We start from the raw sequence: 281,383 nt of genomic DNA on the forward strand, positions 1-281,383 counted from the left end.
ATAAGAAATAGAGACTAGAGAGTTTTACAAACCAGAGTAGTGACACTAACCTTATTCTCCCCTCTCCATAGCCCACTTTTCCAGCCTCCATATCCTTTCCTAGACACAGCAATAATGACCCCTCAGAAGTGACATTTTACATATATTCAAAATACAGGTATTAGAAATCACTTGAGATTTTAAACAAGTAAATAAGATGGGGGAAAAAAAAATTTAAGCATGTTCTAGTTTCAGGATACATAACAGAAAAAACACCACTCTCACTAGGATAGTTTCTGTAGACAACAGATGGCCTTGCTACATTTAGAGTGCTTGGAAATTGTTTGTTCTGTTTTCTGTTTGTTACAAGGGAAAAACAAACAAACTGGAAATTGTTGCAAAAGACTGTACTCAAAAAGCTTCACGCCAATCCTACATAAACCAGCACGTCTGATATAGCTGAAGACAACTTCTATAGTTGTGAGAAGGTATAAATATTACAGGACATGTGCAAGTACACATGAGCTCTGCTTCCAAATTAGAAGCAACAAGAAAAGGTCTGATGTTATCACCCCTGTGTATTTCATGACGCCAATCAGTGACAGCCTGCAGGTGCTGAAGCCACAGATGTTTTGATAAGTCAAAAAAAATTGCAGCAGAGCAGCAAAATAAACTTTCTGGAGGCATGTGGTTATGCCTCTCCTTCGAAAAAGACAGTGAAAAAGCACAAAATAACTTGTCTGATTAACAACAGCTAGTTAAATACGTAGCTATGTGAACTGAAGCAAGAGCTCTTTAAGTGGGAATTTGGAGAGGTGCTATGGCCATTTGAGTAGTTAATATGCTCTTGTATCAGCTATGCTCACATCCTGCTTTAGGAAAAAAATTTTTTACATCATCACTGCCTCAGACTGTAAACACCTGATAGCCAGGTGATCGATGTTTAACATCACTTCTCATCCTAGTCAAATCCATATCTGGTAATTGCTGACACATTCATAGTAGCTCCTTGAAATTATCACTACAAGTATTTGGGAAAAAAAAAATAGGCATAAATGGCACTAAAACAAAGCATTTCAGCCACGCATCCTCCATCTGCTGCCTCCATTTATGGATAATAGTGCAATTTGCAGATAATAGTAACAAAACTTTTCTCTAGGGATTTATTTATATCCCTGTATTTCCTGGATTATGGCTTGAACTTTCTAGTGCAATAAGTGCCCCAGAGAAACACTAAGTGCAGCAATTAAGAGAGGAGCTCATTTTCCTGCCCAAGTAATCTCTGCCTCCTCTGCCATCAATAGAAGGAATGCCTTAACTGTTGCTTTCTGTACTGTGAACAGAACCTACCCTTCCCAAGTCACCACTGCTACTAACAGAACAGTAAAACTGCAGTTTTGTTTACTCAGAAATATTTCAGCTACTCACATATCTGCCTACAGACTAGGCAGACTACTGTGTTTTAGTAGGCTTGACAATTTCAAATTATGTCCTGAGTCCACTAAAAGAAACAAAGATCAGGTTAACGACACGCCTTTCCCAAAGCAGAAGTTTTGCCTTTCCCAAGCAAAACTGAGACAGTATTCTGCTGCTTTGTAATTTTTTCCCTATATTAATTGATACAGACAGAATACACACTTGGTGATGTGCTGTGCTTCTTGTAGATCACTAATCTTCCATGGTCATGTATCCTAGATTACAACTCTCTGCTGCCTAGGCTGAATATTGAGGTACTCAGAGCAGCAGGTGAAAGGAATAGAAACAACCAACCAGAACTGACACGAGAGCTTTTATCTCTTTTCATTCTTATTTTTCCCTGTGCTTTTAACATCCAGCAGGTCACAAAATGAATGACAGGAATTAACTTATTTGGTTGCCAGATTATGTCAGTGGCAGTTTTTAGCCACTCAAGTCAAGAGATCATGACATAAGCAAGTGATTCAGATTATGCAGTGCACACCTCTCTGCATTATCTGCTCTCAGATATAAGAAAGACTCAAAAAGACAGAAAACTCATCTAAGTGACTGCTAAATATCAAATGTAAACAAAGCCAATACATGGGAAATTTGTCTAACGAACCCAACCTAAAAGGAACAGGGATTCTGCAGGCAATCTGTTTGAAAACACCCAACATGTTTGCACTTGCCCATCAGTTTGTTCAGTTCCTGTAAAAAAAAAAGATACATTACCAACAGGACAGACAACACCCTGAAGTATTGAAATTCAAATATGCTACCATATTGTCTTCACAATCCTGAAGCTATGATATCAATTTGCTCATTGTTACAGTGAAATCCCATTGTTTCTTTGTTGCATACATTTTCTCATTAGATTAAAACGTGGTTGAGAGACAGAATCTGTGCAGAGTTTAGCACAATGAAATATTTATCTCCAAATGCAGATTCCAGGCTGTATTATGATATGAATAATAAATGTAACTTGAGTTATGACCTCCCAAAGACCTGTTTACAAGTCCATTTTTGTTTGTTTAGCAGTGTGTTTCATGATTACAGCCACTGTATTTTTTTACTTAACAATAAAGCTTGTATTTTAAAAAACTTCACCTGTCTATATGAGGTTTCTTTCACCCCTTGCAAAAGTACACCACTTTATTAACTAAACTACTTATTAAAATATATATATTAGGAAATACATATTAGGAAAACCTCTCTCGACTCCAAGTTGCCATTAGCAACTTAACCTAAAGAGTAAGTTACACCAGTGGGTGACAAGTCACTGACATCCATAAGTCCAACTTAAATAAAGAGCAAAAGAATTGGCTCGTCATACATGATAGCCAGACAGAGGAAAACAGCAAATGAAGAATCGCAGATTCTCATGACAAGAACCTGCAAAGACACTTTCTATGTTCCTCAGGCATAAACTCATGAAAACTTTTACAAGCATCTTAATAAAAGAGAAAACATTTACATTACAATCTGCCTAGCTAACCTTAATAGAGAGGGAGAAAAGGAGAAAACAAACAGCTAATTTTAATAGTGAGCAGAAAGAACAAACAACAAATATCATTTCTTTGCCTTGTCACTCCTAAGCTTTCCCTGATTCCTTTATGTAACTGAGGATAATTTCTACATATATTCAAAGTGCTACTTGACTAAGACCTTAGTCCAGATATGCTATCAGTTTTGGAACCCTCCTTCTCATGCCAAAGATGTCTTAAAGGCAAGAAGAACCAAATTAAGTAAGCAGAAATAAGACAGTAAGCCAAGAGCATTTGTATTTAGTCACCTTGGAGTTTCAAGTTCTTCTAAGTTAATGCCTCCATTTAAGTATATGTTACTTTCAGAACATTACCAAGTAGTGATGATACAAGGAAGAGACTTCCATATAAAAAGAAAAAAAACGTCTTGTGCTTTTTAAGGAAGACTTCCTAGGAAAACTGTGACTACAATACTAACTGGGAAAGCTGCAGTTAACTTCTTGGTAATATGGACTTCACATCTTCCACTGTGCATCTCTGTCTCTTATAGAGTGAAAGTGCCAAAATGGTCAGGAAAGAAAAAAAAAAAAGAGAGAGGAAAAAATGAGGAATGACATAGTATTTAAACTCACTGTTTGGGCTAAAAGTTTCCATAGGGCACACTTCCCAGTGGTGGAAAACTGAATACTGAAACTACCATTTCTTAGACTTTTGAATGATGAGTGTTTTCATTACAGATAAAATGCTGACAGCATGACAGTGCTCTGTGAAACAGTAAAAATACCTTCCCTACAGCTGGTAGTGTGCATACTTGCTTCTGGTCATCAGAAGATGCTATTGATGGACTTCCCAAATTAATGAATTCATTCCCTGCTTTAGCCAGCTACGTCACAGAACGCCTTCATAGCTGATGAAAGATCTTCCCCAAAACCAGCAGGGGAGAAAGGAATTTTACTCAGTATTTTTCTTGGAAGAACATTGCAGAACCTCAAACCTCTAACATTTAAATGTTTCTGATTTCCTGCCTTAAGGCAACTGTGACCCAATTTATTCTCACATTTAATTATTTGGGGGGGGGAAGAAGGTTGTTTTCCCTCCCTACTATTTTTCTACAGATACATCTGTATTAACTTTATTTCCTTTAAGACTTGGCTTTGTTAGGCTAAACAAACAAAATTATACCATTCCTCCTTTCTTAGGACAAAAAGACTTCATCCTAGACTGCTCGTCCTTGTAGTTTTTTCTGTCTTATATTCCTTATATTTCTTATATATTATATTTTTTAAACAAAAGCAATTGTATACAGAGATAATAGTATACATTATCTGTATCTTGTAGGACAAATACATGAATCCTAGTTTCAACCCACCCAACTCAAAGATATTTCTTTCCATGGCTGCTTCATGCAGTCAGCTCAGTCATTTTGCTACTAGTAATTGAGTCTCCCCCCTGTTACTGTCTTTGCGGACAGGTAATCTCCCAGTTTAAAGCAGACATTCTTGTTGTATCTGGTACAGATATCGTGTTCTATATCATTAAATTGACAGTTTTTACAGGTAAGGTAGAATAGCTCTTCTCATACATCTGTGAGTCCCTTTGGGGAGTGCAATCTTTTCTATCTTTGGGGCATCATTTTACCATTTAGTTATTAGCAAGAATATGAAATAAAATTTGTTAACATCTCAACTGAGGAGTCTTTGTTATTCTTCCTTCTCCAGAAGCATAACCTCCCAGTAATAATAATTATGGTCCTCTAGACCACTTCCCAAGTATGATTATAATTCCACATTAGTACCAATTTTAAAATTATCTAACAGGTCAGTTTATATTATGCTAACATGCCCTTTCTCAAGCCTCTTCCATGTCTGTAGCAATGGCATTCATACACTTCCCTTATTATACAGTAATATTGCTTTTCTTATAAGATAGTGCCAGAACCCAAACCACAAAAATGCCAGTTTTCTTCACATTAAGAGGACTGCTGAAAATGACCATAAGATGAGAATTCTCCATCTGTATTGAGGAGAAAGCAGTGTTTAGATCTGCTCTTCTCAGCCCTGCACATTTCTTTGAAGCTGTGACTGTTTCCTTCCTTTCTCCTTGGTAACCACACATCCTGCCCCAAAGAGACAACTGCAGGAAAACAGAAATTCTGACCCAGCAAATGCTGTCACTAAGCTCTTCTTGTAAATACAGTAATTGAGTAGAGAGTTTCTTATATCATACAAAGCTATACTATACATATAGATGTTTATGCACAGTAGACAGCGTTAAAAGGGGAAGCTTTTTGAAAAGTACTTCAACAAATTGAAACCATAAACACAATTCAAATTTGTAAACATGAACTGTCAGCACTTCAATGACAGTTTGGACCACCTCTCTTCTTAACAGAGCTGCAAACAGGATTGCACTGCTTGATTTTTCTATTTTCTTTCACTTTTATAAAAAATACTTCAAAGCATATAAAATTTCATGGTATATATTCAAACAACTTATTCACTAGTTCTTTAATTGATATTTTCAGGTTTATGATGGTCTGAACTGCACATATACCCTTAGCACAATAAAGCACTAAAATAATGCGTTTGTTGAGATAATGAAGCAGAAACAAACAAGACACTACTGCTGTAGATGATTTCACATTTAAAGCAGTTAATTAGATGTCTTTTGGCAAGTTATTTATACAGTTGTTTAAGCCAATGGAGAGCTCAAGGAATTGTTTCCTGTGGCTTCTCATAGAATTCTACATGTCATCATTTGAGTTCTATTGTCACTAGTTGTATCAGATAACTGGGGAAAAAAAATAAGGTCATTGTCACTGAAGTCAGAGAAGAAAAAGCAACACTAAGAGAGCAAACCTACCACAATGAAGAAGGCATATGCAGAAAGAAAGGAGGATCCATTCATTTTTCCCGTGGCAGTATCATTTTTCTATCTACTGGAATACACATGCAAAGCTCAATTATTCATGCAAACATTCACATTAAGGTCAATAGGAGTACAATGAGCAGGATGTGTAATAGAATTTCCTTGAAGCCAACAAGCAACTCTCCTGTGTTACATACTTTATACATGTTGAAAGCTCTTCTGCCTTTCATGTCTAACCTACAAAAAACTAAGGTAAGAGGAAGAGAGGAACAAAGGCATCGTGCAGGTAATGCCCATGTGAGAGGAATGCCTAAAAGACTTCAAGAACACAAATATTAGTTTCTCACTGCACAAATGTCTGCTTTTTGCTGGGCCAGGATCAAACTGATTTAATAAAGGTTACATATATGCTTCAGGTCAAGAGGTAAGCATCATATTCCATTATTCTAGAATCCAAACTACATCAGTATTCAGCCCCATACAAGCAATCCTGTTATCCCAAATCCAAGCAAAAATACACTATGAACATTTACTTCTGTAACAGTGGTTTTACTGCATTGAGGTAATGTGATAAAAAAGATTAATAAAGAGTTCTAGTACTATATGAAAAGACTTTTTTGTTATGTAAAAACCTAGAAAGAATAAGAGCAATCAGGTCAGATTCCTTGATGGTACCTGTTAGATATTATCCAAACATTTATGTGTAAAAACATTCGTTTTGTAGTAAATATTGCAGAACTGCCTCATTTAGTACAATTTCAAATGTACACGCTTGGAAAGAAAATCATAATATTCTTTATGTCAGAATAAAGCTATCTTATTTTTTTTTCTTAATCATGCCAAATACGTGCTAGAACAAGTTGAAATCAAATCTTCCTTCTTAAGCATCATTTCTGGCACATAAGCTTTCCCAGAACAGGCAATTGCATGTTCTGTTTACGAATCAGTGAAGCTGTGGTTGGACATGACAAGACAAAGATGAACTATTTGACTGAAGCAACTGAAGTGCAAAAGGAAATGAACTGTCACATCAATGGGGGCTATCTGGTAGAAATATCTTGTGATAAATTAGAACATCTTTAGCTTTCTGAAAGGTGAGTAACACTAAAGTGTTAAATAAGAATCACTTCTCACCAGTATTTGTATCTGCAATGTTTTTTTCAGGCATTTATTCCTGTTGTTGAAGACTCCATTTTCTTTCCTCACATCAGGGGAGATGACACAAGTTGCAAGCTGTTAAGAAACGCGATATCTGATGCAGTACCTGATGTTAGATAAATTCTGCTCTGTTTAGAGTTAAAATTGTTCACTTCAAAAGTAAAATCAGGTATAACAATGATATAACAAGAAGTCTAACAATGATGAGCTTTTTGTTTGTTTAATTTGCTTAATTTGAAATGCTGGAATTGGATTTGACTCCACGCTATCAAGTAGTGTGAATAATCACAGAATGGCTTGGCAGGAATCTCAGGGATCATGAAGTTACAACACCTCCCACCACAGGCAGCGCCACCAATCTCCCCATTTAATACTAGACCAGGCTGCCCAGGGCCCCATCCAATCTGGCCTTGAACACCTCCAGGGACAGGGCATCCACAACCTCTCTGGGCAACCTGTTCCAGCTCCTCACCACACTCATAGCGAAGAACTTCCTACTGACATCCAACCTAAATAAGAAATAATACATTCAAGAAATGTATGGAGCCTTTTGCTTTTGTTGGGACAATACCACCGATGCAAATCCAATGGAGTCCTTGCTGAACTCTGCTCTGAGAGCTGACAGGACCTTACAGCATTTAGTATCTCACAGAGCTAAGCTCTTCAAAAAGAGAAGTCATCTATGTGTACGTTTATGCAATCATATTCCATTTACAAATATCCATCACGTTTCTTACCAGAGGTAAGCACCCATGTCCAGTAGACTCTACCTACATGAGCAGTTTCCATGTTTGCTAAATGCATTTTTCTCAAATAATACACTATTAAGTCCTGCCAATCTTTTTTTTTTTTTCCCCTATATTCTAGAAGCATTTACAGTGAAGTAAAGAAAATTGTTATCAATTGTATAACTACAGCTCATCAGTGAATTACCTCAATCCCAAACAGCTTCTTAGTTGAAGTTTTGTCTCTCTAAAATAGCTGTCATATTTATTTCATATAGCAGGGCTTTTTATATAGTTAAGTAAATAAATAACCCAACTCTAGTAGTTTTGGTAAATTGTCCCCAATAACTGGTTGTCACGCATTGCTCCACTTCCACAATGCTTGTTCCCTGCATACTGACAAAGGAAAACTGTTGCTTTAGAAATCTCTTTCCACATGCCTTAGCCTTCAGTCACCAATAGATTCATTTCTTATTTTCCCAGTATAGACACTGACAGGTCACATGTACCAACACAGGAAGAGTTGTCATGGCAGATCAGACTCCTGGTCCATCAAGACTGACGTTGTCTTTACTGTATCTCAAAGGAAAGCGCAAGTCTGCCTAATGCAATAAGCAATTATTCCATGATACCCACAAGGTCAACATTTCTTTTGGACTTTGGCAATCAAATAATGCCCAGCAGTGAAAGATGCTATTATCTTTCAAATAGTTTCCTATGTTGTGTATAACAGACTCTCTTTCCTTATGACTGATACTCAACAGGATACTGTCACAGCTAAGAGATTCAAAATTTAATCTGGTAAAAAAAAAAAGAACTAGATGAAAATGCAAGATTAACAGTAAAAGTTTTCAAAATTAAGACTGAAACAGAGGAAAAGTTGGGTCCTATGGTATTAACTTCAAAACTAAATTTTCACACAAGCAGCCCAGTGATTTCAGATTCACGTATGAGTCATGAGAAAGACGAAGTAAGTTTTAGAATCGTATGCCAGAAGTCATTCAGAATTGCCATTGTAACTCAGATTTATTTGCAGTCCTGCAGTAAACTCTGAATGCTAGCCTTTAATGGCAATTACCATTCATAGATATATTGCTTTTATTTCCACTTCCTAGTGGTATTTTCATGTCAGTAATTGCTCCCCTGAGAAGGACTGTCCAAAAAAGTAGCAGTAACATATTACTGAAATGCATTAAAGCCTATAATCCCATTATTCTATGATTCCAACGTTTTTGGCTCTACTACTCAACAATCTGCTAAGCTTGGAAAAACTCTCTTTATGCAGTTTCCAGTTTACTTTGTAATTACTCTTCATAATTTCTAGTAGATTATGCCTAATGTCCCACAGAGATCAGCAAAACATGAACTCTGTAACTTTGACAAAAATAATTGAGATCTGAGTCAGATGACTGTGAGTTCAGATTTCATTTCTATTAATGGGTTGTCATATTTCCATTCTTCGGGAACCTTATTTTTATCCAGAATCTGACGTCTTTTCCTGTGAAAAGAATCAGCTGTTACCCCTAGCCACATTTGGATGTAATCAGTGGAAAGGAAGAGCAGCAGAATAAGAAAAAAAAAAAAAAAAAAAAGAATATCCAGAGAGAACTAGAAAAAAAGTCAGTCTTATAGTCTGATAATTTAAAAACAAGTGTGTTTTCAGGGGCAAATTAGCAGCCTATTGAAGGCTTTTAGCTTTGTAATTTATACTACAGCATGTTATTTCCCAAAACATTTGGAAGACAAAAATACAGCAGACTGTTTTGAGTTCTGTAAATGGGAACAAATGAAATCACATGAAGCTGAACTTTTTTTTTTTAAAAGAAAGAATTATGAAAATAGAGCTGTTAGATATACACGCTAAGCTCAATAAAATATAGGAATTCGTAGAATTCTTCAAAACTGATGAAAACAAAACATCACTATGTGGGAGAAGGCGATTCCACATTCATAACAGGACAGCCCTGATTGTTCTTCTCTATTTATGTTTTAAGTCTGTACACGTGAGTAATAGAATAGGAGAATAAAAAAAATCTGACATTTTGAATCTAAGTACATATAAATGAATACACCTGTGAGAAGGTACATAAATTAATTCACAAAACTTTCAGGAAAGCAAACATTTTTGACATGATGATCATTGGCTTCTCTGTGATATGTATGTGTCTCTAAAATAAAATTGCTGTCTGAAAGGAAAACATCCAGACGTCGGTACTTACAAGAGTGGATTGTTTGTCTACAGTTTGCTGTTAAATTAGTCTGTATTTCAGCAGCTGTTTTCATTCTTTGCCAGAGGAGGTTACGTGGGACATTTTCAGTGATACTAAAATCTAGCAATGTTGATACATACACAACAAAGAGTTGTGAGTACGGTGTCAGAAAGGACTGGTTTTAAGCATCTCTACAGCAAAACAGTGTTATAGAGAAGAATAGAGAAGAATTGAAGCCTACGGGCTAGATCTGTGGTTGCTCTCCACATTCTTTACAAAGAAAGATCAGTATAGGCCTGGCTTTATGCTTTCCACAGCCATCTGCAGCTACCCCTGTCTGAGCTGATGGAGAGGTTTGGTAGCCACCACACTATTGATGCCATCCTTGCTTTTCAGCTCCAGCTTCAGCAGGAAAGGGGAAGATCAAATTTACTGACATAAATGTTTTATCCATCTGATCTGACATACTAACTCAAACTGTGCTACATTTCAGTTGATGACTGGTAGTAAATCGGCAGCGTATGCAAAATCTTTCTTTCATGCTGGTATCTTATACCTCATTGATATATCTCCCTGTAATATTTATAAACAAATGATGTCTCTTCAAACTGCATCTCCTGATCAAATATTCACCTCTTGCCCTAAATTTTCACACAACTCTAAATTTTAATGACTTTTAAAGAACATCTTCAAACCACAAGCTTTTATATTATTTAGCCAGATATACTTAAACTACAGGAATGTTGTAAACCACTCTCCTAAACTACACAGGTAATCTAAACATATAAAACATGATAACAAGCAGTAGCTTAACAGTGATTCATAGACAGACACACTTCCCTGCTTGCTAAGATTGAAATGATTTTCACTTGACTATGAGTCTGCTAAGGGCCAGAGGGTCATAAACCAAAACTCCCCGTCATCTTTCCCCTGCTTTTCTGGGGAATTAAAAAACCCAATGATCTTTCTCTAGTAAGAAACAAAAGATATTTCAACACCCAATTTTTAAATATTATCTCAGCCATAAATCCAGCTGTTATTCAGTCCTGTTCTTTTGGATAAAGCTACCCAATCTTTCCTTATATCTCATGCTTGTTAGGTACCCCATGCCTATGAGAATTATGTTCTAGAATACCTAAGGAAACCAGTGAGTAGAGTCATTTGCAGCCAGGGACCTAACTGATCGGGAATACATTACAATTCCAGGCTCTTGGCCATGCTAGAAAACTCAAAAGCTTGATTTGCTCAATATTTGAATCTAACTCCAGGGATAGCCAAGTACATCTAAATGCTTCTCCTGCCCGTGGGAATTGGTACAGGTCAAAGACCAGAGTAACATGGGAACTAGAATCCTCTTGAATTTTGTTTGTCATTTTTGACTTTTGCGTAATAATGGTAAAGACTAAGAAAATGAAGAAAAAAAAGATACAAGCCTATTTCTGCATTTCCTGTTTCACATAGCACTTGAATTATACAAAAAAAAAAAACCGACATTTGCCCATTTTCTATATATTTTCTATATAGAAACAATGTCCATTAAACTGGACAAGCTGCAGTAAGTTCAATGCATCACCTTCCCAGCTTCTTTCCGATTGTAGATGTTTTCTTATCACGTTTATGAAGTCTTGAATTGTCTGGGATGTTATTACATTAAAAAGTTAAGCTACGCTGTAAATTCTTCCAATGAGGACTGGATTTATCAGCCACATACAGCACAGAATTTCTTCCAAAGGTAGCAAATTCCATCAACAAGAGAAGGCTGAAGACAGAATACAGAAGGAAATGTAGTTTTTGGAATAACTCAATGAAATTGGAAGATAAAGTCAAAGACTTTAAGAAGAGTTAGAAAATAGGAACTTTTTTTGATATTGAGTCTTCTTGTAAACTGAAGTCAGAACTAGTTACTTAAATAAGAATTTTCCCTGCTTGTATTTTAATATTCACACCAAAAGCCTTTTCTGTTGACACTACTTATTTGATAAGATATAAGCAATTAACTCTCTTTTGTGAGCCAAAAAGCAAATAAAACTGATTCAGTTTTGATTTTAAACAATTTCACAACACCTGTACATAGCTTTTTTTTTTTTATTGCAGTGCAAGAAACATTCCTGGATCAATGAGAGCATATCAGAGAAAGCAGTCTGCCTGGTGAATCTAAGATTCTTTACAGTCAGCATAGCCCATTTCCGTAAAGTACACTTACTATGTATTAAAAAAAAAAAAAAAAATCCTTTCTTAAAAGATCTTCAGCCTCAGTAAAGTAAAAATACATTAAAATAATTAAAGATGTGAAAGCAGAAGATGAGAGCTGTAAAGCAGTGGTTGGACAGAGTAGATGTGATATTGCTGCTAATAAATAGCAAAGACATTTTTAATGTAATACATTCTTGCAAGAGCCAATCTAAGAACTCCACTGTATTTTTTCAATTCTAAGCACATTAAGCAAATGTTGGTATTAGGCTAAACTTTACACAGTCAAGTATCACTATTAGAAATTCAAAAATACTGGTGCTTTTTCTCTCTTTGTAGTGGGAATCCCGTTCATAGGCTCTCAATTCCCAGAACTATTTAATAAGCAAATGAGGAGACACAAAGCTCACTGACATTCCAGTTGGATGACCATTTCTCCAAGACTACTGCAACGCTCAGAAGATTGCACCTATATTCTCTATTGCACAAACTTGGTGGAACTTTGGATTGCAAAACATCAGCATTCCAGAGAAATGCAAGCATCTAAAAGATTCTCACCAATATCAGATAAACATTTTCAAGCTGAGACATTAAATAACTGCTAAAGTTTACCACTCAGGGTAATCTACAAAACTGAGCTCCATAAATGCCTTCATTTACCACTGAACAACACAAGCATAACAGCATTGCCCGGATTTTAACCAACTTGAATTATTTTATTATTAATTCTGCAAAATAAAAATAAAAATAAATATAACATCACCCTGGAATTAATCAATTACAGGACTGTCAACCTTTTAGACTTTCGCATTAAAATGAATCATAAGTACAAGATCACTTAAGTAGAAGAAATTCTACAGGTAAACTCTCACGCGTGGCAGTTCTCCAGTCAAGAATCCTGACTTTACTGCCCATTTCATAATTAACAGACATGATCTACTCTAAACAATTGCACAGAGCTTAGAAATACTCCAGAATTTTGACCAAAGGCCACGTTACAGTGAATTGGGATCCTACAAAAAATTCTCTTTTGGAGGGCTGATAAGAGCATTGAAACCTGTTGATCCAAATCTCACAGTCTGCTTCTAATAATAACAGAAGTTGTATCCATTCCCATTTGAGTGTTGAAAGCAGTTTCTTTTTTATGAAGTTTTAGAATCAGTCCTTTTTAAAGCTTAATAGAGCAGACTCTATGTTAGCACCTACTATAAATCAAGTGCCACCCACACTCAAACTTTTAATTAACGAAACAGAGACAACAGTTCCTTTTTAAGATAGAATGTAAACTAAATCTATTTTTAACAACCAGATTTAACGTTCCTATACATGAAATGTCACCTGAATAATTGAGAGAGATACCAATTTCAGTAATTGCCTGCATGATGTGCTTTCTCCACTCTTGTGCAATAATGCATCTAGCATCAGAAAAGAGTGAACTTTTACTACTTCTGAATCTGAGCATACTTTAAATGAACAATTAATATTATAAAGAAAAATATCTCTTTAAAACAATTAATGTACAACAGCACTGTTCAAACTGTGAAATTGCCAAAAAGTCCTGGAAATGTATAGAAAATAAGGTGTTTACTGCACACCTTTTACAGTATTAAACCCAATGCAGAAATCCCAATTAGTACCCTCATAATGAAAACAGATTGAAAATTAATTTGGTTTCTAATATTTCCTTTGAGTATGAAATAAGAATAGAAATACAGATAAAATTTAACTAGTTTAAAACTGAAAAACAATCAACTTCTAGATTTCATTTTGGTAATGATCCGAAGATCATTTCTCTTCAGGTGAGGCAGTCAGACCACACAGCAAAGCAGCACTTCCCTGGCAGAGTGAGAAAATAAGACATAATAGCAGCTGCTCTGAGCCAAAGAAAGGTCTGTCTGCTCAGCATCTCAAAGAAAGAACACAAGGAGATCCTTCGATGAGCAGCATAAGAAACTGAATTATTCCTCCCCGGGAATATCCTCCTAGTTTACCAGCAGTCAGAGAGTTACAGGCTTCTTTGAAGTTGTTAGCAAATTAGCAGCAGTTAAAGGATCTCTTATCCTTGAAAAATTCAACCCTTTTTTGAAGTCATTTATATTTTTGGCATTCCAAAAATCCTGCAGACTCTACAGTGTAACTTATATTTTGCATGGACAATAATTTTATTTTGTTTGCTTGAAATCCACTGTTCAAAATTTATTGAATATCACAGATTCTTATGCAGTGAAAAATACTGAACAATCCTGTCTCATACACGTTTGTCTGATTTCTGATTTCATTGTATTGTTTAATTTAATATCTATCACCTCTCTCAGCTTCTCCTCTCCCCTAGTTTTTAGTCAGCTTAGTCTCTTCCCATATGATGCAATTCTAAGTCTCTGGATGCTCACAGCATTCTCTCCTGTGGCTTTCGTAAGGTACAGAAAGAAAACTGCTGGGGGAATCAAATCAGCATGCCATGGATCTGAATGAACATAGGAATGTTTCATGGGTTTCACAGATCTTCTCTTATCATTTCTAAATAATTCCCAACATTCTTTTTTATCACTTGAATTGAGTTGATATTTTGAAGAGACTATGAAAATAATCTCAATCTCATTCCTGATTAGTGACATCAAACATCTCTTTAGTTATATAGGTTGTCACTGTGTAATTTTTCATTTATCATTCAAAGCAGTGCCAACACTGAATTATATATCCTTCTCCATTTACTTGTCACATAGTATCATTGTACCCTTCTGAAACATTTTGCTATTGTCTTTAGGCTTTACTATCTTTAGCAATTTTATATCATTTTGGGTTGTCACCCCAATATTCCTTCCCTTTTCAGGTTATTTACAAATATGCTGAAAAGCAAGGGAACAAAACAAGGTCCTGAGAGATTCCAAAGATAAACTTCCTCCACTGGAAAAAAAAAATAATAAAAAAATAATAAAAAAATAAAATCCCACATTCATAAAAATAAAAACAGTGGAAAACAAAAGCAGAATTCTTGTAAGCCTCAAAAGTGATTTGAGATATTAAAATAGTGATTTGATTTCTTTAAGTCACTTGGATTTGGTTCAAGATTTTGTTAAAAAGTTAACTTATATCTGAACAAGGAGCATTATCCAGATCAGAGAAATAGTTATAGACTTATTCAAAAGGTCAACAAACCTGTGAGCTTATTGTTTATCTCCAGAGAGGACTAATTTTAATTTATTATATTTATACATATACACACAATGTTTCTATATTGCTAACCAATTCATCAAGTATAGAAGTCAGACTAAGCCATTCATTTCTAATTATCAGAGTTAAAATGGTCCTCTACGAAATTGGAACCTCTGATAATTAGAAAAAAGACTGAGTAGGCAACGTACCAGAGATCATTGCTCAGAAATTCCCTACCTCAATTCCTTTAAAACACCACCTAGCCCTGGCACTATTTACTTTATTAATTCAATCTAAAAATTACTTATTTTTCAGTTTGAGACAATAGTTCCACAATTATTATACTGGACCAGAAACCCCCGAAATGATGTCCTCAGAAGTGAATACCAATACAAATAACCCATCAAAATCTATTATGTGCTTACTGCCTTTGTTCTTCCTGGGTCTTACTCATTCTGCGCCTTCATCACATCACAAAATCTCTCTTGTAAATCTCCTTGAATGGTCAGTAACTTATTTCCTCAGTAACATCTTTAATTCCTCCAGGTCCAATGAAATTCTAAAATAAACCACTCAGTTTGCCTTCAAATGAGAACACAGATTATCACTTCTACCTTGAGAAGACATTCAAACCCGTGGGAGGTGGATGTAAAATACGAATGACCATTCTTACTAACTACCGTAAAGAGAACAAGGCACTGGGGAATCAGACCTATCAGATTTACACTGTACCTATGACATTTTCCCATTTGATGTCACTTTGCACTGAAATGCCAGCATAAGCTATGGAAAAAAAAAATTAATATCGAATAATTATCCTGCAGAAAGTGAGCTGTTTAATATACTAATTGCACACATAAATACCTACTGGAAATCGCTATTTTTGTAACTGAAAGCAATGGTTTAATTCCAGTGTGATAACTTAATTCAAAGTTATTAGAAATATTTGTTCAGATACAATTTATATTTATAATGTCTCTGGTAATGGGAAGATCTGTTGGAATATCAATTTTTTGGTGACAGAAAACTGTATAACTCAATTGTTATATCTATGAACAAGGCACAATTAAATCATCAAAGGCAAGAGTCAAATAATAATGAGTTTGATATTTCATGCTGAGCAGAGTTTATAACACCTTTTAAAATAGTCACGTCCAATATTAAAAAAGTATCCTAAGACACAGAGAAGATCCTGAGAAAATTGCACTCAGACCAAAAAAACCACCAGGATATATTCTTTGAATAAGACCACACATGTTTTCTGCTCATAGAGGTTGGGTTTTGCTCTCATTTTATGGTAAATTCCTTTGTATCAATTAAGCTGAGGGAGGCCTCAAACAGAAGAAACCTTTGAAAGCATATGTTGTGGCTTGTGGCTTACGAGGCGCTGTTGTGTTTGACCATAAAGAGACAAAGATACTTCTCAGGAAGGTCTCTCTTATTTTCTCTTTGTTTCAAGTAGTTTTTTCCTTCTTCCTTCTACTCTTACTCTTTTTCATGCCACTGAGGTCACTTTCAACACAAATAAAGAGTACCTGGCCTAGTAGCAGAGTCCCCTTGATGTCTGCAAAACTAACTACTAACCCTTTATTCAGGCTCTGGAAGGTTTATGAAAGAGGATAAGAAACCCTACAGAGAAGGTATGGAGACCTTCCAGAGGCCAGGCACCAGGAAGTCAAAGGAGATGCAGATCAGAACTAGATTCCCTCTAGTTCCCATTCCAAATACTTCATTGCTGCGTTCATCCCAGAAGCATAAAATGGTGTAACATTGCATCAATCTACCTGAGACAATTGGAAGCTTTCAACAAAAACAAAGGCAGGATCTTTGATGCCAATTATTTCTATATAGAAAGATTTTTACACTCATATTTTCTCTAATAACATACATTTCATTACAGATTTTGCTGTTAGAAAACGCAAACTAAATGCTAGGATAAAGTACACATACTGTAATTTTGTAATACACTGTTACAAGTTAAATTGAAACACAGTTTACGCATACTTCTTAAAGAAGACTTTATGTAATGTTACCTGTGAATAATCACAAACTCTTATAACATGTATTCTTTTCTTTTCTAGACACGTTTACCCATAGTAGAGTATTACATTATTCAAACAAGAAGGGCTGAAAAATAGGACAGGTAGGTGAGAGGTAACATGATGTAATTCTGGGCATGGCTGTACCTCCAACTTTCAGACACAAAATGAAGCAGAAAAACAGTGTCACTATTGCTATGTAGAATACCTGAACCAGAACATGTTTTCCTCACTAATATAACCGACCTCCAAGTAAAACAAAAGACCTCCATTAACAACAACAATGCCTTTCACAACACTTCGGTGCTCTCACACATCCAATAGACCTACCAGTACTTTCTTCAGTTGCCAAAGGTTGGCTCATAGGATGTGTTTGTCTGCATGTACTGCAGATAAACATTTGGTTACACCCAGGAACACACACAGCATCACACGGTGGAAGCACATTTCCTAGCAGTTTGCAGATCAGCTAGGTGCCCATCAGAGGCACCTGTACTGCATTCTACCAAATTCCTCTCTATACCCAAAGGTAACAGGATTAGCATGAAACATCCTGAAACTAAAGAGAACTTGTGACTCCACAAGGCAAACAGGCAAAATGAGATGCCAGCATCAGAGCCCTGATTGCATTAATTGCTCATAATGGTTCTAATCAGGCTCACCTGGTGATTTCACCACCCACAGTCTTTTATGCAGAGAATGAGTAAGCACATTGGTGAAGGCTTTGTTGCAAGTTTTACGCTGAGTATAAAATAGGCCTGGGGAAGCTAAACCTGAATAGCTATTGGCTTGTTTGTTACATGCTGAAGTGAGGAACAAATAAGTAAGTGTCAGCTTATTCTCAGATTCTTTTAATATTTTCTCAATATTCTTTTTTCCTCTTGCTTCTTGCATTCCAGGAACTTTTTTTTTTTTTTTTTTTTTTAAATCAGGGAAGGAACAGAGAGCCTGCTACCTTATCTTGCTCTCACTTGATTGAGGCAATTGTTTTGCTCACCTGTGCTAGATTTTTTTTATTCAGCTGTATTAGACATAATTACTGCAAAATGCACAGTGTAACTTCCTAATGCTGTGTAGAGGACCTGGTAGGTATGCTTTGACTATTAGGTAGTCAGATTTATTGTACTCTTGCCCTGGGGAGGAGCTCTGCTGTTGTTTTCTGCATATATTTCATAATAGACTATATCAAACTCAAAAATGAATACAAGGTTAGATTAGCTGTTTTATATATGAGCATCCTAAATTATAAGCCTAATATAAATGGAAAAGAACTGAAGTGCAGTAGACACCATTGTTTTACCTACTTAGTTTTCCTATTACCAGAGCATGTTCCACAAACATTGCAAATCATGGTGGCTCTTTCAAAAAATTACTCATTTTACACAGAAAGAGGCCCAAGGCTTTGATCACAGGAAGCCTTCTAAAATGTTCAAATCCCCAGCCTCTCATTAAGCAACAGAGAGAGCCTACAGCCATGAATACAGCATAATGCTGGGTGAAAAAGGAGACTGACCTGCATGGCCCCATTGCAGAATTTTCGTGGGTGCAAACAAGTATCCTTTAGCACATGCTGTGTGCATTACGAACTTTTGTCTTGGGGAGAATCCCAAAATGAATAGCATTAAACACTAGCAAAGATATACTAGATGACCTTTAATTTCCTTTCAATCCAAGCTCAAGATCTGGGGGAATTGTTGCCAAAACCATACCTGCTTACTAGATTTTATTCATTCATTTATTGGGGAGTGGGTGTAATCATTTTATGATAATTCTGAGCCAAAAACGTATGCTTGCAGCATAGAAGACCAAATCCATCCTGGGATACATTGCCCAAGAGGAGTGGCTGCAAGGCAAGGGAGGGCATTGTCCTCCTCTGCTTCAACCTTTTGAGGCCCCATCTGGAATGCTGCATCCAGGCCTGGGGCCCCTGGCACAAGAGAGATGTGGCGCTGCTGGAGTGGGTCCAGGGAAGGCCATGAGGACACACAGAGTGCTTCTATGAAGGCGGGCTGAGATTGCAGGGCTTCTTCAGCCTGGAGAAGGAAAAGCTCCAGGGAGATCTCACTGGGGCCATCCAGTACTAGAGGGAAGCTTAAAGCAGGAGAGAGAGCCAATTTACTCAGGTAGACGGCAATAGAACAAAGGGGAACGAACAGTTTTGAACTAGAATAGCAGAGATTTAGGTCAGGTGTTAGGAGGAAATTATTTACTCGGGGTGTGGTGAGGCCCTGGCATAGCTGTGTGTGCCCCATCCCTGGAGGGGCTCAAGGCCAGGTTGGGTGGGGCTTCAGCAGCCTGAGCCGGCGGCTGGCAACCAGCCCACGGCAGGAGAGGTTTGGAACCGGAACATCTCTGGGGAACCTTCCAACGCAAACCGTTCTAGGGTTCTATGGCACATGAAGAACGCTGTAAAGGACGTGGATATTGCAGTCTGTACCTATCCCTCCTTTTCCTTACCGGTGTTACGGTTAAACCGCAACCGAATTCGCCCTCAGCCGGACCGGTCGCTCAGCGGGAGGCGCTGCCGCCCGCCAGGTGTCGCCCTCCGCCCGCCGCTGCCCCGCGCCGCCTCCCGCCCCGGGAGCCCCGCAGCAGACATCCCGTCTCGCCGCTCGCGCAGCGTGGGCGTCCTCTGATAAAAATATATTGGCGTCCTCGGCCCCGACGGTTCCCTGAGCTCTGTTTCTGCTATCACTTAAAAGAGCTCTAAGGAAGGCGCTTTAAAGACGCGCGCTGCGATCCGCGCTACCGCGTAGTGCTTATAGAAAAACCCTAACTGAAGTGACGGACCCGCCTCGGGCCGCCCGCACCGTGAGGGCTGCCTGAGGGGCGACCGTTGCGACCGTTACGACCGTTAAAGGTTCTCAGGGCGCCGTGCGCGCGCTTTGCACGCGCTCCCTGCCTCTATCTCAGCCTCTCGCAAGCGCTTCCGGCCCGCTGGCCGCGCTCCTTCCCGCCCTTCTCTTCGCACGGTTCCCGCTTCGCTCGGGCTCGCGGCCGGCACTTTGCAGACGCTCCCTGCGCCCGCCCGCCCGCCTTCGGGTGGCCCGGCCCCCACGGCGCGGCGCTGCACAGCCCAGCCCAACCCAGCCCGCGCCGGCCTCCGCCGAGGGACCATGGGCGATGCGCTCCTCCCGGCGCTGGAGGCTGCGGCGCACGGGCGGCGTCGGAGGAGGTGAGGAGGAGCGGGAGGCGCTCGGATCGGGGGTGCGGGGCCGCCGTCCCCTCAGGCCGCGGCGGCGATGCGGCCGCTCCTTCGGCCTCTTCACCGCGGCCGCGCGGGGCGGCGGCCGCCTCGGCGCCGCATCGCTCCTCGCAGCCCTCGGGCGGCCCGGCCCGCCCGGGAGAGCGGCGCGAGGAGCGGCCGGAGCTCGGCCTTCGCGGCCCGGCCGCCCCCGTCACCTTGCGTAACGACCTTCCCGGGCACCGCCGCGGACGGGCGGCCGCGGGGCCGAAGTGCCGGCGAGGTGGCGGGCGGTCGTCGGAACGTCCGTACTGCTGGCGGGGTTCTGTAAGCCTTTAGGGAGAGAAAAAGGTTTCCTGAAAGCTGTCACCCGCCTGCCGGCTTCGCCGCGCTGTGGCTAGCAGCGTTTGGCCAAAGGTTGGCGGAGAGGCTGGGTGTAACGATGCTCCGCTTCCAGGTTCGCTCATCGGCGCTGTGCGCTGGGATCGCGGGGACGCGGCCCCGTGCGAAGGGCGCGGCGGGCCCGGGGCGCTCTGTGCGCTCGGCTGCGCGAACGGCAGCTTCGGGAGACCGCGCCGAGTCTGCCCCGAGTTCTGTCATCTCCCCGTGGCGAACTTTTCAGTACGTGCGGGGGGAGATAAATGTCCCCTTGTTTTCAGGAGCTAAGTCTCGAGTGAGTCTTTCCTAAATGCTAATGTAGGGAGTGTAGGTTCCATCTTTTACAGATGCGGTGTAACGCGGGTATCTCACCTTCTGAAGGCAGGTTTCTCTTTCTGGCAATGAGGTCAGGCAACTTCAGAGAATGCATTCTTGTTAGGTCTCTCTCCATACCCAAAGCAGGAATAGAATACTCTTCAAATGAAGGCTCGCTCTTGAGATTTCTGTTACTTGAATTTACAACCCTATGTGCCTGACAGGCTCTGTTGCTTCTCCCCATGAAATGCTATGATAGCCTTTTCAACAGTGTGACTCATATCCCTAAATGCAGGAGTGAATTTTGACTTAGTACAATGCAAGTGCTTTATCTCAGCAAACAGCCTTGTGTAGAAAATGCAGAGATGGTGGAGAGAGTGTCACTTACTGTATCTATTAATCTTTGTCCTCAGAAGGACAGCATTTGAGGTTGTTTGCCTGTTGGAATTCTGTCTTCACTCCCAATTCAAACAGATAATGTCGGTTCTTTCTAATTAGTGTTACCATTTCATGAAGGGCTGAAACCCATTTTTAAAAGGAGGAACTAGTTTGTTCTTGTTTATTATTGAAACTGTATTGCCTGTGGACATCGAGCCCATTTTAGTCTAAATGGGTGATGTACCTTTTTCTTTCTTCCTCTCTGTGTAATGACTGTGAGAAATTCTGCTTACTGCAAGACCCACAGTTCACACAGTTACTGGTGACTGCCAAACCTAAGGGGAGGAAAAAATCCTTCATGGGTTGTTGGTTTTTTTTTGGTGTTTTCATTATGTAAGATAACTTGCCATACTACCTCCTAGTCTGTACCTGTCTGAGAGAATATAAGGAGTAATTTAAAGTGAAGCAGTATGTTTAGTGAAAACTCTTTAGTGCTCTTTTTAAGGTTTACGGATTGTTTTCTCTTTCTGTTAGACAGAATGTGAATTTATTTTGTATGAGTGTGTAAGGATTAATTAATATATGCTTCCCTTTCCTGAGTGGTTAATCCATCTTGCTGACTAGGAAGAAGCCAGCTTGTACAGCCTGGACTGGAAAGATGCTGAAAGACAAAGTGGCTGAATAGTGAATATAAGAAGATCAGGTTGTTTAAAGTCCAGAAACTAAACTGCCTAAAACTTGGGAAGCAGCCAGCAACCTGGAGTGCAGATCATCAAAAATCCTTAATCTGCTTCATGAGGTAGAATCTGGCAAAACACTGAAGTGCTCTAGATTCCTAAAATGGTTTAGAATAAAGACAGCTGTTATCAGTCTTAAGTCATCTCCTTCCAACCAAAATCCTTTTCCTTGATTTAAACAACAAAAAAACAGCTAAAAGCTTTATACCTGGTATAAAGGTTTATATGTAGCTTTTATACTAAAAGCTTTATACCATCAACTTCTGTACTTGAGTCAATGTGTAGCATCTTAGTAGTCCTACTAATTTCAATCTTACTTATATCCTTGCAATTTTTTTTGTTGTTTCTGACATTGTATTCTACTGTCATCTAACAATTTTGCTGCCCTGTAAGATAACTTAATGTGCAGTTTTCCTCCTCGTGTTGGCTTTCACATTTTAATAAAACTTTAGGTGTTGTTGCTATTAAGTGCCCTGCACTGACAGGGTAACTTGATTATAACTGTGTGGTAGGTATTTTGGAGACTTTTGTAAGTGCAGTATTTGTATTTTGAGCAGGTGGAATTCTAAATAAGATTGCCTAGGTGTCCCATGAGAGAATGGGAGCATTAGTTCAATGTTATTGACAGGAGAGGTGAGTGGTAATGGAGATATAATGGCAAACACTGCTTTCATGATCTGATTTAGTGTGTGCTTAGTCTATTAAATAGATGGTGGGGAAAAAAAAAAAAATCAGGTTCTGATATGGCTTATTTATTCATAAGGTTCCTTTATGTCACATTATTCCCAAAGTGCCAGCAGAACTCACTTGTTTATCCTGATTTGGAACCACAGCAATACTGCTGCAGCCACTTGGCACTGAACATCAGGAGTAGCTGCTGAAGAAGGTGAGTGTGTTGCACAGTGCTAATTGGCTGGGGAATCTGATGAGGAGATACTTTCAGAAATTGAACAGTTTTCCTATTTTTATGTATTCAGTTTAAGGGACTGGAGTGGTATAATGCCGTCCTTTAACTTTCTCTACTTTTGTTCTTCCTTTGTCATTTTTCTTTCTTTTTTTTTTTTTTTTTTTTTTACAGTGACTGTAATCCATAGCCATGGAAAGAACGTAAACAGGTTTTTATGCAAACCAGCATTAGTTCAGTGAATGGATTTGGATATTGAGATAGGCATTCTAATTGGACAGAGTTTGGGTACTGTAATTATGGAGAACTGGTGACCCAAGTGCTGATAGAGCCCCTCAGATATGGGGCAAATTTTTATCAAGGTGGGAGCCTCCCTCTTCTGTTCCAGACATAGTAGTTCAGCTGTACCTTGAGATAAATTTTCAGGGTTTTGTTTTTGCCTTGCAAAAAGTTGTCTTGTTGGTTTTAATTAGGTGAAGCCTTGAAGCCCAAAGTCTGTATTTGTGTCGTCAAGCCAAGATATTGCTCCTTCCAGGAACTTCTGCTAAAATGGTGGCATTTGCCTATGTTTGTAGCAGCTTGTGTACTAGGGAGACACAAAGCAAAGAACAGAGAGAAGAAAATTAGTTTGAGGGACAGGAATTCTCTCGTTGAATGCTCTTAAGTAGCAAAGTCCTTTTCATGAGGAAGATTGTAAGTCAATGATGTGATTCATTTGATTTATTATTCATGGTTTGTATGAGCTAAGAATCCTGTGATCCTTGCCCTTCTTTGAGTCTCACAAGGTCCTGTTATTCCTATTAGCTAAGTGCATTTCTTCATACATCCCACGGGCATTCCAAAACGTTTAACCTTGACTATTAGTCCAACTAACTGCTATTTGCCTTACTGCTTTTTATTTCCTGATAAGAGACGATCATATTTGACAGTAATCAACCGCTTGGTTTGACCTCATCCTCCTGACAAAGGAGTTTTCATAGGTAAGAAATAGCAGGTGGATGGTTTTATGGTGACTTATTTTTCTTTAAATAAGAAGGGAGGAGTTCCGTACTGATAGAAAGAACTGATTTCACTTTTACCAGCTGTTGTTCTTGGATCGTGTTGTTTGCTGCTTTCTTTGTGTAAATTTTTTTTGCTGTATAATGTATTCCTTTTTGCTATGTTTCCTTAGAGTAGGTTTATAACTAAACCCTCATTCTTCAGCCTTTTTAGAAATGTAGGAAATGAAGCTTATTGCTGTTTCCTTTATATTACCTGTTAAGGCTGCTTTTCCTTTCTTCCCTATGAATCAGACCAATCACACAAGCACTGTGAGTGGTGCATTAGTGTTTTATGTAACGTGTTTCAAGGTCCTCTCGGAGCATTTTCAGATAGCTTCTAATCAAGTTGTCATTAAAGGTAAAAGCTGCAGTGAATTTTCATTTCTGCCATATTTTACAGCCTTGAGGTTTATTGACTGTGTGATGTCTTAAGAGACTGAACCTTGACACACCAGTGCACTGTGTGATAGTCCTTGTCTGCAATGTATGTGACTACAGTGGAGTAACACTCTTACAGAAGATCTTTGGCAGTGCAGAGCTATATGCATACATTTCACTGGGGCAGCAGTTCTGTTGGATTTAAAACGCCGTCTCTTATCTCTCTCCTCCTTATCCCCTCCCTGCTCTCTCCATGTTTGTTCCTTTGCTGCAGAGCGCTGTTCTTTTCTCTTTCCCTGCCCACAGGTATGTCTGATAGAGTGAAAATACAAATCTCTAGCAGTTGCTTTAGTGCAGTTTTTGAAAGTTGCCCTTGAACTCTATCTTGATGGGTCCTGTTTGAGTGCTGTGCATGCATAGATTTGATTTTTCATGCTGTAGACAAAGAAGAGTAAAATTACTGGATTTAAGATACCATTGAGAAAGTGTTGTGCTGTACCATTTTCCCTCTGTATCAGACCTACAATTCTTTCCTTTTTGTGAGAGAAAATAAAGGAATAAATTTGAGGAATGTTTCTAATCTGGTAATTACCCAGCTTTTACGTTGTGCGTTTTATACCAAAGCATTTTAACAGCATTCAATGTTGGAAGCTGAATGAAATTGTATGCGTAGCCTAACTAGAGTGAATGTCCCACACTGTTCCCAGTCCCCTGTTGTGAGAAGACTACATCTGTGTAAGAAAAATGCTTGTAGGACTAAAATGCCTTGAAAGTGGTACCCTAAGTAACAGGAGCTGTCAGGTAGTTTTCTTTTCCTGAAGTTGGTTTGAGTTGCTCATTTCTACCTAGATACTGTTAAAGCTTGCTGGTTTTAATAATTAAAATAGCAATAAATTTGGAAAATGTAAAAGCTGCTTCGAAGTATAAAGCAAACAGCAGCATCCACACCTTCACTTATTTAGACCGTCAGTTTTTTGTCTTATATTTGGTATGATTTGTACATGAAAATGGACACCACCACCTCTTTTCCTAAAAAGATCAGAGTATTATCTTTCTGTGTCTGCCGTGTTTGTCTTTCCTGATCTTGGAATTTGAGCCACCTGGCAAGGAACCTTCTCCCCGAGAAGGGAAAAAGAAACTAAGCAGGTATGTATATCATGCCTGGGAAAATTCTGAAATATTTTTACACTGACATTTTCATACCTCCTTTGCAAATACCTGTGATAAAGGAGCTTCACAGCACTGTTTTCTGTGCATATTAATACCTTGTATGGATACAGCTTTCCTATCTGCTTAGCACACTTTAGAAACTCCCAAGAAACAGCTCTGGAAGGTTCAGCATCTCTCCTTTTGGAACATTGTCAATTCTTACAGAAATGTATTTCACTAATGGTAGTCATACAGGGGATTCAGAAGTTGTTCTGGCAGGAGGAGGGGCTGCAAAACAAGGCAGCCATTCCTTAGGTAGCAATGAGATGTTTAGAAAACAAGTAGTTCAACAGTCTGAGTGAGGTACCAGTTCATTGCTCAGGCAGTAAGTGTGATAGAGGGATGATTTCAAGTACTGAAGGGAGCAGAAGAGTGCTTTCAGTCTCTGTGTGTTGATGGAACTTCAGGTGCAAAATATTTAAAATATGTATCTCTATTTGTGGGGATTCTAGAAAAAGTTCTAGCAAGTTCAGGAAAGAATCTGGAAAATATTCAGAGAACTGAAGCAAATGGCTTTGAGAGAGGTTTTTGAAGAACTCAATTGTTGTCTGAAAGTTTGGTGTTTGTAAGTTCAGAAATTGTGTGTGAACTTTAAACAGACATAAAGCAAAATTAGAGAGAAAACGATTTTCTTTCCTCTTGGGTTTAATTAAGAATTATCATTCCTGAACCTTGACGAGAATTTGTCAGTGAAATCAGTATTTGTGTTTCCTGGTCTGACCAAACAGGAAAAGGATGTGGAATGCTCTGTGTAGGCAAAAGATTTAAAAAAATAAAATAATAATAATAACAATTCTCAGTCTTTAGCATTCAGACTTCAGGATCAGTTGTACTGGATATTTGACCAGGCTATCAGAGCAATGTTGTTTCAATCACTTCTTCAGCACTATTGATTCTCTAACTAGGTAGTGAAATGTATCATTCTGTTTATTCTGTAGAACTATCCATGCTTTGCAACTACTTTTCTTTTCCTAGAATGGAAAGAAAGCATGCAAAGGGAGAATCCTGCAAATGCTTCCAGTGTATTTTTCTGCTTAACCTTACAGCTGTCTACCGTATATAAAATCAACCATTTCTGAATACTTTAGAAGCCTTTAATCAAGTTAAATGAAGGTTATTGTTATACTTGAAAGTAAGAGATTTTTGTTTCTACTGGCTATTTTGTTAGAGACTGAGTTTACTTATAAATCAGTTCTAGAAATAAACTTTGCTCTGATATTCTAACTTCTCTTGAAAGACAAATACAGTCTGTATGCCCCTAGTAAATGCTAATCTGTTCTTGCTGAAATACTTTCCAATTTTTGTCAGTGTTTTGAAAGTCAGGTTAAATAAATTGGATAGTAAAACAAGAATTTTGGAGCTCTCTTTAATGATCTAAGTTAAATAAGGAGCAAGGAAGAGTTTCAGTCTGGAAGATCATTAAGGTTTTGGCTGTTGCCAGCTAGCTGCTGAGATGAATTTCCGTGGCAATAGGACTTGCCTGCCATCGGTCCAGTATTTCATCTCACTAGCTGATCCATGCTGGCTACTGAACAGCCAGCAGCTCACAGCACTGTTGGTAGTGCACTTCTGCCCTGTACTGAAAGGAAGGGGCTTTTTTTCATGATGTAAGGAGACTTTCTGCACAGTGGGTACAGTTCTGTGCTGATATAAAAGGCATGCTGAAATTCACTTAAGCTCTACTTGAGTAGATGCAGTTTAAACCTCTGGCTTTACATGCTGAAACTAGCACAATGAGGCCCAAGTGTGCTCTTAAACTTCCCTCTGACAGCTGTAGTGACTGATAAAAAAGTATCAGCTTTCATTTCTGTTCAGCTTGTGTTAAAGTCCTTATACCTTTATTCATTTCCGGGGTAGTAGCTTTCATATGTCCTGATTACACATCTTGCACACTGTAATGTTACAGAAGAATGCTAATATTAAACTACTTAAGACGTGTTTAAGAGCACTTCCTTGCATACTGAAAAACTGGCAAGTAGTGAGCTAAATCAGAAAGAAGGTAGCCTTTTAAGAAAACTATACTTGAAAAAGCAATGTCGTACTTTGTACTTTCAATAGAAAATCTGTTCTACATTAATTTTATATTTCTTAGATCTGAAAAGGTGGGGTAGATGACCATCCAAATAATCTAATTTCTCATAAATTAGGTTTAAAAAAAAAAAAAAGTCTTTCTCTTTCACATTCATGTTTCAAGAACAAGTTTTTTGCATCTCATATATTTGGGCAACTGTCATTTACTCTCATTATTTTTGCACATAGGGCAGCAAAGCTAATAGAAGGGCTGGAAGACATGTCCTGTAAGGAGAGGCTGAAGATACTAGGTTTGTCTAGTTTGAAAAACAGAAGCTCAGGCACTGGAGCAGGCTTTCTACTCAGGTATTGATGCCCCATGCCTGTCAGTGGTCAAGAGGCATTGCCCTCAATGGCATGTTTTAACTTTTGATTAGCCCTGAAGTTGGACTCGATGGTCTTTTTGCATTGTGTCCAACTGAATTATTGCACCATTAGTTCTCTGTTCTGCTAGAACTGCTTTGGCCTCTCTTCAGACTGTTCTGATCTTATGAGTTGATATGGCAAACTTGAGTTGTCTGCTGAATATGTCATTTGCACAACTGATAATTAGGTATTAGATATGTTGTTCAGAATATTCTGTAATCCAGAGGTCTTCAAATGTCATTTTATAATTTCTTGTACCTTATGCTTAGCAAATATTTTGTGTGATGCTTTGATCAGAAAAAATTACGCTGGAGTTCACTGGAAGTTTTACGTGGGAATGTCATTACTTTTCCTGGTCTCCCCAAAGACTGTAGTTAGATATGACCTGTGCCACCATGCCTGTCTCTCTCCAGTACCTGTCAGAGCATTTCTGTGGCAGTGCAGTGAACTGCTGAGAAGCTGATGTGTTATTGAATGGCCTCTTTGTGTTTGGTTGTTCACGTCCCAAAATGAAAATGTTCCTTAGGTAGCTTCACCTTTTGCCAGTGTAAGTTGGGGAAGGAGCTTAGAAGGGAGTAAAGCTGCTTCTCAGTGACAGTGCTGGAGCGTCAGCCTCATTATAAGATTGTGTTCTTAGTACTTAAAACGGTGGGTTCATAGAGGGTTAATGCTCTGTCCAGTAGGCCAAGTGTTCCCAGTTTTATCTAACAGATTAATGGTTGTTCTCAAAACACAAAAACCCTTCCTTTTTCTAAGTACTATCAATATACATATTTGTGCTTATCCCAATTAGGAGAAAAATATCCTTCTCCCTACATGAATTTCTGATATACAACTCAGATTTCATGCTGTTGACTTTGGATGTGTGTTATGAAAAGAGCTTTTTAATGGAGATAAACTCTAGCTCTTTCACAAGCTGTAGAGTATTTTTAAATATGCCACTCACCTCATTAAATAACTAAAAATTGACATTTTATTAGCAAGGCTGCTGTTGCAATATCGTAGTTTGGCAGAAGTTACTCAAACCATAAATGCTCAGTATTTTTACCTTGCCTTTATTGTGGGGATGGGAATCAGCATAATTGCCTGATTTTGTAGTTGCTCAGGATAAAGATGTGTCACGTTGACAAAAATGGAGATGAAAACCCTTTCTATTGTTCATTTTGTACTGATCAGCTCTGTTGTCCTTGGACTTGACAAATGGAATGAGTCAAATTTGTCAAATGTTATTATTTGAAATATTAGAAAATGTTATTTGTCTCTTTTTCTTTTCCATTCGATTGTGTGTGGCTGAGTAACTGATGACAATTGTCTAGTTGTTGTGATCTTAAGATCTTAATTTCGTTACTTGATGTTTTTAAGGATGTTTTTTTACAAAGTATACCAATGTTTGAGATGTAAAACTGATTTAAAAAAAAACAAAAACAGAAGCAGTATTAGAAGTTCTCCAAAATACTTTATTAGATGTAGGGGTTTTGGTCATACCCTCCTTTTCATCTTGGCTCATATCTGTCTCCTTTCTTCCATTTTATCTAACATGAAGGATGTTTGTTGTTGTTTTTTTTGTCACTGCTCCTTAGTTATTGCTATTCCTTTTCTCTGTTCTATATCCTAGAAAGACTGAAGGGCAAATCCTGTTGTGCTGTCTTTATTTGGCCTTCAGAAGATATGCAGGCAATGTAAGCATTTCTGTTATAGCCTGGCTGCCTCACTACTGGAAGCAGCCTTCTGCTAGACTGAAGGTTTTAGTGAATAACATCTTATTCAACAGATGCATCAACATTGAGAAATAGCTGAATTCGAAGTCAGTTGTCTGAGACTTCAGTTTTCTAGGAAGTGTTTTGAGTATCTTTGCAGTACTCTGGAAGAGGCAAAAATCTCTTCTACAGTAGAGACTTCTGAGTTATTTTTGCCTTTCTTCCCCAAACATTTCCACTTTAAGGATGATTTGACTTCCCCGCTCCCCCCCCACTACTTTTAAGCTCTACTTTGTGTGTTTCTTCCCATCTCCCAAAATGTACTCCTGAAATTCTCTCATGTTTATATAACCTGTTTCCTTTTTAAGTGACATAGGAAATATTTACTGCACTCATTTACTTTTAGACTTGGACGAAGACAGATCTCCTCATCCTTACCCATCCAGTCAACAAATCTGGATGGATTTATTTTCTGTAAAATTAAGTAGAAGTTAACAAAATTTTCAAGGTGTGCACGTAGTTAGGCTGAATCTGGACAAACTGGAACTTTTCTATTAGTTTGCCTACCACCTAATTTTCAAATCAGCTGATTTCAAGCAAGAATTGCACATCTTTCAAGGCATGTGGATCATACATCTGTTTCTCCTGTTTCACGAAAGAGTTCTTTGTCAAGAACCTCTTCATGCAGTTTCTCTTCCTTGTCTTTTTTCTGATGTGGCCTTTTCAACTGACCTTAAGCAACTGTCGGAAATGATTGAGCCATTTTTACTGAAGACCTTACCCTGCCCATATTGCACAAGGTTTGATTCTACAGAAAATCTGGCTTTTTTGAGTGCCTCTTGGCAGTGATTCTCTTTATTTTGTTGTATACAGATTTTAGGCACCTAATATAGAATTGAGCATTGTAGCAGCTAGATGCTTACAGCCATGAAGCAGTGTTGATTTTTCTTCATTCGTTTTTTTTATTTCTTAATTAAGCAAAGGGAAAACCTTACAGTTCTTAAGAACCTTATAGGACGATAGCGAGAGGATGCGGTGGTGGTTATGTTGTTAAGATAGAGTACTTCCCACCATAAGATAGAACAGACTGTGAGTAGGGAGAGTAACAGTACAGTAAATGAGAGAAAGGTTTGGGTTTCAATGTGTAACAATTGGACAGATCAATATGATGGGAAAAGCACTGCAGCAGAGAAGGACCCACACGATGGAAAGGTGCTGTAAAGTAAGGGAAGAAGATTGCTCACTTATACCAGAAGATTGCAGGTTTGCAGGGAAAAAGCTTCATCAAGAAGGTGTCTCCAACAAGACATTCTTCCCCAGTAGCAGTCAGCCCTTAATGAGGTCTAAAAGAGGTACAGCTGGGCTTCACCCCTTCCAATCACACACATGAATTGCCTTCACCTGTGCTCCCAGGGCTGACCGGGTCCTTTCCACAGGTGCTCAATCAGTGCTTCAGGCCATGACTCAATAGTTCCCATACACAATGAAACCTTCCCTATGGGGAAAAAAAGCTTAGTTACTTGACTGCCTTAAAATCTAGGTGTTTTCTCAGGTTTGGGAAAGAAATGAAGGCCACTTAGAAGTCATACACCAAAATAACTCTTACACTTTTTAGTATAAAATAATTTGTGATTTAAATATCTATTGCAAAAACACAAAAGTGATTTCCAAAACACCCTTTAGACTTGAGCCTTAACTCATGTGTTGGTCTAAACTGTAGGGTACATCTTTTCTCAGAATTAAAACAGCAGCCTAAGTTGGAATAAAGCCTGGCAGCTCTTGAGTGATTCTAAAGCTTAAATGGGGAATATCGTATCCTCCTCAAACACATAGGGTAATGATATTGAATAAATACAGCCTTTCTTCTGTCAGGCTGATAGTTTGAACATTTCCTGTCTTTAAGACCGTACCTAATGAACATGAGTGACTGACTCATGGCAGATTCTGCTTTCCCCTTCTTTAATTAGAGGTGCTGTTATGATCTGCATGTACGTGGCTCAAATACAGGTTTACCTACTTTCTGCAGTGGAATACAGGTGTAAGTCAGTCGGCTAAGGTACGACACACTGGTAGCATAGTCTGTTTTGATATCAGTGGTTGTAGCTTACAAAGAAAATGAACTGCTCTGGATGTTGAAATGTGCTGAGATAATGCCTTTAATAGTTTTCTGCAAGTTCTGTCAAACCCTTGCATTTACAAAGATAAATCTGTGTAGCCTCGTGATACAGAGTTAAACAGAATGAGGCTTTTTGTACCCATTTAGCTCTTAAAGATGCATTTGCCAGCACATTTTCTTAGTGAGTAAGAAGGAACAAGTATTTTCATAATACTAGAAAATCTGTTATTCTATGTCTGCATTTTTCTCTTCACTAGTTCTGACTAACCAGTAAAAAAGTCTACTTGGCTGTGGTAGTGTCATTATAGTGGCATTTCTTTTCTCTTCTGCCAATGCTATGATACCATTTAAATTTAATTCAGAGCTGTAGATTGTCTTTTTGACAGCCTTGTATGTGCATTTACTTTACTGCTGGTTTGCATCTTTGATACCACGTGTCTTTAAGAGCCCTTTGTCTAATTAAATTTGAGGTACAGCATGTGATGTATGGCAAATAAATGTTGTCCCTGCTACTAGTGGAAGTTCCTCTTGAGGCAAGCCTTCTATCGCTGTATCTGTCCTGAAGTCTCCTAAATTTCCCTTGTGAGCTCAAAGAATTTTTTCCACTGTGACCATATTTGAGATGAACAGTATTGCCTGTTGAATTTCCTGTTTGCCTCTGGAAACCATTTAATTTAGGACTCTATATCGTGGTTTACTGTAGGACGTGTCATGTCACTACAGTAGGACAGATTGATATTTCCAAGAATTTAGGATGCAACTACAGTGGAAAGATACTCAAATTATATTCATCCCTGTGTAGTCCATGAAGTCTCTTAGTGGGTTTGCTACAAGATTTTCTGCTAGCAGAGGCTTGTTGGTTTTTTTTCCTTCCATCTGTGAATAGCGCCTGTTCATAATAACAGGAACCATAACTGGTTCCTGTTGCAGCAGCAAAAAGATTTGGTAATATTTAAATCTTTTGTGCCCTTGTAGAGAGTGCTTAGTAAAGTGGATCCACTCTTGCTAATTTTTGGAATTTCATTTGATAACAATGATTTAGGTTTTCTAAAAGTGTTTGCTAAGAACTGAATTGTTTTCTGAGCACTGGAGGGAGTAAAGCTCAATTTGTGTACTTGGGAACATGCCAAGGAGCCTGCGTGGTGGAGCTCCTGGTCTGGTGAGAACTGAAGAGCAGGGCAAGAGATATAAAATGTACAAGAATTATATAATCTGCAGGTAAGATTCAGCCAAGAGCAGAATTACCCTAGCAGATTTGTTTCAGGTGTTTTTAGAATGATTTAAAAAGGTGGAGTGGGCAGAATTACTTAAACTGAAAAATTCAGGATACTGCAGTGGGTTTGGGAAGAAAATAACCCTCTGATGTGGTCAGACTGGAAAACATGACTTTAAATCCAAGGCAAATAATATCATTTTGTAGTCGTATGAGACTGTTTAAAGTGGTCATCAGTGTTGGGGAAAATATGCTTTCTAGGCTTTTTTTTTTTTTTTTTTTTTTTTTAAACATAGCAAATGTTTTTTTTCTCCTTCCCTTCTCACACAAGGAAGTACACTTTCCCCTGGGGACAAAGATAGGATGAAGCTAAATATATTGCTTGTCTGCTTTATTCTCCATCGTGTTCCTTCAGTGGTTAGTGCTAGAGATCTACCTTGAGAGATTCTGCCTGACATACCATGACATTAATAGTAATATAGACATAGCAATTTAAAATTAATTCTTTATTACACTCCGGTTTTGATATACAAAGTGCTATAAAAAATTAAAAGGACTTTGTAAGCATTAACCTATGCACTTCAATTTTTATTATTTCTGCAGAGGAGAGAAAGCTGACTGGGTTTGAGGGCTACAATTTGTGGCTTTGCTGAGGTTTTTTGGTTGATGTGTTCTTTCTCAAGCACCAACTAGGAGAGTCTAAAGAAGAGACTGAGGAGAGAAGCATAGAATCATAGAATGGCCTGAGTTGAAAAGGACCACAGTGCTCATCCATTTCCAACCCCCTGCTATGTGCAGGGTCACCAACCAGCAGACCAGGCTGCCCAGAGCCACATCCAGCCTGGCCTTGAATGCATCCAGGGATGGGGCATCCACAGCCTCCTTGGGCAACCTGTTCCAGTGTGTCACCACCCTCTGTGTGAAAATCTTCCTCTTAATATCTAACCTAAACCTCCCTTGTCTCAGTTTAAAACCATTCCCCCTTGTCCTTTCACTATCCACCCTTGTAAACAGTTGTTAAAGAGAAAGCAATTGCATGTCTCTGTCAGAGAAGGAGCCCTGAGAGACAGCAGCTAGAGAGATTTTAGGTGGAAAGAGAGTGGCTTCTTCAGCAGTCTGATAGAACTATGAGGCAAAAGGACAGTGTACTTAGGTGTCCTTTAGACATCTACAAATGCAGACATCAAAAATTTTATTATTTCTTAGTCTTCTTATGCTGTGTTTTAGTTAACTGGAGAAATGGCCAAAATGTTTACTTTCCCATTCATATTGAAAACCAAGCAGTGGTGAGGAATAAGTACATACTGCTTCAAATAGTGTTCAGACTGTAGCTGTTCCTTTGATATTCCTAATTCTCAGATTGTTGTATGGCATAATCAGTTGCCAGCCATGGGAGTTTTGCCCAAAAAGACATCCTTGCAAGTTCTAATTATTGAGTAATTTACTTTGACTTTCCAATTTGCAACTAAATCCTTTTAATCCAGCTCCTAATTCATTCTATATTTATATTCTTCATAGGAGTTGACAGTAAAAATTTTCAGCGCATGCTGAGAAAAGCACGTTGGCCAACAAACAGGTAACCATTGTAATAACCTCAAATAAGCATCTCTCTCCAAGTTTTATGCAGAGCCTTTGGTCATGTATTTGACAGTGAGGTAATCATACCTCACTGTCTGTATGCAGACAACAGAATGATAGTAGGAAATATTCTTGCAGTCTTCAGAGAGGGGCCAGTTTATTCTCACTGAACTATTCCAATCAAAACAGGCAGATGAGTTTTGCAGTTTAAATAGCAAATTGCTTCTTATCCAACTTATTTTGACTGAACTGTCTAGACAGCGCTCGTTCAAGTTAATTCCATGGGCAGATGTGAGAAGGCAGTGACTTCTGCTTGGAGAGTAGTAGCATTTCTGCTGGCACAGATTGATCTGGCAGAGGTTGTGTCTGCCTGGCCCCAGCATGTCACGTTCAGAAATCTGAGCAGGGCATACTAAAGCACGTGTTCCTTGTGATTTTCATTCATCAGATTCTGTAATCATTTTCCTCTTTTCTCTCTCCTCTATTTCAGCTTCACCGTGATAGCTTTGGTTGCCAGAAAGTGGTTGGTGGTAGGCACATGAACATGTTTGCTTGTTTTCTAAACTATTCTCCCACATGATCAGGAAGAGCTTAAGAAGTTGCTCATACTGCATTGGGAAACACTATTATGATGTAAGAACAGAAAGTGTAAAGCACTGAATGAGTTGCAAGCAGAAATGCTTCCTTAACATTCACTGTGGTATAGAATACTGGGGAATGTGAGGAGAGGATAAACAAGAGGTAAAAGCACAGACTGGTTTAGGGTTAGGAAGGACAGTACAGACAGTGAGGCTTTGAAGCCACTGGTTTGTGTAATTCCTGCAAAGAGGAAGAAGGGCAAAGCTGAACAGCTCTTTAATACCAAAAGATACAGTTCCTCTTTTTTGTTTTCACTGGCTGTGATATGCACCTGACCCATCTGGTAGACAGCTTGGTTTGCAAAACAAGCAGAAAGCTAATATAATAAAAAGGCTTCTTTTGTTTTCACAATCTGTACAGCTCATCGAGGGATCTGTTGCTTTGGCACATCTAGCACAAAGCAGGGTGCGAGAGCAAGCGGCTTGGAGGAGACAAGGAGCGGGAGGTGAGAGCAGCATGGAGCTCAGCATGGAGCTGCCAGATCAGCTCTGCTGCCTCCTGCATCTGGAGGCTGTGGCGTGGGCTCGGGGCCTCTCCCGTCTGTACTCAGTGGTTATAGAGCCGTGCAGTGCCCTGCAGCTTCCTCTTACTGCTCTGATGGCAGCAGGCTTTGCTGTTGTGATCTGTGAATGTTACCTTTTCCTTCATTTCTTTGCCCTGTGCAAACTTTCCTTTGAAAACAGCAGATGTGGTAGTGTTGGTAAAACTTTATACCTTGTTATGTGTAAAGGCAATAACTGAGCAGCGAGAGGTTTCTGTGGCAGAAAAGGTTACTTTCTCAGTTGTTTCAGTCACGTTGCTGTAATCTCTATCCTGATGCTGCAGAATGTTTGTTTAAAAATACCCCAGAACTAAGGAATATCCAGCACTTTTGTTTTGAGGCTATTCTCAAGAAGAATACACTTCTACCCTAGAATGTAGTCCTGCCACACTACAGCATGTGTGAGTCCAGTGCCAAGGCTGCTGATGCTTCCTTTTGCTTGTGTCACATCTGGGCTCTTTGCATTTTGGCATGCCATCCAAAACCGATTTAGCCTTTACAAGGATTAACGGTGCTCTCAGACATTGTTACTCAAAAGACTGTGTCCGGTGTGTGGCGTGAAATTAATCACAAGGAAAGAAAATTAATGACCTGCTGTGGTGGCATCCATCAGGATATCTCTCAGCAGGTGTGAAATTAACTTGCCTTCATTGTGGATTAAATTTAACGGCATGACGTAAAACTACAGAAACAGTTTCCATTATTAGTAGGGAACAAGTAAGCCTTTTTTTTTTTCTTTCTTTTTTTTTTTAAAGATTCCAGATTAATGAACTGCTTACGTCATACAAAGGATGGTCCTGTGATCATTTAGCAGCATGAATTTAGATTATGTTCCCTAAGAAGATCAAGTATTACCGTATCAGTAAAAATTGTTAAAGTCAGGCCACAGAAATGCATTTTTAATTTCTATAATTACTGTGTGCCAGATGGTGGATGCATACTGGTTTCCAGAGTACTATTTCAGCTCAGATGTAAGCAGTCATCATCTTTATTTACAATTAATCAGATTTTAACCTAGGTAACTTGAAACTCTCTTGTGACTATGATGAGCTTTAAAGAAACATGTAGAAGAAACGTCACTGTTGTTTTAGTTACAAAAAAGCTTTTTTTTCCCCTCCCACACCCTGGATCTTAATTAAGAGGATAGCAAAACTACCTGCTGACTCTAATTTTCTGCCAGCTATATTGGAATAAATATCTAATATTAGATTATTTATTTGGTAAATCCTATTTAGTTTAAAAAAAAACAAAAAACAGAAAACAAAACTGTTCTTTTGAGAAGTGATCATCAATTCCTGTGCCCCTACAGAAGGTCCTGGCTCACAGAATATAGTCCTGCTGCTGAGGCTGAAGTTTTAATCCGTTGCTCTGAAAGAGCAGTACCACAAGGATATAAAATACATTACAGTTCATTAACTGTTTAAGGTGAATGAGGAAGATGAAGGAAATGTATTTTCCAATTTAAATATTAAGAGCTTGATATTCTGACAAATATTTCCATGTTCTTTCCCTTCTTATTCCCCTATCTGTACGTATGATTCCTCTGTAATTACCCTGTTGGTTTTTTTAAAAAGCTCCCTTTGACTTCTGAATTTTAAGTGGATGTTTGCTGGACTTGCCTTGAAGTTCCTCCTCTAAAAAGTTCAGTCACCTCAGCTCTTTTTAGATCTCTTGATGCTTTGCCCTTGATGGAAAAACAATCATATACAGGTTTTTTCACCCCTCAATTCAGTTTGGAATCCTTATTGTATTGGTGATTAGAAAGAAGGTGCTTATAAAGTCACTCAGCTGTGACTTGGACAGTGTTTTTCTTAGGAGTGGAGCTGTTACATGTCCATTAACATATCTTCAGGTTTAGAAATTCAGAGTATACTGATACATTTTTGATTATCTGGTCTTTATAAGTTGTGTTATCTGACTTTTATTAAGGAGTATCAGTGGTTTATAGAAACAATACATTTTTGGTTTAAATTTTGTCAATCAGAAAGCTGATAGAGTAGTGAAGGTCTAATTAAGTTCTATGGATTCTGTGTCAAAAGTAATTTCTGACGTTTGCAGCAAGGTTTGGATTCATAACACTTCTTCAATAGTTATATTTTCTTTGTTGGGGTTGTTTTAGGGCTGTCTCTCTCAGTTGTGTCACTGGCATTACTTTCTTCGAGGGTACAGTCATAAGAAACACCTCTAGGATCACAGGGTCTGCACTGTTCTGAAATTTGAAAGAGAAGCTCTGATTAAAAAAAAAAATCATCCCCTTATTTTCTAATATTGAGTTGACAAGGTGATATTTTAGAAGTTGCTTATAAAGGTAAAAAAGCATTAAAGAAGAATTAATAGTTCAAGTCAAACTTTTAACAGTTGATAAAGGTTAGATGATTACTAGAACGATGACATTTCATCTGCTGCTTTGGACTGTTTTCTTGCCTGCGTTAGGAAGCAAAACTCTCAATATATGCACTTAAAGAAACTTGCTTTTTAGTCCTGAATTTTAACATGATGCTCTTGCAAACTTGCTTATATTGAAGTCAATGCTGGAACACTGTATTCAATTGCCTGCCTGCAATTTTAGATTGCTGGGTTTATTTAATCACATTCCTGCCCTTCTCTTGTTAATGGCTTTTAAAGCTCCTGACCTTGTATGATTATTCTGTAGCCCCAGGGGAGATGGGGAGAGAAGAGTGGAAGAGAGAAGTTTAACTTTCTGTTGAACTTGTCTAAATTATGAAGAGAAGTGAAAGGTGAAGTGGGAGTTTTCTTCAGAAGTATGGTAGCATGATGGCTGCTTTGCTAACTGTCCTGGGAAACTTTTCAGTCAGACCATCTTGCCAGAAAGAAATCCTCATGTCTCTTTTCTGTGATACACGGTCTGAGTTGGGGCTGTTGCAGTTCTTTATTGTGCTCTGCCTGCAAGCTGAGGCCATATTGACTGCTTTTGCCATTTGCTTCATCTCTTCATGTCTATGATATCCTTTCATGAGGGAGCATAGGAATCTCTTATGGTGCCTTCACAGCAATGCTTGTTGGTTTTGGGTTTGGTTTTATTTTTTATTTTTTTTAATGCAACTCTACTAGATTTTGGTATGAAGAGAACTCAGATTTTTATGTGTTGTCTGCTACATGAATATGCAAAATTGTTCTGTCAGCATGCTCAGAGTTGAGCAGCGTGATGCTATCTGCCTGTGAGTAGGGGGCTCCTGAGAAAGTACTTCCATTTCTCTTGAGCTGGTTGCGCCTGGTGTTCACAGAATATATGTTCATCTTCTAGGTTGTGCTGATGATGCTCTTCAGTTTTTGGAGGACTGAGGACATGAGTGAGAGAAGCTCGTGTCTTCTAGCAAAGGTGGTTGCAGTAGCTAGCAGTTAAATCATTGGTCAGGTGGTTTTTGTGGACCTGTGTTGAGGAGTGAAGATTTTGTTTAGCTTTTCTCATTTTATTCTCCATATGTTCTCAAGCAGCAGTCAATAGGTGTCCCATCTCAAAGGAATTGCCAGTCCATCGACTTGTGATTGTTGTTGTAAGTCAGCCAGAGGGCATGGAAACTTCTTTCATAACAAGTCAAAAATTATGTTATTTAATAATAAATTGTGTATGGCAAAAAATGTGAGTGTTGTTTCATTAGCAATCGAGCTACTTATTTTGCCCTCTAGTTCATTATGTGTTAAGTAGGTTTATGCCACTGATTCATATTGCACATTATGGCTCATAAATGTCACTAAAATGACTCAAAGTAAGTGTTAAAGTGTCTTGCTGTCATTAGTTATCCAGTTGGTTTAGTCTTGGTGACAAGTTTGTAGATAATGTGTGAATTTTATAGTTGAAGATGTCAGGACTTGGAGAGCTTGCTGCTTTTCATTAAGGAAAGAGACAAGCCTATTTCTGAAAGCTGTAGTTGGAATTTCTTTCTGTTCATATCTACTGCCTACCTTTCCTAGTCAGCAGTGTGAGTTGATATCCTGTGCCAGGTTGAAAGGCAATAAACACAACTGTAAAAATAATGAAAATTATTTATTGTCAGTGATTCTGAGAACCCAGTATCAGTGCCATGATTTCAGTGAATCTGTGTTCTTTGAGGAAATGACAGTCAGTGAAGATCTGGAACATGACAGTGTGAGCTGACGTAGTCACTTCATTAATAGTGCAGCTGATAATTTCCAGATGCAAATCATAATACTCAAATACTTTATGTTTAGCTGAGATCCTGTAATCTGCATCTCAGAAGACTTTGACAATGCGGAAAGGAAACTAGATACAGTATAGAAAAAGTCCGCATAAGTCACTTGACCACTTGATAAGGTAATAAAAAATCTAGATACTTTAAAGTAGCAGGTTGTGATAATAATGTGTTTTGGTGACACTGGAAGATTTAGTACCTATGTTGTTGGTAAATTTCGATTAAGCTGAATAGAAGTCTTAAAGGCTGAAAGTTTTGATTTATTTTAGAAGATTCAGGAGGCAAATATCTTGAAATATACAGTAGCATTAGTTCTAGTCGTGACAGCCCTGCATCTGTTAGTGGCTTTTGTATGGCTTTAGATTTCAAAGATTAGGGGTTATTATGTGTTGTTTGTCACATTCAATGTGTAGTTAAGTAGGTATGGAACATACAGGAATGGCAGTTCAGTGGAAGAGTCAAATCTCATATTATGCCTTTGAAGCTCCAGAGCTCAGTTCAGCTGTGGGATGAGACTATACATATGCAGAATTAAAACGGGAACAGCTTCTCTGGTGTTAGTGGGATTGATGAGAGTAAGGTATGTCAGTCTGCTAGAGATTAGTGAAGCATGGAATTTTGTCAAGAAAGAAATAGTGTGAGAGGTACTGCCACCTGATCCCAGCTCTTTGTACTGAAACCCTAAAGCAGTTTGGTGGATATCTGTTGGCTGGTTGGCTGGCAGGGATGTTTACATACATTTGGAGATGTGTGTCTTAAGTGACTGAAGATAAAACTACTTCCTATGTTGTTGTGGTTTTGTTCTTGTGGGCTTTTTTAAGTGCAAAATTAGATTGAAATGTCACTTTTGATTAGTCTCTGTTTGAAGAAAGATCTGTTTTTAATAATTTATGTGGAGACTGTATGAAAGATTTAAACTGTGACAGCTCTGAAATAAGAAGATTGATGCTCCAGTGTGACTTGGATTTTGACCTAATTTCTTTTAGTTAGTGATTGGTATAGGACTTTGTGGGAACATGAGCTTGTGACTTGTGGAGATTACTGGCTGATATTTTTAGGCTATCAGCTAATCTTGTTTAGGATTAGAATTTTTATCTGAAAACTGACAAGTCCTTATATTCTTCTTGTTTTACTTTGTGGTGACAAATTGAAAGTATACAAAAAAAAGAAATTGCCTATTTCAGAGTGTCTTGTGCTGTGGTGCAGTCATCTAGTTAATGATTCTCTGTGTGCATGTGTTTGAAGAGTGATATTTTTCTTCCATGCCTGAACAGAAGGAAAATCTTCCACTTACGTTGTTAATTTTGCACATACTCAAGGGGAGGTATGGAAAAGCATTGCATGCACATTGCCCTTGAAGATGTCTTGAGCTTTTCCTCCTGGACTTTTCTCGTGTTGCTTTGTAGCTGTTCCCATAACAGCCATACTGTAGATAAACTGACATGCAAATTCCAAGTTCTATTTGCTGTATAAACAGTATCTTCCAGATGTTTTCTCCTTGTTAGCAGTTACTTTCATATATTTGTAACCTGTAGCAGAAGAAAACTTCTTTAATTCTCTTACTTAGTGTGAGATTGTCACCTGCTTTGTGTGTTTATGTGTGGTAGGTAAATGTGTGAAGCATTTTGTCACTGGTTTCTAAAGATTGAATCCAGAATGATCCCAGTCTTGTCTATGAGGCCACCTTTGTGAATTTTTAATTAAACTTTTTAAAAAGGTGAAGAAGCAGGAAAATGAAGGCTGTTGTATCTTGCATGTCTTGTAGCTCTTTTATTTCCATTTTGTTGTATGTCTCAGAGGGAAGGGAGGCCACAGTGAATGGAGAGATGAGAATTTGGACTGGAAGTATAATATATATGAATAATACTCTCCTGTACTAAAAATATTGATTCAATGTATTGGTATCCCAGTTAGAACTCAATGTGTTACTCATGGAGACTGAACCCAACGTGAAGATTTTATGGAATGCCATTGCTTCCAATTGAATGTATGGTCTACCATATGTAGAGTCTTGCATGCAAGTGCTGAAGTGAGAGTACCAGTTAAGTTGAGGTAGTATGACCTTTACATGAAGGATTACTAGGCTAGAACTAAGAATGTGAGCAGGACTTTCAGAATTGACTACAGCTAAGGTTCTACTGTGAGCTACTTTTGAGCCTGAATTTTATGGCAGAGGCTGTTGCTGACCATGTCCAGCTTTTAGGCTGACTTAAGTTGTTAAAAGATAATTAAACTATATTAAACACCTGTTTAATGTTATTTTTGTCATAATGTAATTTGAAATAGTTGGTTCAAATTAAACAGTGGGGTTTTGTTGCCAGTTTGGCTTGCTGATGTAGCCACGTTTCACCCTCTTTAGTGAAAGGGAAAATATTGATTCGTCTTGATTTAGTTAATTTCCAGCTACCACTATCTCCAATTTACTGGCTCTTAAGAGCCCTTGCAGTACATGCTTTGTACTAAGACTTCTTTTATTGTCATTATCAGAAGACTCCCATGATGGCTTGGTGAGGTCTTCATTTCATTGCTAATGGGGGATTGAAGTGAAAGGGAGGGGAGCTGTCGCACTCATATGGGCGATGTCACGCAGACATCCCTGCTTCTTAGCACACAGTTATAATCAAGCCCTTGTCTCCTGGCAGCAGAGAAGGCTGCAGTTCTGTGGGCAGTGTTATTGGTGAAAGAGAGCAGCTAACTCTCAAGAGATCTCCCACACAAGTCAAGACAATTTCTGCATTTCTGCAGCACAGTGTAGCTCTTATCTCCCCCTTCTGCTTTTGCCATCCATACTTTTCTGAGTTATTTATGGTGCTTTCAGGGAAGAAACTGATTCAGCTACCAGTCATCAAACAGATGTTTGGGTGTATGAAACACTTTCACTGAAGCTTTCTGTGCTTCCTACAGAACTGTCTTAACAATTATCTTTCCTTCGTTTTTGCTTCCTTATCTTCTTTTTCCTCTCCAGTTCTGAATTTCTGGATGTTACTTGTGGTTTTTATTTGCTTCCACAATATAAAATAGTAAATAGTATTAACTATTTGCAGAATTTGATTAAATTACGAAACTCCTCTAAGGCTGAATAAGCTGAAGTTGTAGAAATTCTGCAGGTTTAATTATCTGTATTCATCTTTTCTGAATGTTGCATAACTCAGAAAGAACTTCAGCTTTCTGCTCTTTAATAACCTGGTTACTTATGCTGGCAGTGTTCACACAGAAATAGAATAATTATCTAGATAGCCAAGTTGTCTGGATTTAGCTAAGGGAGAAGGTAGGTGACACTCTAAGGATACTTCTGGTTGCGTTCAGTGCATGTTCAACCCACCAGACCTGCTAGGTAAAGGCAAAGAGAGAAGGTATACAGTGTGGCATTGAGACGGGGTGTGTTCAAAGCTGTAAGGAGCTGCTGGAAGTGCCACTTACCCAGCCCATAGAGGTACAGACTTACAGGTAACAGTAGCAAAGGCAGTTACATTTTGAATGGGATCCAAGTTGTCTGTCCACAGAGTCCATCCATATAAAAAAGATTTTTCCTGAAGGGAATGAAATGACATAGCCATTAAAGAGCTGATCAGCAAGTTACTGCAATACTAAAACTGGAGATTTATGCCAGGAGTGGATCTGATTTGCTTAGAATTTTTATTGGCAACTGTTGTTGACACTTAAATATGCTAAGGTGAATTGAAAAGATGGGAGAGGAAAGTGTGGATGGAAATAATCAGGGCTTTCCTACTTCAAAAGGTATAATGAAGAGCATCTAGTGCACTAAGTGTGCTTTTTGTATGTTCAGTACTTACCACTATGTTTGTGAGTACAATTACGAATCTTGTTGTATACGTATGAATTGTTTGATGGCTTTACTCCTAAGATAATGAGACAAATCTCTTTTAAAGCCTACTGTAATCATTGCAGAAGTGGACAAAAACACGTGATCCAAATCTGAAATCAGAACACAGATCCTCATTATGTTTAATTTGATGTACTGCTTATGTGTTGTGTGGGATTTACGTAATGAATTTGAAGTTGTTTGGGGTGTCAGTAGACCAAGGCCATTAGGTACTTAAAAGGTGCAAGAGGAGAAATGCCAATTGCTGCTTTCAAGACCAGACACTGACTCGTACACTGCCAAAAAATGATCTTTCTGTTACATACATTACCACTTAGCAGGTGTTTGAAATGAAGTGCAATTTTTGTAGTAAGAAGCACTTTGTTCATCCAAGCGAATTAACAGTAAGGAAGTTGAAAAGATTTATTTGTATTATTATTTCCAATTTAATAAAAAAAAAAAATTAAAGACTTGTTTGGTCTTTAATTCTGACAAGCTTTGCAATGAAATGAACAAACATGCTTTGCAGTGATGTAACAAATAGTCATAAGCAGGCATCGCCGTAGGAATTAAAGATGATGTACATATCAAGTGTATGCTGAAAACAAAATGTAAGAAGAGAGCTACTGCTTTTGGGTCATACTTCAGATACTGCAAGAAAGTATACTGCTAATAATTTTGTATAAAGTGAGCCTGAACTGCATTCAGTGGTAGGTTTTTCTTCTCAAGTGTTAGCCATGCAATTACTCAGTGTATTATGTTTTTATTTTCCTAAATGGAACAGTCTGCTATTTTCATTACTTAACTAAAAAAGAAAAAGAAAATGTGTGAGAGGAGATGATTTTTATAGTCATCTTTATTTTCTCAGTACTATAGACAAATGCACTTTAAGTTGAGAAGCATCATTAAGCTGGATTTCTGAATGATGGAAATTAGTCCTTCCTAAATTGCTCAATGCTGTAATTTATTTATTTTTGTTAACGGTGTAATTCTTTTCCTTAGACCACCTTCTATGTTGGATTGAGTTTGTTACTTTATACCAGCTATATGCCTTCTTTTTCCTTCCTGTCCCTGAACACTTGACATTAATAATTCTCCCATATTCAAGATCATGTGAAGTATTGGAAAAAGAATAGATGCATTTTTGGTGCTCTTGAAGTCAAGTGTGTATATCCATAATTCTTTGTGAGTAATCCAACTATAAATCTATGTAACTTCAAATCAAGATTTTACACTTCTAGATAGCTTTCTTGTTCTGTTTTCTGTCCTCTAGTGGAAGGCAGAGAGGGAGTTGAGGGTGACACTCATGTAACTGGGTTATAGGAGAGTGTTCTACTAGTTCAGAAACCAGAAGAGTAAGATGGCCTCAGCATATTGGTTGTTGCTCAGAGGAAAACACCCATGAGCTCTGACTGCTTCTGCTAGGGCTGTGATGGCTGTATTCAGGGCTGGTGGCAGTAAGGGATAGGAGTACTTCAGTTACTTACCAGCAGCTTACTACTAACTGACGTTCTCGGATATACAGGCTGGAACTCATATCTGAATACTGAGGGTGCTGTACCCTGTTCAGGTAATTAGGAGCTGATCTCTGCACAGTTCTGCTGAGGCTCACTGTGACATGCATTGAGCTCTCAGAGGTAAGCCTGCCAGGGAACTTATCAGGAGAAGAAAACATTCTCCTGCTTCCACTTTTCACAAAAGCTGCTTCCGTTTACAAAGCATAACATGTGTTATATTCTCTTTTTAAAGTTTGTCCTTGAATCTTTTTCTTCCTACCTTCACTGCAACCTGTACAGTTCATCAGACCCCTTGAGGCTGTCGCTGTCATTGTGTGGCATCAGCTGTGCAATGCTAATGAGTTTCAGCAGAACAGAATAGCAGTCTATGCCTGGTGCAACTCCTGCAAGATCATTATCAATCTTGTGTTTTCAGGAAGCCACATTTCTTGATAACATTAACTTTGTAGAACAGCAACAAATTCCCCTGCAGGGGCAGTTTACTCACATTTTGGTAAAGAAATCCTGGCAATAGTGTATGTTACTGAATTCACTTAGAGTCTGCCAAACATGAGGAAGTTATAGCACTGTTACATCTTTGGGTTTGAGTGACTGACCCACACACACCTTAGCTGAGCTAACTGGTGGCAGAGATTTGCAGTGCCCTTGAAGTATTCTGACCAATCTGGCTGTGGTTTAAATGAACACTGTCCTACAAGTTTAGTCTGACTTAACCTATGAGCCACAACTTTAATTCCATCTGTTACTGTGAGAGTCTTGAAGATGATACCAAAGAAAAAAAGATTACTAAATAAACATACCTTTTCTGGGCATATCTAGTCCTTAGATTGATCAGATTTTCCTGAATATCAAAATTAAGGAGCCCCATCTCAAAAAATGTGGCATGGAAAATGACTTCCCTTGATATCTGTCATGTATGTATTTCCTTTGTTGTCAAATCATTTTCCATTCAGAATGTTATTTGGCATTAGAACTGTTGTTACATTTGTTTGCATTCGAATGTATATATTGACTATGCCAGGAATGTATTTAAGTTCATAACTTAAATATATAGCATATACTATAAAAAAAAAATCTGTATTCAGCTGGAAAACCAATACAATATAAAGAACGTAGCAGTAAACCATGATTTCTTGTTATGAGGACAATAAAGAATATGTAAGACTTAAAATGAGGATTTTCCTACATCTAGGTAGATAAGCAGTAGGTGAAAATGAGTTTTCATTATTGATTCTCAAACCCACAGAAAGGCTTTCTTTTCTTGTGTGTGCTTGAGCTACGCCTGTGATTTAGGTTGACTTTATCACTGTATAATGTACCAAATCATAAAGAAAGTCTCTGATGTTTGTTTTTTTTTTTAGTATTGAAAAGACAGAAAACTCATTCTGGAAAGAAGAAAAAACTGGTGCTGGAAAATTCAGACCTCACTCCTACTGTTCTATAAATTGCTGTTAGTATTCCTGTCTCTGTGTGAGCCCTAGGTCCAGGCTTGTGGTTTAAATTATAAACAGAGATGAGATACTTCTATACAAGAATAAGAGCGCACAGATGGAGATAATCAGAAGTGACTTCATGTGTCGGCATTTTTAGAGGTGCTAAAAGCCCACAGTGCCATGTTGATGAGAGAGCTACAGGTGCAAAGTATTCTCAGACGTATCCTGAGAGGCTGATTTCTAGAAGTTGTTCAGACACCTTCGGAGTCTCATTAGGTGCAGTGGGAATTGTGCTTTTGGATGTATTCAGAAATCTCATAGATGCCTCTTTGAGCATCTATTGAGATTTCTTTAACGCTCCTAATTTTTGCTTTGTTGACAGTTGCCATAATTAACAGGAGTTTTCATAGAAGTTGCCTTATTGTTCTTTGTTAATTATAAGAAATCCTGATGATATGGGCTAAAGAGTAGAAATGGTAAAAACTGTCATGGACAGTACTTTGCATTAAACAAAGAATTTCTGTGGGATTCTTTAACCTCTATGATAAACTAAAATTCAAGCAAAGGACTTTTCTCCCCTCCTATGTTCTACAGGCTCTGTTGTTTGTACCGTTTGATGTGTTCAGATAACTAGAATTTAATTTTCTAGCCATAATCACGTATACGTGACTTGCAGTTTGACTTTCTCAAGAGTGATTAATGAAATTGGGACTCTTCACAATTTTGTTGGGAATTTGATTTAGGTAGTCACACATTCTCCAATAGCACTTCAGCATGAATACAGCTACAAACAGCATTGTCACTAACAGATGGTAGGTGGTAGGATCAACCTGCTTATTGTTTAACCTAATCATTTCCACTCTTTTAGGTGACATTTCATTTCTTACTCATCACTCAAGCTGCCAGTTTTTAAGATTTGAAGTGTAACAGGGGGAGGTGACATACTGGTTAGTTAACTATTCCTACTTGTATCTCTCCCTTGTTTAAATATATGCAGTTTTGTATTGTGTCCCTTAATGTTGTATATTCACTCACAACCTCTGAAGTACTATGTCTTCAGTGATACTATTAGACATCTGAATTCTCCCTCCAGTTTTCACTGGAAACTTAAATCAGTTAAATGGACGATCTTGTTTCATTGGAATTTGTAACAAGCCATATCTCCCTATAAATATTATTATTCCTTTTGTTTGTCTTATTTTTTTTTTCCGTTGATATACATAGGATTACACAATCTGCTGAAACCTAGGTGTTGCTACTCTTCTATGTGGCCTCAATTAGCTTATTTGATTTGCTTTTCTTAAGAAAATGTCACAACAGGCATTTAGTTAACTTACCTTTCCAAACCTGATCTTCTGCAACTCTTTCACCATGTTAAAATGGAACAGTTCAGTGGAGGAGGGAAAATAAGAAATGTACTTTTATGTAAAATAAGTTGAATTCAGTGGATGACTTTTCATAGTTCTGGAACATTAAGCTTAAGAATGAATTATTGTCAAGATTCTCTTGCCATCTCCATCCCCCTTATTCCCCTTTTTATTTTTTAAAGGGGACAATTATCTGTTTTTGTTCTCTGCAAATGGGTTCCTTGGAGCTGGCTGTAGTGTGCAGAGTGTCTTGTTAGTGTTTTTGCTGACACTTCTCTAAGGCTTGCTGGTTTCCATTTTAAATCACTGATGTTTATTCTCTTGCAGTGTTTACAATGTCACTTCAGTTTGCTCATGAAATTTTTTAGGTGTTTGTCCTTCAGTCGCTGCTAATATTAGATCTTCATTATTCTTGGTTCCCACCTTTGTCCTTCAGACTCCTTTTTTCCCCTATTCCCAAAAAAGATTGAAATTTTAACTGAAGTGAGGAAAGGTATCTAAGAGCTGATCTTTTCATTACTATGTAGTCTTAAATGCTTCTGTGCTTTTGTAAAGCACATTTCACAAAAAGTCCTGTATGCTGTTTTTCTAAATGTCTGTGCACTTACAAGAAAATTACTTGTCTCATGTTGTGCATGTTTTTCATAAATACACATAATGGTTTTTCTCCACAAAACTTTTTTCTTAACTGCTGAAAATGGTTCTGTTTGATTGTTGATGGTTGTCATAGAGGTGGCCAGTCTTCAATGGAAAATTGTATGCTTTTTATGGAGTTTTATATCTAGTACATCATATTGCCCAAAAGCTAGATGATGAGATTTACCATTATAAGTTTCTTGGGTTTTGTTTCGTTTTAAGTATATGGTGCTATATGGGATTTTGTCTTTGTTTTGAAAGTATAGGAAAGTCATGTAGTAGTTCTCCCTGTCTCCTTCAAAGACTGGAAGGTCAGTTGAAGTGGAGGAAGATACTTACTACTAGGTTTCTTTCTTCATTGGCATGCAGGAAAATTGAGTTTTCATCCTGTTTGAATTGAAAAACTCGAGCAATCAGGCCATGATGTGATGAAAGCACAGTGAATTTAATACTATGCAACAAACTCTATGTTAGAGCCTAACAAGCCATTCGTTCTTAACTTCAGTGACCTCTGGATTGTAGTCATCAATGACGACAAGCTACTGCAGTCAGTGGAAGCTGCAAGCGTGCTGTGAGCATTAAGTTGATACACTGGAAAGCAACTCTGGTGTTTGGATGGAAGCTTTTCTCTTGGCCTGGCATGAAGCTTTGTGAGTAACAGACCTTACAAACTGAAGCCTTGCTCTTTCAGATGATCTCCAAAATGTTGTTCCATCTCTAAGCCAAGTATTTGGTGGACTGTTTTCTTCTTTTGGAGATTAAAGTTCCAATGCAAAGGGGAAGAAACAAAGGCTGAAGTATTTAAATCATACTCGATAAAGAAAATCTAAAAAATCTGATACACACCAAAATCATTCTGTTCTCTAACGATATGTGCTTCTTGGTATGTGGTTATATAAAAATGAAGAAAGGATGTTATGCAAATCAGTGTTTTTTAGTTTGACACTCACTACGCAGCCACCTGTTAAAACATAACGGTATGGATGAGTCCCAGTACGAGATATGAAAGCTTTGCAGCTTCTGATGTTTGCTAACCTTCAGAAAGCAGATTTTGTTATCAAAGTAGAATTCGAGAGCCTGAAAAAATAAGTGTGTATGAACTTTGAAAGTAGTACATAGGCTGGAAAATTGAGTTGTGCTTGAGCCAGATGGAGACCAGCCAGGTGACTCTTGTAGAAAATTTCACTTCCTTCGTACTTCTGATCTACAAATGTGGACTAAATGTGAGTTTACAAACATTATTTTCATCTGACTTTAGATTTAAAAGTATGAAAAAAGCTTATTGACATTCTTTGCAAGAACACTTGGCTAGTAGCCTACACTCAGTATCAATAAACATACTTCCTAATGCATTGTCAGACCAGTGAGAGGAGTTTGTTCTCAAAATACATGTGGAGTGACTACATGGAAGTTGCTGAAGTCTACTAAGGATATTTAATTGTACCTCATCTGTCATTTGTGGTTAGATATGTGGAAGTACAGTATTTCTTAGTATCTCTGTCTACATGAGTCAGTGCTCAAAACATTTTGAAGACAGTGGCTGTTTTGGAACATGTGAAAGTATTAAAGTTCTGCAAAATTTAAGTTTAAAGGAACTCTGAATTGGTGCTCGGTGATGTTTACCAACTTAAGTCGTTCATGAGATGGTAGATGTTGGTTCCTCCCTTAGCACAGACCCATAGTGTCTTGTGCAAAGCTAGCGTTGTGTCTTGTCTCTAATGACTATGGAGAGCTGTAGAACTGATCACACATGTGAATGTATGCACATGTAATGGGATACTTCTTTTTGTTGCGCTATGGGCAAGACCCTTATAGTGTACGTTGATACAAGTGTTTGGAGTGCTTAGAGATCTGACTGTAGAGATATATTTTTTTGAGGTTGATGTATCAGTAAGGGTAGCAATAATAGTGAGGAATAGTATCTGAGGGGGTTTCCACTTATCTTGGAGAATTTATTGAAGAAATATCATAAAACGGGAAGTCTAATCACTGGCTGCAGGTTTCTCATAAAGGAAAAACCCAACTTGTTCCTCACTCAGGGTGAAAGCTCTGCCGCTTCTAAGAATACCAGGAAATGCCAAAAACTCCTTGACAAACAGTTTTCCTCAATTGATGTTTACAGTCCAATTTGTATATGAGAATTTATTAGTTTATTAGGCCAAGTGTGGCTTGGCCATGAAAACTCACTTTTATCTGTTGACATATCAATCATAATGTTGATTTAATAGTATTTACTGTTCTTTATCTGGTGGTTTTTTTTCAGTCTTTCGTGACCTGGTGTGTTCAGCCATTCAGTTAGTTAAGCCCTTGTCTTTTCAGGATAATTTTCTAGCATCTTGTTGTCTGTCCAATGTGTGTTTTGTTAACTCTACCTTGGGATTGCATTGAATTTTTTTCTTTTTACCTCAAGTCTTCATTTGGTGCATTTGTTTTCTTTCTCACCTTTTAATTTCTTGATTAACTTAACGCTTCTGTCTTTCTGTTATAGTGATTTTTTTTCTCAGGTTTTCAAGTTTTTCCCCCTCTTTCTTACAGTTGTTTTCTCTACAACTTCCTTCCCATATCTGTTATTCTGTAAGTACATAAATTGCAATGTGGATGAATTACTGGTTGTTTTTTTTTTTTTTTTTTTTTTTCAAATTCTTACCCATAATTAGAAGATCTCAGCTTTATTTTTCCTATCGGATCATGTTATTTATCTTTAACCTGTTATACCTAAAATGTGAATACAAAATTGCTGCCTCTTTCATTTTTCTAGTTTAATTTCCCAATGAAGCAAGTCATCTAATTTTGTCCTTCACAAGTTCAGAATGCAGTGGTTAATGGATAGCATGTGATCTGAGCAGCTTTAGCATGTTACTGTGCTGCAGGAATTCCAGCAACCCTTTCTGATATAGTTACATTCATTCAAACTTAAGCTAAATTCTGGCATATTCTGACTTAGTAAATCTGCAGCTCTGTGCCATTCTATAACAAAAACACTTGTAAAGGAAATGTAGCTTTTCGTATACCTATTCGGTCATTAAAATTTCTGTTTTGTTTCTCGAGAGGGTAACTGCAGGCAATTGAATTATGTTTGTGTTTCTTTTTTTCTGGTCATTTCTGTGGTGAGTTTGGTAGGTCAGGATAGTATGGGGTGTTCCCAAACATTGCTTTGAATGTGAACTGCTCTTTGAAGTGAATTGTAACCTTGCTAGTAACACTTCAACTTGTATTGCAGGGTACCTTGGAGATCACAAACTGGATTCCCTTTCAATTAAAACATTCCAGGAATGCAGGAAATGTTCTCAGACTGTTGGCATTTAGTCAGTAAGGTGGACTAGATACAATGCACAGCACTGTCCCCTGCTATTAATATGCACACCCCGTACATCCCTGAGCTGAAATGCCTGTGGTGTGAACGTCAGGTCCTCAAAGCCTATCGTTTTGTTTTGCTGTTCTGTTGTGTTGCATGCTGACATAAACAGAGATTTTGAGACCTAAGGTGTGATTTTCTGTCTGGTAAAGGCAGGCTTCAGACTTCACTTCATGGTTCATTTAAGGATAACTTCAGCAAGGAAATAGCTTGTGTAAGTTCTAGCTGCATCCTTCAAGAAGGGAAAGCAAATCCATGACAACTCTGAAATTAAAGCATTTGATGTTGTAAATAATTAAATTTGCCAAGATATTAACATTTACTTTGGAGCTGCACTGCAGAAGGAGTAAAGGTTTGCTTTTAGCACTGAAAATGAAGCTACTTTTGCTAACAAACCTTGAATGAGAGTATTGCCTTAACAAAATGTACTTTGCAAAAGAATGCATTTCCACCAATTTAGTTGATTTACAAAAGGCATGGAGTCATTGAAGAAGGTGGATTAGAACCAACAGGCTTTTTTAAGCTTTCTTTGGTGCAGGTAGACTAGAGCTATCGAGAGGACCTTCGGAGTGAGAGAGGCTGAAGAAAAGGTGCATTGTTGTTAATGACAGGGTATAAGCAATGAGGAGAGCTTTTTGGGTTCTTCAGCTGTCCTTCAGTACTAGCAGGTTATTGAACTGTTATGTCACGTAGAATATCAGCTCAGGACTTTTTCATATTATTTCCTGGATTTGGGGGCAATGTGTGTGTGTCTTCTCTCTCCTCCTTGGAATTTGAGAGCAACAATATGGTATTACTGATTCACTTTCCTTATGCTGCTGCTTCTGGCTGTATTCTGCATTTCTAGCTTTTTTTCTTTTTTTTCTTCTTCATTTAGTTTTGCAAGGGGCCACAGCTGAAGTAGAGCTATTCCTCAGTTTGCCAGTACAAGCTGTTCTACAGCTGTCAAGGGATGTTGGAAAAAGAGAGGCTGTTTTCCACCTACTCAAAATAGTTTATAAGTTTTGTGCCCTACAGTATACTAAGTACAGCTCAGACTTCTGTAAAGGAAGCTTGTATACTTTATTAAATCCTGCAGAGAACTGAAAAGCTGACTGCCTTCTACCTGCATCCATCGTGGCTATAAAATATTCCATGTAGCAAGTGAGAATGGTGCCACGTTTAGTGTCGTGCTGCTGGCTTTCCTCTGAAAATACTTCTGTGGTTGTGGCCATATCATTCATAGCAGATTGTGAAAATTGTCTGCAGGGAGAAATCGTTCTGTTTTAAAGGATTGTATCATTACTATCCATAACTGGCTGGACAGCTGAGATCTGCATATGTAGTGAAGGTTTTGTCTAATTTCATTCAGCACTTACCCAGAGACCTGATTCCCCTCAGGTGTTTTCTCCTCCAAAAGCACAGGCTCAGCATTGATTTCAAGCAGTACTATTGCTCTAAAGATCTGTCTCATGCGACTGCAGGTTTCTAATTGGGCTTCTTGAATGTGTAGAGAACTACGTATACATCCCTCTAAGCATTTTGGTGGTGGGAATGCTGTTTTAGTGGCACGAGGTTGTTACAGTTTAACAAAAATACCAGCTCTGCAGCTCTGGTGCTGCTGCTGATTCAGTAAAACTGTAGTAACTCATCAGCTAGAATGGGTTTGATTGTCTTTAGATGTAATACACTTTTTTTTTGCATTGCTGTTGTTTCTTATTTCTCTTTATAAGTAATAGTAGCAACTTTCATTTCAGTGAAAGTGCTCATCTAATTGCATCAATGGTTGGTAAATACCAATGTTTGTAAACAAGATTTATTCAGGAGACACAAGATATGTGTTCAGATGTTTTGCTGTCTTTCTTTCAAATTAGATGTGAAACGAATTGCAATCTCACCCTTTCTGATAATAAAGAAAACATCTTAAATACAGAAACTAGAGCAATGGAATAAAATAGCACTGTTATTTTGAAATGGGTGACTGTTGAAATTTTAGTTCCAGTAAATACTCTGCTTTGGAGATGCAGCTTGTATTTTCAACCATTTGTCTAGCCACCTAAATTGGATTGTATTCCAGAAGCTTGCCAAGAACAAATTTGTAGGAAGAAATGTTATACTTTGACCCAGGTTCAACATGTTCTAAAGCAACTAGAAATAAATATTTCTTAAAACTTCATTTAATGTTCAGCTTAGATAGTTTGGGTTGTTTTCCTCCTATTATATGGTATACTCTTACTTAATAACATATACTTGCAAATTTATTCTTTTTATTGTTACTCAACTCTCCTGTCTTCTGTTGTTGTGACCTTTATGGAAAATTTGGATGTAGAAACCTGCAAATCTATTGAAACCCAATTTATTGAGAATTTCTTTTTTGTTTTAATTATCTGCCATTCCCAGCAAAGTCCAAGAAATTCAAGTAAGTTAATTTTGTTACACAGATGTACTTAAATACTTAAATGTCTTCTGTTCTTCACAAACTTTTCCTGTAAGATGTAATGAGTGTTTTGAACATGAACATGTTTGGATCTTTCCTTAAATCCTGTACTATATTTTCAGTTGTCTAAAGACTACATTACATTTAGTGTGTTGAAGATCATGTTGACAAGAGATGGTCGTTAGGCATCCACATGATGAGAGCTTTCTTGTTAAATACAAAGCACTTCTTGACTTTCCTCTGGACAGGGCTGCTGTTGAGAGCTGCTTGTTTTTCTCTTGGACAGACTGCAAGATGTGATGTAACAGGCTGAGTTGTGGTTAACAGCAGTGAGTGAGTCTGAAGTATCTGCTTCATGAAATGAGCTAACAGATTCAATTTTTATATAATAAACATTTCTTCTCAGAGTGCTAAGTGATTTGGTCGCTTGGATTGTAAGCTGAAGTCAATTCTATTTTTTCATTAAAAATATTTTCTGAATAAGTTCAAAGCAATTTTCCTTAACTCTCAGTAGTTACAGTAGTTGTAGTGTGTCCTAAGGAGATAGAATTCCCTGAAACCAAGTTGCACACGTAGGATTGCTATGTAACACTGAAAGGCTTTTTGTTCATAACTGGAAAAAAGTTCTAAAAAGTATGAAACTATGCTTCTTAGCAAGTGCCAGAGCTGTGCCTTTCAACGGTCAAACACCAAATGTAAAATTGAGAATGACTTAAGGTGGTGTCATATATTAGGCTTAGAGATGGATGTCACATTTGTGTAGATGTGAGGAGAGGAGGAGAAAAAGGTTATGTACTTGTGTCCACATCAAAAAACTTCTTATCCATGCTATCTACTTTTTAGTTTATCTAAATTAATGAAGTATGTTAAGATTTGTTTGTACAAGGGACTCTTGCAGGTGTGAAAATCACTTGTGTACTTCTTTTGCTGGGTTTGGGGATCTCTTCTAAGTCTTAGGATGGACTGGGGCTTTCAGTCTATTTTTTAACTTTCTTTCTTGCAAAATATAATGAAAAACAACTTTCCTAATCTCTTGATCACCATGATGACATGCTGAAACATCCTTTTTCAGTGCAAAAAAGCAGCTTGTGGAATCCTTTAATGCAATGAGAAGAAATGTTAGTAATTTACCTTACAATTTGCCCATAAATAGCTGTAAAAATTCCAGTTTCTTTCATTTATTCAAAGTCAGGAATATTTCTGTTGCTTTAAAGTTGGAGAGAGTCTTCCTATTCCTAATCCTAAAATTAGTCCAGTTTTTTAATCTCTAAGCACTGTTATTAAAAGATCAAGATAGTTTATGATTATGTCCTTAAATGCTTTGTCTGGAGTGATTTTAATCCATAAGGATTATTTGAATCATAAGAACTTCATAAGAATTTTTCCTTTTAGGTTTTCCTTTTAATCCATATGAGTTAAAAACAATGAGATCATACAAAATTTCTTGTCTTATTCTTTCTCCCTATAAAATCTTCAGTTGTGAGCTTCTTCGATATTAATGTTGGAGAACTCTTGAGCTCTAGGTCTGCTGCCTGAGCAGTATTTTTTCATTGTCTTGTTTGTCAGCTGTATTTTGATGTAGTTGTTTTCATTCTACCTCAGTCATCCACTCTCTCCGTGCTCCAGAATTGTCTGATTGATATCACAGAATCACAGAATGGCCAGGATTGGAAGGGACCTCAAGGATCATGAATCTCCAATCCCCCTGATACGCATCTTCACTTGAAACTTAGTGTACTCCCATCTATTAAAACCTTGTTATGAATTCTTTAAAGAAAGTCCAGTAAAATGTTTAATTAAAGCAGAACATGAAGGTTGGAGATGCAATTTTTTTCCAAATGTTTTATATTAAATCATTTAAGCTGTATAAAACACCTGTAGAGTTTGTGAGTTCCAAAAGGGTTTTGGGTAGAAAAATGGAGAATGGTATTTAGCAGTGAGAGCTCAGCGTGAAAAAGTAAGGAATAACATTTGTGGCACTGCTTGGTGGCTGTAGAGTGATCCTTTTGCTTTGAGGGGAAAAAGCAGACTTTTCTTGCATCCTGGGTGCAGTGTTGTGTATCCTTTCCTTGTCTCTTAGTTCTGGCTGACAAGGTGTTTGCAGGGAGGTTTGCCACTGTAATCACTTTGCGTAACTTAATTTTTTTTTCTCTTCCCTTCCTGAAATATCAGGGTAAGCAAACAAAAGGGGGAAAAAAATACAATTTAACTTCTGTAGGACTAAACTGTGGAAAATTATGTGCTTGGTAGAAAATTGGAAACATCTTGGAGTGCTCTGTAAAATCACAGACCCACATGGGGAAATGCTTGTTGAGCTGCCACCCAAACTGTTTCTATGTGGAGAAATTTATTTTTGAAAGTGAAGGCGAGCTGTTTGCTCGAGATGAAAATTTACTTTTTTTATGACATCTTATCAGAGGCTTCTTTTCTCTCCTTCCACTTTCATCCCACCGCCTCCTGCCAATTTCTACTACACGCACACACACAAAAGCAAACATGTCCCTGCAGCCTAAAAAAACAAACACAGTATTTATGCTTTTACTCTCCCTCAGTCCATCTGGTCTGCTTTCACTGTTGTGACCCAGTGTTGTTCTGGTTTTCTCACTTCATGGTATTGCATCCCAAGTTGCCACTTCAGAACAGTACGTGGTAGCATTTCAGCTGTAAGTGGGGGGGCTGAGAGAAAAGAAGCAGTGACATCTGTCAGCTAAAGGAAAAGAACTCGTTGGCAGAAACATTGCTGAAAATAAAGTTAAGCAGTAGAAGGAAGAACAGAACGAAAGCTCCGTAATTCAGACAAGGAAATGTTTTTCTGCATTATTTTATATAGTAAGGAACGTCCGTTTCAGAATGTACAGTTGCACAAATATTTATGCATGCTTTTGCTACTAGACAAGGCTGGTACGACTGCATGATTTTTTTTCAGCTGCTTCTCCTTCCTCAGTAGCTGGGCTTGGAAACTGTCTTTGAGGTGTGCATGGAATGTGTTACAGGACTGATCACAACTAAGTGTTGAGAGCTTATGTTGAGACTGATGAAAATCTTTTGAGATGGCTTAATATCTGTGGACCCTCATATACATACAGTTGAATTAACAACTGAAATAAATTCTGATTAGTTGTTGAAATCAGGGGACTAACTCTGATCTGACCACATATTTCCTCACTTCAGAGTAACCAGGTGTGGAAAGAGCTGGATTTACTGTCTGCCCCGTGCTTTTTGCATTTAAGATGATCAGTGACTAAAATGGCAGTGAAGCTGATTCTGAACCTTCAACACAGCAGTTAAGGGCATTAGGTTTTGATTAGATATGTGTGTGGTTTTATGCTATCAAAGGGTATTTCCTGAGTTTGTTTTGTTGACATGTCAGTACTGGAGTCCAAGTGTACGTGATATGATCAAATCAGAAGTTGTGTTCAAATGTAAGCATTCTTATCAGAAACCTGGCTCGTTTCTTGTTCTCTTATGATTTTTTTTCTGGTCTTTTTTGATCATAGCACATGACTGTTACATGCAGTAAGTAGTAATATATCGCATTATTAATGCTGTATCTTGAAAGAAGGAAAGGTGGATTCAGCTTCCAACACCAGTAAAGAAACTTGCCATCTTGCACTAAGTAAAGCAGAGGAAAGTGTGCAGACTTTGGTAACGGTTGTGCTGGCTGAGAACACAGACTGGCCAGCATGGCTGGAACATCTGCTGGAATGCTCCCTCAGGAACAGAAAGCCTCACTACCAGGAAATCCATTAATTTGCATTCAGTTGGGATATAGTGCACATCTGTTTAGGCAATGGAGCTGAAGGAGGAGATGAGTTAACATTAGCCTGGAAATTTAGTGTATGTGTATGTTGGAGCCTGTCTGTTTTAAACTATTAAAGCCTAGCAATCCCTGTTGCACTCAGTTCTCCTAGAAAGGAGGTTTTAGAGGGTTGCCTGTCTCTTAAGATGTATTACATCTGCTTCTGCACGAAGCATGACTCCTGGCATGTCATAGCAGAGGAGCGTGAGGATGTGGCAAGTGTTTTCACTCACCACTATTTTCTGGCTGTGGCTCTGGTGTGCTGGCAGAGCGCTGAATTGGTGCTTGGATTGCCATTAACTGCTAGATTAATGTATCTGCTGTAGGAGTGGAGGAAACTCACATCTTGATGTTTGTCCTCTGTTAGCCTGTTAGGAGTTGTTCTACAGTATCAGATGGTTGCAAGCAGAAGTGCAGCATGGCCTCTTCAGCAAACAGTCTGGAAAACAGATCAATGTTTGCATTAGGATCCTAATGTGTGGGTTTTCTAAGAGAACCTCTTGGAGTTGGCTGTGATGCAGTAGCGCAATTTGTCAGTTAGGCGTGGTGGTGTGATGTTGGGGCTGAGTGCGTGTTTATGCATGCATGTGGGTAAGAGGAGAATTAGAAGTAAGGAGAATTAAAGATTGCTGGTTAAGAAGACTGGGAAACTTGCTTTCTACAGATTTAAAAAGTTGAAGACAACTTCACCAGACTGATACTTGCTAACAATACATACGCTATTATTTATCTCTTACTCATTCCTCATCACTGTCACTGCAATTCACCGCACTTAATTTGTACCAATCTCTATGTAAGTAACTGATGAGCACGCAGCACTGCAGAGCTGATGCTGTGTGTTAAGCACTGCGAGCTGCATCCTGTGATGGCAAGACCTTTGTGTCTGTGGGTGCTTCCTAGCCCTGGGTCCTGTGATGCTGCCGAGGGGTGGCTCCAGGTGGCCATTTCAGCCTTGCAGTTGGTGGAAGGCCTGAGGTCTTTTCCTCGCAGCAGCAGTGTTGTTTTCACTGAGCCACTTGGTACAGAAATGCTTATATACTGTTTACTAGTCATGCAATATGACTGTGCTCATGTTTGAGCTCATAACAAATTAATAATAAATAATGTTTATCTGCTGCTACTTTTATACTGCTGCTTTGGCTACGAACAATTAAGGTTTTATAGCTGTGGAGATGTTGATGAACAGTGTGGAATTTCCCCTGGAATCTTAGCTGAGGATAGTGCAGTTCCAGGGCATTCCTTACATAGCTATAGATTGAACAGAGAGCTTTAATCTTTCTATAGGTACATACTGCAGAGACTTTACTACTAATCTTCTAGCTGTACTGTAGATGAACATCAAAATCTGTTCACATGAACATTAACAGTTTGTACTGTATTCTAAGCCTTCAAACAAACAAAACAAACTCACCTGTAACACTAAGGCTGAGAATGCTGAGAAATGTGTGGTTTGCGACTCTGATACACAGGGTCACTTTGGTATTAGTTTCCTGATATCCTAACCAGTATGAGGAGTTTTGGGTTATGATAATGTAGGAATGGTAATATTATCCTCTCTAACTGATGAATTGTCCAGCTGTTGAACAGTGGCTTATTAAATATAGACTAGGGAAAAAGAAAGTGCTTTAATGAAACCGAAATACTAAAAATACTAAGATTATTGAAACTTTTATACCTATGTAGAATGGGTATAATGTTAGCCCTTTATTCCAAAGAAACGTGCTAACTGTGACTGTTACAGGCAGTGGCAGTTCTATTTTGAGTTATGTTTATTGCAATAGGTGGAACTCATCTGTTTAAAAGAGAAAATAAAGTGTATCTGAAATAAGGAAAAAATGTGTACTGATTTGGTTATGATGAGATTTTGAATGGTTGGAGTTGAATTTAAAGAAGAACAAAACAAAACTCATCTTTTATTCAAGTGTGGGATTTTTATCTTGTATATCTTTCATTTTCACCTTGTTTTTCTCACTTGACTTTTAGTTTTGGTACATTAGGTGTTGTCAGAAAATCAGGATGAATCACCTTCCTACCATTTTCACAAAAAACTGAACAACTAGGACGTATCTAGAGAGGTGCTGGAATTGTTTCAAGAGTTATCTTAGAGTGAGACCACCTCTTTCCAAAGCTTTAAAAAGAAAAAAGAAAGAAGTCTGTTACACTTCAGAGGCACATACAGATACGTTTCCATAAGAGCTGATTTCTTTTTTCTTTTATGACTCAAAGTAGTGGGAGCCATTCTTCCCTTTGCTAGAGTATCTTGATTCTTTCTCATGGAAAAACTTCAATATTTCCTGACTACCTTCTTATTTTTTTGAATGTATTTAAGATTCTTTTCCTGTTGATGAACAAAATAGAAAAGTTAACAGCTTTATTTATGTAGAGAATGCTTATAAGGTTAGACGTGCACCAGATAAAAAATGATCCTTGCAGTTTTTGAATTGCTGTTTTTAGTATTAACTGTGTTTTCTCCTAAACTAATTACAAAAAACTTGTTAGCACATGTCTGCTGGTAGGTTTGCTTTCTTGTTCAGTGTCTTCATCCTCATGTAAAATTGATAATGGGGGATAAGAAATACTGGGTGTTTTAACTACAAGTCCTTCTGCTATGGAGTACACTGTCAGTTCTTTTGTGAAACCAAGTCACCGAGGGAATTATGTTGGATATTTCAGATTTCTTTTTGAAATTGCGATGTTGTTTTAATCATCCATCCTTTTTTTTTTCACATCAGATGTTGCAAACAAAATTGTACAGCATTCAGTTTTTAGTAAAATGATAATATTATACTTTGCAGTCAGCCCAAGAGTGTCCCTAGACAATAGTGAAGTGAGCTGCAACAAGTGAAGTTCGTGTTGTCTTGGGAAATTGACTTATGTTTATGGAAAGCAGTTTTAATCTTTTGTAATATTTTTCAGTGAAGTTTCAATTTTTCTTTGCCATTCTTCCTAAGCAACAGATGGCTGCAGATTGTTCTTTTAGCAGCATAAATGCATGCTACAGTTACTTTCTGTTCTGCTTTTAGTTTTCTGCCTAATGCAATTATTTTGGCAATCAGTAGTAATCAGTAATGCTACGTGCACCCACAAGTTGTGTTGGAAGTTGAGTAGTCCAAAGGCATTTCTGTCCTATTGCAGAACTGTTGGTCGAACTGAAAGGGGAAGATCTAAAGGGAATTTTACCAGAGTACTGCCAGCAGGCATCTGTGTAATTATCCTATTAAAACAAAGTAACATCTGCATTAGCTGTGCATGTGCAGAATGGGAGAGAACATCATATTTTCTAATCCTGTCTGGGAGCATTAGGAAGTTAAAAGGATCACATTTTACCAAATCTGTGTTTTATAACATGATAGGTTACACTTAATTACCTTTGAATTACCTTTCTTCTGTTGTAGGGTTTTATGCTAAAGACACTGCCTCCAGCCCTCATCGCAGAGCTTTTCTTGCCTTTGAATACTTTATGCCAGTTTTTATCTTCGAGTTTACAGTGAGAAGATGGTCCTACTATTTCTCTTGAAGGCAGCTAGCCAAGTCTTTTTCCATAGTGTGGGAAAAGCACTGAGAATATTAATTTTAGATACAAAAGATGTGTTGTAGCATTCAGAAGTAATACGTGTTTTGAATTTAGCCGTAAAGTGCAGACTCATTGGATTACGTTTTATGAATAAGGAGTAACGATGCATGGCAGAGGCCACACAAGAGCAAGAAGAGATTATTCCAGCCTTCTGACTACTTGCAGTGTAAGCCAGCAGAGCGTATTGGTTTAAATAATGTAGACTTTTTTTCTTTTTTTTTTTTTTTTCTCGCTCTTTACCCCTGAGGGAGTCTGATTTCCTGATCATCTATCTAGCCATATGCCATAGCTCTTGCCAGGATCTCCTAACAGTGTCATTGCCAGCTAAAATTACTTGTTTTCTGAGAACTGAATTACATTAAGAATCGTCTTAAATTGCTGCATTGGCAACATCACAAAGTTTTGTGTGCACACAGGAAAAATAAAAATACGTTGAAGCAACCTTGTCTTGAAATTTAGATTGGAAACAGTTTCAAGCATTGAACTTGATCCAGATATTGAGAGGTGTTCTACACCTGCTCAGGCACATCACTTTTTTCTTTGTTCTGTTTCCAGTGTTTTTCTTAGTTTGTTTGTGCTCTGAGTAACACAGCACAATATTGATGCATACAAATCAAACAGTTGGAAAAAAGCATATTGTCTACATCTTTTAGTACTAGTTATGGTAAAGACTTACTGTAGCTCATAAAAATTTCTAGTATTTTGTGCTAACTTTGCTACTTTTCTTTCCTCTTGCAACAGGATGGAGCTGAAATACAGATATATGTTGACTAAGGAGTCGGAATAAGACTGAGTCCTGCTCTGTGATCTGCATATACTTGGACCATGAACTTGCTCTTTGGCTTCGTGCTTTAGGAACCTTTTTACTAACTGTGAGAAGCTGTTGGGAATCATGGCATTCTCTCCATGGAAGCTGTCCTCTCAGAAACTTGGCTTTTTTCTGGTGACTTTTGGTTTTATTTGGGGAATGATGCTTCTGCATTTCACTATTCAGCAGCAAACACAACACGAAAGCAGTTCAGTCCTGCGTGAACAAATTTTGGATCTCAGCAAAAGATATATCAAAGCATTAGCTGAAGAAAATAAAAATGTGGTTGATGGACCTTATGTTGGAACAGTGACAGCATACGGTAAGTGTGTGTTCTAGATTACATGATAATCTGATCAAGGGCTTTTCTAAGATGTCCAAACATTGTACTTTGTAATGCTGCTCAATTGACAGTATTTCATACTGCAGGTTTTCTGCACAGATGGAGAAGAACATTTTTTGCTTGTAAGTTATGAAATGGGACAAAATTTAAATTTTCAGTCACTTGGAAATGAAATTATCTGCTTTTTTTTTTTTTTCCCTACATCTGTCTAGTAGCCATATATGTTATGCCTCAAGTTACGTGTTAGAACTTGATTTTAAAAAATGTGTGGTTTTGCTGTTAGGGAGAACCTTAGGAGACTTTTCAGTTGGCATGTCAGAGTTGCAAGAAATTCCTTGTACAAGAATATCTTGTTTTAGTGATGAAGTGGAGACCTGCTCTGTTTATCTTCTCTTTTCCATTGCACATTTATGTCCAGTCAATTTCCCTAACATTTAAGCTTATGTATGTGTCCTAAGGTTAAATTTAAGCTTAAATATATCATATTTACCTCAGAGTAAAGAATATTCTTTTCATGAATTTCGATGCTGTGTCTGATAGTTTGTAGGACTTCCTGTCATCCATTTCATACAAGATGGCACTTAAGTTTGTGTGTGTGTATGTATGAAGCAAAGCATATAAAAGCGAATGAAGCATTTTTAGAAAACAATAAGAAAACAAAAATGTAATCTAATATTACGTGAGGTGTAGTTTCTTTCTAATCTGATAGAATCACATCATACACCTTTTTAGCTATTTCTAAGCTCACTTTCTTTCCTACTTACCTGTGCACTTTTAGACTATTGGCTAATTAATAAAAAAATCAGTCATCTAGATTTGTTTTCTTTTAAAGTTGTCCTAATATTCTGCTATCAAAAATCAGGTTTTTTGTAGGATTTGAAAATAATGATGGTTAGGATGCAACAGACCATATTTGCACCATTTTCTGTCATTTTCTCTTTATACTCATTTCTCTTTGGTGAAATGAAAATATTATATTATTAATATATTAATGAAAATATTGTACTGGACGTCTTCTCATTTCTGCTACCACTTCTTCCCCTGAAAAGAACAAAAGAATGTTGGAGTTTATGAAAAGGTCCTTGCCTGCAAGGCTGAGAGTATCTTCTGTAACATAGCTAACAATTACATTGCTTTGTTGATTAAATTTAACAGGGAGTCCCTGTTCTTCAGTTCTTCAATAACTTCTACTGATGTGTGTTTGCACTTTAAACTATATTGGTATCATAATTTTACAGAGCAGTGCAAGCTAAATAGAGTGGCTCTAGATAAATATTTGGACTGAAGTCTTCCCAGCAAGTAGAGGTTCTTTAAGGCTTTCACAAACTCACAAAATGTTTGAGATTAGCAGGGATCTCTGGGCCCATCTTCTCCAACCTCTGCCCCAGCATCTGGAGGGGATATCCAGGACTGCATCCAGGTAGCTTTTGAAGATCTCCAAGGAGGAGACTGCATAACCTAGTGCAGTCAGTGCTTTGTTATCCACACAGCACAGAAATGCTTTCTGATGCCTAGATGAAACCTTTTGTGTTCCAGTTTGTGCACACTGCCTCTTATCCTGGCCCTGGACACCTCTGAAAATAGATTTCTCTGTCCTCTTTGCAACCTCGCTCAGTTATTTGTACACTGTGATAAAGTCTCCCTGATCCTCTGCTTCTTCAGGGTGAACAGTCCTCCCGGTTCTCTCAGAGATGCTCCTGTCCAGTGATCACTTGCTGGTGCTCTGCTGAACTTTCACCAGGAGTTCCAGGTCTCTGCTGTACTGAGGAGCACTCTGTATGTGGCTTCACCAATGCTGAGTAGAAGGAAATGTGCACCTCTCTTGACCAGCTGGTGAATTGTTTGCATAGGCTTTAAAAACCCTCTATCTGCTATTTAACAATTATCAGTGTCCCATTATCTTGTAAGAGTGGTTGATGAAGAAAAAAATTAAAAACAAAAAACTTCATCTTTCTCCTGTAGTTGAAGGGTAACTGCATTAATCTGTGCCCTGGCGAGGCCTGAGTGTACAGAATATCCTTAATCTGAATTCTCCCTACAATTTTTGGCCTATGACTTTTGTTTCCTGTTCTAAAGCCTGCTGTGGAACAAGTTGAATTGCTGCCAAACAATGGTCAAGTTCCCCAGGAGAAGCTATTGGCATTTGAAGGTGCATGAAAAAACTAAAATTTTTGTAAGTTAAAGCTAAATTTTGCATGAAAAATTCGAGGTCTATGAATAAAAAGAATGTTTACTTTAAAGACGAGTTTAGGCAAGTTTTTTCAAATTAAACTGTTCTTAAGGATGTAAAGTCGTGTAAAAATGCAGTGGGAAAAATGCTATGATGAGTGGATGGCACTGGATTAAATAATACTGTATTAAAGTGAGTAGTATAGCCAGCTAGTCACTCCTTGGCACACCAAATGATTTGTTGATAGCAAATTATCAGATTAGTTGTTTAGGAATAAACACGTTACTGCCTCATGCTAATGGTAATGGGTAGAAGCTGCTTCATTATTCTATGACAGCTGCTCTTACAGAGTCACAGAGTGACTTGGGCTAGAAAGAAGGACCTCAAAGATCATCTGGGTTCAAGGCTCCCCCTCCCTCACGCAGGATTGCCAACCAAAATAGCCCTGGCTAGGTCTGAGTGTACAGGATATGCTCTTGAATTTTAGCCTTTTATTTTTTTAATCTTATCCTCTGATTGCTATTAGTGAGCACAGTCATGATTCCTGTTTTCAAGAGTAAGTACTAAGTTTGCTTGCTTTGGCTGCTCTTATCCACTCAAAGGTTGTTCAGTCATTCATTACTTTGGATTGCACAGCTTCTTTGCTTTCTCATTTTTCTTTCTACTTTATATTGGCCTGTCAGATCAGTGGATCAAACACGTTCTTTAAAAAAGTTTTACTTCAGATATACACAATAAGTATTAGATTTTCATAGTAGTAAACAGTTGTTTTGCAGAAATTATTTTGAATCTCTGCTTTGGCCATCTCTTTCTCAAATTGGCCTCCAACTGCTTTTTTGTTCTGACAAGAAGTGCCTTATATCGATGTTTTGGTACTACTATGAAAAGTTTACAATGTTAGCTGTTTTTCTCTTGATTCTTAGAGTATGCCTTTGTGTACTATGTTTCTTCCTCATTTTTTTCTGAATATTCCATTCTACCTTTGTTCCTGGATTTTCTTCCTCTATTCCACGTTTTTATTGGTGTTAAATCCCTGTTCCACTCTTTCCTTCTGCAGACTTACCACTAAGGGTCTTCTGCATTCCCGCTGTGAAACATCACACTTTCATAAATGCTTCTTTTATCCTTCATTGTATTGCACTGTGCCAATATTTAAAATTATATCAAGACAGTCCATATTATTAGCACATAAGATTCCAGTCTTCAGCAGACTAAAGAAAACACAATTACAAAATAAATAAATAAATTAAAAATATATATATATCTTTATGGCTTCATTGAATAAATAGGACTTCTTTATATTAGGAGAAAATAATCATAAGCTTTCCAAGTGTAATGACCTTCCCTTATTTAATCTCACATTTGCATAAGATTTGAGCTGCTCCTAAGAAAAAGTACAAAGAATGGCAAAACTACAACTGTGTTGGGACAGATTAATCTCTTCAAATGTATGGAGGAATTTTCTGTTACAGATCAGAAAGTTATCTGATTCTAAAGTTGTGGAAAGCAGAAGGGGTATTATACATAATATATATGAAATTATGTGGGAAAATAATGTAAATGCATCATACCAAATTCCTTAATCCTGAAACAAGGGTAAGTGAACAAAGAACAATACTTTCATCTTCTTTGGCTTATTGCCACTTGAATTATAAATTTTTGACATGATAGTGGTCTGTTTTTTTTCTCTTGCCTGCAATTCTTCTAGCTTACCCAAGTGTTTGTGTTACCTTGAGAAAACTGAAGAGAAAAAAATAGAAAAGAAAAAAAAAATCACGAAACACTTTTTGGGTTGTTATACAATAGGCAAACTCCAAATACCCTTTGTTGGTTTCCTTGCAAATGGAAATGCTACATCTGATCCAACAGATAAGTAGACACAGTCACGGACTGAAGAAATAAGTGATTTTATGGTTGTTTGGGTACATTTCAACAGTGTAAAACCTGGTTGTGGTGAAAGAGAGGCAGGAGGCTTCTGTACTGATTCAAAGCTTTCCCTTCTTTTGGAAGTGGAAATTTATTTTCCAAGTGACTGAGAATCTGACAGAATGTTGGATTCTGTTCCTCTAAGAGCTCTTTATTATGGATTTAGGTCTTGTTATTGAAATAGTTGGGTAATACAGCAAAGACTTCCAGGTCCAGTATCTCAGTCAAATCTAATTCTGGCTTTGCTTTTAAATGAAAGTACTTTGTCCTTCATTTCTCTTTTTTCTTTTCTACTTGATGCTTAATTTGAAATGTCCAGCTGACTGTTGTAGATTGGATGGGCAGTTTTGCAAAAACTGAATGATTTGGGATGTGTTTTTGCAGTAGAGTCAAGTTCTTTTGTTTTTCTTAGGACATTCCAGTTAGAGAGGGTATGGTATGTCTCTGGGTAAAGTGAAGGTGTGTTTGTCTATATAGAGCTCCAGAATAACACCTGAAGGCAGATGATGGATGATTATAAGTAAAATGCAGACATTCATTGCTGTTTAAGTAACTTATTATTACTTGAACTATCACAAAACGTGTTTTTTTTTCTTTTTTCCTATTTTTTATCCCACTTACATTCATACTTCTCCTTGAATGTAGGATACATCTGTGAGTTGTACTTTGCTTTATAAAGTCCATAGGAAGACCAGTTACACATCATGGAAAGCTTGTATCTAAGGCCAAGCAAAATAGGGAGCAATAGTGCACTGATAAAGTGTGTGTGTGTATATTCCAGTCTCATTCTCATATCTATTTTTGATTCTGTCTGATAGCGTGCATTCATTATTAAGCAATCTAACTTTTCATTTGTAGATTTGAAGAAAACACTTGCAGTCTTGTTGGATAATATCTTGCAGCGTATTGGGAAACTGGAGTCCAAAGTGGAAAATCTTGTACTTAATGGAACAGGAGCAAACTCTACCAACAATACTACCACTTCAGCTCCCAGCTTAGGAGCAGTCGAAAAGCTTAATGTAGCAGGTGGGTATAGCAGTATTTTTGGACTGCTAAATCTATATTTTCTCTATGCTGTGTTTTTTCAGTTGCAGATATTTGAAATGTCTTACAAAGCAAAATTCAAAAGTCTAAGCCAAATCAATTACACTCAATAGCACTGATCTTTTACAAGCTCAGAGAAGACTTTCTGTGATAACTTGCAGAAAATAATATTCTCTGCCAGACAGGGATAGTCTACTTTATTAATAGTAAATATTTCATAGGTTAAAGTGATTGTACATTAGAAGTCAGGCCAACATAAGTCTTGCCTGCGCTTGGCTTTGCTAGCAAAATAAATACTAATCTTGAGAGACTGTGTTCAGATATAGTAAAATGGAGTAGATGTAAGCTTTGGTAGGGAAGTGCCATTGTCAGGACGTCAGGGAGAGTGATTGAGAAATGATGACATGATTAAAGCATGCCAGCAGACCTAAGTGTTCACTTCTCTATCCTATTCTGTTCATATTAGGATATTCAACACCCATTGTGTCTCAGTGAGAGAGGTCTTCTGTGTCTCATTTGCCAAATAATGTGGAAGTGTGCTCATAGGAATTTAGCAAGCCCTTTGCATTCATTTTATACTACTGTTTACCTTGCAGTAACTATTTTTTCCTAAGTCTTTTGTCTTCGTTAGGCTGAAGACAGATTAGAAACTAAAGAAATACAACACTTGGAGAGTGCTGTCAGAGTAAACCATGTTACTAGCACAAGGAATACACCACTATTTTTTAATCATCGTTGGAATGTGAGCTAGTATAATACTGCTATAGTTTCAGGATTATAAATAAATATCCAAGGTCATTTTTCATTTTACCTTTTATAGTTTGACAACAGAGAGATTTGATGCTGTTATTTCAGTGAATGATATATATTCTTATATATCTTATATATATATAGATATATAGATGTAGAAGAAGTAAACTCTTGTTGTTGCTTCCTGATGTGTAAGCAAAGAACCATGATTTTTGTCTGACCAGAAAACACATTTAGTCAGTACTTAAGACAGATGAATTTGATTGTTTTTGGAGTTGACAAGTATCACTGTTTTGATACTCACAAGCAAATTTTAAGAAGCTTGGTAGAAGTTCTCAGACTTCTGTATGTATGTCGTTTTTTGTTGCCTGGGGCTTGATCTGCGGCAAAGAGCACTATTTGCCTTGTTAGAGTTTTAGGTTTTGACTTTTGATGCCCTAAATTTGAAATATCTGAACCACCTGTAGTAAATAGCAAGAACAGAAAAACCTTTAAGGGACAGTTACTTAAGTTTTGATTATATATTGTTCTGGTGCCTGTTTGGATGATGTCAGTGTTCAGGTATCTCCAGGATGGGTAGCACTGATGGGCTAATCCCTGTGTATTGCTAGTTCAAGTGCTTATATTTGTCCATTTGAAGCAAAAAGTGGAGGCGTTTCCAAATGGAAATGAAAATTTTGTTTCTACTTCTGTCTTCATAGTAGTTTCCTGACAGTAACAAACTCTAGAAGTTACATAGTTACTGCATGGAACTCAAAAAATAAACTTAGTAAATAAATGTTGCAATTGCTGATCTTAAGTATTGCTAACACATTCATTAATTTAGAAAATTAAAAAAAAAAAAAAAAAGGACTTTTTATTTGCAAGCTAGGAGGAACAGAAAAATGATTAGTGGACATTTCTCCTTCCAAAGCCTGTCTGCAAGTGGGATCTTTTTTTTAGGTACATGCCTGTAATTCAGAAAACAGTTGTAAGAACAGTTTTTAAATGCTGGGTTGGAGGAGCATGAGAAAATGGAAGTATTCTAGTTTAGTTTCTGAGTCCAGTAACTGGAATTAGTCTGGCTTTTTTTTTTTTTTAATTGATTTTATCTGAGTGTGATAAACATGATAAGTATGTAGTTATGACTCAGATTTCTGGATTGCAAAATTCCATATATTAAGGAAGATTAAGGGCACTGCCAATTGGACCACATTGGAATTCCATTTTTTTTTTTAATTTTTCACAATATCTATATAGATAAGCAGAACGGCAGTACAAAAATAGAACTCCATTCATCATATTAAAATGTATGTTTGTCTTCTTCCTGTTTTTAGCCTAGATGCAAGTTTGTGTTTGAGTATGTGAGTAGTCCACACAATACTGAAGAGGATGTGTTTTCAGAAATAGTTGCCAGTTGCAGTTGCTGAAAAAGTAGCTGAAAAGTCATCTTGTTTAAAAATGCTGCAATGTTTCTCAAAGAGCTGAGATCAGAGGATATTTAATTTTGCCCATACACATGTTGACTATAAGATATCTGTTGGTCCAGGAAAGTTCTTATGTGTAACTGAGAAACTTGCAGGGTTGCTTCTAATGTACTACATGTAAGCTGAAGTTACCACGTTCTCTTGATATTGAATCTGTCATCTTCTTTCTAGTGAAAAGAAGAAAAACAAAACTTACAAATTTTCTATGTTCTTTTCTAATGTTTTTAATATTCTTTTGTAGATATACATATCCAGACATTGAGTGGTCACAGCAGGTGCCTGAACAGGTCTGCTGTGTGTTTGTTAGTGTGCAGCAGGTGCCTATGACAGGGTTAATAAGGACACACTCATCCCTTACAGCCTCAAATGTGAAGAAACAGATGGAAAAGGTCATCTGAATCATATAAATGAGGAGAGACCTAATAAATAATCTTTCTACTTTTTGTAGCTACTTCTAGAACAACTGGAACTACTGTATGAGGTTATTTGAAGGGCAACTGAAGATCATCTTAAGCTTCTTCTATAGGTTTTCTTGATAAGTAAATAATAGCACCAGTATGAAAATGATGAAGTAGGCAAATTTGTTTAGGAAGAGATAAAACATCCAGTATATGGGCAACAAAGATTCAATATAAAATATAATAAACCAATGTTCAACAAGCAGAATGCAGACTAACTGTGTATCTAATGTTAGATAATATGAGCCACAGAATCCAAAGGTCCAGATGGTTGTTGAACTGGGAGGGTTTACAACTTGGTGTATTATGCAAAAAATAATAAATTACATCATAAAATTACCATCATCTCATAAAGGATTGAGCAATGCTTTCTGTGAAGGAGCCTGTCAGTGAAGGAAAAAGAAGGCAGTTTTGAACATTTATCTATCTTTACTTTAGGTTTAGTAATACAACCAGAACCTGAATTAAATCTGCCTAGCAGTACCCATTGTGGCTCTTGATCTCTTGTAACAGCAGCCCAACAGAAATGTTTGTGGCTTCCTAAAACAGTTTTGATCAATCCTTTAGCCTATGCTTTGACCACGGGAGCCTAAATTTATGTGATAGATATTACTTGGCACAGAGCCCATGAGTTTTAGTGTGGCAATCTCATTATCATGCTTAAACCCAAGATAGACTGCTATTTGGACATTCCTTAACATAAGTAAAATGTATGCTTTGAACAGTATTTATAACTGTGCTTTGGGGCAGATGTACAAACATCTTAGGAATATCACTGAGTGTTTAAAATCTAGGGGCTGTGTGGAATTAGCTATTCATCACTTTCTAAAAGTCTCCTTATCACTTGTGCTCTCTATTTGGCAAGGCATAGAGAAATGTAGTTGCTGTGTTCTATTGTTTTTTGGTGTGTTTTTTGTTGTTGTTGTTGTTGTTTTGTTTTGTTTTTTAATTGTTTTACCTCTGGCTGTCAAGTGTGCTGTAGAATTGAAATCTGCAGCAGAAGATATCACTTCATAGTGATGTGTGAAGTTCTTGGCATGTTAAATGATCTGAAGAAAATCCATCTGGATTATCATATCATGATAAGAAGGTGGTAACGGTGGGAGGAAATGTTGAGGATTTAGCAAGGACTGTAGCTTGGCTCCCTCTGAAGTAGGTAAATTCAAACTTATGTTTGATTCATTCTTCAGTTCTCTAAATTTAGAGACCAGAATCTCTCTCTTCCCCTTTGGATTTTCAGACAACTTATATTGTTCACTTACATGTAGAATGTACTGACTATTCACATCTGTTTTTTGTTTAGGATTAGTGTTTGTAGTGTGTTGCTACATCTGGTTTCTTCCTCTTAATTTTGTAGAATCTTTCGTTGAGAAGTCAGGGCTGATGATTGGACTAGATGATCTTAGTGGACTCTTTCAACCTGAGTGATACTATGATTCTAGGAGCAAACTAGTTTCTTTTTTCTTTTGGTTTGAGTGAGAGGAGAATCGAGCAGGAGCTCTTTCTGTCTCAAATATTTTTAATCCTAATCCCAAAGGAGTTGAGCATGGGATCTCTACTTGAGGATGATGTGAGCTGATGGACTGCATGGATGATGTTAAGAAGCAAAGCTGTATAGCAGCTTGAACAGCTTGTGTAGGAGTTTGTATTCCTTTTTTTCCCCCCTTCTTAGGTCCTTGTGTAAAATTATAAGCATGCTTTCCTTGTTCTTCTTCCTTCCTCAGAAATGTCAAGCAACCTTGTTGATTTGACCCTGACAATTTTCAACTGCTTTTTCAGAACCTCAGATTTATGGAAGAGTAAAATGTTAACAGAGATGTTTACAAGACATCAGCCAGTCACTGACAGATGCAATGAAATCTTTTTTCTTTCTATCTCCTCTGCTTTCATTTGTCCAAGTTTTTTTTAAAAAGCTTTAGAGAGATTTGGTAGCCATCTTCTCTGGTTTTGTGACAAATAATATTTTCTTGTTTACATAAGCAGATACCAATATAAACATAGGTGCATAGCAGATAAGAGTTTTTCTCCAGTTTAAACAGAAAGCCTTGAGACACTGCCAATAATAACAAGCTAGGTAAATCTTAAATGACTGTTTTTAAGACGATAAAATAGAAATGGGTAAATGTGAAATCGTGGCACTTTGAAGCAGAGCTTCTCCACAACACAGCTTCTGTTGCAGCTGAATGGTTGGATCCATGTGACAGGTAGAAGATCAACTTCTTTTAGGCAATTTGGTTTTTAACACTAGGGCTTTTCTATGATAAACTATTGTTTAGCTTCATGGCTTTGTAGGATAGAATTCCACTAAGCATATTTCATCACACAAGACAACCTCCCTGCACAGAAATACTCAACGAATCTCTCCTATTTTCTTCATGGGATTTTTTTCTGATAAGCAGCATATGTGAGCTTTGTGTGATGTAGGTTTTGTTTTTTAGCTGTGAACCCTTGCTGTGTACTTCAGATAGCTGAGACTAATTTAATTTTATTTAAACTGTTACAATTCCTCATTCTTTAGAGTGCTGGTAAACAATAATGGTATTAATAACGAATATGCATGCTACAAAACATTTTTTAAAATAAAGATGTTGACTTAAAGTAAGAGTGAAGGTACTCTAGACCATTGTCCTTGCTGTACTTCTGTGCATGTTCAGTAAAAGAAAAAATGTTTTTTGTAATTGTCACTATCTTAGATAGTATAAGCACTGAAAGCTGTGCCAGTCTGGTTGTTTACAAAGTGTTCTTTTGCATTGAAAAATATGACTTAGGAAGATCTTAAGTGTGCCTTTGATCCCATAAAAATAGCAAATAAAGGTTAATGTCAAATTCCCCCCTACTTCCTCTTTGAACATAGGTGGTTCTTGGAGAGCTGTTGCACTACTCAAAAAAGAATATTTTCTCTGTATCTATTCATAGTTTCCAGAGCATTTCTAGCTTATGCATGAACATGTTCTGATATATAGGCTGTTGAATTCTCTTTAACAACTCAAGTGACTTTAAAGATGTTAAGACTAATTTGACTGCAGACTTCAGTATTTGTCATCTAAGAGATGATGGCATGGATGCCTGTCAGATATCTGGCACCTTTGTGAACATGTAGCAAGGCAGACTGACAACTCAGTTTCAGCAATGCTGAAAACAGGCATTTTTATTTAATGTTACTATGGCGAAAAGAATGTTTGTCTTTGTGTTTCCATGCACTTTATCCTGCGTGCTTTGGGGTGACATGCTGAAGGCTTCTGGGTGGGAAGGAAGAATCAGATAACTTCATGATCAGTTGATTTATTTCTATGGCTCTTTCCAGTGAACTTTGTTTTGCACAGGAGAGGTTTGTTTAACTGTCTGCAACTCTACCTTATCCCATAGTTCTGTGCTTGCAGAGAAAAACTTAATAAAAAGCCCAAGTATTGCTTGTTGTTTTGAATTTCCAAAGCTGTCCTCTTAAAAGCACCACAGAAGGCTTTTCTTCAGTTAAAACAGCAGGTACAATATTATCCATGATGCTGCACTGAGAACCAAACCAGTCCTCACAAAACATCATGGTGTACCAGATGTAATAGGATGTGGGCTGCACTGATTCTTATAGCCAAGATTACAGCTTTCTTCAGGTAATGCTTTGCTTAGACTCATATTTATTGTGCTTTATCCATTGTATTCTTTTTCCACACAACATATAATAGCAAGCAGCTTTTCCCACTTTTCTGTCAGTTTGCTTCCTGCAAATCCAACAGCGTGGAGCTAAGGAGAATTGTGTGTTTTCAAGCCTCACCATTACAGCACAGTATAATGACTGTGCAGAGGACCACACATGACTATTTTCCACTGCAGTGCTAAGCTGTATTAGTAATGCTGAAAGGGGCTGTTAGTGGTCCCCTGGGCTGCATTTTGATTAACCACTTGACTGCTACTTGAAATCTCCTAACATTGCATCGATTTCAGTAGTGTTAATGGAACACAGCAGCACAGCTGGTGTGAGGATGGACTAGCAGTAGGAAAGTTAATTTTCTCTAAATCATACCAATGCTTTTGCTACTGAAGATTCTAAAATGTTAGTGGGAAGCATTTTGTGCTCTGCATTTAAAATTATTGTAACCTTTCGTTGATTTCTTTGAATACATTGATAGTTCTTTCAGCTCACACTGCAAATTCACTCTCTTACCAGCTGGAGAGGAAAATGTGAATTAAATTCAGAATGTCTTAATTAGAGGAGAAGGGGAAGGGAGATCTTGCACAAACAAAAAAATCTTTAACTGCAGTGTTGCTTCTAACCTTAAATGCCAGATTTCTGGACAGACATAGAAGCAAAAAAGAAAATTCTGTGAATTGAAGTAAGAATAGTACATGTATTGATTGATCAAAAGCATAAAAAAGAAAGATGATTACTCTATCCTTTTGATACTAAGGAGAATTCTGCTTTTGTGAAAACTCCTGATAGGAATGCTTTGAGTTGAGATATTATCTGTGCTAGAGATAATCATGGGGGTTTTTTTAATACGCTTTTTTTTTTTTTTTTTTTTTTTTTTTTGCTCTAGTCCAAGAATGAGGGTTTTTGCCTCATATTCCTAAGTGTATTCCACAAGCTTCTGTGTCATGTTAAATTCTTTAGATGCTTATATTCTCTGAAGAATGAAGAGTTGGTCCTTAGAAGGCAAGATAGGCTGCTGGTATCACAGTCTGCAAGTTCAGTAGTATTGTGGCTTTTTTGTTTTAATAGAAGTTTTTAAAAATTTGTGACACATAAAATACCTACCAAGCAATAATCACTACTGAATAACTATTCTTTTGAGTCTTTGTTTCAATTAATGGTAACTATTATTAAGCTTGCTATTTTTATGAATTATTTCCAGTCTTTCTAGCTGTATGACAGAGAAAAAACAGCACAATTATTCTTATGCCTCTCATAAAATTCTTTCTTTGAAGGCTGTGCATATAGCATAGGGACAAAACATGTATGTAGCACGTACTGATCTTTTTTTTTTTTTTTTTTACTGTTCTGTTAGTGAGTGATTAGGAAGCAAACAAAATCATTTTCCTATTGCAGATTGTTCTTTGAGCCAAAGTTTTCTCTTGGGGGCTATAAAGCTTCAGTTAAACAAACAAAAGTTCATGACATTGTGATTAGTTGTGAGAGCAGTGAAGATCTGTACCTGTAAAGTGGTGTTCAAATATTGCAACGTCAGAGGCGTGTGACTTTACCCAATCTCTCTTTACTCATGCACAGCAACAAAGGAGAAGTACCTTTTCTGGTGCAAGGTCAGGTGGCTTAGCTTAGATCTGCCAAGTCAGTCATGTGAATGTGCCAGACTTTGCACTGAAATAGCTCATAATTGTTCACAAGTTCAGTTTCACCTGCTGTGCACTAGCAATCTCTGATGCAGAGCTGTTAATTTTTAAAGAGTCACAGACATTTGTGAGGGGAACACATGGCTGCTGTCTGAACATCAGGATGGATTTGCAGCGATATATTGAGTGTCTCAGGACCTCACTTAATAGGGCACTGCATTAAAAAGCATCTGTGAGCTCTTAGATTTATAATATGCTCACGTTCATGTTTTCAATTTGTCAATGCATTGACTTTCAGTGTACTAATGTGTTAGGTGGATGCTTAATAATTCTCTGTCAATAAGAATGAAGTTGGGTTCGAAGCACCTAAGTGTCTGTAGAATGGAAATTAATGTCATGACTCAAAGCTTAAGAGAAAGAATTGTCTTATCTAGTATTGTTCTGTACTGATTTGACAGTTTTTGTGTTTCTAGCTGTTGGCTTGAAGTTCCAAGCTTTAGCTGGAAAGAGGCCTCGTAATTTGCATTTTAATTGCTATAAATCCTAATTAAGGATAAAAATCTAAGTCATTTCTTAAATACTGTTTTCCATCAAAAATAGCATTTATGTCAGACTTAATGGTGTGGTTGTTTCCAGCGTGGAAAAACTATTACTTCTATCTAGATTTGGAAGATCAAGGTGTGTAGATAAGCATCCCCAGGGTTCCATTTTCTTCGTGCTCTCTTTGTAATCTATTTGAAACTATGCATTGCTGGTACCTGTTTGAGATGCTCCCAAGTTTCCATGGAATACATAAGATACACTCACATCTGGTTCCAGTCAAAGGAGAAAGCTCTAACAGTAGCGAGGATGGTGGAAGCCTGGGAACAAAGCAGAAGTAAGCTTATTTGGCAGTGTGGGCACACTGAGCTAGACATGCTGGGAAATACTGCCTACCCCTACACTTATGATATCTTAAAAGGATGTTTCCTCTGTTTCTAACTGTAGTTCAAATCAGATGATGTAGTAATGTAGTAAGGATGGGAAAAGGAGCTGTCTTCTGAGCTTTAATGTTATAACAAATGCTACATAGTAGGATTCTTCAGCCATGTCTGGATGTAGATTCTTAAAAGGAGGAATTCATTAGGCTATCTGTTAGAACTGTGAAATGAAATTCAGTCATGGTTTGTTTCTCTTTAGATCTCATAAATGGAGCCCAAGAACAGTGTGAATTGCCTCCTATGGATGGTTTTCCTCACTGTGAAGGGAAAATAAAGGTAACTATGAGCTGTTTTTAATTTGTTACATTTATTTTGTTAAAAACACAATATCTGTTGCAAGAAGTCACTACTCAGTGGTGTAAAAGAAGAAAAGTTGAGTAAAAAAGATGATGTTGAGGAGACACGTCACTCAAAACTTAAAGGAAAATTGCTGGATGTTCACATATAATTATCAAGTATTACAATTTTTTTTACTGAAGATGTAAACAACTGGAAAAGTCCATGCAGAGTTTTGTTACCTTTTTTTTCTGTAAATAAAACTCTTTGGCTCATTTTTTGTGTTGTTTTTTTTGTTTGTTTTGTTTTTTTGTGGGGATTTTTCAGTTTTTTATTTTTTTAAAGATAGATCTCTAATTGTTGATTCTCTGGCCTGTGTTTTGGTCCATTTTCACATACTGGCTGCAAAGTGGCTATGTCATACATCATTCAGCTGCTAAAATAAGACTGTAAATGAATCATTTGCTTCTTCAGAAATGTCAGATTCTTGCCAGAATCAGGCAGATTCCAATCTTTGTAATTCAAACAGCCTGTTACATTCCAGAGCAGCTGCAATAGGGGCAATAGAAGTCAACTCCAGCCACACCCACATGTGTGAATCCTTGAATATATTTTCTTTTTGATATTTGCTTTTGTTTGCGTGGTTATCACTTTGTATAAACTGTACTCAAGTTTGGTATGTAATTACTTCCCCAGTGTAGTTGAATGCTGACACGCAGCGTGCTGCAAAATATTCCCAAACTTCCTTTTGGTTATTTGTCATTTTTGTTTGTTTGGATATAGTGACTCACAGCTTTCCTCTGTTATTTTTGACTTCAGTGTGAAATAGTGTAATTTAGAGTTATTATGTGGTGCTTAAACCTAACAGACTGTATCTTTGTTTTGTTTCAGTGGATGAAAGATATGTGGCGATCGGATCCCTGTTATGCAAGTTATGGTGTAGATGGGTCCACGTGCTCCTTTTTTATTTACCTCAGTGAGGTCAGTAATTTTTTTGTCCATCTAAGGGGAACATTATGGTGCCTCCATAGTTTTTGGAAACTATTTGCTAGCAATTTCTCAAAACAAATCATGATTTTCTTCAGAAAACAATTAGAACAGAGTTATTAAGAAAACTGTTGCTATTTTTCTTAGATCTTCCAGGTGTTTCTAGCCTGGAGAATCTTAATGTTTATAACTGAATTGGTGTAAACAGCCACTGTTCAGTGAGTTTTCACTAGATATCCTGTGTAACTGAAGAAAGAAGCTTTATCATAGATCTTCACATCTGAGTACTTTTTCTGTTATTTTCTGTGTAGCTCCTGAGGTAGCAGTAAACAGGAATATTAGGGGAAATGTTTGGAATGTGCAATTTGGAAAGTGGAACAAATTGGAAGCTATTAACAGGAAATAATAACCCCCCAAAGTCATTATTTTTGAGTGAATTTGCAGATAATGTCAGTTAAAGTTTTTGGTGTCTGTCCTAGTTTTGTACACAGCTGAGTAGGGGGCTTGCCCTTATGCTGTGTTGGTTTGCTTGTTCCTCAAGAGTTTCCTGTTTCCTGAATAATATTTGTTCTCCAAGGTGAAATTTTATTGAGTTTTTCTGTGGGCTCAGTTAGTAGCTTGTGGTGTACGTGCCAGAAATAATCAGGTGTATTTGATCAGTTGACCCTTTTCTTCTTATTAATAAAATATTGCTAACTTACAGCAACTGATCTGGGTAGTAGTATAGATACATGGTGAAATTCTACCTGTAGAAAAGTTGGAGAGCTAATGTGATTGTAGAATTGTGAAATTGCTTTAATTGTGTAGATACTGCAAAATTGGGGGGAATAGGTTGAGTTCTTAAATTCTGTTTTTTCTGAGTTTAAAACAGTAAGTCTTTTATATAAGTAACTCAGTTGTAGTGAAAGCAGATTTTGTTTTGTTCAGCTACCATTCAATGGTAGCTGAACTTCTTGAAGCATTTGCTTGAAGCAGTAGTTATATGCGTATCTAAACACCTATCCAAAGGAATAAAAAATGCTGCCTTTAACTGCAAATTTGACTCACTCCAATGCTAGCACTTAATGTGAATTTATGAAAAGGCTGTAAAGCTGGGATGGAAAAGTCACAGGATTACTATTTTACTTACTTTATTTGTTATAGAAGCGGAATGTACAGTTTCATAATCACCTGAAGTTGATCTAAGTTTCTACTGAAAGGTTATGTTTTAGTATTAGTGAAGTTGCTTTTTTGCTGTGGTGTACTGTCAGCCAGCTGATGCTTCATGTTTTTAATGCAGATGTATCTTAGAAGTGAGGATACCTGTCAACTGAATGTGAGAATCTGATGCTCTTAAATGGCAAATTAAATATTTTATATTCTTGTGTATATTTCTGTGACAATCTTCTCTGATCATCAGTTTTGAAAACTCTTTTGATGCTGTTAGTCTTTTTCATAATTGATATTTCAGCTTATCCTCATGGCAAAATGTGAGTAGATGTTGATCCTGATGCATCTTATGTTTCAGATTGTCAATTTTGCTTGTACAGATGCAGATAACACCATTCAGGTGCATCAGTTACATTGCTGTTTTCTTCTAGTCCTAAATGAAGCTTTCCAGGAAGGACGCTGAGCACAGAACTTCATGTTAAATAGCATGATGTAACTGTGTTAGAAATATGACATCTTCCTATATACTTAAACACTTGTTCTTTCACATACAAATGAAAATTCTGAAGGTATGGTGCAAGTTGTGAACTCTTTCTTGCCCCAGTCTTTATTTCTTTAATTTTTATTGCATATGGTAGCTGTTACTGTTCCAGTAGCCGGGACCCAATGTCTTGGATCAGGACCATTATTGTATTGTACTCATATGTTAGTATGCCAGATGGATGGTACCTTCCTCAAATAAACTTCCAAGTCTACAGGGATGAGTACACTAACAGTGTTCTGATCTAGAACTCGGTTATGGCAGTGGAAGTTGGATCAAATTCTTTTGTTTAGCCTAGTTCAAGACTTGTAGGGAAATTTGGAATCAAACTTTCAAGAAGTTGGTGAAGCAGGGAAAAGTTACCACTTAAAGCTCTGCATTCAGTAAATGTATTACTTGGTAACGTTAAATGTCATATGTTAGTAAACATTAAACCTTTTGGATGAAAAATTGTATTAGTAAATAGCAGTTCAGTTATTCTTTTAGGAAATGCTGTGAGCCATTGGCTTTTTGCTTGTTAGTTCCCAGCTAGCAGGAAGAGGCATGAAGAAGCCATTCTCATCTTGCTCGTGAATGAAATACTAATCTTCTAATTGATAAATGGTGTAAGAGGATTCATTAGGTGTCACTTCTTAGAATGCTATGAAATAAGCTAGTCTATATTGAAATATTTTCTAAATTGCATTAACTGTGTGCATAAGATTGTATCAAGTGCTTTTATAAATATTATACTTGTAGAACTTTCTGAATTTTTTGTCCATTTTTTGTTGCCTAATCTGCTAGCCAAAATATTTTAGGAGATCCACAGTATTTCTATAAACCTTAAGCCAAGATGATACAAAGGATGTATTGTTTTTCTAATGTTCAGTCTCTGTCACGTTATAGAGGCCGGATGGTTTTTCGAGAGTGTAGGGATGTGAATTTTTCGTTAAGAAGAAATGTAGAATTTGGGCAACTTCTTGTTTCATAATGGAACAAGAGTACTATAAGTACCTTCATTTGTGTGTATATTTGGAAACTTCAGACAAATATCTTGTATTTATCTATTTATTTATTTAAATTTTGTCCTTGTGACAGAATGTAAAACTAATATTGGTTGAGCATGTTACTAACCTTGAGTTTAAATTTGGCATTCTTAATCCTATGATTAATTCCATGATTAATGCCCAGCAGCAGAGCTTGAAAGCTTAAATGTTTGCAAATGCAAGCATGAAATAAAATTCTAGTAACACTGCAATGATGTGGATTTATGAGGTGTGTTGGCTGCTAAGGATAACTGGAAATGCTGTTGCAAGAGTAATTTGTCAAAGTGGACAGAGATGAAGAGTTGACAGTTTATAGTGTGGTTGTACAGCTGAATGATAAATGTGTCTACAGAGCTCTCAAGTCAAAACTGCTCATTTAAAATATTAAAATGCATTGTGGCTCTAGCAGGATATTAATGTTAGGATTTTTCACTTTCAGGTAGCAGCCTAGGAATAAGATGGCTGTGTACACATCCTCTGTTTGAAAGGGCAGTGTATGCATCAGATTATGTGTGCCTACTTTTGCTCTTATGATCCTATCCATAAATTCATTGTGACAAGCATGTATATCCTTCTGTACTGTTCTGAGATCTGCTTTTTTTCTCCTGAAATAACTCACTTAGGATATTAAACTCATCTCTCTGTTGTAAATCAATTTCAAAACTGTAAGCAAAGGAGCACAAAATAATACATTTTGTTTTGTAGTACAGATCAGAAACACAGAGACAAAGTAACTTGTCAAGCCTTAGAAGCAAAGTTAGGAGTAAAACTCAATCTTTGAGTAACTGTTGTATGCCCTGGTTATGTTGTCACCATGTATGTCTGCAAAATAGAAGCAGCTTTCTTTTCTGCAGAGCTTGCACAAGTGCTAGCAGTTCTTGTTTGCTTTTTGTCCTGCAGGAGTACAAGTAATTGACAGCTAGCTTAACAGCTCTTCTCCATTTTTCTGCTTATGCCTTAGCTGCTTGAGCAGACTGGCAAAGCATGGAAGCCAAGGCATTCAGGTTTAGGTTTTTTATTTAAAGTTGTTCTGGACAGACTCACAAATAAAGCTGCAAGGATGTTGAACTTCTTGCTTACTGCTTTGCTGGAGGCACCAAATCACTCCTGGTGGAGGATGAGCAGCACTCTGTAACTAGCTGAGTGCTCTGTAGCCTCTGAAAGACCAGAGGAGATACGGATGTTCTGAATAGCAAAACCAGGTTTGCATTTTCTGAAACCAGACTTGTATTTTCTGGAACGATAGATCAAGGGAAGGGATTAAAAATGGTGAAATTTGAAGGTAAGCTATCTCTTCAGGTTTCTGAATATTTGAAACCTGTTTTCCTTTTAACTATGATACAAACTTAATCACTGAGAAGAATTATTTCCTCTTAAAATTACCATTTAGTTATGAAAAAGACAATTGTTTAACACTACTCTGCCATTGACACAGTTACACGTTTAATGGATGACATTGCTTCAGGGAAGAAATGTGAAAAAACAAATTTCTAGACAGTAAAAAATTATGCTTCACTGCAAAATGTCAGATTGCAGCTGAAGAATAAAACTTTTAAAAATATCTGAGAGGACTGCCTGCCACATGGGTGGGAGTGCAGCTGTAGTGCAAGGTTCCACAGCTCAGGGAAGCTCCCTCTGTTTTTGTTCTGTTAATTTATGAGAGACTTGCATGCTGGAGCTGGGTATGAATTCATGAAGGTTTCATGAAAATCTCAGGCTTTGGATCTCCACCTCACCTTTCAGGTATAAGTGCAATGTTTGTTCCTCATCTTCAAAGTGAATTCAACACTTCAAAAGGCTAAAGTTGCTTCAGTGACCAGTCTTTGAACTTCTGTAGCTTTTGCACAATTCCTACTGTGCCACTTGGGAGAAGTCTTATTTTTAGTTCTTCAGACTTGAAAGAAATAGAATGCAAGTGGTTTGCATTTGTTTTTCTTTGTTTATTTATTTTACAGTAGTATTGTTCTTTACTATGCTACTTTTGCTGTGGGAGGGATGAGGCTGAAAAATCCAAACTGAAGGAGATTTTGAATGTGGATTTGTTCCCAGAATGCAAACTGTAGTCTGAAGATGTATTAGTATGTATTAGATGCATTTTCCCAGCTGCTACTGCATGCATTACATAGTTTCTAATCATTTGGTGAGTTAATAATGTTTTGCATTTCTTCAGTGCAACATAACATAGAATCACACAATGGCTTGGATTGAAGGGACCTAGAAAGATGATCAGGTTCCATCCCCACCTGTCACAGGCAGTTGCCATCCTCTTGATCAAGTTGTAGACCAGATTGCCCGGGGCCCCATCCAACCTGACCTTGAATGCCTCCAGAGAGGACGCATCCACAACCTCTCTGGCAACCTGTTTCAGCAGCTCACCATCCTCTCAGTGGAAAAACTTCCCCCTGACTAAATCTAAATCTTCCCTCCTTTGGTTTAAAACCATCCCCTTTGTCCTATAACTACCTACCTTTGTCTTATCACTAAAAAGTTCATTTGTCTCCTGTTTGTAGTCTCCCTTTAAATATTAAGGCCATAACAGTAAACCGTCTTAAATACTGGACACCATATGTGTCCAACCCACTAGTCTTTTGTTTTTGTTGCCCTTGACAATTTCTCTTCATTCAGCATGGCCCAGGCAAGCCAAAAGGTTGGACACCCATGAACTACACCAATATGTTGGGGGGAGGGGGGAAGGAAGGGACAAAAAGCCTTGTCTGAAATGTAAAGCTTCAGAAATCTTCAGTATCTGACACATCTCCCTAAGAAATTGAGATGCTGATGATGTTCAATACTTTGTTCCTGAGTCATCTAGTAGCGTAGTGGCCTGGATTTCAGAGATTGGGGCTCAGTTATCTTTTCTATGTTGTGCACTTTTTACAAAGGGATTAGCATTCCTCTGTCTTGCTGGAAGATGCTTTAGATGCCAGTGTAAGAGAGGAATAAAACTAAGCATACAGTACTGAAGTTACATAAGAGCCCATTTGGGATTGCCTGTGGAAACAAACACCCTATGTTACCTGTATTCACTTCTCAGTTTCTCTGAACAAACAAGCAGTCTGCTTGTACACCACAGATTTTTTTCACATCACCAAAATGATTACCTAGCACTGAGTAAATGCTAACAGAACAGAGATATGACAGCTTCTGGAAGAGTGGAGAAAGTCAGCTTCCTGATGGGAACAGTTCTTTTGCCTCAGATTCACAAATGGTTTCCTAAGTGAACACTGAGTGCTCTGCATGCCATCTGATAAATTCAGAGATGAACTATCCTTCACTGGTTGTTGCAGCACTGTTTATTTCCTGCTCTGGAATTGACATGAGATACTTCATGGCAGTGCTTCACCACAGATTCAGTGATGTTGAGCAATAACGACTTATCTGAAATGCAAAGAAACTGGGTTTTGTTTCCCTTTCGATGGGCTGCACCTGTCATGCAGAGGAATCCAGAATGAAGATTATGCCAGGTGTCTAGAGAGCATCCTTCATCTTCTGATTTGTTAAACTCTTACTGTTACTCTTTGAAGACTTAAAGAACTTTCTGCAATTGTGGGAGAGCTTCTGGCAGAGCACTCATTCAATGTGGAAGGTGCCCAAACTAGCCACACTACAGACAATTGCCAGGTTATTACAAGTATATTCAAGTTCCTTTGTCTGTTGTGTAGCTGAGCACTGCAGTCTTGACTTCTCTCCTGTTTCATGACATTTCTAAGGAAAAATTATTGGTATAGATAGAAGCTGCAAAGGCTTTATGAAACATTTTTTTCTGATTTCCTAGGTTTGTTTGGGGAAGTGGTCTTTTCTTGGTGCTAACTTACTCATCAACATGCTATATGAAGGTAAATTCACTATGAAAGTGGATTGTCTATGATAGGGGGCTAGAGAAAATGTAGGACAGTTTAAGGAGTTCAAAACACTTCACCAATCTATGCAATTGTGTTGCACTTAAATTTTGGGTTGCACTTAAATTTTGGGCTTCTAAAATACCATCCATCTTAATTTTATGGAGCTATTTACATGTGCTATAGACAGTGCTGTGTCTGCTGTGATGCCAAAACAGGTAGGAAATGCTGGTCTTTTCGGATGGACTTAACCTTAGATCATGCTCAAGAGACTAATCAGTGCATCTGATTGGGCTTCAACACTAGTTAGAGGAGACAGAGCTGTTTTTATTCATAAATACGACACGAGAAAATAAATACACTCTGATCTGAATAATAGCTTGTCACTCATCTAAAAAAGGGCAGTCTTTGAATCTGCAGTTGCTGCTTCCCAGCAATCTTCTTTAACTTTTGTTCTGTACTCCAATACCACATCCTTCCTATCAAATCATGTGTATTGCAGTGTAGCAGTTGGTTGCTATGGAGAGAATAACATGGAAAAGGAACTGCTGCAAACCCTGTGAGAGAAAGTTAGCCCTGGAAAGCAGGGAGAGGAGTCCCATTTCCTTCTTCAGAGCTTTGTTTGTACTTCTTTTTTTCCCCTTAAACAATCAAACAAAATACATAAGTAAGTTGAAGAACAAGATCTAAACACATATTGCTGCCCTCCTTCATCTTGCTCAAACTTCTGGCTTTTGACTACGTGATTATCTGTACCTAAACAAATACAAAGCTGTAGTATTTGTACACTTCGGATGGAGATTTCATCTACGCACACTAGTGACATAATGACAAGGAGAACTTCTGTAAGAGTGTGGCACAATACTATATTTCTGACTTCATACTGAAGCCTTAGGCATATACTGTAACTTCTTGCTATTTATACATACATATATGTATTTGTATGTCTTTATCCATATGCACTTTTTCCATTATGCATGTGATATAGTCAAAAAGCTTCTTGGCCAAGGACAAGATATATATTAATGCTGTTGCATTTCCCACACACTTTTTCTTGTTAGTAAGCAATACAGTATGAAATTAATCAAGGCAGTATTTTACTTTTCATGTCCCATTGTATCAGCTTCCAGGAAATGTCTTGCAGCACAGGTCCTTAATTCAGCCCCTCACCTTCCCACTGTATCCCACCATTTCCCTAGTAGTTTCAATGAAAGGTGATCAACAGATGGAGCAGAGCAACTTCCTATGAGTATTAAGGGAGCAAGGGAGGGAGAAGCACGTTCCAAGCATGACATCTTTTCAAAGAGCGTACTGTAATACTGTCAGTGGTTACTTACTGCAATAAAGAGATACTCAAGCCAATCTGAACTGGTTAGTAATTCCTCACCTTTCTTGATCACCACATCTGTAGTTAGAAAATAGTACTCAATATAATGAAGCCTAGGACGTACTTGTGTTATGCCAATAGATCTGGAGTAAATAGCATTCAATTTTCATTGGTATTTGCTGGAAGAAAGATTGTTTCATGAGTATCTTGCATTTTTTTCATCAAATGTAGCACTTATCTTTTTTTACAAAAAAAGTTGACATGGCAGTGGTTAACGTGTGAAGCTGAGAAAAGAGCAACTGTGAGCCTTGTTCAGAAATGAGTACTTTTATGGGCCGTGTTTAGTCATGCAAGGCAACAAGGAAAATTACTTAGCCACTCTAGGTTTCATGTTTAGGTATAGGAATCCTTATGGTGTTCTGTGTGAAAAACCCTAAAGTCATTAATTGAATTGACAATATTTTGTTCTTTATTTAAAGGGAAAAAAAAAAAAAAAAGAGAGAGAAAAAGATGCTTGTTTTCTAGGTCACATGAAGTGTTCTCATGAAACCATAGCTCCTGCAATTAGAGCTGCAGTTAGAAGTAGATCATGGGATTAAAAATGAAAAACTGCATGTTCTGGACAGGAAATGCCAAAGTGCTCAGTTTGATTTATTAAGTATCACAGGAGGCAAGAGAAGTAGGCAAAGAAATGATAATATTTGTTCTATAAGTGACTTCTGTTGTATGAGCTTCAGTACTGAGTTTTGAGTTTTATGACTTCTTGCTATCACTCTGATCATGTTCTGATTTTCCTTTTTGTTTCTTCTCCAACCATGACATATTTATTTCCAGATCTCTTTAATTATCTGTGAAATTAACTCATGTTCTGAAGAATGGAACAGCGTTTTGGCTGGTTTCATCATCATAAAATATTCTCCCTGAATGCATGCATGCCTGTAGTCTTTATTGACCATCTTAACATCCAACAGATCTAAGTTTGTGAGCCACTCACCCACAAAAATAAGCACAATCCTTTTATTTTTCTATGAGAATGCCTGTATGTTCTTCCTACCGCCTTTATCAGCCCTGAAATTAGAAAACAAGCAGGTTTAGAAGAGCATGTGTTAAAAATCTTCTGATGTGTTAAGCTGTCCTGTCTTATTTCAGATGAGAAAAGGAATTGCTTAAGTATCCATAAGGAAAAATGAATACTAGACCAACCGTGTTCTTTGTTTCTACTTCTGAAATGCTTCTGTGAACAGAATTACTGCAATTTAATTTAAATTAGAAGGACAATGGAATATTTCTAAAAGCACAGAAGTACTGTTTGTTTCTCAGTCAGATACTCAGCTTGGAAAAATCTTCAGTTTTCTTAGATCTATGATGGTGCAGCATGAAATACATAAGCCAGAAAAAGAGCACATACAGTTGTACTTGAAATGTCTTGACTGCTAGATCAATTTTAATGATAGGAAAAATTCAAAGTTACCAGACACAGAGAGAAAAAGAGAGATTGGACTGTGCATAATTTTTAATTTGGAGCTTGCAACTCCTTTCTACCAGCGATTCGCAACTTCCTTTAGGATTGTTAATTGCTACAAGTTCTACAGTCTTTGCAGAGCTGGAGACCAGTGAATAATCAGGTATTTCAAACAAAGTTGATCAGGTCTTGCTATCAAATGTTGCATTAAATATATTGAGTAGATTAAGTTGTAACATTCAAATTAAGGCTTTTATATAATTTTTCTGAGGAACTTAACCTTGCTATGTTTCTTCTTTTTAATGAGGTTATGATGCCTGTTAATTTATTATTTTCGTGTAATTACTCTTCTAGGCAATCATTCGGCACAATTTTAAGCCCTTAATCTTTAATACTTCAGGCTTATTGCAGCATGATTAAGCTAAAATGGTGTTTTGACAGGTCTGTGACTGTGGGGCCCCTTATGAGCAACACTGATTTCTGATTCTCTGCAAGTTGTGAATTTAACCATTCGTGATGGCGTATTCTAGCTGGCATGTCAACTTTTGTTTTTCCCATTCAACAATAAAGTTATGCTTCTGTTTTGCTTTCATGGGTTTGTTTCCAACAGTGAAATTCTTTCTTCACAGAAGTAAAGGGACAGATCATTTCACGTGAATAATGCAGATTCAGTAGGACAAGTGAGATTTCTAGAGACAGCACAGGCACTTTTGGTGGCTTTCTTCCATTTGCTGTTTTTTTCCTACCTACTGGCTGTTATGAAGGGGTTTTTTTTCTAGAAGAGGTGATAGGAGGAGTACTGTATTTGCATTGCTTGTTTCTGTCAGAATTATGGCTATTAATACTTGTGTTATTATTACATTGCTTAACAATTAGGAATTTTTAAAATTCATATTTTTTAAAAAAATTGTCTAGACTGCTACAAGGCAGAGCATTGTTCCTTGTTTTTATCAATCTTTTTTTTTGTAAACATCTCCTAGGGAGACAGCGAAATGTTAAAAAGTATAGTTTTGAAGTTCCAAAACCATAAAAAACTTAGTGCTTTTTGAAAGCATTTAAAAACTGTTCAGAGAAACCTCATTTAGAGCATTTAAATCTGACCTCTGACTTGAGTTTTCTCTCATGTGTTCATTATTATGAACTAATGTCTAAGTGCTGCTTTTGGTTGTTGCAAGGTTAAAAGTGATGAATTTCAGAAAGCCATTTTGAAAGACAGATTACAAAAGGCAGTTTTACCTTGCAATGACTTACTGATCAACCGGTGTCTTATTCAAACTGCAGGGAAGTGTAATATAAAGGCAGTCAGAGTTGGATAAATGAGCTGAAAGTAGAATAGAATGATTTATTTTCATTTGATTGTTTTACAGGTTGAAAATTGGTGTCCTCGTTTACCTTGGAGAGCAAAAAATCCTAATGAAGAAACTGATCAAAAGACAGTGGTAAGAAAAACATTAAAACATAAAAACAGCTCAGTATTGTTGTTCCTGCAAAAGATTCTGGAATCTTGTTTCACATAAATGCTAATGAGACTAAAATTTACCATTGCTATTCCTCATTTCCTCAAAGCTGAAGGGAAGAATCTTTGACTGCATATATGTAGCACATCATGTATTTTCTTCAATCATGCTGCAGTCTTGGTGGCAGATTTTCACTGAAAACATTTACATACGTTAGGTTATGAAGCACTGTACACAGATTAAGATACAACTCTAATAGACTCTTCACCAGTATTAAGTGACCATATTGTCACGTCCCACCATTGCTCCTTTACACATCTATGAAACTGTCCATTTTTGCTGTCCCATAAAACTGAGCTTCATATATAACAACACTATAACAGAAGAGCGTTGGGTCAATTTCAGTTTTATAACGATCTGTTTTTTTTTCCTGTTAGAAACAACCTTGTATATTCTTGAGTTTTTAAATTCTTTTTGTCTAATTATGTAGCACTTAAGTATTTTTAAATAATTGCTGAGCTGCATGTGACCATTGATTATAAAATGTAGATATAGGCTGACATATGGTCTAAAAAACAATTGGTTTTAGATTGATTTAGCTTGAAAACTAATATTTTCTTTTAAAGTATTACTGTAGTAATGTTTGAAGTATTACTGTAATAAAGTTCATGCTTTAATGATATTGTCAGATACTTCCTTGCATTTTGAAGATCCGTAACATATCTGAATCTTCAGTATAACTTTCTGAATTAGTGTTTTGTTCTAAAGATGCTTTAACCTCGTTGTGCAAACACAGGAAGAACACCAAATCTTGTATTGCAGAAATAGATACACTCTGAAACACCACAAATATATTCAAGGGCAACTAAGTACTACTAATCAAAATAACTACTTTATCTGGCTTAGAAATGTCTATTTGAATAAAGATATCTTAAATATTTGAACTAAAATCTCAGCTTTGCTTTAACATAATTACTATATCTTTTTTCTAATGTTGGTCTGCTTTTTAACAACAAGTAATTTAAAGCTCAGAATTCACATTTGGGAACTTTCATCACTTCTGGAAGGTACACAGTTTGAAGAATAATATTAGTAGCTTTTTGTAATTTTTTTTTTTAACGTTTTTATTGAAGGCTGAAATTCGTATCAACTTTGATCCTCTCTACAAAATGATGTCAAGGCATGAGGAATTCAGGTGGATGACATTACGTATCCGACGAATGGCTGATACCTGGATTGAAGCAATTAAATCACTTGCAGAAAAGCAGAATTTGGAGAATAGAAAACGAAAGAAGGTAAGTTAAAATATTTTTCACTCCTGACACTTGCAATCATTTAGCCTTCTTTAAGCTGCTTTTCCAAAAGCAACTTTGGTGTGGAAAGATCAAATATGTCTAAAAGGCTCATGTCTGTCCCTTTTCAAAGGGTATTTTATTATTTTAAATTATTTTTACATTGGTGGTTTACACATAGTTTTATAAACATTTAGTAAAGGAGCCGTTGAAAAAATTTTCTCATCTCTTTAATCTTCGCTTGAAGAAAAACTATATGGAAAGTTCTAAAGAGAGGAACTGTGAATTTAACAGAAACTGATTACACAGGAATGTTTTAGATATCTGTAGAAAACAACAGTTGTACAGAATTTTAAATGGCATCTTTGTTTTGGATTGGAGGAGACTTTTAGTTGATCACAACTTTTGATTGGATCTGTTTTGACCTTTAGTGAGTCCAGTTTAAAGTCTGTGATGCTCTTGAAATCAAAGTTTCTATTTTGTTTTCATTTTTAAGTTTCATTTCTTATTTACCTCAACTAGTTAAAATAAAGCCAACAATTGTAAACATAATAGTTTCCCTTCCTGCCCTATGCTTACGGGAGCCAACCCTGAGAGGCAGTCATGATCCTGTCACAGATTGGCTCCTTGCTTGAGGTTCACAGTTCCTGCGTGAGATACAGACTCCATGTTGTGGCTCTCAGGTTTGTCACATACCAGAGTCCTTGAGAAGGCTCACCCTCTGTCAATGCTTTGCTGATTTCAAGCAGCAATCCAGCCTGCTTAGTAAAGAAATATAGCATCTCAGAATACATAAAAAGAAACAGAAGCAGTACTGTCTTGTTCAGGCAGCTTTACTCTATGCTTTTAAAAGCTCTTTAAACACATGATTATTTCATGTTAATTTGTCTAATTCTGGATTAGAACAAAATGTTTTTATGAATGTTACATTAAAGAGTGAAGGAGAAGTGTTTTGATGTCAGGGGGCTTTATGCTTGGCACTATATGTACCAACACTCAGATAACAGTCCAGAGACATAGTGAAGTGTTGAAGTGTTTGGAACTGAGCTGAGCTTAGTTAGAAAGTTAAGTACAAATTTCAAGGAGCTGCAGAGAAAATTCTCCTCCAGTGTCACTCTTGTGAAGTCTTTCCTAGTTTTTAATGGCTTGTTCACAACAACATGAACTGAACTTCCTGAACTGAACTGTCTTATTGCATAAGTGTATCAGAATACAGATCATTTTGTGAATAATATCAAATTTGGGGTGTTATTACTGATCTGTTGGCACATAATAATGCAAGTAATATGGTAACATTCTTACAGTTACTAAAGATAAATTACAAATTAAGTTATGTACAAGGTCTCTGATTGAGGTGGAGGTGTTGGATTGTTGTTGCTGATTGTTGGGTTTTGTTTTGGCTTCGTGTTTCTTTGTGTTTGTTTTTTTTCTGTCTGTAGATGGTTGGAATTAAAGAGAAAGAGAAAATGCTGTGCAGTATGTTACCTGCATGTTTAATGTCAGTTAGTAACATACAACTTTTCTTTCCAGATTCTTGTTCACCTTGGGCTTTTGACAAAAGAGTCCGGATTCAAGATTGCTGAGAATGCATTTAGTGGTGGGCCTCTTGGTGAATTAGTCCAATGGAGTGATTTAATTACATCTCTCTACTTACTGGGCCATGATATCAGGATTTCTGCTTCACTGGCAGAGCTCAAGGAGTAAGGAGATTACTTTCAATTTTGAAATGGGAATACAAAGGGGAAAAAAAAGGGAAACTGTGAACTCTTGAAGCTTCTATTAGCAGAGCATATAATTTCTTGAAGGATAAAATGAAAGTGATAATTCACTAAACAGACAAGATTGTTTTCATGAGTTAAATATATGTGCTATGAAAAAGATAATGTGTTTTCATTGTAGCTTCAGACTCTTGAGACTTCATAAATGAATGTTGTAAAATTCAAACTAAGCAGCTTATTCTTTAACATCCCAGGTGCTTTAACCAGCTGCAGTAAGAAGTTTTAACCTAATTCTGTGTCCTCTTCTTCAGTTTATACTATTATTCAATCAGTATCTGATTTTTAAAATAAAGGTTTTAATACTTTAAAATATTTTTAATGTAGTTAATTGCTTATGTTAGGTCAAATTGCTGCCTCACTCATCTTTCTTTTGCTGTACATTAGGCAGAGAGCATTAAGCATAATTAGTCTATTTTAAGCTTGAGAACATACACCTTTTCTGTAGCTTTTCATTTTTTTTTATAATAAACATAATAGCATCATTTTTTGCTCTTACACCATAGAGCTGTCAACGGAAGTCTGAAATTATTTTCAATCACTTTCAAAACATACAATTTTTAAATGTTCTGACCATATTACTTTCTTTTTTTTAAAGTAAAGAGTCTTTTAGCAAAAATTAGCAGCTTACTGATATATAAATAGCTCTTTAATGAATGTTGAGGGTCTTAGGCACTTAAGTATAGTTACATAGCTAATATTTTGTAAAGGAAAATACTGGCTTTTTTGGAAGATGAATTATTTGTGTAAATAATAAAATAGCATGAAATCCAGGTAGTTCTGAAAGTAATACTTTTCCGTGTTCCTTCTTTTTTTGTTTAGAATTATGAAGAAGGTTGTAGGTAACAGATCTGGCTGCCCTACTCAGGGAGATAAAGTTGTAGAACTCATCTACATTGATATAGTGGGACTCACTCAGTTTAAGAAAACACTTGGCCCATCATGGGTGCATTACCAGTAAGTATAATACTTAGTTGACCTCTTAACTGCTTTGTTAAAGAGCTGCTATTGAATAACATATCAAAATACTGATGCGAGTACATTTACATGAATTGGAAATGATTTAAAAGTAAAAATGTAGTTCTCTGTTGCCCTTCACTCTTTGGAATAAAGGAGCTGTTACTTCTTTGTTGCATACCCCCTTTACCACTTCTCCCAAGCAAGCCTGGAATATTTGTAGTAGACTGAAACATTTTTCATCTTTGTGCATTGTATCATATTGCAGAGTAATCATCTTTTCTTACCCTCTCTTCTTTATACCAACACCCTCAACTTTTGTCCCGTAATGACTGAAAGATTATTGAATTTTGTTGTTTGGTTGGCTAACCCAAGCATGTTTTCCTTGTCAGTGTTTGTAACTATACTGGTTTGATGATTGTGAAGATTTATCTATTCAGAATTTATTGCTCAATAACAGTTTAGTATTTTCTGTCTCATCCCTAAAAATGTTGAGGAGAGAATTGTCTTCAGGGGTAGATTTAAGGAATAAACCTGCTAGTGGTAGTACTTACTGTTGTTCCATAATCTATTAGCATTAGGAATGGAAGATGGTGGTCAAAAGAAATTACTTAGTATGGTCTTATTGTCTGCAGTTACAGAGCCACATTTACTTCTGTGAGAAGTAAAGCTTCGTTTGTGTTGCTCTGATACTACGTCAGCATGAAATAAAACCAACTCTAAATTACTGACTTTAAATTTTCTGTTCCTAGTTGAATTAGCTGTTTCTATGATCCATAAAGTCCAGTAAATCCTACTTGATAAATGCTACTGAAAGGTGTTCTCTGAAGGAAGAATTGTTTTCTGTCTGCCTCAGGATTTGCTTGAGCTTTGCGTCTTTTCAGCATAATTTTAAAGGAGAGTACTGTGATCAACTCTGCAGATTAGATTAATGCCTAATCTCTTTTTTGAAGTGGAGCAGTAAATGGATATTCTGGTTTTCAGGAGTCTGCTAATAAAGCTAATCCCATTTTCCACTGAGCTACAGTTGGTTATCTGTCTGCCAGATGTAATTGTCACTAGATGGTAATATTACAGTGTTGTGGTCAGGATATAAAACCATGTGTATAAATTGAAAAAGTTTCTTCTCTTTTTTTTTTTTTGTTTTTTTGTTTCCTATGTGGCGTATTCTGTAGCAAAGATATGAAGATATGCCATGATGTTGAGATTATCACATTAGCTCTTCAGTTTTTGTTGTTTGTTTCATGAATCATTAAATCTTTAGCAGTCACTCTGTTTTTCATTGATTCCTAATATGTGGTAATGACTGAATTCTCTGGTTAAGCAGAGTAGAATTAAATTTAATTGTAAATAAATATCTTAGGTAGTATACGAGTTTTTTATATGGTTTTGAAGACGAAAATTAAATCACTTAATTGCTCTTCTGCAGCACTGAGTATCAGAGGATTGAATAGGAGCTCATCTGGTTTATACTGTTGCTGAAAAACAGATCACCTGTATTTATCCTTCTTGAGTGATTTTTTTGCCAAAAATGCCACAGCCATTCTTTCATACAGTTATACTTAAGTGTCTTTCTTGACCTGATTTCTTGCAAACTTCCTGTTCCTGCTTGTTCCCCCATAGTTCTGGAGAATAAATTATTTCCTCTCTTTCTCTACTGCCTCTAGAATACTGCACTTCCTTCAGTTGGCTTTTTAAAAAATAAATTAATTCAGATGTTTGGGTCACTCCTTTGTAATTCAGATTTTCGTATGTTCGAGATGTCTTTAGTCACTTGTTATTCTCCAAGGTCAGTGTACAAGATGGGATCTAGACTCTAGCAGAGATTACTGGAATTGATTAGAGCAGATGAATTAATTCAGTTTCAAGCGAGCTATCCCCTTTTTAGGAACCCTATTGCAAACTTTTTTTTCAGCATTGTATGTTACCTCATCAAGTTTGTAGTAATAATATTTTTTTTCAAGTAAGGGGGGTAAGTCTGGTATAAAAGACCATATTTACATGTTTGTGTTAAGTTCACTCCAGTAAAGTAAATGTTATCATACATGTAGCTGTCTTAAAGCCCTTGTTCTTTACATACTTTGTTTCTTCACTTATTAGTATGTAATGACACCAGAAACTGTTCCCTTATCTTGAAAAAAATGTTCTGCTTCAGTCCAGAAGATCTGTTTTTCAGCAGACCTGCTGATCAGCTCAGTCTGTTTTGTGCAGACCAGACTCAACTATAAATAAATGAAAGTTTGTTATTCACTTCTGGTTGAATAGAGTGGAAGAATAAACTTCTGCCTACAGTCCTTTCATGGAAGTACTATATGAATCTTTGTGAGAGCTTGAGCCCTACAGAAGGTTTTGGCAATCTGAAATCAGATTCTTAGAACTACTAGCTCAGAAGAATGACCTGCTCTGAGAGGTGTTTCTGAGCAACTGAAATACTGCTTTGTGCTTTTGAGGTCTGTAGCACCAACACCTCTCGGTAGTAATGTTTTATCTGTGGTATAATTGTGCTGTAAGTAGCATGAATATATCAAAAGAGATCTCATTTTCTGAGTGCACATTATGTTCAAGCAGAAGAATGCGTAGACATGGCAGCGTTTTTCGATTTTCAAGTCTGGATATTTAAATGCAGTTTATGTGCAAGGAAGTAACATAAAAATTAGTATCTTATTATAGTTTGAGTAGTGCAGCTCATTGCTTTTCTATTTTTTTTTTTTTATAAATCCAAAATGTGTTTTACATCAGTGACAGAAGAAAGAAGATGTTAATGTCGATATTTCTGTTTGCTACCCACCTGTCCTCTGTTTAGAACTCATCTATGGTTTGTAGAAATCTTTTTAGATAAGAAGAGTGCTTTCTGGCACAGTCATTGTAAAATACTCAGTGGTGTTACACCAGTGTGTCAAAAGACAATGCTCTGTTCTCTGATAGTGATGTACCCCTTGCTTTCCAGTTTTTAGGTGTGAGAGATGTCATACCACAAAATACACTAGTTCTCAGTATTTCCAGTATTATCTTTGTGAAATCTGTAGTTCAGCTTAGTATTTTTAAAGAGGAGACATGTGACAGCTTGGTTTTTAATGTGCTGTGAGTCAACCAATCATGCCACGGAATTGCTTTATCAGTCTGACACCAATCATTTTTCTGTGATCTTTCTCTTGTCTTTCCGATTTTCTTCACACCCTAACACTGTAAACACAGATTTTGTTTTCTCTGCTTCCTTGTTGAGCGTATTATCCATTGCATTGCAGTTCTCATACTATTACTTCAGAATCCCTGTTTGTGTTGGACATAGTTACACTTTATCATTATATATTAGTGCTCATATATCTTACATCTGAATATAGGAAAAAGGGAGGAAACAGCACTTTGAGTTGATGGCTTGCACTGCCTTGCTCCTTACGTGCATGATAAGACAAACTCCAGTAGTACTGCAGTTTTTCATTAGCTCTCACTCACTTTCTCCTTTCTCTGCACTCACGTACCTGTCCATTTGCTGTACATTTGGTAAAATTCTGTTTCAAGGCTTGCCAAGAAATAAGAGGGCTTTTATTACTCAGTGAGTCATCAGTGCAGAAGCTTTTTTTCGGTCCTTCTGGAGTATTTTGTATAATGCAGAGATAATTGTTACCATTGTAAAATATTTTCATTGAGAACAGTTGACATAAAACACTGCAAAGAAACTGATCTGTCAGCTTTGTTGTTTGGTGAATTGTTGTATATTTTGACTTCCTTTTTGCTTGAAAGATCTCCGTGAAGATTTAAAAACAAACAAAGTAAATTGGCCCCATTTGTACTCTTGTATGCAACGGTGTCATTCCATATGGCAGTGTATAAGTTGCTGTTACATTGGGGTATTTTCTCTTTATGTGGGCTTAGGACATATATAGGTCATATGTTGAAGATTTGGAAATGCAGTCATTTAGTATTAACTTTTACTGCTCTGTTTTGCACCATATACAAGCCTAGTGACACAATGTGCCATGGTGAGTGCTCATATCTTTATATCATAATGCAGTGTGGCACATAATGCTACACAGCCTGTATGAATCTATCTGACAGATTTTGTTACTGGAGAGCTGAAGAATGGAAGAGTCAGCACTGTAGTAGAATTCATTTGCAGTGGTCCTAATGGTCAGTATAACTGCTGCAAATAAAGTTCCTGCCTAAACAAAATCAAGGATTTACCAGACTGCATTTTCAAGATGTTACTTCTTGAATCTGAAGTTTCCACGCACTTTTCTTCATATTAAGATTTTTTTTCTCTGGCTTTCATGTCCCATGGACCCTTTTTTCTTTTTTCTTTTTAAATAAAGCAAGTTGTAATTGGATTAATTTTGTTCAAGGAATTAATAGGGCTGTCAATAAAGAACTGAGTGTAAATCTCTCATCTAAACTTCTAGTAATCCAATGCCAAGATTTCTTTCAGTTGTAAACTAGTTGTTGAAGACTTCTGACTTTTGTATTACTTCTTTAGAAGTCTCAGGCCATTCGCTTATAAAACTTTTTGTCAGACTGCAAGTCTTCAGCAAATTAGGCAGTCTTCAGTGCTTCCCTGGTAGTTTAATTGACCCAGAAGTCAAGAATCTGGAGACTAAATACAATTGTCTAAGGACAAAGTACTAGTCTAATCTTGGCACATGGTCCTCGGCACTGGTTTTGTACTAGTGCATTAGAGCATTAGAAAATAGATGAAGAATCCTCTCTTCTTCTGCCTAAATTTGACTTCAGAGCCTCAGGATTGTAGGTGACCATATTCACATTCCCATAAGCTCTACTTAGATGTTCAAGGGTGACTTCATTTTGTTAGAACAAAAAAAAAACCCAAAACAAGCTCCAGGGTTGTTATTTGAGTGTCTGAAATATCCTTGAACTTGCTGATTATAATGTCTTTGTGAATGTACCAGAAATGTTTGAAATTGAAATGTACACTCAGTTTATAAATAATTCACAGTTGCAAATACAAACAAAACATTTCTTAATTATAACTACGTGTGTATATGCACACATGCTTTTTATATATATATATATACGTATATATATGTGTGTGTACACGTACCTACAGAAAATCTTTTTTTGTTGTTGTAGGTGTATGCTAAGAGTTCTGGATTCCTTTGGAACTGAACCAGAATTTAACCATGCCCATTATGCTCAGTCTAAAGGCCACAAAACACCATGGGGAAAGTGGAACCTTAATCCCCAGCAGTTCTATACAATGTTCCGTAAGTATCCCTGGCTTTGTGAAGAATTTGGAGCTTAATAATGAAATGCTGTCATTGAGGTGGATGTTTGAATTATTGAAGACAATTCTGTGGTTTAATTTAACGCAGATAAAAGGTCAGAATCATAAGTGTAAATTTTCTGCCCTACTTTCACACGCAGGAAAAAAATACATCAATATGAATAAAGATTGGGAACTCTCTGCTCAGGGTACCTGTGGAAAGTGGTGGCTGGCTTTTTTTCTTCAAGCTTCTGTGAATTACTTTTGCATTGTTATAGACTGTACTGCTGATGCAGTTGTGAGGAGAAAATGGCAGAAATACAACTGAGCAGGACAATTCCTTATGAATTCTATATACATTTTATCAGATTAAAAGATTACCTGACCTATTCCAGCACTAGACTTGACTTAATGATACTTGGTTCTAGGCTCAAAAGATCATTCTTTTGCATGCCATAGTAGCAATATAAGTTTGTTCTCTCTGAAAGGTGCAAAAAGATTTACCACTGCCAGCTAGCTTGAGGGTATGTGAGGCTTAGGAAAGAGGAAAGTGTATGCTGTTACGTGCTGGAATTCTCAGCCCAAGTCTGAAAAGAAGCCCTGGGTAGGGATCAGCCTGACTTCCAAAGTTTGGTGATGGTCCCTGAGGCTATGGCCAGGGCACGTACTGTTCTTTCTAATTAGATGACTCAGTCACATCTTTTAAACTTTTCTGCTCTTCATAGCAGAAGTGTGCACACTGCTGTCTAGCTGACATGCTTTTGAATTTAGTTGTCTTGTTAAATTCTTTGAAGAGGCATTCCAATTAACAAAAGGCATGGTGGGGAAATGTGGCTTGGGAGTGGTTGCAGAATTAGTGACTGGACTTTAATGAGCAGAACTTGTTCCATATCCACATGATTTGCTAATATTTATTGGTCTATATCATACACAGAAAAGGAGCCAAAAGCTCAAGTATGTGTATTTGAGTAGTTCAACTATTAGGAAATTTGACTGTGAGATCCTGCTCAAGAGAGCACCAAGGGTGATGGTGTGGTTGAAGAAAGCATTTGCGTGAATACTTGTGGTACAGCTGTGTGCACTTCCTCAGACCCACTCCAAGAAATGCAGAGTACATCTCTCTAGGGAAGATTTTTTTATGTAAGGCAACATAGACTACTGTTATATTCTGTTTGCAACAGACCACTTCATAATCAGTTTTTCTGAAAAGTATGACTGTATTGAAATTTCAGTAAGTAAGTATTTCTGGGTTTTAATACTGGAAACAACTGCTATTTTTCCTTTGTAGAAAACATGGCAAGGAGATTTTAAGCAAATGCTTTCTGAAGCATGAGTGATTACAGTATTATAGATTGGTCAAGGATTTAGCTTTTTTCTTTTTTTGTATTAGGTGCCAAACAGTCGTGTTTTGCAATATTTTAAGTTTATTTTTGCATTTTGTTCTCTGATGCTGAGATAGCAGCATCATTATTGGGTTGTGATTGGGTTGTACATACATATCATGCATCCGTAAAGATTTTATGCCAGATTTGAACCCTGGATGCCTTCCCAAGATTCCCAGACTCTATTATGTTTTGAGAACTCTGATTATAAGGGCAGAAAATTATTACTGAGCAACAAGCAAGCTGTATTCAAATCTGTGGTGTATTACCATGCTTGACTGTTCACTGAACTTTCCAAAAACATGAGGGTGTTTTTTGCCCGTTCTTATGTTTTTTATTTAAATTCTATTATGCAAAGTAACACCATTAGTACTTTTAAAACTGCATGATCTTGCTTAAAAATCCATCTGTGTGCTTCCTGTTAACGATATTTAAGGCACTGGAACCAGTTCTAAGTGCTAACTTCAACAAAGGTTTTTCTTTTGAGTGTGTTCTGCTTTGCCTCTCCTTTGAATGTGGTCTCTTATCCAAAAATATGAAAGGACAGAAAAAAGCTCCTTTTCAGGCATATTTGCCACATGCCATTTACTTTGCTAAATGCTAAAAAGTCCTTGGGCCTAAGTGAGTGCCTAGCTGTTGCTGAGGCATTTTTTGTAGAAAAAGAGTAATTGTCATTTGAAAAACTAAATATAACAACAGAGGGAATTGTACACTGTGTATGGTTTTTCTGTTCTGTTGTGTTACCCCATTGGCTGATTTTCAGCAATCAAAAAGTAAAACTTCATAATGGCATAATGGCAATAGAATTTTTTTGTAGAACTTTGACTATGAGTTTAACATTGCATATGTCACTCCTGTCTGGAGGCTGTCTTTCTTTTTCTTCTTTCTCTTCTTCTTTTTTTTGTTTTGTTTCGTTTTGTTTTTTAAGCTGTGCAAAATGTGCTCACAAGTTGTCAACTTGAATTAATAGAAAAAGGTGAGACTTGTAGAGAACCTAGGTTTTATTGCAGCTATATTTCTATGCAGGCAGGTAAGGCTATGACACTTTATAAATATGTGCAAAAAACCAACATGTTGCAGTAGCGATGAATTCTTACCAGAAGCTTTGAACATTGTAGTCCATCCCTGCAATTGAACAACTTTTTCAACAACCAGTCAAAAGCACCAGCAGGACCACCACCACCCACAAAACAGAGAAAAGAAAAAACCCACTAACTTAGTTGTCATGAGCCTACAATTCTTTACCTTTATAGGAGGAAAACAGTGCCTAATACTGCTGGAGGTCACTGCTGAAAAAAGACAAATGAAAGCTAAAAGTAATATAGAAAATGAAGAGTGAATTGTATATCCTTTGCAACTAACACAACAGCTTTGATAATTTCAGTTGTCCCTTTTTTGTTTTAGCATTAGTAAATGAAGCAGTGAAATTTGTATTCTGATTTGCACGGTGTGACTTTGTAGGCTAATACTTAGCATAAAATTTATGTTGGCTCTTTCAATATATGAGGTGAGCCCAAGTAATTTAATAAGATTTATCACACTCAGCAACATACTGCTTTGTTAACAAGCTTAAATACAGTGTTCCTTCAAATCACTGGTATTGTATCTTTGGGACTGTCAAGTTGGTTCCTTCTGGTTCTCTTATCTCTAATAGTAAAGTGAAGCTGACTACACAAAAAAAAAGTCAGTATCATTGGCCTTTGTCCAGCTGCAGAAATTTTATTACAGGAAATGAGCCAGAAAATAGCTGCTTACTTCTGTAGACATGTGCAGAAGGACTTAAAATTAGTAAGAGCTATTCTCAGAAATAAGGTAAGTAAATGTATCTCTCAGAGAGAATGTGACTTGTTGAATACTATGTTCCTTATGCCTATTTTCTTGACAACATGAATGCTTTTGTGACATTAACTAATACTTAAAGAGATTCTGAATGTGCTCCATTTCTTACAGCTCACACTCCAGATAACAGCTTCCTTGGATTTGTGGTAGAGCAGCATTTGAATTCCAGTGACATTAAACACATTAATGACATCAAAAGGCAGAATCAATCTCTGGTTTATGGCAAAGTAGATAATTTCTGGAAGGTGAGTTTTTTGAAGTCATTTGCCTGAATAAATTTATTTTGATCAATACAATAAGACATAACTCTCAACTTAGAGGTATTCCTTTTCTATGAACCTGTAAAGTTCTTTGTCTGAAAATAAACATTTAAAGAATTGAAGTGAAGATCTTGAAGTCTTGCTGATGAGGAAACTTGTATCTGTCTAGATTAAGATGGATCCATTGTTATTTATGCACACCCTACTAATGAATTAATAATTTTTTATAAACTTAATATCACAGTAATTTTGGAAGATACAGTAGCTGCTAGAAGCAATGGGAAATTAAAGATTCCAAGAAGCTTTGTAAGCTTCAGTCATTGTCATCTACAAATGTCTCTTTCAGTGATTTATTTTTATGTATCTACAACCAGAAGTGTGCTGTATTTTGAACTGGAAGGTGTATTTCACTGAAAACTCTAGAAGTGTGCAACCTCATTATATTTCTGTGTAACATCAGATCTGTGTTTATTACTGCAACGTCTCTCCCACTTGCAGAGGAGTACTGCAGAATAACAACACTGAGATCTGGTCGTATTTTCACCAAGTATCATATATTGGGCTGCATAAAAAACCCTCATATTTTAAGTCTTGTCAATTGCAAATGGAACTGATAGGTACAGACTGTGCTGTACATAGGACCACATGACAGAACAGTGAGGGCACACTTGTTTCTCACATTTTCCTTCCTTTTCTCTTGCTTTGCATGAGAATATCAGTTTTTTGAAGTTTTCTGACCACAGAATTAACATTGTCTAATAACTGTTAGACAAAACAAACTTAAGATAAATGGGAGAATGTTGCCAGGATGTTTAGTAGAAAAAAGATAAAGCTGAATGCTTCTTAGTTCTTGTGCTGAGAAAATTATGTGTATTAGCTGTGCATGTTCAGTTGTAATCCTTCAGGTTTATATATTGGTTTATTGCCCTAAGCCACGTAATCAGTGTTTTGAAAGGAAGTTTTACTTAGTATCATACAGATACTATGACAGTTATTCTTTTTGATCTCATGGTATAGAATGATTTGCTGTGTCCCCGTTTGCAGTCCGCTTTGCCTGCACAGCACTAGTGCAGAGCTGGGATCCTTAAATTCAAGTCTCTTGTAGCTGAAGCTCATGAACGTTTAGTTTCTGATCTCATTATCAGTCTCTCAGTTGCATGTAATAGTCGTCTGTGCTTCCTGACCTGATTTCTACTTTGTATCAGTAGAACAACCTGTTGAGCATTAGGTGGATTTAAGGAACGAGATATTTGGTTGGTCACTAGTGGTGGGTTTCTTTTCACTGACGTATATGTCTTTCTCAGTCTTCATTAATTCAGAAATATGTATTAATAGATTATCTGCCCAGAGGGGAGACTTGGGATTGTCTAGTCTGAGATTCTATGTGACGTACAGGATACTCATGAGCTGATTAAAGCAAGAACATGGCTTTTTGGAAAAGAACATCCTATAAAGAGTTTTAAATAGCATACAATGGAAACCTTACTACTTCCTCTGATTAATTTCTTAATTGCCTTCTCCTTTATGACTGTGATTTATTTTTATTCTTGTACAAATTTGTAGACTATAATTTCTAGTCTTAGTAGCAGTTGTAGGCTTTACTACTGGATTGATGATATTGCTCTTATTTACCCATTATATTGGTTGAGGTAAAGTAAACCCATAGTTATCTTTTGAAAATCCTATGTGCATGTATTGAGCTGCTGAGAGCTCTGAGGTTTCTAAGCCTTAAGCATTCTCACACATCTGTTTTCTCTGAACCTTTTCAAGATTGTTCACATTCCTCTAGAAACGTGAATGTTAGCAAAGGGCATTTGGGCCCTTTACTAGCACCAAAATAAAAAACAAAAATTTTATGCATTGTTATATACATCCTCTTCACCATTGGGAACTTTTGTTCAGACTAATTATCATCCAAGATCCTCGAGTCATGTTTTTTTAGAAATGCTACTTTCCAACTCACTGCTCCATTTCAATTAGTGTTGCCTGCCTTGTTACTCTAAAAATGTAGGACTTAATTTTTGGTCATATTAAACTGCCTCCTGATGGCTTGTTACACCAAGCACATCATAACTGTAACTGTAGTCATGCCCACATTGGTACGTGAAGTGCCATCACTGAAGACAGGGTTTGAATTGGTGACCACATGGGATGTCTTATTTGGAGTGATAAAATCCAGTTCTTGTCATCAGCAATAGGCTTGAACTAATCTTGTGTCTGTGTAATTTGCTTATTTCTCATTTCCTTCATTTTCCTTGTTGAGTGCTCTTTTCATCTGGCGCCATGGTTGTATTGAACAAGACTAATCTGTTTGTCCAGCTACTTGTCTTTACACTGAATGAAGCCAATTAACAAAAAATGTAATCTCCACTGTTGTCACTGTTGGTTCTGGTCAGTCATTAGAGAAGCATAGTGTGAAGGGGAGAGTGTTCTGATTCCCAAATAGAAAGGCTTTTTTGGGATATTAGTAGCAAATAGCTTGCTTAATTTTAGACCAAATGGATTGAAATGGAACCAAGGGGACCATATTGACAGCTCAGAGTTCATTTTTTTTTCCTTTTTCCTTGAGAGAGAGACTAGAAATACTAATATGCCATCATATAACCATGGTTGCAGCTCCTTTTTTGCATCTAGCTAAGTCTGTAGAATAAAGATCCCAATTTATTTGTCACTTCATCTTTGCTAGAAATCCTCCTATTCCCAGCTTTGCTGTATGACCAGAGGTGATGAGGCTAGATCAGACCATCTACTTAAACTGATAAACTAACAAGATTATTGTAGCTAAAGAGAGTAGTGGATTGCTTGCAGGCAGTGTTCTGTCTTGCCACATCATTCAATGGGGTTAAATTCTGATATGAAAATGATAAGGGGGGAAAGAGGAATACAGTGACCCCTGTTCTATCAGCACTGATGGATACAGAGAAATGTATGAAAAATATACAGGTCTATGACCTGAGACCAGTGGCTTTAGTACCACTTTGCAGTGCGGAAATGTAGATATGTCTTGCTGGAGGTCAAGAAGGATGTGTGCTGCAGAGACTGTAACTAATGTCTTCTTGTTTACTTCCTTCTGATAAATATACCAGATTTAAGTGGGTTGAGGATTACAAATAGGAGGCCATGAAGAACTTCCCTGCATTTCTAAAGATTATCCTTATATATAAGCTATTGTGGGTAACACTTGCCAAGTTTTGAATGTTTGTAGACAGAGGTTAGAGTTTTTATCTGGGATTTCTAGCAGTGCTAAGGAATAAAGAGAGACCTCCGTCTATCTAAGTGATGTAGAAGGAATGAATAAAATCTGAGTAAAACAGAGTAAAACACATAATCCTCTATTATCAAAATTGGATTTAATTACAGAGCATTTCAATTAAAAGGGAATGCTTGAAGCCTTTCACATCTTCTTAGCTCCTATAGGTCTATTATTTTTTTTTTGTTCTTCCTGCAGTTTCCCATCATACTGTTCCAATACTTCTGCCCTCAATCATAGAAAGAAAAGACTCAAGATTCATTTTAAATTCTAGTTTTGCAGGGTGACATGAGAGAAGGCAGAATTTGACCTGAATGAGAAAATACTCATCAAAATGTAGCTTAACATTTGTATTATGATTACTTTAGTAAAACATTGTTACAGTGCATTGAAGTTGCTTTAAAAATATTTTTATGTTGAAAGATGAATTTGTTTGTTGCTAATGCCCCTTGACAAGGTGTGTATTCTTAAGTGTGTAATGTCTGCAGAGCAAGTTTTGAAGAATTCTAAGTGAGAAATGTTTACACTTGAGCTAGTGTTTATTGGGAAAGTACATAACCAAGGCTATTTATACAAAGCTTTCCCTTTATAGCTCCATATGACATGTGTAATTTCCCCACTGTATTCCATGTTGGATGAATTGGGAAGAGTAAGATGGGGCAAAGCCAGGAAAAACTACACTTCTAGGGAATGTTTTTATTATGAGCAAAGATCAGCGTTTTGCTGCTGGCAGCATTGCATTTCACTTCCTTCTGATTGTTTTTTTGTGCTTCAGATTTAGCAGCATACTTTGGACGAATGTTTCATTTCATTTTTGGAGTGAGAAGAAACATAAGGGAAAGGGAAAAGATCCTTCTCACCTTTTCTCTCTCACCTGCTCAGTGCACTCACAAACTTACCTCATAGTGTTTTTTTCTTGTCCTTCAAATTTGCAGCAGCACTGTGAGCTTATCTATCAATTAAAGCTTGCCTTTGCTGCTGCCACCGGGCACCAAGAGCACTGTCCTTTATGCCTCTTAGCAACCTGAAATAAACCAGGCATTTTAGTCAGTGATCAGCTTCACTTTTTTTCAGATCTCTGCAGCTGCCCTATAAACTAGTCAGGTGTTGCAGTATCAGTTAACATCATTGTCTAGTTATGATGTTAAAAAACCAACACAACAACTTTTTCTTCCTGTGGTCTCACTTGCTAATTTCTCTTGTATCCCTGTACTTTCCTGCTTCAGTGCTTATAGTGCACAGGTACTTCACATTGTTAATTCTGGAAATTGCAATTCAAAGAGCAGGAAATTCTTTGTTTAGGCATTTATAACCACTAGATAACAATGAAACTGGCAAATCTTCTAAAAATCTCACTGATAAAAATACTGATGTAATTTTTAAAAATTTTTATGGAATAAATGGAGGAAATGATCAGTTACATAGATAAATACTGGTCTTTATTGAGATGCTTTATTGATTCCTTGTGCAAATATGTATCTATATATCTATATGTATGCAAACAAATGCTATCTATGTATCTATATGCCAATGTATGTTTTGTACAGGTATTTGAGGTGAGTGCCTAACAAGTGGTTCATAAACAGGCATTCAGGGAACACAAAAGCACTGCAAGGTTTTATAATACTTCCTTAACATATTCTCTCTCCTTCCAGATTTTTTTCAACCCAGGGAATTATCTGATTACTTGCCTACTGATAAAGCATCCCTTGACCAGTTTTTGAGATCTCTTAAGACCTATCTTCTAAGCATGGTCTAATCTTGATCTTGTGCAAAAATGAAGATTTTTTTCAAAGCTTCTTAAGCATCTTATGCTTGCATAAGGCTCTGTTATGCACTGTGAACATACCACTGGGTTTTGGCTGACCTTGGACTTTTAGCAAATAAGTACTCTGGTGTTTGAACCTTGAGACTTAACAGTATGCACTTAGGAAATGCACAAAGAACTGTTCCAGTAATTCTTACTTCTCTGTATTACGTTACTCAACTTGTGTAAAAATAATTGTGTTCTGACTTGTTTCATTGTTTGAAGAGGGGACTAGTTATATGCCTGTTTTACAGTTTGAACTTTCAACCCCTTCATCTGGTTTGGGACTCTGAATCAAGATTTGTGTAATGTAATAAACCTGCAGTTCTGTGCATGTGCATTTTGTTCCTTGCTGAATTTCTGATGTTCTGTGGGGTTGCTCAAATGGTCTAAAATTGCAAAATTGTATGAAAACTTTACACTGACAAAGTGTATCGCGAAGTAACATGTGGGTGTCCTTTATCATGACAAGAAAAAAGCAGAGTTTAGTTTTTCATGCATCATGTTTCTGCCATGTACTTTTGTTGCATTTATGCTTTTACATTTTGATGCACCAAACGTAAAATTTCAGCCCTTCATGCTGTACCTTGCTGCCAGCATTTTCTTATGGAAAGGTTTATCAGCCTGTTGTCATTTGATTTCTTTGATGAGAAAGGCCTTACAGTGCCTTTGAAGGTAGGTGGAAATAACTGATGTACGGTAATGACAGTTCTTCACTCAGTGATCAACAAATACGCTTTTCTTGAATGGCAAGTTTATTTTAGCTGCTAAAAACTTGCTTCAGAAAGAGCTTGTGTGACTGTTTGTTACCTCTACCCTTCCATTTTGATTCTGAGGAGAAATAATTTGCTCTATTTTGATGTGATAATCTTTCAAGCTCTTAAGTTTTGCACTGTGAAGAATGAATATAGTGAATAATGCAGCTTGACCCAGACTGTGAAGAGCAGTCTGATATTGCTTTGCTAGCCAGCAGCCTATGATCATGATCTCTGCATTTCTTTGATCCTCTTTGAATTACCTTTAAGTAAAGTAAAAATCAGGAGCTTACTTCTATTTTTTTAAGATTAAAGAAAATCTAAATCCACACTCAAGCAAACAAACTCAGGAAGTGGTTTAACAATGAAAGGAATGCTCTTTGTTTGCACATCACATTTATTTATTTAATTGCAGTCCTTGTATTTCTAAAGGCTATACTTATGCTCTCTTATTTTCTAATCCATTGTTTTAAGTGTTTATAATATTCTTGTCATTTAAGACCTTCCCTACTCCCCAAAAAGCGCAACTGTAAATACAGCATGGAAGCCTACTCTTTTCATCCTATGTGTCCTTCTTTAACCCTGCATTCCTCGTTTTCTAGCAAGCATTTGCTGGAATTTAGATAGAAGATGGCACATAAACACAGTAGGAATATTCAGTTTGTTATTAACATGTGATTTGGAAAATATTTTTAGGATGAGTTCAATGTCCATTATATGTATCAAAGAATGTTTCCAGCAAAATTTGTAATGGACATCATGGGTGTTTCTCAGAAACCCTCTAGATTTTTATTGTCATCATATACAAGCAGGAGATGAAAATGGGACAATTGTATCGGTCCATTTTATGTTAGTCTTTGAAAATGAGATAATGGATAAGAATAAGGTGGCAGCAGAGCTAGTTCAGATGAAAGATTTACCTTCTCTGACTCCAAAAATAGCCAAGACTTGAGGTGTAAGAAAGAATGCAAAGTTTTGGAATTGATTTTCTTTTAAGAAAATGTATGAGCTTCTCTAAGTTTCTAATTATGTTACTTTATTTTACTAATAATGGGAGGAACATCTTTTCAGATTTGAAATAGAAGCAAAAAGCTTATTTTTTTTTTAAATGCCTTATATTAATTAACAGTAACAGCAACCCTTTGTCTCCATTTGTTGCCTATTCTACATAATGCTTAACACAGGACATTGAATGGTGCAGTCTTGGCCGACCTACCAGAACAGAGTGATTCAGTGATCAGACAGGCAGTTCACTTCATCAAATACAGTCCTTGCAGCAGAGGTAGCAAAAGCAAGAAGCCGGTCATTACGTGACATTAAATAACCTGTGCATTTGAATGTATATTAACAGTTCATTTAGGAAGGATGTTCTAGGAAGTATTGATGTTCATTCATCCAGGCTTGATGCCTTATTGCTTCTCCAAGAATTAAAAAGACAGGTTTCTCCCAGTTAACTTGCCCTTTGAATGAACTTTGGTAAAATTGTCGCCAGCTATCACACAGGGCTGTGAAGAATGGGGTACAGAATTTACATGACAAAAGTAGTGATTTGAAGTAGAGTTCTTAAACACTGTCTTACTGCCAAGAAGTTAAGAAACTTGTTGCCTAATTTTAGAGTTATTACTAAGACTATGTGCAAATATTGAGGGAAGTCTCTGATCTCTGCTGCATACTGGCTGTAAATGCAGTCTTTAGCTAATTGCTTTTGGAATACTAGTAGTCTTTAAAACTCAAAAAACATATGGCACTGAAAATTAAAAGTAATTCTTGTTTGCAAATTAGGATGGTATACTGTTTTCTTGTGGGCTTTTTATTTTGTTTAACGCGACAGTATAAATCCGTTTATTCTGGGTGTTTTCCAAAGTGCTTTTTAAACTTCAGGTAATTGGAATATTTGCAGATATGTCATGAGACTCAGGTACTACATATTTAGATAAGAGTGTGTATCATTTGGCAGGAGTGTAGCTTATAAGGTGAGATTCGAGCTTTTCTTCACAAAGAAGGTGAACAATTACTTTGTTACATCTCCAAGAAAATCAGATTGACAATTTGATATTTCACAGTGAGGTCATTTATAGTTTTTCTTGTTTGGGGATTGTTATTGTTTTTTGTTTTCACAATTTGAAGACAAGTACTGTTTAGGCAGTGCTGAGTATACAGATACCTGGTGACCTATGTTTTATCCAGTTAGAAATTAATGGAACCTTGGTATTTATTTATTTATTACATATATTACAAATATTAAAGCTGCTTTTTTTTTATTTAAACTAATAAAAAAGAAAACTAAAAATGTAATGAAAGATTGGATATTATATGAGTCACATAGAAAATGTAAGAGTGACCGTGTGAGGAATCATGCAAGAAAATGTGAGAATGATAAACTTCTTCCCTTTCTGTTGTTTTGGTATCTGATCTTGATCTCTGCTTGAAATGTGTAAAGCCTGAACATATTTTATTGTTGCTATTACAGGACAAGAAGGCTTATCTGGATGTCATTCACACCTATATGGAAGTCCATGGAACTGTTCATGGGACAAGCACGATTTATATTCCTGGCTATGTAAAAAACCATGGTATACTCAGTGGGCGGGATCTGCAGTTTTTACTGAGAGAAACCAAGGTAAGTTTGTCAAGGAGAAATAGCAAAAATAGGTAAAGAGACAGTATCTGAAGTACATGCATTTCACCTCCTACAACTGTGCTCCTAATTTTAAAGTACTGGAAATATAAATGATCCAATGAAAAAGAGATTTAATTTTCTTCCATATGCTAATAACACGTTTGTGACTGTGCCCGTGTTTTTTGGATTGACAGCTATTACTAGAAAATTGGGACAATCTAGGGGAGACATTTAACAAGGAGCTTGAAAAACGTGGCTAAATTCGTGTTTCATTTTCCTAAATGTTGTATTCAGCTCAAAGAGATTATCAGCTGAGAGAATACTTTGTTTTAGATCCATAATGTGAAAGTTAAGCAATATATGAAAGCTGTACAACAGGAATGTTTGCTCTGCCCTACCAATGACTTTAACATGAAGTGACCCCATTCTGTAGGGAGGAAAAGAATAAAGGCAAGCCCTCATTCTCCATTCATTTTCTTCCCTCTGCTCCAATTGTGCAGAGACGAGAGAGAGCAGAAAAGTATGCTTTTTGTGGTGTACTTTGCCTGTGGCATCTTAGTCAAGGGAGGTCAAGATAAGGGACAGTGTATACATTTAAATAAATAAGCTTTTGTCCCTGCAATTGGAATGCTTTGTTGGATTTTCATTGCCATTCCCATAATCCTTGTGGAACATTTTACATCACTAAGATGCTTAGTATATTACATTTAAATAGAATGTTTAACTTTCGGTTGGTGAAATAAATGGGGTTGTGTGTTTAAAGTTAGCAAAATATGTAGAACTTAATCTCCACTGTTGATGGTTTCTTGCTGTGCACTTCCACAGAAGAATATTAAAAAAGAAAAGAGAAAGCATTTTCCAGTCTTCCCACATAGCAATAGAGAACTCCTTTTGAATGCTGGGGGAAATGATGGTAATTTGACATCTCTGCGTGACAGTTGTTGGCAAATTATGACTTTTTAAAGGCAACCTCTGGGTGTTTGTACTTCATACATACAGATACACATAATATTGCAGATTAAAAAGTCAACATTTACATTCATCACAGATAATACTGAGATTACACAGCTTTCACCCTCGTGGAGTATGAAATCACTGTATTAACTACATTACTAATGTGGGTGGAATTTTGACATCGTAATAACTCCAAGCACAAACAATCACTTCTTGTGCAAAAGCAAATACATTCTATTGAGTGGAATAATAAACTAAATTAATGAGTTTCCTGCAGAATTACTGGTGTCCTTATAATTAATTAAAAAAAAAAAAAAAAGCATTAGTTCATAGTACAAGTTATGTTTGAGTAAGTCTTCATCATTATTAGCTGACTTAGATGTATTATACTAAAAATGTTATTTTTATTATTAACTGGATAGCTTCTCCAGTTAGTGGTTATATTTGGTATATGCTAAGATGCAATATAAGATATAATTTAGGACAAATTCAAGTTAATGTGTGTTTTACAGTTAAGCACAGGGTTTTATGATCGGAAGTAGCAAGTCTAGTTTTACTCCATACTTTGACTAGTGAGATCCAATGGAGGATACTAGCTTGTGGTGGCAAGGTATTCCTGTGATCAGCAAACTGTTTATTTCTCATAAACTGAATTTCTGTGAGAAGTGTGGATTCAATCTATACTCTTTTCAGAGTCCTACAGGCACTTGATTTGCTATGCTGTTGTGCATTGTTGGTTTGTTTTTCCCCTAACACTGAGGAAAATCCTTTCAAAATGTACTGCATTCTTTTTATCAGATGGCCAAGAAACACTGCTGTGGTTCAGAAAAATTAAAAGATGTAACCAGGCTAACAAACCTTTGGCCTGATAATAAGCAGTTAGGAGTCCATCCAATTCTCCTAATACTTATTTTGTTTTATTGTCAGACAAATCAGAGTGCAGTGTAGTTCTGATAATGAAATGAAATATGTCTTACTGCACCATTAATTTTGGTTATTACCCCTGTATAATTCTTGTTCCAATATATCTAGTCAAGATAAAAACAGCAGCATCCTGATACTGAAAGTGGAAACTGAGAATTATCATTTAGTTGAATTGCACTTTTTCAGTCAGAGCTGTTTGTTTGATTTTTTATATGGGACTTTATTTTAGTTTTTGCTAACTGATGTTTAGCATCTCATAGGTTCCATGGCTTTTCTGCTTTAGCATATGGTTGATTCTTAGTGTTAATCTACACTCTTGATCTAAGTCTTCTTGTTGCCTGTACATTCACAGTTTCTCATTCTGATCTCTCTTGAGACAACGTTTTAACGTAGCTTAGTATAAAGCACCACTCACCTGTCTCCATTGGCCATCTGCTACATTTGTGAATTCATCATGTTTATATCAATAGTTCGTGGCATTGAATTGCTAGCGTCAGTGCGGGGTTTTCACAGAAATCAAGCTGGCTTGAAAGGGAGCATTGTGCCCTGAGAAGCTTCCTGTGAGTGTGCACATGCATCCAGTGATGTCCAAGGACACTTTTTAATCATAATCACTTTAATTGCCAGGCAACGTGACCAGGCCCCATAATGAATTTAGTTAAGGCTTTTTGTCACTGAACAATCAGTGTGCTAAAAATCCATGAACAACAGGAGCTGTACCTCACTGGCGGCAACATGTGTGCATGCAGAACTCATTTGAGCTATCTAGCCTGCTGCTCACTGTCTCTAAGCAACAAACTTTCCCTTTAAGCTTCCAGAAACTTTTTGATTTCTCTTTCTAAACATACACTTGAAGATCCAAGGGCAAAGATTCTTTCATCGTATATGATTTCAACATTGTAGTAGCACGTTTTTGTCAGGTCAGTTTACGAAATTTACGAATGATCTAGTTTTAGAAAGTTAGGGCTAAATAATACTTCAACAAGTCACCCAACTGAAGTGACCCACACCTGTCAGCTTACTTTCCACCACTTTATTTTGCCTTTAAACAGAAAATTCCAAAGGTAACAGCTCAGACAAGGTTTTAGTTCATATTTGGTACTTGGTGTAGGACACAGTTATTCTCAGAAGCATGCAATTGCCATTTTCTCCTGGAGTACATCACAAAGCAATGCATTTCAGCGTAAGTGTGCTTCTCAAGCAAGAGGTGCTATTCAACATCCATTTTGGCTAGTTCAGCTGTGTGGTGTATGACAAGCTGCAGAGATGCAGCAATTCCTGAGAAGATATGGAGCAGTTCAGCACATCAGAGCAGATGCTGAGGCAAGATGCAGCCTCCATGCCAACTCTCCTGCTCACAGCTGGGCTGGCACCAGGCTGTCCTGGGAGAACCAGCACTGAGATTTTGAGAAATACCCCTCCTTTTGAGAAAGTTTCAGATGCAACTTTGTACTCCCTGTCCTTGCAAATTTTTGAGGGAATCCAAATTCTTCTACTAAACGGTCATTTATGCTTTTGGAATGGCGATTAATGAAAGTAGTGCACCTCCCCTATGAAGACAGGCTGAGGGAGCTGGGCTTGTTCAGCCTGGAGAAAAGAAGGCTGCGGGGTGACCTCATTGCAGCCTTTCAGTACCTAAAGGGAGCCTGCAAACAGAAGGGGAATCAACTCTTTGAAAGGGTTGATAACTGCAGGACAAGCAGAAATGGTTTTAAGTTGAGGGAGGGGAGATTTAGGTTAGATGTCAGGAGGAAGTTCTTTACAGAGAGAGCGATGAGGTGCTGGAACAGCTGCCCAGAGAGGTTGTGGATGCCCCATCCCTGGAGGTGTTCAAGGCCAGGTTGGATGGGGCCCTGGGCAGCCTGGTCTAGTATTAAATGGGGAGGTTGATGCCCTGCCTGTGGCAGGGGGGTTGGAGATTCATGATCCTTGAGGTCCCTTCCAACCCTGGCCATTCTGTGATTCTGTGATAAGCATAAATAGGAAAATGAACTTCGACCTTTTTTGATATTGCCTTTTATGAAGTAATGTATGTTTCACTTCCAGACTCATCAAAAAACACCTCAACAGGCATTTAAAAAGCGAATCTGTTGTGAAGATATTTCAATCACAAAAGCAAAAACGTTTTCAGACGGCATTTTATATTAATGAGAAAAATGTATTGAGATAGTAAACTAAAGACTTTGCTGTACTTCTCTTTCCATAGTTCAGAAGAGTATATACAAAATAGTCCAGTAAAAAGGCACACAAAAGCAACAATAAACTACCAGCCCAAAAGAGTCAATGAGATGAAGTGCACCGATGCTAGGAAGGGAAGAGGAAAAGAGAAACACCCCTGTTCGTGGAACTGCAGCACTTAGTCTCTGAAATATGAAATATTTCTGTTCCACTGTTGAGGATTATACAGTTAAAATATTCAACCCTTGTTTTATACTTAGGGCTATAATTTAGATTATTTGTTCAAGTACTCATTTTAATAACGGCCCAATATGTCAGTGTAAATTCCATGGGTAAATTGCTTAGCGTTAACTGAAAGTCACTGATTTCAAACAATGCATAATTTTAAATTTGCTTTTCATGGCAGCGGTTGCAAGGTACTTGTCATGTCAGATATCATGCCAGAGAAGTCCCCATTTAGCTACTGCACCGTGACAGAAATGCTGACATTACGATCAGAAAAGTGGTGTTTTGGGTGCCGTGATGCTCACTGACCTGCTTAAGAGCCTGAAATTCTGTAGCAGTTCATTTCACTGCAAAGACAGAAGAGGTTTCTGAAGAGCCTACCTTATGATAAACCAAAGTAATCTTGCAAAGGTTTCAACACCTGTGTATTTGTTTAAGTTGTGCAAGTGAGATTGCAGATCTGAATCTCCATCTTTGATTTGTGCAGACCTGCAGGTGCACATGGGTACCAGACCTTGCAAACAAGGAAGTGGTTTAAAAACAGGAAACAAAAGAAAAATGATGCTGATAATCATTTTACATCTGTATTTATCTTGCTGTTATCTCCTGTAGATATACTTTTATACTGTAAACTCCTCCTGGCAATCATCTCATTACATATGGTATAAGCACACACCGCCTACTGTGGCATGTGCCCACTTAAAGAACTGCGTGAATAATAACAGTGTGGCTTTCAAAAACATTTTGAAGTTGAGAAAAATGCTCACATACAGAATGAAATCTTTCAAGCACTAACTTACCAGTGACGGATAAGGGAATTCTACTTTGCATAGCAGTTTTGCTCCAGCTAGCAAGTCAAGATCAAGGCCAGCCTTTCTGGGTGTGTGCCTACAGTCATGCTGCCAACACACTCAAATGTGAAGCTTTTCATTATGGAGCTGCAGCCACAGGGTGAAGCAGTTGGGTCTGCACAGGCCCAGCGTGTGGGAAAAGAGCCATGGTCAGGAGCCTTGTGTGGAGGCAGCAGTGTTGTTTTATGTTACAAACATGTAGAAATATAGTCTGTCCTAAATCTCTGTTGTTTTGTGGGTGAGAGCCTTCTCTTCCACACAGTCTTTATCTCATACTAAGCAAGGAACTTCAGTAAGGCCAGTTTCCAACAGCAGGGTGTAGATTCTCTTTGGGGATCTCAGCTGAGGTAATGAAGATGATGTGAGGGAGAGTGCTGGAAGAATTAGGGAGGCTGGAAGGAGGAGCTGAGGGCTGCAAGCAGGAATGAGCTGGGCTGCATTGTGAGGCCCAGGGGCAGCAGGCAATGCACACCTCACCACCATTCTAGCCATAAGGAACATCTTCCTTTATTTCTTCAAAGGTATGCCACTGCTTAGAAGTAAGGCTTGAAAATTGATGTGAAACAGGTGGTAGGCTATTTATTATAGATTAAGTGTTGACTGTGTGCTCTGTGCTGTCAAAACATAAAAACATGTTTCTTTCCCCATGGAGCTTACTCGTAAGTAAACGGACCAGTCAGACACAAAACTGTTCAACAGTGCACAGCAGCAGCTTATTAAAAAAGTGAAAAATGAAACAAACAAACCTGCATTCTCTACATAATAGGCAAACACAGGATCATAGGAGAATTGATGCTTCAGATGGTTTTAATTGCTGGTTCTCAGCTGGTTTTTTGCCTAAGCTAAGGAGTAGTTTTACAAAAAAAACAAACATCCTGCATGCAGATTGTATGAAATAGTTTCACATCTAATTTATTATTTTCAAAAGATTTCCTTCCTTTAAATTAAACCTCTTTTGATGTGAAATTTAGTATGTTTTCTTTTTCCTTTTTTTCTTTTTTTTCAACTGTAAGTTGATATATCTTATGCCACATATAAAACCCAAATTTAAATAATCTAGCTTTGGTGGAAATAGTTGTTCAGATCTTTTTTTATCAGCTACCAGAGCATTTCCTGTAAGATTTCTCACCAAGATAGCTGAGAAGCGTTGTGCAAGTGGATTACTTTTTTTAACCTGAAAATTGAAAACTGAAGAACCAACATTCAGCTCCGTGCTGTGAAAATTGTATGTTCTCAAACAAGGTGAGAAGGTTAACCTTTTTTTTGGATGGCCAACCTAGAAAAATGCTCTTGTCATGGGTCAGAGAGTGCCAATGCTGCAATGCCTGTGCACAGCACTACTGACTGCAGGTCTGTGTATTGAGGTAAGGTTAGCTCCTAGAATGGGCCATCAGTTGTGAATCTTGTGTTACTAGCATTCATTTCCATGCTGCAGAAAACAAAGTAGAATAGTATCATTGGAATTCCTTGAATGCATGGTTCTGATCACAACTCTAATACATGAATTCCAATATTCTAACAGTTACAAAGATTCCCTTTCATTCTGAAAAAATTAGTAGCTATATAAACACATATGTATGTATATAGGGTTGTCAGGCATTGCTGAGACGTTGCTGTTATCATCAGAGCTTTTCATTCTGCCATTATACTTTCAAATAGAATTATTTAATTCAGGAATTATGCTAGGTCAAGAAAGGGATCAAGATACAAATAAATGCTATGTAACTCTGACAAAATACTAGGTTTCTTCACATTGAGGAAAAACGCTGCTTTTTCTAGAGCACCTGTCATCTCAGCTGGCAATAAGAATAGTTTTGTGTGAGCTGACTGTAGGGAATAGCTTTGTGATGCAGTTTACCTCCTGCAGTGTACCTTGGGGCGTTGAATCCACTTAATCCTTTGCAAACCTCTGCTGACTAGTGAGTGTCTTCAGTTGATGTTTGCTGCCACCTACCGTTTTAATTAGACTCAACCAGCTTGCCAGGATCGTGTTGGCAAAACCAGCAAGTTAGCTGATACGGGAGAGAGGGAAAACAGTACTGTGGCTGTTCGGTGTGGTTACTGCAATAAAACTTGTACCTGCAAGGCAGCCCAGGAGTTTCATTTGAGTATCAATCAATCACCAAATGATTTCTCCCCCCCTCCAAAAAAAAAAAAAAAAAAAAAATTGAAGGAGTCTGTTGTTCCCTCAGCTGCATGAAAAGCCATCTTAGTTCATTACAGAAGATTATTGTTAAATGTGTTTGACAGGACATTCCATTACTGCTTGGGTATGAGGGAGTGAGCTGCTGAATCACATTTTATTCTTAATGTTGTTTTTTGTAGGCTTGTATATTCTGAGTGTGTGATTGTTTGTGTTAGGCCTTAGCTTTCAATTTCTGTAAAGAACAAACATTAAGACAGACCTTCTTTTCTGCTTTTCAGCTGTTTGTTGGTCTTGGATTTCCCTATGAAGGGCCTGCTCCTTTAGAGGCTATTGCTAATGGATGTGCTTTTCTGAATTTAAGATTTAATCCACCAAAAAGTAGCAAAAACACAGAATTTTTCAAAGGCAAGCCGACACTCCGAGAGGTAAGCTTTGTTACTATTGATAGGTTCTTTATTGAAAATGATTGTGGATTTCTTTTTAGTAACACAATATAGGAGAAGTTGCATAAATGCTCACAGTTTATTGCAAGGTGTACAACTGTCATTTTTGTTATTATCAGTGGGATTAGCAGTCCTTATTCACATACTGTTAAACTTTACCTTTGTACCTGTGTGTATGTTCTGCTAATTCTTATTCACAAACCATAAACTAAACTGTATTTGTACACCTGATGTTCTGACCTGGAACAGGTCATGCATGATGTGTTGTTGGAAAGCATTTTTATTTAGTGAAAGAAACATATTACTGTGTTCTTCAGAGGAACTAAATAAATGTCATAATTCTTAGAATAGCTTTTGTAGGATTGTTGTATATATGTTTATTTTTTTTCTCTGGAAAAAAATCTATTCAAGCACGGTTGAGCACTGCTATTAATGCTAACAACAAACTCTATTTGCAGTTGAACACAAAATGAATTTGGAGAACTGACTATTTGAGATAAGAGGAAAACTAAACCTCAAGCTTACAAAACAGCCAGAGTGTCTAGCCTCTGTTAAGAGAAGAACAAGGCTAAGCAAGCCAGTCAGCTATGGCACAAGCCTACAACACCTGCAAGCATTTAGTAGTCACGTAGCCTTTTCTGATATCAAGTCTTTTACTTGTGACCATAACTTCTTCATAGATGTGTATAGGTATTTCCTTTACATACTATTCTGAAGGAATGCTTAGGTGATGAGAAGCTTGCACAGCAGTATCTCCTAACTGATGGTGTGTTTTGGCTTTATAAACTGTGTACTGAGCAGTGCCAGCATGCTGAGGGGCAAAGAACAGTTTCCTATTTACAGCCATGAACAGAAGTTGATTATAAGTTTGCGTGCCAGGGCTGTAGGTACCTTTCAGCTCATCATACCTCAGCCCTTCCCACAGTTTGCATTGCTACCACCAAAGGAGATAACAGTAATGAAGAGAAACCCATTTGAACCAGAGGACTTGGCACCTCTCAGAGCTTTCCTTCTGAGTTGCTCACCTGTCTCTCTCTTCTAAAAGTTGTTCTGTGCCCAAACACTAAAACTAGTCAGGCTGCTTGTGACCCACCTACCTCTAGTAGGAGTTTTAGTGCATGGAATGCTCTGCTAAATCCTGCTGACATCTGTCAGCTGTAACAGAAATACTGTGCAATTGACCTGCACAGAAAAATAATCCCTACTGACAGCTTCAGTACAAAACAATACAGTGAACGTTCTTAACAAATGTTACTCCATTCATGTGCTCAGTTGATCTATCATAAAAGTAACCTTTGTTGTAACTGGTTTCCACAACTGCATTTAGATCCACTTATCTTGGTGCTGATTTCTTGAGTTTAAAAATGTTCTTCCATCCCTCTACCAGTTTTTTCAAGTATTAACAACAAACATTTGTGTCATTCTGAAAATTAATTAATTATCCACTGACCAATCACGCATTCTAAGTAGAGTTTGTTTGCACTGGATCTGGGGTGGGCAGTTACCTGCTTCCACTCTACCAGGTAAGAGAAACAGGAAAGAAAAAAAAAAAACAACAGAGAAATTCACCTTCCAGCAGCTTCTTTGGTACCAGTATTTGTATCGAGAGCTCCTCTCCATTACCCTTCCTTGCAAAAAAAAAAAAGGAAAAGAAAACACTGTATGCTAAGCAAGTCTAGTTGAAATGTGTTTGATGAGTGTGGTTTCTTTCCCCACAGAAATAATTTTCTGCTTTTAGGGAGCAAAAGGACTTCAAATTAGAAATTAATTTCAAATCTACTTAGAAGTATTCTAATAAGTCTTAATTATAGCTAGATCACAGAATCACAGAATCACAGAATTGTAGGGGCTGGAAGGGACCTCTAGAGATCATCGAGACCAACCCCCCCTGCCAAGGCAGGTTCCCTACGCCAGGTCGTACAGGTAGGCGTCCAGGCGAGACTTGAATATCTCCAGAGAAGGAGACTCCACAACCTCCCTGGGCAGCCTGTTCCAGTGCTCCGTCACCCTCACCATGAAGAAGTTCTTACGCACATTCGTGCGAAACTTCCTGTGCTGCAGCTTATGTCCGTTTCCCCTCGTCCTGTCTCCACGTACCACTGAAAAGAGACTGGCCTCACCGCTATGGCCGCCACACCTCAGATATTTATAAACCTGGATCAGGTCCCCTCTCAGTCGTCTTTTCTCAAGGCTAAACAGACCCAGTTCACTTAGCCTTTCTTCATAGGGGAGATGCTCCAGGCTCTTCACCATCTTTGTGGCCCTCCGCTGGACTCTTTCCAAGAGATCCCTGTCTTTTTTGTACTGGGGAGCCCAGAACTGGACACAGTACTCCAGATGAGGCCTTACCAGGGCAGAGTAGAGGGGGAGGATCACCTCCCTTGACCTGCTGGACACGCTCTTCTTAATGCACCCCAGAATGCCATTGGCCTTTTTGGCCACGAGGGCACACTGCTGGCTCATGGCCAGATGAGTACCTAACATATCAAGCCTCAGCTAATTAAAGCATTTCAGTATTAGAAATAGTTTTAATTTTTTGTAAGTACAGGTGCAGAATGTCTGCTGCAGTAAGAACACGTTGTTGGTTATTCTCAATACTCAAGCAGTTACTAGCCTAGGAAGTACAGTTGTTCATCTTCCGAACCTGGCCTGGCTGTAACGTTGTTCTCTGCCTACTGAGATGGTAGAGGAAGAGTGGTCTAGCGCCTGACTTCTAAGGCTTTGTAGAATTTGAAGGACTGCCTATGCCCATATTTTTAAAGGCACAGTGGAAGAGTTTTTTGTTGGAACTGAAAGCAATAGAAATGCAGCTTCTGCAGCGTAAAGTTCAAACAGAAGTGTCCTAGGAACTCAGGCAGTTGAGTAGCTCCAGTTAGTTCCTTGTGTTTAGGTGAGAAAGAGAGCAAGGATGGTGAAAGCTGTCACAAAATTCACTTGCAGTGCCATCCTGCTAGCTGAGGAATCTTACAAGCCATCTCTGGGATCGCTTTTTTTGGTTATCTACTGGAATATTTATTGAAATTGCTTTCTGACCAAGGGTTGAGCAAAATAGCAGTTAACAAGGAGAGTATCATTTGACACTCTCCTTGATGTCAAATGATGCTTGTAGTAACAGTAGCAACAGAAATAGCAGTCGTAATTCATCCTGAGTTATAGAAATGATCTTCTATACACTTCTGCTCATAGAAGCTTGAAACTGTTTGAAATTTGGAGAGATAGGGCAAGGGTGCCAGCTCTGGCAGCCAGTCACATGGGTCCAACCAGGCCTGGCAGCAGTGGCAAGCTGTGACAGCTGGCACTGCTCAGTGAAGGAGCTGTGCCCAGCACAGAGGGCAGACTGGGTCGCACGAAGAGGAATTAATGTAAGCAGCAACTATTCTGCAATGTTAGATATTGTGAGAAGCAAAGCCACAAGTGGAAGTGTACAAATGTTGCTCATGAGCTGCATTCTTATCAGATGTTCATTTTCCCTACTCGATTCACCCTCTGAATTTAAACATGGAGAATCTGAAAGATAGCTCAGAAGGAATGAAATTGACTGTTCAGTTCTAGCTGAGTTCTTGCATTCTACTAGTGTATTTTATTCACCAAACCTGGTGAAGAGAGTGAGGGGGAAAGCAATCCTAACGCTGTCATTTTTAACAATGCCATTTTTTCCTTGCAGCTAACATCTCAGCATCCCTATGCTGAAGTTTACATTGGGAAGCCCCACGTTTGGACTGTAGACATCAATGATCTTTCTGAAGTGGAGAAGGCTGTGAAATCAATTTTGAATCAAAAGGTGAGAAACGTACTCTCAATTTGATATCAATACTTGAGAGTATATCATGGTACGTGAGTAGACTGCCTCATAATGTTAGTTTAATTAGGGTGTTGCACTTCATAGGTTACTGGGGGAAAATACTGTCATTCTATCCCTGTTGTATCTGATAATCATGATTTAGTCATGATTACCCTGACTGTGTAAGTCAGGATCTTGCCTGAATGAAATAAATGTGAGATGAAACTCACATTTCTATACAAATTCATCGTAAATCATAAAGCCATGTATGTGTTGTGCATTCACTGAGGCTTCCTTGTTGTTCATAGAGCATTGCGGGCTGTCCAGTATCAGCTTAACTCTTTTGACTGATGCAATAGCCTTAACATAACTAACCCTGAAATGCCTGGACACTTATGGAGTGGCATTCTGTTTTCTTTATGAAGAAAATAAAGGGGGGAAAAACTGAAGATGTTTTGGAAAGTATCACATCCTTTTTTGTCTCAATGCTTTGTTTTTCACTTCAATTCCAGGACTGAAACTAACATCCAGCAGGGTCTCGGGCTAGCTTTGTATCTCTTACTTTGCAATAAGCCTTGAAATTCTAGTATTTGGCATATCCTTAAAGGTGATCATTGAGCAACTTTTATAGCCATTGCAAAGGAGAAAAAATTAAACTATTGATGACTTTGTCAAATTGAGATTTGTTAATGAGTGTATTTGCTTCTATTATATAGTATTTGGAATACAAGCAGCTACCACAGCACACTGCAATGCTCATTTGAACAAAAACACATCTAACCCAATGCACTATGTTTCAACAGATTGACCCTTATTTGCCCTATGAATTTACCTGCGAGGGAATGCTTCAGAGGATGAATGCATTTATTGAAAGACAGGTATGAGCTTTTATTGTGGGTGAATCTTTTGGTTTACACTGGGAAGGGGGGACTTTTTCAATTCTACAGCCTCCTAATGTTGCTGTTGAGGTGGAAACAGTGTGCAGCGTTTGGTAGACAATTGCTTGCTCAGATGAGCTTCCCATGGGGTTCACCTGGATACAAACATGGATAGCTGTGCATTGGCTTGTGAAGCTCCCACGTGATACTGTACCAGTGAGATTTTTGTGCATGCAGAGGCGGTCGAGCAGTGAAGGCAAAGTGCTGACTACCAGAATATTCACTCTGCTTTTCTGGTTCATCTGTGAATGCCTGATTTACCATATATCTTTGCAAAAGTGGATATACTTGTTTGTGTTTCAGGAGCTAAAGGAGTTTTTTTTAAAACTATTATATATATGTGTCTATAGACAGATATTTATATGAAGAACCTTATTCTGCTGACTGACGAAGTAGAAAAGCAAAGTAATTTTTCAGCATGAATGCGACTTCTTTTATAGCTGACATTCTCAGTATGTACACATACAAAAAAACCTTTGGACCACAAAGAATCACATAAATGCAGAGATGCTTTTGCAGTAGAACTACACTTAGGCTAAAACCTCTTGGAAGTTTTTTCAAATATTCAATTGGTTTGGGAACCTGTAACTTAAAGGACTTCTGCATTATTGCATGCTGAGATCAGCAAAAGGTATTGAGTTGGAATAATAAACTGGACGGATCCTGATTTCTAGAAACTGAATGTGTGCTTGGACTTCTGCCTAATGCCAGATCTGCTGCAAAGGCCAACATCTTACTTTTTGTTCTGCCTACTGCAGAAGAGTGATAAGAATAACCTGTATCTCTGTTAAGCCAATTAACTTCTGGAATTTCTTTCAGAAATACTGGATGGGCTCCTGTACCTGTATTTCTGAAATATGACAGTATTACAGATAGTAATAAAGAATAACATGGCTTCAGATCAAAAGTTTAGTTAAAAAAACATAGCTCTTCCAACTTCCTGCCAACAAACACAATATGCTTTTTGCTGCTACACTGGCATCATAGCCTGGTAAAAGTCTCTCTGCTTCTCTTGATTCTTCTGAGTTAGCTGTAAATGAGAGGTTTTGTCAATAAGGAAGGTATGGAGCTCAATATATGGAAGAAAGAGTCAATTTAGAGATTGCCCCAAAGATGCTAAGCTGTTTCTTTGCCCTCTACGCCTTCCCCAGGGTTAAGACCTTGCCTTTATCACACCTCCTCAGAACTAAATACAGCATTATTGTGTTGCTCATTGCTTGACTAATTGTGAAAAGCTGTTATTGCTTCACAGCCGTCAGGGTGCTCCATATTGTTATTACCTGCATTTACCTGGCACTGTGCCTGACGTGTCAGGTGAAGCAAAAATAGAGGTGAAGACCTTGTTTTAAAGAGCTTGCGGTTGGACACAGGTAGAACAGAGAAGACAGAAGCTCTGAACAGGAATGGATATATCATAGAATAGGCACTAGATTAGGTTGCCTGATTAGGGCCTCATTCAGCCTGGCCTTGAATGCAAGAAGCTGGTCTTTTTCACAGATTGCAAGGTGTGGTAAGCATAAGTGTGTGTGGTCTACGTGGTAATTTTTGAATGTGAAAAAGCCAGGTATAGAAACATGTAGGTCACCCTATGGGACAATGAAACTGTCAGATTTCAAAGAATTGTTTGTAATTCCCCACTTGGGTCAGGGCCAGGACAGTATTCTCACAAAGGCATAATGGGTTCCCTGCATCTTCAGATCCAGCAGCTGAACTGAAGGTCTTTAGGGTGTGGAATGAGAGCTGCTGAGAGCTGTGGTTGTCACTTTGCAGTACTTGGTTTAGCCAGATTGATCCAGCTTTCACTCACTCCAGGCTCTTCCTTCTTCCTGGTCCAACCAGCAGCTCAGCAGGTCCCTTGGTTCTATTGGCTCCGAGGCTCCACAGATGACTGTGTCAGCTCTGCTAGGGCAGCACAGGATGCAAACCCAAGGGTAGGACTGCTCAGATCAGCATTGCTGTCAGCCAGGGAACTGCAGCAGCTCCCAAAGCAGCTGCAGGATTCCCTGCTGCAAACTCAGAGCAATTGGATGAGCCAAGCAGGGCTGACTGAGCAGGCACGCTGACCTGGAGAAGTGTGGTCCAGCTGAGGAGTACTTGGGAACCCAGCAGAAAATACTTGTGGTTGCTCTCTACTGAATGAGCAAACTAATATGACCCAGCTGAGCACCAAAGCTGGCAAAAAGAATAGGATGAGGGCATTCAGCTGGAGGGAAGAGCAGGGACAGCAGCAGCTTGTTATACGGGCTAAGTCCACCTCACCTTGAAATTATGATTATAGGTAGAACGTGTATAATCACAGACTGTGCTGAACTTTAACCTTTGGTTTTAAATAGCATCTTTTATTTATTTTAATGCTATGTGTGTGTGTGTGGGATTGTGTGACAAGATAGACTGGGCCGAAGTTACCAAACTTAGGTTGCCCAGTTGATAGGTAAACCAGCCAGTGACGGCACAGCTCTGTGTGCTGGTATCTGTGAGGGCAGCAGCGCTGAGGAAGCCTTCCCACCAGGCTATGGAGCAGAAATAGAGGCTGGTGTTGGCCTAGATTTGGAGAAATATTTCTCACTAAGACATATTACAAGCTGAAGTTTCCAGCAAATGGTGAAGACTCACAAAACATTACCTTGTCTTTGAATAGCTTTACCTTCTGCCCTCACAAACTATGAATCCAATCCAATATTTACAATAGATAAATTCCCTCCTGCATCAAGTGTTTACTTATAAAAGTTCAGAATAAGCAGAGCACCTGAGTCCAAATAACAAAGCAACCTTTATGAAACAATCTCATTTAAAAATACCTTAAACCATCTACTGTTAACCTGCCTTATGTAAAATTATTCTGCCAAAAATACCCACTAAAATTACTTTTTCCAAATACGAAAGTTTATTCTTTTTATGTTATAGAATGCACTAACCCGAAAAAATTAATGCAACCTTTTAATGACAAATATGAGTAAAAAAAAAAATTAAATCGCAATGGGAGTTCATGAAAAATCACTTTTGCTCTCTGAATTTTTGTTTCTTCTCAATTTGTGCCTGAAGCACTTTTGTTTCTCTGGCACATTTAGATGATTAGGTACACGTGCCTCTTGCTACTTTGGTTCATCAAAATGATATCAAATAAAGCAGCTGTACAAACTGGCAGTTCGTTTACAGTGATTATATGAAACTGATTATCAGAATAAGTGTCATAAAACACAGATAAGGTCTAACTGTGATCTTCTGCTATGTGCTATCAGATGTTTGAGAAATTATTTAGGTATTAAATTTATGGTTAAAGCTGCGGGTACAAAAGCTTCCAGCTTCAGCAGAGGAAATCTAAACAGAGGAGAAAAAAAAAAAAAGAATTGATTGTTATTTGGAGGTTTCATTCATTAAATTTTGAAGTAGTTCTGTCTTTCTAAGCCCTAGGTCACGGTCTGAGACCTGTTAGTACAAATATTTGCTTTGTCAGGAGAAGGCAAACCATGATGGTGGTGGAGTGGGCCCAAACTTTCTGATGCCCGTCTGATGAGAGTTACCAAATACTGAAGTAATGGCCAACTATAATGGAATGTTATTTACTTTTTTCATGTATAATGCCAAGACTGTAAAAACTTTTACTTTCTTTTTTGCTAGCAGGTGTATTTGGATGCCATTTCTTCTTTCCCTCTCTTGCTGCACATGACACTTGACTGCATGTATTAGGGCCAGTTTCTTTCATTGTCGCAGAGCACTTTGACTGTCAGCTCAATCAAGGAGAACAAACAGACTCTCTGAACCCTGGTTGCCTTATAGAAATCATCAGTTTTTTGAGTTCACTTCCTCAGCGTTGCTGTGACTTCCCCTGATCCTGCCCAGATGGCTCACTACCTGCCACAGAGATACGTCTCACCCGCAGGGTAGCTGACCCCTGGAACTTCCTCCTAGACTTTGTGCTGCTACCAAAATAGTTCTGCTAAGCACGGAACTGGTGGAACAGGAGTCACAGAGCCAAAATGGGTTGGGTATGTGGAAATAAAGAGAGATTCAGATACTTGTGATTAATCAAAGGTGGGAAAGAAACTGCTTTGGGAATAATGATACCACCCCATTTCAACTAGCAAAGGTAGTAATTCGCCCACACCAAAAAATTCTTTTTATTCTTTGTCATCGTGATTTTAGTACAACCACAGTGAGCTCTAAATGAGTGTTTGGAATAATAATCGCTTACTTGATTAATAGAGAAAATTGCTAATGAGACACTGGGTTCATCACAATGAAATGTTGTCTGTCACTGCAGGATTTCTGTCATGGGCAAGTGATGTGGCCCCCACTAAGTGCCCTTCAAGTGAAAATTGCTGAACCTGGAAAATCCTGTAAACAAGTTTGTCAGGAAAGCCAGCTCATTTGTGAGCCTTCCTTCTTCCAGCATCTTAACAAGGACAAAGCTCTGCTTAAGTAAGTACCCCAAAGCACAAACGTATTATTTGTCTCTTTCTATAGCTCTGGTTTTTGACACATAAGGTGCTTAGTGCACGGATTCTGTGAGCAGGGGAGGTGTCGAGAGGCACTGTGTGTTTTGGCAGCAGCAACCCATGAGGTCAGCAGTCCATCCTTCACAGCAGCGGATGGCAGGAGTTACTGCTGTGCCCACAGCACTGCTCCATGCAGCATGTGTTTTTGCAGTGAGGAATACAGCACAGAGGCGATCACCAAGCCAAAAATTCACAGCTTTTCCTTCTTCCCTCCACCTCCTACGTGCACGCTCTGCACGCTGCGCTGCCCTTTGGTGTGGAGTTGCTTGCAACAAGCAGAGATGCTTACTAAGCAATATCACAGATGCCAGGACTATGATTGTGTTTGAGTGGGCTTGTAAAACTTGGGCATGTTGCAGCCTTGGCTGAGCAGGTGCACTGTTCTGTATTACTTTTGCCATATATTCCTGAGAGCTAGTGAACTGGCATGGCGCCTTACACTAATCCCAGCCGTGGTTGGCAGTGCGGTGAAGGGAATGATTCAAAAATTAAATGTTTTGTTGCAGTAAATAAAACTCTCTGCACATTGTCTGATTTCTACCAGTTACTTGCATGATTTTAAATGCAGTGCCTAGTTCTGCTTTTCTTTCATTTATTGAGCTCCCTCTTTGGTCACGATTAACATCCATACTGAGAAACATATATTCATTAATAATTCCAAGTACCATCTCTGCAAACCTTTTGTCAATAGCGTCCTGGATAAAGATTTCTGATCCCTGCTGCATTTAGAGGTATTAGTACCACTTTATAGTTCTTACCAGCTATGCATTAAGGAAATTATTGCTGCTTTCAGGTGCCATTTCTTTGGGAACATGCCTGTGTTCCTTTCAGAATGAAAGCAAAGCATTCAAAGGCTGGGCTGCAAAATGGCTGCTAGCAAATGTGCCTTACAGGTTTTCCATCTTCACCTTTTTCTGTATTCTTTGCAGACAGATTTTATTTTTATATTTTATTTGAAAAGTTGTAATTTCCAGCGGAGTACAGAAGCAGCTCACATATGAAAAGTTTCTGTCAAGCTCTTGTTCTTTTCTATCTATCTAGACAAAATTGTGTTTCTGTGGACAAAAAATCCGTTAAATTCTACTTCTAAAGCTACCACTGTTTCCAGAATAATTGGAAAAAAGACTCTGCTGGAATTGCTACCTTCATACTTTTAAGCTTTGTGGTCAGAAAATGGCAACTTGAGTTATCCTTTCTTCTGCAGCACAGCACCAGCACCTCAGCCTCACATTGGGCTGCCCCGGGATGCCTGGTGTGGTGTGGTTTGCCTGGCAGATATTTGTGCTCAAATCAATGAAACTTTCTCCTGCTTTCCGATTTTGGTTTTGTCTTACTAGAAATCCATGATATACTAAAACATCAGATCTGAGGAACAATCAAAAATGTTTTTTCCTTTTTAACTTCTCTCATTAATCTTTAAGACACGAAGTAATGCTAAAAAGACTCTGCTGCCCTCTGCAGAGAGAACCTGTGCAAGCAAAAAGAAATTAGTGTCTGAAAACCTGCATCTCTGATCTTACTTAACTTAGTATGTAGTGCAGTATTATACCCATCCGTGGTGAGGAAGGATGGAAACTGTATGAAACTGTATACTCAACTCCTGCAAACTCCTGCACGTTTGATGGCTTGCTTTCCTTTTTAGGCATAACATCGAATGTCTCACCGTGGAGTCTGCAAATGATATTCTGGTCCCCTCTTTTGATGGAAGAAGGAAGCACTGTGTTTTCCAAGGTGACCTCTTACTGTTCAGCTGTGCTGGATCCCACCCAACCCACAGAAGAATCTGCCCATGCAGGGACTACATTAAGGGACAGGTTGCGCTTTGTAAAGACTGCCTATAGCAGCAGCAGGGCTTCTTTTGAGTAGAGGACAAAATGTAAGTAGTTTTGAGAGGAGCTACTTATTAATTCCTGCACTTCTGTCCAGGTTTTTTGCTGCAGGCAGAGCTATTATTGCTGGGCAGAATTATCTACTGAGAGGAGGGATTGATAGCAAACAGCTAACTGATATTTTTTCCTATAAGAACATTTGCAGTGCAACTCTTCAAATTGCTTCATCTGTTTGCGAAGAGAAATGAGTTTCGTGTTCTCCAGTGATTTGAAGATGACTGCACAGAATAGTTTGTAGAAAACTCCCAGGCCCATCAAACTTCTTTTTTTGTTGTTTGGGTGAAGTGTTTTCTATTTTTGGATGAGTTTGAACATCCCTGGTCATGGTTAGCAAAAAGATCTCAGTGTCATTCCAGTAGAAAATTGAAAAAAGTGTGCTGGGGGGAGGGTGGGGGGGAGAAGTAAAATTTATTATAGATGCACTGTTTTGGGTACTGCTTTGTCTTGAATGGCTACAAAGTGGTTTACTTCACAAGAATTTGGAATCACAAGATAGCTCTATATTCTGTAATTGGGTTATCTGGGCCCAGTCCTTTTTGTTTGTTTTAAGCTTTGTATACAAAGTATTGTCTGCATCACAGCTGCTGCACCAGAGCAGTCTGAACAGAAAGTACTATGAGTGAGCAAGCAGGCAGCTTGTGACCCGACAGCCAGCTTGGGTTGGGGCATTCTTCAGTGTGGAAAAGCCTCAAAGACACGCTGCCTTTTTAGGAATGGACTTGTCAGTTTACTGGTCCCATTTAGAAAGTAATCCTTGGAATTTGCCCATGCTTCTGTTGTAGTCTGTCTACTAGAAATACTGTGTGAAGCAAAAAGTATTCAGCATCTTTGGAGCAATATTATTGTTAGAGCCTCAGTTTGCTGCGCCTTCCAGTAGTTAAAGTGTTGCTGAATGACATAGAAAGGTTAAACTAAGCTAACTATAATTATTGTATGGTAGAAATGTAAAATGTCTTCATAACTAGCTAGATTTTTAAAGAGAATTTTTTTCTGAAGAACAAGAGGAGACAACTGCTAAGAAAAGTATTGACTGATCTTGTGGGTGCTTTGGTTGTTTTTCTCTTGGGGAGGGAAGGAGGGTTTTGGTGTTTTTTTAGGTTTTCTTTTCTGTTTTTTTTTAACAGGCACACCAGTTATAAATTGAGAAAATTGAAGAGTTTGAAGCAGCACATTAAATCTTTGACACCACTTTCTTTTTGTAGAGGTAACTAAGGTTCTTCTCAGCAGAAGGTGGCATGCTTGGCAGCACCATTTGTAGGCAGGAAACAATTTGCTAAGGTCATTGAGAAAACAGTCCGTGGTGTATTTTGAAAGCAGTCATAGTCAGCACGTTTGGGATTTGAATGTGTTCTTTCTGTGTTGGAAAAAACTCCCATTAGCATGTTTTTTTTTCATAAAGATGACCATTACCGAGTAGCCATGAAAAGCATAGAAACTTTTGTTTTCCCATCTCTTGACCTACCAAAGACCATTCAAGAGAACTGCTTTTTAATCCTGGATAAATTTTTAAAACAAGGGAGCAGAAAATTTTTAAGTTTCAATGTAAAAGCAGCAAATTACCTTTTTCCAATTGGTTTCCTGCCTCAACACTCCTGATGGTGTTACACTGTAACACTCCATACATAGGACTGCTGCAAACACAGGACTGTAATCCTGAGGCTGTTGGGCAGCCACAAGGCTGTGAGGAAATGTTGAAGTTCCTGGGATGCCAGGAAAAATCTGCTGTATCTTAGAGTAATTTTCCAAAAGCAGAATAGCAGGGCCCTTTAATGAGAGGCAAACATTTTGTGTGAGAAGAAAACCACAACTAGTATGAACATTCTTACTGTTAGCATATCTCAGCATTTGCTTCAGTCAACAGAAGTGTGGTTTGCAATAGTTTTAATACCCCAGCAGAGCTGGAGGAGGAGGATTCGAAATGGGTCTGAGCAGATGCAACAGTTCATTTTGTATTTATATCACCTATTCCCCACATAGCTGTGCATATTTGTGCAACTGCAAAACCCTGTGTATTAACGGCAGTGTGTACTTCTACCTGGTGCTGAATGTGGGGGCAACAGCAGAGATTTGTCTTTCCTAGTTCAGCCTGAGGTTCCTCAGGCAGGATTTTAATTCAGAATGACATATCAGAGAATTACATCGGAAACAAAGATGTGGATGTGTGCACTTACAAATGCAAAACACGTAGTTTTTGTTGCAGTGTAATTCTTGGCTGTAAATACATATTTGCTTGACTCCCACTGCTGAATGGTCCACACGGCATTTTATTTTGCCTCTAAACTTTTATAGATGGGGAGGGTTTTGGTATTTGTTATTATAAGATTTTCTGGTCTAGTGCTTTGCTCAATGGTAAGTCTGCATTTACCACAGCAGGGAGAGTCTATTATAAGCTGTTCTTTTTTTTCATGCTGTAGCACTATTTCTTTCTTAGCCTACTGAGCTGAATTACCGCATACTGGCAAAAGTGAAACAGCAAACACAGGTGCCACTGGCATTTCAGCCAGGGACAGGATATCTAAATCTGGTTTCAGGATCATTTGGGTCTGATTCTATTTCCACTGAAATCTATAGAGAATGAGTCCTTAATCTTAAAGAGAAAAGAATCAAGAGCTGTAGTCTCATAGGCCTGCATTGTTAACTTTAAATACAGTAGCTGGACCTCTTCTTTCAGAAGTGTTACTTTTATGAAATACAGCTTCAATCAAAATTTCTGTAAAAGAGAGATCCTCTAAGAACCGTGAGTGAAGAAATTGTAGTGTGCTGATGTTTCACTCTCCCATCACAGAGCAGTGTTGCTCATGCATCAGTAAATCATGCAGAGCCCTTCTGCAGATAAGCACGCAGGCAAATCCATGTGGGACTATTACAACTTTGAACAATTTAATAATTCGTAAAAAATTCCCATTCTAGAACAGAGGCCAGCCTTCTGTCCAGGTGTCAGAACTATTTTCCTTCCTAGTGAAAGAGGAAAGGTGGAGTCACAATATTCCACTTGAGGTCCTTGAGGTGGGACCGTGCTGCAGAGCTCAGTCAGCCAATAAGGCCTGCAGCTCCCTCTGCTCTGAAATCAGAAGTCAGGTTTTTGCATGACTTGGCATTGGAATATATTGACTGGTGATTGGTGGGGGGGAAAAACGTCAGAAGTTGCATAGAAGAACATTTTACAAGCTTTTAAACATAACTCTCATATCAAGACATTCTTTGTTTTAAAATTTTGTATTTTTGTATGTGACCTAGCTTTTTCAAAAAATGTTGTTCCTATGAGATTAGAAAACTTGAGAGAAGCATTTACATATTTATTAACATAAAATTATGGCTTGCCTTTGAAAGGTAAAGTTGGTAAATACACACTGTTTAAAAATGCCAATAAAAACCTCATTTATTTCATATATGCAAGTTGATTTGCACATGTATAAATAGAGTTGCTTTTTTGCATTTTTTGCTTAGTTTGTTTCTTTTTGTGCTTTATAGTCGCAGCTGTGTTTGTTTATAGCAGATTGTTTCTCCTACAAATATTTAATGTTTATGTGCCTTTTTTTTTTTCTTTACTTGGGGTTTGGATGGCTGCTTTTAATGTGGACACTGTCTGAACAAATATAATGGAACACTAACTGCAGGTAAAACCCAGTGCTCGATCACTGTGTATCTGTTAGCAGAACAAATTTTGAATGTTTTGAAATAACAGGGAGATCTGCTCTAAAAACATAAGGGTTAATAAGATAAAAGATACCCAAACATCACTGATTCTTACCAAAATTTGCTTCTGCCAGTGAAATGCCTTTTACTGAGTGTGTGTAATTGGACACGAATGCTCCTGCTGGGACAGATGTCTGTGTAATGACAGAGAGCAAACTGCACCCGCTGTATTCTCCTGGGAGACAATGTTAACAAAAAACCTGTAGGAATAGTCACACCTGATTTGATTAACTGGAAGAATTAAGATCTGCACTGGATTTGGGAGGCACTTGATTTTTCACATACAAGTGTGTTCAGATGGAAATGCACAGGGTGACTCCTGGTGCTCCTAACATGCAGTCCTTTATATCCAAATCTGTGAGTCCATATCCAACTGTATGAGCCTCAGTGGAGAGGTTCTGGCTGTTCATCTGACTGCAGAAATCTCTATTTTCATTTCTGTGAGGATGTTTTGTCTAACAGCTGCTGCTCCAGGTTCAGCAGCACAGGTTTGAGGACAGAGCCAGGTTTCTGTGCACTCCCTGCTCAGCTCTGCTGCGAACACTCGCAGCTGTTTGTTAACTTGCTCACTGACAGGTGCTCAGACTTGTCCAAAATTATCATCAGGTGCAAGTGAGGCTGTTCACCAACGTCTTAAATCACATTGTTCTGTCTTTAAGTCCTCCTGTGTGTCCTTGGGTTGTCCTCTAACTAAAGACTGCCTCCCCTCTCAGAAATGAGTGTCCCATCTAAATTACAAAGATGGGTTACAAGCTGCTACTCTCAACATAAACAAAATTCAAGTTGCTTTCTTAGGCATGTATTTTGTTCATAGTGCATTTCAGGACCAGATTTTACTTCAGTGAAAGTTAAGGGGGATAAATGAGGCTGGGTACAATTCTCATCCAAGTAATTAATTTCACAACTCCCACTGGTTTCACTGGTAGGGGACTCCTCCATTAATTTCTCTTCAAATTAAAAAAAAGCAGCTCTCCCTTTTTAATAAAGCACCATCCTACAAGATAAAGACTAAACCCTTGCAGGTTATGCTGTGCATGTTACCAGCAGCCAGTTTTGCTTGCTGCTATAGCATTTATCATCACTAAGTTGGTGTGACTCACCATAACAGTATGGGTTCAGAACTTGGTTAAATAACTGTCCGCTCTGCATTTTGGAGTGCTGGAGTCTAGTTTTGTTTTGATTTTTTGTTTGTTTTAAAGAGAATATCAGTTACCATTTTCAACTTCAAAACCTTTTTTTGAAGGGTGCTAACTTTTTGCCATGGCTCTGTGTGACATTTTCCCTGTAGCTGCTTTGCCTCCAGCTTTTGACTTAGGATTGGTTTCCATTTGTGGTTCTCTTTCTTCCCCAACAGTTCAGGGACCACTGTAAAGTTGAGGAGAACGGTGCACTGGCTGATACAGGTTTCTGCTCAGGCTGGAAAGGCCAGGGACAGGTTTCATTTAAGTATGCTTTACTAATACTGCTGTACTGTAGCATTAAAACAGTTTGTTTAATGGTCAGTGACTTAAATCTTGTCTTCATATTTTTAAGTAGCTCTAGAGTTGTTTTTTTAAGTTAGTTTGTAAATTCAAATATTATATTTAAATGGAATGTGTAAAGAGCAAACTCCATGTATCAAGTGTAAAATGTTTACTGTAGGATTGAAAATTCCAGAGGCTGAACCTCAGCTGCGTGGCATTTCTCGTGTTCTTTCTTCCAGGGAAAAGTAACAAAGTGCAGCTTCCATGTGAGTCATTCTTTACACATTCATTTAATTAAAACTAGCGTTGGGTTCAGCAGACCTCTCCCAATAGCACAAAGCCACCTGCTTATTAAATGGGTAAATAAAGTCAGGTCCTCAAAGCACTGATAAAAGGAGCTGTAACTCCACCTTTCCCACACTGCAGTGTGTGTCACACGGCCCGCCCGGCTCCTGGCAGGCCTGGAGCCGTTCCTGGTGTCACAGAGGTACATGGTAAATCATGCTGAATGGCTGTCTGAGGGCAGTTCATTTTAACAGGGTTATACCCAGAACTCGTTTGTTACACTCATTAACTAGCTTGCTGTAATATGGTGACAGTGAAAACCATTTTATTTAGTTTTCACAAAGGAATACGGCAGAGGAGGAGGAAATGGCAGTTTTTAGCGAAAGGAAAAGGGAGTCAATTTTCTGAGAAAACTTACCCTACAGATTATAAAAAATGTTAAAACTTAAAGGAATGCTCACTCTGCTGGGTTGAGCTGAGTTCTCTCTCTGGCTGAGTGCAGCAGGATGACACAGAGCAGCCCTCTGCTTCCTGGTCTCATTCCTTCCCTGAAGGCATCTCCATAGGGAAAGGCTAGAAACTTCTGAGTAATCCCTGTAACACTGTAAGGGGAGAAATCAAACAAAAACCTACTGAAATCTGTAAAAACAAAGGCTGCTTTTTGCAGAAAATAATTTGGAGTTGGAGTTTTTATAGTTTTGTAAGAACTTCAGGGTCAGACTGGTTACTGTGTGTGTTCAGTTGGAATTCTCTCCTAACATCTTTATTTGAATAGTTGTGTTCCATTATATTGCATTCAAACAGTTTGATTCGGAAAGATGAGAACACAGTGATTCAGATACTGTCAAGTTACTGGGGTTCAATAGGATAAGATTATTTTATTTTTTTTAGAAACGTAAATGTCTGTACTTTAATGGCATAGAAAACTGCTTTGTTTTCACTGTTGTAGAAAAAAACTAGGGAGAACTTTATTTTTCAATAAACCTTTTTCTTGTGTGATTTGGATCTGTGATTGTTTTGTGCATAAATGGCAAATCTGTGAGCTGCCATGGATCCAGTTGCATCTGTGTGACAATCCACAGCTGCCCACGCAGCAGAAGCAGTCCCACGGCCCACATCCCAGTGGTAAGAAAGGACACTTCATTATCTTTCTTTTGTTTTGTTCTAAATCTAAATTGGATTTAAAGACAGATAAAATCAAGATTCATTTCAGGAGGGCAACTTCCCCTCTCCAATAGTTAGACATATTTCCTAATAATTTTCAGCCCAAAGGAAAATCGCGGACACTGGCTGTACACTGCACACAGAATACGCATCTATTTGCAAAACAAACTCCTCTGCAAAGGCTTTCTATCAAATGCACTTTCAGCCCTCCAGCTGATGTTCTTGCTGATGCTCCTGGCTGTCCACGCAGTGCCACCATGGTTCTGCTCCCAAGCTGTGCCTGAGGCACAGCTGTGCCAATCCCAGCATGCAACGGATAGCGTGGAACAGGTAGCATATAGGAACTGGTCACTGCCTCCCCACAAGCTCATCCTGGGGCTGACAGGAGTGGGAAAGCATCCTGCTTCCAGGTGTGAGAGCAGCAGGACAAGTCCCTTGATTGGCTGCTGTTTGATTTAATTACTCCAGTTGTATAACCTGGACCCACAGGAATGCGGGTTTGTACCCCTCCTGTCTCAGTTCTGATTCCTGATTGTCACTGTACTGCAGCATGGCAGTGTATGTAACATAGCAGCAGCACATACCTGAAAGCAGTGCTGAGAAATTAAAAGTGCAGTGAGCACAGTAAAATACTTGCAAGTCCAGGATGAGGTATTCACACAGATCAGTGTATCCAGGGATAGCGTTTGGTCAGTAGCTTCAATGCTTCCTTACCTCTCTGGCTCCTAGAAATGTCTATATGCTCTCAGGCAGCTGAGATCGCAGAAATGCAAATGGTATTATCATTATTAGTGAGGAGAGCTCAGAAGTTTGCATACTGAAAGCTTAATTTGACATTGTCTGAGGAAGCGCCTGTCCGCAGTCTTTGCTTCAAGTCTGGTTCTGCAACATCATTTTCAGATGGTGGTTGAATGCTGGTTATTTATGGCTTACCTACAAGGCTAGAAGTGGACTTAATTGGCAAGGGGTTCTAGTTTGGTGATTTCTGGGCTCAGAAACCTGGCTTTCAGCCAGAAGTGGAACACTATCAATTTCCACTGCCTAACAATGAAGGTATTCAAAATACACCTCATGCCCACCTGGCACGTGCAAGGCATGGTGTGGGGTTTTGATAGCTTCCTTCTGTGCTGTACTCAGATTCACTGACATTTTCAGGGATTAATTTGCACCTCTGAGTTTGGACATGCTTTAGTAAGTATCAGTTTGCACTCTGTGTTGTTTCATGTAGGAACTTCATTCTCTTTGCCCTCTGCACAACAGAGAGCATCTGCCAGTTTGACAAGCTTGCAGTCACCAATGCTGTGTTGGGCAGTACCAAGGTTAAGGTGATCCAGGTGCTCCCAGGCTACCCCTGCTGATGGAAATTCCACCTTCAGTGAGTATGTCTGGAACCTGCTTGTTATCTCATAATTACAGAGCGGCTGCACAGACAGGTAATAAAGAAAGCTTCTATTGAAAATTTTACCTTTGTGGGTGCCTGGCTGGAGCGGAGCATCCTGGTAAACTGGATGAGCATTTATTTTCATTTCAATTGTAATGAGCCATAAAAAGCATGGCAATATGGATTTGTGCTCATTTCTGTGTATCACTATTGCCTGGTCCTTTTCCTTTGAAGTCTCGAGTTTTTTACTTATTTTCTTGTATTAACCTGCTAATACCAGAAGTGCTTTGAAGCATCCATGGTAAGTGAAACACTTCTGCATTTGGTTTATGTTACTGTGATAAGAAAAGTATGAGCTTGTTCAACCACATCTCATTTTCAAGGGCTGTGCAGCTGGAGTCTGCACTTACAACCATCCTCTAGAAAAGAGGATTCCCTCAGCTTTGCTTCATGGATGAACACATCCAAAGGTCCCTGTGAACACACTGCACTCAGTATTTTATCAGGCTTCTTTAAAATGTGAGCTGGTTTAATGTCCTACGTTCTCTCCATGAAGTAGGAGTTCTGTGCCACCAAGCTCACTGCAGTTAGGTGTCTCACCGCGACCCGTTTTACCTTCTTGCTGCTCTTCTGGGTGCTGGTCTGTGCTAGAACCTGGCTGCTGTAGTGCACAGCCTGCAGAGCAGTGCTTTGGGCAGTTCCTAAGTGTCACTTAATGACTGATGCTGGGACTACAGAAGCAACAAAATCCCTGGAGAGGTGGAAAAGGGTAAACAGTACTAATAAAACCAGCAAAAAATAAGAAATACATAATATAGCTATGTTCAGGATCTGGTTCTATGATTCTGGTGCTGAAGATGCTTGGCAAAACTGAGTTAATCAGCAGGGAGATGCCTTTTCCCTGGCTCTCTTCAGTGGACTTGGAGTTAGAGAAGAAGCAGAAAGGGAAAATATCAGGACTAAGCAAAAAAGAATTAGGAACTTGTGCATGAAGAAAGGATTTTGGGGCGGTACGTGATATTTAAAAGTCCACCTAATGAGGACAGGGACAATTCCTGTACAATACATCCTTCTGCTGAATAAGCTTTTAAAGTACCTCCTTTGTCTTGTCGAGTGCTGTGCTCCCATCTTAGCTGAGTGACGTGTGATGGTGTCTGTCATCATCCAGCGCCAGGAAAGGCTCAAGTACCACCAGGACACTGATAGTAACAATATTAAGGAGCTTGTATACAAACAATTATATAAACTTAATCCAAAATATGTGTAAGCCAGCTATCGCAGCAGAACAGAATTCATTTTGCAGTAAAGACTTTTCTGTTCTGTTTCAAGAGACAGCAAGTGCCATCGTGCCAGTGCTGTGCACCTCACATTGACACTGTCAGGTCAGTGACACCCTTTGGTGTCTCTTCCTACACGCATCACTGGGAGCTTGCCTTTAATAAGGACCTTGGGGAATCTGGCTGACAACTTGCTCTGTGACATTTGAAGGGAAATATGGTTGTAGGTAACACAATGCATCAGTAAACTATTAGTGTCCCCACTGTACATCAGTCACTGAACAGTCTCATTATAGATCTACTCTCATTTACATAATCTATTGTAGAGAAGCTAAAAATGGGGATTTCTAGCTACTTGGCTACTTACCACAATCCAATTTTAACCTCTGCAGTGGACTGTCTGCTATTTTTAATCCACCTGTGATAAACAGAAGCAATATACTGGCTCTGTGTTGTGAAAGCCAACCTGAAATATATAAGATAAAGAGAAAATGGATATAGCCAGAGAATCCAGTTTAATAGGCTGCTATACAGGAAGACTTTGCTCTATGGTACATTCTGGAAATAGTTTTTAAATGTTACTTACGGTATTGTATAAAATAGATACCAGTTTTATTGTTTATACATCAAGTTTCTTTGATAATTTAACCTGCTAGTAAGTAATACATAAGATGTGCGATGGAAGGTGAGCAACACTTTACAGAACAATCTAAATCTAATAAATAGATCTCTATCTCACCACCCAGTTGAGCCACTGCTGTGCCATCGTCAGACTACAGAGCAACCACAGTCACACACACCAACACATCTGTGGAAAGTATAATAGAATAAAAAGTCCCAATCCTCAAGCAGCTTCTCTTCCTTGCATGACTTCTTGGCTTTGGTCTGTACAGTAATACTTTGTGTGCTTGTTTGGTCCATGCAAAGCAATCAACAGTGTCTTCTTAAGAAAAAATAGAATTTAAGTTGAAGAGGTATCGTTTCACTCAGGTTAGGGCTAAAATGAAGAACCGCTCTGATCCCAGAAAGATTTATAACCACTCTTTCTGTGGGCCTATTTAAAAAGGGACGAAGGGAGATCCCAGGTAAGTGTTTCAAAGCAACACAGCTCTTGGAGTCCGCTCTTTACAACAGGATATTCCATTAGCCAAAGAGGTTAGCAAGGATTGCACTTCTGTTACAGCATGTGTTTAGGAAAATACAGGCCAGGGCAAAAAAACAAGATCTGAAACTGGCACTTCTTTACCCACAGGTTTATCACATCATTAAGAACACTTTCACTCCAGAATATACAATGTGGCAGCTGGGTTAGAACTGCATGTTTTCTATCGTCACAGAAATCAATAGCATATTGAAAGAAAAATGCTGCTGTTTCACTGAATTGCAAGCAGTGTGCACATATGCCAATTTTACAGAGAGATTTCCCATTAAAACAAACTTTAACAAAAACGGACCACGGGAAACAAACGGCATATTTAATAAAATACCATTGGCACCACTTGCCCAAACTGCTGCAGTTTTAGAGTCCTTACAAAGAGGTTGTGATCTTCACTCAAACATTTCGTAGTGGCGCGTTTGCCGTACACGGGGCACCATATCAATAAGCAACCTGCAAAGGAAAGCACAGGAGTGGTTATGCAGAGATGCATGGCACCATGCAGAAGCAAATGATGGCATGGGTGTAGCGTGGCTTCTGAGGCTGTTCCAAAGGCTTCTGAGGCTGTTTGGTACATTTAAATACTTCAGCACTGGTTTGCCTCTGCAGTTTTCCAGAACAGCTAGTTTTGCAGTGGAAATAATAGTGATTACAGTCATTTTTCAAAAATGGCATTATCCACTAAAATGTTAATTTTCTAATTTTCCAATTAAGAGAAGAAAAACACACAGCTTCCAGTTGAGAACTTACTGCATCCACCTCTCAGCAGTCACTATTCCAATTGAATAAGATGTTGCATGTCCCCCTTTTCTTATGGAGAAAGAGCAATGAAACACAAAACCCTCATATTCCTTGCAGGCAAGGGAAATTGTAGCAAGCTTCATTCAATATTATTCTGTTTCTGATGTCTTGGAGTCAATAAATAATCTTAACATTCAGTAGAAACAATATTATTTGAAAAAAATTGGCTAACTTCCAGTTCAAAAGTTGTTACATGGTGGAGGTAAGACAGAAATCACAGATAAGACCACTCCTAAAATTACTGGTTATTTTTTGAATATTTTGTAGCCAAAACTGCTTCATTACTATATTTCCAAATGCAGTAACAGAAATGCCTCATTAAAACAATTCTCATTTCTTTTAAGTTCTGGCTTCTTTCCTAGTGATGTGAGACAGACACTCTTTTGTCCGTTTCCATGTGCTGTGCCACACTGTTGGCAGCTGGTCTAATAAATTGCAGTAACTGGAGTTACACAGGCTTTTAAGAGCTATGACTTTTTACATTAAAAAGACTGCCCATCTTCGGTGCATACTGAAATAATACCTACTAGTGGGAGATACTCACTTGATTCCATAGGCAAATATTGTAAGTCCAATTAAAACTCCTATACTGCCATCCAGATACCAGACAGAAGAATTGTGTTTAAAGACTTCTGCACTAAGAAGGATGGAAAATCCCATTATTCCACCTACAAGAGAGTTGAAGCCTAGACAGGGAAAGAAAGAAGAAAAAAAAAAAGAGGAAGAACCAAATCTCAACAATGTCACATCAGAAGAGTTCATCTGTAGGGAGAAAAGCTGTGGTTGTGCCAGTACTGCAGAGAGGGCGAAGATCCCTGTATGAGGTGTCCTGCGTGCCATTTGTTTGCACCGTTAGCCAGCAGACTGCAATGTTTCTGTTCTACAAATCAAACTTGCAATATCTGGTGTCTGACCAGTGTTTATAAGCTCTGTCACTTGTCTGTTCTGACATAAGAGTTTACATCCATTTCCTTGTACTGGGTGTCTTGGTTCAGTTGGTCCCAACTGTTTCTCATGAATCTATTGAGTTCCAAATCCTAATTCTAGCTGCTGTTTGTTTCAAACAGCTTTCCTTTCTTGATGCTAAATCCTTCAAAAGCTGGACTGCTCCATGCTGACTCTGCCAGTGCAGCATTTCTTCCTCTTGTTGCTCATCATCGTGAATCAGAACCAACTACCTCTGAGCTGTAAACCAGTGGTTGACTGGCTGTAGCCCCTTGCATAGATATCTTCCAAAGATCGTCTCCATAAGGTAATAAGTACTGCAGCACACACAGCGAGCCCTGACTGGAACATCAAAGGAAGATCAGTAAGGGACTTGAAGTCTCTTCCTTTCTCTGAACAGGACTCAGCTAGAGTCCAGGATACCCAGGAAAATGAAAAGAAAATGATTTTGCACAATAGCTGTTCACAGATGTTATCACAGAGGTTTTTACTCCATTCCAGGTATTTGTTTTCTTGTATGTGGCACGATAGCTCAGAGCTGCATCTACCACGGACTGCATTAGGAAAGACACACAATAATCCCAGGAACAGATTCATATTTATTACTCATAAGTTCTATAGACATAATTTTTGATTCCTTTCTTCCTCTCTTTTTTAAACTGTTCCTTTCTAAGATTGTCCCTTTAAAGTCTTTCCTTTCCAAACTTCCTTTTTCTGATTTTTCTGTTCCACAGTAAGCCAGAATGCATTGCTGTTGTGCTACAACAAAAAAATGTCCCTGATAATGCATTCATTTGGTAGATACCTTGATGACAAAGGAAAAAGCCTAACTTGAAATAGCCAATATTTTGTGTCAAGTCAACTCTAGTCAGCCCAATTCTCCATGTCTGCCAACAACCACATGCGTGACACTTACTTCTGCATGTCTTCTTTGAGCCAGGCTGATCACATCCCACCTCATCCAAACTAAGTCATTTCTCCAAGATGCAGCTAACACTTGACTACTTCTATAGCTGAAATATTTTTATAATCCGTCCGTACTTTAAGATGCACCAGATCTTTGTCAGTAGGTATTTAAATCCAAAGGAAACCTTGCATGGAAAAGCAAGTGTTACTTAGCAAGTCTGTGGCAGAATGAGGAATACAAAGGTATCAGGCTCCCAGAGCTATGAGAAAAGGATCTGGAATTTTTTGTGACTGTGGTAATGTCACTGGGATCACAAATCTTGCATATGTGTGCTTGATTACTGGAATAATTATACCAGTATATCTAAACCAGCATACGCCCAAAGCACTCTGTTAGTGCCTAGTCTGTTTGTATTCCCAAGAAATATAACAGCCTACTTCTACTGTGAATGAAATATACATTGTGCATGAATAATATATTAAGTATAAATTAATTCACTATAAATTTAAACCAGTGTTAGCTCCATGTACCAGCTTAAACCAGATTCTATTAGCACGATATCCAAAAGTCAGGAAATAATAAGAAATTTCCTTGTCATTATTGGCTGATGATTCCAAATGATCTAAAAGCTACTTACAAAGGAAATTGTCTCTTTTCTTGACTGCCATTCAAGGCAAATCTTTCTTTGTTGGTGTGGCAGGAAATCATGTAGCAGCTGCAGGTATGAATCCAGACACCACGTTCTGTGCATAAGGTCAGCACAGGAAAAAACAGGTGGCAAAATCTGGGAAGGAAATGGGTATCTAACATCTACAGCAATACTGGCTGACACTACCTGTCTGTCTTATCCCTACATTTGTCCTTTGAGATGGTACAAGATTCAAGATATAAAAGAGCTGTTTTTAATATCCAAAAGGCCATGAACTTTCGTTGTACACAAATTGTACAAGTAACATTTTATTTCATAATTTAGGCTTCAAAAATCTATGGTTGTAAAGCCCTTTTCTTTAAAAAAAAAATATATATATATACATATCCTTAATAGAGATTGGCATGTATGAGAGAAAAAAATACATGTATTTTTAAGAAAGAAAAATGTATGCTTGAATTACTCAAAACAGTTCGCTGGTCCACAGCCAGTATTCACAGGAGGTAAGTTAGTAGGAAACAGAAAACATTAAAAAAAGAATTGCAAGGGAGTGCTAAATCTGTCTCGGGTATTGAATCATACTGTCTCCTCCTGGTTGTTAATAAACTAAGTATATATGTAAATGCTTTTTTGTGAAAGAAGATATTTAACTACACATGGTAATACCAGCCTCCTACATTTTCTAAAATAGTCCTAGAAGGAAGAAAATAGAGGTAATAAGCAGAACAAGGTAATTGTATATCGTATTCCCTAATTTTTTTAATCAAAGAATGATCAAGCTCCAGCTCAGTAGCAATATAATTAGCTCAAGGATGTAATTAGGAGGGAATCAATTTCCCAACTCAAAGCTAGAATTATTCAGGAATTTTTCACCTAATATTTTGTCTGAAAAAGCTGACTGTTTAAAAAACAAGCCACACGTTTTTTTTTTAGAATGAAGGTTAATCTGCCTAGGAAACATGTCCTGCTTACACTCTGACAGCAAAATAAGGCAGACTCACTGGTCTGCAGCTCCCAGGATCCTTTCCAGAATCCATTTTGCAGACTGGAGATCCTTTTGATTCAAAATGCCTAGAAGAATCTAGACTAAGGAATAGAAACAACAACGTCTATTGCAGCTACACACAGAGAGAGGCAGTAGCTTAGTTCTACATTCTGCACTGCTGTTTTGATTATTTTTTTTGCTTATTTTAATACATAAATAGACACAAAGTATTTATATGTGGGACAATATAAAATGTATGTGTTCCCATCTACCACAAAATAATTAAGTAGGTTTAAATATTTTAAGATAAAGTAATTTCATGCATCCCAAGAGTAAACTGAAAATAGAGTTTCCTTAAACTGAAATTTTTAGCAGAGTAAAACAATCACAATCCATGAATCATTTACACAGTACTGTGTATCCTAACAGAACATTTCAAACTGTCGTGTGATGGAGGTTTGTAGGGATCTGTGACATCTCCATCCTCCCATGGGCTCACATGTTTGCAGAGCAGACCTCTGGGGCTTTCTGAAGATCCACAAGCTTTAGCCTTGTAAGTGAGAGAAGTATTGGAGCTCACCTCAAAACATGCCTTACACATGCCTTTACAAAGAGCAACAGCTGGGCACCTGCACTGAGGGCTGGAGCAGTGAGAGCTTCCAAGCACTGCATGAGTTTCACCACATGACAAACCCTGGCAGGGTGCAGGACAATAAGCAGTGGCATTGTTTTCCACGTGTCTTACTGTACTGGCTGTACTGAGCAGATGACAGGAAAAGAACCAGGGCAGCAAATTACCTCTACAGGAGGAAGTCTGAATGATGGCTGAGACTCCTTCTGAAAGCAGAGTGGCTTTTTCTGCTGCAGACTTTCTATATTTCAGCAGTAGGGATGAACCTGCTCACCAGGTGCAGGCAATGAGGACAGATGTGACTTAGCCAAATCTCTACGAATTGTTGTCATATCCCTACACTGAACTCCAACCTCTGGCAAATATACACCTAATGCAGACTATGTGCTCTCTCTAACTTTCCATTATTGCTCTAGCTACCCATTAACTGTTTGACTTCCATCAGAGGTACTCATTGCAGCTGCGGCATTTATGTAAGAAGCCAGAGGTCAAAAATTGCTCTGTTTTGTGTTTTTCCACTTTCTCATTTCAATACACTTCCCCAGTTGCCCTTGTGCAAGGATCACTTGTATCTCTGGGTCTACACATTCCCTGGGAGAATCTGTAAGTGCAACAGGTTTGTATTCACACTCACCATCAGTTATCAGTGCTCTGCTTGTAAGGACCTTGCCCAGCATAAACTTGATTACTGCCAAAACAGTGCAGAGGATGCCACTTAAAACGGAGACACTGTACAGAAAGTCATCCTGAAAGAAAAGACGTCAGACATTAGTATATTTTCTGGTCCTGTGCAGTATAATTAAATGACAAATATTAATAGTTACTATGCAATTATTTGTGCCATTGAAGTATACAACTTGAGAAAAAGATTTCCTAGGTTATGGCTTTCAGACAGCAGTAATTGCTCTTGCAAACATAATTAATGATGGTTCCAAGCAACACATTTTGAATAGACTCAAACTCCTGAGATTGAGGAGATGAACCACCTGCTGGGCTGACTGCAGACTGCCTAGTAACCTAACATCTAATGCAATCAATAAGGAAGTCTGCATGCAGGATGAAGGATTGAGATTCCACTTACCAGACCTTTGTTGATGTTTTTGTGTGCAAGAAATAATAATTCAGTATTCTTTCTAAAGTAATGTAAAGTTCTGATTCAAGCAACAGTCTTAAGAGCTTTACTACTGATGTGCAGGCTTAGCTCTTAGAATATAAATTTTCACAGCTACAGAATTATCCACAATATTTAACTTGATTATATAGCATGGGCTCCCCAGGTTCCCTCAACCACAAGCTGAGAGTCTACATAAGGCAAATAAGAGTATCTGATTATTGTCTAACATCCTTCTCTAAAAGGCCATCTGCAGGTACCTGCCTCCTTCTCCTCACTAGTTGGTGTTCAGGTGGAACATGGGAACTGCTGAGTTACAGCTTTGATCCACTGACTGAGCACCCGGGGAAAGGACCAGGTCAGCCCTGGGAGCACAGGTGAAGGCAATTCATGTGTGTGACCAGAAGAGATGGAATCTGGCTGCACCTCTCTTAGATCCCATTTAATGGCTGACTGCTACTGTGGAATGATCTCTGGTTGGAGATCCCTCCCTTGTGGAGTCTTTCCTGTGAGCCTGGATCTTCAGAAATGGGTGAGGACTTTTCCTTTGTAACACCATCCCATTTGTGTTGGTCCCTTTGCTATTACACTCGTATCGCCCTTCCACTGCGTTAATCTGATGGTAACAGGTGGGATGCAAGGAAACCGCTGGGTACTGAAACACAGCTGCTGCAATCAGGCACCTAACAGCAGTCCCTGTGTTTCTTCTTCTGCCATCTAACCACAATGCTTCAAAGTAGATGAATTATATTACTCTTAAAACAAGCTTTAATTTAAGCTGTTGTAACCCGTACAAATAAAGGAAACAGCAAGAATATTTTTATCTGCAGGTCTAAGTGGGCCAGTGCCACAGGGACCCTGTTACTGATTAAAATACTCTGGCAAAAACCCCCACTTCTAGTGAACGTTGTCACAGTGATTCATCAGCAGTTCCATCCATTTCCATTATTTTATTTTAGCAGCAACTCAAGGCGCAAAGAAATGAAAAAAAGGGTTGTGAAAAGCTGCTTAGGAAGGTATTCGTAATTACAGGTGTGATGTGCTCACATCCTCAAAGCCTGCCATTTGGTCTGTTTTAGTACAGTTTTCTATGTTGTATTTTCAAACTATTTCATTCTCTGTCTGCCAAGAGCCCATTCCTTCTAGTCCCGGTACAATATTGAATATTACAACAAAATGTGCTGAGGGAAAGAGCATGGAACACAAGAAGTTAGAAAACAGAATAAAGGCAAGTGGGTAACAGTGGGATAAAAAACATTGATAAAGTTATTCTACCAAAATGACTGGAATGTACTCAAGCAATTTTGGAGAGCTAGGGAAGGTCTAGTAAAGTTTGCTTGATGTCAGTATATTTACTATGGCCCCAAGATTTAATTTTGATAGTCTGATTAAACTCTCGTTGGTCTTCAGATTTTAATCTAATTTCAGCTAACACTTAACTAAATATTTTAACTAATATTAAATAAACAGCATGAGTAAGAATAACCTGAAGCAGAACAACGTCCAACATCAACCTGAGGACCACTGAGTCTCCACCCCAAGTTAGCAGAGTGCCATTCTCACACAAACATTCCTTAGATAGCCAATTTCTTTTCACTTCATTTGCAATAGTAAGAGTGACAAAAACCTGATCATGATGCTTTCAAGCATATGAAGGCCCTGCATTTCTTTTCCTTGCTACAGAATATCAACTCAGTTGGTCACTACCTGATGGGCAATAGGAACTGCTTCTCAGGAGTTACTGCTGCTGAAAAGAGTCAAGCAGGATTTAAAGGGTGACTGTGGAGGGGATGAAAAGAGCAGTGCAAAGGGGTGCCACATTATTTCGATCGTACCACAGATTTTTTGGATGAATTCAGGTGGTTTGGGATTTTTCAGCGTTACCAAACTCAAGGAACATTGACATGCATCTTGACATGTGTTCCAGCTATTGTATTGTGATCAAAAATAGTCTCACTAATTGCTTTACTGGCAGCCAAAACAACTTAAATGTGGTATGTGTTCTTAATAAATAAATAAATAATAAATTCGTTAAGCCAGAATTTTATAGAGATTTCAGGAACTCAAAAAACTTCCTGAATTTATTTTTTTTTTCAATAATAGAGCACAAGCCTCATTTTGGTTCTAATACTAAATTGACAGCCACCAATACAGCAGGAGATCTGGTCCATCAGAGCTTCTCTGCCATCACAGTGAACAGAGAAGGGGAAGAAACTAAAAATCTCCTCTCCTTGCTTTAGTCTGTTCACAATAGGTTTTGTCAGAAGACTCCTTTCCCTCTTTTTTCCTCTGGATGTCAAAACTTAATTAATACCTAACGATCACCAGCTCAGAGCAGTTCCATACAACACCCACACGGAGGCGGCCGACACTGCAGTACCAGCCGAGGAGACAAAACTGAAGTGTAAAAAAAAATCACCTACTTTGACTCCCAGGCCTTTGCTGTGCTTTCTGGATGCCCAGGCAGCTGGAAGAAGCATCAAGCAAGAAGGTTTTGCAACAGAGCAAAGAGCTGCTCGAAATGCTCCTTGGGGCCCACACACAGGGAGAGAGGCTGGAAGTTGTTTAGGACAGCAGCTGGCTCTGCTGTTAGGCCACATAGCAGAGGATGTGACAGCTGGAAGGAACAACACTGACCACCTGATCCTCAGGGCTACAGAGCAAGGGCACACGGGGCTGGTGCACTCCCCTTGCTGCTGCAGTGCTCCAAGAGTTAAACACATCGTACCATGATGTGAAGTGACTGCCGTCAAACCAACCCATCCTTGGGAGAAAGAAAGACAAGAGGCCAGAATAGAGAGCTAAATTAATAAAACAAGCCCAGCCATCTGGCACTGTCTCCCTCAGGATCTTCCCTCCACTGTGCCCCCTCTGTGTCCCTTTGCCTTAGCATCTGACGGTCATTAACAGCACGAAGCACATCTTGCCAGACTCACCGTACGTATTCATGGTGTTATTTTAATTAAAGCAGCAGCAGCAAATTGTGACAGATGATAAAAATTTAAATTCTGATCGTTTCCATATGGTAAAAGCTTCTCAGCATTGTAAATAAAGCTTTTCCTTTTCCATTTCTTTTGATCATATTCACTTGTTACTACTACACCCCACACGAAACCTCAGTGAATGGACATGCGTATCCTACTAGATGGCTTCATGTATAAAACAACAGTGTGCACAAAACTAGCTGCTCAGCCTGAATGGCCATCTCATTACACAGCATTTTATGCTGTGACAGTGTCCCAAAAGAAAGCTTTCCTATGATGCTTTCTTTGGTCCCAGAAAGGGAATAATAGTGGTCAGCAGGCAGCCTTCCTGCACTTCATCCCAGTGCATTGTTCCCACCCCTGCAAATGAGAATGGAGGCCTTCAAAAAACGTGACAATTCTTTTGTCCCTGCTTTCAAACATCTCACCAAAAGCAGTCATCTTGAGGCTTAAGGAAAATTTGTTGATGGTGTTGCGACTTTGATCTTTCCAAATCTATTGTAGAAACTAAAAAAAGCTGCAGGGGATGCTTCAGTGCTTGGCTTAGTAGGTGGGGATGCTTTAACACAATTCTCAGGCTAGTAACTAAATTTTAGCTGATTTGTGCTCCTGGCATCTTTCTAGAACGTCTTACTAATTCTGAATTTAAGACTTTGCCCTACTTTCAAACCATATTATTTCTACCCATTATTTCCCCCTCCCCCCTCCCCCCCATCCTGCATTTACCATCCTTTACATTCATTTTCACTTTGGGGATGCAGAAATGTTTTCACTTCACCTTAAGTTTACAGTGTTGAGCAAGAAGGTATTTACTGGTATTGGAACAAGAAGGAACCTTCAGTGCTCGTAACCAGTGATCACAGCACGTGTACAATTAAGGCTAAAATCTGTATGCATGATTCTCCTCTTTGGCCTTCCTGTACTCTGACCCATTCTGTATTCTCCTCCCAGAGCTGCAGCTTTCCTTCCACTCTCCTCTGCTTTCTCTGTGACCCGGGCACAGCCAGGAGCTGCTGGCACCACTCCTTCATCCCATTCCTCTCTCCCCAACCTAGAGAAGGCAATGTTTTGCAGTGTGGTACCTCTTCTCTGCTGAGCCTTGCCTGGGAAAGGAGGGTTTAAATTAAAACGAGACGCCTTGGCTCAGGAAGGAGGGCTGTATTTCTGGAACGCTGTAGCTGCTGTTGGCAGAAGCAATGTTGTGCCTAGGCCAAACTGAGCCAGCTTTGTGGTGTTAAATACCGATTTTGCCCCTCTCTGCTCCTCACCACCTGTCTCGCATCCCTACAACAGCCTGATCCTGCAGCACCTCGGCAGCTCCCTCTCCCCTCACCCATCCGGCACACTGCTGGCAGGCCGCTCCCCAAAGTTAACAGAAAGGACTGGTTCCCCTGCTCTTCCCCTGAAGGATGTTGTTTATACAGATAGAGAGTCCAAATTTCTATCCTGCTTTCTCACAAGTAATGAATAGTTTATGTAATCAGTCTAGAGGCAGCTTCTGGGAAGCCGGAGGGCCCATCTTACCAGCTGACTTCAAAAGGGATGAAGCTTTTAATTGCTTTGCACAGTCAGAAAACAAACAGACAGCCCTGTGTCTGACTCAGGTAGCAAACTCTTCACAAGGAGACATAAAGATCTATTATTAGCACCAAAAAAAAATTCTTATGAATGCTTCAACTTGCACCTTTAGTGCTGAAGCACTGTGACAAAGCAATTCCACAGAGCAGAGCACTTCAAGAAGTAAATAATGACGACAGTAAGGTAAGAGCTGATCACAGGCATAGGGGCTGTGAAGGGCATTACCTGAGTTGTGACCAGCAATCTGTATCACATAACCCACCACATGGCCAGCACTTACTTCCTATCGCTGAGCTGAGACCTGAAAGCAAGACTTTTCATTAATCACTTAAAACAATGTGCAAGCCAGAGCTGAGGAAAAGTGATCAGCAATATTTCAGCTGGTTTTCATATCTGCAACATTCTCACCAATCTGTAACAACATGCTTGTTTTAGGGCTAAATTGATCATTTAAGGCCAAACAACAAGGCAGCATACCATATGAAATATCACTGTGGTCATTATAAAACAAGATTCTAAAGTATAATTCATATGCTCAGTCATTGGATTTGAAATGGTATGCAATAAATGATATGCATATATGTAAGAAAATAAAGAGAAGCATGTACAAGGACATGTCTTAGGCACATTAGTCACAAGTAGTATTTCCTATATTGTTATTGACCTCTAATTCAGCTGCTGATGTTAAATATATTACATATTTATTATAAATGATTGAATTAGCAAATAAACCAGAGCTCAAAAAGCTACACTGTGCCACTCCTAGCTTCCGTTCAACAATCAATAGTATGTGATAGAATTACAAGCAGCCTAATCTTACAAGGGATTTCATTTATAAAAGCATCGGAGGCGCCACATCAGATGTGCATCACGTCTTTTGTATACAAATTGATTACATTTTCCTTCTTTGTTCTGAAGGAAATGTCAGAAATATGGCGCGATGCTTGCTTACTCTTGCAAAAAAGTGTCCTTTGCCATACTAATGAGGACAAATGCCAAACTGCATTGACATTACATGTGTTATACTATTATCTGGGGAAACATAAGCAGTAACTGAATAGTAAATGGTATTGATTTACAACCCCAGGTAAAATTAAAACAGTCACTCTCAGTGTTGCTGGGTTGGGCTGGTTTTAGCCTTCTCAAATAGAAAATGTTTGCAAATTCTTAGTGGCAACAGTCAAATTGAAATATACCATTGTATACTTATTATTCAAGAATATAGAGTGATTGACACAGAAAAGGTAAAAAGGCAAAAAAAAGAAGAATTTTTATTGGAGAGCTGTCAAATGCTAACACTAGCAAATCCAAACACAAAACAATGCTTGAAAACTATGCTTAATGTGAGTTTTAAATACAGAAATCATAGCATAATGTCATCAACACTATGGAGTATCACTAAATATATGCACCAAGTCTGCAGAGTTGGTACTGCCTATGGATACAGCTCTCAGAAACAACAATAAAGAAATGCTAATTCCTTTTCCAATGGGAATTGTCTTATTATGGCCAACATAGGCTGGAGAACAAATGCTGTGAGTAATAGTAGGGAAAATATTCTGAATCTGATAGCTAGGAAAAAAAAAAAGTAAATCATTTCTGAGCCACAAAGAAGTGATTCTATTTTAGGCTCAATACTCAACACTGTTAAAAAAAAACAGCCAACTGAAATTGCGTGATCTGAGAATGATTCATTTAAAATTAAGTGGAAGGGTAAACACAGCGAAGGTTTATATTCCCAGTGCCAAATGTTGATTAACTTCCCAAGTCAGATGTAATGAAGAACAGCTAAAATTATCAGAAAATTTAATTCCAAATACCCTGGAAAGAAGAGCAGCTGGCCTACTTCTAACAATTCCTGCAAGTGCTTTAGGAACAAAGAAAGTGAGAAGAAAAAAAAAAAAAGAAAAAAGAAAAAAAAAAGAACTGATGAGTGGCAAATTTTTTCCCTAGGGGTCAGGAGTACATCACTGAAATAATAACTTGGCACATCATGCTGAAACAGGTCCTACAAAAATAAAGTTTTGCAGCTACATAAGAAATAAGAACAGAAATAAGTGGAATCTGTAACTGTAGCGGTACGGTCCCTCTGTCTTGAGAAAAAAACAAATCAAGAATTCTGTGACTTTTCTGTGCTTTCCAAATGAATTTATTCATAGCCACCACTTCCTCCAAACACATTCAATGTTTAGGCACCTGCACTCACACAGAGAAAGCCCAAGTCAGCACTGCACACACCTAAACTAGACAGAGGGCACTGCCAGGCCTCCCTACAGCACACCGCCAGAAGTCTAGAACAAGTATGCAAGCATCCTAGCTATGTTATAACGATAGGAGAGAAATAACATTTCCTTCAAAAACAAGTGTTCATGAATGTAGAGGTGTGTCACTACATCTCTAAATTCATAAAATATGAATGCTTTTATTAAAAACATCTTCAGACAAATGAGAAAGGAGGTCACAGCCTGATCAAGAAATAACTTGTGCTTAGGTGTTGATACATGCAGAAACTGTGTCTACATACACACCCACACAAATCTGTCTCCAAAAGAAAATGAAGCATCTCTGCAAACTCCAGGCAAGTTGAGATGTCAGTCAGATCCTCTCCAGAACATACACAAAGGATTCATCTCCATTTATAGTCCAGGCTAACTGGGGAGGTCCCAGCTGACTGTCAGTTTCCACATCTGACTCCAGCGTACAAGAAGGGCAGGAAGGACTACTGAGAGAATTACAGGCTTACCAGTCTGACCTCAGTACCAGGGATGTCATCTCACAGCCCATACAGGACAATCAGGCAATCAGGTGTAGCCAGCACGGCTTTCTGAAAAGCAAGACCTGCCTGATTAACCTGATTCTGTCCTCTGGTGCTCAATATAAGTCACTTCCAAAGCTTCAAAAACTGCCCTATATAGAAAGAATTGTTGGTTTCACATTGTTTTTCACAAGAATTGTAGAAACATTGGAGGAATTGCCATAGTAGTACTTGCAATAAGTGTGATGGGATATTCACCTACAGGGCTCTGTACATTGCTCCTAAAGGCATACGTAGGAGAAAAACAATCCATTGTGCTTCTCACAATGTATATTCATTATTGGTGGTTTCCAGACTGTTTGGACAAACAGATCCTTTTAGTTCCCTTTAGTTTCTCCTATTTCTACATCTTACTGTCAACCTTATAATTCCAGACTTCATGATTTAACTCATTTAAAAACATAATAATATAATCCTATGGACCAGTTGTTGGAAAGCACTGCTCTGTATCACAGGTATTGAAAATGCTAGCAGAAGGGATTGTATTTCAAACCTTGGGGATTAATACATATCTCAATTATTTAAAAGGAAACTTTTTCCCATGATAGAATTCAATTCTTACATTAATTATTTCACATAATTGTATGTGAATAATTAATTCACTGGCCAACTCTCCTGACACAGAATGCCGTTTTTCAGAGCAGGCTTCTTTTCAGTTATTATATAACATAATGTGCGTAGGGAAAAACCCTAAATTTACCTAGCAGTGACAATTTCTTAACATGCAACCAACTGCAGGATATGGAAATTACAGCTTAAAGTTCTGCAGAAATACCAGCTTAGTGCTCAACAGTAATTTGGAAAAATGAATGTAAAGTATCAGTCTCTGGTGACTCCTTTGCCTTCAATCATATGGGCTTCACCATGTGAAAATGGAGACAAAGCTGAAAAGAAACTTAAAAAGAAAGTCAGTGGTGACCAAAGATAATTAATACCTCCCATGTGAGAAGTGATTAAACAGAAGAGACTCTCCTGCTGTCAGAAGGACAAGTGGGACGTATGGAAGTAGGCTTACGATGGAGGTGATTAACTGAGAAACAATGATTAAGTACCTCTTCCAATAGAGGAATTATGGAGGCAATGAATGAAATTCTTTGAAAATCTACCATTCTATGATTCTATGATATCAGAAAACAGTTAAACCACAAAATGGATTATTCCTTCCCACAATGCACAATTACAGCATCATATGATATTGCTGATATTAAAAACATATAGTGCTTTAAAAAGCATCTCTAGAAATTGACAGAGGAAAAAAGGAACCACAGGCTTGGATCCCCAAAGCCATGCGAAGTGCTGAGATGCAGATTACCAGAAGCAGGCCCACCTGCTGCTGTCAGGATTGTGCCTCTCAAAATTTTGAACATCGGAACTACTGTCATTGAGTATGTTTCAATGAAATTATGTTAAGTGTGTTATAAAAGAGAATTCAGCTAAGTGATTGAAAAATGCCTCACTGAGCTAACCTGAGACCCAGGCCTGTAAATTAAGCAGACCCTCTCCGCAGTCTAACAAGGAGCTGTGGATATTTAAGCCCCTTATGTAATGGATGGGTGCTTAAGCTGGAAATGCCATAAGTATAACTGTCATTCTCTTTTTGGTTGTCTGAATCCTGGTGAGGACCGTCAGACCTGCAGCTTAAATCATTGTACAAAATGACAAAAATACAAAATACTTCTTTTCTAAATGTCCACAAAAACAAAATCTCTGTTCCAAACACTTGAAAAAGCATTTCAAATGATTTCTTAGTCACACGAATTTCACATTGTTAGCAGTATTTTCACGAAAGCCACTTGGCCATGATCCATCCACTTCAAGGACAACAGAATCTCTGTAATAAAGATCTCAAATTCTTTTTAAGGAAAAATCTTTCTCACTGCATGAATAGTAAAAACAGACAAATAGTAAACACTGTATATCTTCTATATAACAAGAAATACAACAAACTTTGTATAAATGATCCAGAATGATTCCAAAATGATTAACTATATTTTTAGGTTTTTAATCTTAGCATGCTACAACTCATTAATGGATACCTGATTGGTTGTTCTGTTAAATTTCATCTGTCCACACTGCATACTATTTTCTCTTAAACTAACACAAATTAAGATGAACACAGAAGATACAATTGCTTCCAATTTCTAATTCTGACAAAGTCATGGAAGTTTACGACCAATTAAGATGTAAAAAACAGACTTTACAGTTCTGACAGTGATGCAGTCAGCCATGTTGCTCAGCACTGACATTCTTGTTTACCTTGAATCCCACACAACTATTAGAGCAACACTCAGAAAACAATTTCTGCCTTCAAGAAAGATTGACAATATTAGTTCTGGAATCAGCATCTGAATACCGAGAGCAATATTTTCCAGTCGGTTTTAACCACATCATCCCATCAGACTGAAGTCACACATTTAAAATTTCACACAACACTTTGAAAAGTACCCACACCTTTAATGACCTTTGCTTCAAGAAAGACTATTTCAGACGAACTATACAAAAGCATCATGCAATTATGACTCATATGTGAGACATGTAACCTCCGTCATCTTAATCCAGTAAGGAGCTCTTCATGCTTCTTTTGTATGAGTTTGGTGTCCCTAACGCTCTAGATAAAAGAGTAGAAGCAGAAACTTATGCTCTGGCTGATTGCATTTGACCAGATTTCCGCTCTTCTGAGCTAATGGCATTGCCTAAGTGGCTGCAGGTTAGCTAAAAACATCTTTGACCAGCAAAGACCCAAAGAACTGGGAAGAACAACTATTTTTACTGAGATAGAGAGCACTAAGGAAGCATTACACAAATAGAAAATCATTATCAGACTCAGGCACGGCTAGAGCAAACAGGTTTCTATTGAACGACATTCTTTTCCTCAAGTATCTTTAATATAGTAAGCTTTACATTTAATACCTCACTGGCTGTTACTCACAGTAATATCTTTGTTATAATGCTGTTCTCTTAGTTTACAAAGAATCATGAAACTCTTACCTGAATCAATTTCACACAGTGAGAGATACTGGAAGACTTTGAGAAGAGAATCTTTGCCATGTCATTTAAGAGATGAAGGACAGAAATATCATGCTTTTTTCATTCCTTGTTCCAACCTACTTTCCAGGCAAAATCAAAGGTATGAAAAACCCTTTCTGTGTGCATGTGGCATTCACCCTGCCACTAGTGAGCCATAGTCTGTGCCCTGCCAGGCACATCTTTCCAACAACTGATATTACTTGAGAGTCAGACAGCCTGACATCACAGGAACAAAATATTTATCCTCATACTGGGTCAAACGTAAATAGAATCCACCCACTCAATACAGTTTTTAGGCCACCAAAGTCTGAATCCAAGGTAGTCTGCTACAGATGAGATCTGTGCAAATGATTCCTACAGGACACTTGGAACATAGTAAGACCTGCCTGCTCTTTGTGGACACTTTTCTGTAGATATCAAATTTTATTCCTGCTTTACGTAAACTTCAAAAATTAAAAGTTAAAAAAGAAATTACAACATGTCTCAGAGACTTTTCTTTCCATGTAAGAAAGGGAGCCCTCACCTACAGATGATACCTATAATGATGGAAGATGGCATACCTTTTAAACTTTTATTTCTACTGCTGAAAACACTAGGATGTTTATTTACCCCCCATGAATTAGGTTGAGCCATCCAAGTTAATCTGACCTATGCTACCATCAAGCCTTCTTGGCGTACTTCTGCTTCTTATACCTAGATTTCATTTTCTCACTCAATATAAGTCAAACTGCAGCCAGATGCACAGTTTGGGTATAGCTAAGTTAAGAGGTTGCCTTTTATCTGACCATCAGTGTAGGGTCTTCCCCGACCCTTACCAGGATTTCCTTCTGCTTTGCTGGCACACAGGCATCCACGCTCACTCCCTAACCCAGTTCTGTCACAATGTTTTGGTTGAGTTGGAGAAATGACTACTAAAAGTGTTCAAGTTAACCTAGATCGTTTTGACAGAACCAGGCTGGGGAATAACTACATGTGCTGTTTACACTGGTAAAACTGAGGAGGCAGTAAATTATGAAGAGTGGAAAAGAGGAAAAGTGAAATGCAAAGAGAACACGAATCACTTGCAGCCATACAATGCATTTGGCTTCGATTCAATAATGCATTAATTCACAGGCTTTAGCTATGCTAATTGTGGTTGTTCAAATTTCACTATGCCACTGAAAACTATGTTCTTTTGAGAAACACAAAAATTTCTCAAATATTGCCATGACAATACAGCACCCATTAGGTCATCTGCACTGCTAACACAGTAATGGATTCAAATTTCATTTTGGCTTTTTTTTTTCTCCCCCCAGGTCTGCCTCCATCTCTTGGACAAAAGTAAGGAGTTGCAATTATATGTGAAGAGTGATACTTATATGGAAGAAGCCCTGATGTAAAAGTTACACATTTACAAATAGACAGTACTTCAAGGCTGAATGCAAAACGCCCAGGTCAGGTAGTACATACAATAACTAAATCTAAGCCTAACTTTCTTGGGGCACTTTAGGAACAGTCTTCTGGGAGTGGAACCACTGTCAAATGGCTCTTCCAGTGAGCAGCTGATCTGGTTGAATAGAGCTCAGGGAAGTTAATAACCGCTGCTGGAAGGAAGCAAGGAGGATAGGACAGAGCAGAGCTGAGATTAGGGCTCCTGGGGAAAGTTGCTCTGTAGGCCAGGTAGGGGCTGGCTTTCATAACCAACACAAAGAAGAGAGCAGGAGAAAAACCCTTTATGATGCTCCATGGTGAGCTGCTTGAAAAGCCAGCTGTTTCACACAGCATTCTCCCTTTACCTCTTTTGTTCTTGCTACTTGTACATGGCTTTGGAATTGGAGGCAAGAGCTGGGGAAAAGAAAAGCTTTTTTCCAAATTAAAATAATGAAATAGTACTAAACTGTGGAAAGATTCTCCTATCAAAATTTCACCACTTCCATTACTCCCAGAGAGACTGCCTCACTTTAAGTGAACTTCTGTAGTCTTGTATAAAAGTTTTAAATGATTATGCTGAGAAAGACTTGTGATGTAGATGTAGAGAAGAAAATGTGGAGTCAAGCCTATAAAAACCTTTAAAAACTAGAAGGAGACATTGGCCTTTCTCTGTCTCACTGGCAGTGTGAGGGAAAAAGTGAATACTTCAAAGAACATGAATCACCTTACCACTTCTGGAAGAACCTTCTTTGCAAGATCGTGGATAGCTTTGATCACAATACATATAGATGATAGGAGGAATATGACACCCAAGATAACACAGGCTCTAGAAAAAAAAAGTTAAGAACATAGCAGTGAGAGAGTTGAAAACTCCAGATGATGCATAACAAACAACAAAATTTTAACAGTAAAAAAATCTTATGTATGTAAAGATAGAGGCTGGAATTAAAGAACAGAATGAAAAGAAACATCCCGATCCTTCCCAGCTCTTAAAATCCAGTCTGTGTGTGAAAAGACAGATGTTTCAGATTGAGAAGGCCATGCTTCTTCTGCTCCTGATGATTTACCACACATTCCCCTAGAGGTCTGTTTCTCTCAGTCTGTTTTTGTGTTTTGCTAAGATCTGGCACAATAACAGAAAGTTTTGGTTAGTATTGATATATGCATAGCCAGTTTAGTAATAGATTTTCAGATAAGAACTCTTAGAAAATAGCACAGTACTATAAACTACATGCCCAGTGAAAGAAATTTTAATGCTTGAAACCTTAAACATTTAAGTGATTTCTATATGTACAATTTTTTTCTTCAAAATTTATATTTCTTTTGTTTGATATTCATCACTTGGTACCTCTGTTAGCTCAGTCTACAGATCCCGTAACTATTCCAGTAGCATGCTACTATTTTTAACAATTCAGACATCAGGTTATCTGCTGGTTGGCAACACACATAATGCTCACATCAAACTCAACCTAGGGACAGCAGTTAGACTGATACTGCTCTGCCTAGGTCAGAAGTCACAGCAGTGGTAAAGGTGGGCAGCTGGTGATTTTATTATTCCCCAACACAGGGAACACTAAAACACACCGTGGACAATCCATATAGTCCTGCTGGCAAGATCTCATAAAGAAGCTGCCCTTCTCCAGAGTACAGAAAATGCAGAGGCCAGCACCCTTCCCAGCACCAGAATGGTATGTGCTAGACCAGTTATTTGTTTTAGGTAGGCACAGCTCTGCGGTTAGAGGTGATCAGTAAATGGCCAGAGGTGTGGGAGGAAAGTTCATCTCTCAAGAGGAATAAGCAGAATGGAAAATTAGAAGGCTTTCTGTTTCCCATTGCATATTCGCAAGCAGATTCCTGTTCTGCTGTTGATTCCTCTCACGGAATTACAGTTTCATTTTATCTGAATGGATTGCTGCAGAGAGACCTGTCAGAGCGTCTTGACCATGAGTGCCAAACTGAAAATTTTTCAGTACCACCTTTATACATTAATTCTCACATATTTAGTACTGCTATAGCCTAGAGAGTTTATAATTCACCATCCTTTGTGATCAATTCTGTTATGATTATTTTATTTTGGAGTAGTTAAACAGGTACTGAAAGTCCTACTCACTCACCTGGGACAAAAGCAGGAGTTAGGTACTTTGAGCACAGAACTAGTTCACAGAAGTTGGCCATTTGCTGAGCCAGTGACAGGCAGAAAAAAGACACAAACACTTTCTGCAAGAATTGCTGACATTTCATCTGAAAGCAACGCTGATAGAAAACCTGTTCCATCATTCCCAGCAGGCTTAAACCAACATAACCACAAATCCTCGAGTTGGGAACAATACATTAAACTTTTTGTGCTGACATGTTCTTTTTAACACCAAGGCAAGAGGAGACAGTGAAACATCACCTTGCATTGGCATATCTTCTATTCCCTGTAAGCATCTTCTGGGGAAGATGAGCAAACTTCCTAATGGTTTGGCAGCAGCCTTGCTGGCACAAGCTGAATGGGTCCAGGGAATGAGTGCTTGCCCTGACCAGTGCCTGGATTCAGCTCTCACTTACATTGGACTCTTTGTGCTTTCTTTGTAAACTCTTCCACCACACAATTCTAACTGCAATTTTCTATCTTTGCTTATGCCAGCAGACAAATAACAACTTCAGCAATCTTGAGCTGCTTATATTATTTCCTAGGTAAGTTTTACTGTGTTAGAAAAACTCCTCTATCCATACTTAGCTGTAAATAGCCAAAAGAAAGAAAAAGTACATTATAACGGTGGCAAGAGTATTAATAGCAGAGAGAAATACAGTCTGAGACTTGACTCAGCATTCAGTCAAGCCTAGCTTCTCCTTTACATGTTGGCTTCTGGAATCCACTGCCATGCAAAATTCATGAGTAATGGCAAAGTACTTTAAGTGCACAAATATATGTTTCTTGTCCTCTGGAGTGTATCAATTTACTTGCAAAGCCACCAGAACAAAATGTTGCATAGCGATTTATTTTAACTTTTTTTGCCAGAGGAATAATTTCTACCTAAACTGCAAATCATAACAAATATAACCAAATAAGAAGCCTCCAAAAATTAATCTGAAGTTTAACTATCATGCATGATAAGAAAATAGATTGTAACCTTGCTCTTTTCAAGCCATCAGACAACAAAAACTTTCATACTAGCTTGTTAATTTCCGTCTGCTACCAATTACACAACTGTTTTGTATCTACATAAACTGTTTCCAGATGCAAGTGAAGGGTGTTAGTGCCAAGGCTGCAGGTAAATGCAGTTTTGTTAATAACATTCATTTCACTGGATGAGCAAACTGCCATTTCAAAACAAGTTCAAGGCAACTTAGAAGAAACTATAAAACTAATGGACAAAGTGCTAAACAGAAATTTGGTTTGACTGGAAAAAAAAAACAGGTAATATTTTTCAGATACCATATGTTTGGAATTGCCATATAATACTGTTCTTCAGGTCCCCTGAGGCATGAGGGCACTCTGCCCAGTGCCCCCCTTGATTAGCAGATCTCCAAGTATGATAAGCCATCAGTATCTCTCACTTACACCTCCCATCTTCCACTGGAAACTGTGTTCACAGAGTCTGCCTGCTGCCTATCAAGAAAAACATTCAAAAAGTTCTTGCTAGATGTATCAATCAGGCTGACTCTATCCTACCACAAATCTATCGGTGTTGGACTAGGTGATCTCAGAGGCCTTTTCCAGCCTCAGTGATTCCGTGTGGAGAGGACTCACACCAGCCTGGGGACTGCCAGTCTCTATACACATGGAGGAAAGCAACAGCACATGGCTGTGAGCTGGGTGTTGGTTCCCACAGCCCTCCCTGCCTTCAGATTCTCCACGTCGCAGCTTCTGCCCACCTTCTGCTCACTGTGCTGAGCTCTGCACCAGGGTGGCATGAGCAGGTGGAAAATGTGATTCTGCCCAGCAAGGATGTAGATCCCCCACACAATTGCCAGATCTTTCCAGAGCTCTCAGCTATTCCCAGTTTTCATGACTGCAGAATCAGGTCCCATTACCTAAATGTTCCTTCAGGGCTATCACATCACAGCAAATTCACTCTTGTAAGGAGTTTTTAGCATGATCCACAGTTCCCTATCAGTTTTCTTAGAAGTTAAAGTTCCTCCCTGTTTGATTTTAAAAACCTGAAACATTAGAAGTTCCATATTGAATTGAAGCAGAAAAAAAACAATGCATGCATTTTTTGTGAAAACCAGCATTAGCTATGTAAGAAACTTTCTTCTTCAAATGTAAGTCAATACCTTACTCTTACTTAAAAAGCAACGTAAGAAAAAATTCTTTTAAATCACGTACTTATTTTACAGGCATTTCTACATAGGTTAATATATGTTGTCTTCCCACTAAATCTTTACTACATCATTAGAGATATAATTTATCTCTCTCTCTCTCTCTCTCTCTCTATATATATATATATTCTACAACACAAAATAATTGACCACTATAGGTTTGACAGCACCAGAAGAGATTTGACGAAGAATGCATTAATCTGAAATTTCCTTCATTTCTATGTAGTATTTCTTCTAAAATCTTCTGAACAGAAGGAAGTACAAAGAAAATGTAGGCAAAGCACTTTAAAACAATGGTAAAACATGACTGGATTTTCGTAGACAATGAGCTTTCTAGAATCTTTCAGAATGCAGCATAAAGAACAACAGACCGACATGGAAAGGACAAGGTGAAGAGATCTTAAAGTTTACTGGGAATGTAAGAATAATCAAAATTATATCACTAGGTAGTCAATAGAAAGTATTTAATATTAAAGGTTTAACAGTAAAACCACAAAGTCTTTGTGAAGCAAATGATGATCTGCAGAGCATATTTCTTGATGTTTTTTTGATGCAGTATTTCTATATGAAAAGCCTGAAGACAATATAAAGTATAATTCATTGTATTAAAAAATGAATTCATCAATTCTGTCAGCTTTTCAATCTAACTTCGTCACAGATAAAATTGATAAATCACTCATACTACTGCCTCAGGAATTCAGAATTAACTATTTGGACTTTAAAACAATTTGTTTTGAGCTTTGACTGCTCCTAGTCCTTGTCCCATTACTAACATCTAAACCCACGTCTCCAAAACAAAGCTTGATTATGGGCATGCTACAACCTGACAATTCTCTTTTTCTGAAAGCAGTACTACAATTCATTATGGTACCAGTACAACAACCCACCTACAGCCCATGTACATGTACCTACAGTCCACTTTGAATAACACCAGTCCTGGGTACATGCACTCACAGCAACCAAAATGAGAAGATCAGTGGAAATGTATTTCACAACATACAGATGACACCTCAGTTGCTTTTTTCCCCTTGTCTTTTTCCAAAGAAAAGAAAGTCCAACTATTCAATTCATTTGGATCTGCAGACACAGCAGAACAGTCTTTTAAGCAGAGATTTATCTTTAATTTTGTCTTACGTTTGGTATTATTTGTTTCCACTCTCTGCAAGTAGTGATAAGAACAAAATTCTGTAACATTTCAGTCAAGAACTAAAGACCAAACTCATTCCAATGTGTATGGTGGTAAATTCTCAGCGTAACAGAGCAATTTTGTACAATTCTTGCCACACTAACTACTCTTTGCCTGAGCCAAGGGGGTTACTATTCTGCATTAGTGGCAGCCAATGTGAATTTAGATTCCCAGGTGCTTATATTTATAATATTTTGTAAAATAATAATAATAATAATAATATAATAATAAACAGATTAAAAAAAGAGTTAAAATTGTGCCCACAGAGACAGGCTTTGCTATATATTATCTCAAAAGGGATCTGAGGTAAGTTACACAAGGATTACTCATAAAAGAGTTTTCCTCATACGAATTGACAGCTATAAAATACTCACAGCAAGATGCTTCACTTCCTAATTATCATCCTGCTACCTTTCTAGCGAGTGAAATACAGTGACAACGTACCAATGAGGAGAGTTCATCATGAAGCTCATGGTAATTCTTTCTTTCAAGTCAATCTGCTCTAATATTCAGTAGAGGCAGTGCAATACAATTAAGGATTCAAAAAAAAATTAGTGATGAACGTAAATGCAGCCTGCAAGGATGTGCTAACAGTCTCTTAGCAGCTCTGAGATAGAACTATTTTATTTTATACTTGGTAGTATTTCTGTTACATCCTGAAACCAATTTTACCAACACACTTCAAATTCATTGAAATTATCCCTGCCAGGTGATGACACCATGTGGAATAAAACAAGATTGCCAGCAGCAGTCTAATTACTTCTCAGTTCTATTAACATGATAAAAAATGCAATATTAAAAATCTAGCCTCCATCCTTACTGAGCAATAATACCTACTACTAAAGATGTTATTTTGGATCTAATGTAAAAAGCAAGAACTGAAATGATCAGGTTCAGATACTTTTTCTTAACATCATTTATGGACTTAAAAAAATATATTCTATATGGAATTAAAAAAAAAAAATCAGCCAAAGCCAGAAATGCCTATTCCTTGGTGTTGTCTATACTGATAGGCTTAGTTCATCTGGAAGAGTTGCTGGTGGTAAAAACTGCACAGTTCTCTAGCACTGCTATTGACCCATCACTGAAACTGCTCACTGAGCAGTAACCTCAGCATGGCACTCCATTCAGAATCACAACCAAACATTCGGATGCACAAGCATGCTCAGGTTGAAAAAGCTTTCCTTGGTAAGATAGCAACAATCACATTTTAAATAGAAAAAAAAAAAAGACCTGTCTCCAGGTGTTACTTCACGAGGATTTCGCAGGTGTAGTTTGTGAGAACCGTAGATCACAGAACAAAGTCTGAGGGAAAGACTCCATGCTTTCATACAGCCTCAGCTGAGACCTGCATCTGGATGTTCCTGTAACATTTTTACCACTTTAAATCTGGGAAGTTAAACTTTCCCATAACGAAAGAATTTCTAGTGGGATGTGTCTCTCTATAGACATAGATACACAGAGAGGCAGCTCTTCTCATAGCCTCAGATGCTCTTACAGTTTCTCAGTTTCCCAGTAAAGCAATCCCCAAATGATTTAGTCAGTTGTGCCCCAGTCATCCTGAACCTTCTCGACTCTTGTAACTTAGACTAAAATATATTGTATAATATGCATGCAAGTTATCCATTTTCCAGTAATTCACTCATTCAATTTATTCATATATTTCCAATCAGTGTGCATCCTTCAAGTTAGACTTTATAGCTATCAGGGTTTTGGGTTGTTAAGAATCTTCCCGTGATACATTCTTCTAAAAGAAATGGACTGCTTTCCACCATGAGATTTGATTACAGAGGTTGTGCAGTCTCCATCCTTGAAAGTCTTCAAGACCCAATTGGGTAAAGCTCTGAGCAACTCAGTCTGATGTCAGTGCTGACTGCTTTGAGCAGGAGATTGGACCAGAAACCTTCGAAGGCCCCATTCAAGCTGAATTACCCAATAAGCCCACGAATCTTTATTAACAAAATCTTTCCCTCTGCAGGTTCTGTTGAGGTCTTTCTGCATGAAATAAGTCCCAACAGCCCACAGAAAAGGAAATGTTAAAATCTACAGAGGCTGTTTTCACCTCTGAGTGAAGAGGCAGTGCGAAAACTATTACTTCCCAAGGAACTGAAACGTAGTGTTACAATGTGCTGCAGGCCAGTAAGTGCAACATGAGTTCTAAGCCCTGGAGCAATATGAGTTTTTTCAGCAAAGCTGAATAAATCAGTTTTATGACGAATATGTGATTTAATCTATGAATAAAGCCACTAATGAATCCCCCAGAGTTCAAATGAGAAAAGATTAAATCATCTTTGGAGTCTAGTTGCATTTTTTTTCCTCTTCATTTTTCTGGTATTCTTGTTTTCATTCCTTCTTCCCATACCCAAATACAAATTATGTTCTGTGAATTCATGAATAAATTGGATGCTTGCAATAATCTACACCACATTTATTCCAGATAAGAGGAAGTCAGCCTGCTTAATCAGAATAAGGCTTCTTTCTTCTAACATTTGCATTATGGCAGCTCTTATATTCTGACTGTAGTAGCCAAATATATCATTCCTTTTGTAGCCAGGCCAATATTTAAGTGTAGACAAAATCGTTGAGAACTCAGAGAAACAAACTCAGTCTTTGTTTACCAAAGGGGTGGCAAACCAATGGTTTCTGGCTGATGGGAACAAGGTAGAGAAAGGCAGATGTAGCCAAGGAGGACTCCGAAAAGTCAGAGGGCAAATAATATACAATGGGAAAAAGTCAGAGGTCATTTCAGTAAGCAGCCACTGATGGGGAAGGCTCTACCGCTGGGTTCCAGTGGGAGGAGGGAAGCTGCACACTTTGCCTTAAGCACAGCTCTGCTGCCAATTATTTCAAAAAAAAAAATGAGATCAGAGTAACAACACAGCAGTCCCTAACATTTCTTCCTTGCTATCCATTTTGCAGTACAGCTGAGACAGGTCTAGCCATACTTCTTATTAGGGTGACATCCAGAACTGCAAAGACTAAGGCTCTAAAATCTGCCTCGAAGCTCATTAAAAGTTCTTACTCTAAAAAGAACAATTATTAGCCACAGTGGCTAATAATGTTATTGTAACATATAGGCAAAAAAGTCTTGAGGTTCCTGCTTCTTTGTCATGCTTTGCTACTGGATATTAAGTTCTTTTGTGTGTCCAATTAGTTATAATGGGTTTTTTTTGTTTGTTTGTTTTGTTTTGTTTTCATGTTTTCAGTTCAGCTTTTTTATTATCAGGTTTAGTTACTGATGAAGACTTGGACACCAATCTATACACACTTACTGCTGTTCAGTGTTTACACCTGCCTGTTGCTGAGTGAAGGGGGAGCACAGTCACTTTAAAATACATAGGAATAAAGGGGTTCATTGCATGTGTTCCAATCCACCTCTAACAGCCAGAATCCAGGTTAGCAGCAATACAGCTATTTCTTTTCCTCAATATAAAAACAAAACAAAACAAAGATAACAAACCAAAGGGGATTCAACTATTATTACGAATTATTATTGAAAGCACTTTCCTCAATTTTGTATTTAAAAATATACAATATTTTAACATGGTCTAACTTATTTTGTCAGAGCACACAGGGGAAATGTTGTTTATGTCTGAGACTCAGCTATGTCAGGGACATATTTCATGTTGAAAATGCTACAGGCCTTTTAAAACTTGCATCACCCTCTCAAGTTCAACCACTGCACAAGTCACTGCAGAATAGGTACATCCATTAAAATCGTGCAGATGCACTAGAGCAACAGTTCCATAAATAATTTGATTCTCCATCTATTAAAAGTCTACCAACAAAAGCCTAAAGGCATTTGTACAATCCAGAGAACCTGAAATCTCTTGGGTCCCATTTTCTGGTTCCTTGGTAGCCTTAAAGCAGGTGAGCATAGACTCCGACAATCCTCTGAAGATGAAAATCAAAGCCTTTTGAGAATTTCTATGATACTCATTTTTCTATAGTGATTATCAAATTCCAATACAGAACACAATTATACACATGTAACATGTGTGTGCGTGTGTGTGTGTGTGTGTGTGAATACTAGGCAATATATATAAATACTGCCTAATCAACTACCACTGAAGTAAAAGGAAAGGTTTTCATCAATTAAATAGATTTTGGATCTGGCTACACTAAAATCATTGCCAAGTCTACAGATGCCACATTGATAGAAACAGATTTTAGAATATATAAATATATACATTCACTAGTTTTTATTTAGTATAAATTCTGTGTGTGAGAATTGTGTGTGTGTGTGCCTGTGTGCATGAATGTACACATTTCTAGGATAATGGATAAAAGTGGATAAAAGCAAAATTTATAATTGCTTCACTCTTTGCCTGACTACAAGTTAATGGATTTATGAAGAAATGGTGCAGCCTTACAATACAGCTTACCAAAGCACCTCTAAGACTTGTGTCCAGTACTGTATCTGGATATAATACTTTGTCTACATGCTACAGAAGAAAAAAAAATGATTTAGAAATGGTCAGTGTCACTTTAAAAAAAAAAATTCTCCTCTTATAAAATGGACACTGAAGCATAGCCAAACATGTATTTTGCAAACTGCACTCTGCTCCCTCAGACAGGAGAGACAAGCACGCTCCCCAGGAGGACCAACTCATGGTGGCAGAGAATTAGACAAGAACTGCAGAGTTGGATTCATAGCTATCTCCATGCATTTGACATTTTTCCGGATCACTTAGCTATTCCTTTCACTCATCACAAAAGAGTTTTTTCCTCCAGCCACAGAGGTTTGTCCCTAACTGGTTTGGATTCTGCCATCTGTGCATCTCTTTCTTATGTACAGCACAGATAAAATTATCCATAGCTTTTTCAGATGTGACTGATACTGTTGGGTCTGAATTGACAGGATTATTTTCATTCAAAGCCACCTAAATTGACAGTACTCATTTAGTAGAGCTAGCCTGTAGAGTGGAGCCAGTATGTACATGAAAATTTAATACAGTGCTGAAACTGAAAATCTTGAATGCTTTGTGCTGCTTATGTTTGTTTGTTTTGTATCAATAAACTGTACACTCTGCAATGATTTGCATCAGTATGTTCTCTTACTGTGAGGCAAAAGAAAGTAGAGCCAGACCTAGGCTGGCTGTATGACAGCCATTTCCTCTCATGAAAGACTGTTGCCAACTCTTTTTAGCTTTGAGGTCAAGAGTAGGGTATGTCTCAATGTCCATAATGCATGACTAAACACCCATATTGTTTTATCAGTGTAGCTTCACTAAGGCTACCTGACCAGACCTGAAGTAAATATCATCAAGTGATGTCATCTGAACATAATCAAGACAGAAGAATAAGTTTCAAATACTTTGGAAGAAAAGGCTCACAGTCTCAGTGTCCCACCTATATCTAACAGAAGTTTTTACACAAATTCACTATCATTCACTCACATTTTCTCACCAGACACACTGACCTGCCCACCTCTGGTACCAACAGATACAGTTCTGCAGGACTTGACAATGTGACAGATCTTTAAAGAAGGCATTCAGCATTGTTCCCTAGCAATTGAAGAGGGATAGCATTCACACACTTATTTTCCCTGGCCTCCAAAAGTGAATTGCATGAAAAACTAGAGAGCAGAAGAAAAAAGATGTCCAAAGAGTATTTATATCCATATGATACCCATGCTGACAAAGGGAATACTACTGCAAAGGATAGATCCCTCAGGTATTTTCAGAGCGGGTGTCTACTTACTGCACAGAGCTTTACAGATGATTCTATTACTGCTGTTTGCTTAACCCTAAATTCCAAAAAGAAGGTAACTAAGCAACTGGGAAGTGTTTCTGGTCACTTGACTAGGCTTCTCCAAAGGCCTAAGAATATGTAAGGTTATTACAGAAAAGCTGTTCAAAGTTGTATCCATCTCCTAGAAAAACATCTACTGGTCCATGTCAGTATTTGAAACACTGACATGCCTGGTAGCTGCACTGCTCCATTTACCTGAAAAGGCTACTTACAATCAAAAGCTGGTTGTGATGCATATTCTGTGAAAAGATAATTGGCAGAGTAGTTCCAAGGAAGCTTAAGGTAAAAGATTCGTACCTTGTAAGTTTGTGGTCATGAGGTGTTTTGAACTGGCTTTTGTTATCATTAATATGTTTGATGAAGTGCTTTTAAATATTCCAACTCCCATGTCACACCATTACATAGCCCTAAATTTCAACACCAGTGCACAATTCCTGGAAAGGTCAGATTACCCATATTCCTTTCTGTCCTTCTCTTCATAGTAGCCCGTATGTGAGAATTCCTAGAGAAGTCCTCTGACATACATATCTCTGTGTACATATGTTGTGTAACATATGCAGAATAAAAATAAGATGTACACCTTTAACAGTGAGCAGATGGGTAGGACAGTGAAGTTTGTGAAAGATTTTCTAATAGTTGCATCTAGCATACTCATAATGAGCCAAGTTTCCTATTTACACCATCCCTGAGGAAAAATAGAATATTTTTCTTATAGCTGTAGCTCAAACTTAGGTAGAAATGCTTGGATTTCTTACAGCTCTGCTTTTCTGGATGTAAAAATGGATGAGAATACTGGTTCACTCTCACCTTAATTTAAGAACCTATTAAGAGTCAAATCCTCAGGGCAGGCATTTTTCACTTTGCCAACAGGTTTAGCACTCTGACAATATCAAATCTAGCTTAGGTTAATGAATGGAGATTAAAGTTAAGTTAGTAACATATAGTAAAGCTTTTAGACAACATCTGATAACAAAGCTGCAACAACTGCAAAATATTCCCAATTCTTGATTCGTTGTTTTTAAATCTAGCATAAGGTGGGGAAATAACATGCAAAATAAATACAGAAACGGAGATAATTTAAGCCACCTACTCTTCCAAGTGAAGCATCATCTTACTCATAAAGAAAGAGCACTCCAGAATAATATGCTGCTTCACTGCAGACAGAATGCCTATTTTCACCCAGCAAAAAGCTTTCTCAGCAGCAGGTAGAGGTGTGACAGATATATGCAGCCTTGTCTGACACACACGAGACTATCTAATTCCTGTTCTTTTAATTCTGAAGTTAATATTTTGAATGACAGACTCACCAATGTAAGAATAAAAGGCATACATGAGTTTGTTACATATTATGTCCTAATAAACTATGAGTTTATTGGGAATTATTTGCCCACTACACAATTTTATTTTCTTATTACAATAGTAAAAGTAAGAATAGCTGGAGTCTGGACTTCACAATAAAGGAAAAATTGAAAACAACATCAGTTTTTTGCTCTTGGTTTATCCAGCGTGCTCATTATGAGTAAGGTTTCTTATTTACTCTGGCACTGGCTTAAGAAAGATGTTGACAAATTGGTTCTTGGGAAAATAGAGAATTTAACTTGATAGCATGTACAAAATAATATATAATAAATATCAGCTGTAGCTGTCAAGAATCACTGTGTAAAATATGCTAAATATGCTGCACAGAGTTATTCTTCGCAACACTAAAGATATAAGCTTCAAAGAAAAAAAAAAAAAAAAGCACAAAAAAATCGTAGGAGCGTTGGGTCCTGAGGGCATAAGCAGAAACTCAGCCCCTGCACCGCATTGTAGCAAAACGCAATTGCAGCTCTGTGACACAGCAGCATTACTGCCTTATAACCTACAAAGAACATTACTCCATTTGAACAGAATATTTGAGCTGAGGCTGCCAGCTGTATTAATTTACAATGAGCAAAGCACTATTTCCTGAACAGGAGGAGAATCAAGCGGGAGATGTTTCCTTTGTTCACAGGTTTGAGACTTTTCCCACCAACTATACATTAAAAGTTCCATCCTTTGCAGACTTTTCACAGGCCTATGTGCCCTAAGTTTGTTATTCTGTTTTCTCAGTCTTTTATTTTTTTAGTGGCAGTTTTCACCACCTCCTCACACTCAGTTCCACTGCTTCAATTTAAGTCCTTCATCCCTGAATTTAGCAGATCAAATAGTTGACCTTTGGCTGTATAGCTTGTTACTATTGCCAGCTCTGGTGAGACATTTTTCCAGATCCCTAATGACCTGGGTTTCTATTAAGAAATGACTTTACAGCTATTCACTGGGTTTATTTATGTATATGAACAACTGCTACTACCTCATCAGTTTCAATAAATTTCCTCCACCACCAACAACACCTAGAATTCCTTCAGCATCCCAAGAAGCTATTATGTCATTGAAGATTAACTAAAGGGCAGAATATTCAGGAATATATTTACACTGCTCAGATCTCCTGGTGCATCTTGAATTGCTCAGTGACAGCTCAATATTTAAATAACATAAAACAGAAGACTGGCTTCAGAATTTTATCCTGGCACAGATTTTCTGCACACTTATCCACAGAGATCCCTCATCCAGTGACAGGACAAGAGGCAGTGGTTACAAACTGAAATATAAGAAATACTCATCTGAAAGAGAGTATGCAGAGAGGTTGTTTAGCCTCCATCCCTGGAGATATTCACATCCCAACCAGAAATGGGCCTGAGCAACCTCCTCTACTGACCTTGCTTTGAAAAGAAACAATCTCCAGAGGTGCCAACCCCGGCCCCTCTACAATAAAACTTACAGATGCAAGTCTGCAGACACAGTGCTGCACAAAAGTCCTCATCATTAAGTGGTAAACAGTTGTCTGAAGTGCGCAGGTAGTCATCCTACTGTATTTTTGATCAGCTGTATCAGAGTTTATTCCTTTCTCTCAGTTTTTCCTCTTATAAAGAAAAAACAGGGAATTGCAAGGACATTCAGTCATAAGTTTTCATCTTTTGTTGAATTTCAACATTACCATTCAACAGTACAGTACATGTCTCATATGGCTTACAGTGACTTATATCTGATCTTTGTCAATATCCACTGTATCTTCAAAGCCACTCAGTATATTTAAAAATAAGGCAGAAGAAAATGAGTCATAACTTAAGACACACCTTAAAGCTAACCAGATAAATCTTTTCACAACAACTTAAGAAAAATTCTCCATCAACAGAAGACTTGCATAGTCTATAACTTGATATCTTTGGACCACCAATTTCAAAGAATTTCAAAGCAGGGTGAATCCCAAAGGTAAGTTAAAATTTATTTTAGGTTACATTTGTGAAATGCCATTAGAATTATCAAAGATGTACATTGTAGAACTCTGGTCACATGTACACCAAAAAATACCTTCGCCTCTTGCCCCAGGAAAGGAGAGAAATCAAATGAACTAGAAAAAAGTTAAACTCAGCAGGGCACATTTTTATGGTAGTTACAGAACTACAATCCCCCTGAAGTCAAATGGTAACGCATCAGTTTGACTTAACAGAACTTGGCACAGAGCACAGTTTTCCACTGCTCATTCTGAGTACCAGCTCATGAAATGCTACATCTCTCACTTCCATATGGCTACATTGTAGCAAGATTATGCTAAATAAAATATATTCTTTCATATCTTAACATCTCATTGTAAGCATTTAATTGATCATAAAGAACGAGTCAAGCTGTATTCTCTATATCTTTTTCTAGGGTTCTGTTTTCCACTGTATGTTCATATTCTCTCTCAACAAAGCCTAACAGGGCAGGATCTATCTTAACCCTTCAGTGAGAAGCTTTCCATTGATTTCAGCAGATTCTGCATCAACCTCCTTCTGTCAAGTTTATAAAATAATTTCTTTTATAAATGTATAACAAATAATTTACTGGGAATTTAATTTGGCTCCTGTCAAGGAATTTGGGATACAAATTATTTTCAGGTACGTTAGGAGACACACAAATTTATTTAAATCAATAAAAAGAGAGACCCCCAAATAAAGAGCAAAACTGTACACACCTCACTCTGCTAAATACAGAAATGTTTATAGAAATGCTGGGTCCTATGCAGGCATTTGGCTTCTACAGCAAGGCAAAGTACAGCTAGGCACACAGAAACATGAACAATGCACAGCATGACACAAGCACCTACGTAAATTATGACCAAACTGCCCAAGAGTCTTAGAGATGGCTTTCCCTGGCACAAATAAAACAAGAATTGTGAAAGAACAGGTGTAGTTATAGGCACATACGGTACAATAATTATTTAAAAGTTAAGAGCCATTTTCCCAGCAGAGAGAAAAATTAATTGCATGTGGTCTTTCAAGCAAGAGATTGATTAAACACAACAGGAAACTAGAAATATGCCTCTCTCAAAAATTTGACCCAGTAGGAACTGCCTTAAGATAAAATCATCTTTGCTTGTCTATAAGATGATCATTCTCTTGTCAAATCTAAAAACTAAGCAATAACCAGATTGCCTACCCAGTGATTAATATTTCCAGCATATAGTTGTATTCTTTAACTCAGTATCCCACCATGTAATCTTTGGTGTCTTCAACTATAGGGCATGGCAAGTAATTTATTGGCTTAATTTAGCTTTATGTAAAGCAGAGGGATTATATGAAAGCAAATTTTAAAAGAGCATAAAAAGCAGGAAAATGTGTTTGCCATTTTGCTTGTTCACTTTGTTGGCTTAGCCATAGGGATATGTTGATTCTTCTTTTGTACTGGGATTTATTTTCCCTATAAAGTACTTAACAATGTTCACTGCTCAGCAGAAGATGATTTCAAAAATATGTTAATTAAATGTTGACAGGAATCTCTGTGGACGCCCACAAGAGCAAGATGCTCAGGAAATGTCTGCTAAGATCTCCAAATTTGTGTAGATAGGCTAATTTTGATCACATATTTCTGTATTTATTTTTATGAATCAATGCCACATCAATTTTCTATGACCATTTATTCCAAACTACTATGCATGGAATCCTGCCAGAAAGGGATTCACAACACTGACCAAGCTGTTAATGAATTTAAAAATACTGCTTACAGTTTTCTTAGTTTACAGCAAAGAATTATGAAGACAAGTTGTAGTTTCTTCTGTGTATTTTTTTTCCCCTTGAGTCTACCAGTAATAAAAACCCACTGTCATTCAGGCAGTCCCTTTTTGTGGAAGGGACTTCGTTAGAGGTGTTTCAGGACAAAAACTATCACATCCCCTTATATAATATAACGATAGTCCATTCCAGAGGATAGTGGAATTATCTTCAAACAAGCCAGATTGGGTACTACTAGCAGTGGCAATGCAGAACCAGAACAGGGCAGATAAATGCACTACAGTTTTGCATCTCAGAGTACTAGAAATACGATCAGGAGGTAGAAGCTGTCTTTATGCACTATCCAGAACAATTCCTTAGCCAATGTCAATCTGATCTTCTCAGGTACCACATGTATCACCAGTGAAAATGCTACACAATGAAATGACACAGATTACAGTCTCCACTGTGATCAATGCACTGCTGCCATCTAAAGATTATTTTTTCCCATAGGATTCTAAAAGCAATCATTAAATATGCTTTCTTTTCAAACAAAAACATTTCTCCCTAGAGAAGACATGCAAATACTGGTAATACTCTTATTTACCAAGACAATAGTTGTTCTGCAATAAAAAGGAGATCTGTGTGTGTGTCTATGTCTCAATTTGTATAGTAGCACAAATAAATTATATCACCCTGCTATCAAATCATTAATAGGAACTCAGTCTTATCAGGTGTTCTGTAACTTCAACTTCTAATAATATCAAAAGAAGATAAAGAGATTTACATTTAAAAAGAAGGGGTTTGACATATATACAGTGTTTTTAAAGGTGGCACATACATAGTATAAACAACAATCTTGAATGAATACCCCAAGAAGAATACAGAGAAAATAGGCAAAATAAGAGACTTACAGTCCATTACAGATTGCAAATACAATTCTTCTAACATAGATGCTGCAAGGAAAAAAGCCCAAAGTCCTAACAATTCCTATATTGGCCAAAAGGAAAATCAAAATCACAAACATAGGGAAGTCTGCTCCAGAACAGTGTATGTATTTGGGTCCAAGCAGTAAATGGGCATAAGGAATGAATACTTGCTGACATGACAAAATGTTTTTTTTCCTCAACATCACAGCTTGACAGCCAAAGCTCTGCAGGCCTATATCAAAGCCAAAAGCAATTAAGTGTACTTACATGTACTCCCTGTGTGCAGAATGTACAGCAGCTGCGTTGCTGTAACGCCACAAAACTATCGCTGATGACAAAACATCCAGGGTAGCATCAAACTGAAAGAGATACAGAGTCAATTGTTTTGTGGACCAATAACATGCCCACAAATACTAACAACAACGTATTTACCATCCTGCTGCACAGGCACAAAGCAGCTTCAAATAAATCATTTTAATGAAAGTAGGATTTACATTCATTAAATTGATCTTGCCATGTATTATTGCACAATGATACACTTCAGAGCTCATCCAGTCGATCAAGAGATTAAGAACTTTCTACTTGTAATGCATGATCTGTGGAGGAGTTAAAAAAAAAAAAAAATTGATACCGTGGCACCACAAGATAAAATATACAAATATGATTCATATGCAAAGATTCTAAAAGAAAAATGTTTGAAAATGTCTGCCAAATATTTCTTTTCCCTGAAAATTCATGAATTTTCTTCAGTAGGAAGAAAAAGCAAAGAACATTTAACTTTGTCAAAATCCCATTTTGTCAAGATTTCATATTTCTCTATTTCACTCTTAAGACAGAGAATGTTTGTATTTCCAGCAAATAAAGAAATGACTCTAGATACCTAAAAAATTCAAAAAAAAAAAAGCTTGAGCCACTATAAAAACTTTCATACTCGCGTCAAACTTTCTACAGAGTCAATCTTTCAAATTTGAAAGTAAATGCTGAAGTGTTTGAAATCAGGCACTGTGCATGTCATAAGGAAATTTTTGCTCTGCCACTGATCAGGAGAACCATGGCAACAGTTAGAGAAGGAAAGTGTCATCCCAAAGTCTGCTGTAGTTTTAGCCTAGCCTTCCAAAAGAAAGGACATGCAAAATTCAGAAGGAACTTCAGAATTTTGCTCAAAGTTTAACCATATCTGGTAGATAATTCCTACCAATGATGAGATATAAATATTAACTCCCGTGTCAGCCTTAGCAGTCAGACACCAAAGAATTAAAATGAAAATATTTCCATTATCCCTTCCAAATCCACCATTGAATTTGTACATTACCATGAACTTACAAAAAAAGTACTTTGTGTTCAGAAAGAACACATGAAAAAAAAAAAAGAAGAGAATATTTAACTCTTATTTCTACTTACAGCAAATCCAAACGATGATGCACTGTATCTCATTACGGAGACAGCTAAAGGAAAGAAAGCATTATTTAGAATCATTATTTAGAATCATTTAAACTTTTTTTTTTTTTTTTTATCCTTTCTTCTCTCAGCTGGAAACTAGAAAACAAGTTTCAACACATGGACTTAGATTCATCCAGCTGCCACTAGAATAACCCAACCAACACTTAGAAAAAGGGTACGAGACCTAGAGGTCACTCAAGAGATGCTCTTCTTTCTTTCAAAACAGTAGTGGGATAAAGTTTAGCAGAGCATTCAGAAACTGGTGTTTATGAAGTATGCTGTCTTTCAGATGAGGTTCTGAGTAAAATAACAATTTCAGACTTTTAGAAAAATTCCCATCCCAAAGTGCTTTTTGCTCCTCCAAGGCACAAAAGCCCATTCACCACCAGCTGGCTGACATGAAGTTATGCAGGCCCATACAGATACCTTGTCTGTCACCTTTTTGCCAAAAAGCCTACATGTTATTCACACAGCCCCAAGAAATATTTCAAATTCCATTGAATCAGTGATTTCCAAAAGAAGTAGTAATTGGAAACATTTTAACCAGCTCCACTTTTGAAAGCGTTTTGCCTCTAGAAGTAAATTGACTCTTTAAAAATAGGCTGAAGTTTAGGAGGAAAAAAGGTGTCATTTAGATCATCTGATTCTATGCATCCTAGTTCCACCATCTCACAGTTTCCACTTGTAGATAGTACTCTGCAAAAACAAAAAACAAACAAAAAAACAAAAACAAAAAAAAACCCACCCCCAATAGCACAGAGGAATCCTAATGAAGAAGCACAGAAGAGAAAATGCCATCACTTGGATCTGGGACTGCATCAAACTGCTTTTGGAGGCCAACAGCACTGCTCTGGCTATGAGCAAGCCCCCAGGCACTGAGCAGCTGTGGTTTCCTTGCTGCGTTTTGCAGACTGAGGGTTGAGAGCAGAACTAAGTGAACCTGTTCTCCCTGATCAAAATGCACACAGCACTCCAGTTCTAGTACTAAAGTTGACTATGAATAAAGCACAGAATTAATTTTACCACTTTTTTTTTTTTTAATCAACAGCTATCTGCTAATTTACTATTAAAAATACATTTTCACAAAAATAAGAATACTTGAGCTAAAAAAAAAAAAGACTCATCAACAACTGTCAGTCTCAGGCTGACAAAAGCAATGGCTAGTTTTCAGTATTTCATCATTCATTAGAGCAGCTTGGCAGAACAGAACTGCTGTGGTATGACTGTTCTTTTCAGTAATTGCAAGCTACAGCTCTGTGGTATTTATCTGAATAAATAGCAATTAAAATCTTGGAATAAATAACCCTTTGTTTATTCATCTAGCATCTAGCTCTGGACACATACATGCCATATATCACAAATATTTAGACTCTTTCGTTACAAAACATGAAGTCAAGTTCCTTTCCAGGTTCACTTTTTCTCAGTTGTAAAGTATTTGGGCAGTAAGGATGGATTTACATCTCCCTCTCACTACTAAATCAACATTTCCCACCCTTCATCACCTAGGTGAAAAAAGAGCCTCTATTTCTTGGTCAGGCTTGCCAGGCAAGAGCCACACTTGACAAGCTGACGTGAGCCTGCACTATTCCAGCTGCAAGTTTAAACACTTCATGGCATAAAAATATGTTTCCCATCAGATTTCCATTGCATGCTTCCTTAGAGACACACAAGTCTCTAAGGAAGCTTCCAAAACTGGAGAAATCACACTACCAAAACTGGGCATTCACAGGTACACATAAGGTTGCTCTGTTCTGGGAATTATTGCCTTTGTATTCTAATATTCATTCAAAGCCATACTTTCCTCCTATTTCTATTTCTAGAGTGCCTTCAAAGTGGAATTCATTAGCCTCTTGATGGCTACTGAATAAGAGTGGCAGAAAAGACTTTCTGAGGGCTGGTATTCCTAGCAATCCCTTGTAAAATGCTACAATAAAAGGCCAAGTGCTAGAGATCACTGGCAGAAGGCTAGGGACACTCAGTCCTTGTGCCTCCAGTGTAACTATCATGCTCCATGAGTTACACATAGCATTGCAGGAATGGATTAAGGAACTCTTGCTGAATCTTCATCCCACCCCTTCCTTTCTCCCCAGTGCACATTCTCAGTTACTCTCAGATGAGCCTCTGATGTTAAAAGAATTAAAAAAAAAAAATTAAAAGATTCTTAATCTCCATATTAAATCAGGATGACGGGAAACAAGCAATAAGGAAAGAGTAGCACAGGTAGCTTAGAAGTCCTGTGGAGCCACAGTATGCATTTAGCAGCTACACTGACATGTCGGTGGGAGCCTGCTTTCAGCTAGTCTATCAGCTAAACTGGACAGCATTTTATTACCTCTACAACAATGCAGATAATCCTAATGCATCTTCCTGACATTTGTAAACAGAATTTGCAAGCGGTCAGGAACTAAAAATAGAGGCAGCACAGTAAACCACAAATCTACCCCTACTTCTACCTGTACAGCAACATCAATTTGTGAGGTCTGCCAAAGCACAGGTCAAATTTTCCTATAATTCCTTTGTTCCCTCCAAACTAATTCCAAATAAAGAAAAAAAACTCCCTTAACCACAAATTTCTTTCATTCCTGTTCTTACATGCCTCAGAAAAATCCTGTGGCCAGGCCCCTAACAAAATGGCACCAACGTAACTCCCCAGCTGCCTGGTCTCCTGTTAGCCTTTGCCAAGTTTAACCATCTCAAATGTGCTCCCAGAGATTCTGCACTCACAGGAACCCCGGGGCTCTCCGTTATCTATGTAGGGAGAGCACCTGGTACCTTTTTGTACAAACAGATACGGCAAGAAAAAAGACAGAGAATTAACTCTGCCTCCAGTTCTCCCAGCCAGACATCTTTGCATTGCAATGACTGGTTCATAAAAGCATCTCCTCCGTCTGTCAGAAAATCTTCTATTACCTTCTTGGAAAGGGGCCACTATTTTTAGGAAGTTCTTTTTGGTGGGACATAGCACATTCACTTTAACCTTAACCTTTTGACAGACACACCTGTATGCCTGCACATAAAATGCTGGGGCTTCAAAACACATGACCTTCACTTAGCAGAAATCAGTTGACAATTTAAACATCACTGAAAATGTCAGGTTTATTACTATTGTAGCACTGTGCATATCTTGCAGGTTGTGCAGAGCAGAGTGAGAGGACTGGAAGCTGTACTGCATCAGAACTGGAACTGAAATACAGCCTGTTTTTATCTCCCAGTGTCAGTAAAACACCAAAAAATAAATACTTCAAAATAAATCCATTCCCAAGCCTGGGCAGCTAAATGAGAAATACCTTTTTAAAAAGCCACAAAAACATTCCCCCCACAACAACCAAAGCAAAGAACAATCACGGCTCTATTACCATTAAAACTTGACATAAATTCAGCTGATGAGTGCCAGGACCAGCTGGTACACACATATTTCCCCAGGTACCTTTTTTCCCCCCACACACAGAAATTTTACTAGAGTGAAATAAATGGAGTTTTATGCACACGCCCACAGTTCCTGCAATATTCTACAAATAACCATGGCACAGCCAGGATCTCGGAGATGACTCTGCCAGACATTTAATCTGCATGGGCAGAGCTAGTGCCATCCATCAGTGTTATGTCATCAGTGGCAACGACATCTTCTGGGCATATCTTCCATTCCATACACTCAGCTAATAGAATTTTTTGTTTGTTTGAATCTATTGCAATGGTAAAATATTTAGCAACTATAGATTTCCGTAACATTCTTGACTTCAGTAAATTACAAAACTGTATATCATTTATTTTCCCAATTTACTAATAAAGAAACAGTACTGTCTCAGAGTATTGTGAATTGTGAAATTACTTTCAATTTGCTGACATCTTAGGAAAAATAATTATTCTTATTACCTCTGATTCTCAGACTTCTTTTTCTGAAACCATTTATTTTTCAAAGCTTCAATTTCATAACTTTTAAATAATCTACTTTCTGTGGATCTTCCAAAGAATTAAACCAATCAGTTCTCCCTTAATTCCCTTTGTTCATATATTTTCTCAGGGTATTTTTCTTGCGACTGCATCACTGCTTTATGGTAAAGGAGCATGAGACTTCCATTTCCAACATTAAATAGCCACAGTACTAGCTTTCAAGCAGGCAGTGTGGATATAGTTTTCCCAAAATGACTATTCAGTATACCATGGTGCTCACCAGTTGCAGCAACCTCAAATAGCAAAGCTATCCAGTCTTAAAGTTTACTTACTCTCTTGATTCACTTCTGCATAATTTGCCTTCATGTTCCTATTTAGTAGTAGTAGAGCGCCCTGCACCAGGGGAGGTCAGGCTGGGTATTAGGAAAAGGTTCTGACCAGAGAGTGGTGCAGGACAGTGATAACAGCCTCAAGCCACAGGAGTTCAAGAAGTGTGTGGACAGTGCTCTCAGACATAGGGTTTGGATTCTGGGGGTTTCCTGGGTGAAGCCAGGAATTGGGTTCAATGATATTTGTGGGTCCCTTCCAACTCCAGATATTCTGCAATTCTGTGATTCATGCTTTCACTGGCATGTGCCACCAGTGAGCACACCAGCTCTGGAACTTAGCAGGACTGAACTATGCTCTTTGGTTTTTAGATCATGAACTACTGCAAAAAAACAATGAATTACTTCACAAGTGATGAAAAAGTTATCCATGTGGAGAGAACAATCAATCACTTTTCTCTACGGTACACACAAGACAATTCCCAAGAGTGTACCAGTAATGTGAAAAGCAAGCAAACAGTGAATGACAAAGGGACACAGATCAAGAGTAAATCAGTTCCAGATTTCAGAAGTAGTAATGTCTCTTCTAACAGCTGCTGAAATTACTTCCATAAACAAGCCTTCTCTGACACGCTTTGGTGCATATAGCACTAAAACCTGATAAATCAAATACATCACAGCAGTCAATGGTCCATGTCACTCTTTCAAGCACAATAAGGCTAAATTACATGAGGAAAGGGAAAGCCTTTTGGAAAAAAAAAGAAAAAAAAACCACACACACAAAAAAAACAAAAAAAAAAACAAAAGTAGGCAACTCCAGAAAGGCAGAGTTACCAGGGTTGCTCAGAAGCCCATGCCATGAGCCCAAGCACCATGCAGAGCAGTCACTGCAGTGTCCACTCAGGGAGGAAGCAGGAGCCTCCTGCCCAGCATCCCACTGCTTCACATGCTCCTGTGCTTCCTTTTTCACATGCCAACCTTCTGTTTTCAAACTACATTATCTGAAAATAAATCATACCAGGGGAAAGAAAAAAAGAGAGCTAGAAAAGCTATTTTAGTTTAGTTGTGGCTTTGCAGGGGGCAGGAAGAAGAAGAGCGTCCATATGTTATTGCTCCAGTTTTCTCAGGCTGAGCTTTGTAAAGATGCTAAATGCAAATGCTTACATTTAAGAATAGGGCTATTTTTAACACTTCAAGTTGTGTAAGACGTCCGTGCATGCACATGGTGAAAACTCAGCATATTTGAATATACAGGTATACAGTTTAGTCTGCTGCATTTCAAATGGTGGCACTTGAATCACCCCCAAATAATTCAGTGCAGTGATATTAAAGCACACTGTCTTGTAGTAATATCATGTGTTACTGAAACTCCAGTGCTAAAGACAACAACTGAAAAAGTTTAAAATGTTGCAAATGTCCATAACTTCGTATTTCCCAGGGAAGCTTTTCCTGTTTGTAATTACAGCCCAAAAGCTTTGCAATTTCAAGCTTGACACCAGCTTCCAAAGCCAAAGGAGGCAGTTTGGCTCTGAACACAAACAAGGAATAGGTGTTACTTTGGCTGAAAAACACCACAAGTGACCAGAAATGCTGAATGATGCGATGCTGAACAAACTCAACAGCTGTTTCTAAAGCCATGGGGCCAAGATTTGTAACCCTCTGTATCCAAATCGAGGTTATTCCACTTAGGAGACTCTCTGGCGGCAACTTCTTTCCTATTTTGTTGATGCTCTACTGACTGGAGGTAAAGTTAGAAGTGTTCAGATCCACAGTGTAATGAATTCTTAGGAATTTAGTCAGTTGCTTTAACCTTCCTAAGCAGAATAAGCAAGAGGTGAAGGTTTATAAATGCTGACTTAACTGGGTTTCTGGAAGCTTCACAGAAATCCAGGGAACTCATACTCACAAGTTGTGCTCAAATCATTAACAGCTTCTTCAACTGAAGCTAAACATCTTTTACCAGTCACTGGAGATCCATCAGCTCCAGGCAGAGCCATCCAGCCTTTAGCTTACAAGAATGCCCAGCCTGGATGCTTCTGGCAGGAGACTGAACTGTTAATAAAAGAGCTGAAATACTGCCACTTTTCTCATGTCCTGGGGTCACACTGGAAAGACTGAGACATCCTTATAAATCAAAGAAAAAATGATTTCATAGGCAAGCTCCAGCTCAGACAGATAACTGTAGAATTTATATGCATGGATTTAGGCTAACCGTACAGCCCAACCAACAGTAAATGTGTGTGTGTATACACACACACACACACACACACACACACACACACACACACGTGTATGTTAAAAAAAAAAAAAAGTAGATGTAGCATTAAATTGCAAAATTCTGTGGCCAACAAAGGATGTACCTAACTAACCAGAATGGCTGTCCAGCACCCCACAGAACTGGTTTCTAATTAGTAAAGTGTAAAATAATGAATTCCACTTTAAAATCTTACAGTAAACATCTTCAGATGTGTTGCCCATGGGACAACTCTGACTGGTTCTCCAATAGAAGATCACAATCATATAGCTATATTTACAATGGCCTCAGAAATAATCTAAAGCAATCAGAGCAGTCCCTCCATTTCACAGATAAGGAAAGAGAACTGGATAGAGGATTCTGAGAGATTTGAGGATAATGGAACCAGAACAAGTGCACTCTGCAGTATAGCTGTTGAGAAAGGCAGCTAGATCCACGTGGTCGTCACATCACACATCATGCTCTCTTCTTGCATAACTTTTGGAAAGCCCTAAAACATTCCCTTTTTTGGAGTTCTTAGCTATAAAATGCCACTGAAGTATTTCAACATTTCAAGATATTACATACACGAAAAGTAGTTTGCCATATGGAAGCATGTAGAGATTCTGCAAAGGATGACAGCAGACTCCAAGAACGTCACATCTATTTGGATCAGTTGTTTAGTATGGTAATTTGCCTTTTATGATATTTCACATTCTAAAAGCACTCCCTTAACTTTTAGAAACGCAAAAGTTAAATACTGAAAATGGTAACCCAGTTAGAAATGATCTTTATAGCATTCCCTTACCAGTTGTAAGATACTCTATTTTTACACAAGAAGTACTTCAACAGACCTCTGAAAACCAAAGCAGATTCACTTTTCTATAGAAATACGCAGCACTGTAAAAGTGTAACAGGCTGAATAAAGCATAGTGAAAATAATTTGGGGTTGTCCTTTATCGTACATTACTGTAATGTAATTATAACTTCTATAATTTTTTTTAATTAATTGTCCTAATATTTGACATGACTAATGCAAACCCACTGATGTGGTGTTATTAAAAGCAATTTTATGGTTATTACGAACAGTTTTTCTTTTCACTTAGAGTTATATAAACCAAATGCAGTGAGATCCGGAACACAAAAGTGACTATTTTTGGCAACCTCAGGTTTAGATACTTTTCAAAGTTTTTTAATTCAGAACACAGGAAAATAAGTCCTCACAAAACTGTCAGCTGGGCATCTAATAATGAAGATACCCAAAATAATTATGTGAAAGACCTATTATAAACAATGTTCAAACTCAGCTAAATGAGAAGAAATAAATCAGGCTGGTTGGTTCGACTCCTTGCTTTAAACAATCTCTGGCAAAAAGATTTAGCTGTGCTCTATTTTGCCATTGCATATAAATGCAACAGGAGATCTGTTAGAAGGAGTGGGGGTAAGCTAAGGTATTTGCTTGACACTTTCCTTGGTATTTTTGTCTGGTTCCTCCCTCAACTAACAGGTGGCAAGTCCTGCTCTAGAGGAGGATAAACAGAACTAGAATAAATTCTCTGCAAATATGCATTTGTGATTTAGAAATTCAAGACTGCTTCCTTCACTGGAGCCTGTTTGTGACCAGATCTGGTTCACGAAGGATCCTGGGACAAGGAATGGTCACTCCAACCTGAAAGCCAGAGGGAGCAGAGCACAACCCAACACATCAAGGCAGCAAGCTTTCTTTCCAGAGCCAACTGTTCTTCCATGCAGACCAGCACCACCCACAGCATTTCTTACACTAACCAGAGACTCCTGTCACAACTGTGCTCCTCCATCAACAATGGGAGCAGTGCAAGAGGGGAGCCTAATAATACTTGTTTTTATTTCCCTGCACACTGCTTTCATACAAAGATTGAAACATGGTATGCAAAGATAATATTAGAAGAAATTCATACTCACGTCATTGAGTCTCATATTAAATGTTGGTCTCTGAGCACTGTAATGACATTACAAATATGAAAGAGAAGTAAGATTTGAGCTGAGAAGCTTTTTTTAATCATTGAAAAATAATTTGTCTTCTTTACATCCTTTTTCATCATCCCTATAAATTTAAGAGACAGACTACATATCACAGTAATCCCCATTTTAATTAGTTGGCCAACAAGCTGTTCCAAAACCAAAACAAGCTGCCAAATACAATTAAACAGTTGTCAGAATATAGTGCAATAATGCAGAGATTTTGTTACAAAGGGATATTAAGAATGCAAAGCATTCCAGGCACCTCTGTGAACTAATGGAGAAATGTTAAGTCTGTCTTCTTATTTAAAAACATTACTCCGATTTTAAGTTGCTTTTTGGTGTAGTGAGTTTTAGATACTCCTACTGACTGTAGGAAAGGCCATTCAGATTTTTAGGGCTGTAGATGCAGCCAATGTTGGCATGGAGCCATTTAACATCTCACACCTGTAAAATTCTCACAGGGGAGTTCCCACATTCTCAGAATCTTCTTTTTAAAAGTGCAAAACCACCTGCAATCCTTGTTGGTCTACATGTTCAAGAACTCATTTCTCTGGGGTATTTGTCAGACACATAAGTTCAACCATAGAAAAAGTGGGTTGGAATAAAATGACACTTATCTGGAAACTGGAAAAACTGCCACAACTTTGCACATTCTGTTTACTGGTCAATTTTGCTAATATGAATAAATAAACGACTACGATAGCTTTGAATCTGCAAATATGATTATCATTTAATTTTATTTCTGTGCTATGCTATCAACATCTATTTCCATTTATTGTATTATTGGATATCTCATAGCACATTATTGCCTAGAATTTTACCCTATTAATCATTTCTAAGATAAATTAACTGGAAAGCAAGTGACAATCATAAATGTCATCTTGCTGTTCATTCAGACCAACAGGCTGATTTTATCTTGTATTTCAATAGCAAACCATGAGTTCTGATCAAAGTAACATTTCACTTACATTCCTATCTCTGTTAGAGAAGATTATCTTATTTGTACAAAACAGTTAAGTAATACAGTTAACTGCAAGTAAAATTACTGATTAAAAAGGGAGAGAATTGCAGGCTTGTACATAAAGGTCGCTGGGTGTAAGCAAACATGAATGTATTGACTTCCAGCCAGGTCTGGTTATTCCCAGGATATAGAGTCTTAGAGTTCTCTAACTCTAATAGATGAAATGGTGCTTGCTGGTTTCTTCCTAACGAAGGCCATTTTGTAAGCTTAGAAGAAAAAATAGTAAGCTATCGAAGCATAGCTTGGATATCCAGCTCTCATTCTACAAAAGCAATCGTCTCTTAGTTGTATTTAGCTTTGTCTTTAGTAGAAGGCATGTTAGCTCTTCACTATCTAATAACTTTACTATTTTCTACTCCCAAATGCACTTTAAGCTGTGCAAGTTCAGAAGGCTTTCACTTCTGGGCCTTGTTTGGCCATATTTTTTTTTAAATAAAAGATATTTTGTTCCTTTTGTTAGCATGATTTCAGCACAGCAACTAAAAGATTGCAAATCCTCTACTTCTCATACGGTTGCCAGAATGTGCAAAAGACAAAGTTTGAACTGGGTTATTAATTCTTTTGTACAGACCACCTAACAGTGAAAACTCAACATCCATAGCCAGACTTAATTAGAAATCCAAGTTCTGAACGCAGACACTTCTGCCAAGGAAATCAAAAGTCAGGAAGAAGAAAAGGAAATCCTCTGTGTTACCTTTTTTCTTTTTTATCTTTCTGGGCTGATATATAAGCAAACCTGTCAGATGGAGAAGCAGCTGTCTGATAGTTCTCTGTTGACTATGACTGTAGAAAGAATTGAAAGCCTTCACACAGATCACTTTCTCATAGTGCTAATCTTAGCAACCTATTGCTAAGGGCCACAATAAAGAAGCTTGTCATCAGTCCTTCTTCAGTGCTGTAACACAGACATTCTACTAGCAAGGATAGCACAGAAAACAGGCACCCAGTACACACAGAACTGCACTGCAACTGGGCTTAGTGCACAAAGCTAATATAGTAGGTTAGCTGTGGGCTCTAAGCCGTTCAATAAAACCTACAATTAAACGTGAGTCTTGGTAACAAATTCCCTTTCTTCTATGTTTATAATAAGGCTTTGTAGCTTTATAATGCAGTAATTACAAATAAAAGTTTATTGGAAGTATGTGATACTGTTGTTTTTAATAAAAACATTTTAAAACTCTTCCAGTTTTCTTCTAGTTGCACAATCTTGATAATAGGTAGGAACCAGCATGGAATCCTATTCCGTCATATACAAAATCAGAACAGTCTTAACAGTTCGTCTGAAGAATGCAGTGTTCTGAAACAATAAATGATAAACCTAGAGTCATAGCACCATAGAATGGCCTGGTTGAAAAGGACCACAATGATCATCCAGTTCCAACCCCCTGCTAAGTGAAGGGTCACCAACCAGCAGACCAGGCTGCCCAGAGCCACATCCAGCCTGGCCTTGAATGCCTCCAGGGATGGAGCATCCACAGCCTCCTTGGGCAGCCTGTTCCAGTGCCACCACACTCCTTTGCATTTCTCCAGTTTTAGAATAATTGACTTGACACGTCACTGCTAATTCCAATCAAAGGAATCAAACTTGCATTTCTGTCTCTGTTAGAGGAGTTTAATTTACTTGGACAAAAAAATAGTCCAAATAACATCAGAAAATATGTGATGTTAAAATAGTAGATTAAAAGGCTGCAAATTACTATTTACAACACATAATCAAATTAATAAAACTCAAGGAACACCAGTTAGTTTGTTTTCCATGCACTGCTACTCTAAGCAGCAGCATAATCCCAGGATAAACACCTTTATGTCAAACAGTATACACCTCTTCTTCTAGCAAACAAAGGGGTTTTGCTGTCACTTTTTGCTATACAAGCTTTTTATTAGAAAGAAATGGCATCAAGACTAAGAAGAAATTTTCATGAAGAGTTAGTAAGTGAATACAATGGCAAGAACTTTAAATAAAACTGTGACTGATTTTTTTAATGCTGTACATTATTCAATGGAAATGATTTTTCTCAGTTGTTTACTTCTGTCACAGAACACACACAGCAATGATTTTTTGATCCATAACTTTGAATTTCCTTGATGACCTAGCAGGTTTTGGATTAAATCTGTAGCTTCACACTGATGCAAGTGGAATCAATGAATTGTTAAGTTCTACTGGGAAAGAATTTGTAAAACAAGGTGCTGGTGTCTGGGAGCTGTACATAACTGAACACAACAAAGACTAGATTATTAATTTCATGGCAAGTGTCACAGAATGCAATTCTTAAGAGAAAAGTTAATTGGTACAGAAATAAAGCTAAAAGAACGCATGTATGAAATAAATCAAAACAATTTTATAAATACTCTGTAAAATTAGCTTTTTATATATTAGTGCCTGTTGTCTGCATGCTCCAATCCAGTTTCCTCTCATAGCTCATGTTCCCCTGGTGCTAAGATTTTTTTTAATTTCTATCTTGTAGTGACCTGCAATGGATGTACAGCATCCCATTCCTCTCAGCACCACTCTGAACTTGCACAGCTCCATACAAAAAAATCGCTACCAAAAAATCTCATTGCAAAACATTTTAACAGAACTTCAAATGATACTTGATTGCTTTTATATGTCTGTTGTATTTGCGTACAATGAGATAAGTTATCTTCTCATTTTTTAAAACTGAAATACCTAACACCTTTTCTAGGTCCTTTTTAAAGCCAGGCTAATGACAACAACAAAGACTCATCAACCCTGTTAGTCACATTCTGCACCATGGCATTTACAAAACCTTGCTGGCACGCAGTGACTCACTGTACTTGTACACATTTCCTACACTTTGAGAAAGATCAGCATAGCATTGCCATTGGTTAAACAAGGAGAGAACTTAAAAACCAACCACCAAATGTAAGCATAGTTACATACCCCACTGTAATACAGCACTCATCATTAGTCTCAGATCTCATCCAGTGCCCATCAAAAATCAATGAAACTATTTCATTTGATCTGAGCATACAGATCAACAATTTATATCATAAGTATTACTTTATTGTCACTCAATTTCCATGAGAAAGTATATATACTTACATAAGTGGACTGTTAACCTTTCATAAAAATGCATTAAAACCTATTAAACATGACCTAGTGTCCTAAGTCACTCTTGAAGGATCTATAAAGCTCTGTAACAAGAGATCTTCAAATAACAGGTCTTATTTTTGAAGTTAATCAACTCCTAACAGAATGGAAGAACATACACTCTTCCAGTGTTACCCTAAGCCCTTGGTCCCCTACACTCCACTAAGAATTTGAGAAGCTGCAATAAAGTGCAACAAAACACAGTTCATGTCAAATAAAATTTTTTAAAAAAGCAAAGTCATTTGTATATATCTTCCAACTAAAGAAAGTCTAGCAGTGCAAAGCAAAATACGCTGCCATGTGTCTTCATGTTTACATAGGTACAAAAACACACACAATGGGAGGAAGCAAACCAAACTGAGTTGACAGACATGGTAATGTACTACATTTGGAAATACACAGAATGGTTCCAAAAGGCTATGTGATAAGCTGTGAGAAGTTACACTACATCAAAGAACCCAAAAGAAGAGCCACACTTAAGACCCATTAGTAGCATATCCTTCCTTAGATCCCAGCCATGTGCCATCAGCAGAAAACTCTTAAAATGGGGAAAGAAAAGGGAACTATGTAGGGGCTTAAACAGTCTGCCAACTCAACCAGTGAAACCAGCTATTCCTTTTCCCATTTGTCTAATACAACATAAGCTGCCATAGCAAAACGAGAGAAGCAACATTCAATGGATGGGTTGTGTGTTTCATGCCATTCTTCTTGCACATCCTTTCTTATTTTTTTTAAACTAGAGAAAGCCTTGATTCTAAATGAAGAAATCAGCAGGCCAAACTGCTCTCATTCTTTTCAAGCACAACAAAACGGGAGCTGCTGGCTTCAGCTTGGGCAGAACAAAGTCTTCTGCTTTGTCCAGTTCTGACATCTTCAGTTGCTGCCATGACAACACTGACAGCCACATGCAGTGAAGTGCTCTTACTTTAAATATTGTATAAATGAACATAAATCTTTCATATTCCTCAGGCTGCTATTGTTTGTGAAGTGGGTGCAATGTTCCTCTTCTCAGCATTATTTGAGGGAGAATTATTATAAAAATCATTTATATTATTGTTCACTGAACACTGAAAAATTCTGACAACAAAATCCAGCATAATTTTCATACTTTTTTTATGAGAAGCAGTACAGTAAGACACCATAACCTGACTTCAGAAAAAAACAACTTCAACAAATTTTGTCTTGAAAAATTCAATTGTGTTGGAAAACTGAGGAGCTCCACTGTAACTTATGCTCCCTATGGAAACTTACAATAACTCAGGGGAAAGGATTTTTTTTTTTTTTAATGTTTCAACAGTCAAAGTGAGCATTTCAGAGGGATTTTCCATTGATTGTCTTAATTCCTTTTTGATAGTATTTATAAACACTGAAAAATTTCTCAGGGTAGAAACACTCCTCTGTTTCCAGCTGACCTTCAAAGTACAAAGGTGACATCATGCTTTCCCTCATGCTTTCTGCACTTGAGAATCTGTAAAAGCCTTAAAACCGGAGTACAGCTTCCACTACCACGGACATGTTAATCTCTAAGTGTCAACATTATTTTCAATCCTACATTCAAAAAAGTAGTTGCGATAACCCTAGGAACAAATTACAACTTCATGGCTTTATAATAAAGTTGAAGAAACTTTAGAACCATCCTACAAACGTGTAATGGGAAAAAAGAAAAAAAGATCAGCCAACCTTTTCCAAGAAAAGAAAATAATTCTTTTTTCACTGCAAAGACCTACGAAGACATTTACGAAGGTATTCTAATTTAAAAGTGGCATGCAGTTGATGTTATTTTTATTTTACATCCCTGGGTTTGCTACTGCTCGTTGTTTCAGTAGCACTGTCTTCTTGGGTGTGGACCTCTGAAGACACAACCTGCAGGAAGAGATGATAATTTGCACCCATGATGGCACAAAATATGGATTAGGGCTAGGGTTAGGGATGGATGGAGCTCATAGGATTGGGAGTGCTACGTACTGTAGCAGATGCTGTTTTCATTAGAGACAGTGCGCTTAAACTGTACTAATAATCCACATTTTTTAGTTTCTTTACTAAAATGGAAATCAGCCTCTTGTATGAGCTTTCTATTTCAGGCCCTTTTCTTCCCATGCAAAGAATATGGAGATTTTCTTAACATCTCATAACTTTTATGTAAATCTTTGACTTACATAAAGATATTCCAGAATAAAATGACACTGGGGAGCATCACAGCACATCACTTTCTTGTTGGCAAATACAAAGTAATGATCTAATGACCTATAGGGAAATGCATGAGACAGGATTAAGCTCATCTTTATTAGATGAATCCCTGGATTTTCTTTAGAGATACACAAATAAAATAGATAATATTAGATACTAACAGGAAGTAGATGATAATAGACAAAACATTTCACCTTATTTTCTTTTAGACTCGCTTTTCTGCAGTAGCATTTAAATAGAGTTAATCAGTTCCCTTCAGAGCAAAGGCAAGTACTATAAACAGAACCACACATCTCAAGGGATGTTCAGCAAACACGTTTCAATCAACGCTTGCTCCTTCTGGAATAAACAGGATGTGCCTCTGCATCAGATTTAGCCATTGTCTACTGTTTGAACCGTACAGTAATTTCTGTATATGCCATAATTTGATTTGGATTGAGGGGAAAAGGGCATTAGGGTTATTCTAAAACTGTACTGCTATGTCCAATTTTTAGTTAATGAGGATTACCCAATTTACATCTGAAAACCTGCACCTACTGCAAATGAGCAAATTAAAGAATGCATGTGCAGGGCTGGAATTGATGGTGGGAAGGCAGATTTCAATCTACCGTTCCTATTCTGTATGAGCATGCTAATTATTAGCACTAGAATAGGAGTTTTATTAAGCAAATGAATAAAATATTATAATCGCTATATTACCCTTCTTTCCGATAAATGCAGATCTCTCAAATTTAATTATTACAGAATAGCAAGCTTACGAGCATAGTGTTTGCTGGCACGTGGGCTGCTGTGTTGCTTTAGGAGGAGACAGTGATAGAGAAGAAGTTAAGTCATAACATGCATTCAAGGAAGGATGAACAGATGAACGTAGTCAATTAACAGGTGTCAATTAGCAGTCTTGATTCTGCAAACTCCCACAGAAATTGGCAAATTTCAGCAACATTAATATCTCGTTTAAACAGGCAGGATTGCCCAAATTCTCCTAACTCTATATTCTTCATTATTTCAGTAGATTGTAGGGTAATCATTAAAAGATTTAAAGATCTGGGGCCTTCCTGACCTATTACTTTACATCCCTGCAATATATTAAGGAAAGATAACACAGGGCCATTCTTGCACCCAGAAACATAGATTCCTTTCATCTCTGGAGCCAAATCATGCAACTCCAATTTTCCATTAATTAGATAGCCTTTCAGAGAATTATTTGCTAATTATCTTCAGTAGGATTTCAGCAGATGAAAAACGTATAGAGAAGAGGAAAACAAAACAAAACAAAACCACAAAAGATAGACTTCTCTAAGAAATGTGGCATTTTAATATGGAGCACAGTATGGGAATACCTCACAGGTTCTTGGGGTTGCTTCTACCCTGGTATCCCAGGAGTAACACCCAGTTGTGTTAACTGCTCCCCAGGCAACGGAGTAGCCAGGGTCCTTCACACTCTGAAATCACCCAGCACTACACAGGACTTTAAAATAAGGGTATTTTTACAAAACAGCATATTTAAGCAACTACTTGTCAGATGTGGGAAGAGGCACAAAAAAAAAATAAGTGTGATGTCTAAGGGCTATGTGTCATTTATTAGCTATGGGAATTTCCTTCTTTCATTCTGCCAGCAGAGCTGATGACAGGCACAAGAGAGATTTTTGCACTTGTTATGAGCAAGGACCAATTCTCAAACAAGGCAACACTTCCACACCATCTATTCCCAAACAGAAATGCTTGAGCAAGAATTTTCCCCTATGAACCTTCCTGCTAAAAACTCCTTAATTGTGCAGGTTTTTACTGTGATGTTTACTTTTGATAGGAAACTCAATCAAGAAGCATGTCCATACTACTGAAATACTACTGTTGGCCATCTTATATCGAGCAATATGACTGTGCTTTTGTAACATGCAGCCTTTTCTGATAGATATATGAAGGATTAGCAGGATGCTTATTACTAAGCAAACGTATTCACCCTGCCAGGCCAGCTTGAACCCAGGTACATAACATATTTTGCGAATCACATCTCACACAGGGATGTTAGCAGCACTAACAAGTGCAACTTACTATTTGCTCATGATCATGAAAGGATTGACAGATGAATTCAAATTTGAGGATTTTGATGTATGTGGGCAAGGCTATTAATTCACTACAATTTTCAGGATTTGAAGGATAGCAGGTAGCATGAGTTCTTATTAATCCTTGCTACCTATCTGCTTTTTACTACCATAGAAATAAATGCATTAAGATGACTTAATGTAGTGCTCAAAGGGGCTTTACAAAAATATTGCTGCTTCCAGGAAAGCTGAACAAGTAAATAAACAGCCACTCAGACAGAATGTGCTCAAAACAAATCTGCCTTTTCTCAGCCTTGCAATTACAGCTATCCCTGCTTTGTGAGCCTTCTTTCACACTCCTTTACTGCCTTCACAAAATTTAACCCACAATTTTATTTCCGGATGCTCACATGACTACCTGAAACAAAACTCTCTCGTTCTGGGTTTTGAGTTACTGCATGCCCACCAGATACAGCAGAGATCGTATCTATATCCAGCAAGTCCCTCCCAAACTAGTACTCCACTGATGAATGAGACATCTGTAACCAGAATGGATGAGACAGGAAGAGAGAACTGCCAGACTCATCGTAGCAGCAGCAGAGCGTTATTCTTTCACTGACTCCCTGCTAACCAAAATACGGCGCACAGTTTTGGCTGCAGCTCTTGACTGACTTACTGCCATATCCTCCTCCATTATTCCCAAGCCATAGCAATGCCAGGTTTGTTCCAGGATCTTCTACATCCAAAATCTGAGCAGCGCCGTGCTGTTGTTTGATGGAGTACAATTGAGATAAGCAAAACAACACCTCAGCCACCCATCCAGCAGCCAGAAGGATGGTTCATGATATAGTAAGGTAACAAATTACAGGACAGACAACTCTCAAAAGGTAAGCCCTATGTGTTTTTGAGACAGTTTTGCAGCAAGTCCTGCTCTTTTAGGTAGTTCAGCTTCAGCATCTCCTATATATCTGATATTCAGCTGCTGAAATGATGAGTGTTAGCTGTTGCATCTTATTATATAGAAGCAGTTACAGACATTAGCCAGCAAAATCCCCAAATCTAGGAATAAAACTTTTTACAGTGCTTACAACACTAACACTTACCTTCATATGGGCAATCCACCACTATTTTACTTCTTTGGATAGCTATAGCCATGGACAATACAGTTAAATTTTGTCTATTCAAATATGGAACAAATCCAGAAAAATCAAAGTTAAAACAACAGCAGTTTGCTATTTGTTGCCAAAGAATCTCAAAGGATTTCCAAAACCAAAAATGTGAATAAGAAGTGAGAAAAAAATAACTGATTTGGAACTATCAGTCTTCAATGAAGGACTTTCACTGGCTAAGACGTAAGGCAGTTGATGACAGCAGCAGGTAGTATACTACGAAATGAAGATGAAATCCTGGCTCCAAAGCCAATGCCAAATTCCAGCACTACTTTTGAGCAATTCTTAGCCCTTCTGACTCAGTTTTTGAACTGTCATTTGAGTGGGAAGTGTGAATTGAGGAAATGTTTTCATGCATTTCCTCATTTAGCCATTTCTCCATAACATACATTGGCAGAGCTCAGAGAAGAAAAAAAAAAAACACACTGCAGACTGTTCACTGCTTTCTGAGTGAATTACTCAGCTTTTAAGCTAAGCCAACGTTTACACCTCCCAGGGTTTCCAGAAATGCTGAAGGCTGCAGTTCTTACTCTTCAACTCAAAGACCCAAAGCACTGGAACAAACCCCTTTCCATTGCCACATTTTTGCAGGTCCCTCATCACACAGATACCTACATGAAACCTATTAAACTTCAAGTTACTAGTGAAATGAAAAACGGTTTGGAGACTTTGTAATGCAAAGACGACACGTGTATACATACTATACAAAATACAAATTATCTTCAGAACTTCACTGTCTATCAGAGGTTAAAGTTTAGAAAAATTTGCCCAGGCTGGGATAGGTAGTAGTTCACTAAGTTCTTAGCAATTCACTAGGCGCTATTGGCAAAGTTGCCCTCCAATGATTAAGGCCAGAAGCTCCTTAGGCCAGGAGCTAGCACACTGATCTCTGACATCCTATTTCCATTCTCTGCTTACTTACCAGTTCTGTGCCTTCAAAGAGTAAGATATTAAATGTATGATTTAAAGATCCCTGCAGGGCCCAGCCAACTAGCCAAGTTTTGGCCTTCTTTTAGGAATTCACTACAGACAGAACAAGAAACACCAATATGTCTTTGAAACGTTTACGTAAAAGGTGACAAAACTTCAGAATTCCTTGTCTGAGAGAACAAAACATTCGTATTCAACTAATCAGTCCAAGATCAGCCTGATGGGCAGACGGTAAATGGAAGCAAAGGGCTTGAACTTGTTAGGTGAGGGTAGGAGGAATGGGTGCACAGGAATACAAACTTGTTCAGTGAAAGTATTTCAGTAGGTGGGAATATAAAGACATGAGGGAACTCATTACTAAACCTAAGCCCTCTTATTTCATTTCTCACGATATGGCGATTTTCAACACCGCAACAGTTTCTTGGGCTATGTAGAATAAACAAAGTGTTGAGGGAAAGAATGGTGGAAACAGCAGTAGCCAAAACTTGATCTGGTTAACATCTGCAGGCAAGAACAGCCCCATCCCCAGCTAGAGGGGTATGTGACAGGACAGCACATCACCAGAGAAGATGTGTTCCCAACACTGCCTATCAGTTAGGAGGAAGGGGCGTGCATACTGCCTTAGATTCAGTTTTAAAAGAGTATTTGGAAATTTGAAGTTGTACAGAAATATTTTGTACGTGTCTAATCTTGTGGTTATCTGCTGTACTACTGATACTGAATCTTAATGTACAATTTACTAATTGCCAGTTAAATACATGTCATTAATAAATCAACCATCCACTTTGATCCTTGCTGATTTAATCTATGTTAACTGGGAAGGTTTTCCTACAACAAGCACTGAAATCCAGGGCTACTGCAAGAAGCCCAAAAGTTACTAATGCCTAAATCATTACCTGGATGTCCACAGCTAAAAGTCTCTTTGTAGGCTGCAACAGCTACTGGGAGCTCCAGAGCACACAGTGTCTCCTGACAGATCAGAGCTCCCCAGATACTACAGCCTATGCATGTAAATCCAAGCTATCCCTGTACTGCCATATGTCATCATACAAACTAATTAAGGCTTTTGTATTTCTGTGTCCTGTTCACAGAGTTCATTGCAGTGGTTGGGAAAGGGACCATACTGCAATAAGTAAAAATTAAGCTTTATTATGGTCATCTTTAGGAAAGCGTTAATTTTAAGTACAATGCAATATCAAGGATCTGTGGGATATCCAGTTTGAGACAACAGCACTTTATATAACAGCCATTATGCATAGAGTCTGCAGAAATGTATTTAAATGGATCTGTAAGCCTATTACAGCTGATTTTATTCAAAAGGAAAGCATAATGAAATTAGCTGAGGTTTATATATATGTAAAGTAGAAAACAATAAAATCCAAATAAATTTTAGATGTAATCCCTACCAGTTGGTCAAATTACTTAAGTCTACCATTACAAGAGCGGTTTTCAGTTATACTGGCTTAGTAATTGCCAGTCTCCCTGCAAAACACTGACAAAACAAAACCAAAAATAACAAACAGAACACGCAGCATTGGTTTCTCAAGGGACCCATATATGTGTTGATGCATGACTGCAAGATGAATAATTCAGAATCTTCCTATCTGAAAATGGTTTTTGCATAACTAAGGTCTAGAAGTCCTTACATTTATCTTTCTTAATAGCAACAACTGTAAATTCTGGGATTTCTTATCGTCATTAATGTTTAGATTGTAAGCTTTATATAGGCAAGGGACAAGGATCTGTCCATGCTCTGCATTTCCTGGAGAAATCATTGAATAGCTTTTCCTTAAAATGCATTTTCATGATATTGATCTCTGAGGTGCATCACATTAAAAATGCATCATTTAAAATACTTTGAGGGGAAGCAGCAAACTGAAATGGTAGAAAGGAGCTTCTAGTTAAACAACAGCACAAAGTCTGTCAACCAGACAATGACATGCCATTTTGTGTTGCATCACTGATGAATCTGAGCAAACGAGGTACATACCACAATATGGTTCCTACAAAATATATTTTCAGTTTATTATTAGAACAGGGTATCCAATTATTGCTTTGCTTTCAGCTGTTTTTTTTTAGCAGAAAATGTGTTTTTGCTTCCAATGCAAATGATTCTACAAATATCAGTTCCTTCTAAGAAGAAACAGTCACAGCAACCTATAAATGAAACATCCCGTAACCTTTCATAAGTGATTTCTCTAATATTAAATAAGGTTAAGTGAGCCTCACTGAATGATTCTATTGTATTGTATTTGTGGTTTTGTGTTTGTCTGCACAGCTAACTGATAATAAGGCAATTCAATATACATGCATTACAAGGTATTATTCCATTAGCAAAAATATAAAGCTCAGATACTTAAAAACAACCAGTGGTTGCTATCCTTAAATTGCAGGCCAGTGCAAGGATCTGCCTGTAGAACTCCATCAGATTTCTCAGGATATAAGTGCATTAGAAGAGCATATATTGAAAAGTACAGAGGTTACTCATGCCGGACTGATTGATAGCAGACATTTAAATCCATGGCCTAAATTTGAATTCATAGCTACTTCAGAATTGAAGCATGCACTGATCAACAGCTACACGTCTTTGTCCAAAGCAGAACATGATTCAGTGAACATCTTGAGATACTGCCAGTTACTAATTTCAGGTTTTTGCTGAAGATGCCTGGAGAACTACCATTGCCCTAGCTGACCCTTGATATTAGAACAGCAGTAAAGACACATAAAAGGAATCAAACATCTCTTTCTGTGCATGTACAGGAAGAACCACACACTTGTCAAAGTCTTGAAACACACTTGCTCAAAGACCTAATAAAGCATGATCAACTGAATAGATGCAATGAGAGGAAGCTTCCAGTGTAGCTTCCAATTTCTTCCTTCTCAAGTAATGTGATCAGGAACTGCTGCAGCTGAGGAACTGAACAGCAGCAGTATCTTCCCTTAGGCCAAGGCCCATATAAAGTTAGCCCACAGACTAAGCATGCTTTGAAACCACCAGTAAGACTATACTGTATTATGCTATAAATGGTATTTCAAGAACACTGAATAATTTATACCACGTAGCACTTGTACTTCCAAATGCTAAGACATCAGAAGGCACTATTCCAGGATGCAAAATAAGAACTGTGTAAGAAAGAAGGAACTGTTCCCCTTAAGCAAAATATTAGCTACCAAAAATGTGAGGTTCTCCAGTTCCTCTAAATGCTTTCAGCAAAAGTTCAAACTAGAAAAGCTCATGCTATGATGCCAGCAGTACAGCAAAGCACGTAGTCTGATCAGTCCCTTCTGAGTCTTTTATATAAATCTTCATTTCTGAACCAAATCTTACCTTCACACAAGATTCCTGAAATTATACACATATGAAGATCAAATGTCAGTATTAGGAAACCAAAATATGATATCTTTATTCTTTATTCTACATCCATGCATCATCATTTTATGGAACAATGAAATAACCAGTACCTCCAAAGAAGTCCCTATTTTAACTCAAGCTCACCATTTCCAAAACTGCCTTAATCAAACATTTTCATATGAATGATTTCTCGCATAATTAACATTAATTATCAGATGAAATACATCAGATATCTCAAAAGCACTTCCTTTGATATTCTTGCTGTTTTAATAGCAATCCATCCTACACAGCTGACACGTGATGTGTGAAAGCTGATGGTGTAGAATTCCACAGTGGTAGCACCTTCAGTTTCTGACACAAACACAGCTTTAATCTATTCATTTATACAGTACCCCACTTGTTAAAATAGCCTGGTGTTTTGAGCTTGTACAAATTTAATTCCTGGTGTAATTTTAAAATTACATTTTCTCCCCACTAGGTTGCTTCAAAGCAGAGCTATAAATTTATAAGATACCTTCTGAACTCTTGCACTAATAAAATAAACATTGCATTGGAAGTCATTTTGCTATTTGTTTCCTCCTTACAAAAATCAATGTACATTTAGGACTACTTTTTGGTGAGCCACATTATGCTTGGAAGTACCCATGAGCACTATTACCATCCTCTGCTTTCCATACACCCCATTGATTGCTGTTTATCTGCTGTGTGCTTGAGAAGTAGAACATCTGTGTGTAGATAACTTAGGTGTTTGGTACTGGACACGCTAGAGCTACCTGCCTTGGTATGGAGATCAAATCCAGTGAAGACAAACTGCAATTGCATGAACCCTTCAAAAGCCCTGACAGCAGCAGGTCAGGGATCCTCCAGTGTGGAACTCAGCGGTACCTGCTTCCCCACTTGTGTGCCTTTCTGGTTGCTGCTTCAGTAATCCCCTGCTTGGCAAGGTGAAGGCCATATTTATCTTGGCACTTCAGCTGTGAGTCCAGGGTTGCTCCTGTTGCCTGCCTGTGCAGACTCACACATTTGGTGCAGGACATGGGAACAGTCATGCCATGCAATGGCAAACAGGGACTGGGAAGGCACAAGCACTGGATCCCCTTGGCTGCTTTCCTAGCTACAATGGCCCTGCCAGAAGTGTGGCCTGAACTCAATGACTGGCTGGTGGGTATCCCTCAGTTCATTGAGATATCTGTGCATGAATTGTTACAGAAAGTAGCATCAAAGTCTTCTCCCAAATTAGCAGAGAGACTGAATGGCTATTAGCTCTGGAGCACAAAGCTGTAGCATTACAGACTCATACGAGAGAGCTGGAAAAGAAGTTCAGGACTTTATGAGATGTAAAGGCAATCATGCAAAAACTACTACTCAAGCAAAGCAATGCCACAGACTGCATTGCATTGTAGAACAGCTGGCAGTGCCACAAAGATGCAGATCTCTGGAAAACGTGAGGTTTTGATTTCCCTAAGTTCATACATTTACCACAAAACCTTTGTGAGATCCCAAGGAATGAGATGGAAATATTAGAAGTGAATTCTTAGACTCTGAGGTTGAATTTGAGTTGGATTCAGAAGGGGAGGCAGCAAGAGCACAACCCCTCATATCAACAAGGGGGCAGCAGGAGAAGGCAGATGGAAGGGTTGAGATCATTGACACTTATACTCCAGAAGAGTTAAGGGAATTTCTAGAGATCTATCAGCAAAAGAGTGGGGAAGGAATACTGGCATAGATTTTGCAAGCTTGGGATAGTGGTGCTGCAAACTATATACTTATTAATGGGTGAAAAATACCTATTAAGTCCTAGAACCAGTGTCCAAATACAACAGGTAAATACTCAACTACAAAATATCAGAGATCCTGACGGGAAGGATGGTATTGCACCCATGCTATTAATGGTTTTATGCAGCTGTTCTCATAGCATATGCAGAACCTGCAAAATGAGCCTTGTCCATCAGAAATTGGTGTACAATTGAAGGAGGTTTAATGCAGCAGATGGGGATGGCTCACAAGTTAATTTAAATGATCCAATCCAGACAGTGTAGCAGTAATGAGAGGTATTGAAATGCAGCTTTTGGGGGGCCTGTCAGCTTCATCGCTGCCTTAGAGTGTCCCAGCAGTCACAAGTGCTACTGTGTATGTGGGTGCCCTGGTAAACACCATCAGGGAACTGGGACCATAATTTCAGGACCATCTGTGTGGGTGGTGGATAAATGTAAACTGGCAAAACTCAAAGGAGTTGCATCATGGGAGAGAAGGAAACAAATGTGGAATTATCTTGTGCAAGTAACCCTGCCTGTGGCAGGGGGGTTGGAGATTCATGATCCTTGAGGTCCCTTCCAACCCAGACCATTCTGTGATTCTATTTTACCAATGGCAAAAGTTAGCACCTATGCAAAAATATCTTCCCCTTTCTGCCCTACCTGCTACCTCACAGCAAAGCACTACCCAACAAACACCAAATCAGCAGACATCAGGGCTTGGCAGTTCCCATCAAACTATAGCTCCTTATGGTGAGGAGGATGGATGCCCCTACATTCCTCTAATCTCACAGTGGCAGTCTGGAGGATATGAGACCTGAAGCTACTGCATTACACAGTAACATTAATGATGAAGATACTACATTACAGATTTATGGTAGGGAGGAAATCCATCCCTACCCTCTGAGCGGACCTAAAGATCAGAATTTCACCTAAAATAGAAGTGTAATAAATACAGTGTTCAGTAATCAGAGTAGTTTTAGCCATGCTATGTAAGCACTCAAATAAAGCAGGTTCAGGTCCAAAACAAATGGGTTTTTTGGGGGTGGAGACAAAGGACAAGGGAAGAAAAAGAAGATGGGGAGAAACAGAAAAAGGCAACATGCAGTTCCTTTGAGTTTTATAACTTCTAAAATATCATCTTCAATTATTGAACATGTAATCTGATTCTAATGGAATTTTTATCCTAAATGCTATTTCTTCACAAAAGAAAGATTTTTCCCTGTTTTTCAAAAGATTTATGCCCACAGAGAAAAAATAAAATAAATTAAATAATGACCAGAGGAGACAAATTATCCACTGTATCCCAACAACCCACCATGCCCACCAGTCCTGACACTGAATTTATATTCATCTTCTTCTAAGAGGAGGTAGAACAACAACAGAAAATCAGTATTTGGACTGCATCTGTTTTCTCATTCTCCCCTGTCAGGAGGCACTACGCACAGAGGAGCACTCATCTTGTTTAGTCCCCCAGGGGCTGCATTGCACACAAACACAGCTCCAGTCTGCCTTAGGACACAGTCAGCCTCTCACTCAGCAAACACCGTGAGGCTAACATTCTTTTCCAGAATGAGATTGTTTTTCCTTCTCCAACCTTTTTCAATTTTAAACTTCAATTATAAAATCATTGACTTCTCAAGTACCTCTGGAAAACCAAATTTAATTTTTAGGATTATCAGCTACTCAGTTGTTGGGGCTGAAAACCATTTGAACAAATGACAATGGCTATGAAGTCCACTACTAACAACACTGACCCAGCTGCAGCAAAAGGCAATTAACCATATAAACTATATCAACTAAATAGACACGTGTTGTGTAACTACAGAAATACATTGTGTACAGTGAGCACAGAAGAGAGAAGGCTGTTTAATATTTCTAACATGCTACATAATTTATTTCACCATTAAAAAAAACCATGCTAAGGAACTTACTGAGTTGAGTGTTTCATCTGATAGATAAGAGCGAATATGCATAAAGAATTCACCTCTCCAGGTTCTGTTACTTTCACAGCATCCCATAAAGCTAATTTCTGCCTTTCTATAATCCAAGCAAAGAAGAGGAGAAAGAAAATTGTCAATTAATTTTGGCGTCGCAAACTTGACAGTTGTTCAAAGCAGCCACCCTTGCTATTTTTACTAATCTTAAAATTCAACATGAGCTCTGCAGAGCATTATGAATCACTATGTTATTTTCTAAACCAGCTCAGATTTAATCATCATTTAGAAAACAGAAAAATAACACCATGTTCTGAATCCTTCACCAGTAACTGTGGAAGGGAGCATGGCACTAGAGGCAGACACTGTGAGCTGCATAACTCAGGTAATAGCCCACATGAAAAACCAGAGTATAGAAGCCGTTGCAAACAAGAAGTTGAACAGAAAAGGAAGACTAATAATTTTCAATAACCAAAATATGTTAGCTTTCCTTTTGCCAAGTAGAGGAAAGTTTGTCTCTGTATGGAAGGAGGAGGAAATCATCTATATTTCCTGTGAGCCACTGAAAGGAGGTTTCCACAGCATGTTAGCCTTAGATTTTAAACAGCCTGTGTAGATGGAGGCAGGGAGCAATAGGGCATGTGAGGTAAGACAACCTCCAGACACGTATACAGAAATGGGTACTTAACCTTATTCTAATTGACATAAAAGATATGTCCAGCATACTCCTAAATGCTGTACCTAAAACTGTACACTTGTAAATGCTGCAAACAAAGCACTGCAATTACCTTGACATGTATATTTGAAGTCACACTTTCCGTGCACTGATCCTCAACACCCTGCACTATTTTAATGGCAACCTGCCTGAGCGTGTGTCTGTAGTGATGGAGACAGGAGGAAAGATGAAGTGAGTTGTACAGCAATGGAGCCTTCTCCCTTAGCCTGTGACATGAAGCACGTTTCCTGCTGGGTGGTGCCAATGGGCTTTGTAAATCACTCTTTTTGAAACAGAAATAAAAAGTTATTATTTCCATCTACTACTGGGAAAAGGGCAACAAGAGGGCATAAACACTTGGCCTAGCCAAGCATGCCAGTGTGTAACATAGGACTGAAACGTGATGCTTGTTCCTAGAAGAAAGTCAGTTTTACTGTACAAAAACAAATAAAAAAAGGCTTTTTTCTATTATTCTCTACATGAGAACATTAAAACAAAATAGCCACATTCTCAATGCTAGTTACAGCTGCATCTCTATTTCAGTGAGCACCATAAGTCAAAAATTATAACAAACAACCTTAAAATTGCATTTAATAAGAAATTACAGAAGCTAAAATCAAAGGCTGCTTTTGTCATCATTTTCTCATCAGTCCCCACTGCCTCACAACACACTATTCTCTCACTAGTACAAAAAAAATAATAAAAATTTAATGTCAGAAATTCCCTAAAGCAGAGCCCATTATAAAACATATGAATTCACCTGAATTTTGGAGTGCATATTTGCAACTTTCAGTAGCCTTGCTTTCAGATGCTGTAACAGTAGAACTACTTTTGTACTGATGTACAAGCCCTCTTTGCTCTCACCTTTTGTCCTTTCAGAGAAAGAAACAAGAAAACAACGTTCTTCTAAGAACCCATTAGATTTCTCCCAAAATAAGCCTGGGAACAGATGAGGCAATAGAGACAAAACATGATTGTGAGACATGAAGTTCTTGCACTTTGAGTTTAATACCACTGCTGAGTCTGAATGCAGTCAGATCAGCAAATTATTTATCAACAGAGCAATTCATTCCAGTTACAGATTTCAGCAGAGCAACCAAAGGCAGAAAACTTCCCTGAAAGGCCATATGAGACACGTGGAATGTTTTTAAATGAAGAAAGACAAATAGTCCATAGAATTCTTAAAACTGTTGGGACTACTGTTGAACTACTGGACTTACTGAAGGAAGAGGAAGATGTTTATACAAATTGACAGAGGGCAGGGCTCTCATACCCACCTCAAACTCAATTCAATATGTATAGATGACATGGAAACATGAAATTCTTATCTTAACCCATTCAACAGCAATAGGAGGAACTGAAGATTATTTAGAAAGACAGAATCAAAAATCAGAATGATTTTTTTTTTTTTTTTTTTTTTTTGCTTTTTAACAGGTGGAGCTAAGAAGAGAGACTGAAGAAAACCATATGCTATCACATTAGCATCTCCTTCAAAGTCCTAGGTATTTTCTGTATTTTTGCAGTTTCTATAGCCATACTAGCAGTCAATTTTACTGCAAAAACTGAGATTCTAAACTACACAATACCAACACTTAGACACGGACCTCCGTAGAAAAATTCAGTGCTCCAGATCATGATCCTACTGAGGTACATGAAGAGAATAAACCATGAGAACAAACCAAAAACCTGTATCAGTCATTTAAAATTCTAATATCTAATTCATTTATAATTTTTACCTTAAATTAGAGTGACCAGAACCAAGAGAAGCCCTCAAAATCCAAAAGCAGTGTGATAACAGAAAAATGAAGTGACAACATTCTGCTTCTAGTTCTGCTGTTGGTTCATTTACCTAAGCAAAAACAATTAACTTCCACTGGAATTAATTTGGACTTTACAAGGTAACAAATGAAGTCAGAGGCAGATATCTGAGGTCGGTTTAGTGACAGTGAAACTACAGGTATAAAGCTAATAGATTTTGGCTTCAGACAAAATCCCACCTAAAAAAGCATGAGTGCATGCTCACTGGCAGAGTCTTCAAAACAAAAAGGTCCTCCTTTGAAGGAGGCTAATTCTTAGTTTCACTAGGCTGCTGACACAGGCTGTGACTTTCCTAATCTACATTTTGTTCCATTATCACCAGGCTCACACCATCGGGTGTGAAAGTCACAATCAATTCTGATTAAAGTCATGCAAGTGAAATCAGGGCTTATGCACACTGTGAGTGTAAGAGCTATCCATTATCATTAATTGGATACATTGTACTAATTTCCATGCATTTTATCTGACCTCCCAGTGAAATCATTATACGTACACTCCAAACATTAAAACATGGAACACATTGTAAACGTTTAGGTCTAAAAGCTGTTCTTGTAATATGTAGTAACATATTCTTTTGCACTTTTAGCTCATTGCAAATGTGAAACCTTTTCCACTGCAAAAGGAAAAAGACACCATGCACATTCATTCCTAATTGCACCCCAAAGATGGACACGTTCAATCTGAAGATCAAATCAACTGCTTTACAAAAGAATGCTGCTGTGAAACTGACTGTAAGGCTCAGGTAGCAATATCACTTCTTAAACTACAGATGACTGCGAAATACATCATGTGGATGATAGCTAAAAAGATTCATTGCAAGTAAAGGTCAGGCCCTCATGTGTCCACTAGTTTTGATAAATAACCTATTTATACTTGCATGAGAAATTCTAAAAAAAAACATAGCTGAGCAGGATGAACATCAGCAAATTCAATTATTTACCTTCAAATGTGCCTTTTTTTCCTAAATGTGTCTCAAGAACAGATAGCACAGGAAGCTTTTGTTTTTTCATTAAATTGGTTCTGTCTCACTAGCAGCCAGAAGTAAGCTTGCTCACTCTGCCAACCAGCATGTGAATGAATTAATGGTTTTATAACCCTGACCCTTACCTGTCTCAATTTTCTTGAGAGCTAACTTTATCTGAAATTGAGAATGCATTTTGAGAAACACTGCGTCCACACAATGCAATTCTATTCCACACAGTATTCAGCAAGGCACCACGTACTACTGCTCTAACTCACAGCACCTGCATCCTTATAATACACATCAGATTGTTCAACCAAATTGTTACTCCTGCAGCTTTGCAACCCAGTTGTGGATTCTGTTTTCCTTGGTGCTGTCCCCTGTGTAGAACAAGATGGCTGAGTATTAAAAAAAAAAACTTTCTTGTATCACTTGTTTGTTTCTACAGTGGTGTACAGCCAAGTTTGGAGACTCTTTGTCAGGATGGTGCACTGAAGATTTCTACTTTTGTTTAGCATAGACACAACTGGATTCCAGTCCCCCTTTTCAACTGGAAGCATGCCTGCTTTCTTGAATGATGAGAATGCCATGGCAATCTTCAGGTCCCCCTACCTCTCACATTGTTTAGACTGTCATTAAAGGAAAAGCTGGTTGTGCTCACAGCTGTATGGACATCAGCAAAGCCAGGATTATAAAAATATCCTACAGGAAAGCAAATAACAAAAATCTGCCACTTCTGAAAGTACTCAAGTCGTCTGTCCATAAGATGATCAGAAAAGCCTTTGGCTTCTTTCATTCCAGGGACACTGAGCATGAGAATAGTGAAGCTGCTGAGGCTGAAGGCAGCTCTGTAAACAGTCAGATGCAAAGACTTGACAGCCACTACATGTGACACTGACACCTCAAGACTGACCTGAACACACAGCAGGTTCAGTGCTAATATGTGACCTTCAAACTCTAAGAGTTCCTTTGTATTGCTGCTCTAATTCCAATCCACATCTTCAAAAGCTACTCAGTTTTTCTCACCCCAAAAAGTAGAAGTATATACAGCAAACCTAGTACATGCCTGCAAAAAAAATAACATCAGACTTGTGCTGACATGACAAGTTACTACAAATTTCAGGTCAAGCAGGGGAAAAAAAAAAAAAAAAAAAAAAAAAAAAAAAAGGGTTATTTCCTAAAAATAAATATTCAGGGCCTCACTAACATGTTCGTGGCAACAATCAGCAAACTAAAGGCTTTTTATCTGCTGCTCAAAGAGACTTAAAAACTTTTTAAACAGTCAATTTCCATAAGGATCTCTTCTTTGCCATCAAAAACCTCCCTGCATTTCAAATTCAAGTCAGGTACTTCCCAGCATTCTCCTGTCTTACTGCATTTCTCTATGGTATTTATTTGACAGCAGTTTTAAGTTACAAGAAATCCTCTCCAAAATCTATTTGGCCAGTGAAAACCGTTACTGAGAGCAAAACTAGAAGCATAGTTCTCTCAGCACTGAAGAAGTAACATTAATAACATTTACCCTTCTCTACTGTTTACCAAACGAGAGGAGGACAAAGAAAAAAAATCCACGCCCATAAAGAGGTACTTTGCTACTGGATTATAGAATCTCTAAGTTTGGAAAAGACCTCTGAGATCACGTAGTCCAACTATCAGCCCATCACTGCCATGCCAATAAACCACGTCCTTCAGTGCCACATCGACCCTTTTCTTTAATACCTCCAGTCACAGTGACTCCACCACCTCCCAGGGCAGCCTGTTCCAATATACCTGATCACTCTTTCAGTGAAGAAATTCTTCCTAATATCCAACTTGCTATACATGCTAGCTCATATTCTTGATGAATCTACCTTGGAGCACAGCAGCAACATACACCAAAATTCATCAACCCAAACATGTCACTCCACTGCACACTTTGTAAAATTACTGCTGCCCAGCAGTAAGTCAAATATTCCTAAATGTGTTCAATTACAACCATCTCAGCACAACAAATCCTGTGATGCTGAAGTAGCTTTCACTAGGTAAACCTCAACAAACCACAGAAATTATCTCACAAACCAGTAGTACTGAGACAAAGAAGTCTGCAATCTTCCTAGAACTAAAACTGGAAAAAGTGCTCTGAATTTTGCACTATAGACTTACAATGCACATAAACATATCAACTACTATATAGCAGAACACTCCAATTTGGGGCAGAAAATTCATCTACCTTTTCATGCATCTAAACCTGATGTGTACAGATGGTGAATAAGCTTGCAGCAGTAAAACAAACAGTCTTCCCAAAGCTACAAAGCAAGCTTGGGCTATGACCAGGACTAGAACAGTCCCTGAGGTAAATTATTGGCAAGATCACTATGAACTGAGTTAGCATTTTTTCACCTATTTTCCTCAGCTTTTCAAAATGCTTGTGAAAGCTTAAATCTGTTTTAAATTGAAATCAAGCCATGAATGCCAACATTTTTTGGTAAATTTTCTCCAATTGAAGATCTGCCCCTTTAAATAATAATAAGCATATTTGGGCCAAAAATTCCATAGGCCATTAGGCACCACTTGCTGTGTTATTCCTTAAACCCAAGCCTTGATTTCATCCATCAGATGCTTCTCAGCAGGGAAACTACATAGGACAACCCAACAAACACCTCTTAGTGGGAGAATGGCAGGAACTCTTCCACTGAGTACAGTTTCTCACAAGCATTCACCAGGATTCAAAAATCACAAAACTGGATCATTTGGCTGTCCACATCTTAATATCACTTTTTTTTTTTTTTTCAACCCCATGCACAAGCAATAGCAACAGTCTTCACACAATCAGAATTCACACGGTAAAAAGCACATAATGAATTTTACTTCCTTAACTAACAGTCTGTAGAAATTAATTTGCTGTCCTATTTCTCCATGTCTAGAGAGAGACTTGTTAAATTACCTCTCCTTTTATTGTTGCAGTTAATTACACACAGAAATACCAAGTCATGCTAAATGAAAAGGATACAGAGTTTATTATTAGTTTCTAATGTGCCACATTGAAGAGCAAACGAATTGGCCCTTTTGGGTACTATTAGTTCCACACAGTTAGGCATTACAGTCTGATATACATTAACAGCAGCAGCAAGGCAGAGCACGGTGAGGTCTAACAAGTTGGGAGGTAGGCAATAATCCATCCAGCCCTCATTCACACTCTCACAAAACAACAAGCAAAGACTGATGCCTTTCACCTTCCTTTCTATGTCCCCAGCAGTGTGCACATACAACTTGATCGGCATGGAACAATGCTAGCACAGACTGCCTCACTTCTTGTGCTGCTTGGCAATTTGCCCCTAACTTCTTTGCCAAGCAGGAATTGATCTTCTACCACCTCAAGGAACAGCTGCAGGGTTAGAAAACAATCTTTCACCTTCCCAATCTTTAGTAGCTTTGTTACCAACTGCCACAATGCTGGTCAGGTCTGATGGTGTTACTCAGCTCTGTCCTGTTTTTCATGGAATATTTAGAAACACTTTTCTATGATTCATTAAATTTGTACTCAATGGGAATTTAATGGTACCAAACATCAATCTGTCATTAAGTATCTGAAGCCATTCATTCTTCTGAAGGAGCATTCTTATCATGGAAAGATCACAAATCATTCTTTTGATCCCATAAATAAGTTAGGCAGCTTCCACAAAAAATCATTTTTGAGGAACTTTCTTCTAATTTAGACTTCAGTATTCCGATACTCTATCAGGACTAGCAAAAGAGATTGCAGGAAACTACTTTTATTTTCCCTAGTTACAGATCCTAGCTGACACTGCAGACTGCATTTACATTCTATTAAATCTCCCACTGAACGATAATAAATCTTTCCTCTAAAATTTGAGTTTTTCTTTTCAGAGCTCAGGGAAATGCAGTCATTCTTTTACCATTTATATGTTTCATTAAAAAATGATCTGAGGACAAAGAGTCTGGAAGTACATTTTACTCACCTTGGCATACAGAGAAGATGGATTATACTTAACAGTTCTTTGATGCATAATCTTCAATGGCAGAAGATACAGAGATCTGATGAAAAACCTTCATCTGGGATTCAGCGACAGATCCAGTTCTGCAGTAGATCTCATTATCTCAGCACTGCACCTAACTTAGATATGGCTCAGAGATCTCTCCAGAAAGTCAGAGCTTGCAGTACAACCATTAAAAGCCACTTTCCCATAGCAGTTCCTGGAAGGCATAATGCTCTTGCCTACTTTCATGATATTTGTCAGACTATCCTCCTTCCTCTACAATTTATGTCTAGCAAAAAATACCAGCTGGTTATTTCTGGTCACTTCTTTGACTAAGCACTGACTAATCTGCTTCCTCATACTCTTTTCTTTCCTCTTTTTATGCACATCCAGAGAGCACAAGACAGTAACAGGTCATACAGGAAAGTCACAAATACATACGACCTCTTTTTCTGAGAAGGTTGATTTGCAAATGAAAGTTAATGTTTTATTTAAAGTTACCTTGCCTTCCTCAGTCTCCAGATATTTGGCTTCCATCTTTGCCAAAGATTTATCATAATTCTTATTTGAACAAAACTAATTCCACCCAGTTGCACTGCCCTTTTAATACAAAATAAAAAAGTCTTCCTATCTTTCAATTGGAATAATTGGAACCAATTGACAATACAGTGGCTAGACAGGATATCAAAATCTAAGTACGTAAATCAGAGATCAGAACTGCAGACCTTTATTTCTCAGTACCATTGTCCCAATGGAAAAAAAGAAGAAAAAAAAAAGTATTTTTAGCTATTTTTGTTTTAGTCTAATATCTGTGTAACATTTTCAGTCAGCTACAATAATGGACTGACCAAACCACAGAGATTATTTTGCAGTGTGCCAGAAATGCATCTACCAGCACACTGGAAAAGCAGAGCAGTTTGACAGAGGGTAATGGGTACCTATCACGTTTACTTACAGTGATAAATAATATTTTCAAATGAAAGATTAGATTAACTTATCAAACTGCATTTTTCACAAGATTAGTATTAACTTGCCTCTTCTTAAAAACTGTCATAGCATGTAAGAAATGAGAGTTACAAGACAATTAGTTTTGTGATCTTGTTGGTGGATTTTCAGAAGTGTCCTTTCCTTAACACTGGATGGGTAACCTTAAAAGAGGCAGTGCTACCTGTTGAAACACCACCCTTTCTTATCCCAACTTTCTCCACTACCACTCCATATAGCCCCTCAAGCCTCTCAGAAGCACTCGTTTCCCATCATCACCACCAGTGCATCACTAGTGTTGGCAACCAGTCAATCAACAGTATTTCTACTGGAACGTGGCAAAGACCTGCTGGGAGCTATACATGATAGCTGCTTGTAAGGAAGCAGGTATTGCTCTTGTGATTATTTGTGATTATTCCTATATATAAGTTCTTCCTACAGCTCTCCAGGCAAAGGATTTCTCAACCCTTGACCAGGACTTGCTTGGATTTGTTCATCTGTGTCCTCAGCAAGCTTTGAGACAATGATGCAAAAGAATAACCTCCAACACATACTGAAACAAGTTGAGTCATCTTCAGCAAGTTGGAAATAAAAATCTGTATTCAAAAAGTATTAAAACGTAACTGGCTTCAGACCTCCAGCAAAAGGAACACTGCTACTGATAAATCACAGTGAGTAGGAGCTACGAGGTGAGCACCAAGCCCTACCAAAGCAGAACAGTTATGTTATCTAGAAATTGATATCAGGAACAAGTTCACATTTTGATGTCTACTAAGTTAAAGTACATTAATATTTGAAAATTTCTGGCAGAAGAAAACAGACCAGAAAATATATAAATCTATTTTTAATATGACGTAGGATTTATATAAGGCAGTAGATGCTAATAACTGTTACAATTGTTTAGGACTAGATATTGCCCTGCTCTATTTCACAGCTTTGCACAAAAAAAATCCTCTAAATCTCAGCAAAGACAGACAGGAGGACAGGGGACAGACTTGCAATTGTGATTTTTACACTAAATAGCTTAGCATGCTTGAGGGTTCCTCATTCTTTATGAAATGATTTTACAGCTCTAGCTTTCCCTGAATATCAGGACTGAAGTTTAATTCCTGGAGATCATCTTCTCTCAGCAGGAAGGAGTCACCATTTAGATCCAGGAATCATTACATTTCAAAAAGGAACAGGGTCTTAAAGGTTAGCATTTAAAAATGAACTCAGTTGTTTCAATAAACATCCACCACAGCAACAATTTTTAAATTTTGTGTACATTAAAATATATAGATACAATCCCATCCTGTATCTACACTACCTGGATTTCACAGGCCTCTGTCACAATTTGCTCAGTAAAAAAATGTCATGACGCGTGAAGCACTGCAGATTTTAGACCTACACTTCAACAGTTATCAGTCTTGAACTTGACACCCATATGCTATTTTCTCCTACCAAGAAAGTCACTTGGAGTTTTGTATGCCTAAAAAAAGACAGGCCCTTTTACTTGCTTCTCATTTCATTTTCAGTGAATGAAAGCTATATTTTGCTGTTTTGAAGTACAGTCTGACCTGTACAAAAGGCTATCTTTTGCCAGTGCTGCAGAGGTAATTGATTTTTTGTCCTTTACATCTTACATATAATATAATATAGGACCAAGCTCTGTTTTCAACTGTATTGATGCAACTATGAGGACAACAGGGCGACATAAGTGTCGTCATCATCAGAACTTTGCCTGGAGAATGTAAGCTTCTTCATTAACACTTCTGGGAGTCTACAGTCCTGAAGCACCTGTCTATTCGTAGCTGATGTAATTAACTGCCCTGAGAAATGAAAAATGAGGAATTTGCATACTATCACACAATAGTTCTACTCTGTATTTAGCCCCTTTATTTGGTTTTAAGTTTCTGAATGGTGTTGTCTTAAAACGTAACTTTCTGAAAGCACACTCAGACTTTCAGGAGTGAGAAATGCAATTCTGTACAGCTCCCAGAAGAGAAAACACTAAGACTTCCCATGTCATTGGGGATCCTGGGGAATTCTGCTCAGGTACACAGCTGACACACTGTTACACAGGTCTGAGCTCAGAATGCTCAGCGCTTTTCCAAAATTCAGTGACCTTCAAAGAATGTTGAATCGGATAACCAAAATAAAGAGCCTCAGAGTCATGAGCCTTTATCTACATTTTCTGTTAGCACTATTACTCACAGCTGTGCCCAGAGAATGCTATTGTGCAAACATGAGGGAAAGTCCTCATATGTTTAACTTCTCAAGCAACATTAGGAATAGGTCACTGAGAAAATGATACATTCGTTAGTAAATTAACATAGTCACCCCCATCTCAGTTGTATAGGCAGCATGCCTGAGATGAGAAATGAGGCATTACACCAAAACATCCACATCTGAGCATCCAGAGCACAACATCTTCACTTGCTCAGTTTGTCCCACGTAACTCCATTTTCACTGTATCAGAATAACATAACAGGGGAGAAGAATCAGCAAACACGTGCTACAAGGAGACAAAATGTGATCTGATGGCTCAGTTTAGTTGTCTGAATGAAAAAAGTGGGCCTGGATCCAGACTTTCTAACCTTTGTAGGCATTTGAACATAGAGAATCTGAACTAGCATGAGCCATCTGAACTGTGAGGAATTTCTAACTCCAAGCTTCTTTTCCCCTGCGTTTCAAGCAATGTTCTTCTCTAATTTCAGTACATGTAAGTTTGCTTTAATAAAATAACTTCCTGGTTTCTGACAGTTCCTTCCTCAGCATTTTGCAAATAGCCCAGTGTCAGCTTTTCCAGTGATGCATTCACTTGCAGAGCCTATTCACACTGGGATAGGCTGGCTGCAAGTTCCTTCCCTTCTTGACAGCCACCCTTCACAAAGCAGGCATACATTCTACATCGAGCTCTGACTACGAATCTACCCAACCTCTGACTACAAAGAGGGCTTTCAGTGCAGAGTTTCATCTGTACATTGTTTTGATATATTGATATGACTGCTCCATTCATTGGGAAACAATTTTATCAATTTCAGTTAATCAAATCAAGAAGATGAATGAACAGAATGCGTTCTGTGAATCACAAGTCTAAACTGGACAAGAAATACCAGAGAGAATGTGAGCTTGTCTTCTGCTTTTGTAGCGTTATCAGAGATTAGGTCTTTGGGTAGAAACTAAACTAGAACAGCAAAAGCCATATTTGTGTATTTTTCAGAATTAGACTTTAGTACCAGGAATGTCAAGACACAAAGAATAACATTTCAAAACACAGAAATTTCATTCCACCTGTAGCAATCCTTCATTCTCTATTGTAACACTGAAACAAGGCTCACTATGAACTTACAGTACTGCAGCTACAGAAAGAAGTTATAGTTATTACAAAATGATTTAGATTGCACCATTATAGTACACACAAATATGCATTAAAAGTGTTTTATTATGCTAACATTCTTCTCTTAGGTTACTGTATATCAGAAAGACATAATTATATCAACATGATTACTCCATTACTTACTTGGGCTGCTGAGCAACAAGCCAACATTCATCTTTGTAATTTTTATCATGCTTAGGCTCCATTTCTGACTACATATTTGAAAGGATCAAAATCCACTCTTGATGATAATTCCACAAGCAGATATTTCAGGCAATACAGAAATGAAAAGTGAAATCAACTGATCTGTCAGGCATTGCTCAGTATCTGAACATAAACATATTGCACAAAACCCACAAATGTCAGAATATGCATAACTGATCCTAAGCAAGCCTAACTTACAGCCACTGTAGACAACATCATAAGGTTCTGCTGACAACAACAGTTTTACAAACTGAAGTATTTAAGGACTTCACAGAAGCCTTGTGCAACTACATGCTGGCAAGTGATACCTTCAGCAACATCCAGAGCTGAAGGGATCACAATTACAGTGATCCAGTGCAGGTGTTGTGTTTAGAGATAGGAAAGCAGTCTTTAGAGACTGCTGAAGCTTCCAAGTGGTCTTTTAAAAGTACAGCATTTCTGTGGTAAAATTAAGTATATTAAATGCCTGATGGCAAGAGATCTTCTCAGTCAGTTAAAGGAAAACCCTGATTTATTATGGAAATTCTACTTCTCAATGTTAGTGAACAAAAGATAGCAGTTTCATTTTTCCTTAAGCAGTCATTTTGTTCCAGACCCAACTAGATTAATTCAACCTCTTAAATGCTGAGAACAAACCCAACTTTGATGCATACATCAACAATTCCCCTCCTCCCTTCCAGTACTTAAACCCACAAAATAGCCCATATTGGAAAGAACAAATTCCATACACCTGTTCTGAGGCAATTATAAAACACATATGTAAGAATATCATCATTTTAATTTATAGACACTTAACTCCCAAAATAAAACACATTCAATAATTTGCTTCCTATCCTCCTCAGTTACCAAAAAGTTGCCACCAGCATATCCCCACAGGAATATAGCAAGCACCATTGGGTTCTAAAGAGCAGCAGAAATACGTCATGAAAAGACCCACAGAGACCCAAATGAGACCTGCTGTCCAGCAGCCATCCTGCTCTTTCATACAGCACTGTACTCAATGTAGAAATTCTGGTCAGGTCTTTTTAAGAGTAAGCCTTATACAGAGGGGCAGGCCATTAGAAACAGAATGAAATCTAGTTAGAAGTACTTGGTTGAACCAGGAGATTTCTGAACCATCTCCCCATCCTGCACGCACACCATGCAACAAGCACTGTTCCCCTTAGAATTTTTCCTACTCTTCAGGTCCTCCATTTCCTCATTTGCATCTATCAAGTAATTTAGTTCCCTAGCCAGCTATCTTTATTACTTCAACTGCAGCTGCAAATGCAGTGTTGTAAGTTACATTAGAAGAAAGTATTTTAAGGCCTATGAAAGTAAAAACCACTTATTTACTTAAAGACTTTTTATGGAAATCATAAAGAGTAGTGAGAATACAGTCAGTGCTGCAAGAGAACAGACAGTGCAGTCACACAATCAGCACAGCAGGCCCCCATTTTTCACAGAACTACAACATCAGGGATACATTGCTAACACCTTACCATTACAGACAAGAGGAAAAAAGGAAATGGGATGCTTTAAATAGCAGGTGTTTGCAAAGAACTGCCAGTGTCAGACACCCCAAAGTGACAACTCGTCATTTATATCAAACAGGACACAACTCTGGTAAGCTGGCATGCCTCCCAAACCAAGGATTGGCTAGAGGAACCTGCTAAGGGACACTAAAAAGGATGAGCTCAGCCAATGTAAAACAATAAATTGAGTAGAACTGCAAAAATGACATGGGGAAAACAAAATGATGAACCACTATATTTTCTTCAAATATTAAAAAGTTTTAATGTTAAGAATGTCAGAAATCCTAACAATACTTCAGCTGCTTCCTCCTCTGTTCTTCACAAATTCAGCCCCATCAGATCACAAGAAAAGATTCAAAAAATCAGTCTGCTATTAACAGCTGACTTCAGCAGTTCAATGACCATCCACTCCAATTGAACATGCAGTGTCAGTGCATGCAGCAGAGACTACCTTCTTTATTGTTAGGTTGTTTTTCCTGAGTTTATTTTTGTGAGTTTCTAAAGGCTATCATTGCCACAAATAAGTAAAACAGAAAATAAAAAGCTTCATACAGCCTAATTTTTTTTAAATATCTTTTTAAAAGAAACTGAGTGTTTTATTGCCCATTTTGTACTTATATTTTGTAACTCTGACAAAAACTTAAAATAAAATCAAGCCATTTCTCAATATTCCCTAAGATTGTTTTGTTCTAAAACATAGTTTCCTCAGTACAAAAGACAGACTGGAGCCTTTTCATTCAGCTGTCCTTCTTTGTTGTTAACATTCAAATTCTTTTTATAGTATTAGATTTTGTTCTCAAGTGTTCCTGCTCTTTTCTCTGGTTTTTGAATCAAGCTATTGTACCTGAATTTCTATAAAAATTGCTCCAAGTAATATACGTTGAGTTTTCAGAGACCATTTGGTCAGATTCTAATAATGTCTCCTGGGAGCTGACACCAACTTCTAGCAGCAGGTCGAACGCTGTAGATTAGGATAATAAAACACATGCTGCTGCAGCTTCAAAAACAAACAAAAACCACAACAAAAAAGCAAGTCTGCCTTTATCAAGCTGAAGAATCATGGGGTTTTTTGAGTTTTTTCCCCCCTCTTTTAAGTAGAGAACGTATCATTGCAAACATTTTGATCCAGGTTCCAAAATTGCTTTTGTTTTTATGACAATTTAGTGCATTTTTTGCACTAAACTATATCTTTATTTAGACAATGCAGTATTTCTTTCCTGTTTTGAAATACAAGAAATATATTTTTCAAAGTAAAGATGTTTTGGTTCAATGTGTTGGGTTCTTTTTTGTGAATTCTTTGTGTAAAGACAAAATAGACAAAATGTCCTGAGAATTATAGAAAACCACCAGCTTAACAAGAGTCTGGTATTGTTCCTCCATGTTAACACTGTCTTAGAGTACCTGCCAGTGTAAGAAAAACTATGTATTTCCCCCTTATAATTCATTAATATTTCTTATACTGTTGCAACTATGAATCCCAGGTGGATTAAAGCTTATTTGACCTCTTTGGTTAAAGGCAATTCAGTGCATAATGATTTTTTACTCTACTCCGTAAAATGAACAATTTCATATGCATAAATGCTAACAGGAATCAACACCTCCTGTTTCTTTCTCTGACCTTCAACAACCTTGTTCTTTGCAGAAAAAAACCAACAGTTTTACTAATTCATAAGCACTCTGCAGACACAGGCAGCCCAGAGAGAAATCTTTTCAGCAGTCACAAAGAAAAGAAACATGAGAAAGCTTCCATAAAGATTTTGAGAGAAATTCTGAGAACCCAAAAGAATAGAAGGAAAAAAAAAATACAAAAAAAAAAAAAAAAAAGAGAAAAGAAAAAGAAAGAGGTGTGAAGATTTAAAATATTCCCAATACTCACTGAAAGCAGCCACTGCAAGAGCCAGTGTGACAATAATGGAGACCCAGGAAACCCACAATGCCTTCTTTCTGTAGCTTTGAGCTTCATGAGGTTTTAGCCTTGTACTGCTTTCTAGTAAACCTGATAAGCAATAAGCAAAGAGGGTATGAACAATACATTGCTCTTTTTAAAGGCACAGCTGTGTTAGTTCAGACCTAAATCTCACATTCACACTCTATATTACTTTTAGAATCAATAGAGAATCAAACCCTCCTCACATGATCATGGTTAGGTGAATGAAGCCATCAAAAATGTACGAGTAAGCAAGCAAAGCACACATAAGCCGTTTTGGTTTCACAAAGAATGCAAAGCTTGCACCTTAGTGCAACTGTACAAGAGCACTGCAACTGTACAGCAGTGAATAGAAATTCACATTACTGTTTTCCATCTTTACATCCACACAATGAAGGGCCCAATGCTACACTCACTGAAATCAAAAATCATTTCAGGAATTCAGGACCCTGAACATGATTAACATGGAGAAAAATGCAGGTCTGACAGTCTCTGAGAAGTAACCTGAGAAGGAAATACTGTGAGCATACTGCTCATCAAAGTAGAAGCAGGCACTCTTTAGAATCAAATTCGAAAAGACCCCTTGAAGCACAGTCCCACATAGCAAGAATACAACTCCAACCAGAAGCTGCATTAGGGACTGACTGAAGAACAATTCTGGCCTTGCTGCAATCGGGGTAAAAGTCTGCTAACAGAAGCAAACAGGACTGCTTTTTCTCATTACTGATGCTTTCAATTTGTGGAATTTTTTTTTCCCCACTTGTCTTAAATAGCAGAAAAAGTTAAAAAATAAAATAAAATTGCTTTAATTGGCTTTTGTTCTCTCAGCCTGGGTTTTAAGCCACTTTCTGAGATGCATTCATAACCGAACAGGCTTGTCTTTTGTTTATCCCATCCAGATTCTTTCCTGCTTAAGATACTTATTTCAGTTAAAACACACAAACGCTTCTTTTTCACCAGCAAGTTCCAACTCAAATCTGCTCAGCTGGCAAGAGAAGGTGCAACGATTTTTAACTTTCTTAATAAATTACTCCAGGAATTGTGGGTGGCTTTTCTCAGATGACTATCTTGCCTGCCCCCAGCGTACACAACACCAGTTTAACAATGCAGTCTTTCATCTGGTCTCACACCTTAGGCAAGGCTAGAGAACAGGAGCGCAGGCGGACAAAGCAGCAGATTACAATCTAACAGCTGAAGCTGGTAATATTCTCACCTTCCCCAGCTTTATCTCCAGTCTTTCTCTGATGGCTATTGCTGCTTTGAGGGTGGGGACAAGCGATCTGCTTACGGGTGTACTCCTGAATCTACATCATACTTAACTCAGTTCATTAATGTTACCAGATATTAATTTCAACTGACCGTAATATGCTGGCTGTAAACTGCATTGGTTTTGGAATCAATGCAGAAGTGAATCAGCCGTCTCTGCCTCAGGGGCAGCACGTGTCAGTGAGGGGCAGGCGTCCAAGGGTAGGAACAATTTCAGCCACCAGATTTTATTCTGCCATTTCAAGCCTGTCAGAATGACCAGTTCTAATCCAAGTCTTGATGGTCACATTCACTCCCTCTTGGAAAAATGTTTTACACTTTTTTATTCCTGCAAGGAAAGTGGATAGAGTTTCTCTATGAGAGTCCAGAAAGAAACTGGGAGAATTTAATTTAATGCTGTTCCTGTATTTTCAGAAAGCTTAAAATACTGCCTGCCTTTTGTACTTTGTACACCCTGCCCTCTTTATGAACAAAAAATGAAGGCCTATTATGAAACAATCTTTGCTTCTTACTATATGAGTTCTTCATCTAATACTTGAAATCTACCAGATGACAACTCTGAAAGGTCTGAGTCCCTTACAGTACTGCACAGCCTTTCTTACATAGTCTGCTTTCACTTGTGCAAAGGAATGTATCTATCTCCATTTTTGCAACGTTTCACCCATATTTTGTCAGTATATATAACAATACTCAGTTTAATTGCTATCTGATATGAGGTCATTAACAACAGATCTTGAAATAAAGAATTAATTTCTACTAATGTAATCATGCAGAGTGCACCTTCTTATGTTTATGGTATTTTTCCCCTTCTCCCCTCTCCCCAGTTCAAAAATTCTAAATTAAGGCCCAAATCTCGTTGGAATGCAAACAAGGTGGTTACCCTAAGCCAATTCTGAGTATCAAGACTTCAAATTTGAAATAAACACAGAAGAGAATGGCAGACATCCTCACCTGGTTCATTCTTTAAAGACATCCTACAGTTCATGGCTACTGCTCACTATTACCTGGGAAGACCAACATATACAGTTGATAATTACAAATCAAATAGTATCCTAATTAAATTGAGAAAGGAATAATAAGCCCCATGGCTAGCATAGAACTCCTGATTACTATTCATGTGTCAAGCACATGTCCAGTATGACAGAGACTGCAATCCTTATAAAACAGAACCACTTCTGCCGTGTGTGTGTGTGTGTGTCTTTCTCTCTCAAAATGGCTGGTATATTCTAGCTATCGGAGAGGTGATCCCTTCCTTCCTATAAGAATTCAAATACATTTACCATATTTAACATTTTCATCCCTTAGAAAGATTGTATTGTTCTTAGGAGTGTCCTAGGGGATGGCATGAAATAATACAAACTCATTCACATCGCTGCCAAACCCATAGCATGATTCGCATAATACAGATCAACAACAGCTCGTTATTTTACACACAACAAATTCAGAAAGTAAACCTCCATAATTTTTTTTCCATTGACCATAAGAAAACAAATTTTAAGCAACCATTGGAGGCTGAAAGATACTCTTTCAGTATAATCTGCATTGCAACAAAAATGAAAAGCTAATATCTACTGCTAAGATTCCTCCACCCTAAAATTAACATATTGGATGTTTTTACTACCAATATTTTATTTCACACACAGACATCCCTGAGGTAAAGAAGAGATCATGAGCTGGTTAAACCCACTGGATTTTTTTTTTTCCAGTACCTTCCTATATTAGCAGATTTTCTTAAAAAAAAAAAAAAAAAAAAAAAATCAAAAGGAGAAAAAACCTGCCTAACAGTTGCAGAACACAAGCTTGGCATATTTGTGAAGCAATTCTAGGATATTCTTTACCATATGCTGACTTACCAGAAGTACTTTTCTGTTTGGCTAAGAGATCATTTTAAAATGTCAAGACAGAATTTGTGGAAGAGATAAGGCAAACACAAAATTGTTCATCTAAGACATTAGAAGACCCCATCTGAAAAATTATCACTCATTCTGGATCTGCATCTTAGAGAGCAAATATCTTGTTCTAAAATTTGAGGTTATTTTTTATTTTTAGCAAACATTGAAGTATCGTCTCTATAACTGGATCTGCTATGATTCATAGGAAAGGATCATTAGAAAAAGTACAGTCTAAAAGGACAGACTGTAACAATTTCAATATGGACAACCTGCAAAAAGCATACCAGGATTTCCTCTATAATGACTAGGAATTGTGTTTGTAGATGGAATTCGTGACTATAGGAAAAGTGATGAGAAAAAGATACTGCAAAGGCCACTGAGAGAGTGTGAACACAGAAAAAGAAATAGAATCAGCAGCTTTAGTCTCTTCTCACTCCAAGGAAGAGATAAGGCTATGTATATCAGATTCTACCTTATAGGAACTCATTCATACCAAGATGGCCAGCTTTCATCTTTAGCTCTGTCATACTGGGCACAAATTAAGAATTTCTGCACTCAAACATCCATGTTTGAACCCCAACCAAAATCTCTGGTGCTCACAATCTAGAATAGAACCAAAGCCTCAAAGTGCCCCGAGTCAAGATGTCTGCCCTCCACCACTGGATGCCACAGACAGGTACCCCTGGGAAGTGGATGCCCCCAGCCCCAGTGTGACTGAAACCTGCCAGGAAGATGGTGACTGCTCTTCCCCACTGCTGCCCTACTTTACGCCTAGGAGATGTAAGCAAGCACAACAGGAGTTTGGAGAGCTGGGGAAGGAATGGGAGATACGGGTTACGTGTATGATGGGAACATGGAAGTGACTTTGGGATGCTTAAAGAAAAAAAAATAAAGGGGGGGAAGGGAGGGGGGAAATGCAAAAGAGATGCTAAGCCTTGTACGTGAAATAAAAATGGAGACAAACTGCGTGAAACGGGAGCCTGGAGGCGTTATGAAGGCATTACGGAGGAGGGTTACAACGGCAGCTGGCAGCGCTCCCAGGGGGCAGCAGGTAAGCCAAGAGCCACGCATGCAGGGAACGGCGTCCAAAATCAGCGCCTTTAAGGCTAAAAGCTAACTGACACGGTTTGGAAGCCGGCAGCTTTCCATCCCTGGTCAGACAGCCGGGTAAATAATAAAATAACAACAGTTTCGTGGGGCAGGGGTAGCGCAAGTGCCACGACGGGACCGCAGCGCCCTGCCCGCCCCGCTCCCCTCACAGCTGAGCGGCTCTTCCCGCGCAGCGCCGCGGCTGAGGGCAGGCAGGCAAGTTTCGGTCGAGGTGGGAACGGCTACAAAGGGAGTTTATAAAAATATCTCGGAAAGGGAAAGCCCAGGATACGTTGGAGGCAGGTTGATAAGCGGATGCCGGCTCGGAGGGACCCAGGGACGGAGCAGGGAGGTGATGGGGATCGCCCCGAGGGAACCGTGCGAGGCGCTCACCTCTGTCCTCCGGCCCCTCGCCGAACTGCCCGCTCTCCCCGATCCGCAGCTGCTCCTGCTGTTGCTGCTGCTCCCGAGGAGGCACGGGCGGGCTGCTCCCGGGGGGCTGCACGATGGCGGGGTCCGGAGTGCTGTCCAGGGCGGCTGCGGGCGGCTCCATGGCTCGTGGGAATCGGGCGGCGGCTGCGGAGCGAGGAGCGAGCGGAGCATCCAGCCCGGGTGCGAGCCCGGAGGGAGGAGGAGACTCCGGCTCAGAGCATCGGGGAGATGAGGAGCGAACAAACTCCTCCAGCCGCTCCCCACGGCCGCCTCATCGCTAACCTCGCCGCCGCCGGGGGTGGGGGGGCAGGTGGGAGAGCGGTGCCGCCTCCCCGCGCCTCCCGTCCCCTCCCCGCCCCAGGGAGCGGCGCTCCACCGGCGGGAACGGCGCGCGGCCCCGCGAGGAGCGGCGCGCGAGGGGCCGTCCCGTGCGGCGGGGCTGCCTCGAGGCGGGCGGGAATTGCGTCTGTGGGCATCGGCCAGGAAGGGCTGCGATGAGCCGCCCTGGGGGGCTGCTTGCCCTTCGGAATCCGCAGGTGGTCCAGCACCGTGGGCGTAATTAAGGCGGTCTGCCGAGTCGGTCCCTTGGGTGAAGGCTGAGGGCCGCGTTGCCACGTGCCCGCTCGGCCCTCCGGAGCGATTTTTCACCACGCACGCCCTTCTCTAGACCCCACAAGGCAGAAATTTTGTTGTACTGACTGTCCTTTGTTAACAACGTTAGGCTAAAACCTGCCCTAAAAGGTACAGCGGTCTCGTAGAAGGGTGAGGTTGGAGCTGGAGACCTGCCGGCACCCGGAGGTGCTCCCAGTTCACTCAGCTGCCATTCCCAGGACTGTGGAACAGAGGGGAAAAAATAAAAGCCTTGGGAGAATAGAAGTGGAAAAAATAGAAAGTGTTACTGATAGATCCCTGCCAGAACTGTTATCATCTTCTTCTCTGCTGGTTTCTAATGACTAAATCGAGAGGTGCAAATAAACAGAAGCGATTTCCATGCTAGCATAGCTCCCAGTTGTGTGTGCGGTAGCATGCAGATAAATTTTGGAACTGCACTGTGCTTGGACTTGCATCTAGGAAAATACCAGAAGGCCATTAGGCACTGCAGCCCAAGTACTCCACTGATATATATATGTACGTAATCTCTATTACGTTAAATGAAGATGAGGTTGTCTTTCTGTCTTCACAAATCAGCAGGTTTGGGGAGTATGGAAAGGCCGGGGGAAACTAATAGTTACGCAAATGTATGAATATGATTTTATAAACTGTCAATCTTGCCTTAAAAAGGAAAGTTTTTGCGATGCTTTAAGGAATGCCAATTTGGGAATGGCTCATGGAACATCACAATGGCTTAATGGCTGAGATTTCTTTGAAACGCCTCTCGATCCTGTATGGCAATCTTCAAAATCAATTGCATATATAGTTTAAAATATTACTTGAAAAATTAAATATGAGTAAATGCTAAAGAAAGTGACATCAGTTGCTACTTTAGAAACTGGCTGGCATTCAGGTAACTGTATAGAATGGGGTTGGCTGTCATGGTGAGAGGCTGGTGTTTGCTCTTTGCATAATCTCTTGATTCCTTTGTGTACGGTTTGCTGTGCCTAGGAAATATTTTTTGAAGTCTTCAGGCCCCTTCCATCTTCACCCTTAGCTATCCCACCCTGCTTTATGATCCTAGGGCTCTCGCTCTACTAGGTAGATCTACATAAATACAAATATAAAAAATACCTAGGGTATTTTTCTTTTCCCTCATATAATGGATGCTATAGACTATTTGTTCTTACTGTCAAAAGAGTTTCTCATCTGCATAAGCTAACACAAGTGAGTTATTTTGAGGGAAATGTTTTTTGAGTTTGGGCTTAGTTCGGAGAGGTTGGAAACTATTGATTGAAAATGTTGTTTTTGTTTTTTTTTCCTTAATAGGCAAATTATTCACAAAGGTTTGGTGACATTTGAACCTCCAAGATATGAGGAAAGATCTGCAAGTGTACGCATGCAAGATATGAATGAAAAGTAGAAAATGCCTTTTATTTTTTCAAAGTAATTGTCACTTCTCTCTGTCACTTAAAATGTGTTTGTAAAGAAACAAAGATCCTTAAATGAGCAGAACCAGTTTTGTAGCCTGGTGAGAGACAAGGGATTGGAGCCAGATCTTCTTTCAGGATCTGGCAAGGATACAAATGCTTCTGGGAGGTATGCTTCCATGTAGAGTTCATACAGTCCCTTGAAATTGCTGCAATGGGTTTAATGCCCCCTAACTATTGCAGGATCCTTTCTCTTCTAGGGAGATGTGTCCATTCCTTGCATCAATGGGAGACAAACTAGCAACTCTCATCGAACAATACCTCCTTTCTGTAAGTCTCCCTAAGCTACTTTAGCATTTTTATAACTTATAGAAATGGTCCCAAGACAAAAGTGCCTGGAGATTCCTAATTCAGCTTCTTTACAAGGAAGTGAAAGCAGTAGGTTTCCAAATGATCTGAGGGGAAAAAACAAGGTGCCAAGAAGACCTCACCACAGTTTTCAACTTTCATATATCCCTTCTTTTTTTAGATGTTCTCAACTGCTGTTCTTACTGACTGGCAGGGTCTGCAGCTGTCTCTGGATAAATGCTATAGTGTTCATGCTACAGCAAAGAATATGAGGCTTGCAATGAATATTAGTGTTTTTTTTTTTTTAATTACTCTATTCAGTACTTTGTAACATGGCCTCCTGAGAAAGGATGTACTCAGCCTTTTACAAATACAAAGTTGCTACTTTAAGCAGCTCCACAATAGAGTGGCTTTCAGATCAGGCAATTATTTATATAAGCTAACTATGAAAAATCAGAAAGACTACCATGCCTTAGAAGCTGGAAACTGCTTTCCTTTCCAGCATTGCCTGCTATGTCTCATGACAGCTCCTTCACCAAAGTATATTCCATTGGATGTAGAAGTAGAGTTTGGGGTTTAAAGGCCTGAGTGATTTTCCAGCCCTGTTGTACTTCTTGTGTAGCAAGTGCGTACACAAAGATAATTAAGAGAAAAAGGCCTGACCATAATAATTATATAATATTATTTCTTGGCCCCTCAACTATCCCTCTGATGGGTATGAACAGCAACAAGAACAAAGTAAAGGAACCATTTCCCTGGGTTCAGTCTGGGTAGACTGATACTATGCCAAATGCTGCAGCTGCTGCAAGATTTATACACACTTACAGAATTTTGTTCTCTGCAGGAACCACCTGCAATTTCCATAGCATTTTGGCTTCCATAAAAAGGTAGCTCCAAAAAAAATGGAGCTCTCTTGCACCACAGCAACCAGAAAAAAATGATGAGATCTGTTTGTCATCATCTGGATTGTCTGTGGTCTGGTTTTGCTGAGGTTTGTGGTGGTGGTTTGTACTTTTTTCCTTTCTAACCCTCCTCCTTCTTTCTTCTGAATAAAGGAAGAAATCACTCTCAGATTTGAGATTTTTCCTTCAGGCCCACTCTACCTCCCAGCATCCACAGAATTTGTTATATTTGACAAAATTTGTATTAGGCCCATCTATTTTTTCTTTTCCAAGGTAGACATTCTCCTGAGGAAATAAGCACTCTTTTGGCAGCACAGTAGTCTCTCTTCCTGAGTCATAGCCCCTTTGTTTCACTCAAACATTTTTCCCATACTACCATCAACACCTATTATGACACAACAAAGAGTACCACAGTGCAAAAAAGGAAAAAAGAATATGGGGTTACTGTATCATGTAGAGTGAGAGTGGAACTAATGGGTGACAATAGTGAAATATGTCCTTGTCTTTCAGTCAGCACCGTACGAGTGCAGAACATCTCTTATTCCTTTTCAATCTGTGTAGAGTTTAGAAGCATTGCATTGTTATTTGTTATTCTGAAAATTGTGGACTTTTTGCTTCATCTTCTTGTTAGCACTACTGACACAAATGCTTTCACCTGTGTATAATCAACAAATATACAGGTGTTATAATTACAAAATAAACAAGAGTTTGGCTAAGCAGGTCATTATACCAAAAAGAAAATAGATAAGAGTGCTTATCCTTGTCCTGGGCTCACTGTAAAACTCCAAAGGAGAGATCTCCAAAACAGATCCTTCCCTACTGGCAGTCAGCTCTTAAATGGGTCTAAGAGAGGTGCAGCCAGGCTACACCCCTTCCAGCAGCACAGGTGATTTGCCTTCACCTGTTCTCCCAGGGCTGACTCAGCGCTCACCTCAGGTGATCAATCAGAGGTTCAGGCCCTGATTAAGCAGTTCCCATACACCTGAAATAACAGAACACTGTGGTGTGCCCAGAAGCTTCTGAGAAGAAAGTTTTCTTGATTTCATTAACATTAATTAGTCAATATTCCATGTTGACCAACATCTTGAGTGCAGCACTTAAACTGGGAGCCCTCTTGCACATTAGGAAAGAGCTGGTCAGCCTGCCTACTGATTACGTTTAGTATATTTAAAGACATAAGAGAAATACAATTCTGTTACCATTAGCCATTTCGTGTTCAGGTCCTTATTTCATAGACATCCTAAACACAAAAATGGCCTTTTTCTGGCAGTGTTAGCCAGGAAGGTTTTTTCATTTGGTCTAGCAGAGGCCTTATGCCTGACATTTGAAAGAAAATGTTCACTTCTTACTTCTATCAATGTGCCCTTCATGGAACCACAGCAGGAGGTAACAGCATCCTCATTCAGTTGTGTACATGAAATGGTAAGGTACTTCACATCGTTCTCACCATTTAGCCACTTTCTCTACTAAAACTAACAGATGAAATACGTCTCTTAAATATAGAATCTAGAGGATTTCATTATTAAACAGACTTCTTTTAATGAAAATAGTATTTTCTTTTTATAGATAATTCACTGTGTTGTGCAGTACTTACTTCCATAGTTTTAGTCTGATTATTAGCTTGGATCAAATATAATCAGAATGTTGTTTTGAGAAAAGAATTTGATAATTCAATAACTTCCTTCAGGCTATGAAAGAGAGCCTATAATATGATTCCCAGGGAATACAGCGTGTATGACCTTGGTAAGTAATTGACGACACCTCACATAAGCACCTACTCTTCTATATGATGTTGCAGGATCATATTTGCAAAAAATGCCCAAGCTAGTAGGAGCCACCAGCATTAATAAAAGCCATTGTCGCAACAAAGGAGGCAGGAAAACACAGCATGCGATATATGTCATCTTGCAGTAACGAAAAGCTCTTGAAACAGATTCTTCACAGCAGTCATTTTCATCTTAACACTATTTTAAAAGCTGTTTTAAATTGGAGTTAAAATTTCTGTGTAAATATGGGAAACCAAAAGGTTTTCCTACAAAACCAAAACTTACCATTTTGTTCAGATAAATGCTGTTCAGTCCTCAAAGATTGTGTGCCTCCATTCCCAACTATGTTACATCGCTGAAGACACTTTGTTTCCAGTGAATGCAGTGAAACTGACTCGGCAGTAGTAGTAGTGTTTCATTGACAATATCCACAAGAGTACAAGAGTGGTGGAAAAGAAAGGGAACTGAATTTTAAAGAGGAGACAACCTGATTTTTAATTGATAGTTTTCCTTTTTTGCTGCTAAGTTTCAGTTGTATTATTTTTTTCTCTAATAACTTCTGATGAATCTAGAGCTTCTTATGCTATGGAGAGAGATTTCTTCTTCCAGTGAGATTCTAAGCACAGCCTAATAAATGACGTGAGTATCAGCAGATGAGATTTCATTTGTGCATCAAGGAACAGAAGAATAGAAAACTAGGAAATTCCCAGGGAGTAGAATCATTAAAATTTTCTAATAAACTTATTCAATGACTCATAATTTCTTCATTATAATTCATTCATCGTAATGACTAGACATTTCCAACATATGTGCATAACTCCAGCATCTTTCACAATTTTCCATTAAGTTTATATGCTTAAACCCCAGGTGAAGTGAACCACAGAAACCACAAAATGTTTTTATTATATACAGATTGGATCTGCTGTCCTATTTCCAAAGCAATGCCCATTCCTTCTGACATGCCTGCCTACTGAGATCTTTTCCCACCATGTCAGACATAAATTTTAAGAGTTTTGTATACAAAGATAAACACATTTGTTTCCTATTCAATGTAGACCCACAGGTTTATTAAAAATGTATAGCTTATATTTCTAACCTTATGCATCAGAAAATATTTTTTAAAACATGATAATACCCACCTTGGAGGTAAGAATTTTATGAGAAAAGGGACCAGCTGCATTTAATTATGGGATTCACCTGTGCCAGAAAATAAATGTGTTGTGTTTTATGCATAATGGTATTCAACCCACACTATTTGCTTTCCCAGTCTTTTGAACTCTCCACATTGTGACTTGGATTAAAATCTTATTCTTTGGCACGTAGTGTCATCTGCAATTTATTTTTTTTTTAACCAAAAGACAATGTACGTATTTGAGGAAATACCTTTTCGCTTATCTATACCAAGGTAATAGTATGATGTTTATGTATTGTTTTGAATACCTGATCCACATTGTTTAGGAAATTGGAAAAGTATAGCTTACACTGTTCTTATGCCAAGTAAATTGTAAATAGAGTTCTGTTCATCCACACTTGATTATTTATCTGGGATGATTATAGAAAACGGCAATTGCCATTTGGAGTTGGAAATGTGAGTTTTTTAACATCTGCCACAATAAAACTGTCCCATAACCAAAAAGGAAGAGGGAGGTGCCAGTCACATAATTGAGTCAGATTATGACAAAATTCATTTTCTGCCTTTTTTGGATTTGTAAAGCTGTCAATGGTGCCCTAAAATTAAAGGGCTGTGCAATTGCGTAGTAACAAAAACAGCTTTTCCTTCTTCACTATCAAGACTACCTGAATTTTCAATATCAGGATTCAGCTACACTTCAATAGACATAGATGTTTAATTTAATTTTCACACTGTTCTATTGGAAAGCTTGTACACACCCAGACATTTCAAGCCTGTAAGATACTTTTTTACCATTATTATTATTACCAATGTCTGTTTTCAATCTTCAGTAGAACTTTTGTCCTTTTTCCCTTCCTTGAGAAACTATCTCAGTATTCTTTTCATAACTAAGGGGAAAAAATGAACAGAATTGTAAGAATAGATTACCTGGGGCAATGGTCAAAAGCTGTGGCTTCAGAGGTTAAAAATGGACATACCAAATACTCTTCACTGTAATCTTCGTGCAGCAATAGAAGAGTTTACTGAGAGGTTGTGGAATCTTCCTCACTGAAGGATTTCTAAATTCAGCTAGAAAAAATCCACTTACATCCACATTTGACCATGTGTAGGGGAGCTAATAATCCTCCTCAGGGAGAGCTGAACTAAGCAATCTCCACTGACTACTTCCTGTCTACATTTGTAGGATTCAAATAATATTAAGATCAAGGGTTTCATAAGCTTTTACCTAGGAAATTCCAAGTTGAACAGTATCAAAACAGATTGATGCAAAATGTGCAGAGGTTTGGAGACTGATTTAATTCATCAATAAATGTCAGGTGCTATGCTTTTATGAAGGATAAAACTCTGATGGCTCCCATCAGAACTCCTCTTCCACTGTTCCCTTCATGTTGATTTTAGAAAGGTTATTATTGGAGTATATTACTTATCTGATACAAGTAGCTTCTCTTGGCCACTTATTCTACTTATGACCTGCCTATTTCCTTTAGATTGAATAAATTTGATTTTTAGGCACTTTTTCACTATCTTCTTTCTGACTTTTATTTGTTTATGGGCACAGAAAAGTGACCTCATAATTCTGCAGATGATCATTCAATCTGGAACTCTCCAGAACCACAGGTTTTTCAGCAACTTCTTTGAATTCTGTCCCTTTACCAGCTTGAAATGGGTGTCATTTTATTGATCAAGAAATTCAATCCTTAAGTAAAATTAGAACAGAAAATCAAGATACTTCGAAGGTCTGTTTCATGTCCTACAATCATTGTGTATACAAGTTCACTGAGACCAAGATTTGCATATCTTGCATTTAGGGATTAAACATATTCGGAGTATATTTAAATTCGGTGAAGATCTTTTATTATGGGGGTTTTGAAAATTAAGCTATAGTTCTTTTGCTTTAAATTTAAATCAGTATGAAAACTGACAAGTGGTTGTGACATTAATTAGACTTACATTTCATGGGATATCTAGACAAACTTTCTGCATCCATATTTGTTGATTTTTCCACTAGATGGCATTATGCATTAACTGCAAATCAATTTATGAACTGCCCTGCAATTGAAAATGCTAAAGATTTAACAAAAATAAGAAAGAATCTATAGTGCTTTCTTCAGTCATGTGTATGAGTGAGGGATCTGTGGCTTAAAGACAGTTTGACCTACTTCTACTTAGGAGTAACCCAATCCATCCTTAATTCATCAAATATGGATTTAGTCAAAGCAATAAAGGAAGCCAGCCATGGCAACAATATCTGATCCTGTGTGTGATGCACCTTTTAGAATAAAACTCTCAGCCTTTTCTTCATTTAACATTTGAAGAGTGACTTCAGCGGTGCAAATTGCTTCCTTTCTAGCTGCATGGCTTCAGCTGAAGTAGTAGGAAGTGTCCAGTGTAAATCTGCAGTGCAGAAGATGGCTTTTAAATGAAGAGCTTTATATGAGTTGTTTCGGTTTGGTTTTTTGCTATTTCTATCAGCTAATTCAGGGTTGATTATCAGAATAATTTATCACTGCAAGTGTAAATATAGAAAAGCTCTTGTTGCCCCCACCCAGGTGAAATGAACTGTGATCCCTTCCTGTGCACCACGATATGGTTCTCGAGAGTGATGTTTCTAAAACATAAAGTCCTAACTTATGAAGCACCATCTGCTGTGGGGCAAAGGTTTAACAGCTTCAAAAGAACTGACCAGTGGGATTTTGCCTTAATACTGAATTTTGCAGTGACCAGTCAAGGAGAAACCAGCTGTCCCAGCAGCATGAAAGCAATGGCAAGGATTTAGTGTGTGAGAAGCAAGTGTTGTCTAGGGTACAATTCCCTGCATTCTATATTCTGAGCTGATTTTTCTACTGGTTCTTTATGTAGCATATAAGAGGCTCCAAGCTAGAAATGGGTAGCTAATTTAATTTGTCATGTTGAATCAGTTACTGTTTTTGAAATTTTAAATAATAAGTAAAAAGGTCTGAGATGAAACAATTTTGTTGGTCTGAGCCAATAATGGAAAAGTAAGAAAAGCCAAGAAAACACCAAAAAATTAGCCTAGTTTTGAATAGCTATCCATCTTTCCCCCAGCACTAACCTTCTCTTTCTTCATCCTCCAGCTCATGTTGAAGCAGCCAAAATCTGCTACTGGGTGCATTTCCGTATCACGGAACCATAGCAGATGCTAATGCTGGTGTCAGTAACTGTCATCTCCTGTCATGCTGAGCTACAGTGCCATTTTCTTATTCCCACTTATTCAGGCTCATTCTCTGCTCTTGTGAGTTACATTTCCATGGGGACTTTGAATTTCTGCAGTTCTTGGCTCAGATGGAGGTGCCACTAACTGGGAAGGGCAACCCAGCTCTACCCCTCTAATTCCCTACTGGTGGAGCAGATATATCACAGAACTTTTCTACCCTTAAAGGCAGAGGCACAAGGTCATTGACAGAGCAGGGAAGGGAACAAGGCCAGGATCTCACAACAGTACTAACATTCCTGTATTTAGTTTTACTTGCTTTCAAATACTTGTGGAATTACAATAGGATCCTGCAATAGGATCTGTACTTTTAGCCAGTGAACAATGGCCAGGCCGTGAAGGCAAGAAAAAATAGGAGCCACTGCTTGGCAAGTGGCTCAGTAGGAGATCCCGTTTCCTTCATGAAAGCAGAGCTCCTGACAAACTCATACCTCTGCGTCTACCTAATGGTAAATAGATATTGATGTCAGAGCACTATAGTTTCTGGTCATCAAACGGCAAAATATAGTTGTGGTGTGCATGGATTTTATCTTAAAAAAAAAACAAACCAAAACAAAAACATTAGAAGAGGAAGTAAAAGGGAAGGAAATAAGAAGTTTTCATGCAGGGCCCATCTTCACGTGGTAGCCCTCCTCTGTTTTCCTATCCAGCTCCCTTTAAACCAGTGAGCCTCTTTGGAAGAGACAGTTCAGTTCCACTGAGCTGGTGTAACTGCTTTCCTTTTATCACTTGAAATGAAGGGACTGAATGTTGGTTTTTGTTAGTTAATAATACCAGAAAGTAATTATTTTCATTAATTTTATAAGCATATCTAATTTGTTATTGGATCTGAAAATTAAGGGCTTCGCAAACAGTATAAAATCTTATTGCTAACAAGCAGATTTTCTTAAGAAAAATATTAGTGACAGGGCCTCCCCTTAACACTTGTCTGTGTTAAGCATGTATTGAAAATCAGCACTATATTTGAAATCCTATATATTTGGACCCAAGTGGTGGTGTTCCATGCCTCCAGGAAATTTTACTATATCCAGTTGTTTAGGAACATACCACGGAGATGAGCAAATGTGTTAGAAGAACAACTATTCTGAAACATCTACTTTTTTGTTCCTAAAAATGCTGTCTAACTAGAGACAAAAGAACAATGAGAGACAAACAGTGAATTATATAAACGCGTAAAACATTCACTACAACTTCTCAGTGCTCAGCAGCAGGAGTTCAGCCCAATTGTACTTTGACATTGCAGCCCCAGCCATAATCAGACAGCAGCAGCTTGCGTCACTTACCACAGGAAAATCCATTCCAGTCAATATTAAAGAAGTGCTCTCTGTGAATATTGCAGCCACTCGTTGGTGCTCTGCTTAATGCACTGCGAATTGCAACCAGTGGCACTTGCAATGAGTTGCACAAACGCTATTGACAAATTTATGATTTATAACGTGAAGTTTTGTGAGGCACTGTGCTGACGTGGCCAATCATACATTGTCATGGTAGACAGACAACCCAAAAACTCTAAATTGCCTTTGTGTTTAATTACTGAATTTCAGAAAAAGTTTACCTCCAATTCCTCATTTAAGTTGATCTGTCATTGCAGTGGCTCAAAATTATTCTTTGATCTGAAACCATCCCTTAACAGATTTCCTGGCGACTAAAGTGGGCTTTTTGTTGAGTTTAAATGATTAATTCTAACAGAGTTATTCTGTTATTCTTAGATCCTGTAAAAGTTGATGTGAAATAGAAGGTTGTGATAAGTGGCAATGCTTTGAAAGGCAAAATGCATCCAATTGAGGAAGTGGCTTTGTTTATGCCCTTCACACTCAGAAGCAAACGGTGCTCTTTGATGTATCTGCAGTACTCTACTGACTATAGCTGTAGCCCAGAAAGTAGAATTTCTTGATTTTTTTCCTTTTTTTTTTTTAATTGAAAAAGATTAAGTGAATCAGGAAAACACACTTAAGCACAGCCAGGAAATCATGGATCTTTTTTAGTAATAGCACAGAAGGCAAACAACACTGAGAACTAGTGCTAATGTAATTACAAAGGAAAAAGACAATACTTTCCTTTCCCTGAGAGGAAAACTAAGTATGAAAGTTGAGGAAATAATTCAAATTACAATGTTCATTCTAAATCAGCAGTTGCATTGCATATCAGAAATTATAAAGCAAAGTACATTTCACAGGCTTCTCCATGAAAAGTAGTTTGGTTAGCTTTATTTAAACTCTTGGATGACATGGTTGTTTAGCTGTGACTGCAATATGAGCTAGCTGAACCATTTCTGAAAACTTTTTTAGACTTGCATTTGGTAGAGCTTTCCTGCTTTCTAGAGCATTGGTAACAAAAGGATTCCTCTCTGGTATCCTCAGGTGGTGGCACATCTAACTGTTCTTCAGCTTGTTGCATATAAACATAAGCTGGTGACCACTTGGGTATGAGAGCATCAATTAGTATTTACTTAGTGCTATTAATTCCAGTGGTCCTATTTATTTATTTATCTCAGACACCACCATCTAGATGAATATATCAATCTCAGATGTCCCCGTGGGGTATTCACTTGAAAAGCATGAGTTTTTTATATCAGTAGCTTCAGAAGTTCATTCCATCTGTTCTTCCTGGACCACATTTACACTTCTGGTATCTGTCTGGTTGCTCAAACTGTACAAGAGTGACACTTGTCCTGAAACAAGCTTAATAGAGTCTCTATTATTGGGAGGAAAATGAAAACTCTATTTTACTTATTCTCAGGTTTGGGAAAATATTTATTTATTGTTATATTTGATAGAACATCTCTATGCAAGGTAAATGCATGCTGTTAATTCCAGAATCGCAATTTTAATGTATTGAGAAAATAATGATATCATTTGAAAGGTAGTAGGTTTTTTTAATTATTATTTTTTTCTGGAACACCACTTTGCTTCCAAACTTTAGCATTTTTTAGAAACCTGGAAATAAATGAGAATTTGTTAAGGCTTAGCTTATGTGGCAAAGAGCACAGGAGTGGCCAGGAATTTGGCACAAGATGCACTGTTTGCTTTCACCACTGTGTGGTTCATCAGAACTCCTGCTGGGCTAGTAGTCACAGAGCAATGCAGTGTGCTGCCAAAAGCATCAGCAGCCCTGGCCACCTCTGCATTATAAACTGCAGTGACATAACTGTGATGGCAGAGGCAGATCTAATAGAGAGACCAACTGGTGAGCATCATCCTGAGTTTTTGCAACCGTAAAGCTTCCATAGCAATTTGATAGCTTCGGTCTTGGAAGCGTCAGATGCATCAGTACTGTGCTACATCTGGACTAAAAAACCTTATTTCTTTGCAAGACTAAACTGACTCAGACATTGACCAGCATTGGCTCTGCTGTTTGTCTAAAAAGAAGCTCTTTCAGTTGTTTCTGCAAAGGGTTTTGAATAATAAAATTTAATAGTTGGAAAATAATGTATTTAATGATCAATACACTAGCACTGCTGTCATTACCTTTGTACGATAAGGGCAGAGCTGTCACTACCCTTTTACAATTCCCTTTCACTCTATTGTCACTACACTTTCATAATAACGGTAGTGAAGCAATGGAACAGGATGCTCTGTCCCTGGAGATATTCAAGGTCAGCCTGGACTGGGCTCTGAGCACCCTGACCTGGCTGTCGATGTCCCTGTTCATTGCAGGGGATTTGGATTAGATGACCTTTAAAGGACCCTCCCAACTCAAACGATTCTATGATTCTATTCTATGATCTCATCTTGAGCTGATGTCATCTCTAAACTGGAGATCTGTGTGCCTCTGCTCTTGCACTCTGTAGATATACCTAAGTGAAATGCCAACATCGCAACCCAGCCAGCTGTGCAAACCCTTGTCTGGATTGCATCGTAGTTGGTGTTTGAGAACAGGGGATCATAATGTCACCCACTCCCTGAATACATTCTTGTTAAGGGCTTTACTGGTGTAACCGTGGTGGACATGTCCTCCTGGTGTAGCTCTGTTATGTTCTCCAGCATTTGCCTCACAGAAATAACACCCATTGTGTAGTATTCTGAGAACTACATATGGAAATTGCTGCATAGATACTGTCATTAGGAGAGAGGTGATAACCATTGTTTTTATTCCCCACAGAAGGGAAGCCTTTCACTTCCACTAAATTCTGAGTTCTCTGGAGCTCCAGCAGAGCATTAAGTTCTGTGAAGAGCAGGCTAATTCGATAGAAAAGGTTTAATCATTTAATACCACACAAAAAATAGAACCACCGCCTCCTGCATCCTCTCCAAACATGTCATTTCCAAGCAGATCTGCGATGGCAGTCCCAAAGGAGCGGGGCAGCAGCAGCAGGACTGAAGGACAGCCTGTCGCTAAGCAACCAACGTACACAGGCTGCTCAGCACTCATTTCATTTGCAAAGGGACGTGTTCTTCGAGCACTTCATTTTCACTGCTGGGCACGACGAGTTTCCCACTGGCTTTCCAGCACTGTGCATGTATAAAATAGCCATTTTTCACAACCAAATGTGCAATTTAAAGAGCAGATGCCAGAGAAGAACATGCAGAATTGTAAGGATTGGAAAATTGGCACAAGTATTTCAGGACTTTCTGATGTCAAACTCCTGAATTTGCCTCTTTATTTCAGTGTTCATCATACCTGCAAAGGGGCTGTCTTGGTATGGGCTGCTGGATGTAGAGCATCACTGTCTGCAGTTTACCCATGTTTATTGATGTACCCTCTTGTGAAGAGTGCTCTATCATGGTTTTCACAAACATGGGGAAATACATTCTCTCTGATTAAAATAAAAGGCAGAATTGGACCCCAGTTCCCAGTATGAAGATTCCAAATCTCAAATTCTGTAATTCTTTCAGAAGAACAGCTACATAGTTTTAGAAAATGAGCATTGAGTGCAGTACATCTAACATCGCTTTCAATTAGTGCTGGTCCCTATAGTGACATAAAGCCCTATAGCTCTGTTAGACTTATGTCTGACTATCTAAAATCAGCTCTGGCCTAATTAGTCCCCTAAAATAGTTCCCTAAAAGGGAAGTTTATCATAATGAAGAATGCATTTCAGTTGGTAAAGGACACTAAATGGATGTTTTACTATATGAGATCTAAAAGACACTAGTGCCATAAGGATACTGAGGCAGGTGGGACAAGTTATTGTAACATATGTTCCTTCCTAATGTATGTAGGAGGCCTCTTTTGGCTGGGAAGATGTCTGTACACATATCAGTTCTCATCTCTAGCAGATGTAGCAAGTACATTCATTGACTGATATGTTTTGTGGTTTTTTTCCAACTCTTTGCACTGGGTCTGGCTGGGCTTGAGCTAACTTTCCCTACAGCAGTCCATACAGTGCTGTGCTTTGCACTTGCAGCGCAGTGTCGATATCTCACCCATGTGGCTCCTACTGTGCTGGCACAGCATCAAGGCTGCCTTTCCACAGCCAGTATTGAGGCCCTGCTTCCTAAGAAGTGGCTGAGCATCACTTACCAATTGGTAACATAAAAATAGGTTATTTCTTCTTTAGCTTCAATGCAGCCTTTCCTTTCTTTAAATTTTTCCTTTCATCAAAATGCTCCTATCTCAAACCTGCAAGCACCTCTTGTCTTGCTTTTTCTGCACCTCCTTTTCCCTTTTTTCTCTTTCCTCCTATTCTCCCTATCCTCCACCCTGCTGAGGAGAGGGAGTGAGAGAGCACCTGTGTGGGACACTGCTGCCTATCCATGTTAAGCCACAGCATTTTGTCATCTCATCCAAATGCTCTAGGACGTAAATTCTTTGTGGGTAGCCCAAGAGTGAGTATAGTTCAGAGACAGACAGCTAACAGGTTGTATAGATCCACAAATGATAGAATATGTATTTCTGTTGGCCCAGACATTCTGCATGTGAAAGTTTCCATTCACTCAGGACCTTCTGCCTGGAAGCACAGTGAATTTAAGCTCCTCTCCTTCTGCCTAGGGCAGTCTGATAAATCTATCAGATTCTCTGGCTCCTGTTGGCAATTCCTGCACCTCCGCATCACACTCCAGAAATTCCCAACCAAATGGAGATATATAGCAAGGCTGTGCTAAAAGGCATCACATTGCATTAGGGTACAAATGCCACAGAGACTGAGACACATGTCATTCTTCTGTTATAAGACAGACTGTCTAAAATATTAGTCAAAATATTCAATCTTTCAAACCCATGCATTCAAAGCGGGATGCAAGAGTAACAGAAGATGCTCTTGTCTGTAGCCAGTGCTGGTCCTTCTGCTGCTGATCTAATGGATCATGATGGATAAAGGCATGTCTTAATGTCCCTGAGATCAACTTCAAACAGATACATTTTTTGCGTTTGACTGATGTGGTTTCCAAGTGAAGTTTGCTGTTAAATGAAATGCACTGTGGGAGCAGGCACTGTTTGCAAGCTAAGCTGTGTCTTGGGAGCAGCAACTAGCAGCCACAACTTTTTTTAGAGATGAAAAAATAAAGCACTTTTTGAAGAAATGCTGACCTCTGCAGCCACTGTGACTTAAGAGAAGAAACTATGTGTTGGACACTCTAAACACGTCTTCCTGCTCCTCTCCTTCACTAGTCCTTCTGCTTTCTATGCTTAAGTGGGGAATTGTCTTCCAAAGATATCTTCATTCAGTAATATCATATTATTACAACATATCTAATAATATAATCAACACTTCTTCCTTATCTCTGCAATTGTTTGTACAAGCATCTAGCTTGCCAACAGACTAATGTTATAGTACTATATTGTATAGCATAGCTGTCACACCTGGGAGCAAGAGAGCAAATTCACTGCTTGCCCTGACAGCCAGGTCATGAACAGACTGGTTTTGATTTTGGTACAAAAATAATTACTATTTTCAATCCCATTTCATTTACCTGTGAAAATGAATCATTACTACTTAATGTAGGATATACTCTCCAAAAGCATCTGCTTCCTATTTCTTATCATGTTCAGTCTTCAGCAACCCCAAGTTGCAGAGATGCGGGCTATCAAGTGAGCAACCAACTGTGTTACAGTTGACTTGAAGAATGCCCAGGTTAACTGAGTGAATCAAAAGCAGACTTTCTGAATGAGGGAAAACACAACAAAGCATGGAAATGCACTAGAAACCTTTTTTTCTTTTTTTTTTTAAATTGAGACCGAACAAAATAACAAAGTCAGAAAATGGTTGAAACAAAATGGAAAACCTGTTTTTCTAGTTGCTTGATTTCAGGTTGAAAGATTTGCAGCAAAATGTAGTTTTGAAAAATCAGCAGTTTTCAGTAGAAACAAATTAATCAAGAAAGGGTTAACCAACTTTAGCAAGAAGACACCACGTGAGCAGCCTACACCGAAGTACAACTATACCAGAAATAAATTACAGAGAAAAACTGCAGCATGAATGAAGGTCAACGGTATCTTGAGGAAAGAAGTCTAATATTAAATTGCATAAAGAGTGAAACAGAAGTTGTAATTACACAGAAAAAATTGAGGTAGATCCAGTTAAGCTTCACTTAGAATGCAGAAACCACTTGCCATATCAGCCAGAGCGCTCCAATAGCCTTAATTACTAAAGTAAGCTGAGCCATTCTCCTGCCTGATATTGAGCCAGCTTGAAAGGCTCCGAGCAGCAGCATGTACAAATGCCCAGCTTAAACCAATCATCAGAGGGAAGGAATTAAATGCAGAGCATAGATTTGACTATAATTTGGTATTTCTGTTAATTTTTTAAAGTTACTTCTAAGAAAATGAAAAGGAAGGAAAAGAGAATAGATGAGGACTGCCTACCACGTATGTATTATGTGCTCACTACAAATTATGCAAGAACCTAAGAGAGAGAAAGGAGGAAATTGAAATCAGCCTGTTTAATATGTTTATTCTAATTCAATTTCATTGAATGATTTTCAGCTTGTAAAGCTGAGCTTACATTTTAGACTCTAGGTAAAATAAATCTCTTTATACTGCCAATATAAACATACACTCCTCCCTTTGCCCTCAGCCAGCTGTAGTTGATGCAATAACATGGACTTTCTTCTAGAAGCCTTTGTTCTTTTGCACAGCCACTCCTCTGGGATCTGGGCTCCCTGGTTGGTTACTGTACTGGGTTCTCGTGACCCACAGCAGGTGGATCTGAGCAGCAGCTGAAGTTAATAAGCTGTCGAACCAGGACAAGGAGGATAGTGGCAATTACACAGCAAACTGTGAAACAGTATTTCTCCTTTAATACTTCCAAAATGAAAATTGATATTCATAGCCACATTCTACCTAAGGAATGGCCTGACCTGAAAAAGGTAATAAGGGTTTAGATATTCAGTGCCTTATGTTAGCAGCAGCCATTGGTAGCAGCGTGATTTTTAAAAGATCATTGAATGAAGGGCTCTATTATAAGTACTTGTTTTCAGTAGGTTTTTATCTAATTGGATCTTTGTTTTTTCAGATATAAGATATTTGTAAAACATTACTATGCAAAGCAAGAGTCCCCATAAGGAAAAGATGGAAAACTGTGCTGTGTTCCCCTCTAGTTTCTCTAGTTAGACTGGTGTCATTTTTATATTTTTGCTTGGTTTTGGTTGTTGATTTTTTTTGGTGTTTTTTTTTTTTTTTGAGACCTAAAACTATATATTGCTGAAGCATAAATTCCATTTCTTGATGAAACCAGAGCTGTCAGATTCCCAAATGGTGTTCACTTCTAATTTAAATGGAGAAATAAGCAAATGTTAGACAAGATTAACGTTACTTAGAACAAAAGTCATTCATATCTTGTGCCCAGAGGCATGAGAGCCATTCACTTCAATAGGTCTTTGGTAACTCCAACTATGGCTAACTGATGATTATGATTATTTTACTATTTTCAGTTGCTGGAAAGAAGCAGCATACTGTATTACAGATACAAATCTCAGTTGTCACAGCAGTGAAGCTATAAGTCAACTTGTCTTAACTCGGAATTTTTGCATGGTGCACTATTATTAGCATTCAACAGCATGAATGTATTCTTGCTAGTAGCAATTTTATGATCCTGTGAAAAGTATTTGAGAATGGAAAGTGTCATTTAGGCTTTCATGTAGTAATTCTGCTACTTTACTTACTTCAGGTTATCAAAAGCAATGTACTCATCTGGTTCTGAGTTAGGTTGTAGAGTTGTTGCCTGAATAATTATTATCAAAATTGAATATAAAGATGGATGACTGCTTTTGGATTCGTAAGATATCACATCTTCAAAGCTGCAAAGGGTACTGAAAAGATCTCATGATGAAATTCTATTTATATATTGCTTATACTTACAAAATTAAAAATTGCTTTCAGAATTCTAGGATAGGTATTTTTTGTAACTCCTTAATGTTTTCATTAATGAAATCAGACTAGAGAAGGCGAGAGCTGCATTGTTGCTTCTTCTCTTATTGGAATTCTGTGTTGGCAGCAGCTTGAATGAACATTGGCAGTGTCTGCCAGTGGTATGGAACCAGCTGATTTCATTGTGCCTGTCAGTGACCACAAAAGAACACCATTATTTCAGCTATGCTCTTAGGCATCTGACACACTAACTGACACTGTTTTACACTGTACATCTCTTTTACTTTAATATTTTGAGGCTGATGATGGCAGATTCTCAGGTAAGCATTTCATAAGCATGAGCTCTGTCTACAATTTCAAACGTGACAGTCCAGTATCAGGTGTTAGCCAGAGAGCAGCTGGAAGACTAAAACAACAGCTCAGAAAAAACTATTGAGATAATCTAAAATTAAGAATACACATGAGATTATTTCTTCATTAGGAGTAAAGAGTAATATTATTATGCATAAAACCTCCTGGAAGGGAATGTTTCTTTCCTCTAGGAAGGGCTTTATAAATATTCATATTTCTTATTTATAATTACAAGAGCTCCTCGATGACAAAACCATATACACTGGATAATGCAGATGAGATGGCAGGTATCTTTTAGAACAAATATGCCTGGTTTAAATGGGTAGGGATTTGAATATCCAGTCTGCAAAGAAACACTACTTTTGCTTGGTTCATATTTTTATTTCTTTTTTGCTCAAAATCCTTTATTTAAAACAATACCTTTATTCTGATCTTAAATGATTTAAATGTTTTCTGTCTACATATAAATCAGAAGGACAATATATTCACTGAGATGAAATCACCTCGAGAATCCCTTGATGCTCATGGATGTATGTCAAGGATGAGATCAGAGCTGTTACCCCCGAGGTCAGCTGTAGGCCAATGCTGCATTTATTTAAATGCTGATTAAAGAGGTTGATACCAAACTTTTAAAAGTTAATTTCTGCCTGTTTGCTTTTGTTACCTCAGTTCTAAAGTCTGAGCTTTTTAAAGGTTTATCAATGAACCCAGAATAGAAAACAACTCTCAGAATTCCCTGGAGCTGTCTGAAAATTCAAGCCATTAACAGAGCTCTATACATTTCATGTGTAGAAGGCCAATTAGGCAACCCTAGTGTGCACACATAGTGCTACACTTCTTTCTATTTTCTAGCCTGATAAATACTAAATCCTGAATCTATGACTGAAACATTCTATTAAGAAGATAATTATTTAAGAATTTAGGAGGCCATAATACATATAAAAATGAACAGAAATTAATGAAATTCTTCAGTAAGGATTATCAATGCACGCAGCTGAAAGGTAAAAAGAAGGAAAGGAGTACAAACACAGAGCAGTGAGTTTCCCTATTGCCTACAAGTTTCCTGAGCACCTCTAAGGGACTCATTTTCTGCACAACTTGTAGCTGAAACTAACATGGAGCTAGCTCTCATTAGATGTCATACCATTTTTCATAAATTTTAATACCTTACATATGTAAGTATATATATAAAGCTATAAATAATTAGATTTAAATAAAATGTACCTCTGGCTGAATTCAGGAGGCCTGGCTCTGCACATCTACTGTGGGAAAGATGATGGTAGTTTCATATCGATTTTTTTTTTTTTTTTTTTTTAATCACACTGGACTCTATTCACATTGTTTACTCTTCAGTGAGAGAAATCTCTGCTTCTACTTTGTTTCCTTTGAAATAGGAAAACATAGGAATAAAAATAGGAATTCTGAGCACTCTTTTCAGTTTATGCTACTTAATTATTCCTAACCTTTTAATTAATGAAAATGAAACAAATAAGCTTCATTTGTGTTGTGTTTTAAAAATTGAATCTCTAGAAGAATCAGTGAGCATCTAAGCTTCTCCTTTCAGCTTCTCTCGGCTGTTTAAATATTAATAGAGAGAGACTGACCTTCAGTACTGCTGCTGAATCATGGAAGCTGAAAAGTGGAATCAATACGTTTTTGTGCTAATGATTAACTGATTACACTTTGTTAGGATTGGAAAATTGTCACTCAGTTTTTACACTGCCCATGTTTGATACAACTTTTTTTTCAGAGTTAAAAAATTATTCCAATTAAGACCTGAATGAGGTATGCAACTTTAAGCACTTTGAAATCAGTTTTAATACTTGAAAGCGTTGTTGAACTGGAAGCTAAAAGTTCAGGTTTACAAATAGAAGTGGTACAGCCTGGTTAAGCTTTCCCACTTCTGCTGATGTCAGTGGAGCTGCTTACACTTAGTACGTGCTTGAGTATATCTCCTGAATAAGGAGACTGCTGGGCTGTGAGAACTGACATTGTCATGACTATCACAGACTGCTAACTGGTCATTGCCTTTCTCTTCTTTTACAGAGATATGGATATGGTGGATGGGTACAGCTGGATCATCACTGCAAGGTTTGGGCTGTTTGCTGCTCTATGCCGGTCTTGTGTTGTAATCAGGAATAAAAACTCCCAGGAAATCCATTAAAAAGCAAAGTAGCAATAAAAAGCAAAGTAGCAGGCTGAGTCTTAGACAGAGATTTATCTATAGGTCTATATTTATGAATTAATATCACTCAAAGTCCTAATATGCCTCTGTAGAACTTGCTTAAGACATGAAACAGTACATAGTCAGGTTACATTCTCTGGTAGAAACCACTATCAGCTTCTTGTCGTAGTATCACCTGACCACTTGGAATGGATAGCTCTTAGGAGTTGTTTTTACTAAGACATGCCAACGTAAAGTAGATAACACAGAATTCTTTTAGATAAATGTGATCGTCTATATGAGAAGCAAAAACAAAGGGAACTGGTATTTTAATAGGAGAAATAAGAATTTAATCATGGAAACAACTTCAAAGAGGAATACTAACTTCTGTAATGTTATGATGACAAGGAGAACAAACATTAGTTTCACTAATCAAGAACAATAGGAACAATACAAAGATTCTGGAAGTGTCTACTCCTTCCAAGCTAATAATACCCACTATTGTTCAGTAATATGCAAGGTTATGCCAACAAATGCCTAACAGCCTTTGATGAAAGAGGGCCACAAGATATGAAGGTTGGGACCAAGAATGAGGAGCAAACAAATACTATCCTGCAATTTCAGATCTCAGCCTAAGCAGGCATGGGAGGAGAGAACAAGCCACCTGCTGAATCAAAGTGTGGATGGCACAGCTTCTGAGATTCTGGTAGGTGCAGGAAGGGGAGACTCAGAGACAGTTTTAGCAGCTTAGCTGTTTGTTACGTGCTAAACCTCCCTGCTAAAAACAGCTCACAGAGGAACTCTGTGGCAAGTCAATAATAGCCTTATATTCTCTGCAGAGAACTCTGCCTAGCCTACTTCTGCCTCAAAACGTTGCATGAAAAAAGTGCATGGCAAAATAAAGTCCTGGTCAGACATGAAGCTAGGGAAGTTAACTCTGAAGATTTTTTAGATTTTTTTTTTTTTAAAAGGTAAGCCTTAAGCTTCAATGAAAGAAAATAATTACATGCATGTTTTAAGAAGAGCACTTTGGGATGGAACTGAATAGCTAAGTGATGCAGTAATTTTAAATGTGTGTAGCTCACTGAACCAAATCAGCCTCCTGGACTTGATTCTTAAATCTCTCTCTCTCTTAATGTTCAAATAAATTAATTAAGGTCTTAAATATTAGATAATGTTAAGAATAGCACAGCACAGCTCCAGCAGCCATTGCTTTGGAAGCTGAAAAATTTCTTCATGATCTATGTTGCATTCTCACTACTGCAAAAAACTTCTCACCAGCTGATGTGTCTGAGTAATTTCTTATTTAAAAAATGTGAGGTGCAGATTAGTGGCAGTGTCTGGAGGCAATAACTATATGACTGATTTTCCAGTCATGCTGTTGTTGGGCCAGATCTTTCTGTGCTGACAGACATGAGCACGAATCTATTCAGACGATCACATTCTGCTTTCCTTCATAATCAAGTCTATTGTTGCTCACGTGCAATGCTGTGAGTTTAGCCTTGACTTGTAGGATGTTTTTCTTCACAAAGAATCAGTTAATGCAAAGGAAAATAGGAAACTGTTCAGTGAACTCTCTAATGAGAACAACACAGGGCTTATTAAAACCTTCCTATATTGCAAACCCTGCTGCAGCATTCAGAGAACTGCTGTTCATCTCAGCATTTATGTATGAGCACTGTCAAGGTTCCTGGTGAAATTGCAATCTGTCCAACTCTGTTTTCAATATTAGCAGAAGGAGATATATATGAGTTCAGCTGCTTTGCTTTAGCTTTGCCTGAGGAAAGAATTAAAATTCACCTGTGTTCACAGAAATACTGCCAGCAGAAAACCAGTATAGGCCACACGACCTATTTGTATGTGATACAGCTCAGTTCTACTGTCTCTGTTCTCTCTACTCACACCCCAAAAATACTTTTCCATTTATTAGGCAATCTGCAGCATTGGGCTGATCTTTATTTTATTAATGTAATGGACTGTATGGCTAGAGTAAAACTTTCTGTCAGGTTGGAAAATCAATTTTACAAGAACTTGAAGTATATTACCAGAGGATTAGGATTATGGAGTTGTTATTACTGACTGCAGTATTTCAAGTCTTTTTCACAAACTGTGATACAGCTAACAGGTAACTTGACATTTTGCTGAGGTGGCACAGCTAGATTTAAGAGTGCTTTAAAATATTCATTAGAGCAGTATATTTGTGAGCAGTGTCTAACATGAATAGCAAATGCAAGGTTAAGAATAGCCTGACTTCTCAGGAGATGGTTGCAGAAGCCCAGCTCCACTCTGAATAGTGAAACTGTGTAGGTTTTTGCTGTTTTAACATAATTGTAGGAATATCCTGGTTTAACAGGTTTTCATTTAGCAAAATAGACAGGTGTTCTAAGGATCCTAAATCAGATGATTTTTGCTGGTAAAAATGAAATGGCCTTTGGAGACAGAGAATTCCCTTTCCAGAAGGGCAGAAGACTGCCCTGCACTTTGCTGGTGTTTACCGTGAAGGTGAAAGAACTGCTGTGCATTCTCACAATTTATCTGGCTTTCAATTTTCAACTGCAAATTCAGTGTCTCCTTCTCCCAGCACATTTCCTGCACGGCCACATTTACCTGTCCCATATCCACACAGTGCTGTGGATCTTCTGACTCAACCTATTTCAACTTAGCCCCAAAGAAGCAACAAGCAACCACAAACGATCAATTAGTGCTAAGCCAATAGAAATACCGTCTTGTCTGTCTTTACAAATACACACAGATGTGTGGCCATGTACACCTGTGGCAAATGTTTTCTTTTGCTTAATGTGACATCTTTGTCCTACTAACCATCTTTGGACAGCTGGCAAATCAAAGAAATAAGCTTGTTTCCATGTTCACAGTTAAAGGAACAACACTTAATTTCCTGACCTTGATAATATTTTGAATTTTTTAAGTTGGGGAACTGGTGGCAAACAAGGAAGATATGCAGTAGATCAGCTAGAGGCTTTATACTGGGGTTTAGATTTGTGGGTTTGTTTATCATTATTTTTGTGTGTGTGTGGTTTGGGGATAAACTTTCATTAAAGTTTAGTTGAAGCAACTAAATTAAAGTTACTATATAAATTAGCGTATACTACTTTGTCACATTTATAACATATGAAAATGTCATTTCACAGGGACAGGCAAAGATGATGAAGGATGGAAAGGTTTTTAGAGTTATTCAAGAGAACTGCTGGGATCCAGTAGTGCGGATTAAAGAGATGGACCTATCAGGTACCTCCACAAAGGAACTGAAATCTTTGTGTCTCATTCAGAACACTGTTCTCTTAGTGCATCTGAAAGTGCTTAATAACTATATCAAAATTAAAAGATTTATCCAATTGCTTCCTTAGCTTAAATCCATTAAAAATCAGTGAAAACTGATATGTTCTATAATTCAGACTCAAATTGAACACGTTCCCGTAACTTTCCTCATATTCAGTAGCAATTTATTCCCCAGATGGGCTCATTGATTTCAGTGGGATTGTTAATGCAATAAGGAACTGGCTGACATAATTGCAGATTGCAGAATCTGGACTTGAAAAGAGACATTCCAGGTATAGATATGATGTACGTTAAAGAGGAAACCATTTCATTTTTATTCCAAATGTTAAGAGTCTGCTTTTTTTTTTTTTCTTCTAATTGTTTCCTTTTGTAATATTCTTTCTGTTTCTGTGTATTTGTGAGCCTAGAGAACTGCTACCATTACCTTCTCAGGAAAGAGTTTTCCTGATTTAGAAAGAAACTGAGCCACAATTGTAATTTCATCTTCTCGCAGGTTTCTTTGTGTCACTAAATAAGATTTGCAGAGAGACAGAATTAGTAAAAAATGAATGACTTCTTGGTTCTTACTGACACCGTAATTCCAAATTCCTTTTGCAAGAGCAATGCTATCTTACTAGAGATTATCCGTTCTCAGATTGAAGTCTCCATGACCATTATTTGACTTTTCCAATGGGATAGCATGTTAGAAGATATCTGGGGTCTCTCTCCTAATGGAAGTTTACTATGTAACACATCACATAAGGCAGTCTGGATAACACAACTCGGTTAGCTTTCAACTGCCTTGTCAACCTGGAGAAGAGCTTCAGACTCCAAACATCAGACATTTAAAGCAGCACCCATTCCCACTTAACTGGGTTGTAATCATTTTCCTGAGTTAACTCAGGGATTTTGTGGATACCACAGTACTCAGCTGCAGTGTCAATGCCCTTTGGCATTTTTCCTTTTCAAATATTTCACCACTAGTGGCAAGTTTCTAATAATTCTGCCCATCTAATTGCTGTAGATGCAGAAAAAGATAGGAACAATTCTTCAACTTTTTGCAACAACTGTCCAAAAAAGAAAATGTATCAGAAAACCAAATAAAACCAGCACCACAACACTTCTTCACCAACTGAACAATGCTCACTTGCTTTAAAAAGTAATAATAATAATAATCTTAAACTGTGTGTTACAGCACCATCTGGTGACATGCACCATAAAAATATCCCCTTTTATTGCAGCACTCCAGAGACACAGGTATCAGTTAATTAAGGGTGAAGATAAAGGAGTACATACTGTTTCTCAATCCTACCATTCTAATTATAAAGACTGTGGGTCATGTTTATTCCTTTCAGTTCAAGTAGCTCCAGCTATGTAGTGCAAAGGCAATTTATGTAGCACAAACCAATATAGAACCATACCTCAAAAAATAAACTTCCAAGTACATCATCATTTTTTAACAAAGGCACAGGGAGTCTCTGTGCTGAACAAATCTAGTATCACTCATTGCCATCTTTTGAGTTAGTATTTTAATTGCTTACAGCTAAGTTAATTTTTTAAAAGCACAATAAAATATGTGCATAAATATTACAATATGAAATGGTGCTACAAACAGGCTTAAAATTAAAGAAAAATATAGTTTTGCATGTAATTGTTTAGTTAAGTCATAGAATCCTTGGAGTTGGGAGGGACCTTTAAAGGTCATCTAATCCAATTCCCCTGCCATGAACAGGGACATCCACAGCAAGATCAGGTGCTCAGAGCCTGGTCCAGCCTGGCCTTCAGCATCTCCACAGCCAGGGCTTCCACCACATCTCTGGGCAACCTGTTCCAGTGTCTCACCACCCTCAGTGCAAAAGTTTTTCCTTGGATCTAACCTAAACCTCTTTTTTTGTTTGAAAAGTTTGAAACCATCTCCCCTTGTCCTTTCACTACAGACCCTGCTAAGAAGTCTGTCCCCTTCTTTCTTGTAATTCCCCTTTAGGTACTGCAAGTCCTAATCACTGTATGTTATTTACTCTGTTGTCAGTTTACTAGGTTTGGTGGGTTCATTCTTTACACTTCCACACACAATGGTATAGATTTGTGTTTGAAGAAACGTGGTTTCACAAAATAACCTACTGTTAGTATGACAATTCTCTCTTTCTTTCTCCTTAGCAAAAATATTCCAATCCTAATAAGCTGATACACCACAAGATTTATTACTTTGATTCTCAATTAGCAAAAAAACAGACTGTATCCATATTAAAGTTATATCATTCTTTCTTTGTTATGCTTCCACCTTTCAAACCAAAGTGCTTTTTTATTTTTAACATTTTATCAAAAGAATGAAACATTGATAACTGTTTCTTCTTTCTCAGGAGTTACAGTCCAAGTCCTTTCCATTGTCCCTGTAATGTTCAGTTACTGGGTAGGTTCCTATTAGTACTTTTTGTTATTCATATGCTACAAATTTTTAAAAAAACTGAATGTATCTTCCTGTAAATGATGTGATTGAAACGGTTGCTGGAGCACAGACGTAAACGGGGAATTGTTCTGCTGAGAAAAACAAAAGTAAAAATAGTCCAGAGATCAGAAGAGCCAGCAGGGCTCCACTCTGCAATACATCCAGTAGGAAAGAATGAGATATTGACAGAATTTCTGTGGGGGATCTTATGTGGGGTAGCTGGAAACATGAGGAAAGAATTCATAGAGCACAAGGCCCTGGTGAGCAGGAAGATGTACTGATGGACTGACCCCATGAAAGTGGCATCAGGCAGCATTAAAAGTTCAAAGATTTTGTCTCACTTTCTTTTAAATGCCCCATGGGAGGGGAACCCAGAGGCCTTTGAATCTTAAAATCCAGTGGCAAAATTAAGTTAATGTGTTCCCTTCACAGCATCAAAGAAATAGGAATGGTCTGGTAAGATAAACCATAGCAATTTGGTGCTCTAAATACATTATAATGTTTAATGTATTAAATGTTTAAACATTTGAATGTTTAGGTATGTGTAAGTAGTACTACTGAACCTTAAGTTCTTTAAAATCTTAAATTTATGGAATTTGTTTCCATTAAGTGAATACTGGGGGGAAAAAAAAACAAACTGGAAATGAATTGTGTTTCTAACTAGAATTGTAACTATCATCTTTTTCTAAACGTTAGAGCGCTTTGCTCTGTGTTCTCTTAAATTACCATGCTCCAGCATCCTATGTGTTTTGTATTTTTCTCTTCAGCTTCTATGATAGGATGGTAAATATTAATTGCTATGTTTGAAAATGATTTGCTCACGTTTTCGCATTTGGAAGAACAAAAACAGAGGACCGTTTTACACAAAAGACCAGATACTTCAGTGCATCAGCAACATGGGCCGCCTTATGCTCCTCCTGAGTGCTAAAGGCAGACACAGTTGATGTAATATTCAAGACAAGAAGAACTGTAGTCAGAGAATTTAAAACAAAGCAAAATTTGATTTCCGTTCATTCAGAACTGTAAAGTAAATTTCAGTTTCAAGCCCTGTCTCTGATTTGTTTGCAGTGACATTTACCCAATATCTTCCAAAGGTGATAACATTTGAGAACTATATTTTAATGTACTATTCTGCTTACTATCTTATCAGGCGAAACCTCAGGATACTTTAGATCTATCCCAGATGTTGAATAATGACTTAGCTGATACAGTAAGAAAGTACCCCAAGAGGTTCATAGGCTTGGGTACGTTACCTCTGCAAGCTCCAGACCTGGCTGTGAGGGAAATGCATCGGTGTGTGAAGGAACTTGGATTTCCAGGGGTACAAATAGGATCTCATGTCAATGAGTGGGACCTGAATGCACCAGAACTCTATGATATTTATGCTGTGAGTAAATGTTTCTTCCCTTATTTGGGGGAATTCTGGGACATGGAGTTCTATCTAGAAGTATACTGATACGTATTCAATCATCAGCTGAATGTATAGATACATTAAAAGAATGGGACCCTTCTAATCTGCTCAGTGTAAATGAAAGAACATTTGCAAAAGACTCTCACCCATTTTATTTCATGTCTTGGACATCAAATGACTAAGAACATTAATTCAAAACTGCACAACTTTAAGAAGAGTGCAGCTCCAATGTATTTAATTCATGAATTCACTAATCCAGCCTGCTCAAACCAGTGAGATAACATTGGAGTCTGAGAATTCTGTGACTGATCCCAAGTTTCTTATTTACCCAAGTGCAATCAGCACAATCTCATTTTCACACCATGTACTTACATCTGACTAATCACTAGTTAATTAAATTGATCAGTCTGCTAAGCCACTTATTGAGTTGCTATTTTCAATTTACAAATATATGTAACCATTACTCCTTAGAATCCAAAAGTTGCATCCTTATTTATATAAGTGTGGGTAAATAAACCTGATTTTTTCCAAAGTGTGACAATCTCCTTAGCAACAAGAGGAGGTCCGGAAATAAAACTGACAAAACAAGCCTGTTAAATCTTGGTCGAGCATATGAATGACTGATTATTACATACTTACATTTAAGCACATATTTAAATAACTCAGTCAGGATCAGCAACCTATATTGTTCCTTTGCTTTTCTTTCCAAAGCTATCAGCAGTTTCTTGATCAAATGCAGCTAGATGTCTCACTCGGGGTGGATTAGGAGGATTGAAAGATTTTGTTAAGCCAATCAGAGGGCCAAAGAGGACAAATGTAGTGCAACAACAATGAACATGAGGGAAAACTTCTTTACTTTGAGGGTGACGGAGCCCTGGAACAGGCTGCCCTGAGAGGTTGTGGAATCTCCTTCTCTGGAGATACTCAAGACCTAGTCCTACTCTGAGGAACATACTTTAGCAGGGGGGTTGAGTGATCTCCAAAGGTCCCATCCAACCCCTATGATCTGATTCCTGAATGCAGTTGGAACAACTGTACAAAACCATCAAACATGGTTCTATAAAACATTTTCAGAATTGATCCTCATATGTGAAATAAAGCCAAAAGAATCCTGCTTGAGCCAAGTTTTATACTGCAGAACGACTGACATTAAAAAGTACTTTTGTACCACGTTAGTGTGAGCAACACTTGGCTTTCTACACAGATATTATCATCCATGTCTCCAATCCTGTACTCTCAAGAGGAACTCTGAATCTGAGTGAGGACTTCAGAATAGGTACCAGAGGAGAAAATAAAACAAATTAATGCTTATAATTCTTACTTCTGGGCCTATTTACAGTGCTAGTCCTAATGCTCAGCATGATTTTGCAGGAAACCTTTAAAACATGACTAAAAACCAAGATGTATTCTGGTAAGATTAAGAAAAGACTTAGATCTTTTATTTTTGCTGCAGGCCGCTGAACAACTGAATTGCTGCCTTTTTGTACACCCTTGGGACATGCAGCAGGATGGAAGGATGTCCAAATACTGGTTTCCTTGGCTGATAGGTGGGTGTATATTTATTTTGCTTAATCTATATTTACAAACTGTCACTGGATTATGCCCAGAAGATTGCTGTGATTGTACTAGTACAGAGAAAAGTGATAAGCTTTTTCTTTAAAATGAAACACTGCAATTCTATCTGCTGTGGAAACCCAGCAGGCATTTCTCATTAAGCCTGTATAGTTTGCCTAACTTTATATCTGGAACTGAAATTAATAAGACTAGTGATGGCATATAGTATTCTCTCTTGTCCTAAATACAGACAGCAAATCACTGAGGGAAAATCAACTGTCTCTGAAAGGCAGTCTCAAAAAACAACACAAGTAAATGAAGAACAGGTAGAGTGAGCAAACACAAACACTATTTCCTAGAAATTCTTCGGACTATTTCTTAGTAATTAGTTGACTGATGAGGAAACACTGAATCTAACTTCACACCAACAATAGTTGAAACAACTTGTACTTTGGAAGCTCCCCACAGATATAGGGAATTCATTTGGTTTGCCTTTTATTCCCCACCAGCTGGGTAAATGAGGATGACACTGAATAACAGGAAATATGTTAAATTGCTACTTAGAAATTTTTTAGATTGATTCCATCCTCACTTGCTCTTTTTCATGATTTCCAGTGGAGATGTTCTGAACAATATATATACAATATGCAAATGATGCATGTTCTGAAAAGCAGTGTCCCATCCAAGAGTGCATTATTTTAGTACAATATCAGTTGCTCTTATTCAGAGAAGGCTCTACAAAACAGACTTAAAAAGAGATTAAAATTGTTACATTCTCCTACCAGCATTAATAATCTGAAAGATTTTCCTCATAAGTCCATAAGGCTTTACATCTGAGAGTACAGTACAGACACAAAATAAAGACACCCTTATGTGCTGGGTAGGTACTGTTTTCCCCTAAAAGAGGGGAACTCCAACAATTCCTAATTTCTAAGATGGATGTCTACAGTTATGCACCAAAATAAGGTGATACTATAAATATATCAAGTATGCTCAGAAACTGAGACTTGATGTTGAAACCTAGATTGTTGCTAGGTACCTAACTGGGTATCCAAGCTACCCAATGCAAAAGATGGAGATTAGGTCTTGTGGGAACACTGTGGAATTGACATGACGTGATATTAAAACCTGTGTTGGAATATGTACCAACATAGCTGCCCCACTTTCCACAGAAAGGAAACTCAGAAGCACAGGTAAAAAGAGAATCTGGCCTATTCCTAGTAAAATTGGGAAGCCAAGTCAGTACTGTGCAGTTCAGGCCGTACCCCATGCCAGCCAGCTGACCTCATGGTGTAAGACAGAATGTGGGCTTAGAATTCAGCTGATCTCAGCTTCCAGTTCTGTGTCATTTCAATTAATTAGTGTTGAAGGCCATGTTCCTTTTACAGAAATAATGCATAACCTCTGGCAGCTGCTCTGTAACTGTTATTTTTTCAGTAGGCTCACAGCATATTGAAGAAAATGAAGATAACATTTAAAACTCAAGGGTTGGCTTGATAAAGCCTTTTTTATTCTTAGGCATGCCAGCAGAAACAACCATGGCCATTTGCTCCATGATTATGGGAGGAATTTTTGAAAGATTTCCTAAGCTGAAAGTTTGCTTTGCACATGGAGGTAAGCAATACAGTTGTTCTTTAGATGAGCAGAGTGTAACTGTATGTTCTGGTATGCCAGATAATGGCATTACTACTTTAAGCCTGCCCCTCACTGAGAACTATTAGCACAGTGAGGATATCTGCCAGATAGATTGCTCATACAAACATTTTCTATCATATTTCAGCCTGTGTTTGAACTGCTGTGACAGCCTTTAAGGAAAGTGAGAAGTAAAGGGAGGCAGGAGGTAGTTTATGGGTAGGGGGCAGTAAGAATCTGGGCATCACTGTAGCAAAGAAGTGGGAAAACAGAGAAAGAAGGTAATGAAAAGGAATGAATAAAAAAATGTCAGTGCAGAGCCCTTCTTCTCTAGTTAGTTAGTAATAAAACTCAGGTATCTCTCTGTTTTTCCTCCTACATATTTTCAGTTTCTGTTGCTAAAAATTTCTCCTTGCAGGAGGTACTTTTCCATACACAGTGGGGCGAATCTCCCATGGATTCAACGTGCGCCCTGATCTGTGTGCAATGGATAATAAGGTGGATCCAAGAAAATACCTCGGTTCATTTTACACAGACTCTCTTGTCCATGATCGTGGTGCACTAAGACTCCTAACAAGTGTAATAGGAGAGGTGAGTTTTCATGATTCCAGAAGCAGGTGAGTCATTCTGGATTTAATTCCCTCTATGAAATAGCAAAAGAAGAGAAGAGTCAGAAAGTAGGATGAAGATAGCATATTCACCCAGAAAAATCAAAACTGAAGCTACTGTAAACCGATGTATTTATGCAATGTAGATAATGTTCCTTACTATAATAAGGAGATCTTTAAGTGGTGGTTTTAATCCAGGAAATGATCCATTGTGATCCCTAGTTCAGAGAGATTAATGTGAGGTCGATCAGGATTTAGGATCCAAGGGAACGGCACGGAGCTGTGTCAGCAGAAGGTCAGGCTAGGTGTGAAGAACAGATTCTTCCCCAGAGGGTGGCTGGGCCCTTGCACAGGCTGTGCAGGGCAGTGGTCATGGCACTAGTTGCCAGAGTTCAAGGAGTATTTAGACACTGCTCCCTGATACAGTTTGGATTTTGCGTGGTCCTCTGTGGAGCCAGGTATTGGACTCAGTGATCCTTATGGGATATCCTGTGATTTTAGGCTGAGACTCAAAGGAAAAACAATCATTTGGAGCCTCACTTTCAAATGGCTTAATTGCACGCTTCTTCAAGAGCATATATGAAGAAATCAAATAGTATTTCAGCTTGGAATGTTGTAGGCATTAAAAGATAGTATTAAAGCACATCTCTGTAGGGATCCTGCAAACAATATTTTAATCATCAGAGCAGAAAGTGAAGAAATCTTTATACTTTAGCAGCCTGCTTAAATCATGTACTGTGTGGATCATAAAAATCCAAGACCATTCAAATAATTTCTTTTTATTAGTAACTGAAATGATTCCTTCTTATTACTAAATGTTCCAGAAAGCGTGGAAGACAGTGTAATAGATACCTACAAATCAGCAAGAGGCTTATATTTGTCTCTTGTTCTCCAGAGCTCACTAGATAACCAAAACAGAAATACAAACTCTTGACATTAGCTTTCTTGTCAACAACTGTATTCCTCTTTCTCGTACATTAGTTTGTAGGCTCACGTAATATTTTCTTGGGTATGAGGCTGCTGTCATCAGTGGTTCTTGTAGGACCAAAGTTCAGAAAAACAACTAAGCCAGGTGTTTTCTCTCTTCTAAAGAAAAGTCACTGTTGGTTTTCCATATTCATCTCTAACATTGTGAGCAGGCTGCTGAAATAATTCCATACTAGAAGTCATACAGCAATGACTTGCCTAGGCCAAAACATAATAAAGCAGAATAAACAATTGCTTTTCTATACTTTGGAACTGTGAGCCCAAATCTCTTCCATTTGAAATCAATAGGTTTTCAGTCTGTTCACTGTAGTTTTTAAATGGGAATTCTGCTTGCAGCTTCCCTGCAATACTTTTGCTTTTTAGAAAAACTACATTTGAAAATTCATGAAAAATTCAACACTGACAGCGCATCTACAGCCTGAAACAATACTGTGGGAAGTTTTGCAAAGTGTGTGTACACACTGTATGTATACACACATGCAGTAACACTACAGCTATAAGGAAAAGAGGAGAACATCTATTTCTTAAATCCATCATGGATCAAAAATGGATTTGGAGGAGCCCCATAAAACATCCGAAGAAACTATATCACAGCCTTAGTTACTTTAGAAACAAGTGAAACAAAGCCCAGTCAGTTTACTTGTCAAAAGATCTGCTAATAAGCTGTCAGTACTGGAAAGTTCTTGTAACATCAGTGGCTCTTAACTCAGGTGGCATTTGCCAAGTTCTACCCAGACACAGCCTGATAGTGATAGGACAGGGGAATGGTCTTAAACTGACAGAGGGGAGATTTAGATTTGATATTAAGAGGAAATTCTTTGCTTAGAGAGTTGTGTGGCCCTGGCACAGCTGCACAGAGAGCTGTGGTGCCCCATCCCTGGGGCATTCAAGGCCAGGCTGGGTGGGGCCCTGAGCAGCCTGATCTAATAGGAGGCAGTTTCATGGCATGAAGCTTTCTTTGCCAGGTTGGGTGCATCATCTGTTTGTGAGTGACCAACTGACACCTTAAACAAGGATTAAATCTCTGCCTTTTCAGTGTGTCCTCATGTGCAGCGTCTCCTTCACAGAACTATGTATTTTATGTCAATTTTTCACATTAACAAGCACACACAGCATACAAATATGTGAACAGAATAAATGCAACCATCTAGTTTTTGGAGAGAAGACTTGGTTGGTATTTGGGTGGTTGGCTTCAGGGCCAGAAAACTGTCTACACCCTGCTTCATCTACAAGTCATACAATCTTTGACATGACTGTATTTCAGTTGGCCATGTGCATGTGCTGGTAATATAATTAGCCATGCCTGTTTTACTTTAAATTTTTCCTGCTCAAAGGATTCCATATCCAGAATAGCAAAAAATTAGGCTTCCAAGAAGATGCAGTTGTTAGAGATAGTAATGTATTTATGGTTGATATCATCATTACAGTGAAACTATTTATGAAGCAAGATTTCATTCCAAGTAACTGAGTAGTTTAATTAGAATGAGATTTCCTTTTTCCTTACAAAAACAGAACAAGAGAGTTATTTGTATGTAAACAGAGATTTCACTTCTTGTTGCAATATTCAGCAACCAGGCTGAAAAGCCATGAATCAGATCCCCAAAACCTGAATGCTTTTAACAATTAGGAGAACTTGGAAAGCAGCATATTTTCTTTCTCTTTTTCATAGCCTACAGCATCTTATCCTTGAAGAAACATCCACATCACATTTTCAAGTCTCACTTTATTATTATAAAAATTTCTAAATCCCTCTTTTTCCCATTAAACTTGATATTCTCACATAACACCATTTCAAGAGTCGCTAACACATGAAGTATTAGCAGAATAACAAGTGTAAGATAAATAAATTCTGGGCTAAAAACAATGTGATTGGGCCTCACACATGATACTGTGACTTTATGAGCTGAAGGTTTGAAATAGGACAGCTCTCTGGAGCACAGCTAAGAGCTGCGCAGGAAGGGCAGCGGTGTGTGCACAGATCTGCACACAGTGCTTCAGGTCCGTAGGGAACAGCCGTTACCTGGCATCAGAACGTCACGTGGGCCTTCAGGCTATGAATATTAAAACCCAGCTACAGCTCAGAGTCGTGTGCTTTAATCTCATCCATTCTTATTTTGGGGTACAGGTTAATTTGACACTTGCCTAGTTAAAAATAAACATTTCTGAGAAATCATTTTGTAAGACTGCAAAATTACTCCCCATGATGAAGCACCATGAATATAGCTAAACAAAAATTCCCAGTGATACTAGGTATAAAAAGTAAAGAACTGTGTTGACAGACAATTAAATGATTCAGCTTCTCTGCAGAAATTCCCCCATAGTGATTCCTTAAGAGCCATCACCAGAAGGTAAAAAAAAATTTCAGTCCAGAAGTTGGAGCTGAACTGGCTCTAGCAATCTGGTCTTTTCTGCAGATGTATCCTGACAGCAGGAGAGAAGCAAATACAATTTTTCACTAAGGGGAAGGATCCAAAGAATCTCTGAGATTCATTTTAAGATTCTGTACTACTGTGAAAAAGCTGTTGGGTATAAGGGCTCGTGGAGGTTAATCATCAGCCATATTCACCTTCCTAAAAATGAGATGCTTTATTGAGGCACTGGGCCTTAAGGTCTTCTATGGAAAATGAGCTTTACTGATATCCTTTGGCATAACATGATAATAGATAACTACTATCTATCTATTATTAGCATAACTAACATGCTAGGAGTATTACTCATCTGCAAAGACTTAGAGGACTTCTCTAAGGCCAGTTGGATAAAGACAAGGATTGCAATTCTCGTTTCTATAGGTGGGTACAAACTGAAGCTCAGATTATAAAGGGCCTAATAAATAGCAGCAATAATGCTGCTTGTAGGTTTTCTCATTATTTTACAGCTCTTAATTTTGCTGTCTATGAATAGACTAGAGGAAAAAGAAAAAAATGATTAAAATAACATACGCAGATTGTTCCAATGAGGGGGTGGGATCTCCTTCTTTGATCCTTAGATCAAAGCCTTTCCAGCCTACTTAACCTTAACTATTAAGCATCTGGGAAGGTATTGGGTTTTCTTCTCCTTTACCAAGAAATCCATTGTCTATTATAAAGCTGTTATGCTTATTGATTTGGTTTGGTTTTGAACTATGGCATACGTTGGTATTTCAAATGTTCAGGAAATACCTTGGTGTCCAACTGAACATTGTAAATAAAAGGTATTTAGCTGTTCAACTGTACACACATCCAAATATATTTTATTCAATCTGCACTCAAACTGATGCAGTAGACAGAGGGCTATAAAACCCCCTGTTCTAATCTCATGGTGAGACTTTTGTAACAAAGTATAATACAACCACATAGAACAGAACAATAGAATCGTGTCTACAGTTTGTATTCGTATCCTAGGTTTTGTGGGGGTTTTTCAGGAACTCTCGAGTGACATCTACTGGAGATCAAGTAAATAAGCAGCAATTGCCAAAATCAGTAACTACAATAACTGAAATAAGTCTTCTTTCAGTAACGGTAACTGAGTTCAAATACTGTCGTGAGTCCCTCACAATTCATGAGTTTGACTTTAAATTCATGAGACATTTCAAAGCAGACATTTTTAATGAAAAACGTGGCTTTCAAATATTCAGGTTGGCAGGAGATGAAGCTTAAAAGCAAATAGAGTTCTGATAAGATCAAGTGAGTTGGCAATATTCACTCCCTAGAGCAGATGATACAAGGAAAAATCAATGCAAAGTGGAGATGAACCTATCACAAAGAGGATCCATTGGGGCTCTGCCTATTTATTTTCATCTCTGATACCAGCAAAGATGCACGCAGACTTTTACTCAATTTTCTTTTCTCTGACTGCTTCTTTCAGAAATAAATGAAATCATGTCACTCATATTCCCATATATATGTTTCATACTCACAGTTAATATCCAGTTGTAGCCAAAGGCCATGACACTTAAAAAAACAGACTTCTGAAAAATATATATGAAATCTATAAATGAGATTTTGGTTTCACTAGCTGAAGCTGAATACCAATTAAATCTATGCTTTTAAAATTTATATGTTTGTAATAATTCTCCATTTTACCACATCACATTGCAATTATTACACCTTTGGAAGTACTACGGAAAAAATCACTTTGATTGATGGTATTTTTTATTACACGTCCTTCTCAAACATAAATGTATGTTTTTGTGAGCGTGTGCGTTCAGCTGTGTGTGTCCTTCAGAATTTCAGATTCAAGAATCCAAATCCAAGCATCTTTTTTAGTGTTTGGTAAAGAACTTTCCTGGGACACTTGCAGAAATCTGCCAGAAGATTTCATGGTCCTTTTGGACTATGAAACAAACAATAGTTTATTTAAAATTTAAATTCACCAACAAACTCGAGTATTTGTTTTGTAGCTCTGGGTTTGTTTCTGGAATCCAGGGACTTCCTTCGCATTCACTTTCATCATTCATCAGCTCCTTAAGTGTTCTTATCTGTATCTCCCTGTGATTTATTATACATTCCAGAAAGCACGTGCAACTGTGTTGTTTCCTGCTACTACAAAATATACAATGTGTTTCTTTATTACCAGGACAGAGTTATTTTAGGGACAGATTACCCTTTTCCACTGGGGGAACTCGAACCTGGAAAACTGATTGATTCAATGGATGATTTTGACAATAAACTGAAGGTATCATCTTTCCATTTGGGTGTGGGGTTTTTTGCTTTCATTTTGGATGTGTTTTAGTTTGTGGGTGGGTTGTTTTTTTGTTGGTGGTTTTTTTTTTTTTTTCATTTTGAAGTCTCTGATTCTAGACCTGAAAAAAAAAAAAAAAAAAAAAGCACAGAGATTTCTCCAAGGGCTGAAAGAGGCACTCGGTTCTTCTACCACAGCTCACGAGGGCGCTGTAGAGCACGGCTAAAAGCCTGGGGACGCAGACATCTGCCTGCCCGTCCGAGCGAGCGCACACAAACATACAGAGTGTTTTGTTTTTACAGGATAAGCTCAAGGCCGGCAACGCTCTGGAATTTTTGGGTCTTAGCAGAAAGCAATTTGAATAATGCCGAAGATCCAGCAGAAGCCGAGCTTCAGAAATGGCACTGAATTCTCAGGCATGCCTCGACTCTCCCGCGCGTCGGGGCTGTGGGAATAAAGCCGAACAGCCGTTACGCGCCCTTATTTCCCGCGCACAGCCGCGCTGTTTCCGTGCGTCTGAGGACGGAGCTCTGAGCTCCCTATCTGCGTTATTAGATTACGCCTTAATTCAGTGCCAGAGGAAGGGAATGGCAACTGTCTCATTCCTGTAGCGCACTGACTTTCACAGACACTTAAATGCACTTAGGAAAATAAGATTTCTCCATACACTTTAATCCAGCGTAATTCACCCTTCACGTTCTCCCGGAGCCCCCAGCACTGAGCAGTACCTGTCTGTTCCCCGGACACTGACTGACTCCGCGATCCCAAGCGCTACTGGGACTATCTCGGTGCACTGCAGAATGTCCGTTCGGTACACCCGCCGACCGCTGCACACGTAACTCTGCGGGCTGCCGGCCCCGACTATCCCGCCGCTCTCCCCTCCCTCCCACGTGCCCCCTCACGTTCCCGCGCTCACACGGCGCGAGCCGACCGACGGCAGGCGGAGAGCGCGAGGGGAGGCAGAGCCAATCAGCGCCGGGCAGAGAGCAGCGAAGAGGGGCGGGCCTACGTCATTTCCGTAGTCTAGAGAGTGCTAGTTCTTTAGCAGGGGCCAGCTGCGGAGATTGCGTAGCTGTTGCTGCTGCCGCACTTGGCGGGTCGGCCTACGCGCGTCACGTGTCGTGTGGAGCCATGATTTCCCGCAGACCACGTGACGCTCCACCGCTCAAACGCGCACGAACGTGGCGACGCTCTTGCCGCGGCGCTGCCGGACTCTATGGTCGAGAGTAGATAGGCGGCGGGCCGTCCTATCTCGCGAGAGCTGCCATGGAGGGCGGAGGGGAAGAAGCGGGCGCGGCGCCGCCGCCGGCGGGCGGGGCCGCAGGAGGAGGAGGGGAAGGAAGTGTCATGGCGGCGGCGGGCTCAGGAGCGGGCACCTCGGCACGGGGCGGCGGCGGCTCCTCGGCGGCCTCGCGCTGGTTCTTCAGCCGCGAGCAGCTGGAGAACACGCCATCGCGGCGCTGCGGCGTGGAGGCTGACAAGGAGCTCTCGTACCGGCAGCAGGCGGCCAACCTCATTCAAGACATGGGCCAGCGCCTCAACGTGTATCCGAGCGGCGGGGGCCGGGCGGGGAGGGAAGGGCCGGGCCGGGGCCCGCGAGCCGCCGCTGTCCGCCGGGCGGGCCTTCTCGCACGTGTGCGGGAGCCGCGGGAGCTGCCCGCTGCCGGGGGTCGGGCCCGGGAACACGGCGGGAGGAGGGGCCGAGCTTTGTCGGCGCGGCCTCGCGGGGCTCTGAGTGTCGCTTCGGGCTTCGAACAAAGCGGAGCGAAGGCTGGGATCCGGTAGCGAGGTGCCCGAGTTGAACGGCGGCCCTCGAGCCGGCGGTTCGTGCCGCTCTCCCCTCACCGCTGTGCTCGTGCTGCGGCGCTCCCCGCTCCGCGCTGCTGCCCGCCCGCTTGGGGGGGCTCCGGGCCGGCTGCCGTGCCCGGATGGCTCGGCTGAAGGCAGCGTGTAGAAACAGTATCTTCGTTTGTTATCGTTGCTGCTTCCTTCATTCGGTGCTCCAGATCTCAGCTGACGATAAACACCGCGATTGTTTACATGCACAGGTTTTATATGCATCACTCCTTCACGAAATTTAATCGGAATGTAAGTATGGTTTTATATGCGGTAATCACATGAACGTAATTTCGGCGGTGCAGCTGACACGTGCTCCATTCCTGGGCTGGGTTGTGGAGCTGGGTGTGTTTGTAGGCATTCTGGCTTTGTGTCAGTGCTTTAGGTCCGGTAGCGATCATTCCTCTTCAGGTCCGAGTTACTTGATCAAGTAGCAATTATGTTTTTGTCTTCTGCCACCAAAATTAACAACAATAGGCACCATCAGCAGACACCTCACGTGTGTGCAGGATGCACTCGGCGGTGTGAATCTGGCTGGTGCTGGTAGGAGTGCTGTTAGTGAATGGAGTGGCAGTGCTGGCGTGCTGCGTCTGGCAGCTGTGATACGGTTATACGTGGGTCTGCAGGGGTTGTGTTTCTGTTCTTGAAAACTGATATAAGTGCGCTTTGCCACTTCTGTCTTAAAGTAGTTTGACGATAAGTTGTGTTAGACAAGAAAAATCTGAGTTCATAAGAAAACGTTGACTGTCCTGTTTGAGCTAATGAAGTAAGCATGCTGAGTTTGAATACTTGTGTGTGCTATGAAGAACAGAATTCTTCAGGAAAAATACTGTTTTTGTGGGGTGTTTTTCTTTAAGCAACTATCGAATTTAAGATACTGTTTTGAAGACTTAAAGATTTGTTTACATCCTGAGTATCAGATGCAGATATCAGAAAAAATAGTATAGTATTCTAGGTTTCTTTCATAACTTCTCTTGTGTTGGTTTTTCTTTTTTTTTTTTTTAAAGACTTAGTACTGATTTTGCAAGAACAGTAAATGGCGATACTGGGAGGTCTTCAAGAGATGAGGATGGTTTTCCTCAGACCTTGCCTTCTTTTTATAAAAGAAATAAATGCAGAGTGTGACAGATATTAGGCCAGAGAAGACCTTGATCTACCCAGAGGTAGAACGTTGCAAACTTGGCACTGTCTGCAATGTGGGCAGGTAGCGATCACAGTAGGTTACAGTGGTATCCTTTGTCTGATGTTGCATTTCTGTCATTACTGGCTAAGCACATGGGTGTCTTATTTGGTGTTTACTGAGCAAGGCATGTGTATCAGGCTGTAGATGCACTTCAGAAAGGTATGGAATTATTTTTGTGCAAAGCTTTTGGTAAATTCAGACTCCTGCAGCAGGCTTGGCATCAAGACTGTAGTGTTACAGGTCTTGGGGATAATAGCTAAGCCTGTAAGGACAACCTCAGATAAGCTTCCATCAGTCTGAGAAACTTGAACAGGAAGAAACATGCGATACGTTTTGCTCATGTAATGATAGAGAGGTATCTGTTGAACTGATGTATGTACCAGTCAAAAGGTATTTTCCTAGAACTGCTTTCTAATTTTAGACCAAGAATAGCACACATGCAAATAAGTTCCAACAGGCTTTGTAATTAAATGTCATGGAATCATAGGCTGGTTTGGGTTGGAAGGGACCTTAAGGATCAGTATGTCCTTTAGAAGTGTTTCTCAATTAATCAAGGGAAGGCAGTAAAACACTTGTCCTGTCCTTCTCTGCCTCTGTGTATGGTGCTACCAGTGGAGCAGTAACCTGGAGCTGGTGCTGCATTCAGAGCCTTCTGTGGCTGTTTGTGGACTTGGTAAACTAGGTAGTTGCTTGGAATGGAGAGGTGCCCCAGCAAGGGCTTGTGTTCTCACACACCGCCTGCTGGATTAGTGCTTGCCCTCCCAGCTAGTAGTTGAGGATAGACTTATGTAGCAAGAAGCTTTGGCTGCTGTGTTCTGGTTTTCACCAGATACTAGAACATGCCAGGTCACTTGGAACTGGAAGCACGGTGCTACTTGGATACATAGTGCCCTCCTTATGAAAAGCAAGCTTTAGGATATATTTGTGAGACTTAAAGTTCACAAGTAAGCTGTGAAATGGCTGAATGCCATTGGAGCTCCAGATGTTAGAGAAGAAACTGTATTGTTACGTGTAATCTCAGGTAACAGTATTCAAGTGAAAGTTAAAAGTTAGTACACTGTAAGTTAGCACGGGGAAATACTGGTTCCTGTTGGATAACTTTCTCTAGTTCTTAATTAGGCCAGACAGTAGCTTTCTGTGTGTGTTGATGGATAACTTAGATTTTTTTTTTTTGCTATTCTTCTAGGGAGAAAGGGGTGGTCTCAACATGAGCTGCTTTTAAAATTCTTATTGCCATACCATCTGGCAAGTTCTCTGTAGAGAAAGCAAACGCCAGGGTCTGTAATAAATACTTAATATCAAATCTCCAGATACTTGGCAAGCTGAAAAAGTTAACAGTGTTTATCTGCTGCAAGAAGAAACAAATCTCCTTGGGAGTTAAGTAATAAAGTACTGTCAGTCTTGAAGCTGAGACCAAGCTAAAATGGTCTATGGAGGGAATCAGTTATGTTTCTTCATGTGCGCATGTAGTGATATTTATCTGTGGAAAGAAGGAAGGCAGAGGATAGGAATGTAGGCAGCCACTGGTTGGAATTTATGATCTGCCAGTGAATGAAATTTAGACTGTTTCTTGCTTTGTTGGTAGGTTAATGTTGTTCACTGAGTAATAAATACTGGAGTGTTTATGTTATGTATGATTGTGGGGTTATGCGGATACACATGTAATATGTCATATGCACTTCATTGTTTTAATAAACAAGTTTTGTAATGGAAGGTAATTGACTGAATAGGTGTTGTGCTAATTCTGTTGTTTTTTCCTAAATATAATAAATTATTGTTTAATAATTCTGCATGCTTTCAGGATTTTGAGAATTGTCTGTGAGTAGGGAGCAGAATTAACAAGTGTTTTCATTCATTAGCCCCACAGGGGTGGGACATAGCAATGTGGCCAGTCTGTTTTGAATATATTGCATTTACTGCCCCAAAGTCCATGTTTCTAGAGAATTGCTGTGGGTTAGCAAGTCACTTTTCAAGTACTATTGTTTATCTTCAAAGAATATACTTTCAGTTACAATGATTCCAGCATCAAGTAAGGAATGCACAGCAGGGTGAAACCTTGCACAGTTGATGTGCTCCAGCCGCATGGTAGAAACTTGGTTGAAGCTGGTAAACAGAAATGGGTGTGCTACTAGCTACTAATCTAGCCATGCAAATTGCATTTCAGTATGAATCTTCTCAGCAGCAGTACAAATTATTCTGTTGGCAATGACTGGGGTGTATCAACTTTGGTTTGCTGAGCATAAATGTAGTCAGTGCTAAGATCAGGCAGTGGGAGAGTTTGCTGGCTTGTATAGAAAGTACGAGCCGGTTACAGTGATACCTTAAAACATCTTAAATAGCATTTACAGAAGATTTTTAATTTTCCTGTAGTACTTTATCTGATGCTATATAGCAAATGCCACTTATAGAAGCATATTATTCGGTACACTGTGATTTCAAGAACAGAAGGGGGAAGAATCTGTGGTATGCTGGAGATGAGAGGTAAGGCATCCAATGATAGTTGTATTTTTAAATCTAATCCTTAAATGCCATGTGGAATACCAAACAACTAGTTGATGATGTCAAGTTTTTTTTGTACCACGCAGTGGGACATAGTAAAGTGCCCAAAGAGAGACTACTGAAGGAATTTTTCCTGAAGTGCAAGGTAGGTGGTTGAGTGTGCAGGGGTTGGGGGGTTCTTTATTTCCCATTCCTCTGTTCCATTCCTGTTTTTTGTCCCCTATCCAAACTGCAATATTAAATAATTGATTTCGCAGCTGTGCAAGTTCTCAGAACTTTCATAATACAAGCCAAACTTTAGAGAGGCTGTTTTTGAGCACTTGAGTTGTTTTTACTCTTACATTTTAATATATTAGTTCTTTTTATGGAATACAAGCTGCTGGTAGTAATGATTTAAAAAAAAAAAAAAGTGAAAACTCTCAGCATTTAGAGTGGTACTTGCAGCTCTGTCATAGACTCATAAACTGGAACCATTCATTGTCTTAACTACAATACATAAAGTTTAAACACATGGTAATATTGATGTGGAAAGGAAAAGGGAGTTCTTAAAAAAAACTGTGTGCCCACTGGAGATGTATTCTGAGATGATTCCAAATGTCTTCCTTGTAGCAGTACTGTCTTTTCAAGATGTCTTGTACTATTTATTGTGAAAAAGGACTTGTACCACTTCTACCAATAAAACTTGCTTGTGTAATGCCCCTTGGCTGTCATAATAATGAGGCTTGTATGTTTTGTGTTTTTATTTCCTTGGCACTTGGGTTCTGATTCTCTGAGCTAGCAGGAATGTGGGATGTAACTTCACAAATGAAGATGTTGCTCAAATCTTACATATTTTGATTACGTGATAATTTACTGAAGTTATTTGGCTTCATATCAAATGGGGATGCTTGTGTATAAGAATCTTACAGCTTTGTCAAATCTGTCTTTAATACCTTTTCTGCCACTTCTAAGAGTTAAAAGTGAATGAAAGCTGAATGAGTAATTTTGAAGTTAGGTACTTAGAAGGCTATGTGTTCTTCACTGAAGACTGTGCATGCCAAGTCCAAAACTTTATAAGGGTTTTGTTTTCCTCAAATCAAGGGATTCAAAAGTACTGACCTACTCCAAACTGGGAAAGTGAACCCTAGTACTAGCCAAGACAAAGACCTGAAACTCTTTGGCCAGAAGCCAACACTTCCTTTAAGTAAGTAGATAACTGTAGCGTGTGTAGATTTCTGATGAACCAGAGCTAAATACCCGTTAATCAGGTTGACTTTTATCAGCCTGCAGAACCATTTTGTGTAAGGTTCTGGTAAGGAGGCTTCCTGACTAGAAGTGACACCTCTTGGTAAATTACAAAGTATCCTGAAGTCACCCTGATGAGTGCTGGGCTTCTTTGGAATGAAGTCAGACGTAAAATAATAGTCAGACATAAAATAATATTGACTGAGAATTTGTTGATAACTTAGTTGTGTAGGTCTTGGTGGTTTGGTTCAAGAATGTCTCTGAAATGTTAATATTTCCATAATAATTCCTAGTAGTTGCATTTTTCAAAAAAGTAAATTTGGAAATTTCCGATTGTGTAGAAATAGACTTTTTATTAGGATATATTTAAATTAAACTTCTATGCAAAGCTAGAAAAATGAAGACCTGAACCCCAGAACAAGGGACAATGTTATCCTTGGAGAGGATGGCAAGGCAGGAGCAAGGGAACAACAGTGCAATTGCTTTTTGCTGGCTGTGTAGGCAAAATCAGCTTCTGCTGTTCTTCACCCCAGCTGTAAGGCACTGCTGCAAATGTCTGGTTTAAAAACAAAAAAATACCATCATGAAAAGCTGGGAATTTTCTTTTGAAGCTTCTTCCCACTGTCCAGCCTGTTTCTGATTCCATATACACATACTTGGTTTTTTTCTTTCTCAGTGACTCTACTGTGCTGAGTTCTTTCCATGGCAGTTTCAGGTTTCAGTCCATCGAAGTCTACTTCATTGTCTGTCTTTTCACTGAGTTAAAAAATGGAGCCTGTTAGTCTGCCTGGTGTCCTCATGAATACCTTGTCATGTTTGTTCAGTGTGCTGTCAAGCTTGTTTCTTTACAACTCTATTATTAACTATTTCCAATTTCCTTCTCAGCAGTTTGGGTTTCTGTGGATAGCTGGGCCTCTGCTAATTTGGGTCAGGATTGTTTCTGAGACCATAATCCTTGTTATTAGGCTGGCCCTGTTGTAGGAGCTGCATGTTGTATTTAAAGGTTTGTCCCCTGGCTTAACTAAGGCATATGTTATTTAGTATGTCCTAGGAAAGGGAATTTCTTCCAGAATTTCATGTCTTTATTTCAAACAATGTGGATATAAATTACTCAGAAACAGTCAGGATCTTAAATCAGAGTGTTAATGTGCCTTTGCTCAGTACTGCTTGGCATCAGACTTTTTTTCATTCATTTGTAAAGGTTAGGTTACAAGTTTCTTGAAAATGGAGTTTTGTCTCAGTTGTGAAAGAATTTGCTCTGTGACTTTTTGTTTTGCTTGTTTGTGGATTTTATTAGATTTTTTTTTAAGAGTATTAGGTTTTTTGGTTGACACACTTCTGTGCCTCAAAGGGTACCTCGTCTTCTGTTCTTAGGGTGTCAATTTTTCCTTAGTCTGCCAACTTACAAATTTTACTTAAGATCCGAGTGGACATTTCAGAGGGATTTGAGGAACTTTCAAATATATCAGGGGAGTACTTTTTGCCTCCTTAAATGTTACAGGTAATTACTACATGTTCCATTCTGATTAGCTCATTGCAGTCCTTCATATATTGGGAGGTTTTTTGAACAAATGTTTCATTTTGGCATAACAAAGGGCTACTTACAAAGAAAAAATGTAGGGGGAAGTATGACTACAGTTCAACTCATTCAGTTCTAGTTTTATGGAGTGATTAAATAGAAATCCAATACTTGCTCTATGAGCACTGTGCATTAATTAAACGCTCATCAAGCAGCTATTTTTGAATTACTGAATAAATGCTTAATTTTAACTAATCTAATCTGCTGATATCTACACAAAGATTTCTGCCATCATTTTAATTGGAATTTAATGTGGGCAACCTTTGCATATGATGAGGACCCTCATTCTTTTAAGTCATTTGTGGTTAGCCATATTTGTGTACAAATCAGTTATTATAGCTGGCAGCTAGGCATGAAAACTCCATTTCATTGTAAGTGATATGGAACTGTGAACTGGTGGTTTGCTGCCAACTTACAATACCTAGAGTTCTATAAAATTTTATCTTCATTTGTAACTTGTCTTTGCTAACACTTGATATAACTGGTGTTTTGTGAGTCTTTGTGCTTTGCCCTCCAGATACAGCTGAGTATGTAGTAAAATTTCTGGGAGTAAAATTCTTTGTTTAATCAGTGGCTGCGCTGTGATGTTATGCTTACTATACTTGTATTTGTATAACCTATAGTTCATGAGCTTTTTTTGACTATTATTGAAAAAGTGCTGTGATAGCTCATTACTGTGCTGGAACTTAGATGAACTTTCTCATCAAGTGTATTTAGTTTGAAAAGTGTGTTCTGGTGTGACTAAATCTACTGGACTAAATCTATTTTATGTTGAGCTAGAATTAGGTTGACCTGGAAAACTTAGTTAATATAATGCAACTTAGCTTTTATGCTGCTCCTTTCACATGCTGCTGGGAAGATTGCATCACTTACAGATTAAAGCATGATGAGTTACTTTTACCATCTTGTGACTTTGGAACTGCTTAAAAACAAATAATTCAACTTCTAAACCTTTTCTAATTATTAGCTTACATTCTCCACTGAAAATTTAAGTCCTATTTGTAAAAAGTATACATGTTTTTCTTCTTCAGATTATATCTCCTACGGCATTGTTCTTGGCTGCAAAAGTGGAAGAACAGCCACGGAAGCTCGAACATGTTATTAAAGTAGTAAATGCGTGTCTTCATCCTCATGAGCCACAACTGGATACAAAGTGTGATGTAGGTCAAAGTCATGGTTTTAAAGATAATCAGATGATGCTTTGTCTCATGAGCTGCTGCGTTGTCTTGACTGGATTATTGCTATCTACAAATGAGAAAAAACTCGTTTGAACTATTAATACAGATCTCTTGTATTACTTAATAAAGCTAATTCAGCACTGGCATATTTGAGTTATGACAGTTGGAGAGATTGCTCCTCCTTGAACTTGCATTATTGCTAAGACTGGTATAGTAGGAGTCTACAGAAGACATTAAATAGGTTTCACGCGTGGTTCTATAAGTCTCATGCTTCATGTAGAGTTCAAGGTGCTGACAAAGAAATACTTAATCTGAGGCTTACTGTGTACCGTTTTCTACACTGTGTTTTAAGGGATGTCATACAGTTGTCATCTCTGCTGTACATTTGGTCTTCCTTGCATTTGCCAGACTTTGTGCAGCTCTCGCTTAATTTTATTTCTTTTCATGATGCTCCTTAGAACCACGTGTATGAGGAAGTAAGGTGGAAATGCATCAGTTACTCTGCATAATGATCAGGCTGAGGTAGTTACACCCTGCTGGATCTGAACTGACAATCAAAACTATTTGCCGTGCTCCCAGTTCTTGAAGTGACGCACGGAGCTGTATTAGATATATATTTGAGCCCAGATGAAGGCTGGTTGGGTATGTCCAGCTGTATTTTAATGTACTTGTCATAGCCTCCTTAGAGATACTTGAGTTAGTTTGCATTGGCAAGCCTCCACAATGTGTCCAACGTTCCCCACTCTCCAAAAAAAAATTCTGCTAGAAGTATCAAATCCAGGGTAAAGAAACTTTACTGTGATGGGGTGGTTAAGCTGGTATAACTAAATTTGCAAGAACATACTAATAGATACAGCAAAGCATTCTGAATTGTCAGTGCTCTGTGGCACGGGTAGTGGTCTTTAATTTATATTGATCATACCTATTAGTTAAAAAGGAAGTGTATAATTGAAATATCGAGACAATAAATACCTGTGTCTTGACGTGTTTGCTTGTTTGTTTCAGGCATATCTTCAGCAAGCTCAAGAGCTGGTTATACTTGAAACAATAATGCTTCAAACTTTAGGTATGTCTTCCTAAATACCTTTTGTGCGGCCAGCTTCTCATGAACCAGTAATGGGACCCAGGTAGCAGAGTTTTTTTTGATGCACTGCTAGTATACTAAAATTTCACTAGTTTTTGTATGTAACTTGTGAGTCTAGTTGCATATTGTGCTCATGAGAAAAATGTTATACCAGTACTTCTCAAATGTTTTGGACAGTTTGGAGTAAAGAAGTATACCCGTCAGAATAATAGTATTGGTGTTGATGTTTCTTTACATGAGGTAGCATGTACTAAGTTGGCTGTGTGTGTTCTGAAGCAAATGGTAAAGCTTCATGCCAAATGTTCTTCCCCATTTTGTCTTTAATAGAAAAATGTGATTGAGTAGGGTTACTGCCTCTGAACATCAAAACGTCTATTGTTACTGTTTAATGGATTCAGGTAATTCCAGAATCATGATAAGAAATTGTTTTGTCTTTAAAGTGATGTCAATAAAGACAAAGCTAGCAGGCTTGAGAACACTGACTTAAATACCACCGAGTGTGTTTAAAAAAAAAAAAATATATATATATATATAGTAGTGACCCATTTTTTAAAATAGCTTTATAAACAAAGATAGCTTTCTGGAGTGACTGGCCTAAAGTTGTCTTAGTTGGTGATCTCATGGATGCAACACATCTGTTAGTCCAGAAATGATTGAATAAAGTGCATGCATGTGCACACACTTCAGTGGCCGTGATACAGCTTGTACTGACTTACAGATGTTCTGGAAACTGTTCTTATGTCGTTCTTTAAAAATATAGTAGCTTCACAGATGCTATACAGAACTTGAGAGTAATGCAGGAATGTTGATCTTTGAAGGGCTCTACTGTTTACCATCAAAAATATGAAAGCATGCAGAATAGAAGGTACTTAGAGTGTTCTGTGATCTGTGTTGGGAAGGTTTAGCAAGTATTAGGTCTTTAGGAAAAGGAAGAGTTTTCTGTGTATTTTACAGATGAAAATGTGTTGTTCTAAAATATGTTCTTAACTCTTAAGGTTTTGAGATTACCATTGAACATCCGCACACAGATGTTGTGAAATGCACGCAATTAGTGAGAGGTCAGTGGCTTATATCCCCTTGTGTAAGCTTTTTTTTTGCCTTTATAGTGTAATTTGAAGATGTTATTTGTGTAATACGATCTACTATGTTGTCCAAAGTTTGTTTAAAGCTAGTTCCTAAAAGCCTGCTCTTAACATTTAGAGTTTGAAGAGTCCACTTCTCTGTCCTTTATGAATTTTTTGCTTACTTATTAAATTTGATTGAGTGATCTGTTCCATGTCTTTTCAAATTATAAAGCAGTTGTTAGTTGAAGTCTAAATTCTGGGTTGATTTTCACTCTGAAGTAGTTTTACAGTTTGTGTTAAATAATGGCTAACGCTAGCTTTCAACCTTAGCAAACCTCACAAGCTGTGGGATATACAAAGTACATACCAAGTCTGCTATCACATGCAAATACTTAATGATGTGACTAATTGTTTTTCTAAAGTAGTGTACTAATTTGGATTAGGTGGTAACAAACTCCTAACCTTTTCTTTTATGCATCCTCTAACTTGCATGCAGCTCATGAATGAGACTCTAGCTAGAAATCTTTTCAATATTTTTGTTGAGCTTTGACACGTGTTTAATTCCTAAGTCTGTTTCCTTCAGATTTAAAAAAAAAAAAAAATCTCTTATCATAAGATAAGGGATGATGGGTATTGGGGAATCAATTGAAAAGGCTCATAAAATAGGCTTTTTGCTTTAAAATATGTCCCTTAATTTAAGAAATGCTTGGAAATGATTAGACTGTAGTTGCTGACCTTTAGTCATTAACTGTTGTCTCAGTGAAGAATAGCTAAGTTTAAGTTCTTCAAAGGTCTTCCTCTCCCTATGAAATATCAGAAGGGTAGGTACAACATAACCATGTTGACTTAGGTCTGTTTTGTAGTAATTCTAGAAGTATGGTTGTTGTTTGAAGGGGGAAAAAAAGCTTCTTTCTCACTTTGAAGTAGCTTACTAGAATTTGAGGAGAGCTGGTGTTGTATGTAGCTTATTTGCATATGAAGTAGCTTTATTGCAATCTTTGCCATGAGAGCATTCTTTGCTTTCTGTCCAGATTTGATTGTGACTCAGTGTATAAGTGCAGCAAGTGTCTTAATAGATTGCATCAGCAGCTCTGTAAGGTTTTGCCTTGAGTTTTCTTAGCTGTTGGTCAACAAATGTAAGCACGCTCCATTGATATGTGTGAGCCTCTGCACTTCATCTCAGTGTCTGGAGGGAGCAGGAAGGAGGTGATAAGCAGTAGTGTGAATAGTTCAGGACTTCCACATTCGTGCGTGTGTCTGGTGGAAGCTTGCAGTCATACTGTTATGTAAACTTCATTTCCTTTAGTCAGGAGTAGATACTGCTCTACAGTTCAGCTGTTTTCTGTGTGTGCTGTCTGCTCCTTTTGTGTACTAACATAGTTTGTGCACTGAAGGTACATGTTATGATTAAAACTTAAAAATTTAAAGCTAGTATTTAATATCAGTGCAGTTTAACAAAGTATTTAAAATTCAAAATTATATGAAATTTTGAAATCTGAAGACTTCACTGAGGGCTAGAAGTCTGCATGCCTCAAGAACTGGTGCAAGGTGAATTTAATACAATTGTTGCTTGAAAAGCTACTGAGCTGGGTAGGTGTGCTGCTTAGTGTGTGTACATACATAAATAGAGTTCTTGTTAGCATATCCCCCCCCTAGGGGTAGTATGGGTGGTGAACACGAGACTTGAATACCTAATTTTTAAAACATGGCAAAAATCTGTAAATTTAAAACATGAAATATGAAGAATGTAGTGATGCTTGAAAGTTAATTGAGAATAATTACTGTGGAATCTTTGCTGTTTGTATTGAGTGGATAAAGATGGATTTCTGGCAGAGATACTGTGATGTGAGTTTTCTCTCTTAACATCTACTTCTTGGATAGTGTTGCTTTAATGGAGATAGGTTCTAGACTTGGATATCTATTCCTGAAGCTTTCAATGTATACTGAAAACCATTGCCTGTGGTAAGCCCTCAGTGCTGAAGAGATTGATTGAGAAGTTAAAGCAATGTAGGTTTACTTCATGTGGTTCTGGTAATTATTCCAGAAGGGAAAGTAAGCTCATCTTACATTAAAGGAGATTAATTCATCCAGGATTATTACGATCAAAAGCTTCAACAGTATCTTTGAGGGGAGAGGAAAGAGAAGATAATTTGGCTGATTGTTTAACTATCAGAGGGTGCAGAATTAGCTGAGGACTTAACAAGTTCTTAGTGATTTAACAAGGCTTTTTGGCTCAACACGTGTACTGAATTTATCATATCAGGAGAAAATGCTCTGCTCCCTCAGAAAAGCTGGCTAAAACTTACATTTAATCACAATCACCAAGGTTGGAAAAGACCTTCAAGATCATCCAGTCCAACTATCCACCTATCACCAATACTACTCACAAAACCATGTCTCTCAATACAAAATCCAACCAATCCTTGAACAATCCAACAGTTCCTTGAATGAATGAATGAATGAAGCTCCTTAATGAAGGAGCTAAGAAGATGCTTGATTCCCTCTATCACTTCTTTTTATCTTCCATCCAGAGTGGTATGCTTCATGCTCTCACTGTTACCTGTGTAAATCTGCAAGATATTTCCTTTAAAAAACGAGGTTCAAAAGTTCCAGCAAAGTCCTTTGTCAGAAGACCCCCCCAGATGGGGAAAAAAAAAAACTATTGGAAGCTGATCTATTAAGTGGGAACTGGTGCTAATAAACTTTATCTGCTTGAACTTACCACTAAAGGAAAAGTTTAATTCATCTCGAGATTGAAACCCTTCTGAAAGTCATAGTAGACAAAATAGATTATTGTTGGTAAGGGGTGACTGGGAGAGTGTGTGTGTGTGTGTGTGTGTGTGTGTGTGTGTTTGTATATATTGACTCAGGATGTTTAGGTGTAAGATATTATTCATTCTTGTTTTCAGAGTTTCATGGGTTCATAAAATTGTTCCATCTTTATAGTTTAGTCAGTATAGTAGTCAAGGATGAGTGTGGGCTCAGTCTGTTTTCTGCACCATTCTTCCTCAGTATCAAGAGACCGAGAAGAGGAGACAGGACCATCATTCCTTAGGATCTCAAAGGTCTAAGGAATCTGGGGCAGTGGATCCATAAAGGCAAGCTTCAGTGCCCACTCCAAGGATGCTCCAATGATGAAGAGAGAAAGGGAAGAAAAATAAAAGCAAATATTTTGTTCCTGGTGCCAAACTACCTTCACTGGCTTGAATTCTAGTTGAGCAGTGAAACTGCCCTAGAGCCAAGACATCACAATGTCCTCTTAAGCTCTGGTGCACACACAGTCTCTTCTTAGCTGCATCTGGTGAAGCTTGAAAGGAAAAAATCTATCTCCTTATCTTCATCTTGGGAAGTCTTCCATCGCTCCTTTCTTGTGTGTTGGTTGGTACACAACCTTCTTTTGGAACTGAAAATGAAATCACAAGAATTTCTAAGATTGTTCTCACTATTCTGCAGGTTATAAGGTATCTTGAACACTCATGATCCTTACCAGTCATCTGTGGAAATTGCACTGTCAAGTTCTTCAAACATACCATAGTGGGGTTAAGTCAGGCTTATGAAGTCTGCAGAAGAGATCAATTTGAGGACAACTTAGATCTTAGTGCAGTGGTGTGGAAAAAGTCTTAGATGCCAGCTGTACTCAAGCCATGCTACAGGCAACTTTTACATTCTGAACTTTCACCTAAGTCTTTTACAGGCCTGTTCACAAGGTTTAGCAGCTTCCAAAAAATTCAAAGCTGCCAGGACTGATCAGACCTGAAGATCTATGCTATGGCCTTCTCCAGTCCTTTTTAGATAAAACAAGTGTCTGCCAACAGCTCCATTCAGAGGCCTGTGGCTTTTCTTTTTCCTTCACAACTATTTCAGCAGCCTTCGAGTCTTCTGATATTGATTGACTTATCCCTGGTCTTTTTTTTTTTTTCTGGGGATGCTTGCATGCTTTCTCAGGGTTCCAGGCAGAGCCAGCCACTGTGCTCCAAAGGGTAACTTGGCAATTGCATTTTCATGATTATGTCAAGATCAGAGGTAACTTAGTGTTGAAGATAAGAATGAGAATATCTTGGAGTTGCATCAGTTTATCTGTGTGACCATGTCCAATAAAAAGCATTTTTGCTTCACATTGGGAATTGCTTGGAATCAGTAGCCTTTTGGGAGTTGTATCAGACAGCCGGCCCTGTTTCAAAATCTTGATTAAGTAATCCCCTGCCTTACAGTTGCTTCTGTAGCAGTGAGACAGGGTAGGTTTTTTAAATCACTCCTGAATGAAAAAATATGAAACTGATTATTAACATCTGATATCAGTCATCTGTCCTACATCTTACAAGTTGTAACAGGCAAGCTGTTCTGGCTTGTTTTAATCTCTGTACTTAATAATATGATTTCGGAAATGAACTTTCCTGTACTTTGCTATAAAGGAAATATAGGAACCAGGATTTATTAGCTTTAATTTTAGTGGGCAGACTCTACTGAAGAAGAACTGCTCTAAATGTAAGAGTTTGGGACAGTTGTTTTCAATTGTGCCTTGTCTTTACAGAAACTTTTAATTATTGAGCTGAACTTTCTTCTGATTTTGGCAGTGTTGGTTATTTAGCTGTAAATCCATTGAAACAAGTATGATACTGCTTGTAGTGTAGGTAAGGTATTTATCACATAATTTTTTTTATTGAGGCTAAAAATGTTTGTTTCAAGATGTGATTTTTTTCTTCCAGGTATGTGTTTTGATTTACTCAACTTTCAAGCTGATGTTAAATAGAAGTTTTCTGGCATCTGCTTTTCTTCTTTTTTTGAAAGTGCCATTTCACTGAGAGTAGAGATGCTTCTTGGTCCAGTCCCTTAATTACAACATGCTGTAGCTGTACAGAATGTATAAATTATTGAAAGTCCTTCAAACATTACTTTGAAAAACGAAGAGCAAGACATCAGTTTCAGTCTTGTTGAACCATTCTGTGTTTTCATTTGTTTTTATGATCCCATTTTAGTTTTTCTTTTCGGTAATACTGTCTTGTACTTTTTTTTTTATGAGAGGGAGTGGAAAAGGTTGAACTCCATGGTTATCTGGCATACAACTACCATTATAGTTTGCAAACTAATTACAGTATAACCCTGTCACGTAGCTCGCCTTTTGATTATTATGGATTAGCAGAATTTGTATGCAGGAATGGATCCTGTTACCTTGTTCCTTCCATGTTATTTTCAGATTATGGCACCGTCTATCTGCATAGCATGAAGACAAACCTGATTTATACTCTTTGGCAATCATTAAAAATAGCTAAATCATGATTTTAATACACTTTTTTTTTTTAAATTAAATGTTAAAGGCCACTGCAGTATTTCTCAAATTTAATCGAAAGATCATTTAAAATAAAGTTTTGTGACAGTATACCCTTTGACATAAAATTCAACAATACACTTTCTGCAGGTAGCACTGATTTCAAGTGATAGCGTCAAAATAAGAATTCAATGAAGGCTGCATTCAATCTTCAGTTAATACCATTGTGCCCAGCTATCCCATTATGTACATGTTACAGTAAGTTCTTTTACTTGAGTGAGGATCACTGGGGTTTCACTGGTAGGGGTCAATGCTAGATGGTTGTAACAGTGTAAGTCATTGGCTTTTTGTTTGTGGTATGTTGCAGTCTCTTGCATATTTTTTTCTGACAAATTGCAGTTGTTTACTACTTACTACTTATCAGAAGCTTTGACACAGGTTTAACAAGTGTGGAACAAAATGATATGAGTACTGTGCTCTTAATTAGAGGGAGCAGAAAACTTGTTTTTCTAACCATCTAGCTTGGGAGCTGTGTTGTGAGGTTCTGGGGGAGAAATGTGGTTACAGTTTTATGGGGGGAGGTGGGTTCTCCAGCCATACTGTCATGTTCCTCTCAAAGAGCAGAACTTGCATTGTAGTGATTGGTTTTTATAGACTGCCTTGCTGCAGTCCACTGTTTGGGTGGGGGGAGGGAGTCAAGTATTTCTAGAAGAGTGCTTTCATGTATGAGGCTTTAGTGGGGTAGATAAGGAAAGGGAAACGGTTCTGTGGGCTGAGTGAAGGGAGAGTCAGTGGACCAAAGATCTGGTCCATCTCCAGTTACTGAACGTAATGGACACTTCTGTACCATGGAAAGAGTTTAAAGGCTAGCTAGTTAAATTCAAATTAGTTCTGTGAAAATAGTAAATGGTGCTTTTGGAAGGTAAAACTTTTAATTTTGAAATGAACCTGATAAGTTAGCATAGATCCTTAATCGCTTTGTTTTTCTTTTTCTTACAGCAAGCAAGGATTTGGCACAGACATCCTATTTCATGGCTACCAACAGGTTGTTATCCTGAACCTCTTTGTTGCACTGTTGTAGCACACTATAGCTTCCTTTACTGCAGGGCCCCCTACACGTGTCTTACCCTTGTTGCAACAGGAGACTGGGCCATCTACAGTGGTGGTACCTTTCTGTTTGCAGTGCGGTGTATTGTACAAGGGCTTGATGGCACAGAGGGGTTAAATGCACAATGAGAAGTGTAGTGGTGCTTTCTGATGACATTTTCTCGATTTGTGAGTGCATAAGTCTAAAATTGGTAGCCTGAATAGCAGCTAAAGATTACAAAGAGCTAAACTTAACCTAGAAATTCGAGGATCTTGGTAAGTACAAAACTATTTTTAGTTTACACTTCTAGTTAATGGCAGTTTTAACTTTAAATATATTGATCCAGTCTTAACTTATAAAGTTATAGTGGGCCTAAAATCTTTTCATCTGGTTGTTGTTTTTTTTTTCATTTCAAATAGACTAGAAGTAATCCAGTGTTCTTCCTTTTAGAAACAGCTCTTTAATCTTAGATACGTGTTTTAAAACTTAAGTACTTCATAAATTTGAAGTTAATTGATTCCAGATGGAGATTGTGTATGGATAGGCTGTTGTAGAAAGACAGAATTTGAGAGTAGGCTTTAGTGTTGATTTCGTGATGACTGCAGTTTATTTCTTGCAAGACAGCATTGGACTTTATTAGAATTACACTAGATCTATCTAGTATTTAAGTAACATCTACCAGTTGGTTAGAGTTATTCCAGACAAACATTTCTTGGTGGTTCTTTAGTGGGCAGATTTCTGTATTTGAAGCAGCTGTTAAGCTGCAATGAAGCAGTGAAGCTGAACCAAAGCCTCTGTGCTGCTGCCAGCTAGAAGCTACAGTTGAGTTCACAAGTACCGCAAACTCAGGCATGGTGAAAGCTAAGCTCGAAAGTAATTCACTTGGCCTCTGTGAAACTTTGGGTATCTTCATCTAATCATCTAAATCAAAGACTGTATAGTGAACTGTATTTTCTTTTACTGTAGTTACAATTTTAATTGTCCATATTACACTAATTTCTTTTCTAGTACTTATGTAAAGAAGAATAATTGGTGAATTTATTTACTATTAACCAGTCTTTTTATAGAAACAGCAAATTAAACGTTGTCAGATAAATGCCTTGCCCTTTGTTTTACTAAGGCAGTAAAGCATCTTAAGAATAAAAAGTGTTCCATTAACTGCTGTTTAAGTGCTGTTGTTTGACAAATGATCTTAAGCTGTGTGTTAATGGCTGATTTGTTTGGTTTTCCTGTTTTACATGTTTGATTTCCTTTGGTTCCTCATTACAAAATTTGTGTGCAACAGTCTTCACCTTACTACATTCTGTCTTCAATACAAGCCTACAGTGATAGCTTGTGTGTGCATTCACTTGGCCTGCAAGTGGTCCAACTGGGAGATTCCAGTATCAACTGATGGAAAACACTGGTGGGAATATGTAGATCCTTCAGTTACTCTGGAATTACTAGATGGTAAGTAATGCTGCCTTTTTACATCTTGCAAATGTTTATTAATGCAGCTGTGAAAATAGTAGCATAGTATTGTAAACAAGTTTCACTGATTTCACATACTGACTCCTCAGATAGGAGAGAGGTATAGAAGAGGGAAGAACTTAGGAAGGCAGTTTTGAAACACATCTTATTTAAACTTGTGAGCTGGAATTTCCATGTACCTTTCATAGGTGCAGGTTAGAGTTTTGCTTTTAAATGCTTTCCAGAACAAGGAAACCAGGCAAACATCTATGCAAATCTGTGTAGTTCTGATAATCTTATGTATATCAGTGTTCAGATTTCTGGTTTCCCTGACACTGAGACAACTGTTCTCAAGTCATAACATAACATTGCCAAATAACAAAGGTAATTCTATATTAACAATTTGGTATCACCTGTGATATCTCAAACTTGCAGAAATGGTGTTCTCTTGTTTGAATGTGCTATCCTGTTAGTTTGTGGATTAGAAAGTTCCAGAGACAGGAACTGAATTCAATACAGCGGAGTCTGAATTTAAAGCCTGTTATAGAGGTGGTAGTTTCTAGGGTTCTCAAATATTTTGATCTTTGCTGGTAGATCTAGATGGAAGAACTCATTTCAGAGGAGTGGTAGAAGTCTGCAGGCGCTATATGGCCCACCATAGCTCCCCATTGCCTTGCTTTTCATGTCTGCTGAGTTTTCATTTCTTACTGACAAAATTGTTTGAAAGTGAAAATCTAAGCAGATGCTATGTGAAGCACAAAGCCAGAATGAACTCGAAGCTGAGAGTTCAAAAGCTTCTGTCTTAGCGCTCCTCAGGTTGTACCTATAGCTTGAAATACTATCCTGCCTTCTCATCTGGCTGTTGGCTATGTGTGTGTGGTGAGCAGGCATCACTGTGGTTTTTAACATCTTGGAAGATGTTCTGTAAGCCCCGAATGGACACCACTAAATTCTTGAGCATTTATGGAGCTGATATGTGTAATAGGGACTCAACAGCGGATTAAATTGGTGAGGCACTTCTGCAATTGGAGTAAATCTGGTTTGTAACTTAGAATCATAGTATCGTAGAATCCTTAAAAGTTGGAAGAGACCTCTGAGGGCCATCTAGTCCAACTCCCCCGCAGTGAGCAGGGATACTACAGCTAGATCGTGTTGCCTAGGGCCTGATCCAGCCTTCCATTCGAAGTCTTGAGGGACAGAGCATCAACCACAACACTAGGTAAACCTGTTCCAGTGCCTCATTACCCTTACTGTAAAAGATTTTTCCTTACATCTAACCTAAACCTACCCTATCTGAACTTGAAGCTATTTCCCCTTGTTTTGTCACCACAGACCCTGCTAAAGAGACCGTCCCCTTCTTTCCTGTAGCTCCCCTTTAGATTCTGAAGGGCAGCTATCAGATCACCTCACAGCCTTCTCTTCTCCAGGCTGAAGAGCCCCAGCTCTCTCAGCCTGTCCTCATAAGACAGGTGTTCCATTCCCTGGATCATTTTTGTGGCCCTAACTTGCATCTGGAGAAGCCAGTTCTTCCAGCCCTGCAGTAGGTCTACTCTGTCACTAATTTTTTTTTAGCTTATGAGTAAAATTAAATTTCAATTAAAGGTAATTTTTTTGTGCAAGCTGACAGCTATGGAGACCCAGGCTTTCTTGTGGCCACACAATTTGCAAAGGGTTTTTTCTTCTAAATACAGTCAGCTACTTTGCTTTGAACACAAATCAAAACTATTGTTTAAAATAGTGCTTCAGAGAGTCGGGTGGCTGATATTTAGCTCAGAGCTGCTACTGGTTGTTCCTTAAGTTCATAATA

General features: G+C 38.2%; 5 protein-coding genes across 23 annotated transcripts in view; 3 read left to right on the forward strand and 2 right to left on the reverse strand.

Annotated features, from left to right (window-relative positions):
* The first annotated feature begins 20,284 nt into the window (after positions 1–20,284).
* Positions 20,285–135,810, forward strand: MGAT5 (alpha-1,6-mannosylglycoprotein 6-beta-N-acetylglucosaminyltransferase). 4 transcript variants are annotated; one of them, XM_085228768.1, is made up of 18 exons: positions 20,285–20,439; positions 62,841–63,229; positions 68,205–68,372; positions 77,527–77,603; positions 78,495–78,584; positions 89,301–89,372; positions 90,524–90,685; positions 92,213–92,382; positions 93,280–93,414; positions 98,497–98,630; positions 101,962–102,095; positions 110,393–110,542; positions 118,099–118,245; positions 121,928–122,044; positions 122,848–122,922; positions 127,244–127,401; positions 129,121–129,354; positions 130,492–135,810. In XM_085228768.1, the coding sequence occupies exons 2-17, from the start codon at positions 62,992–62,994 to the stop codon at positions 129,317–129,319; spliced, it is 2,226 nt and encodes a 741-aa protein (XP_085084894.1). In that variant the 5' UTR covers positions 20,285–20,439; positions 62,841–62,991; the 3' UTR covers positions 129,320–129,354; positions 130,492–135,810. The 4 variants fall into 4 exon arrangements, with proteins under 4 accessions (XP_085084894.1, XP_085084891.1, XP_085084892.1 ...); XM_085228766.1 differs by adding an exon at positions 23,048–23,142 and having other exon boundaries at positions 20,290–20,439; positions 129,121–135,810; XM_085228767.1 differs by adding an exon at positions 49,461–49,605 and having other exon boundaries at positions 20,302–20,439; positions 129,121–135,810.
* Positions 135,811–139,221: 3,411 nt separating this feature from the next.
* Positions 139,222–223,199, reverse strand: TMEM163 (transmembrane protein 163). 4 transcript variants are annotated; one of them, XM_085228778.1, is made up of 9 exons: positions 222,354–222,474; positions 219,931–219,983; positions 217,663–217,782; positions 176,259–176,302; positions 175,125–175,216; positions 158,362–158,458; positions 145,342–145,453; positions 141,135–141,276; positions 139,222–140,242 (listed from the first exon to the last, which is right to left on the reverse strand). In XM_085228778.1, exons 2-9 carry the CDS (start codon positions 219,962–219,964, stop codon positions 140,182–140,184), a joined length of 702 nt encoding a protein of 233 aa, XP_085084904.1. In that variant the 5' UTR covers positions 219,965–219,983; positions 222,354–222,474; the 3' UTR covers positions 139,222–140,181. The 4 variants fall into 4 exon arrangements, with proteins under 4 accessions (XP_085084904.1, XP_085084901.1, XP_085084902.1 ...); XM_085228775.1 differs by lacking the exon at positions 219,931–219,983 and having other exon boundaries at positions 222,354–223,187; XM_085228776.1 differs by lacking the exons at positions 141,135–141,276; positions 219,931–219,983 and having other exon boundaries at positions 222,354–223,199.
* On the forward strand, positions 222,067–260,600 carry ACMSD (aminocarboxymuconate semialdehyde decarboxylase). Of its 6 annotated transcripts, none has more exons than XM_085228773.1 (11): positions 222,067–222,180; positions 224,678–224,743; positions 243,437–243,481; positions 246,704–246,800; positions 249,191–249,240; positions 250,427–250,663; positions 252,141–252,234; positions 253,760–253,855; positions 254,292–254,464; positions 260,023–260,121; positions 260,430–260,600. In XM_085228773.1, the coding sequence occupies exons 2-11, from the start codon at positions 224,678–224,680 to the stop codon at positions 260,490–260,492; spliced, it is 1,020 nt and encodes a 339-aa protein (XP_085084899.1). In that variant the 5' UTR covers positions 222,067–222,180; the 3' UTR covers positions 260,493–260,600. The 6 variants fall into 6 exon arrangements, with proteins under 6 accessions (XP_085084899.1, XP_085084898.1, XP_010712358.2 ...); XM_085228772.1 differs by lacking the exon at positions 222,067–222,180 and adding an exon at positions 224,319–224,582 and having other exon boundaries at positions 224,674–224,743; XM_010714056.4 differs by lacking the exons at positions 222,067–222,180; positions 224,678–224,743 and adding an exon at positions 239,861–240,039.
* A 701-nt stretch (positions 260,601–261,301) lies between these two features.
* Positions 261,302–281,383, forward strand: part of CCNT2 (cyclin T2) — a 27,831-nt gene continuing 7,749 nt past the window's right edge. Inside the window, exons 1-7 of one of the 3 annotated variants that reach the window (XM_085228762.1) lie at positions 261,302–261,671; positions 262,134–262,215; positions 269,480–269,608; positions 270,632–270,692; positions 271,706–271,768; positions 278,040–278,085; positions 279,413–279,576. In XM_085228762.1, the coding sequence (XP_085084888.1) occupies positions 261,394–261,671; positions 262,134–262,215; positions 269,480–269,608; positions 270,632–270,692; positions 271,706–271,768; positions 278,040–278,085; positions 279,413–279,576 (823 nt within the window). In that variant the 5' untranslated portion in view covers positions 261,302–261,393. The remainder of the gene's footprint in view (positions 261,672–262,133; positions 262,216–269,479; positions 269,609–270,631; positions 270,693–271,705; positions 271,769–278,039; positions 278,086–279,412; positions 279,577–281,383) is intronic. The other 2 variants (XM_085228764.1, XM_085228763.1) reach the window with 2 other exon arrangements.
* Positions 267,196–281,383, reverse strand: part of MAP3K19 (mitogen-activated protein kinase kinase kinase 19) — a 36,425-nt gene continuing 22,237 nt past the window's right edge. The window contains exons 9-10 of one of the 6 annotated variants that reach the window (XR_014884545.1): positions 275,262–275,334; positions 267,196–275,177 (exon numbers count right to left, since the gene is read on the reverse strand). The gene's annotated coding sequence lies outside the window, so the exon portion shown is untranslated. Of the gene's footprint in view, positions 275,335–281,383 lie in introns of all 6 variants that reach the window. The other 5 variants (XM_085228746.1, XM_085228745.1, XM_085228742.1 and 2 more) reach the window with 5 other exon arrangements.

The sequence above is a fragment of the Meleagris gallopavo genome, chromosome 7 (genome assembly GCF_905368555.1).
Source record: "Meleagris gallopavo chromosome 7, MGAL_WU_HG_1.1, whole genome shotgun sequence".
Taxonomy (NCBI): domain Eukaryota; kingdom Metazoa; phylum Chordata; class Aves; order Galliformes; family Phasianidae; genus Meleagris; species Meleagris gallopavo.

Bases quoted from the DNA above. Each gene is read 5' to 3' on its own strand.
- MGAT5 (XM_085228765.1), top strand. From the start codon at position 62,992: ATGGCATTCTCTCCATGGAAGCTGTCCTCTCAGAAACTTGGCTTTTTT. The intron at 68,373-77,526 runs GTGGGTATAGCA...GTTTCTCTTTAG, and splicing joins CGAAAAGCTTAATGTAGCAG to ATCTCATAAATGGAGCCCAA. The intron at 118,246-121,927 runs GTAAGCTTTGTT...TTTTCCTTGCAG, and splicing joins GCAAGCCGACACTCCGAGAG to CTAACATCTCAGCATCCCTA.
- TMEM163 (XM_085228775.1), bottom strand. From the start codon at position 222,513: ATGGAGCCGCCCGCAGCCGCCCTGGACAGCACTCCGGACCCCGCCATC. The intron at 176,303-217,662 runs GTGAGTATTGGG...TCTTTCCTTTAG, and splicing joins TCTTGCAGTGGCTGCTTTCA to CTGTCTCCGTAATGAGATAC. The intron at 145,454-158,361 runs GTAAGGTGATTC...CTTTTCTTTCAG, and splicing joins AGAAGGTTCTTCCAGAAGTG to GATGACTTTCTGTACAGTGT.
- ACMSD (XM_085228770.1), top strand. From the start codon at position 244,144: ATGAGGAGCAAACAAATACTATCCTGCAATTTCAGATCTCAGCCTAAG. The intron at 252,235-253,759 runs GTGGGTGTATAT...TTTTATTCTTAG, and splicing joins CTGGTTTCCTTGGCTGATAG to GCATGCCAGCAGAAACAACC. The intron at 253,856-254,291 runs GTAAGCAATACA...TTCTCCTTGCAG, and splicing joins AGTTTGCTTTGCACATGGAG to GAGGTACTTTTCCATACACA.